This window comes from Anolis carolinensis, chromosome 5 (assembly GCF_035594765.1).
Source record: "Anolis carolinensis isolate JA03-04 chromosome 5, rAnoCar3.1.pri, whole genome shotgun sequence".
NCBI lineage: Eukaryota > Metazoa > Chordata > Lepidosauria > Squamata > Dactyloidae > Anolis > Anolis carolinensis.
In genome coordinates this window covers 30,948,411-31,190,497 of record NC_085845.1, presented here as the reverse complement: position 1 = coordinate 31,190,497, position 242,087 = coordinate 30,948,411, and the positions used below count along the sequence as shown (strand labels likewise).

Below are 242,087 nucleotides of genomic sequence, written 5' to 3'. Positions count from 1 at the left end.
CGGGAGTTCTTCGAATTCTAAGGCATAGCCTTCTTGGACAATTTTGAGAACCCAGGCATCTGAAGTAATAGATTTCCACCGGTGAAAGAAGGGAGCCAGGCGGTCTAGAAAGAGACCATGAGGTTGATTTGGTGAGAGGGAGGGGTGTGGAGGCATGAGATCTGCATCGGTACCGTAGAAAGAGTCTTTGGAAAGAGAGATGGCGTCAGGAACGCCGGAGAGGTTGAGCAGCAGTGGGGGTGGCTCGGCCGCGTTGTCTTTGTGGCTGAGCGGCCCGACGGGGTTGCTGGCGATTTTGGTTGTTTGATACCGAGGGACGCCGGAAGGATTGATGGCGGTAAGAAGGAGGCGGGAAGCGTCGAAAGCGTTGAGGAAACCACTTGGTGCGGTGAACCTGGGGTTGATCGCCGCATTTAGTGGCCAGAACTTTAAAATCGTGGTTGGTTTTTAGCTTGTCGTCGGTGCCAGAGTTAAAGAGGCCCATGGCGTCGAAGGGGAGGTCTTCGATGACCTGCCTCGAGGAGGAAGACAGACCGGAAGATCTCAGCCAGGCGTGGCGACGAATAGCAATGGCGTGGGCAATCATCTTGCCGGCCGTGTCGCCCGTATGCTTAGCCATCTGGATTTGATGATGCGCTAACGAATCGGCCTCTTGCTGGAGGGTGGACATGACGGACCGGTCTTCATCCAACAATTTAGAGAAGAAGGGCTGAGCTTTCTCCCAAAGGATCTGCTGGTATGCCCCCATACAGGCCCCATAGTTCGCCATTCTACAGAGTAGAAGAGCTCCGGAATAGAGCTTTCGACCGACCGCGTCGAACCTCTTGCCCTCTCTGTCTGCAGGGGTAGTGGATTCACGGCCGGAAGACTGAGAAGCTTTAACGACCATGGAGTTCGGGTCGGGATGGTGTTTAAGCCATTCTAAAGTGTCGTCATCTGTACGATACCAAGACTCGATTCTCTTCGAGGTAGGAGGGATCGAGGAAGGAGTCTTCCACGAAGATTGGATGACATCTAGGAGATAAGGCAAAAATGGCAACAGCGTGGCTGGAGGGGCCTGGGCTTGGACCCGTTTGAAGACTGGATCAGTAACTGCCTTGGAAGTCTGTTTGATTTCTAGACCCAGGGCGTCGGCCATTCTAATCATTTGTTCGGAGAAAGCCCGAATGTTGTCGGTAGGCGAAGGAGGGTCCACCTCATAGGCGTCATGAGGAGGAGAGAGATCAAGGCCTAAGGATACTACCGAGGCCGAGAGAGCGGAATCAGGGCGATCTATATCGATCTCATCGTCCCCAGCCCCTTGAGGGGACTGGGGGGGAGATGACAACACAGTTTCTGGTGGCGGCAAAGCCTCAAGAGCAGAAGCCATCTGTAGCCGAGTATCCTTGGAGGCCGAGGCCTGGGCCGCTCGAGCCAGGCGAGTGGTCTGTCTACCCCGTTCCGGTGTCGAGGTCGGGGGAAAAAGCTGCTGGCGAGACTGACGATGGGAGACAGCAGGTCGAGGAGATGGCACCCTGACCACTGTCTGAGTGGAGTGGTGGGGTGAGTCCTGCAACTCGCCATCAGAAAGTTGCTGAGGAGAAGTTTGGCGAGGTCGCTGAGCAGGAGCGATCGGAGAGGACCTTCTAGAAGAAGTCGCCGAAGAAAGGACGTCCATCTTGGAGGAAGCAGAAGAGGAAGAGCGTTGGGTTGCCCTCTTCTTAGCGAGTGGTTGTTTTGATGGAACCCTCAGGGATTTTCCCGGCGTGGGAGGGACCATTGCTGAGTCGGATTGGGTCCGACGAGCTTCCTCGTGAGCCCTTTTAAGGGCGATCTTCATCGCAGAGGTCGACGGAGGAGCCCCAAGATGGGATCGGGCCGAAGATACGGAAGCCACCGAGCTCGATGTCGAGGAAGGGCCGACCCGGCCAGAACGCGTTGACACCGTAGCCGTGGTGAGTGTGCACGGTGGTTTAGCGGCCTTAGACGATCTGGAGGCTCTGGACGCCTTAGACGAGACCGAAGGGGCTTTAGCTGTTGAAGCCGACATCGAACCCGGATTAAGCGGCGGCTTCGTGCCCGAAGTCGACGGAGCGGGTTCAGGGGCAAGCGATTTTTCGTAGAGCGCCGCTCTAAGCCTCGCGGCTCTATTCTTTCTAGCCTGAGCCGTTAGGGCCAGGCAGAAGCGGCAGGTACCGACGACATGTGCCTCTCCGAGGCAGTAGAGGCACTTGGCGTGGCCGTCGGAATCAGGAATTTTAGCGGCACACTGAGTGCAGCGCTTGAAGCGAGTCGTAGACATGAGAATCCGAAGTGAACCTTGCGGCGGAAAAAAAGGAACTGGGGAGGAGACGCCGAGGGCTGCCTTATATGCCCTCCGGGAACGGAGGGGCGTGGCTACCGCCAAAATTTAAACTTCAGCTTGGGAAGAGTTTCCGTTGGGACCTGCGCAGGCGCAGCCTCTCCATTAGTGTGCATTCACAGAGTACACGAAGAAAAAAGATATGTCATCTTTCACCATGCATCAGTGTCATAGAGTTCTATACCTCATTGTGGTAGGGGACATCTATCACCCCACCTTCCCCCCAGTATTTTTAATTGGTCGAGATCAATATGTGAGTCAAGCTTGGTCCAGATCCATCACCAGTGGCCATGACGTGGTTCTCCAGATGTGGGTGGACTATAACTCCCACCATCCTGTCATTCTTCCCAAACTCTGCCAGTATTTTAAATTGGTCATGATGGGTATGTGAATCACCTGTGGTCTAGAACCATCATCAGTGGGATTCTCCGGTAGTGGGTAGACTACAACTCCCATAATTCCCTACCAATTCCCCCCAAGCCCTGCCAGTATTTTAAGTTGGACCATGAAGGGTATTTGTCCCATGTTTGGTCAAGATCCATCACACCATAGGAGCCTTTGTGGTTCAAGTATACACATAATAAGCACGTGTATTTATCAAGCTCAGACATCGTTTTTTGGCCAGGAACAGTACAATGAACAAGTAAACTATTAATTGGAATGCAAGCAACTGTCAAAAAAATTGAAGAAATACAAGGGTGGGTCAAAAAGTTTTGCATCCTGTGTCCTAAAAATGTTATGAATGTACATATAACAGCAGAAGTTGCTACAGATCATTGCCTGAACTATCCTCTAGAAAAAAAATACAGTTCAACATAGTTGCCATGAATTTGTACACATTTGTGCCATCGTTTCACCCAGGCCTCAAAACCATTTTGGAAAAATTCAGGGTTTTGCTTTGTGACTCAAGCTGTTTTAACATCATTCAAGTCATCCCTCTCAACCCAGAGATCGGTCATATGAGGAACTTTTGCTGAAATGTTACTTTTCTGCTCTCCAATTGACAGGAAAACATTTGCCCATAAATTACAAGTACTACTACCCACTAAATGGAAGTTGGTGGACTTTCATGGTCCCCATGTATCCCTTAAACTAGGGAATATGTAGAGATTATGAATGCAAAGCAGTTATGAATAACTCTTGGTTAAACATTTGTAACTTCCCAAATGAATTCTGGCCAGAATGTTTTGTTTTTTGGACTGGATTTTGCAAGTTTGCTGGGGTTTTTTCACAAAAACCAACAATTTGCTTACACAAAACCACATGATGTTTTTAATAACCCACCACATTTTGCATTTAAAAAAAATCATAAACTTCTGGGTTTGCAAATACCAGACAAAAACTATACAGAACTATGTTTCCTTTCATATTAGGGCGAACATTGTGGAAATAATTTATCCTTGCATTAAGGACAAAAGGCAGAAATTTACATTGCTGCTTTGCTTTCCTCCAGGCATGTTGCTTCTGATTTAAAGGATGTTATCCTGCACTCATAATTTAGGGCAAAAGTTGCAGTTTTGGAAAACCATTATTTCAGAAAACAAGCTGATAGGTCTGGGTGAGTGTGAATTGGGGTGATGCAGCCTTGGAAATGCCAGAGTTTCTACTTTGCTATCACTGACCCTATGGATTCAGGCAGCACTTAATGAAGTTATTTGAGGTCTACAGTTTCTATTTGGAGTTTTAGTCCCAATATCCTTGCCAAGCTCTAGGTACAGACTGTGGTGACAGAAGAAGGGAGAACTTTCTTCCTGTGAATTTCCTCTGGATAATTTAGCTTAGAATCCAAGCCATATTTTGCTTTTGATTTAAAAAGAAAAAAAATTATTATTTGCTGACATGCTAGGACAAAGGGCTGCAATGCCCCAGGTTTTTGTATATATTAAGCTGACAATTTGTGGTTTCACATCAATTTCTCAAATAAGTAATGGGACTATTAGTCAGAGTAGCAATTTTGGCAAGTATCTGGATGAGATCTGATAACCATGCCACTCTGAATGAGCACAAATGGACAGCAGTATTGGTTCATCTCAAGCTGAGTGCTAGGCAAATTATACTTCTGGTTGAAAATTGAAGTACATTGCCTGAACATGTCATTTAAAATAACAATTACATTTTAAGATAAAAGGATGGTGTGAGAATTCATCAGTATGCAGAGGATTTAGCCATTGCTGCTTCAAAAGATTTGCTTCTGGGAAATTGTTATCTGCTGCCCTCCTGTGGTCATATGGTTAAAAAAAGAAGGAAATTGATATTTGCTGAAATCTTCAGACACTTAACTTTGTACAAAAGAATCCTCTGGCCTCGGAGGGCGAGGGGAACAGGGGCAGAAAGATACCTAATATTTCTTGGAGAATATGACCCAAAATTATGGATTTTGTCAGCCTGTCTGGAGAGTTGAACAAGGGTGCAAAAGAGCAAACACTTGGCTTTTTGTGTGTGTCAGGAGCAACTTGAGAATCTGCTAGTCGCTTCTGGTGTGAGAGAATTGGCAATCTGAAAAGACATTGCCCAGGGGATGCCCGGATGTTTGATGTTTTGCCACCCTTGTGGGAGGCTTCTCTGATGTCCCCACATGGAGCTGGAGCTGACAGAGGAAACTCATCCACACTCTCCCCAGATTCGAATCGGCAACCTTCAGGTCAGCAACCCAACCTTCAAGTCAGCAGTCCTGCTGGTACAAGGGTTTAACCCATTGCACCACCGGGGCCACAACTTAATTAACTACATCTGTAAAGGCCTGGCTTGGCATGAGGCAATGGATTTACGGCCTGCTTGCTTGCCAGATGAAAACCATGAATGAAACTGTGAGATCCACTTGACCAGCAGCATAATTTCCATGCTATATAAGAATAGGTTGAGAAACCTTGACGGAGTAGTAATTACTGACTCTCCTGATAGTGGGCAGTAATCTGCTCCAGAGTTTAGGTTCCATGTTCACAATAGCAGTAGTAAATTCTAGCCTATTTTTCACAGGGAGGGAGAACAAAAAGGACATTCATTGACAGTTAAATCTGGGGTGGAACAAATATTTGGCAGACGGAACGTGCCTTAGGAAAATATGAAGCTTACCTTTTATGGAGTCAGCCCATTGGTTTTATCAATCCATTACCTACGTTGAGAGTTTCACTACTTATTGCCTTTAACACATAATTGCTACTTCTCTTATATTTGACATAAAGTGCAAGAAATGTAATCCAAAAGCTGCCTGACTTTTGAATTTTAGGGAGTCAGTACAAGAGACAGAACATGGCTACAACATCACAGCTACATTGTCCATGCAGTAATTCAGTCCATATTTCAACATTAAATATTGGTCAAAATTCTATTGTTTATCCGAAATAGAGAGACCCCACTGAATCCATTGTTAACTTGTCATTCAGCAATGGATTCATTGGGTCTCCTCTGGTTGAGACTGGTCAACAGAATTCATGCCTTTGTATCTCTAATACCTTTATAGGTCAGAGGGAAAGCATGGGAACTATGAAAGATACAGAACAAAAATGAATTTACATTTATTGCTTGATCTTGAAGAAATGGAAACAAATAATCTTACCCTTTTGGTTCTGGAAAAGATCCTTCAGTTTTTTTCCATGTTTTCTTCATGTTCAGCAGTATCTGTCTCTCTCCCAAGTAGCGGTTTGTGCTGATATACAATAAGACACCCATATCAACAGAGAATATATTCAAAGACTCACTGTGGATATCTGAAACCATGGATAACAGTGAGCCCTATATTTTGTCTATATTGGAGCTGAAAGCACATCATAGAATCACACTAAAGGACCTAGAGAGGCCCACAAACACTTTCAAGGGAAATACTTTTTTGGAGCATAGATAAGTGAAACTAAGTATCAAATTCATGGATCAGGGGACCAAAAAGGAATCTCCAGACAAGTAGCATCTTACAAGGAAGCCTGCATTTTCAGCTGCTCACGTATGCAGCCATGGGAACTTGATTCAAACCTCCCAAAACAAAACATGGACACAGGCAACAGATGCGTGTGCTCGAATACTCCTTGAAAAAGGAATGCATGCAGGAGATCTCAGGTGCTAGTCTAGTAGATGTCTCCACCCCAAGTAAATAAGCTTATAAATAGCAGACTCACAACCAAACAGATTCTGAAATAGAGCTGCCATGTGTATGTAATGTAAAAGTACACCTTTCAAGAAGCCAACACTTACCATCACTTACTATTTCTTCATAAAATGAAATCAGAAAATAAGTGCCAATTATTAAATTGTTCAATGTAGAATTAATTACAACATAAAGCAACCTTCCAAACATGAAGTTCTCTGGATCAGCGGTTCCCAAACTGTGTTCAATGGAAACCTAGGGTTCCACAAAATCATAGGGGTTTCATAGAAAATCTTTTAAAACTTTTTCAAAATTCCATACCAGAGTATGAAGAATTTATTGAAATTCAATGCACCCCTTCTTTAAAAATGAAATTTCATTCTCTATTTCCAAACCAACTACATTGTGGAAAACACCCAGGCACCTGGAGTAGGTGAAAGAAGGAAGAACTACAAGGGTTCACAATGCTTAGCAACAGAGTTAGGCTTGTTGAGTTAGGGTTCTTCTGTGTGTGTGTGTGTGTGGGGGGGGGGGGTCTTCTAAAGGGTTTGGTGACCAAAAACATTTGGGAACCACTGTTCTAGATGTTTTGGACTTAACTCCCAAGATCTTTACAATTCTAGTGGCCATGTCAGCTTGGATAATGAGAGTTGTAGTTCTAAAATTTGAAAGAAACCTGGTTGAGATCAAATGATATAGACATTGTTAAAACTGGATTTTTTTTTATTACTAAAGTACTCATTTAATTTCCTCTTGCTAAAGTGATTCCAAGAAAAAAGCATACCATTACTGCTACATTTAACACTTGTACATTTTTATTTAATTAAATCAGCCATTGTACACATTGCAGCTATGTATTGTTAGTGTTGTTGTTTGTTTGTTTTTTAAATCTTTTAACTAATACATGCCCTCATAGATATATTCAGTTAGTGTTATCACCATGGGAACAAGATGTCAATTCATCAACTTAAAATCACCTTCTCACAGTATTCAAGTTCTCTGATAACACAGCAAAAAATCAAAACCAAAAAAGGAGAATAGCCATTATGCTGTTACACAGAACATCATCTGCACCGCAAATAACACAACAGAAATGCATTTATTGTAGAGCCCGTCTTGAAGGTCAACCAGTGATGTTCTTGACAATGAACAATGAGCTATTATGTGTATCCCGAAGTGGGTCTCTTTTCATTTTCAGAATCACAACGATTGTTTGCAGCCTGCTTGCCTATGATTTTTAAATATTTGGCATAGCACTTTGGATAGCTTCTTAAGCAGGAAATCAAATCCTCTTCAATAAAATGTTTCCTTTCTCTCAGCCTGGTTATCTTAATGAGGAGGTGCCATTTGTAACATTTATTTCCAGAATTCTGAGCACTGAGTGAGTCATATTTTTTATACAAGAAAAGAAAACCTAGCTAGGTTTTGAAAAATATCAACCCTGGAGGACGTGTCTCATCCTTGTTGTATATACTTTGTCTTTATCAAATAACTGATTCAAAATGTATATCATTTTATATGTATATATAATATATATAATTACATATATATGTTAAAATGCTACAGAGCTTCAGACTACTATTAGAATTAGATACAGACCACAGAATATTTCCAGAGCCACAGGTGCCCTTCTTGGAAAACCAAAGTGCAGACATTTACAGCATATTCTTGAAAGGTGAGTAATGAATATAAATAAAATATTAACAAAAGTCAAATGCCCGATAGATTGGTATCCTTCCCTAAGCAAAACCTCAAATAAAAATCTCAAATGGAAGATAAAAATCTGCTCGCTCAGTGCTGAGAGAGATTAGAAGCGTTTGACATAATCACAGGAGGGTTGTGTTTTCATTTCCTATGCCACATGCATGTACCAGGTTAATAGACAGTCCTGATAGAATGTGATAACTGTAGAGTAACCTTTAAGAGTGGATAAGGGTTTCTTTCCCTCCTGTCAAGTTATATACAGTGCAGTGGCCAGCGGAAAGAACCACCAATAAGACAGTGTGGTTTGCTAAAGCAGTGATGAAAACAGGAAATTACAGTAATCAGAGCCGTTTAGTGCACCCTGCCTCAAGTCCTGGTCTAAAAGAGGTGAATACAGTATGCAAATGTGGTACAAATATAGCTGCTAGTAAGCTATATTGAGCTGGGAATTTATTTCTTCTTCGGGAAGTCTTTAGGTGCCTTCCCAAGAGTCAGAAAAGCTGTGATGGTTGCAATCAGCTGTGTTTAAAGGGAAACAGTTGGAGATTTCATCACGACTCCTAAAATCTTCAAGGTCAGGTAGATCATTAAGCTGGGGGTCCCATAAACACAGGAAATCTGACATGCTCCCATGTCAGGAGATCCAAGTTCTATCAATGAATTGTGTTAGCAGTATCACATAAATTGCTCTTCAACAGTTTCAATAGATCTTGGAGTCTTTGATGCTAAAAGTAGTCACAATAGGCAGTGTTTCTTTCTTTCAGTTTTGTGAGTCCAAGCACTTCAACTATTTACAGATTAACGTTAATGTCCCTCTTTAAAAACTGTATGTACATTGTCACATGAAGAGGCCTGTGGAAGAAACTGTGTGTTTATGGATCTGGTGTAAAAGCAAAGGAAGAACAAAGATGGCAAATATAACAGGTTTCCAGTATAGGACGAAGTCAATGACTTTTAGTGGACAAACCATCCCAAATGAAGGATGCTATCTTTGGTCACAAATTAGCTTACAGATATTGTAAAAGAAGAAAAAATGAGAAAAAAGACCTATTCTATACTCCCAAAATAGAAATATCAGTGTCCTCCAATGATTATGGTAAATTATAATGTCTATGGCAAAAGAAGAATGTGAACACTGTATATTAAATGGATATGTGTGTTGGTCTGTGGGTGAGATTTAGCAGCATCTCATTTGGCCTCTTTCTTCCACTCATCATTGCAGAAATGTTTTAGCAATTGCTGAAGATCATGCTGAAGGTCGTCACGGGGTAGCGCTTCTGGTGTATCCTCCAGCAACTCCACGTGAATACGATTTCCATACTGGTCCTTAACCACAGTCCTCTTCTGTGTACTGGCTTTACTCATTGTTGTCCTACAGGAAAATGGGAAGGTAAAAATAGAATGAGTGTAGCATTTCCTAAGAAGGAAACTGTTTAAAATTCTGGCATGTGTTTTGAGCTACAGTAGTTCCAATAGAAATGGCTGCAGCTGACTCCAGCAGAGAGCCAGAAAACCATTAATGAAATTTTTGAGTACCTTAGAGATCCATTTTTAAAATCTTTTAAAATTTATTATGCTTTCCCATTTTATTGCACCCAAAATTGTCATCTAAACGAGTCCACATAATGGAGGAGGTGTAAGGCGAGAATACACACACAATTTGGTCTCCTGCCTTTGACTTATACATGAGGTCATGTTATTAAAGCAGGCTAAATTATCAAGCCGTGCTAGAAATTAGTAGAACTGTATTTGAACACACTTCCTAGAAAGATGGATAATAGCATCTAGACTTAGTTATCTTAAATAGCTTGCTCTAAGTATATTTGTTTGTTTATTTAATGTATTTATTAGAGCTGTGCAAAAAATTGTAATGGAGAGTGGGAAGGAGAGGCCTCTTCCACCAGGTGCAGGATCTAAAACTCTTGTGACAGAGGCCTCCTCCTCCTTCAGGCCTGTGGCTCTTCCCAGGCTCCACCACCTGCTCACATAAGGCCGGGTGGTGGAGGGACAACAGCCACCCCAAGCCCCATGGGGCCTCCCCTTCCACCAGGTATAGCTTAGCATTTGTAGGTTTTCTTAAATAATGAAAAGGGAACAAATAACTAATTTCTTGTCACTTTATATTAGATATGATTCAAACCCCTTAGGAATTGTCCACAACACTTTAGAATCAAAACAGGGTCGCAGAAATTTCATAAAGACAAAGGGGATAGAAAAGGACAGATACCATATGTATTGTATGTGCTTAATAAAAAGTTATACAATGCAAAAAAATCAGTTAATTCCAATTAAAAAGCTTTTTGTAATATTACAATTTACTGTGCTAACTCCAAAATACACAAATCAACACGAAATGTAGCTAACTATGTTTGACATCTAAGATTGATGACCCATCTATACAGTTTCCCAGGTTTCCACTTATACCCCTGCAGACAGTAGCACTGGAGTGCACCATCATAACGATTTAGAGATCCTGGAGATGAAAGCTGCACCTGGATAGTATCTGACTGATATTTTACAACCAAAGAAGAAAATGAATGGATCTTTAGCAAGTACACTATTATATTCCAGAGATCTGAAAGTTGTTCATTCTTTTTCAGAAGCCAAATGCCCTTCACCTTTCTTTACCAAGCTACAAAATGAATGGGGGGTGGGGGAGAGACTCTGATGTTGAGAAATGGCCTTCTGTTGGAAGACAGAAGCAGTGTGCAAAGGCAGCATTGGCTACCTACTTCCACAGTGTTCCCAAAAGATTATATGTCACCAACATCCAAAGAAATAACAACAAACATTTTGAAGCCACAGAGATCTGAGGCTGGTGAGTGCATGAAGAGGGGATTATATGAATGCCACAAAAATGGCAGGCTAAATTCCAAAATGGAAGAAAGGTGGAAGGTGAATGAACGTAATAAAATAATATGTTTAAATACTTAAAAAACAAAACAAAACAATTGGGGTGTCTTAAGTAGAATGCTTGCTTTCACGAACAGGTTTGCAACAAATGTATGCAAATTAATGGCTTTTGTATTTGGAACAAAAAAGATCTATATCCAACAACATACAATCGTGGTCCATTTTTGGCCATCTCTAGTGAATATGGTACAATAAAACAGCCCAAGAGTCCCTCTGTACTATTTGGCAATTAGATGGATGCACTTTTGAAAGAAAGGTAATGTTTTGTAATTCTTTCAAACTGGCCTTTGGAATCAGCTTTCATAAATATCACAGTACATCTGAAAATAAGACATTGAAAATGAGATGTCGACTAAATGTTATATAGTAGGTGGTTTCAATTTTTGAAGCAGTGAGGTATGAAAATGGCATTATGTTCTGCACTGTCCTTGAAGACAGTACAATAACATCTGACCTTTCTTACTTCCTACACATAAGGTCTGTTTACTTGGGGGAAAATGTCAGGCACATTTCAGGGATTATATAAATTTGCTCCTCATTACATATAACAAGAAATAACCCATCACAATGGAAATAATATTTGTTGTTTCTGCCAATATATTATCAAAAGCTTTACTGTAAAACTAAGGAGGATTCAACTGTGGGCTTTTGCTGGGAGGAATAATATAATCCAGTTGGAAAGGAACAATTTCCTTCCCACTATAGGACATGATGCACGCCAAGAGAGATGGTAATACCCCAGAGTTAGATGTGGGCTGCTCTGAGAGTTGGAGAGAGTGGAGTACAGAAGTAAGACAGTCATGCCAAGCAATGGAGATCTGTTCAGCTGTTAATTGGGGAATGGCATTCCCAGCACCTTTCCCCCAGTAAGGTCAGGGTGGGGATTTGACAAAAAATGTTACTTACTTATGTATTTGTAGCTTAATTTAGACACTTTAAGAGAATCAGTGTGATACAGTGGTTTTAGCATTGGACTGTGACGATGGAGCTCAGGATCTGAATCCCAGTTCAATTATGGAAACCCATAAGTCTTGCTTTCTTTTGACTTCAGATGAAGACAAAGAAAGGCTTCATCCCAATAGGTTCACCTTAGGTCACCAAAAGTCAAAAAAGACTTGAAGGCACACTACAACAACATAATCAATATATGTAGCCTTTAGAAGACAAAAATGGGAGATATTTCAAATGTCTAAAACTGAGTAAAAAAGGACAACACAATCTACCCTCCAACCAACAGTTATGTGCTATAGAAATATAATTACACTGTACATATAAGTACAAATTAGGGAATCAGGCTAAATATTAGGATATATTTTCTATCCATCAGAACAATTCAACATGTATGGCATTTTTTTTCTTGAACATTTTCAAGGAACTACTTGAAGAGGTTTTCAATTATGTAACCTCAAAACTGTCATTAGGCTAGAGATACTACTTCTGTTAACATATTGAAAACTGTTTTAAACCAACTTTCAGAGTAAGTACAGAACGCCACCAAGTGGATGTTACCCACCCACTCTTTCCTGGGTGACCAGATGTACTTGTGACTATACATTCCAAAATAGCAGTAGCATTTGTTGTTGTTATGACATTTCAGGTCAAACCCTGGTCTAGTCCAACAGTAAACCAATGTACCACACTGGCTCTTGCAGTATTTAGTATAATTTATCTGGAGTACAAGAATGTAATCGTATGCCTGTAGCACAGAAAACTCTCAAGGAATCTAGAGACTAAGTCCAATGAAGGAAGGCTGAAGGGTTGTGATATATCTAGCCTGAAGGGAAACAAACAAGAGGTATATACATGATAGTCATTTTTAAACATTTGATGGGCTAGTACAGAGATGGTTCCCTGCAGCTCCAGTACTTTTGTTTTAAACCAATGGATTCAAAATATGAAAAGGAAAAGAATTAAGACTAAACATTAGAAACAACTACTGATGGATTGAAATTGGAACAAATTTGCTTGAGAAGTAGTGGACCCTTATTCATTAGATACCTTAAGCAAAAACTACTTGGTCACGTCCCAGGGAAGTTATATGATCAGATTTGGTGTATGACCAAAGAGCTGCATTTTCCAGCTCTATGAGTATATAATTCCTTCAAAATTTTCTAATATTCTCTCATTACAAATCCTGGATTAGAATAGAAACTCAGCTCTATCAAAGGCAGCTACCACTTCTGCTGCTTTAGTATTTTTATCTCTCTTCAGGTTACACAGGCTGTATTAATTCATGCCATTTAGCATGTTTGCAAGCAATGCTTAGTGCCATTGGAGTAAAAGTTAACATTATATACCTCACAATCTCTGAAGATACCTGCCATAGATGTGGGTAAAACATCAGGCGAGAATGCTTCAGGAACATGGCCATACAGCCCAAAAAACACACAACAACCCAACAAAGTTAACATTGTTAACACTGTCTTGCTTTCCACTACTACTTTTGTTAGTTTGTTAATCTTTTGCCACTTAAAACCTCAATGCCATGCCAACCCAAACCTTTTAATAATTGAACCATCCTCTTTCATTATTTCCTTTTCTACTAGTGGGGAGACTTCAATTTTCATTTTGTCACCTGCATAACTCAATGCCTGAATTAAAACAAGAAAAAACATAGTACAGAGGAACTTAAGGATAGCTTAATTATTTCAAGCTACCAAAATCTCAAAACATTGTATGAACCAATAAAAGAAGATGATGGTTTGGACACAAACACAATTCTGATTTGATGAGACAATACAGTGTGTGTGTGTGTGTATCTTCACTGCATTTGTTTGAATAAGGTACTTCCTATCTGGATGTGCTTCTTTAAATATATACATCTATATGGTGATTGTTTCAGCATGAAACCTCATTGTTAGAAAGAGAAAAAGCAGCTCACCTCTTCAAAGTCATCTTTGGCTGATGGAAGATCAGTTGCTAAGCTGCTATCTCCGTGATGTTTCTCCATTCGCTCCCCATGAACTACTGTAGTTTTTACAACCTTGCTGACTTTGCGTCCTTCTACTGGTTCAGACTGAAATTCTGAGGCACTAGATAAAACACTCGGCTCGGCAAAGGTCAGCTAATAAAGAAAGATTCCCAAGACAAAAAGCATTAATTACCTACCTAATAATTAATCAAAATGATTCTGAAAAACTAATGTTTCAATGTGCTTAGAATTCGCTTACCTTCCACCCACCCACCCAAAGTTCTGAAATAAATTGATACTTTTTTTTCTCACAAAATCACCACTTGCAAATTCTCTAGGTCTTTGGGAATACACTGAATTCTAACTTAGGACCACATCCCATGAAGGAGGAGAGCTGGAGGGAATCGTCTTTTTTACTGTAGGGTTTAATTCTGGTCCATTGATAAGGAAAACAGATAATATATTCACCCCCATCATATGTGATATACTTTTGTCAATTTCTGAGCTATCACACGGATGAGTGAACTCCCCACCCATGTCACTTTATTTTCTTTTAATTAAAAAGGGGGAAAACCTCAGAATTGCAGAAGTCTGAAATCTAGGTCTTAAAAGGGGGAAAATACAGCTACAGAAAACGGTTAATATATTGAAATTGTGAAATTCCTGAAGAATACATTTTTTTTAAAAAAAAAAACCATAAAAGTTTCATAAAAATTCAAAAGTTTTTTTTAAAAAAAAAACCATGGAGGAGGATTAATGGCAAGAAATGGATCACCAAGGCAGAGTTAAAGACCACCCACAGGAACACCCAAACTTTGATGTTACTAAAACTATCTAACATAGGGGAATCTGACAGTTCTCATCCCATGTTAAAATAAGCACCTTTAGCCATTTTGGTGTGAATCAGGAGCTCTGATAACGACTGCTCCCTAACTCCAAAACTTAAGTTTCTATGCACTTTAAAAACAGCTTAAGTACAAATTCCCATGGGGAACCACCTGAAGTACTCTTGCATCATATAATAGAATCTATATTTAAACTGTTTTTTAAATGTATGGGGTGTATGTGTGTGAGAGCTCGCTTATGATGAGGTCCTTAGACATCACACACATAGACAGATTTAGACATTGCAAATATGGAAAACTTTTGTCACTTATATTGATTTATTTCTCCTTTTTTAGTATGAATGTCACATGACAAAAGTATTGAGTATATTTTCAATCTGTATTTCTCTCTTTAAATGTTTCAGCGTAGGCTCATTCCATATAGACCAGACATGACCAAACATCTCCCAGAATTTTTTATAAGCCAATTTTGTGAATGAGAAAAATGGAAGATATATAATCTACTTGATAGTTGCAGCTGTAAACTTCAAACAGACTGGATAGGTGTGAAAAAAATAGTTCACTGACTGATGTTAGAATACAACAATATTTTATTTTTCTGCTATTGTTTTTTTCCATAATTTCTTAGGAAACTCCATTAATGGGAGTTTCCTGCAAGGAAACATGTTCCAGATTTTTCCCTAGCAGATGTACTTTCTCCATTCCTAGAAACAAATAGGTTTAGAGATAGCAGACAGACATTTTTTTATAAATAGACCCAGAACTTTGTGTCTAGTCACTATGCTGATTGAAAGCTACATATAGTGCAAGAAAATGACTTACTCAAACTTCTACACACAGACTATAGCCATCCACTGTTCATATGCTACTGACTAGACTACACATCTTCCTATTACTTACTGTTGTATATAATTGTATTCACCCTGGACCATTTTTCATCTACAAACTTTAGGGTTTTTATCTTTTTATAAAAGATACATACATACATGTTACTGGAATATAAAGCATTACAGCTTCATTACATTTGTAAGTATGAACAATGTTGAAAAGAAACCCTCTTGGGGTGATACAAGTTAAATTTTATAATTCATTTGTCATAATGTAAGTTTGGAGACCAAAGTGATCTAACCTCTGATTGTTCACTGTCACTCTTCAACACAACACGCTTTATGACTTTGGAAAATCCATCTCCCTCTTCTACTGTAACAGGTTCCTGTGGCTCTCCTTGCATCACAACTTCTTCTTTTTCTGTGCCATCAGGTAAGACAAACCGCCTGATGATTTTTCTAGTGACCTAAGGGGGTGAAGTCAAGAATTTTATTGTTGTTAGGTTCAGTTTCAAACCACAGCAGTCATACTTACTGTTCCAAAGACCCAACATGAATGTGATTGGAAACATCATTTTACTAGCCAATAATATGAAGCTAAGGATAAGTATGGATTTGATATTTGTCATCAGTTCATCGAGATATAGAATCTCCCAGTTGATAAAGCTATCTCATTGGCTGGCATCCTGTTAGTGATGTACACGCACGCACACACACAGTAGTGTGATCTAGATTAGATGGCTTGTTATGAACCTTAACATTTAGCCTATTGTAATGTTCCCTTCAATCAAGCATTATTGAGGATACAATATGTTATGCTGAGAATGGTTGTAGGCTGATAAATTAAACCACTGAAGTTTCAAAGTGGAGACGGTCAGCTTCTTTCAGAAAAGAAGCCAGGGAAAAATGGGTAATAGAAGACTAGTTCTTTTTCAAACAACAGTTAAGAACAAAGGGAGACAACTGTTATTTTTGCCTTCATACGACCTGCCAGTTTCATTTACACATCACAGCGAAGTCAGAGTTGTGTACCCATGCTCACCATTTCCAGACATGTTCTCACCAGAAAAGTTTCTGCAGAACTAGAGGACCCATTAGGTCTAGAAGTCACTCCACTATGCTCTTGCATTTTGAGTTGTTTCATGGGGAAAAAATGCTTGAAAATCTGTCTCAAAAATTACACCCAGGGAGATTCAGAGAAACACAAACTAGGATTCAGGGGCTATGTGAATCCCATAGGTTACACTTTTCCATCTTAGTTTAGAATAATAACTGAATTGACAATGCCATCAATAGTTAGAAGGGGAACATAGCAATGCAACTCATCATAATGGCAATGTATAGAACGTGTAGAACGTGTAACCAGCATAGATACAATGAAATCTTGTTGCTGTAGTAACTGGTAATGGCATAACATAGGAATCAAATTGAATTAGTATATTTGATTGTAGGTGGGGGTAATTACTATGTAGAGAGCCTAAATGCGAAATTCTCACAGTAGCTGTTTTCTCATGTTTTAATGATAGGAAACACTGAAATGTCTGTCAGTAGTACTTGTCTTCTTTTAACCCTGTTCTATATAAAATAAGTGAAGTGTACCTGTGATCGGACAGCTATCGAAAGTGTTTATACCATCTCTCTTAAGCCAACCACTTGGTTTTATTAGACAGTACCTTCTTCACTACAATATGTCCATGTTCATCAGTGTATTGCTCTTCTGTCACGGCTTCTGGTGGCATTTCAAGCATATCATCAGCCTGTTGGGTTAAAAAACAATTTTTAATAAAGAACAAAAGTGAATGCTTTAAAGAAACGGCATAAAATATATTAGTGGGGTTAGGAAAGAAGGCAAAGAAGAGAATCAGAAAGCTCTGAAGCAGACGTGTTAAAACTCTAGTAAAAGTTCTGCAAATCAATATTTAAAATCATGCAAAGGATCTTTGAACCCATAGGCAAAGAAAGAAATAATTGATCTAATAGGCAGTAGTGTTGAAGCAGCAAATCAAAATGTCTATTCTCCCAGTTGGCAGTGGGACATTCTGTCTCAAAAAGCATACTAGATGACAATCCCATGGAATTTCCCAGCTTCCATTTCCCAAAACAACCAGAAAAGGTTACTAGTGGTATGCATAGGACATGCATTATTCAGGGGCATGCCAAATTCATTAATGCAGGACCAGCCAAGGGGATGCTTCAGGAACAGTCCTTTAGGGGAAAGGATGGGTCCTAGGAAGTTTAATCAGGGTATAACTGCCACTGGCACGTGCAGTAGTTCAACACTCCTGTACCTGAATAATCACCCGGCGGCGAACGACCCTGGTTGTTACCATCTGTTCCTCATCTGAGCTGGCCTCCAGCTCACCTAATTCCTCTGCTATTTCCTAGTGGAAGCATGGAAGCATTGCTCTTATCATATTCATAGTGATTGTGTGAACGAACATAATTTGGCCTCTTTACTTTGCTAAAAGGCTGAAAGTACGCTGACTGCTAGGGAAGCATCTGGGATTTTACAGGTCTTTGTGTAAGCAGAATCCTCCCCCTCTTCTTTCCCCCCATCAGGACTCCTTGAGGAAAAATTCAGTGAGTGTTGAATGGCTAATGAGCCCCCTTCCTCCTCTCCCCCATCCCTCAATGACTTATGTATATTTATTTATTTATTTATCCTATTTATATCCTGCCTTTCTCTACCTCTAAGGGGACTCAAGGTGGTTTTTATATATGCAAATACGGGTGTTCCAAAATCTGAAAAAATCTGAAATCTGAAAAACCTCTGGTCCCAAGCATTTCAGAGAAGGGGCAGTCAACCTCTATGAGCAAAATTAAAATCACACAAATGTCTATTTGGTGCAGAGGAAGCTGCTTAATTGCTGTTTGAGCAAAACATTTCCTGTCAAATGAAATTTGACCTATTATAGCTTTTGAAAAAAAATGTCATATTCATTTTTATCTACTCTTTTAAAATTGATATATTAAATCTGGTTCAGGGAATTCAAAACTTTCAGTGATGAACAGTGCCTGCTTTTGAACTCTAGAACTATTCTGTAGGGAGCCAACAGTCACCCTGTTGTCATCTTCTGACAGGTGAAGACAAATAAATCTGGCAAACATTTGGAATGGAAGGTTTATTTAGGTATGCTGTACTGCTTTAAACTGTTTTTTAATCTTTCTAATCTTTCAAATATTGTTTACATGATTAAATCCAAAGTCAATATTACTGACATTTTATTTATTTATCTTATTTTAATTTATGTTAAATTTATGTTTCAGGATCTCAACTTCTAGTCATAATGCAATAGTTCATAAAGGATTTCTTGTGCAAAGGGTAGTCTTAGTTGTTAGTTGTAGAATACTTCATTTCTATTTGGTTACTAGATTTACTTCATTCTCATTCATTTTTTAAAGGTCACACCTCTATTTTCCCAGCATTTCATATTTATTCTCTTTGTGTTCTAAACTCCCAATTTTTTCATCTTCATGCTTTTTATTGGGAATGGCATTTTAAAAATTACATGAGAAAAACCCCCTGGTATTTATAATCCATGTGTTTTGTATGAAGTATGGAAAAAGAATATATTAAATATGACAAAAGATGTGCACTTCACGTTGCATCATGGTAATGGTTCTACTTACTTTTTCCAATAACTCCTCTTCATATCTTTCTGATTTTTCTGGCTGTTCATCAATTGATTCTACTATTACTAGGCTATTTTTTCTGGGATGGATATCTTCTTGATGATAGTGATGGTCTTCTGGTTCTTGCACAATGGGTGAATCAGTTCGCTCACTTGATGTTGGGGTATGGAGGAATGTTCTCTCAAGGTCCTCAGATACTGCAGTGGAGCCCTCAGTCTTTTCACTTGCAGTACTTGCTGTTTTTCCAGCTTTGGATGCCTGTGTCTTGGCTATTACAGAAGTTGTGACTCTGTAAATTAAAGAGGCAAGACAATTATCATCATGTATTTTGCTCTTCCTTTACAGCAGGAATGAGAAACACATAGTCTTCTAGAAAAGCTGATAACAGCCATTTTCATCATCTTGGCTATGCTGCCTTGCACTTATGAAAGTTATAATCTAAAAATATTTGAAATGCTAAACATTCCCATCAGCTGTATGCTTTTACACAATAGGTAAAAATTCAATATAGCTAAATAATGTAATAGTTATGATTACAGACTTGGGAGTTAAGAGATGACAGTCCATTCTCATTACTACTTTACATTCACTACTTAATTTTCAGTTTCACTCATATTTTTAGGAAATATGTTTCAATTTCCAAGTAAACTGTATATTGTTGCATGCTTCCATGTAGTTTTCTTGAAACTTGTTATTGTGCACTTTCAAGTTGTTTCTGATTTATGGTGGACATTCCATAATCTAACACTCAAACCACTACACTATACAATTCTAAACCAACATCCAAGAGCAGAATCTGACAATATTTTTGCAAGGGAAGTGCCTTTAAAATTGGAGTAGCAAAGTACAAAATGGGGACCTTCCTTTGTGAAAACTTCATTTCCCACCCTGTTAGCAGTTGGAGGACTTGAACCAAACAGCCGCAGGACAAGAAAAAGGAAAGAAACAAATGCAGTGAGCCCAGTATGTGACAGGAACCACAATAGTTGCCTAAATACAGTGACACTTTGACTTAAGATTTTAATTCATTCCATGACAGAAATCCTAACTCAAAATGATCTTATCTCAAAGCAATTTTGCCTATTGAAATGCTATTAATTTGTTCTGCCCCTTCCCCAATTTAAGAATTAGAAATGTACTTTATAAATAACAAATAATGTATCAATGCATATTCACATGGAACAATGTGAAGCACATTTGAGGCAACAAAATGTGTGTTGGCCAGTGTAACAGCAAGACAAAACCTGCACATTCACATGGAACAATAAAAAAGAAAGATCAACTTTAAAATCGTAGAAGCACAAAGTTGCAGCAAGGAAGCACAAAACACAAAATGAAGAGGCAGAAGCATTTTCTTCATACTGTACTCATTCCAGTCTCTGTCCCTCTCTTCCTCTCTCCCCCCCCCCCCCTCTCTTCATGAAGCCAAATATACCAGGAATAAAAAGCACACAAAATCAACTAACCCAAATTCCTCAATTTGGACAAAAGCAAAACAAACAGCAATCTCCCAAAGCAGATGAGAGCAGAAGGCATGGAGGCTGCTCCCTTGAAGCACTAAAGCCCTGTATTCTTGCACTAGTGCTCCCTCTGGTCCTCCCTCTTAACTCAAAATGCTGCTCTTATATCAAAGCAAAACTAGGGCCAAGTGACAGTGCTCAATGCAAAATGCTCTTAAGTTGGGACACTCTTAATTTGAGGTTCCACTGTATTGAGCCTTGCAGATCCATGTGGCCCAGCTGACACAATGTGATATATCAATAATTGCTTTAGGCAATCATGAACAAAAAGGAAGCCAATTTGTTTCAAATAAACCAGATACATAAAATTATTTTGCTGACAATTATGATGATGAACTTCCGTGGAATTTTTATTACATACTAGCTTGGGGACCCGGCGGTGCCCGGGTTCTTTGAGAATGGAATTGTTTGCCTTTGTTCCAAGTTTAGTCTCGATCCAGTGTCAGTTGGCTTTAGTTGGTGTGGGTGAACTACAACTCCCATATGCAAGTCCATTGCACCTGTGTGTCAAGTATGGTACAGTTTCATCATTCATGGGTCTCACAGTGGTCTGTGGGAGGTGAATCAGGTGAGGGTACTGAAAATCCCATCATCCATGGTCCATCCTGCACCAAACCGGATCAGGACATAAAGGGGGCCACATTGCACCTGTGTATCAAGTTTGGTACAGTTTCGTCATTCATGGGAATCACAGTGGCCTGTGGGAGGTGAATTGGATGAAGGTACTGCAAATCCCATCGTCTTGGTCCATCCTCCCCCAAACTGCAGCAACATTAAAGTGTGTCATTTGGGATATATATACCAGATTTGGTTCAGTTCTGTCATTTGTAGCAGTTGCTGTGGTCTCAAGAAGCGAGTGAAGGTACTGCATGTCCCATCTGTGTGCCAAGTTTGGTCCAGTTCCGTCACTTGTTGGCATCGCAGTGGCCTGTGGGAATCGTAGTGATTGAAAGTACTACATATCCCATCACCCATGGTCCATCATTCTGCAAACGGCACCAGGACATAAAGCGCATCATGGGGTAGGCTGTCTGGAATTGTGGGAGTTGGAGTCCAAAGCACCTGGAGGGCCCAAGTTGGCCCGTGCCTGGTTTAAAGGCTTCTATACGACTTCCGGTTGGAGCTGAGGAGAGAAAGCCGCATGGAGCCTCAGCTCCGTGCATCGGAGATAGACGGTGAGGGGAAAGGTTATCTTCACCCCTCAAATTCCTCATCTTTGGGCGAGACAAAGAGAGGAGAGTGTCTGCCGGCAAAGAGCATCTCGAATGGAAAGCTCGAAGGCACAGAGAAATCCTCCCGTCTCCACGATCTCTCCGCATAAGGCTCCAACTCTTCTTCTCTTAAGTAAGCACATGATTTACGTTTATTTGATTTAGCACTGAGCACTGAAGCTATAAATAAGTTCCTTTGACAATTAAAAGCTTGGACTTTTCCTGCTGGAGATAAGATAATTTGCTAAGCTAACTCCTTGAGAGACAAGAGCCTAAAAGTATTGTATTCCAAAGTTTAAAAGCTGCACTGTAATACTGTGCTGAAAGAGGCAGGTCGTAACAAAAGACTATGAATATGCATGCTACTGACCATGCCTGATAGGAGGCTTGATCCAGATGTCTCCAATCCAGAAGATGTATAGTTGCAAGGACTTTAATTGAACTAAGATTCAGAAGAATAATAATTGGATTAAAAGACACTGTTTTCCTCTTATGTTTGAGGTTTAACTATACCTATCCCCACCACCACCCATCTTGGCAGATTCCTATAAGCAGCACTCTCCGGAATAGTTGTTTTGTCTACAGAACTGAACGGCCTTGAACGGCCTTGAGCAAGAAGGAGGAGAGAGAAGGAGAGGAAAAGGAAAAAAAAGTCAAGATCTAGATACAAAAAGGAGTGGGGAAAAAAATGGATAAACGCTCCCCCAAAGTGACGGGGCCGGGGATGAAAGGCCTGATATCATCTTATGCCACAGTCCCTGCAGCATCTGAAAAAATAAAAAAACAAGTCTCCACAGCAGCAGCAGCAGCAGCACCTGACCAAACCCTCCTGGAGATTAGATCAATGTTTGAAAATCTGACACAAGCAATAGGAGCAGTGCAGCAGGACTTACAAAAAATTGCTAATAGGCAAGACCAAATGGACAATAAACTTGCAAAACTGGACAAAGACCAAAAATCTGTTAAAAAAAGAGTGGAAAGACTGGAAGAGCAGAGTCAAACCTATGAAGACCACCATGAACAGGTCTTAGATGCCATAGCGATGCAAGAATTGAAAGCCTGTGAGTGCTCTTTGAGGATACGAGGTCTTAAGGAGGGCCTGGAAAGAGAAAGTCTCATCTCTTTCATTGCTAATATGTTGGCAGGGCTGCTGAAAGAGCAAGATCTGGACATTATTCATGCTTCAATTTCGTCTTGTTTCAGAATCAACTCAGCCTTCGCAAGACAAAAAAAAGTACCTAGGGACTGTATAGTACAATTTGTTGCCAAAACATTTAAGGAGATAGTGCTGAAAAAACAATATGAAACCCCAATTGTGATTGAGGGAAAGAAAATATTAATGATGAAGGAGATCCCGGGAAGGCTTCTTAGAAAAAGGAAAGAATTCAATGCACTGGTGGTTAAACTGAAGAACAAAGGCACCCCCTTTCGTTGGCTCTTCCCAAAGGGTGTCTCCTTCTACCATAAGTCAAAGAGACACTATATTACAGATGCAGGGAAGGTTGAACAGTTCCTAAGGAAATATGCCCAGGACTTTCCGGGGGGAGAACAACAGCTTGCAGGCGATGAGAGCCAGGGGCACAGAAGGGGTAAAGGGGTGCCACAGGAAAGGAAAGAGCGAAAGCAGAAGGAGCAGGAGGAAAATGAGAAGGAGGGCACCCAGACAGATAAAGAAAAAGAAGAGGAAGATGAAGTTGAAGAAGTGGAAGAAGAAGATGAAAAAGGTGGGGGAACAGACTAACAAATAAAGGGACATTAAGAGTAATGAACTGATTATTGGGAAATACAATATGTTTCTTTTGCTGACTGGGATGGGGAATAGGTGGGGGGATGGGATTGAGTAGATTCAAATGTCTGTACAAAATTTAAAAATCATGTCTTGTAACATTAACGGTTTGAATAATGGCTATAAACGTAAGAAAGTGGTTCATTTCTTGCAGAAAATCAAATCAGACATAGTGTGTTTGGTTGAGACACATCTGATATACAAGGATAGTCACCTGTTAAAAAGAGAAAGGCTGGGCCATTTATTCACAGCATGTAACAGTAAAAAGACCAATGGAGTACTCTTCTATATAAAAAAAGATCTGGCACCAGAGAAAATATTCTGTGATGAGGATGGCAGAATATTAATAATTAAAGTATATATACAAAAAGCCCCGGTACTATTAGTTGGAGTCTACGCACCAAACAACAAACAAAAACTGTTCTATAAAAAATTGACACGTATATTAGCAGAATATGGGGAAAAGGAAATGTTATGGATGGGGGATTTTAATGGAGTCATGGTGCCCAAAGAGGACAGAGATAGTAAAGTTAAAAAGGACAGGAAGGAAGGCCGACTCCCAGGATCCTTCCTAAGGGAAATTCAGTATTGGGAACTTTATGATATCTGGAGAGTCCACAATCCAACAAGGAAAGAGTATTCATACTATTCACATAGACATGGCACATCCTCAAGAATTGATCTGATATTTGGCATTAAGGAACTAGTGGGTAAAACAGAGAAGATTGAATTATTACCAAGAGTATTAGCCGACCATAATCCGATATTAATGAAATTAAGAGTGGGATATAAAAGAAACAGAGCCTGGAGAATGAATGATTATATTTTGAAAATCAAGTCACATAGGGAAAAAATTAGAATGGGGATTAATAATTACTTTAAGGACAATGCTAAAGAAGAAATGAAGGAGGGAATAGTCTGGGACGCTGGTAAAGCAGTAATTAGAGGGTTATTGATACAACAAAACTCGATCTGGTACAAAGGAAAAAATAAGGCCCAACTGGAGTTGTTATCAAAAATCAGGACAAAGGAATTAGAAATAGAAAAAGAAAAAGGTACAAAGACAAGACTACAAGGTGAACTAAAAAAATTGCACCAACAATACGAACAGCTAATTGCTAGTGAAATAGAAAGGAAAGTTATGTATAATAGATACAACTTTTTTGAAAATGCAAACAAACCAGGGAAATTATTAGCTTGGCAAATAAAAGATGCAAAGAAAAAACCATTGATAATGAGGATAAAAAATAAAGGAGAAACTGTCACCGATTCACAACAGATACAAAAACTATTCGAAGAATATTATGCCAACTTATACAAAAAAACTCAGGGGGAGATTAAGACAATCTCCCAGTATGTGGAGGAGACAAACTTAGAACAAATTTCAGAAGCAATGAAAGCTGACTTAGACAAACAAATTACACCAGAGGAAGTAATCAGGACAATAAATATGGCTAAAGTAAATAAGTCCCCTGGGGCAGATGGACTTTCGACCCTATACTATAAAACGTTTAAGGAAGAGCTAGTACCACAGTTGGTGTCAGTGATGAATGTGGTCTTGAAAAAGGGGGAACTTCCAGAATCTTGGAAGGAATCCATAATTGTTTTAGTCCCTAAACAGGATAAAGATTTAGACTTAATTAAAAATTATAGACCAATATCATTGCTGAACTGCGATTACAAAATATTTGCCACTATATTGGCAAATAGAATTAAGCAAGCTCTAGCACAGATCATTCATAAAGACCAGGTGGGGTTTCTCCCAGGAAGACAAGTAAATCAAAACATCAGACTGATATTGAACACCCTGGAAGTAGCAGAAAAAGACCCAAATAGAGATTTGGCATTGTTCTTTATTGATGCAGAAAAAGCCTTTGACCATGTTAGATGGGATTATTTGGAAAAAGTGTTAGAAAAATTTGAAGTTGGCCACCAATTCAAAAGGGCAGTAGGGGCTATATACACTAATCAAAGAGCAAGGTTAAACATCAATGGTCAACTATCAGATTACATCGACATACAAAAAGGGACCAGACAAGGTTGCCCGCTGTCCCCACTATTATTTATTATGGGTCTGGAAATCTTAAATGTCAGAATAAGAGAAGAGAAGGAAATTACGGGTTTAAAGATCAGTGACCAAGAACTAAAAATTAGGGCTTATGCAGACGATATAGTCTGTATTCTAACTAACCCACTACAAAGTATTAAAAAAGTATTGGACATTATTCAAAGACATGGTGACATATCAGGATTTATTATAAACAAGGAAAAATCTAAGTTTTTAGTAAAAAATATAGATGCTAAAAGCTGTAAGAAACTGGAGGCCGCAGCAGACTGCGAGGTGATCCCAAAAGTAAAATATTTAGGTATATGGGTCACAAACAAAAATATCAATTTATTCCAGGATAATTACGTCAAAGTATGGGAAGACATTAAAAAAGATCTTACTAGATGGCAAACAATCCCACTAACATGGATGGGCAGAATTGCAGTAATAAAGATGATGGCACTCCCCAAAATGCTATTCCTGTTTCAAAATATACCCATTATCAAAGGAATAAATTTTTTTGAGAAATTGAAAAGAAAGATTACAGATTTTATTTGGGCTGGAAAAAGAGCGAGGATAGCATACCGGAATTTAATTGATGATAAAGGAAGAGGGGGGCTAAGCTTACCCGATCTAAGGACCTATTACGAGGCTGCAGCTCTGTCCTGGATGAAGGAATGGATAAAATTAGAAAATAAGACCCTATTAAATTTGGAAGGATATGAATTAAGATTCGGCTGGCATGCATATGTATGGTACGATGGAGACAAATTAAATAAAGACTTTAATAAACATATAATTAGAGGGGGACTATTAGACATTTGGAAAAAATATAGAAAAGGTATGGAACCGAAAACACCCCTTTGGTTGAGGCCATTAGAAGCAGTTATAAGACCAGCCTTAAGTGTAGAAACAAGAACATATAAAGAATACCTTATTAGAGAAAATGAAGAATGGAAATTAAAAGGGCGGGAAGAATTGGAGATTAATGATTGGTTTCGATATCACCAATTGCATGAAAGATATAAAAAAGATATGAGGGTTGGTTTTGCAACTAAAAAATCAGAACTGGAAAGAATATGGGAAAAGGGAAATAAAGGGTTAATATCCAGATTATACAAATACATATTAAGTTATAATATGGAGGATAATACAGTCAAGACAGTAATGATATCCTGGGCCAAGGACCTAGGTAGGCCAATAGAATTGGATAACTGGGAGTACCTATGGAACAAAGAATTCAAATTCACAATATCTGGATCAATTAGGGAGAATCAATATAAAATGTTTTATAGATGCTATATCACCCCAGCAACATTGGCAAAAATAGATAAATCACAACAAGGTATTTGCTGGAGGTGTAGGAAACAGAAAGGGACATTCATCCACATGTGGTGGACGTGTATGACCATACAGGCATTTTGGGACAAGGTAATTAAAGAGACTAATAAAATGCTACATAATAAGATTAAAAAAAGCCCAGGATTGTGTCTATTAGGTCTACATAGAGAAAACAATAACCAAAAGGACCAAGAAATATACCAATATAGCTTTGCGGCAGCAAGATTGACCATAGCCAAAGACTGGAAAGGGGAAAAAGGTTTAACTAAAAAGGATTGGAGAGAAAGAATGCGGGAATATATGCTAATGGCCAAACTTACCAACAATAGGAAGAACAAAAGTAATGAGGACTTTTTAGAAACATGGAAGCTGGCCATAGCATATCTGAATAAGGAGTCAGTAACATAGAGGAGTTCCATTTAGGAATTTAGGGTTACTATTAACAAGGATATATAAATTGGCTTAAAGGCTTCATAGTGCTTCAGGGTTGGAAGTCATGGTGAAGGGTGCACGGGTGTGGGGAAGGGGTTTTATTTTATGTGGGATAGGGGTTTTGGGTGCGTGCAGGGTTTGTTGTGTGTAATACGTTGTATGTTTTTGTTTTGTTTGAATATTAGGGTAAACTCTTATATTTAATTTCTAAAAAAAAAAAAAAATGAATAGAAACCTGGATTGAGAGTGGTGGATGACATGTGGAAAGAGCAGTTCTATATGTTTTGAGTAACAGATAATAATATGTACTGTGTTAGAATTGGCAGGCTGGTTGACTAATGTAGATATGCATGTACATTTCAAAATGATTGTTATCTGACTATATTTGCGATAATTTGCTGTTTTGTTATGTAACGTTTCATTAATAAACTGTTTACCCACCAAAAAAAAAAAAATAAAGGCTTCTATACAATCCTAGAGTTAGAAGGGGTGTCCATCTAGTCGAACCCCCTTCTGCCAAAGAGGAAGACACCATCCAAGCCCTCCTGACAGATGGCCATCCAGTCAAAAATACGATTGGGAGATAGATAGCCCTAGATTTGAAAGGGGCTTTGAAGGTCATCCAGTCCAGCCCCTTCTGCTGTAAAAGAAGACACTGTCCAAGCCCTCCTGACAGATGACCATCCACTCATAAATACGATTGGGAGATTTGAAAGGGGTCTCTGAAGGTCATCCAGTCCAGCCCCTTCTGTTGTAAAAGAAGACACTGTCCAAGCCCTCCTGACAGATGACCATCCACTCATAAATATGATTGGGAGATTTGAAAGGGGTCTCTGAAGGTCATCCAGTCCAGCCCCTTCTGCCACAAAGGAAGAGACCATTCAAGCCCTCCCGACAGGTCATTCCAACCATACATACGATTGAGACATTTATTTGTTTATTTAATTCTGATACTTCTTCCCCGTCTTTCTGCAATGGACCCAAAGTGGCTTGCAAGGTCATTAAGCCACATGCTAACATCCACCATATAAATAAAACATAAAAGTAATGTCAAGCAATAGTAGTATAAATAAGACATAGCTGGGTTCAGTGGGGGCAGGTGAACTACAACTCCCATATACAAGTCCATCATCCATGGTCCATCCCACTCCAAACAGGGCCCGGATGTATAGTATGTCATGGAGACTGTATGTGTCAGGCCTGTTAGAGTGAGTAGGCCAAAGCCTGCTCTGTGGTAGTTTTTTTCCTCAATAAAAACTGGGGGGGGGGGGGGGGAGTAAACAATCCTTAAAAGGAAAGAATAAAAAGATAGTCATTTTCTCTTTAGTGTGCTGTGAATAGTACTGTGTCCCAATGAGCCAGGGAAAACCTGTCTTCCTTGGAACAGTATTGAGGGGGGAAGATGGCCCCCTCCTTTGCGGCCTAGCAAGGCCTAGCAGCCTGCAAAGGCCTTGACCTGTCAGTAGAAGCGCTGAAGGGGGGGTGAGGTGAGGGGGTAGAAGTTTTCATAAACAAAGGAAGCATTAAAACATAATTATTTTCCATCATTAGTTGGATTCAGAATGCTGTGAATGTGTGAGTGGGCCAAAGGCTGTTAACTGTACCAAAGCTAGCATCGTTCTGAGGAGAGAAGTAGGCCGAACAAAGCCAGTTGGTAGTAGTTTTTGCCTCAGCGGTCCCAGTGGCCTGTGAAAGTGGAGGCCAATCAGAAAGCTGACCCATATTCCGCCAGGCCAATCAAAACGTGAGCACATATTCCGCCAGGCCAATCAAAACGCGAGCACATATTCCGCCAGGCCAATCAAAATGCTGCCACAAACATAGATACAAACATTAACTTTTATTATATATATAGATATAGAAATGAAAACAAGAGAACAAAAGGGACATTGTAGTTAGGATTCTTACAAGTACTCTTGTGTAACAGCAGATGAATCCTCCGTCAGAGTGTCTGGTGTCCCTGAGAATTCTGCTTCCACTCGATCTTTGTGTGTTTGTCGTAGGAGTTCGACAACAGATACCTCTGCTTCAACTCTGGGTGTGCTTTCATGCAAAGGTGAATAGGTGACTGAAAGATCTTCTTCAGAAACAAGTGGAGGGTGATCAGATTTCTCACTATCTTTAGAGAAAGAATGTTCTTCCTCCTTCTTATCCCTTGTGCTATACAGATCTTCGTGGAGTGCTGAAAACCCTAGAGATAAAGTAATAAATAGTAATTGTACAGCATTTCCAAGTAAACCAGGAGGGTCTTCAAAGTCTATATCTAGAAGCAAGTTTTATGGTAAAAACTCAAAATTCCATTCAGATAAAGTTCTCCATATATCTAAAAGTATCTAAACAGCAAACTTTTGTTCAACTTGTATTTTGATCATGCTATGGTATAAATCAAATTGCTAGTCCAACTGAACTAGGGGCAAAGCAGTACGATTCTAATGGACCCTTATATTTCAATGAATCTACTCTAGTGAAAGTCATTGGATTTAGATCTTGTATGTTCAGCTTTTAAGGTTGATTCATTACACCTCCACAACTAGTACACACAACAGCATTTATATATGTTGCCAAAACACACACATACCAGTTGACAGGTCAACATTCAATGGCTTAACATTGGGCGACTCACATTTGAGTTCCTAAACTGCCATAGTAAAAAGCATTTCGCTTGTTTAAATGAACTGACATGAAAACTCTGAGACATATAATCTTTAAAACAAAGTGAAATATTAAGTTATGAGTGTGTAAGCTGCCCCCTACCTTCACTGTGATCCAATCCCATTGACTGTTCAATTTCTGCATAAGTGTGACCATGATTTCGAACCATTTCCACATTACTCTCCATTAGGTGAACAATATCCATTCTATTAATTTTCGTAAGACAATCGGTGAGACTTGAATCTGTGATACAGAAGAAATAGTATTTATGTAAGTTGCATGGGTTTCTCCCAAATTCACAAAAGAAAAAACATAGGGTACCAATCCGTAGTGTCAGTAATTAGATCAATATACTGAATGAAGAGGTGAGTAATATACTTATGAATATACTATATTTGGTATGAATGGGATTTTTTCCCTATTTATGTTCCCCAAGTCTTTGAGACTCAATGGATACATACAGAGTTAATGTATAACACAACCACTCAGTTGCCATCAACCTGATCTAAAAATGGCTCTATTTATATTCTTCAAGATTTAAACTCCTTCAAGAAATAAACTTTTTTTAAAAAAACAACAACAACTTGATTTGCGCATGTATGCCCATTGAGACCATGTCTTATACATTGGCAGGGAGTCACACCTACCAATGTACAAATACGGTGACTGTCTTCTACTGAAGATCTTGCAATTGATCTTGCAAGCAACAACTAGAAGAAAGGCTTTCTCCTCTTGCAAAGATGGCTCCTGAGCCTGCCAATAATATTGCCAAGCTCCTATGCTGACACCAATTTTGTCAAGATTTCAACAAAGGACATCAGTTGTGCTGTGAGAACTACATTACTAATCACACCACCAGTAACTAGTCCATGAGAAATATCTCTTCCCAGTGGATTAATAATAATTCTTATAGTCTCCCTCTGAGCTACTAATTCTTTCTTATTCCAATTCTGATGTCACCATACAGGCTAAACCCTTTTATTTCTCGTTCTTATTCTATCCTTTGGCTGCATTTAGGCAGAGGATCAAACATCCCAGAAGTTTCAATAATTAAACTAATAGATGATAAATTAATTTGAAATTATTAGTAATGTACATATATACCAGTATGTGTGTGTGTGTGTGTGTGTGTGTGTGGTGAGAGTGAATGTTATATATTGCTGCAGCTTCAAGATGCTGACTATATTAAAGTAAATGTACAATTCTTTTACCAGTCTTTAGTCAAAGACCATATAAGATTCGATTTCAGGGAAATTAATCTTTATCTGCTAAAAATGAACATACCTGTGGCATGTTTCCCATCTCTTTCCAGCCAATATTTGAGCAGTGCATGACTCTGGTCCTGCAGTGAATTAGGATTCTCAATTCGGATCTGATGAATTTGTTCTTCTGTGAAATCAAGTTCTCTTGCTAGTTCTGTAAGTACAAATGATTTAAATTACTGGTTGTGTTTTCTTTTAAAATACTTAACACTTACCGGAAAAGGAAAAATAATCTCACTGGCCCCTTAAAAAAAATCGACATTGGTGCAATTAATATGTTTTGAGATATCATCATGAGGCAAAATGTTACAACAAACTAGATTTTTTTGGGTGGGGGGGAGCAGGGGGAAAATTATAGATCACTGATGTAAAATTTCTAAAAAAAAAAAAAAAAAAGAAAGAAAGAAAGAAGAAAAATCCAGATTTATTTAGTTAGAAAAAAATAAAGATGAAATATTAAAATTTTAAAGATGGAAAGTTACTTTGTTACTTTAGGAATATAAAATGTATTTTACATAACTTGGCTTGGCACAAAAGTATCGTGATTGATCTATCAAAGAAAATAATTTACATATTGAATTTACTTTTTCAAATGGAATTACAGAGTCCTAAATCATAAGGAATACATGAACTATATATATGAAATTTCTACGCTTTTGGCCAATCTCTGAAGAGTAGGAAAATCCAACAACAAAATAGAAGAAACCATTAATATTAGTAAATAAAGATTATTTTCCTCCTAATAGCACGTTTTTATTACTCTAAACAAAAATATCCCACAATTCATTTTTCATTTGTATTCTACAAATGCTGGGTGTTTTTTTTAACTGAAAATCCCCCCCCCCCCCGAGTTTTCACATCTCTTGGCAGAAATGACCTTGTCTGCATGATCCTAGTCTTGAGATAGATTGAGGAAGGAGAACTGTAGAAGGTGATGTGATAGTTACAAACTACAGTAGAGTCCACTTATCCAACACTCGCTTATCCAACGTTCAGGATTATCCAACGCATTTTTTCAATACATCGTGATATTTTGGTGCTAAATTCGTAAATTCATAGCATTACTGTGTATTGAACTACTTTTTCTGTCAAATTTGTTGTATAACATGATGTTTTGGTGCTTAATTTGTAAAATCATATCGTAATTTGATGTTTAATAGGCTTTTCCTTAATCCCTCCTTATTATCCAACATATTCGCTTATCCAACATTCTGCCGGCCCGTTTATGTTGGATAAGTGAGACTCTACTGTATTCTAAAACAATAGTAATGGTTTATTTTCCCAGGTGGAAGCACTATCATGAATGATGCGTTGATGGACACTTCATTGAAGAACGCTTTAAATATCTATGAGTATGTTTTTAAAATGACAGTTTTGTCCATCCTTATTTCTAAAAGGGTGTCTGAGACAGCACATCTCAAAATATGACTTCCTTGATGCCACTACAGTTTTAGCTACTAGCTTACCCTTGTTCTCTATTTATGTTTATTTAGAAGATGTATTCTGCCAGTTATCCAACCCATTTTAGGAGATTTGCTTCATTTCCAAACCAGCAGTGTTGTGTTTTTATAGAATACATACAGATGTCTTCCCCATACAACTCCATTAGATGTAAAACATAATTTGACCTATTTTCATTCACATTTCATGCATCTCAGCTGAAAATTAGGGGTTGAAGCTCTATTCTGTTTTCTTACATTCAAATAATGAAGGCATTATTGTCTACCTTCAGATCAATAGGTGAAACACTTTCAGATCTACCAGGTGTGTAAAAATACATCTTTCCTTTATTTGTGCCACAATTTTGCACATTTTTCCAGAGTTAAGCAAGAACAGCATGCCTGTTGCAAAAGTGTAAATCAAATGTTCTAACTGAACTCTCTTCCTCTTTTTTATGATCTCAATTTAGACTGTACAAGCATTCTCCAAATTATGAACAAGATAAGTTCTGTGGGTTTATTCTTAAGTTGAATTTGTATGTAAACTGGAGCAGGTACATTTTTAAAATGCAACTCCAGTCAAAATACATATTTTAAAGCTTTAAATAGCATAGGGAAGGGATAACAGACTTGTGGCATTTGTTTTGCTGTCTGTGCTCCTATTCAGAAGATTTCACCTCACTTTCTGTTCCTGTGATAATTGGATTTTGAAAAAAAAATGGCTTGCTGTGGAAACAAGGATTGGTGATAAAGCTTCAGTTGAGACACCTTTTCCCTATGATAACTCTTTCAGGAGTGAATTTTCCTTCCAAGGGATAGATTTCTATCACTTCCTGTTGTCTCATCCCCGTTCGTAACTATGAGTCATTGGATATCTGGATGTTTGTAACTCGGGGACTGCCTGTATTTTACCTGTCCAGCTGAATCCAAGATGATCAGCAATATGTGCTAGTCTTTCTTCTGTCCTTTCTCGATCATCCTGTTGATCTAAGACAAGGTTAAAGAGAACAGACTTTTAGAAAAGATGGCCTTCTTCAAGAAAGGAGACTCCATAAAATAAGGCCAGTGTTTAAATAGTCCTGCTTTAATGGGAAGCAAAAGGCTACACTGATAATATGGCTACACTGAAAAAATTGATGTACTACTCAGTATTTTATTAATAATAACTACTCAATCAAGTGCAGAAAAAGCTGTTAGGAGTCATGGAAACACTGTCCTAAATTTTATTTTGGAGCTCCTCTTATGTTCCCATACATTTAAAGTGAAACAAAAACAAAACAGAACAAAGAGAGAAATATTTTGCTGGGGCAAGAAATGCATTTTCCATGCCTCTTCCATTAGCGGCAAATAGCCATCACACACACTTGTGGTCCCAGGTTCAGTTTTCTAGTTTGCTTTCTGTATTTTGTGGCAAACTACCTGAAATAAAGAGCATTTCTAAGCTAGTGTATCTCCCTAACTTAATAACATTTAGTGTGATGTTTAACCTTAAGTTTAAATTTAAATGTTTGATAGAGCTTCCCAATTTTTAGAAAGTAAGCATGGAAAAGCAAGAGCATGATTTTTGAGGCAATTTGCACCAAAGCAGCAAGAATGGATAATTTCAGCAGCCAATCTGACACCAGCAAAGTTGGAGTTTTTTTTTCCTCCCACATATTCATTTTGGATCTCATAAAAAGGTTAGGAAAGATGTCAACATTCAGTTTTGATATCTTGTTATTTTTGCTCTTTTGCATTATTATAGTTAGTAAATTTTAAAGAAATGATATGAACATTTGCTCACTAAACTGGACAGAATTAAGTCCATAATCCAATGCTTGAGGATATAATTTAATTAATTTATGTCAAGGAAAGAAGAAAATAAACATATTTTCCCCAATTGCAATGGCATTTGCTTTTGGCACAGATAAATGGATCTGCATATCCAGAATTACAGTACTCTTACCTGTTTTTTCTGTGTTAAAAGTATTTCATGACAAAAAGATTCAACTAGAGTGAAGAAAAATCAAAAACTAAAACTTGCATGGTCAGCTGTACTACAAGTGAAATAATAATGCAGTTAAGTTTGTTAGTGTTAAGCAACATGAACAAATGTTGTGTGCTTTTTAGAACTAAATTCTATTTTGCTATGATTATGCTTCTCATAAGCATTTGCAGTGTGCAATCTTGAGATTGTTTCAGGGACAATAAAATTGCTGATATATCAGAAAACAAACAAAACTCACACAAAACACATTAACAATCACAGAAAGCTTTAAAACAAAAGACACACAGAGAGACAAACTACACACAAGAAGCAAAGGGGAAACAAGAAAAGAAAGATCAAGCAAAGAATTGCGATTCATGACATGCGTAGCAAAGGGTATCCCAATGGCTGTCAAATACCTTCAACATGGTCAGGGACATTTTCATCAGGAATACGCTCAATCAGAGTCTCAATAGACTCATCCCAAATGGGCCTGGTGTCAAAGATGTCCTCGGCAACTGACTGCAGGGTCTCAATGGATGGCACATTTTCAATAACCGAAACTTCTAGGGCACTACTACTTTCATCATCTGAAACTAATTCTTGTTCTTTATCTGACTGTGTAAGTCTATCCACTAACTTGGAAGCTTCATCACTAATCTCTTCAAAGAATTCTATGGAGTTTTTGTAAAGATCAAAAAAATGTTCCTTACTTTCTTTTGAGGGACTAACGTCACTGTGGGAAGCTGAGGTGCTTCTGCTCTTAACAGGTAACCGTGAAGAAAGTATCTTTGGTCGTGCAGTCGGCAGCTCGTCTGATTCTAGCTCAAGGTTCATATCACTCCCCCTCTCTCTGGCCTCTGCTTCTGCCTCAACATAACTTCTAGCTTTGACTGAACGCTTAGCCTTTGGGTCCATGGAGACACTTGTATCAGATTCAGATTTGCTCCTGATGTCTTGTTTCATAGGTAGTGTGCATGTTATGTCAAGGGATTTAGATGACTCTGGCTTCCAAATTGATGTTTCGGTGTACATACATTCTTTCTCAACTCTTTGGAAAACTACTTTGACTGGGATCTTAGACTTTGGTGTGGATGGATCATCTTGTGATTCTTCTAGGTTGTCTGCCAGGTCAACTGAAGGGAGGCATACGGGTTCTGATTGGTGTAATGAGTGGGTTGTAGAGGGACAGGTCTTAACTGGGATTTTGGATTTGCTTTCTGAAGAAGGCACGTTTTCTATGTCAGCAGTAGGGATTTCAATTACAGATTTCTGTTCCTCAGGAGAGGAGTCTGGGGAATCATCCTGTTCAGCATATACAGACCTAGTGATTGTTGAAAAATTTAACTGCACATCAATCACAGTCTGCTCGGGTGATAAAGGGCAAGGCACCTGGGAGCTATCTAACATGTCACTTGTGTCAAGTGTATAAATGGAATCAACATCAGAAGCAACAGTTTCTTTCTTTGGTGATTTTGAAGATGCTGAAATACCCATTTTAATAGGAATTCTAGATTTAATATCCCCCTTTGAGCTAGGTAAGCCATTGGCCTCATCCTCAGATACAGACAGTTGTGAATCTTTTGTATGCATCTCTGCTTTACCCAGTTCAGAAGATGCAGACTGAATTGAGGTTTGATCCTGCTGTGAAGATTCTAGGACTTCGGCTTCTTTCATTTCTTCAGATAATGATACCTCTTCCTGAGAATGTTCTCCCACTTGGAAAAAGTGTAGGTTTTCATCAGAATAATTCCTCTTGGTCATGTCAATGGCACCACTCCTTGTCATTTCAAATAATTTTCCCTCCTGGAAAAGGAAAGGGTTTTGTTCACTCGTAGGTGTCCCTTCTTCTGTAGGAGTCCTGGCTGGTGTAGTATCAGGTGTAGTGCCTTGTGATCGCCTATCTACCATTAAGCCAAAGATTTTTTGTTCTTCCTCTTTTACACGAGCATCAAAAGCATCATCATCTTCACGTATTTGACTCCACTTATCAGAATCCACATCTGTTCTGGTTATAATTACTTGGTTTATTATTTTCTCAGCTTCATCCCTGATATCTTGTAGAGCCTCATCGTCAAGGGATGCAGGGTTTGATCTTGTAGGTGTTGGAGATGGTATTTTATGAAAGATGTCCACCTGTTTAGATTCTATCTCCATATAGATTTCCCCTGATGTCTGATCCCCAGAACCTGGTGATTCTGATCTATACATGGATTTTTTCAAGGTATTTTCTGTTTCACCATAATGATCACCTCTAGATGATGGGTCTGATGTTGTCCTTAGATCCATTTCTGTTCTAATTTGAGTATTAGTAAAAAAATGTTGTGAAGGAACATTTTCATAAGGGCTTGTTATAGGCAGATAACTACTTTCAGCATTGTTTTCTACATTATCTTCACATTCCCCTTTTTGAGTTATTAGAGATGAATATTCTTTGGAGTGCTCTGGACTACAACAATCCCTTTGTGCCATCTCAAAATCATTATCAGTTCCAGCCATATCACATCCTAGAGGAGAGTGATCAGGTGAAACAAAGGTAGCCAATTCATAATTTTGGGGTGTACAGCAATGAGAGGTACCAGGCTGACAGGAAACCTCTGTTGTTCCTGCAAGAAATGGGCCTCTGTGTGGCACATCCTCAGTTGCTGTAAAATCTTTTTCAGAGTCATCGTGGTGATGTGATGTCACTGAGGTTTCATATGACTCAGCTTCCTTTAGAGCACCATCACCAATAGAATGATAGAAAGACTCCTCAGGAGGCATCACAGGGCCATTTGGACTAACTGTATCACTCTCATCTGTGCTGTAGCACTTGGATTCGCTGGCTTGTGCTATGATACTAGCATCTGAGGCAAGTGATGTATCACCAGACATTTTCGTTTCTTCTGTTGGCTTATCTGATTCTGTATTATCCTCTTCAGTACTGAATGCATGCTGTTTAGATTCAATAGGCTGAAAGCCTGTTTCTTCAGGACTAGAACTGGAATCCATATTGCAAAGATGAGGTGATGGAGGCTGCACTCTAATCAGAGGCTCCATTAACAGCCCAGAGTCAGCTTCTTTTTTCAGCTTTGTTAATTCAGGCTCACTTTCAGAAGAGGAAGATGACTTTCTAGTATCAACTGCAGAAGTCACTACAGTAGGTATAGAACTGTCCTCTGTATTACTTGAGGGTGCAATTTCAACTTCAGGAGTAGCTTCCAGATCGGAAGCTGAAGCAACGTCATCTTGTTTGGAATCCTTTTTATAGTCTCTCTTCTGTTTTGCTTCCTGTTCCAGCTCATCAAACATTTTAACTTTAGTCACCATCTTAAACATCTCTTCTTCTGGTGTGAACCTTTTTTTTGGCTCACCTTCTGGATCATCTTCTGGCTCTTCATTAACTTCAGGAATCACAGCCGACTTGGGTATATTTGATAACACATGTGAATCAGTCAATTTGGGTGTGATTTCATAACTAATTTCCTCAGAGCTTGGAGTCTCAGGTGAAAGAGGGCTTTTTCCTGAACTTTCCATAAGTGATGTTTGTTCTAAGCTATCATCTTCAGCACTCCCATCAGGGTCACGTAACAGTCTTGATCTCATAGGTGTGAGTTCTGGGAAATTCTCTGCTTTGGCAAGGATACTCTGAATTGGACCAGGCCCTGGAAGCATGCCAGTCTTTATTCTCTCTTCTACAGGGCTGCTTTCAAGGGAATCATGGCAGGGGGATTCTTTGGTAGGACTAGGTTCAAGTGAGTCAGGAGTCTTACGTGAGGAATTGTCTTCCAGCACTGGGCTTGCTTCCAGAGAATCTTTATGGCTTATAGCTATGGATTCATCTGCAACTGGACTAAGACCTTCACTGTCATTGATAGGAAGTGAAAGTTCCAGTCCTTTACTAATGGCATGGTGCTCCAAGGATGCACCCTCATCTTTCTCTAAAGAAGAAATATGTATTTCTGATAATTCAGTTAAATGTCCTTTATCAGCAGCCACAGATAACTCATCCCTGATAACATCTTTACTAACTGAAGTTGAGCTAGAATCAATACACTTCCCTATCTCCTCTTTGGAGGTTGTAACTTGTTCTTCTGATAAATGGTGGGATTGGAACTCTGAAATCTCTGTGACAGCTTTTAGTTCTTGGTCAGCAACAGTCTTTTCACTTTCATTTGGAGAAAGTCCCTTTGGTGAATGTGTCTCTGCTTTTCGCTGTACTGCACTGGCTAGTTCTGCTTCTTCCATCTGGTCAGCAATGTCTGATTTCTTTAGTGAAAATAAGAGGCTCTCGGGGCTTGTTTCTGGTGTTTCAGCCAAGCCCTCATGCTTGTAACTTTCCTCAGAGCTGTTCTGAGGGGTTCCGCCAAGCAGGCTACCAATTGGAGAATCGGCTATACCTTCATGTTTAAGGCTTTCTGAGCTGCCATCCAAAGCACCACTTTGCAAGGAGAGAGTGGGCAAAAACCCATCTTTCACATATTCTGATGTAAATGTAACATTGAATGGACTGGTCAGAACTTGATCTAAGTGAAGCTCACCTTCCTCGGTAATTGAAATGTTCCGGAACTGTTGGTATTTGTCATTGTCCTCAAGCTCTTCTTTTATGACTTCCGAAAAATCTGTTGATGTCTTTCTGTCTGGACTGATCTGGAGGTCAGGGTCCCCTTGGTCATCAACGACCAGGGCTACAGCCTTAGAACTTTCATCAACAACTGGGGATTTTTTTCCTGTGGTTTTGCTACTCTGCTGTTTTGCCTGCTGTGTGGCTAAACCTTTCTTCAGAGGTATATTCTTTGTTTCCTTTTTCAATTGCAAACCTGTCTCTGCCTGAGGTTCCTGACCCCGTTTACTTTTGGGGCTGTCTTTTTTGGGGGTCTCTTTTTGTGTAAGGGCCTGCTTCTTTTCACTTTCTGCCTGAGCAGTACCTTTCTTAGCTGGCTCCTTGTCAGCAGCTTGCTGTTTTTGCTTGATAGGCTTATGCTCAAAAAGTCCAGCCTTATGCTTTGAGGGGTCTTGACCTGCCTGGAATGCTTTCATCAGTTCACGAACAGACATAGTCTCTTCGAGTCTTTCTGTTTTGGAAGACGGTGATATAGGAGGCTTCTTAGTTGTTGGGGAAACAGCAGGCTTCTTAGTAGTGGGAGAAACAGCAGGCTTCTTAGTAGTGGGAGAAACAGGGGGCTTCTTAGAAGTGGGAGAAACAGCTGGCTTCTTAGTAGTGGGAGAAACAGGGGGCTTCTTAGAAGTGGGAGAAACAGCTGGCTTCTTAGCAGAGGGAGATGAGAGTTTCGATGGAGAGGGAGAAGCTGGAGTCTTTGATGAAGACAGAGAAGCTGGAGTCTTTGAGGCAAGGGGATAAGCTGCAGACTTTGAAGCAGGGGGACAAGCTGGACTCTTTGTTTTGTAAATGATTTTCTTTGTTTGTGAAGGCTTTGTAACAGACTTCTCAGTTGTCCCTTCTTTTCCTGGGGCCCTGACAGGCAATTTTGAACGTCCTTTCTGCTCATCTTCTACTCGCTTCTGAAACGCTTTCACTTTATCTTTGATAAAACCAATAGGAATTTCTTCTACAACAGGAGACACAGCAGTTGCCTTGGCAGGTTGTGCAGGGGCTAAGCCTGACTCTTCATCTAATGACTCTTCAGAGCTGAATTTAGTTAGCCCTGAATGTTTTTCTTTTGCTTGGTCTTCTTCATCATTTGCCTTTGGCTTATATTTTAATTTTTTCCTAACAGTCTTTTTAATTTCCAAGGTAGGTTTGTGCTGCCTTTGTTTCTCTTGGTCTCCCTTACCTGGTTCAGAACCTCTGTTTAAAATAACAACTTCACATTTTTCTCCTACTATGTCTTCCTGAATTGTCTTTGGATGCACTTCATTCAAAGACACAAAAGCTTTTAGATCATCACTGAGGTAATCTACCATTCCAGTAGCATCTTTTGTTCCTTTCTCTGTTTTTCCTTTTCCTATTCTCATTTCTGTACAAAGTGGCTCAGCAACTTCTAAAGGAACATTCTGCTTGGCTTCTTCAATTTCTTCATCGCTTAAAATAACCCATTCTTCTTCTACCAGTTCTCTTCCTGAGTTGGATCTCTGAAGAACTGGTTTTTCTTTCGGACAGCTTCCACTTCTCAGAATTTCATTTACTTTTTCTAAGTCCTCTTTCACTCTTTCCACAATCTCAAAGGGCTCTCCAGGTTCTTCGTCAGCAGCTTTGGCAAAATCTTTCACCTTAATGGAGCCTGGCTTTTCAGATAAGTCTGTTGTCAGGATGGCAGTCATTTTAATTAAATCTTGTTTCATCTCAGAGACTTCAGATAGCAAGTCTGGACTGGCTAGGACAGGAACTTCATTGACAAGGTGACTTTTCAGGATAGATGTTTCTGTAGATTCTGTTTCATCATCATCTTTGATGCAAACAGGGAAAAAATAAATGGAAATCAAAAATAGATTCAAAAAACGTAATCAGGACTGTAATGACTGTCTTTGACAGCAGTAGGAGGGTCAACAAAATGGTCTGGGTATGGTGGACCCACAAATCTGAGGGTGAAGAAAAAAAAGCAAAGCAAAGCAAACAGGGAAAAACTGAAAAGGAAAAGTGGGCTGGAAATAACTTGCTTAATTTCTGCAGTACAGCACACCCACACATACAACACCAAAGCTTTTATAAACCAAGGACACCATAAAAACAAAGGTGAAGGGGGGGAGGAGGAAAGAAATAGTGGATTTTACACAAAGAAAGGCATCTCAAGATTGTTCAGATGTTACAGATCAATGTCCAAATAAAAACAGAGAACAAAGGGAAGGAAGAGGGAAAGACTGTAGTTGCTTGACAGCTGATCTCCTCAAAGAGAAAGCCAGTGGTAGCAAACTTCAGAACCGTAATTAGATTTAGAGATGAAAAGTTTTGTTTAATGAGCAAATATGTAAGTATTTACATTGAACTACGCAGTACTCCATAATAAGTGAAATACATTGATATCTGAGGTAGCTGCAAACCGGCATTTCATCTAAGGGGATTCTAACATCCAAATGATGGTACAGACAAACAGACTTTATTTCAAGAGGCATGGTCCTTTCCTTGGAACAACCTCATTATTCAAACAAATAAGGAATAAATCAAGGGAAAGTAATAATAATTAATGATTAATAAGAATAATAAGAATAATGGAAGGACAACTGGGAGGTTAAATTTAAACAGTGATTGTCTCAACAGAGAATTCAGGGGAAAGTGTAATGAATGACAACCAAATATCTTCACACAAGGTATGTCCGCTCACAAACACAAACATACACACAATATATATGTAAACCAAGTTATTTCCATGCAAAGCAAAGCTGTTGCATACATTGCAGGGTAAGTATCCTTACATTAAAAACAAAACAAAAAACCAGATGATTGTAAATGGAAAAACCATAAAAATCATGAGTTATATACTATGGTGAAGTATTGGTTCTTTTCTGTTGGCAATATATCAGGTTTCTAGTTTTAAAATATTTTAGATTTTACAAAGTATTTAATATTTTTTATAGCTAGAAGGCCCCAGAATGGCATAGGCTCTGTTCACTTACTCTGCTTCACTACCCATTGAAAACATAATTATTTTCTAGACAAAAATTGAGAAATGAACATGGATTCCTGAAATACTTCACCAGAGTACTTGAGGGTTGAAATTAAGGTATGGATCTTTGTTACTTAACACAGTATCACTTTCATATACACACTCATGCATATTGCATGTAGAGTTTTAGTAAGTACTTTAGGAAGTTTTATTTTTTAACGGTGATACTGTAATTGATTTGTAAAATGCAATGGTTTTATGTCAACAGACATACATAAAGAAAACTAAAGAAAACACAATATGGGGATTTTATACAAGCCTAATAGCAATAGCAGGGTAATCAAGGGATGTCAAAAGAAAGGGGAACGCTTAGATGAACTGTCTTAGTACTTTAAGGTCAGTTATTAGTAACAAGTTAAATAATTAAAACAGTTTCTCTCTAAAAGCATATTATTCCATTTCTCTGTTTTACAACTTGAGTATTATTTAGAGATTTTGGTCTATCGCATGCTTAACTTTATCATTAGAAAACTTTTGTATACATTATTATAATTTTTTGTTAAAATCTTACGTTTTTCTGATGACATCTCAGTCTGAAAGAGAACACACAGTAAAACAGTTATAGCATCCCTAAGTAAAAATAACTACTGGGACTTATTACCAGAAACATTTGCTATGTTATGCTAAAGGACATTTAACATAATGCTAAGTTTTTAACTTTGTAGTTTTTTTATACATTGTACATTATAGCTATCTTCTCAATTGGCTTCTGACATGATAAATAAATAAATAAGTCAAGTTAAGGCTGATTCAGTGTACTGCTGTCATGTGCTAATGAAAACCACAGTCTAGTTCAGTGGTTCTCAACCTGGACTCCCCAGATGTTTTGGGCCTTCATCTCCCAGAAATTCTAACAGCTGGTAAACTGGCTGGGACTTCTGGGAGTTGTAGGCCAAAAACATCTGGGGACCTCAGGTTGAGAACCATTGGTCTAGTTCTAAACATACTTAGATCATTTAAGTTAACAGCTTGATTGAGTGTTAAAACCAAAGGAACTGAGATGCAATTATCAATGGTTTTAAATGTGTGAACCTGGGTAGTAGGTACTATATATTTTGTCATTATTATTAGAAAATATAACCAATAATTTGTAAATTTATTACACTTATGCTGAAAGTTAAAATTCAAAATAGTACCACTTAAACTGACATGGAGAATTGGTCAACATGGAAAAGAAGAGTATAAAACATCTTTTTATGCTTACAAAAATCTGCCCCAAGGTGTCTTAGGGTGTCTCTGTCCTTGGAGGTGGCATGTATTTCTCAGCCTGCCCTTTGTGTGCCTCTGATGTTGTGTTATGAGAATGAGTCCCGTGTTCTTCATCCTCCCATAGCTGAGAAGAATCTTTTCTTTTTAGTGTTGCTTAATTTCATTTTAACATTATGACTGGAACCTAAACTATAGTTAATCTTAAGCATTGTTTACTGAAACAATTCCACCTTAAAAACATCATTTGCAGTTGGCTTGTACCATTACTTCAATCAAGATTAACCATCATTTATTAGGATTCTGACACAAAGTTAAACTATAGTTAGTTAAAACCAGAGGTGACAGCTACCATTCTAAGAGGAATCTGGAAACATGAAAATTCAAGGCTCTTTCACATAACACTAAAAGTGGTGGGGGAGAAGACAATAAAGGCTAGCCCTATCCTTTTTCCAACATTGCTGTCACTATGGCTGTCATTATGGAGCTACCACCAAATCTGAGAAATACTTGGAAAGAAGAATGGCAGTGTGTACTCCAGTAAGATGGAGCCCTGTTCTATCACACTGTTATTTTATGTTGTACTGCTCACTTGAAGCAGTAATGCTTTCACCAGTGCAGTTTGTGGTGGCCAGTTTAATGGTGATGAGCAGAAAGGGGGGGGGGGGTCTAGAACAGCCCAGGGCCTGTGAGTTGTACATTTGCTAAACCACAATTAGTTTAGCACCAGAATGAGACCAGCTAGTTTGTCATCTCTCATAATGCTATTATTTTGTTAGCATCCAAAAATGGTACAATCATTTTAATGTTCATTTATGACAAATGAAGACTTCTCACAGCCAGTGGCCAAGATTCCTAATTTAAGAAATGCAAAGAAAAGTAAATACATTCAAAGGAGCATGTACACTGTGCCTTTTTCTACATCCCACCTAATCACCGTAAAAACGACTCATGGCACTTTGGAATTTCTCTTTAGTGTTGTATGATCAAATGAGTAGCAGAAGATTGCTGAACCTCTCTCTATATATGCATGGCTGTTTAGCCCATCATCACAGTCATTTCACAGAATACTAAGGTATTAGAAGAATTACCTCTTCTTCCTGTTCTTGATCTGATTCAGATTCCTTTTAAACCAAATATGCCGTGCAAGAAAAGGGAAAAACAGAGCAAAGAAAAAGAGGATACAGTTATAGGACAAGAATGATTTCTGGTCACATTCAGTTGTCAAGAACTTTTCCCAAAGAAGGGGGGAAAGGGAACATGAGAGTCAGTGCAGTTTAGAAAAGTTAGGAGCTTAGAATTTTTTTAAGGAAGAGGGGTTTTTTTTGGCAAATCTTAGCATTTTGAAGATTGCTATTAGCTATTAAAGAATCTAGAGCATTTTTTACCAAGCCTGAATGTCTTTGAAATGTATCTTATTGCTTCACTGATGGATTAATGGAATAGAATGTTCAAAATGGAATGATTACAGATCAGTATGTGGGAGCAAAAGAAGGTTGTGTAAGAAAACCAAGATATTGAAGTTACTTTGTGATATACATATTCCCTGCCCAAAAGAGTGGATGTAACACACCAAAATTGTGGTTGAAGTATCATGGGAGCTCGGTCTTCCAACCTTGGCTGTTGAGATATATAACTCTTATTATTAGATGGTTGTTATATGCCTTGAAGGCATCTCTGAAATATGCTGACCCTATCAGAGGGTTTTCTTCAGAGGATTTATTCTGAGCATCTCGTATTGCCTTCACCATGGTCTCTCAGAATCCTAGTCCACCACTAAAATTATGACATCACATTGGCATAGTATTAAATATTATTCAGGATATGACTGAATACCAAACTATGATTAATGAATACAAGACTTTTGATTAATTCTGTGTCCTCAGGAGAAATCAAGAACCATTGGAAAATATACTATTCTAATTTATACACTCTATGTAAAAATAAAAATTGCACATAGACCATGACACCCAAATATATCTATAGATAATAATGTGGCAAATAGATTACAAGTTGTGGTGGAATAAAGAACAGCCCTCTCATACTTTGAGATATCTGTTCAATAAATGAACAAACATTGTGTCTTTGTATTGTGAAATACCTTTGTGTAAACTGGTAGTGTGATATTCAGATTGCAAATGGCTTGATGCACTAAGCCCCTTGATGATTTGGGTTCCTTCATGAATGACAAGCGTCCACAAGGTTCTTGAGTTGAGTCTCGAACCTAGTGCAGAAAAATGCAAGCACTTTTAAGTCCTAGTTTATTAATACATCAAAAGGAGATGAAAAGATTCTCATACTCTGTACAGTATCTCTAAGAGTTTTAAACTATATTTAAACTATTATATAAAGTGTATATAAACTACTCAGATAACCACAGATCTAAAATAAAGTCATATTTATCTAGAGATATGATAGTCTTACTAGAAACTTCAAGTGGATTTTAAAAAGCCTGAAATCAATTGTAGCTGATAGTTCCTGGACCTCCAAATAAACTGCTTCACTGAGTAATGTAAAGACAGTCTTTATCCGATTAGAATTCTAATAAACAGAAAGTTTCTTCATTTAGATATTTGTAATTCTACATTTGAATTCACTTTCTTCTCGCTGCAAGAAGCATGAGGCTATACCGTTTATCATACCATATATATACACCATTCAATATTACATAGAAGCCATTTTTAAGGAAACAATTATTTGGTGCTCATTTTGTCATTAAGATAGTTTACAAATAGAATGTCTCTGCTACACACAATTTTGACAGAGTGAGGCAAAAGTGACTAAAAATAAATGCATACGAACTAAATATAATTACATTAAACAATTGTAGTTTAAAATCTGAATTTGTGTTCTAGATCAATGGATCAAATTACATGTGATTATTTGCCTCTGAAGTTTACATAAAAGCTAGGTAGATGTCAATGGCTTGAACTTTATTGCTGTGCCATCATAGTTATTTGCACTGAAAATGAAATAATCTGAAAAAGGTGCAGAAAATCTCTAAGTAGAAAGAAAGTATTCAATTTGTCCATCCAGCAGATAGTGACACAGAAAAGAGCATTTAGCCAGCCAGAATATCCACAGAATGGAAAAAGAGTAATTTGCATATCACCATTAATGACCTTGGAATGCATTTCTTTCAATCCGTGCTGTTGGTTGTAGCTGTATATATGAAAAATAAAAAAGTGAACATGTGGTTTGTTGTTGTGTAATAGTGCCCCCCACCTGCCCCAATGGGGCTTCAATGTATGGATGTTAGGAGGAGAGTCAGCATTATGATAAGGAACAGCAGTAAAGTTTAATGCATACTTCTCGGATTTTTGGAACCTAAAGACATAGGTTTTGAAAATATTCCAATATCCTCTCAAACATGCCACCAGTCTATATACAAACAAGGAATGTCAGTTCTACTTCATGGCATTCATGGTACCATGGATGCAGCATCTAATCCATGGACATTTGTCACCATGGTCTACTACACTATGAACCTAGCTTTTTTTAGATGGTGTCTCCAAAACATTATTCCTGCTGCAAAATGGTCGATGTTTTCAATGGCCACCCAAGAGTAAAGGCCAAGTCCCAATACACACTCCAATATATTACCTTGACAAACAATGGTAGTCTATTTTCTTTGAAGGCATAAAAACTGAATATGTGGTGTTGGCCACTCTTTATTAATGGCACTAGATTTCCAAAACAATCCACAAAGATGGGTTTTCCTTCTAGGACCTGTATATAATTAATAATGAACATAAACAACAAAATTAATGGTCACATTCTTATAATTGTTTGTGTTGACCAAGCTAGAATTCCTTATAACGTTATTTAATTCATAGAATGGACTTACTTCAGCATTATAATACTATTGGTGTACTCTGCTAATATTTAATTTTAAATTGTAATTATAACTTTTCTGAACTTGTGCAATTTTACATTTGTACTTATTCATTTCAGTCTAATTTTAAACATGGGGCTATTAAGGGTCTGAACAATATTCTTTTGGGGATTAAATAATCTTATTCTATATCAGATAACGTAGAACATTTTATAACAGTAAAATTAAGAAAGGGCCATTGTTTGATTACAAGAAAAATTGTTCTGGATACAGGAAAAACTTGAGGCTTTGATCAATCAGAAACTAGTGGATGTGGAAGTTGGCTAACTGGTATCCCTTACAACACACTCTTTGTGCATGTTGCAGGCAATGTTTTTGTCTGCACAGCTTTTCATGGAAACTACACAATAGCCAAAACCTGACTATTTTGTAAGGAACAGTTCCTCTTCCCATGACCAAAATCTGTAGAGTCTCTTAAGAGCACGTCTGTGCCTTGAAAAACATTGCATTCAATCAGAAAAAAATTGCAAACTATGAAGGGCAGAAAAGCTAAACACTTAAAAAACACAGCAGAAGTGCTGCATGAAACACATTATCAATCCTGAGTGTGAATGTAAAAGATCACTAGACGTGCATCTAGATAGTTGGTGAATCCTGAATAAATATTGATATTTCTAGTGGGTAATTGAAATTGATATAATATTGATATTATACATGCCACTCAGCATTATAATAAAATGATTACACTCTCAGAAAATGTTTTAGGATAGTGGTCCAATTCAGAAAACAGAACAGGCTTAAATTTTGTGCAATAGTTTTAATTTGGATTAATAATTTGAGGATTCCCATTTTCTCAGGAAACAGAATACATTTAAACATATAATCTATACAAGTATGATTATGCATTTACTACATTGCCTATTTTGCACCTAAGACTTAAAAATAGTTAATTTTGTCCTTCATTGTGCTCCTCATTTCTGAATCTAAAAAGGAAGTAGAAACTGGTTTTAAACATATATAATTTAATGAAGAATTGATGATGTATGTCCTTATACCGCACCTCTACATCCCGGCTTCGAGCAACTTCAGAAAAGTTTTCTTGTTGTTCTAGAGTTTTATCAACCTTATCATCTGTCATGCAAAAGCATCTTAGTCGGGCTTCTATGGGATCTTGAGATTTGGCAAATACTACAAATTTGGCCATGTAGGGAACACAGATGATCTCTCTATAAACTTGAGATGCAAAGGTAACAGATTCATGCATTTGTCGACAGTCTATCAACCAAAACCTGTAATTACATAAACAGTTAAAATAATTATAAACTAAGATCAAATAAGGGGAAAACAGATCAGAAATTTTAAAAGAAGTCCAGAATCACATAAAAATACTGATTTCAAATATTTTGTATACTAGTTGATAGAAATACTTAATGGCAAAACTTTTAAAACACAGCTTGGAAAATCTACGTTTTTGACTACAACTCCCAGGATCTCTCAGACAATGTCCCAAAAAATTAACAGAAGTAATTTTATGTACAGATTCTTCATTGGGTTTGAAACAGGCTTTACAGTAGACCTGAACTAATTTTCTCATATGTATTGTGGTCCCACTCCCCAATTTTTGTGCACCATTTTCAGGGACTAAAACAGCTGTCACGAGAAGGAGAGATCACGGACATGCCCTTATACCAGCACAGTGGCATGTGGCGACATCTGGACCCAGCCCTGTGAGTTAAGTGAGATGTTTGTGATTGGATATGACATGAACATGGTAACAAAGGTATGACATCCTTATACTTTCGCCACTTAACTTAATGGACTTTAAGCTAGTCAGTGGATCATACATATAAAAGATCCATTGTGTGGAAACATTAAAATATATGTTTATAAATGTGGTACCTGGCAGACACATTTGTGGTGAAGGAAACACATTCATTGACAAATGTTAATGGTGTTGTTCCTGTAATGTCTTCCCACTGAGCAGGTGTTACTCCACCTAAAAGAAAAAGAGAACAATAGCAAAAATTTCAAAGAAATTAGAGTTTAACATATAATATTACTGTTATCAAAACATTTCCAGTTGTCTCATATCAATGTCTGTTAGAATATAAATATGATTGGTTTCAGACATGAACTTTTTAATTCAGAAGACAAAAATATGCCCACTATACAGATGCTGAAAAAAATGTGTATATTTTACAGTTCTAAACAAAATTATCTTCTATCAATTCATGTGTGAAACTGAACATAAAATGGCATTCATATTTTTAAATAGTTTTTATTGATTTTAAAAATTTTCATACAATAATTACTTTTATCACATAGCAGATATATAATGTATCATGCAATACTTGCATCATTTTTTTATATCTATTGTTGATTTATATCCACTACAATGTTAACATTTGTCCATCTATATTTCTTCACCACTGTGTATCCCCCCCTCCCACCCCGAGCCACTTCTTATGTATTGTCTAACCAAAATCTCATTTCTTCCTGAGGCGGTAGCCCTCCATCCCCTTTTTGAAGTCCTTTCTCAATAAATTTGCCCCATACATCTTCAAAATCATTTTTTTTTCCATATCCCTCTTTTAACTTTCAATTTGCAAAAAATCCTTTAATTTACTAAAAAAAAAAGAAAAGAAAAGATGGCACTCATATTTTAAAGGACAAAATTGTCCACCATTAAATCAACGAATACTTTGATATAATACTTTTTCTTATTTTGAACATTGTACTTAAATCTTTCCTTGTATTTCTTCTTGAATATGTTTATTATTTATTTATTTATTTATTAGCGACATTTATATCCTGCCCTTTTCACCCCGAAGGGGACTCAGGGTGGCTTACAAGTTATATATACATACAATAAATTATATTATTAGTATAGCACAATATAAGCACTAGATAAGCATTATATATTATTATATTGTACTATACGACTATATTGCAATATTATTAGTAATATTGCATGTAATATAAATATACAATAATAATGTATTATCAATATTATATGTATATACAATATATTCTAATATTAGTATAGTATAATATGAGATTTATATGTTATAATATTGTTAAATTAATACAGGAGACATGGTGGAAAGATGTCTTCCTGCCCCTTCTTCTTCATTCTGGTCAAGAATGGCAGTTAGACTTTGTGGGGGGGGGGGGGGGGTGCTCCCATTTGATGATATAGGAGACATGATGGAAAGATGTCTTCCTGGCCCCTCCTTCTTCATTCTGGTCTAAAATGGCAGTTAGATCTTGGGGGGTGGATGCTCCCATTGATGATATAGGAGACATGTTATGTTGTTATACAATAGATTCTCACTTATCCAACATAAACTGGCCGGCAGAACATTGGATAAGTGAATATGTTGGATAATAAGGAGGGATTAAGGAAAAGCCTATTAAACATCAAATTAGGTTATGATTTTACAAATTAAGCACCAAAACATCATGTTATACAACAAATTTGACAGAAAAAGTAGTTCTATATGCAGTAATGCTATGTAGTAAATACTTTATTTACGAATTTAGCACGATGTTTTGAAAGGACAGATTGCTTACCTGTAACCGTGTTTCTTCGAGTGTACTCTGTGAATTCACACTAATGGAAAGACTGCACCTGCGCAGGCTCCAACGGATACTCTTCCAAGCTAAAGTTTGAAATTTGGCGGTAACCCCGCCCCTCTCCCCAGAGGGTATAAGAGGCGCCCTCCACGCTCACTCCCCAGTTCCTACGCCGCAAAGGCGATGAGAAAGGGAGAGGTTTGCACGTGGGGAAGGAAGGGCGGGATTGTGTGAATTCACAGAGTACACTCGAAGAAACACGGTTACAGGTAAGCAACCTGTCCTTTTTCTTCGTGTACTCTGTGAATGCACACTAATGGAGACTAGTAAGCTGAGGTATAGGTAGGTGGGACATAGCAAACCCGACAACGAGTTGAATGTCCAAACAACACCTTTATTTAAGCACAAGGTGCAAAGGCAAGTGCAATGGTAAAAAACGCAACAACATACAGTGCAGAACAGATTCTAGCCATTAGGATTCAGAATGTAAGGCAATCACAGCATTGCATGTCAACAGGAAGCAATAGTCATAGTAGGAATGACAGAGGCAAGTACAATAAGTTTCCCTGAACGCAGGTACTGGGAGGTAGAAGTATCGAGGAAAAAAACACAGCCTCGAGAGAAGTAAGGTGCCATTCCAGCAGTAATCAGGCAGTTGAGAGAGAAACATAACAAAGTGTAATGGGTAAATATAGTACACAAGCACTAGATTGAAAAACAACCAACATATCATGTCAATACACCTTGAGTGACATAAATGAATTTGGAAAGAAGGCAACAAAACTGGCTTTGAGTAAAGCAAGGAACGTTAGGAAAGGCAGGAGGAAAGGATGGACCTGGCGAAGGCCGAGTCCCTGAGGTTCTTTGAGTCCATCCTGTAGTGTGAAACAAAGGTGGATGGGGTAGACCAGATAGCCGCTCGACAGATGGAGTCGAGAGGGATGCCCCGCAGGAAGGCAGTAGAAGTAGAAAGACCCCTTGTTGATCTAGGGTGGATCGAAGGGGGCGGCGGGTGTTTAGCCAGCTGGTAGGCCAGTTCAATAGCCTGAGCAATCCAGTGTGAAGGTCTTTGAGAAGAAAGTGATTCGCCCAGCTTATGGGTAGCATAAGCCACAAAGAGTCTAGGCGACTTATGTATGTCCTTAGTTCTGTCTCTGTAGGAGAGGAGAGCTCTTCTGACATCCAGGAGATGAAGTTTCCGTTCCAAGGCAGAAGAAGGGTTAGTAAAGAAAGCAGGAAGTATGATATCCTGGTTAAGGTGGAAGGCGGAGACCACCTTAGGCAGGAAGGTGATGTCCAGGCGAAGAACGGCCCTGTCGTGGTGGAAACGGAGGTAGGGCTTGTCCACCCAAAGGGCAGCCAACTCCGACGGTCTGCGCGCGGAGGTGATGGCAACTAGAAAGGCAGTCTTCCAAGAGAGAAGGTGAAGGTCGGTGGAGGCCATGGGTTCAAAGGGGGCTGAAGCCAGTTGAGAAAGGACGGGTTCAAGGCTCCACCCAGGGGTCGGAGGTTGAACTGGAGGTCGGAGATTGTTGTAACCTTGAAGAAAGGTCTTAATGAGGTTGATAGAGATAAGAGAAGGTTGTCCTTGACGTTGGAAATGCCAGGAGAGAGCAGCGAGGTAGGATTTCATCGAGGCCAGAGAAAGTTGACGATCCGCAAGAGAAAGTAGGAAGTCCAGAACTAGCGGGATCGAAGTGGAGGAGGGATCGACGTCTCGGTCCCGAAGGAAAGTTTGAAACTTAGCAAGCTTGTAGGCGTAGGCCCTTGACGTAGCCGGCTTATGAGCAGCACGGAGGATCGCCTGCAGGTCCAGGTGGAGAGAATTTATGGAAGTATCCTCCAAGCCGTTAGATGTAGGGACGGAACGTCGGGGTGGAGCACCTGCCCCTTCTGCGAAGATAGGAGATGAGGGAGAGTCAGGAGAGTGCGAGGGGACCCCGCGCACATCCGGAGTAGAGTTGGGTACTACGGTTGGCGTGGCCATGCAGGGGCTATCAGGATGGCCGATGTCGGCGTCAGATAGAGTCTCTCTATCACCCTCGAGATCAGAGGGAAAGGAGGAAAGAGGTAGACGGGTTCAAGAGTCCAGTAAAGAAGAAACGCGTCTCCGAGACAGCCCGGAGCCGAGTTTGGAGGGAGTCTCACTCCGAAGCGAGGGAGCTGAGCCTTCGAGGGGGAGGCAAAGAGATCTAGGGTTGGCCAACCCCAGTCGTCGAAGACGGATTGCAGGACTTCGGGATCGAGATGCCACTCGTGGGGGGAAGTCGTTATTCTGCTTAGAGAGTCCGCTAGCGTGTTTTGGGCACCCGGTAGGTGAACCGCTGAGAGGGTTATGTGTCTCGCTATGCACCATAGCCAGATATCCATTGAGAGAGCCATGAGCTTCCTCGAGCCCGTACCTCCTTGTTTGTTGATGTAGTACATGGCTACTACGTTGTCTGTCTGGATTAGAACAGTCTTGTGGGGAAGAAAGCGAGCAAACGCTCGGAGAGCTTTGAAGATTGATAATAGTTCTAGAAAGTTTATGTGGTGAGACTTCTCTTGGGCGGACCAAAGGTCCCTGACAGTGAGGTTCGACATGTGAGCTCCCCACGCGAAATTGGAGGCATTGGTCGTGATGGTGACTGACGGAAGTGGGGAATGGAAGGGAAGTCCCACACAAACATTCGCCGGGTCCTGCCACCAACGAAGGGAGAGGCGAACTCAGTCCGGTACCGTGAGAAACATCGAGCTCGGGTGCCGATGGGGTTTGAAAGAGTCTATGAACCATCTTTGAAGAGGTCTGAGACGCAGCCTGGCGAAAGGGGTGACCATGACCGTGGAAGCCATATGACCCAGGAGGACCTGGACAGAGTGGGCTCGAACCCTGCAGTTGCGGAGGAGGAGAAGAAGGTGTTGCTGAAGGGCTAGGAACCTGTCCTTCGGCAGGGAGGCAGTTTCCGCGAGGGAGTTGAAGAGAGCCCCAATGAAGCGGATTTCTGTGGCCGGGAGGAGCTGGGATTTTTCGGTGTTCAACTGAAGGCCCAGCCGTTGAAGAAGAGAGAGTTTGAGAGACGTGGATTTGAAGGGACGAGGGGTCAGATGCGACGATCATCCAATCGTCCAGATAAGGGAAGATCATTATGCCCTGTTTTCTTAGATACGCTGCCACAACGGCGACCACCTTCGTGAAGACCCTTGGGGCCGTAACGAGGCCGAAAGGGAGAACTGTGAACTGGTAAGATTGTCCCAGGAGCTTGAAGGAGAGGAAGCGTCTGTGGGATCGGCGTATCGAGACGTGGAAATACGCGTCCCGTAAGTCTATAGAGGCAAAGTAGTCTCCGTGTCGGAGCATTGGAAGAATGGAGGCCACCGAGACCATTCGAAATTTTCAAGGCAGAATGAAAAGGTTTAAGGCCCGTAGGTCGAGGACGGACCGAAGACCTCCGCCCCTCTTGGGAACCGTGAAGTATCTCGAGAAGAAACCTCGAGTGTCCTGCCCGGAAGGAGAAGGCCGGATTGCGCCCTTCGCTAGAAGGGAGTCGACCTCGGAGCATATCTCCGGTGAAGGGTCGGTGTGGAGGATGTGACCCGTGGGGGGCAAGGTTTCGAATTCCAAGGCGTAGCCGTCTCTGACAATGCGGAGAACCCAGGCATCTGAGGTGATAGACTCCCATTCGTGGTAGAAAGGAGCTAGACGATCGCGAAAAGTGCAGAGAGGAGAGTTCGGGTCGGAGCTTAAGAAAGGCATGGCAGTGGCAGTAGTAGCGAAGGTAGAAATGACCCCGGGAGAGTGGGCGTCAGGCCCGTTGTTGGGGCTGAGGCATAGCTGTAGCACCTTTGCCTCGATTTTTCGAGACCTGGTGCTGACGGCGAGGCTGTTGCTGATGACTGTGCTGACTCGAGCTCGACGAACGTCGAAACGGTTGGTGACGAAAAGGCTGAGGGAAATGACGGTATCTTTGAGGGAACCATCAGGTCCGTTGAGCCTGGGGCTGATCGTGCCAGACTTCGCTGCGAGGATCTTGAAGTCATGGTTGGACTTCAATTTGTCATCAGTTCCCGAGTTAAAAAGTCCCAGGGTGTCGAAGGGGAGGTCTTCGATCACTTGTTGAGAGGAGATAGAAAGTCCTGAGGATCTAAGCCATGCATGTCGTCTGATCGCAACCGCGTGGGCAATCATCTTTCCGGCGGTATCGCCGGTGTGCTTCGCCATTTTGATTTGATGGTATGCAAGGGAGTCCGCCTCCTGCTGGAGGGTTGAGAGAACTGAACGGTCTTCGTCAGAAAGTGTGGCGAAGAAAGGTTGGGCCTTTTCCCAGAGGATCTGTTGATATGTGCCCATACAGGCTCCATAGTTTGCCATGCGGCAAAGGAGGAGAGCACCGGAGTATAGCTTCCGGCCTACTGCATCAAATCTCTTACCCTCCCTGTCGGCAGGAGAGTTAGACTGTCGACCCGAGGATTGGGAGGCTACCATGGAGTTTGGGTCAGGGTGATGCTTGAGCCATTCCAAGGCTTCATCATCGGTTTGGTACCAGGCCTCTATTTTTTTTAGAGGTTGGAGGTATCGAAGATGGGGTCTTCCAAGATGCCTGGATTATGTCCAGGAGGTAAGGAAGAAAAGGCAGCAAAGTGGCTGACGGGGCTTGAGCCTGGACCCTCTTGAAGACGGGGTCGGTGATGGCTTTTGAGGTTTGTTTAATTTCCATCCCCAGAGCGTGTGCCATTCTAACCATTTGGTCGGAGAAAGCCCGGATATTATCCGTCGGGGAAGGCGGGTCGACCTCGTAGGCGTCGTGAGGTGGAGAGAGGTCGAGGCCGAGGGAGACGACCGAGGCCGAGAGGATCGACTCGGGGTGTTCGACGTCGAGGTCATTCTCCTCGGCCCCTTGAGGGGACTGGGGAGGAGAAACAAGCGCAGAGTCCTGTTGAGGTATCACCTCAAGAGCAGCAGCGGGCTGTGGGCAAATGTCCTTGGAAGCAGAGGCCTGGACGGCACGAGCAAGGTGCGTCATTTGCCTACCCCTCTCAGGTGTTTGAGCCGGCGGGGAAAGTTCTTATTGTGACGTCTCATGGGCCATGTAGTCCCCTTCCTAGTATTATTGTGGCAGACGAAGAGGAAAACTTGGGTTTCCCACCGTTTCAGCCAGAATTGGAGCCCTTGCACCTGCAAGATGTTTGCCCACAAGAAGTCAGCCAAACAAGCCTTGAGCAGAAATCTCCCCGTTCTCTCGCCGGGATAATTATAATCGAGATAGAGGCGTTAGGGAGGCGAATCGCCGAAGCGCCAGAATCGCTGCCAGACAATTAGCTGATTAAGCCTGTTTCCCTTGGGAAATCTTAAGGAGTCATGCATCTGGACACAGTATGGGTTTCGCTTCTTGTTCCCCAGGGAAAGTGTTCCTTGGCGGGAAAACAAGATCCTATATAGGTGTTTACCCGCAAGGGAATCCTTGCGCAGTCAATTCGTCAGCTTCGGGAGTGAGATCGTGTGTGGACTACGCTACTCCAGTTCCCTGTTTCCAGGACCTTGCCACAGACCTTGTTCTAGTTCCAAGCCTGCCTTGTCCCCGGATCTTGCCACGGACCTCGTTCTTGCTTCTTGCCTCTTGTTGCCACGTATCAAGCCTTGTTTGCCAAGAATCTAGTTTGCTTCCAGCCTTGTTGTCAAGCTCCATTGGACTAAAGGACCCTGTCATTTCCCCACACTTTGCTTGGCAAAGTGTGTGTTTTGGTTATTGGATTATAACTTTGGACTCTAATATCACATATTGGACATTGTTTTCCTGGACTATATTTGACCTTTCCTGAAAGGTCTACTTCTGAACTATATTCTTCACTTGTTTTTATTGACTTTATATATTCCTTTAATAAAGATATTAGATAGAATCTGGCCTCTGCGCATGGTTATTGGTGCTCTGTAGCCTGGGTCCTGACACTTGTCGAGCCTGAGGGCGTGAGGGCGCTGGCTGAGGAACTTTAATAACTGTCCTGACCGACCGGTCGGGAGAGACTTGAGCGCCCGCATCTGAGGACTAACCATGAGGAGAAGAAGATCGGAAGGGGAGGATCTCCTGGAGGAGGCCACAGAAGAGGGGACGTCCTTCTTAGAAGAAGCGGAGGAGGAGGACCTCTGGGTCATTCGCCTCTTGGCTGGAGGCTGCTTCGACGCGACCCTTATCGATTTTCCCAGCGTCGGTGGAATCGGGCACACAGCTGCCGAGTCAGATTGGGCTCGCCTGGATTCCTCCTGGGCCCTCTTAAAGGCAATTTTCATGGTGGAAGAAGATGGCGGCGAAGCTAGACGGGATCAAGTGGAAATGGCCGAAGCCATAGAACTCGAAGTCGATGAGGGTCCCATTTTGCCCGACCTGGTCGAAACAGTGGCTGTAGTCACCGTGCAGGGCGGTTTGGTTGGTTTAGCCCTCGAGGTCTAAATACCGACGGAGAAGGCCTGGACGCCATCGAGGCCGAAGTGGAGGTAGAAGCTTCAGGAGCAAGAGTCTTCTCGTAGAGAGCTGCTCGAAGTCTCGCAGCCCTATTTCTTCGAGCCTGAGCTGTAAAGGCCAGGCAGGTACCGACAACGTGACTTGGCACTTAGCGTGGCCGTCGGAATCTGGAATTTTAGCGGCACGTTGAGTGCACCGCTTGAAGCACGTAGTCGACATAGGAACGAAGAGTCCGAAGTGAGCTTTGCGGCGGAAAAAAAGGAACTGGGGAGTGAGCGCGGAGGGCGCCTCTTATACCCTCTGGGGAGAGGGGCGGGGTTACCGCCAAATTTCAAACTTTAGCTTGGAAGAGTATCCGTTGGAGCCTGCACAGGTGCAGTCTCTACATTAGTGTGCATTCACAGAGTACACGAAGAAAAAACATTGACTACAAAAATGCATTGGATAATCCAGAACGTTGGATAAGTGAGTGTTGGATAACTGAGACTCTACTGTATTTATAGAATTAATGATTAGGAAAAGAGTTTAATTCTATCTGAAATACAGTAAGATGTTTTGTAAAAATTCATACTTGCATTAGTTGTGTTCCAAGGTGCAAAATATTAGTTCAATGCAATTTAGTTTATTGCAAATTGTAAACACAGACTTTCCAAAAGGTCCCATGCATTAGTAAACATTATTGTATATGTTTAGCATTTTGATTGGATTTACAAAGACATTTTTCAGAAACTTACCTGTAATGCTGCATAGTAATCTTAAAGTGGGTGCCTCATTCCCATATCCATTAATCATCATATCATTGGAGGCTTTGGGAACAGAAATAGTCATTGTAATAGGTTTGTGAAACTTTCTTCTTCTAGGTTCCAATGTGACAATAGGGCTTAATGTGGCTTTGTTGCCTAAAATCTTCTTTACAAGCTCATGATGCATAGGTTGGGCCTGTCCAAAGAGAGAAACAAAATTAAGATAGAGCTTTACAATAGCTAACTAAGTTAAGTGATCATCTGTGTCCCAGCTCATTTGCCCAGGTAATGTTTTCTGTTAGAATTCCATTTGTTGATGGCAGATTTCCACTAGTCTTCCCTGACCAATTTCAATTAAACCCAATAATCATAGCAAGAGGAACCTCCCAAACAAGGATTCTATGCTTTCAAAAAACTGCAAGGAAATGGAAAAAGCTGATATTACTTCTAAGAGAAATCACTGAACCTCTTTGAGGTACAAAGATCACATTGGACAGCTGCATATCGTACATAACTTAAAAATCATAAAATGCTTTGTGAACTCATAGTTCTTCTATCTGCCAGGAATCCTTTCGTGTGTGTACACATTCAGACTATTTATGCCTTCTAATTTTTTTGTGACTTACAGCTGACCTATAGAACTATAATCACTCTCTTGAGAAATGGTCAGCTAGAGAAAACAGAACTAAATTGCTTGCTAAATGTCTTAAAAACAAGGTTATAAATGTTGCAACTCAGATTATTTATCTATACCTATATCTATCTATCTATCTATCTATCTATCTATCTATCTATCTATCTATGAATATTTTACATTCAAAACATATTTAATTGGGAGTGGTGGACTTTTTAAAAAAATAAAGAGTGAAACTATGTGTGTATGTTTGTAACTGTTAAATATATAAGAAACGAAAAGCCAGATTTAAAAAAATTCCTCAAGTTCAAAATTGATTAATTTATCATTTCCTGTTTTTCATCTGTGTCATGATCAGGATAGGATAGGGTTTGCTTTAGTAAATCTGCAGTAATACACTGGCTTAAATTCCACAGCTAGTTCCATTTAATTAACTGTTGAATTGTAATTTGACACCTGAATCTCACTTATTCAACAGCTCTACTCTAACTGCAGCTAGTAATTAAAATTAAGCCACTAGGACTATTAAGAAAAAAACAATATAATAGAAGAAAGGAAGTGTGGCCCTTGCCAATTACTTTCAATTGGGCTGAAATTGTCCCAGAAAAGTTAGTATGTGATACAGTAGAATTATTTCCAGGTCTTATCTGAAATAAAGGGGACACACATTGTTTTCTCTTGTTGTGTATTATTTCATATATAATATCATTTATGGTGACAATTGCAGTCACATTTTGAAAGTATGATGAAATAACCATACTTCCTAATCACTTGAAGGTTTCCCTTAAAAAAAGTTTTAATTCAAACATCAAAAACATTAATGCCAGAATATTGGCTGCAAAACTTGGTGAATAAATTCTTAAGCATTGTAGGATGTTGGCTCAACATTTGAAAACCAAAAATTTGGGGAGAGTGAATGCAAAACAAAGTAACCAGGATAACCGTAAAATCTTGGAATACGACAAAACTGCAAAATTGTAAAATAAATGTCAGTTAAAGAATCCAATGTCTTGCTTTGTTTCCTCTTACCTGAAGACCAACACGAATTCGCTTTGTAAGAGCTCCCTCTGGAAAGACGGCTTGTACTTGAGGTACTACTGTGCTACTGAGCACACCGCCTTCAGGTCCAATGAGGTTACTATCTTGTTTGATCCGTGACACTACTGCAAAGTAGTGTGGAAAGTCTCGAGTGATGATACGGCAAATGCGTTTCTTCTCCAGTTCTTCTGGAGTATCAAGTACTGAAAAAAAAAGAAAATATAGTTAAAACACGGATACGTTATACTGCTTAGATTTCCAGAAAGAGGACTATCTACAGACTTGTTTGTTTTATGACATAAGCAAAATTCCCAGAAAGAAATGCAGGAAGGATGAGAAAAGAGCCAAATAAACTTTACAAGAATTTAGACCTTATGTTTAATTTCAGGGCTACAATTCACAAAATCGCAGCCTCTTTAAATTCTGCCTAAGGAGGACCCATTATGGGCTGTGGTCTATATATGTTCAAGGATTCTTCCAGATAAAAAGGTCACATTGTTATGAGCTTATATCTAGAAAAAAGAGCTAATGTATTGATTGGAGTGTTCGATTAGCACTATAATATTTCAAAATCTTACCTTCTTCACTCATCTATTATGGTCACTGGATGATCTTGGACCAGTACACTCTTCTCAAACTATTATATTGTATAGTCGGAGGAAGGGAATACTGTATTTAATCCTCAGGTGTATACCATTTGAGAAACAGATTGCTGTTTAACCATTTGTCATAGTTGTTTTCTAACATTTCTTTACATTTTAATCTATTAACTTTTATTGACACTTCCAAATTATAACAATATCTGTATAACTAAAATACTAATTCTCAAAAAATAAAGAAGAGCAGACTGAACACTAACCAGTTCAAAACACCCAAGCTATAAAACCTGAAAGTCATTTCAAGCCATTTCTAAGAGTCTATTTTCAGTCCAATACAAAACACGTCAACTTATTTGAACAGATTAGAGACTTCTGTAAGTTTTGGAAACTCTGTCTTGGATAGTGCTAAGCATTCTAATTTATATACACTGACTTAATGTGGTGATTGAACACTTGAAGAGTTAGAGTTGCCCTTGATGTCAGAATTACTTCCAGGTAATTAGCTTTGCAACTGTAGTCTTAACTTCTTTAATTCCTTGCCTATCAAATAGTATACCTTCATCCATTCCATTGAGGATTTCATTTAGTTCATCCTCTGTATATTCACAGAAATGCTCCTTCCAGTTGTCTCCATTCTCACTGCGTAGGATCACCAGCTCCCTTTCTTTACCCCGCAGAGCCGCAAAATGGGGGATCTCGACAATCACAGGCCTGTTACAGCAACAGAGCTTGTTAAAAGATTATGATAACAAGGAAACAAGTTGATATAGAAGGGGTTGTTCTTTTTTTTCAGTCTGTTACAAAGTGACCTGGAATTCTGCCAGTTGCTTTGCCATTCCTGGATAGAATCCTGAAAGAAGCACACTATATAGCACTTCGGCACTGTAGATTGTTGTTATGACCAGTAAGTGTTATCCTCTCACTTTTTACCCACAAACAGTGTCTACTGTCCTTGCCAAAGTAGCAGGGTATTTAAAGGAATAGTAGGATTTGGGGTTGGTTGGTTGTTTTTTTCCAGATATGAGTAAAGCCCACACAACTGAAGTTTACTTTGATGTGTGGATCATGTGGAATCACATGTATCATGCAGACTCTACTGTTATGTATGTATATACATATATGGGCACTTTAAAGAAAAAAAATATGATCTTAATTATGCCAGCAAGAAAAGGCTAGAAGACACAAACCATTTCTAATCTGCACTGAATTGAAACTGTCTCTTTATTTTAACATATAATATTCAGATTTATACTGAATAAAGAAACTTTGCATTATTCTAAAAATGATAGATCAGAATTTTCCTCCTTGTGCACATATGGTATATATATTTCACCATAACATGTATTTTCCACTTTTGTAAAAACTATAAATACTTTGCGTATCAATAGTCTCACAAAAATAATTGAATTACATAGGCCATGTTACGTGTATCATGCTAAATACTATGTTATATCCAGTGTATAACATGTTAATATTGCATCTGCGACAAAGGAGGCAAAAAAAAGTATGCAGTAGATTCCATTAGTTCCAGTCCAGGTTGCTTTGCTACAGACGTCAAGCACATGACAGCTATAACGACTGGTACATTTTACAACTAGGAAGTTCTCATGCTAAATTAAAAGTGGAGGTCAAGGAATTTTAAGAAGAAAAGGTACAAACATATCACCAAAACAAAAACCACATACCACAAGGGCTGGAAAATGGTCCACTAAAGGTCAGGTATACAAAGTTTAAAATCACAGAAAGGGATAATGTCATGGGCACAATGAGATAAAAAAAATTGCAGAAGGAGAAGAATGGGAAGGCCAGCATCCATCAATTTGTTTTAAGTCTCTCCTACCCAAGAAATTTGGTCCCTGGAGGCCCCAGCTGAAGGATTCGGCTGACCAAACTTTCTCCCTCATTAAGTGGGGGAGGAGCCGTAGGCAGGTGAAGTTTACTGAGTACATCCAAAGCAGCAGTGAAAGAAAGAAAATAAATAAGCTTTATGTATTTATTTCAGAACCCCAGTGCCACTGTCTGCTTAGAATGGATTAAGGCTATACACTGAATGGTTTCTGTCTTGACTTATTCAGGTATGTCCCCACTGGTCACAAGAATTCATAAAAAGTGCCCTCACTCCCATGACTGAGGACCATTTTGTGTCTTCAGAAGATTTAGTGACATGTTAACCTTGCTTCTGAAAGTCATGGGAACAAGAACTAGCTTCTGATATTCATGAGAGCAAGATCTAGCTTTCAGGATTGACAAGCAAATGCATTTCCTTAAGACTTGGCTTGATTGGTTGGTAAGTTCTGTGTTTTAATTTCACTGCCAGGACACCACCCAGGAAAATGCTAGCTGTATAAGACATAGATTTCAAAAATTATATGAAAACTTTCAGCATATCTGAGTTTTCAAAGACATTGCCAACAAGCTTGAGAGGCGGAAAATCAGTTTTGATTTTATTGTGACAGAAGCAGAAACAGGTAGACAGAGGAAAAGAAGAACTGACAATTCTAAAATGCATTCTTATTTGGGAGTTTGATGTTTCTTTATTTAAACACTTACTTAATTTTGAAAGAAACTTCAAGTAAGACAGAATGAAACTGTTTAGTTCAGGGGTCCTCAAACTTTTTAAGCAGAGGGCCAGTCCACAATCCTTCAGACTGTTAAGGGGCCGAATTATCATTTGAAAAAAAAAAACCAAACCAATTCATATCTGCACTACACATGTCTTATTTGTAGTGCAAAACAACAACAACAATGAAAGAACAAAACAATATTTAAAAATAAAAACAATTTTAACCAACATACACCTATCAGGATTTCAATGGGAAGTGTGGGCCTGCTTCTGGCCAATGAGATAGTAAAGTTAATTAGGACTGTTGTTGTTGTGTGCCTTCAAGTCATTTCAGACTTTGGGTGAGCCTAAGTCTAAAACTGAGGGCGGGGGGCAGGTAAATGACCTTGGAGGGCTGCATCCGACCAACAGGCCTTAGTTTGGGGACCCCTGGTTTAGTTACAAAGCGGCATTTGCCCACAATTAAGGATTTTCTTGTTCCTCTACTGAAACATAGCAGGATCAAAATAACGGAGGAAATGGCTGTTGGGTTTGCCTGCTATGCTGCATAACATAGCCACCACCCAATTACTTTAACCCATCCTCAAAAATAAAAATTTCAAGAAAATTAGATGGATGTCCTGGGACCACAGAGCCTTAAAACATCATTGCTTTGCTTTGCAGTGTGTTTAGGTATACCCCTTTCCAACTTCTTCCTTATATTGGTTTTACAGCTGAAGCCATTCACTATAAGAAGAGGACGTTTCCTTTTATCGCCCTTCATATACGAGGAAAGCTAGCACTGATAAGTGAAATTGCTGATAAAAGAAAGGGAACTGAGAACTGTGGGTTTTTGCAGAAAATTGCTAAAACAAATGCAGCAACTATGATATTTCTGTGGGGCTCTACAATATAGAGAACAAAATGTGATTATAGAAGTTGTCCTTTTGTTATGGCCCTAGAAAAACTAGGTTTGTGCTTCCTAGGTGGTCTCAATTCCTGACAAAATATCCTTTGAGAGAATCCACCTGACGGCAACTTTAGGTTCTGCTCCATTTTTCAACAGGCATTACATGTGCATTTGTAACATTACTTTTTTATATAATTTACCCGTAAAAGTGGAGAATGAAATGAATTGACTATGACCACAAAGTGATTTTCATTTTAACAGCGAAATGAAGTAAAAGAATTACTCCATAAAAATACTTAACAATGCATTTTAGGGATTTGTGCATTTAATTAAAAGGCATACAATTTTCTTAATTTTTTGTTGGCATCACAGTGATTTTACCTTGTGCTGTGTAGACCAGCAGCATATGATACAAGATAATACCTTTACTCTTCCAGTGTTGAAGTAATAAACCATCCAAGCAGAAATTGAAAACAGAAGAAATGATTTACTTCATATAATTTTTTTTAAAAAACAAATCAACCTAAAAGCATTCTTACCCAAGAAACTGAGCACCAGACGGTCCAACCTCAATGATTCGGCTAGCCAACCCTTCTACTTCCACCATTGGAGGCATGGTGGCCAGTCTATGGCGTTTGACCAACCGGCAGGTAACTCGAGTTGGAGCAGTGCATTTCCGAGGTGGAATAATGATTCTAAGTCCGTTGTGCCTGCACCCCCGCATGGCACCACCTCGCGCATCCACCATAAAACTGACCAGGAAACTGAAAAAAAAAGAAAAGAACAGATTTGAAAGTCAGCCATAATTGTGTTTTCTCCATATGTCTGTTGGCTCCCCCTTAGTATCTAATAATAATAATTATGTGTATGTCATTCTCCTACACCCACATCTTTAAAGTATCTCAAGAAGTGCGACAATAACTAATATTGCTATGATTTTTTTTTCCTGGGAGCTAGCAATTAAATATTCAGCTGCATACAGGTTATACCCGGTTATCTGATCTATATTAGATGTTAATTGTAAGTGTTATGATAAAATAAGTTTCTAATTAATACTCTTATAAATTTGAATGCAGAAGACATTCAGGTACGAAGAAATTTTGGAAGATATTGGAAACATGACAAAGGTTTGTCTACATTGATTTTAGTCAGGTTTTTAACAAATAAACTTTACAAGAAGTCAAAGAGTGCATTTAAAAGTTGAAACAGCTGCTGCATTTGTGAATGAGTTTGAAACATCTCTTTTCCTAATAAAAAAATAAGCTAATATTGGGGAAAAAATGTAAACTGTCAGGATCTAAACTAAATTGTAAGCCTATAGAAATGTGGTTATACAATAAGTTTAAAGTAAAGGTAAATGGCAATGCCTTTCCCCCTTCTATCTGTTTTGGTAGTATAGTGGAAGCTTTCTTCTCCTCCTTTCTGCAATTCTATCTCTCAACCAAAAACATGTTCCAACCTTAAAAGGGGGCCTTGAACAGGCACTGGGAGCTACAAGGAAACAGGTTCCATCAGCAGAATGACAGCATTGGATCCTGCCCAGTATTTCTTTCCTTGGATTCCTATTTCCTACTCTCCTTTAAATACCATCGATAAAATCATTCTTTTTAAACCAAATGTTATGTTCTCAACTTGGGAAGGGAGAGGTCAGTTCCACATGCAATTATAACCAGTTGTTGAAGCATGCCAAAGTGAATGATGATGAAGAGCCACAATCTGCCACACTGGAGCATGCCATGCATCCTTGATCTTCCTTACTTTTCTTTTCTAAAACTGCCAATACTTTTTCCCATTCTGCACTGTTGCTTAGCATCCTTTTAAGAAAGAAAAACTTAGTGGCAAAGTATTTCTGAGCTTGCAGCTAAAGTGATAGGAAAAGTCTCCCATTCTGAATTTACCACTTCTCATAAATATTCAGCTATAGAAATGCAAATATAAATATATTATTTCTTTTAAGAATAAGAGTCATGTTGGTTGTGTGTCCATCGGCCAGATTATGAAATAAGATTACATCATATTTATTGGAAGATGTGCATGCATTTCTGATTTTTTTCTGCAAATGTTATGTGGCCAACTCTCATCTTCCCAGAAGTGTGCGTCTGTGCATTCTGATTTACAGGAAACAGTTACAAATTTGGAAATCTAAAAAAAAAATGTTGTGAAGAATATAGGCAGGATCTAGTGATAGAAATCATGTTACAATTTCTTGTTTGAAATTTTAAATGTATGATTTCATTTAAACCATTGATCTGCATTATATTACCATCATTTATTTTTGTTTTCACATAAAAGTTACATTTTACTTATGATTTATTCTATTCTTGATTTAATTTAAATTTGGAAATATCAATTAATGATTTTAATGGATATGTTTCACCTTAAAAGCATCACATTTTTATTTTATATTTCAGTAAAGTGGATCCTGAAATGTCACTAATGTAATTGATGAAATCTGTTTTGTTTTTTCTTTCTTTTGCTATCTCTTAAGGCCAACTTAATGACTACTAGATAGAAAGACTGCATTTTGTGACAAAAAAAATCATTTTAATTTTTTCCTAAGAGCCAACGAGGGCATTTAATAAACCACTTTTGCTATATTCTCTATAAGGAGTACAAGTCTAGAGCTTAATATAATTATTAATTAATAATATAATATAATATAAGACCTCTGGCTAAGGCAGTTTCTTTTAGTAAATTTCTTCCACTTTACCTTTCAGTATTCTAGTCAGCTCCTATGCTTTCTGCCTTTGATTTAAAAATGTTGATTTTTATATTACTGCCAAACCACACAGATTTTCTGTGCCTGCCACCTCACAAAAAGTCTTTTTGATTGGCCATAGTTGTTCCTACTGATGGAACTGAATGAGAAGCTTATTCAAGGCACATTTAGCAAGAAAAAAAATACTGCAGCTATTTTAATAAATGGCAGTTTGAACATTAGGATAAAGAAATTGCAAAACGAACACAAAACTCCTATAGCTAAAAATAACACAGGCTCAAATCCTACTGGGCAGTTACAAATGCGTAACTACTATAGTTATGTGGGTATGCAGTGATTACTGGCCCCAATCCCGCTCATTCTCATTTACCAGGAAGCAGCCACTGTGACCAGTGGAGGTCTGCTCCCCTGTCACTTGAGAAGTAGCTGACTGACATTCCCACTCCCATGAGTGATTCTTATTGCAACAGACATATTCTTATCTGCAACAGAAGCAGGATCCCTTTCACAATTTCCCCCTGTACTAGAGATTGCTCAAGTGAGTGAGGTGGAAATATCAATCAGCTGTTTCCTGAATAATGGGGTACAGACTCCAGTCAACTTGCAATTGCTGCTTTCTGGTAAGTGAGATTTGGAGACTTCCATGGTTCCTATGTGACCCTTAAACTCAGGAATATGTAGGGATTATGAATACTCTAGGATTCATATGTAACCAATTCTGGCTGAAAGCAGGATGCATAACATCAAAAGTCTCCCGGGAGGTTGTGTTCAGGAAGGGAAAATAACCTTTTGGGAGAGGAACAATAATCCTCCTAGTGTACAGTATATGATATACTGAAGAATCTACTCAATTGATCCCATACTTTTGAACCAGCACATCTCTTCCATGATGTGTCTTTCTGTGTGTGGAAGAAATGGCAATAGAAAACCCATATGAACAAAGATGTACACGAACAAGGAAATGGAAAAGACGTGAATATCCATGGATGAATACACAATTTATGCTTTACAGCAGGGGTGAGCAGACTGTGGTTATTAGGACTGTATACACAGAAGTGGGCTTAACCCCTCCAAACTGACCAAATCATTATGTATATGGAGGTCCAGTGTTCCAGGAAACATCCAGGAGCAGCATTTTCCCTTTTAACAGAAAATGTAGGACCTCATTGTGCTGTGTAACACACACATATCACAAAATCTTTGTCAAAACCAAAAAGTAGGCACCTGTTTTTGACATAGATCACCCTATGTATTCCCCACCCCACTGCTAACCGGGTGCCAGGGATTGAAGACTACCCCCAATAACAACCACAGTTGCCCACTCATGTCATAGGACTTTCAGTTGGATATACATGCAAAAATAATCCTCCATCAGAGCAAAATAAACCAGATCGGCACTCCTTTTCCTAGTTAAAAAAGCAATCTGACTTTAAAACACAACTGGCTTATATAGGATGGTACATTTAAGTTAGTTGGGAAGTAGACATGCTTCTCATCACACAGCATGGAAAAATAGTTCTCATTGGACCACATCACAGCCTTCCCACAGAAGGCCTTTTAAATTATATCATTTTAAATACCATCTCATGCAAGGAAACAGGAAAATAGCAGTAGCGAGTTAGTCACAGTGTGAATGTTAGATACAAGACAGCTTGATCAGGTTATTTCAGCACTTCTCAAGCAGACAGATAAGAAGGGGGCAAACTAGATATGCCATATTTTAGAGACACAAGAAAAATGAACAGACCAATCAAACATTTTATTAAAAGTTAGAACCCATTTCCTTGCATAAATTGGATGACTAAGGCTAATTCATGGTAATATTTAGATAGCAAGGACAGATTTCCTTCAGGTAACATGCAAACTGTGTTTAATTATGGGTGTCAATTTTTCCTGAACTTCAATAAGACATATATTTTCAATCAAGGGAAGGACTGTAACCCAAACATGGTTGTGGCGTTTTCAAACTGGTTACAACAAATTCTTTTTGAGATTGTCTTTTTTGCATGTACATGGTTGTGAGTTTGTTGAAGTAAATTTCAAACCATGCGAATAGGTTAGAAAGCACTCCTGAACAACCTATTTTTATAAAGACAGTATATAAATGCAGATTAAATTTTTGCTTCTAGGGAAATGTTACATGCCTTTAAAGAGGCCTAAGATCTAATTTAGAATGTTTCCTGTTCCATTAAATCAGTTTTCTCATACTTTTTATCCTAGAGAAATCTTTGAAAAAATGTTGAAGCCCCTGCATAAAATTTTTGATAGCTACAGCTCAAAAAAGGGTTTATTTTTTTCAAATCACGATCTATTGCAGAATCCCTACCAACCTCTCACAGAACACTAATGGCGTAACCCTTTCTTATACAGATGATACTACTATCAGGTAAAATTTCTTTGCAAGGCTGGAAGCACCAAAGCTTGGGTTCCATTCAAGAAAAATTTGGCGATATAGGGTGAAGTCCTACATGATCGAGCTCAAGGCAAGAGTTTGTCATGCAGGATTCTGTTCTGATTTTCCTATCATGGTGCCAAGGAGTAACTGTTGTGCTGTGATAGCAGAAACACATACACAATCAAACCACAGCCATTTATTTGCTGGTGAAGAGCAGGAGGATTCAGACGAGTATCTGGCTATGTTTCTCTTGCTGGAAGTCATCTGTAGGTATCATTCACTGAGATCTACTGGGATTCTCTAGAGCAGTGGTTCTCAACCTGTGGGTTCCCAGGTGTTTTGGCCTACAACTCCCAGAAATCCCAGCCAGTTTACCAACTGTTAGGATTTCTGGGAGTTGAGGGCCAAAATATCTGGGGACTCACAGGTTGAGAACCACTACTCTAGAGATCTCAGTAAGGTCCCATAGCCACACTTATCTGATCTCATCTGCTTTCCAACAGCAACAGCATAGCCATGGGTGGGAGTGCATTGTAAAGGGCTGAAGAACATATAATCCACTACAATAGCCAAGAAAAGACATTTGCCAGTATAAGATGGATTTATATCTGCCTATGGTACTAACAGGGTGGCAGCCTTTCTGTGAGGATTGCAGTGTTTAACTTCCCTTCTACACTGCAAAAAATGAGATTTCAACAACTTTCCAAGGAAAGGCTTTCTACTATACTAAATAATGAGGGTATCAAATTACTTGAACATCCTGAAATGAACAAATTAAAAGATGAACAAATTAAAAGGAAGACAAAGGGGAATCATGTGTTAAAAATGAAATTATATATAAGTTCACCTGCTGTTGTCATGTTCAAAACATGGAGAGGAGTGGCTGCAACAGAAGAGAGAATTTAGCAACAAAAAATATAGAGTAATGAATGAAACAAAAAGATGAAGAGAAGATGTTTTAAACCTGCAAAATGAAAGATGTAAAGGGAATATGTAAAAACAGATTACAGAAAGCATATGAAGGAGCAAAGTTGAGTGAAACAGAATGTTCTTCTCTGAATGGGAATTTGAGAATTTGCAAATTAGTTCTCCTGTGCAATGTTAAGGCAAAGTAACCAAGAACAAGTGCCATCACAAAAAGGATAACTAGATTTTACCTCTGTTTTAACAAATAGGGTACTATGAACAATAATAGTCTCTTTTGAATAGCACACATAGCAAATCCTATGTGTGTCAATCTAGCACTAACCAAACTGTAGTTGATTTATTTTTGGTTGATCTCATATGAGATTGCCAACCATATTAAAGTTTATTGAAATTTATTTCTATGAAGAAACATAAAACTGAATCTATTCAAGACTTATTTAAGTGGGAAGGATACAACTATCTCCAACTGTCCAGTGTGAACTTTGTTTGTCCAATTTGATTCTTCACTACTATTTTTTTTTACTGTTTAGTATCTTAACTGCCTGTTTAGGGCCATTTCCATTAACATTCACATACCTTAAGGGTTAAATCCAGTATAACCTTATGAAATTAACAGAACTTCAATTAGTCACAACTAATTTAAATGGGCCTATTGTTACATTTTACCAATATTTGATTTAGTCTAAGGTTTATATTTTATTTCACTTATCTTCTTGTAGTTCATTTATTATGAGTTCTTTTTAAAATAGATTTCTGTGCCTTTTCACCATGTATCTGTATTACCATGATTTTTTTCCTGTTTTCAGAAATTAGAAACCTTTTTCTTAGTTCACAGAAAGGAATTTCGATTTCAGTGATCTTAAATGAGTTGACTATTAAAGTAGCCCATTGTATAGTCATCAAATAATAGGTGAGTCAAATTTTAATGAATATATTTCAAACTATTCTTAAACAGTTTAGAACTAGTTTGGACATTTAGAAATTTATATTCCATTTATTTTAATATTAATGACCATGGCTTTCAGCTTCTAGCTGCTAGATCCTGTTTCCGCTGCTGTTTGTGAAGATAACACATAGGATATAAACAAGAAATATCATTTACCTTGTTAGCAATGATCCAATGTCCTTTTTTGAAGCCAGGCAGCTAAGAATAATAACTCTAATTATTTATCAAGTTTAAGAACTCATAATGTATATCCTCTATAGACTCTTCTCCATTCCAAATAAAGTGAGAAAAGTTTATAAAATTGTTCTGGGATCAGTTTTCACACAGCTGAAAAGTTTTCAGAGTGCATTCACAGTTTGTTATGAAGTATAAGAATAATGGGAGGGTGGAAACTCTGAGGATCAATATCTGAGCACTCTTTCATAAGAAAACTGTATGGTGCAGTCCTTTCTTCTAAGTTGACATAGCAAACTAACATGACTTAACAGACATAATCCAGCCAACTGTTCAGATCACATTTCCATGAGCAATATGTTGGAGAGGGAAAGAAATTCAGGGATAAAGCCTATACACACATAACCTCTATAGCAGTAGGGTGGGGAACCAAAGATCACAAGATTGAACCCCTGAGCATTTTTTATTAGCAGGGAGCGCCTACAGAAGGGAAAAAAATGTATAAATATTAAAAGTTTCCATTTCTTTTTTGGTGCCATTATACCTTCTCATTTATGAATTATATCCAGTTTCTTTCCTAAAATGTTTTGAGTTGTCCTCCTTTCCCTCTCCCTTGAGTTCTCCTCCTTCACTGATCACATATGTTGCATCTAGTCCTTCATCCATCACTGGAGAAATTTTCATCTATTTCCATTGAGCCTTATACACATTTCATTCTGGGTTAATATAAACTAATCTGTGGAATGGAATTAAAATTCTACAGAAAACTGGAGAACATAATTACAAAGCTGGGGTCCTCCATTTAAAAAAAATGCCTGCATTCAGCCATGGCTATGAAATTATTAGCAACTCCCCCTTGGACTCCTTGGTTGTTTCTAAATTCTTATGAACTATTTTTATAATTCAAAATATTTTAGGATAGCATCCTCATAAGGGGAAATGAACAACTGACTTTAATCACACAAGATGTGTATGCACAAACAACTCCAAACACTGAGGCAACTGCAGATTTAGGCATATACTGACATACAAAATACTTATTTAGTAAAATGTTCCAAGACTAAAATTGATCGAACTCTTCTGCATTATTGGTAAAGTATATTTAGCAGTTAAAACTAGCTGGTGAAAACAAAGCTGGCTGATGTCACATCATCTTAGTATCATTAATATTGCTGTTGACTGATAAACAGTCCACAGACCAACATGCCATCTTTGCTGTAAATGCTGTTCACTGGAGTCAATCTGCTCCTTTTGAATAATCACAGGCATTACCAAACTCAAACATCTGTTAAAATTATTTCTTGACTAAGCCACACACAAAAATAGGCTACCACACTGCACTTTTTAAGGTATATAAAATGTAAAATATAACTCTTGAAAATAACTTCACATGAAGCCAGTTAGTTCTGAAACGACAATAATCTGAAGAACAGTATTTTTCAGTTTGTTTGAATAGGTATGGTGCCCCCTTTTTTCAGGCTGTGAGAGCCATATTGATAAATCAGGCTTTTCAATTTAGCAAATGTTTTTCATAAATACTCTAGATGTCGAATTTTCTTTTTAGATGTCAAATTTTCACATTAGAATGAAGTGTTCCATAAGTACAGTGCAAACCTACAAATGATTATTCAGAGGTAAGCTTAATTGTATTTAATAGAACTTATTTTCAAGTAAATGTTTATAGGATTGCAGCCCAATACTACAATCTCTGATCTAGGTTTGAATTGACAAATATATGTTTAAAAGATAAGATATGTGATATCTAGAAAAAGATAATTATACGTGAGAAATATAAGAGATGTAGTATGTGAGTATACTTCCTTGCCTATCACTTCAATGAAGAATTGTGATGTCATCTACTTTTATTGAAGGGAATGAGAAATAATCTCTCAGTTTCAAGTGTTCTGTGCATTTATCTTCTGCTGAATCAGGACAACTTTTTGCAAATCTTTGCAGTTTTTAGCTCTGTTTAGTTGTGTTTCATTCATATAAGGTGTTGAGCCAGTGTGGTGGTACTATTGGGTCCACTGTAATGTTTTTCACTGCACTGCCATACATCTATACATTATCATGGAGGCTCACGTAAGAAGACCTGTAATGCAAACAGCTCTTCATGCATAAGCTCTTCATGCTTGTGCAAAAGCACTGGTTGCCTGGATGCCCAGATGACTACAGCTGCTCATATGAGCCTTCTTATGCAGTTAGTCAAGGGGCATTGCCAGTCCAATAGATGACACTGGAGTTAGGACCAGCAGCACATTCCCATTGACCCATCATACATATACAGCAGGAGGTTGGCAACTGCAGAGGGTGAAGATCTCAATTTTATCTCAGAGTCACACCAACACACCAAAGCCCCCACACTGGGGGTCCAAGTGCCAAAAGGGTCCATAATTTTATATATATTGTATAGCTTTTCCACATGGAGGGCAACTGAACAGGGGTTCCACTCTGTTGAAGTCTATACCTGATGAAAACCTGCTCAAAATTTCTGATAATTATAAATGCTACTCTTATGAAACTATTACAAAGACAGAATCAGAAATGTTAAACATCCATTGTTAGTATATATATTTTACCTTTCAAAACTATTGACATTTTATTTTGATGCAAAACATTTCAATTAATATTATCATATTAACTGGGTGAAAGCCATGGCATGCTGAGAGCAATTCCAATAGTTCATACTTCTATACAGAAAATCTAGGTCAGTCTTAAGACCTACACTAACAAGTTAAGCCAGTTTCGAACATGCTTAACTGTCATGACTCTTAAGAGAAAATCCCCTCTCAGAACATGCAAGTTGTCAACCTTTCCCACTAAAAGATTTTTCAAAGAGAGGATTATCATCACAGTTAAAGCTGCTTGGAACTGGTTTAAATTTGAAGTTTGGCTGAATGCTTTAAGCTGACCAGGTAGGATACGTATCTGAGCTAAGCAGTGCTTCACTCAGTTAATATTTTTCATCTTCTACTATATGGATAACTTACCTAGAATGTATAGGGCCATCATAAAGAGAAACATTGTCCAGGGTATCAGGACTCCAGCTTAAGTGATATGAAGTTCTTTCACCTTCTTTGGCCAGTGTGGTTACCTGAAAATGCATAGAAATGCTTTTTTTCTTGCCGTCCATTTCCCTTTATCATTCACAGCCAATATCTACCACACCCAAAATGGTTTCTAAGTCTCATGTGGTATTAGTTCCCTAAAGGATACAAAATTATTTGCATTCTGGGAAAGAACCAAATGTGTGATCAAATTAATGATCAAAATAATATTTATCCTCTTCAAGATCAATAAACAGATTACTGCTAGACCATTTAGACAGCACTGTAAAATATCTGTCACATTGTGATGTACCATTTTGGTGACAGTGCATTATCATACAAAAACAAATTGTACTCCAATATTATTGCCACTGCATAATTGATGCATGCAAAATATGTGACCTGTGAGCTAAAACAATGTCCACCAGCTACAGTATATTGGGATCTACTGGAATTTTGAAAACTCCTTGTTTTCAATTCCTAGAAGGTCAAAAAAGCAAGGGATAAGCAAAGTCGGTAGTAAGCTGCCTTATTTAGCTAATGAGCTACATTAACCTAACAATGTTGTACTATAGAGCTTAGTGAATACAATCATATTCTTATGAAATCCTGATGAGAAGAACTTTGGGTGAACTAAGATCTTTGCAGTTTGAAATTTGTTCTGTTTGAAAAATGTGCATGGGGTTTGGGGGGGGGGGGTCACAGAAAGCAAAATTTCTGCACAGAAAAGGCGGATTTGTCCACAGACTAAATCCCAGACTATGAGCAATCCTTGAGAACTGCAGTTTTAGATGTTCTCGTAAGAAAAATGCTTAGGTTAGTTATTCTTGCCCGTGAATTTTATGAAGACTGACATTCATAGTTGAAACCCCTCTTCCATAATAACTCTGAACAGAAAGTAATATTACTGAAGGAGCAAACAATTCAATTAAAACAACATCAGCAAAACCACAATAACTCAAGCTAGACTAAAATAGGATTAATACTACAGTAATAGGACAAATAACAACAAATAAAGGATAGCAACATGTAAGCTACCAGACTGACACACCAAATTATCACAACTGCCTCACCTGGTGGCTGGGGATAACAACTGCATCATCAATCATGGTGCTGTCCCTCAGATAGGAGATGTGGCTCAGCGTATGGGACTTGTCTGAACTGAAAGATCGCAGGCTGGTAGGTTGGTAACATTATCAGCGGTAGAGATGGTGTTTTGAAGATGAGATTGTGGACAGAGCAGAGCAAGGGATTGGAAAAAGCATGCTATTAGCAAATATGGTGTAACTTCCAGGGGGATAATATTATTCCTTTGATAAAGCCTTCCACCTTTGTCATGTCAACATTCTTAGAGGAGATTGAGCAATGTTGCTCTCTCTTTTTTCATAATTAAAATCTGTTTAATCCTTTGTATAGAGAAGCTTCAAACAGTGTCACTGTATAGTTGAACAGCTCCCCTTCCATCTAACGTTAAAAAAATATGAATTACTTCTTTGTCCTGTTGAAGAAACATGATTCGATAGTCAAAATTTTGAGGAAATGTTCAGTACCAAAAAAATGTCCCATTGCTGATCAAGGGTAAACTACTTTCCATCCCCTGGAAGGTACACAGAAAAGGATCAGCCGTATGCTTTTTGGCAAAGCAGGATTTCCCTTGTACAGCAAATAAGCAATAAAAACATTGTTATTTCCATGTGTACACAAAGCGCTACATAAAATCATTTGCTGAAGCAACGAAGAAGTGCCAAGCAAAAATAAGCTACTTCCACATATAACTCAGGTCTAATTGGACTGAAAATCAAAGGACAACACAAACCAATGTACATGGGGGGGGTCTCTGTTTCAGTTACGTACTTCAAATACTAGTTTTGAAGCTTAAATCACTAAAACTATCAACAGACTATGGGAGTAGTAGGCTTGCGAGCAAATAGTTGATATGTTTCTAGTTGCCTAGAAACATAACGTTAAGAAAAATGAAAATTTCAGATGCAATTGCGCATCAAAATTTATCCAAGTAGTATAATTTATCACTGTATTATCTTTAAATGCCTCACATATTCATAAAAAGTACAAATCTTGTTTATTAAAACTGTGTAGAACAAACATTATTTATCACACCTTCTAAATATGACATACATGTCATACAAATATTCTGTGCAGTTGCTTTCAACATCTCTTATTTTGTGACTTATAGTTGCAATTTTCTTTGCAGTTACAGCTAGAATGGTCTTGCCATTTTTGACAGGATTAAATCATGAAATTCAATAAATAGATTTCTATTGATGTTTTGAATCCGAACTTCGTTATTTTTGTTCAATTTATGGAAGCAAATACATAACAGGGATTTTTTGCCTTTCTTTCCAAGGATGCCATCTCTTGCTTTCCTCCCAAATGGTGGCTAGAAAACCCTTTGTGGTGGTATATGGTTGTCATATGGAGATGTTAGTGGAAATATAAATAGGATCCAAGTCTTTTAGAGTTTATGAAGTTTCTAAAACATCTTTTATATTTTATATATAAGTGTATAGCTGTATGTAATATCTGAAAAATGTCCTGATTGATTCAAAAACTGCAGATGCACAATACAGATTTGTATTATAGATTGTGACATTTAAATAATGGGATACATGACTTGCATTGTAATTCTCCTGTCTTCTTAGTTGTAAATCTGTCATGTTCATTCTCACATTAGTAAGCATTAGAAATGAAGTCTTAATTTAGTCTGAATACACTATAGAAGTTAGAGACAATATAATAACTGTCAAGGATATTACAATTTTAACTGAAGGACTATTTTGTGGTGAATTATCTTTAAAGAGTTTTAATATTTTGAAATCTAAGAAAGAAATAGCAGATATGAGAGGGCTCAGTTTCATCCAAGATCATGAATCTTCTAGTCCTGATCCAACTGGGAGATGGGGTGTAGAGAATATACTATTAAGTAAAATAAAAAAACAATACAAGGAGCAAAGATATGTCATCCAGCTCAACCCTCTGTCTTGAAAACTTTATTCTAGACCAAAACTGCTTGGATGGATAAGCATTTGCCTCCTTTAAACATCCTTGAAGCATCTGCAGCGGTGTGTCAATCAAGGTTGAGAAAGACTATGCCAACAAAAGTCAAGGCCCTGCTTCTCTATTAATGGGATGTCTTAATAAGGTACCCCCTTCAAAAATAAAGCAGAGAAAAGCCCAAGCCTATAGTGTGTCTTAAAAAAGAAATAGTATTAAAAAAATCCCAAAAAACCAAAAACCCACATCTAAATCCTTCAGCACCTATTTGATTGAAGGTCCTGATGCAGTTATACCATTACGTCCCTGAAGAGACAAATTCAGTCCTTAGCCAATGGTAGCTGTACAAAAATTACAGACATTTGTGATGAGACAGGGTCAATATTCCACTAAGATTCTCAGGCCATGGACTAAGACACTGCTGACTGTAGCTACTCTACAACATATTTTAAGAATGTACTGCAGATGCATTTTAGTTTGCCTGACAAAAATCAAGGCTGTTCCTGGCTGTTCCTTTTCAGCATCTAATTAACCATTTATACTTGTAACCATCTTACTTCATTTCTGATCAATATCTCTTTTCTCCTTGCATGTCTTGCATGAAAAAGCTCAGCCTGCAACAAACTTGCATTGGCACAGAAACATGACTTGCAGTATAATTACTTGTGTTTGTCAGAAAAAGCTATTCATCCTTAATATCGAGAAAAGGAATAGATATTTTCTTATCTATTTAAGAAGTATCAAATGATTCTTCCGTTTTTTCCTTCTGGTGTGACAGTTATATCAAAGCTAAACATTGGCAATTCAAAGACTAGTGTCAGAGGAACTTTTTCTCTCCATGGAAGTTTGTAGTTTTGAAGTATGTGATTAGCAAGAGGACACTTGCATTTGGTGTCAGCCTTGTACAGGCCACAAGAGAGAGTAGTAAAGTCCACAGTGAGACAATCACTAATTGCAACCATTGCGGCATTTTACTTGTACCACAAAACTAACCAACTTGAATAAATAAAAACCTTTCAGATCCTTAAGTAGGACTGCAAACTATGGAATCAAATACATAATGACAGATGGCAGGAGAGAAGAAGTTGTCATGCTGCATAATACTTACCTGGGCATAGTGCTATTGAGAGCATACAACAAGGGAAGAGAGAATAACAAATATGGAACACAATTATGAAATAAAAGCCAGATATCCAAAAACTGAACTCCTTAAATGAATCAGTTCGAGGAACACTGTGTAGTTAATGGGCCAAAAGAGTAATGTTTCCCAGAGCATGAAAAGGCAGCATATCTGCTGTACTGCATTAGCTTTTCTTGCTCATGAAAGATGTATTTCTTCAAGAAGACCACACCATTTACAATGAATAGACATTTGCTCTGGCAAACTAAAACTTTCAAATGAAATATTTTTCTTCCTAAATCTTCTGTTGATTGCTTCCACTTGAATTCAGCTGGAAGAAATGACAACAGATGTTTGTTTTCCAATATCTTGAAGCTTTCCTTGCAAGGTCATGCCAGGAGCCTAGTTTTCTCCTGATTAACTTTACAAAAAAAACACAGCATGTACATAAGGAAGTATGTCATTCAAGATAGTTTATCATTGTTTCTTTTATTTAATCTGAACAGAGCTAATGAGGCTCTGGTTACAATGCTTGGTTAAAAACTGCAGGCAGCAAGAGGATTAAAAAAATAATCTGGACAAGATTAAAACACTAATGTGCGGCCCTGAGAGAAGGTGAATGGACGAGACCTAAAAATATCCATACCTGATTGCATTTCCCTAGTCTCTTATTTGTGCACCACTGCCTTGTTCCTGCATACATATGGCGTTATGGCCTAAATCTAACATGACACAGCCGGATCAGTTTTTTTCCCCTTCTTTCCTGCAGTCTTCTCTGGTTACAAAAACATGCTTCAAAAAGCTTTCCTGTCTTCCCAAATGGGGATTTTACAGCTAACAAGCAGATCTTCCCTATATGCCTGCTTCTGCAAGCAAAAAGAAGTGAAGGTTTTGGTGTACTATTTTTTAAAAACCCACAATATAAATTAGAATACTTCAACTTGATATTTTGGCAATCTAGATGAAGTCTCTATGAATAGCTCGGCAATGAGGGAAAATCTACCAATTACTTTCTTAGCAGGGAGCTGGAGCTGATGGAGTAGAGTCTTCCAGCTCTAAAATTCTAGTATTGTATGATTCTGTGCTGCTTATAAAACCCAAGAAGAGTACTGCTGAATAAGATTAAATACGTATACAGGACAGCATTCGGCAGTTATAGTGAACAACCAGATACTGATAATGTCCAGCAACAGCATATATGCGCAACAGCAGCTTCCTAATCATGTTACCCTAAAAGTGGGATTCTCATTATAGGTACTTAGCCCAGGTTCTAGTAAAAGCAAAAGGTGTCTGTTTTCTTCATATTGTGCATAATAGTTTAGATGTCTGTGATATGATAGTTTGCATCTCTTGTTTCTTTTTGGTATGGGGGAGTTACCTGAGCACCTTAATCATGGCAGCACCTTAATCAAGGCTGCCCCTTTCTACACATTTTCTTATATTTTCTGAGTGGAAGCTGCCATAAATATACACAAGGTTCCAAACATAGTTGCATCACAGGCATATATGTAGTTATCATGTTGTCACTGTCCATCCTGGTCTTTACCACTTAATGCCCTACCAAACTTAACGGTATCTGTTTTGCACAGTTGTTAGTCCTATTCTTTGTTTATGTAATACAACTCTTAGCCCTTATTCTCCAACTCTGTGAGTTCTCAATTGCAGCATGAATTCTGCACAAGTAGAACTGGTGTGATGTAATGCAATTTATATTTCAATGCTTGTTTTTGTGGGAAAAGACATCAGATCATTATGAGTTGGGAATAGTTTCCTGTATTTCCTGTTGCTGCTGAAGTGCTAAATATATTTATGTCACAGTATGTTTTTTCCTCTCTTTTACCTAAAAACATCTGTTTCTTCAGAAATGGCAGTTTCAAGGACTGAAGTAGTAGATTAATAACTTGCATGAAAGAAACGCCACCATATTACTGCCTATTTGTTGCATATGGTACAAGATCAAATAGAAATACAAATGTGTAATGTCATAAAAAAGAATTTCTGAAAAAATCAAAGGCAACTTCTGTTTCTAATTCTCAACAAGATATGTTTTCTTAAAATATTAAGACAGGTCATTGTGGTTCATTAACTCCAACAAGATTTCTCACCCCTAGTGTCAGGACAAGGCAAGGAACCTTTATTTTGATGAGATTTCCACAATTGATGCTAATGTCTTCTCTTTGTGGATAAAAGTAAAGCATCACAGCAAGGACAAAATGGTTGGCTTATAGACTGAAAATATCGAAACAACACTTCCGATGCTTCAGACTTTTCAGAATCCATGTAATAAGGCAGCAGCTATTGTAATTTAACTTTGCAACTTTGCAAGAAATCATTCTTGCAAAAACAAAACTTCTTTGGGATAGAGAATATTGTACTGTATCATAGGCGAGGGTGAAATGTTTGCAATTCCTCATTAGCAGGATGAAGACAAGTGAAGATTTATATCCCTGAAGCTAAATTTAACATCCTGCTTTCTTGAATCAAACCTATGAACAAAGGTAACATGGTTCAACACCTGGAGCAAAGTACAAGTAGTGGAGAGGCACAACACAGAATTTTGATATTGGATACTTCAATGTCAACTTTATGTTCTGGGAAGTGATTATACATTTAGGGAACAGTTCTCCACAGGATATATACTCATCTAGGTATAAAAGCCCATGTCTAACAGAGCAGAAGGCTACCCTCTGTGGCCTAGGAAATAACTAAAATCCATCCACACACTAGGTGCCTATTCAGAAAAAAGATAGATTAAGGGGACAATATATAAATTTAATACCTGTCAGATCGGCCTTCTTCCAGGCTGTGCCTCAGGTAATTCATACAACCTATGAAGTGGCTGCTAGGTAAGGAATCATCACCTAGTTCTTTCAAGTCTTCTGGTCTAAGATATTCTCCCCCGTCTCCAGTCATGGTATCATCGCCTGAAGTAAAAAAAACAAACAAACACAAATTCACATGATCAATTAGTAATGTTACCACTGTTCTTGAATCAATTTATTAGATACTTCAGTCCACTTGAAGTACAAATACAAACTATTAATAAACATGAAAAACACTGGCATGTTAAGAAGAATCAAATCATTGCTTTAACTTTTGTCATTGCTGATATCAATCATTGGGCAAGCTTCAATGTCGTTCTTTTCCACAAATAATTGGTCAGACACAGCTAGCATCTGTAAGAAACTCAAAGATTGTATACGCACTTGCTTTTAAAATTATTTGAGTTTTTATGACACTTTTTGTGAAATACATGAATCTCATTAATGTGTAACAAAAGGCAAAAGGGGAGCAGTGTGATTACATTAAGAAATTTCATAGAAGCATTCCATGAGAACACAGAAGCTGAAAAATACTGGAATACAAAAAGGAATAATGATGATGATGATGTCTTTATTTGTACCCTGCCTCCATCTCCCATAGGGACTCTGGGCAGCTTATACACACAATAGTATCATAACATATACAATACAATATGATAATGTATCAATCAGAACACAATAGAAAATGTCACCATATTTGAGGTTGGAGTGGTTGGGTTTTTTTAGTGCAATGGTCTTCAACTAAGCTGAAATAGCCCTTCAAATAGATATAGTCAAGCATGGAGGCTGATATTTAGCTAATTTAATAGTGTTGTTAGTAAAAAGGGTATTTCAGATTACTTTAAAAAGAAATGAAACAACTGTTAACACAAATGGAAGCCTCCTTACATGGTAAAGATGACCCTGTTCTTAAGATATTTTATCCAACACTCCTTGCCTTGCCATCAAATGGAAATCAGTCACAGAAAGAAAGATTCCCCTCCCTTCAATTGAAAATCCACCATCTTGGGCCAATTTGGGGTTTTATTCAGTGGATGTATGAAGTGGGAAATTCATTCTAAAAAGATAGATTTGTTCACATAATATTGGATGTTGCCCAAATTCCTATGAATATAATGCGTTCAGGAGTTGTACTTTTGAAAAGTATTCATTTGCATTATGGTCCTGTCTCCAACTGCTTTCTCGCTAACAACCAAAGTTAAAGCATGGAGAGATTTACAGATTCATTCATCATGTGAACTTTGCCTAGAGAGTGTTTGTAACCATAGCTACCATTCAGTTCAGCAGTTTAGACTCTATGATATGGCTTCTTTCACCAGTCATGCTGTCTGGTTTAAGACCCAAATAATTGGCAGTTAGGTGATTGCAGATGAATGCCATGTTATGTCAGCCATGCACACACACAGCCCTGAAAGGCCCTTAGGGGAGAGTGGGAAACTGAGCTGCTAAAATGAAAAGACTGAATATCTGTTTTTGCTCCACAATAAGAATGGAAGCTTCACACAGAAGTGGTTTCCTAGCCATTGTCTAAAAAGGAGAAATATACTGCACCTGAAATAACTGTATTAGAGATAGAGAATGTCTGTAGTGTCTTTTGGAAGCTGTTTTAATGGAAAAGCTACACTTCAAAAATGTTCAGAGCACGCTGTATTTAACATTGAATCCGGTAAATAAAAAACATATTTTAAGCTGAAAATATTTGTGTAAGTTCCTTCAAAATATGAATCTGGTGTAATTTTTTTTTAAAAAAAATACTCTGTCAAAATTACACTTTCTACACTGTGGAATCACCATGAACAACTGATAATTTCTAAGAATAGTACTGAATCAAGCTGCTTTATCTATGGAGTTATGTGAACCATGGAAAGCTTACCCTCCTCATCAGAAACATCTAAGACTTCACTCATGGTTTCTGGTACATTGAGTTTGTGTTTCTCAGTTACAGTCTGCAGAAAAAGAGGGAGAAAAGAAATTAATCAATAGGTTAATTTGGTGAAAGTATCAATAAGAAACACTTAAATTTCAATGACCTTATTTACATGAATCTAATGCTCACATTTTTTGTTTTAATTACCTTGCCAACATTTCAGGGCCGTAGCCAGAAAAATTTTTCGGGAGGAGTTTTGAAAATTTCGGGGGGGGGGGGGGGTGAACCCCTGACCCACCTGCCCCCTGGGTTCAGACTTGTCAATATCTGCTTGAGATAGTGCCTGGAGGGACTCTTAATGTTTTACGTCTCATAGACTTAGCATGGGGATTTGGTTAACCAGTTAAAATTCATGAGTAAACCATGTTTTTTTTTAACCTGAAAAATTTCAAGGGGGGGGTTGAACCCCTAACCCCCCCCCCCCTCGCTACAGGCCTGAACATTGTGGTCTGCATTAAATTTTTGTCATACGGTAATCTTGGTGCTGAGTCAAACCAAAAGGGGAAGCTCCTTCAGGAACATCTGAAGCTTCTATTTGAGGAACACCATCTCTAATTTAATGGCCATGGCTCAATGCTATTAAATCCTGGGATTTGTAGTTTGTTGAGGCATCAATGTGCTTTGGCAGAGAAGGCTCAAAACCTTGTGAAACTGGAGCCCCATGATTTCATAGCATTGAACCAAGGTAATTAAAGTGGATTCATTCTATAGCATAAATGCATTCCAAAGTTTTATTTTTTCATTGCTGGAAGCTTTGGTATTGTAAATTACGAAGAGTGCATGTTTTGATGCTGCACATTACATTTGGTAGCAAATACTGTTTTTGGTTTCAGAGTTTTGAAAATTGAGGAGCACATTAGATTTGACAGTGCATTAGATTCAAGTAAATACGTATATGTTCTGCAATTTTCAGATTTGATATTTTCTGCATATAATAGGTTTTTTCTAATAATTAGTTTAATAAAAATGGGTACATGCTGTGAAAAGCAGGCGTTTTTTTAACAACTGGTTATAGTTTTTAAATATCTCTAGCACATTTGTTCATTGACAATAAATGCAAAACATCTCAAATTTTTGGTTACAGGCTAGGTTCTAAAACAAATTAGGTAATGTCTACAAAAAAGCCCTAATTTTTAGGGAGCATCTGGAAATGATTGAAATTGTAAAATAGTTTCAACAATGCAAAAAATGCAAACTGAAAAAATATGTTGAATGAGAAGAACATCTGATTAGTCTATATATCTACAATATCAACTGCATTGGATTTTCATACTTTACACATATTTTGTCAATAGTTTGTTAAAATGATTAAGTAATAAGAATAATTCCATATTCTGATGTAAGCATATACATTTATACATTTTCTTACAAGGATAAACAGACTTAATAGGTTATAGAAAAGAAAATAAGATAATGAAGCTTGAGAGGACATAGAATTTGAGTATGTTTTCTGAAGAAAGTATAAAATTGCATTATGAGCTATGGGTAGGTTTCTGTATGAAACTAATGGTGTGGAATTGTAATTTAAAACTGAAAAAAACCTTAAGGAAAGGTAAATTAGAGTAAGAAAGCTATGAGCAAATGAACAAATATTTCAAAACAAAAACACCTGATTGTCAGTTTAGGATATTAGCCAGAACCTCTTTGAAGTCACACAAAAGCAAGAATGGACTAGAATATGAATAAGCAAAGCAGACTGAAATGGGCTGACATAGATCCAGGTATTGACTATAGGAGATAATGCTTTTGGAACATGGCCTTACAGCCCAGAAAACACACAACAACCCCACTGACTATAGGTTTTGATAATTATTGGTTGATTGGTTTGAGTAATAGAAATGTACAGAATGTAACTATATTTGAAGAAGCAAACTTATTTTGTTTAACCTTGTTAGGGGATAATTCAGTTCAGCATTTGGAAGGATGGATGGCAACCTCAACAATAATTCAGGACAAGAGGAAGCTACTACTTCTAACATGTTTCAAAGGCAAGCTAAATATTTTTCTTTAGGAGATGGTCCTGAAACTCAAAATAGAACACTTTCTAATTTATGGTTTGTTCCTTTTCTATAAATACCAAGGTTGACATTCTTGCCAGATCTGTGAATCATGTTGGCACCCAATATAAAGATGACACATTTTAGTTTGAAACATTACTTGTCTTTGGATGAGAGACTTCAGTTTACTCTGTTGGGGTACTTCCACCACGATTTCTACCTTTCAATCACTCTGCTTCAAACGGAATTTTCAGGGCATCCATTTTCAACATTTCCCATTTCTATCTTCCCTAGATCTTTCCACTGGGCGTCCATTTTACATCGTTTTTCTTATTATAAATAATATGTCAAGGAGGAAAAGACAAAATATGTAATGCTTTGAGTTCTCCATCAAGAAGCAGTCTTCCAGCAGAGGCAGGGGGTTTCTAGAGTGGTGGACAATGGTTTTGCCTTCAATGTTGGGTCTGTCACTTGCTCTCAAATAAATTATCACTGTAATGATAGCATAATTATGTCTAATATTTTGGTATAGCAAGACAAATGAATTTTTTACATTTTATATTTGATATAATAAAACCACCTTAGATAGACATTCCAAAAATTAATAATGTTGAATTGGTAGGAATTAAAATTGCATTATGGTTTTAGTATGCTTTACAATCTCATCAGATGGACAAAATTGCCTATCCTATGACACTTGGACTTCAGTTGAGGCACGGAGCTTGTCAGCTTCCAACACATGGTGTCATCTACTTCCAGAGGGGGTTCTGTGCTTCAACTGAAGTCAAAGTGTGGTAAGAGACCGCTTTGGCAACACAGGAGGCTTTCTGTTTTGCATAGGAAACAACAGGGAGAAGCCAGGTGGCGACACTTCCCACTGTGGGATGGGATGAGGGGCAAGGTGGGCAAGGCGGGTGACAGGTTCCCACGCCCCTACCTGGTCTTGCCGGATTCGCCACAATTCACAGCAAATCCCAGCCTTCATATTCTTGACTAAGACCAATGATCTTATCCACACATTCAGATTAGGTGAGGAATGGGAAAAGCATAGCCTTCACAGGTAATTCTATTGGCTGGCTTAATAGTCCTCAGGAATGGATAATAGTGGCTAGAATTGATGGGAGTTCCAATCCAACAACTTCTAAGGGGTTGTGCATTCCACCCCAGGTTTTAAAATATGTGCAGTGGTCACAGAATATTATAATTATTGGCCTTTCCTCATAAAATACATCATTTAAAGATTAAGGAAATGCAATGGGAAATACTGGCTAAATGGTATACAACTTTTGTGCAATTGGATTACATAATGAGAATCTCCCCAAAACAATGTTGGCATAACTGTGGGAAAACCAGAACATAAACCCACATATGGTGGGATTGTGAAACAATACAAAAGTTCCACAAAATAATTAAGAAGGAAATTTAGTAGATATTAGGGATAAAAACAGACTGAAACAAGTCACAATTCTTCATCCAGAAAATTGAGGGCAATGGGAGATTTAAAGAATGGGAGGGAATAATAAAACATGTTATATGCAATTAAAGCCTTAGTCACCCTAGGCTGGAAGGACCAAAAGAAATTGGATACAAAAACTTGGTATAATTTTATAGTGGACTACCTCCTCCAAGACTATATTAGCAAAAAGTTACTATAGGGAGGGCCAAACCTGAGAGGCAAATTGGAAAGGTCTTATTTTGAAAATAAAGGGGAAAATCAATATAAGGAATTACACAAAATTATCCTCATGATCAAATAATTATAATAAGTATAGTAAAATCAGTAAACTGTTCATGGGGAGAGAGAAGAGGGAGAAAGAGGGGAAATGATGTAAAACTGGGTACAGGATGATGAAGAAAACAAAATGAGTAATAATGTCCCGTAAACACCAAAGCAGCTAAATAGTTTAAAGAGCAAAATTCAATGTGGCAGGCCTTAATGTTATATCAACAAATCTTGTAAGACGTGCCCTGGAAAGGGCTTGAGTAATGTAGAAAAGCATACCCTTTAGTTTCACTTACTTTTGAGAATCTTAGGGTGATTGCTATGTATAAGATTAATGAGACTTTTAGTTACAGTTAATTTATTTTTATTGTGCTTAAACTATAGAAAAGTTGGATAAACCAGGGAAAAATAATCATATGCTTGACCATACTGAGATATAATTATTCAACAGTATTCCTGTACCTTTGTATTTTGTGAAGCAAATAATAAATAAATAATATTGGCCTGTCCCATTATCTCTTTGTGGCTCCACCCTTAATCTCCCAATGTTGACAGGGTTGCTGAAAAAACCCTTCACTCCTTGAATTGAACATAAATTTAACTTCAGTTCCTAGGAAAACTAATGAAGCACATAAGGTCAGGCATGAAGACAAGTGTTGGATGCCGAAAAAACAAGAATGGCCCCATGTCTCTTACCTGTATTTGTCTAACTTTTTCCACATAAGTGTCTGAAATGATTAACATTCTAGTTGCTCTCTGCCAACTACTAGTGAACATAGCAAAGCATTCTTTTTATACAGAAATCCAAACTTCAGGTGATATACAAATAAGAGTGTTCTCCTATTAGGCTTGGGCAAAAAATTTGAATCCTTCTGATGTCGTATCCAATTTGTATGTTTTGTCACTTTTGAACTGTGTTTTGAAGGTTATCCTGTCGTATGTATCCCACGATATCGAACCCTTGATTGCCAATTTTTCGAATGGTGTCGAATGTTTCGGAGGGGGCAAGCATTTGCAAAGGACTCCTGGACTACTTGACTGCTTATGGGGCGCTTTAAACCGGTTTGCAGAACAAGCGGAGGGAGGTCTGGGCATCCTGGAGTGCTTGGCTGCTTGCTATGGGGCTCTTAATCCGGTTTGCAGAACAAGCGGAGGGAGGTCTGGCCGTCCTGGAGTGCTTGGCTGCTTGCTATGGGGCTCTTAATCCGGTTTGCAGAACAAGCGGAGGGAGGTCTGGGCATCCTGGAGTGCTTGGCTGCTTGCTATTGGGGCTCTTAATCCGGTTTGCAGAACAAGCGGAGGGAGGTCTGGGCGTCCTGGAGAGCTTGGCTGCTTGCTATGGGGCTCTTAATCCGGTTTGCAGAACAAGCGGAGGGAGGTCTGGGCGTCCTGGAGTGCTTGGCTGCTTGCTATGGGGCTCTTAATCCGGTTTGCAGAACAAGCGGAGGGAGGTCTGGGCGTCCTGGAGTGCTTGGCTGCTTGCTATGGGGCTCTTAATCCAGTATGCAGAACAAGCGGAGGGAGGTCTGGGCGTCCTGGAGTGCTTGGCTGCTTGCTATTGGGGCTCTTAATCCGGTTGCAGAACAAGCGGAGGGAGGTCTGGGCGTCCTGGAGTGCTTGGCTGCTTGCTATTGGGGCGCTTTAAACCTATATCCCAGGATCTAGTTTCAGATTATCTGATTTAAACTGGATTATATGAGTCCACTCTGCAGATAATCTGGGATAAGAAGAAAAGTGATGGATCTGGACCAAGCTTAGTACACACCAGCTGTGAATCCTAGGGGGGGGGGGTTGACCCAAGACTTTTGGGAATTGTAGTTCACCCATACATTTTCTCATGGGAGCATTCATTAAAAAAAAGAGAGACCATGGTGTAATGTAGTGCAGGGGTTCACAGTCCCTCAGACTGTTGAGGGGCCAGACTGTGGTGAAATAGTCCAAAATTAGGATTGTTGTTGTTGTGTGCCTTCAAGTCATTTCAGACTTAAGTCAACCCTAAGTGTAAAGTCAATGGAATTGAAGGGCCGCATCTGGCCAACGGCCCTTAGTTTGGGGACTCCTGGTGTAATGGTTTGATAGTTGTCCAATCATTGTGGCTTCATTCCCCAGTCAGCCATGAAAACCCACTGAGTGGGTTTGGGCAAGTCACACACTCTCAGCCCCAGAAAACCCAAACACTTTCAAACCAGGAACAGATTTCCTTATTTGGAGGCTGATGGCCATCTGTCAGGAATGATTTGATGGTGTACTATGATTTCTGTTCCTGGATGATAAATGTCATTTCCTAATTGGTTCTGTCATAGAAACATGGCAAAATCTATGACACTGCCTGAACTTTGTCTTTGTGCAAGGGACATGGAGCACATTATGGTTTCCTGAGTCCACCAATTTAACAAAGTTTCAGCCACAAAACAAAGTTTCTGAAGTAGAACAATGACTTTCAAAGTAAAGACAACCCAATGAAACAGGAAATAAGACTTCTAAACCAGGAACAGATTTCTGCAATTATTAAATTTTTGAAGACAAAATTTGAAAATGACATCAGAAACGAAACGCTAGCGCCCCCTACTTTTGAAGCGAGTTTAGAATCAATTTTTTCATGGATCACTCAAGCCTATCTCCTACACCCTTTGAAATATTATCAAATCTGAAATAAGGTTTAAACAAGTTTCTGTTTTAATTAAATATATATTTTTCTTCAGTTATTTCTTTCATATCTTTCAAGCCCAAATTCAGCTTTTGTTTTATTCTTTTGATCAGATTTCTCTGTTGTGGAAAAGAAATGTATGCAATCATATTGTTCTGCATGAAGATATTAATTTCAATATGGGATCTTATCACTTGACATGTGGCAGCTTTGATTTAAGGAAAATGTTTCTTCTTGAGGTCTATCATAATGCTAACTCCATTGGCAACCAGACAGTTATTACTATCAGAACTGTATTTGTGTACAGTAGAGATAAGGAACCTGTTGCCTTCAAATGTTGAACGACTACTCCCATGATGCATCACTGCTGACCAAGTTGGCTATGGTTGCTGGGAATTGCAGCGCAGCAATAGCTGAATGGCTATAGGTTCTTCATTCCTGCTTTATGATCTGCAATTTAAGTTGCAGAGTCATAAATGATGGAAAATATCTGATAGCCAAAATCTTGGAAGACAGAATGCAGATTTAACATGAAATGTAGTTTGAAATGTTTGGAGGCGCAATGAAAACAAAAAAAAAACAAAAACCCTTATACAATGTATTTGAACATGTTATATTGTATGTGTAAACATAGTTTTCCATTAGTGAAGTATTCATAGTAGTATCTACAAAAACGAAATTATATTTCCTGGAATTAAATGAGCTCTATAAAAATTCAAATCATCTTTAAGAGAGAGGTAGAGAAAAGGGAAAAATAGAAGTAACTGAGATTAAAACAAAATGGAAAATAAGGCTGTTAATACTCACAGTTGTGGTGGTAACTACTTCCTCTGTTACAACCTTTAATGTATCAACCACGGAGATGTATCCCAGACGCTTTGCAATCGCTAAGGCAGTATTACCATTCTGAAAGAAGAAAGTAAGGAGAGGGGGAGAATGAGAGGGAGGATTGTGATATAAACCAATGAGATCACACCCTGCACTGAATGAGCCAGCATTTCCATCCAAAAACAAGGCATTCGCTTAGGAAAATCATTGTTTCACTATTAAATCTTTGCAACTTTCCTCAAACTATAGTCCCAATTGCCATGGAAACAAAACACTCAGCACATCTGCCTGTTACACATAAGAAGGAAAAAACATCACTGCTTTTAATAGTTTAGTGTACCACCTTCTATATAAAAGCTGGCTACCCTGATGGTGTTCCTGCTGAATTTTGCAAATGCACGTATAATGGATTTAATGGTTGATAATTTATGCCAGGAATGGGCAAGATCTATAGGCCATATATACCTTTCACCTGAAATTAAACACAATTTTATTTTATTAAACAAGTCACGTTTACTCAAGTAGTTGATCCAAAATTTTTGACATGTGTTTGCTTAGTCTCCAAACTGTTTTAGCTGTTTGTTCTTGTTTTTTGTTTTGTTTTTCTAAAGCCTTCCCCTGAGCCTAAAAAGGGTAGGATGGGGAGGGAGAGAGACAAAATTGCCCCACAATTCCACAATTCCTAACAGTATATATTTTGCTAAAGAGCTCATAAATGAAGTTTCCAAAAAAGAAGGTACATGGTAAAGGCCCTTTTGGAAACTCTGAAGATACCCTTAAGGGCTGCCTAAGACTTGAAAAAAATCTGTTCAAAACTAACATAAAAATATTATTTAATATAGATATCAAAAATAACATCATTTGTATTCATGGTAGATTTGAAAGATGCCATCATGAGCAAAATATGTAACGAGTTACAGGCAACAATGTAATCAGTTACTTCTATATTCTATCTTTTGTCTTTTCTTTCTTTCTTTTTGTAAGTAAAGATGTTTTTGGATTATACTAAATAGTCTTCCCTTTCCATTTTCAAGTTACTATTTTCTGTACAGACATGAAAGACTTTTTAAGAATCTCAAGTATTGAAAAGTTCAGCTTTGGTTTCCGTTAGCTGCCTTTCTTTCCCCATCTAGTTCCTGGTTCAGCACAACAAATTTGTTTGGCAATCCATGAATAGTCATCGTCTATTGGATTTCACTTAGGGATATGGTGAGGAATGTATATCCCATTGTCCCAAAGCTTTTTTTGTGATTTACAATCTACCAACAATTTACTAACACTATAAAACAGTGTTTCTCAACCTGTGGGTCCTCAGGTGCTTTGGCCTACAACTCTCAGAAATCCCAGCCAGTTTACCAGCTGTTAGGAATTCTGGGAGTTGAAGGCCAAAATATCTGGGGACCCACAGGTTGAGAACTACTGCTATAAAAGCATCCAGAAAGGGACGGGTGGGGTTTCAGGCAATTTCAAACTTAAAACCACTTTTTAATACAGTGCTTTTTGAGTATTCCCTGTGTTGATGGAATTATGACCATGTACTGCATTAAGGACTTGCATGCACAACTTGGCATCTCTCTCCTCCCCTTCCACCTTCACCCCTCATGTAAGTTGCTTGGCCCTCACACAGGGAACAGGATAATGCCATAGACTAACCAGATTTGCCTCTGCCTTTCACTGGAGACAAAGTATTTTGGAATATTTTGGATCAACTACTTGAGTAATTACAATCAACCAGGGTTCTCACAGCAAACAGGATGAAGCCTTGAATGGATTGCCTGAGGGCAAATGAAATCAATGCGAGAAGAGTCACACTCCTTCTAAGCAGGTTAGAACTTTCTGTTCCTACTTCAAAGCACTCAACAGAAAAGAAAAAGAAATAATAGCGAAAGTAGAATGCTTTACAATGCCACAAAAATGTCTCTGAAGTCAGGCCTCCTTTTCATTACATCTCTAGTAAGGTTACACAGACAGAGACTGAGTCAATAACACAGTAAATTAAACACATCAGTTTTGTGTAATGGACGAAATACTATGAGTTCAGGTCTCAAAAATGGATTGTATCAGATGGGAGATGTACTAAAATGCTCAATCTTTTCCAAGCCTTTTGCTTTTCACCTTTCTTAGGACAACAGTCCAATTGCTGTGTGCTCAATTTTCTTTATCTCCACAGGCTGCCATCTCAAATAGTTATATTCTATCCTCCTTTCCTTTTTCTCCTCAAGCTCTGCTTCACCCTAAATACTGAGGTCTATAGAAGTAGCTGAATTAGGGCTGTAGTTGTGATACAATTCTTATTTATTTATTTACAGCATTTATATTCCGCCCTTCTCACCCCGAAGGGGAGTCAGGGCGGATCACATTACACATATAGGCAAACATTCAATGCCTTTTAACATAGAACAAAGACAAACAAACATAGGCTTCAAGCGGGCCGAACTCATGACCTCCTGGTCAGAGTGATTCATTGCAGTGATTCATTGCAGCTGCTCTTCCAGCCTGCGCCACAGCCCGAGCCCAGCTACTAACCATCTCTTTAGTCATATATTGTGGCATTACCTGTTCTGACTTACACACAAATCCAACTTGAAAACAAACCTACAGAACCTATTTTGTTCTTAACTTTGGGACTAACTAAGAAAAACTGAATCACGATGTATTGCAGCTAAAAGAGAATGCCATTGTTAGGTGAATTTAATGGTACTCTTCGTACTTTCTAAACTTACCGCAGTGGTTGCATTTGGTTTGGCCCCATGCTGGAGAAGAACATTGATGATGTGTGTGTGACCTTGCTGAGCAGCTTGATGCAGAGGTCTGTACCCATTCTGTAATTAGTGGCCGTTACCACATTTGAAAAGGAAACAAAAACATTTTAGAACATATATTTACATTTTTTTCTCCTAGCTTTAATAGAAGTGGCAATCATTCATATTACTTAACAGAAAGAAAGAAAGCAACCTATTCATTACGTTATAAATTAGCATATATAACTTTTAAATTTTATTTTTATAAAATAAATAGATTTTAAATGCCTCTTTCTCACATTATAACATATCAATAACAAGTAAGTATTGTGTACTACAGGAAAAAAATGATGTTACTATCCAATTATGTTCTTTATCAAATATTTATGCTCTTTTTAATCACCAAAAGTAATCCACTTTCCATAATAGTTAAATAGTTGCTTTTAGACTCTATATAATGTAATGGTCAAGTTGCTATAGGAGTGTGGAATTTTAAAATATATCTACACCTAAACCAAAGATACTTTCTTTCAGTTTCTCAATACACAAGCTCATATCACTATCCATGCTGGATGAAGCTTCTGGAATTTAAAAGACCAAAATGCTTTCATCAGATAGCCTAAATGTCAAATTTCAGCAAATCGATCCTCAACGTACAGTATTTTAGAAATTTCATGCTACAGCATAAATTTTCCTCTGCTTTCATTTTCCAAGAAGACATTTTAAATTTACAGAATACATGTCTTGAAATGCACATACATTTTAATGTGTGTCATTTTTCATGCTCATATGTGTATTGCTAATGGGCTTGAACTTAGCTTTATAATCATTGTTTTAAAGTTCAAGCAATTAATTATTGTGAGTCACAGAAGTATTTCATCTTTAGGATACTTTCTTCTTGTTTACAAATCCAACTATTTGTATAAAAACAAATATGTTTGCAAAGAAACAGAAAAGGCAAAAAGAAACGGTGAACAATTATTTACCTTTGTCTTAGCATTAACATTAGCTCCTTGCTTTAGGAGAAAGTTGACCATCTTAATGTTCCCATAGTGACAAGCCACAATTAATGGAGTGTAACCTAGCTACAAGGAAAGAGATAAAAACAAGAAATGTAAGTACAGGAGTGAATGTAGTATTGCAGTGGAAATTTCTTTTATTGTTTTGGATATTATAATACCTTAGTCTGAGCATCTTTGTTTGCCCCATGCTTTATCAACATATCTGCTACATTCACTTTATCTTCTTGAGCTGCTAAATGTAAAGATGTCAGTCCACTCTGCGAATTAAATATAACACAAATAATACATCTGTGTATTACAGATGAAATTATAAATATTCTAATCTTGTATTAGATATGAGATGGATTATACATCAAAGTAGGTTTTTCAACATCTGAACTGTCTGAAACATTTGCAGAGTTAAGTAGAATCAGCTGGCCAGAAAGCTACAAAGGCATGGATAATAATGTCACTGTGTGAGAGAAAAGTCCTTCTCAGTAAGTGGTGCTGGCAGTAAGCCACAACCTTGACATCAAGGTGAATATATGAGATATCTCATAAAAACCAGATGAATGAACACACCTGAGAGCAGAATGACCAGAGGGGACTGGCCATTGTATCACTGATAAGAGCAATCCTATACATGACTAATCAGAAATAAGTCATGCCCATTTTAATAGATCTTGATCCCAGGAAATTGGGCATGTGATTGCAATCTCTAAGAATGTTTAAACCAGAGTTTCCAACATTGGCTTCCTTTACAGTATCAAATTTTAGATACAGAAAACTGCTATAGATATTGATAAGAAAAGCAGAGATAGAGATGGATTGCACAAACATATTAAAAGCAATGAATTTCATGCCCAAAGCCCTTCTGAAGTTGTTGGGCAGGAGAGTAGAAATAATGGGCCACAAATCACTATCTTTCAAAACTTCTATTCCAGAAATAAGCTGTACCTTTCAAGAACAGGACTGCTCTAATGGAACAAATCCTATAATCCTTTAACTAATATCTCAACTTTAATAGCAACAAAGGTCTTTAATATGATTCAACTTGATCAGTTAATAGTAGAAAGGGATAACGACCAGAAACGCTCTAATAGTATCAGACCAAAACCCAAACTAGCAGCTGTGTTAGAAAGTTGATGTTATCAACTTATTTTTTTACAATGTTTAACATAGATTAAGTTCTGTTTAACTCATTTTGCCCTCCCTATTTTATATACACTGTTAGAATAGCTCATTATCATTAGTAACAGGACATTACCTTTGTGGCTACATGGATATTGGCACCTTTTTCCAGAAGCAAGTTCACCATGTCAGCATGACCTTCTTGAGAGGCCAAGTGAAGAGGAGTTACTCCTTGTTTGGTCAAAATATTGGTCTCTGCTCCATAATTCAGCAAGGTTGTGGCTATCTGCATCTGGTTCTTCTTAGCAGCAATATGTAGGGGTGTATATCCATTCTAAAAAAAAAGTTGTCATGCATTAATACATATGTATTTATTTACAATGTCAAGCATTCCCATACCTTGTAAATATCAAAGCATTGTCCTCTAAAGAATGGCCATTATTTTTCTCATCTTTACCAAGTGAATTTATTTCCCCTAACAAAACGAATTCAACACAAATAAGTAAGCCATTGACTGTTGTATCCAATCATATCAGGAATCCATTTTCAGGAAGTTGGTATGTAGATTTGTCAAAGTCTACTTATGACTGGAGATTTTCCCCATCTTGTTAGATTTTAATGGAAATTTAAATTTAAATAATTACTTATTTTATTTGCTAAAGATTGCAGAAGTACGTCCCAGAGGCCAAAACAAGAAGTGGATCTACCACTCCAAGACATCTAATAATCCATATTGTTGGAACTCCAAGGGAAGCCCTTTTGAATAGAAAAGGAAATCTCACCTTGGCAGTAGCGTGGGGAGAAGAACCTTTCTCCAGCAACAGTAGTGCCACCTTCTGGTTGTCATAATGAGCGGCAACATGGAGGGGAGTGAGCCCATTCTGGAAGGGGGTGGGTTTATGTTAAGGCATTAGGTGATAGTTAGCGCTGTTTTAAGCTATTATTCACATTAAAAACATAATAAATTAAGAAGCAAATAACAAGTAAAAACTTAACAGAAAGTTTAACTCAAAGTGAATTATCTTCATGTTAGAAGCGTTACATTGAACAGAAATAGCATTAAACCCAAAACTAAATTTCCAGATTACAAGTATTAAGGGAAAAAAAGTTGTCCAAGCATATTTATTGTAGAACTCAAAATAAATACTTTGAAATCTTTCATAAAGTGAAAACACTTCCATCTTACTTTTGTCCAAGTCAGCCTCAACAACTATTTGAACAAAATACACTGTAGTTCTTCCTACTCAATTTATCAGTGAAAACACAAAAACGGAACTACATGAAAATGTATTTAACCCAATGTGATAGATTACAGAGAATACAGTTTGCTGCAGAAAATGTGGTAAATACTATAATGTCCTCGTGCTTTGTACCATTTGTTTCATATTGTTCTGAAATCATTTCTGTCCTGTACACATTTGCTGCAATTGTCACATAAAAATGGAGCAAGATGAACTATAGCAGGGCTGAATCCAGTTTCTTTTGGGAGATTTCATTTTCACTTCCCATCAGAATGGCCAATGGTCTGGAAATTATAATCCGAAATATCTGGAAAGCACAGGAGTATGGAAAGATGGGCTAGGAGTTACAAAGAGTAAGTGACACATACAACGTGGGGCCTCTGTTCTAGCAGGATCCTGTGCCTTCTATTATTGTCTCTTGTATTAAGGTGGAAACAGTCATAATTGTTCCTTCCCATTGTGTGTGTGTGGGGGGGGGGGTGTAATCATGAGGAAGAAGCCATTAACAGTGAGGAAAGCTTTCACAAAATAATCCTTTCAACTACAGAGAATCTGTGATCTACATTCACTCTCATTTCTTCCTTAATAGGAGGATGAATTGTATAAGCACTATGTGTCATTGCTGCTATGGTAATAACTGCCAGTAATACCTGGGATATGCAACTGTCCATAGTAAAAGCTAAAGGAAAGACTAAACGTGTTTACTTCTTTTAAATACCATTTGAATATATTTATTTACATTGTGATATGTCCCTGCAACGTAATCTAGAATACAGTTTCATCATTAGCAACAATCACAAATGTCATGCTCACTAGTGATTTTAGGTCGATATACTGCATTTCATTCCTACCTTTCCAGAAGAATCAGGAGATGCATGATGCTGCAACAGGAGTTTTGCCACATCTAGGCTTCCATACTTAGCTGCCACATGCAGTGGCGTGAATCCCTTCTAAAAAACATCAAATGGAAAATGGGAGTATTAATATAATTGTTTGTTTAAAAAGAGAGATGGAAAATCTTAGGCTCTACAGATCTTTTAGCCTACAGGTCTGAGTAATCTCACTCAAAACAGCCAATGCATGAGATTGGATTTGTAATCATCACAAACCATCACAAACATCAAAACAACAACATCCCCAACAATATTCCCACAACTTTAAAAACATTGACCGGTTAGGTGCCAAGTTAAGAATGTATTGGTTGAACTTTTGATGTTATAACTGGTGGAGATTCACCTTTATGGTAATTAACAACTGAATGTAATACAAAATCCTATGTTTCCAATCTGGTATCATCCCAGATGAAGGGTTTATGAGGTATTGCAGGTCAGGGCACTGGGAAATAATGTCTGTAGCACATTTCTGCTTGTGAGGCACATTGAGACATGCAACTACAGCACAACTGTGTGGGATCTCTCCAGCTATCTGTTCCCAATATCATTTTCAAGATCCCTGAACTGCAGAACCTTGTAAACTCTTGGGTTGAGGTGCTGTCAGTCTGAAAACGTAGGAATTTTGAGTGAGATATGTCATCATTAGATATAATTTCAAAAATGAAGCTCCATCACTGTAATTATGTTAAGGAAATATTTCAGATAGAAGATTCTCATCAGTCCCATGAATGAGAAACACTGACATTTGCACTCCAAATAATTTCTGGAAGACTGTACTTTGCCTCTTCCCATCATTTAGAATTCCGCTTTTTTAAAAAAACCTATGTACCAAAAAGATTCATGTGCTTGTCTATGAATGCATCCATACTTTGAGAGAATCGCCATATGAAACCACCCACAGAAACTCTCAACTACTTTTAAACATTCTGGAGTCTAAAAAAGAAGTCTTCTGATGTGATGAGAGAACTTTCAAAACAACACAGTGCAAATACTCTAGCAGCAGTTTATTTTTTAAACAATTCTCAAAGTCTATTTCAAGTCTATTTTTTAACTGAGGGGACTTATTTCACCTCAGTTTCAGTGAATACCACAACTGTAGGTAATGGCAGATCTCTTTGATTCATGTTCCTTGTCAAAGAGCCATGAAGGCATCAGTGTAAATAGTTTTCCAGAACTAAATCAAGCATCTTCAAACAATTAATCATCTGAATACCAGTCAGTGGGAAACCATGGATATGTGAATCACAAACCTCCAGGAATATTAATGGCATTAATAATCTCTCTGTGATCAAGCATGCCTATCCCTGAATCAATGTGTTAATTTGGGGAACCAAACCACAATTTAAAATGTGATAAGATAATACTAACCACAAGAACAATATTTGTAGCCATGCCAGATCTCACTCTATTTATATAAATATAGTCCATTATAAGTACCCTACATGCTAAATTGCTGTAAAACATTTCCTTTGGCCTTAACATAGCTTTGTGGGGTACACTATTACTTAGAAGTAGGGCAGATTAACCCACGGAAACAAGCAGAAAGGAGGACAGAAGAAAACCAGAGCAGGGAAGTCCTCCCACATACCAGCCGTGATGCTCACATGCAACTAGCAGATTACCCCTGGTCTCTATCCAGAGTGTCCATCAAAGGTGGCTTTTCCTCTGCAGCACCCAGCGCTGTGGGGTTATATGTGTGAAAAACACACAATTTCAGAAACTGAATTGAGGAATAGGAAGTGCAAAAGGCTACAGGTCACTAAGTTCCAATTTCCAGAGAAGTGTGGGATGATCAGGCCAATACTAGAATTGATAAATAAAGATTTTCTATTTTACAGATAGAAAACTGTTAAAAAGGGATTAGAGTCTTGCCAGAGTAAGGATCTGAAGGTAGATCCATTTGCATATGGCCAACACCGGTTTTAGGGTTTCCACTATTGGAATATTAGTATCAACACTTCCAATATTACCTTGGTTGCCAAAGAGTGTGCTGCACCTGCCTCCAAGAGCACTGATGCTATATCAACTTGACCTTCTCGGGCAGAGATGTGTAATGGTGTATAACCATTAGTGGTTGCAGCATCTGGATATGCCATGTGTTGCAACAATAGCTGGACAATTTCTGTTTTTCCCAAGCGAGAGGCAATATGCAGTGAAGTCTGTTTCTCCTACAATTCAAATTAGAAGTCAAGTGAGGCTAGTGTTGTTTTCAAAGTGAAAGGCTAATTTTAAAAAATCAAAAAAATATACCACATGGGTTTTAACATAAAATAAATATATATCGGTCCCACCCTGCAATACAAATGCAGGGACAGAAAGATTCCAAGAAAAAGAAAAACTTTTCTTAGTACAGTCTCAAATTATTTTGCTCTTGGAGTGTTGTGTGGTTTTGGGGCTGTATGGCCTTGTGCCGGCAGCATTTTCTCATGCAGGAGAAACTGCTACTAGAACATGGTCATTCAGCCCGGAAACCACACAACACTCCAGTGATTCCAGCCGTAAGAGTCTTCTTATAAAAGAGTGCAGAAATTGACCATGAAAACACTTACCCTTGCTCGGAAATCAACCATAGCACCATTCCTTAAGAGGCAGCGCACCACTTCCACCTGTCCTGCACGAACAGCCATGTGTAATGCTGTCTCACCACGCTATATAAAAAAAGAAACATTTCAAGTTTCTTTAAAATTTTTGGGAAGTTCAGAAACTTCTTGGAGTAATCCACACCATGGAGTCAGAATTCAAAGACATAGACCAGAAAGTCTTGTAGCACCTTGAAGACAAACTTAAGAAAATGAAGTTGATAGCATAAGCCTTGTAGACTAAGTCTACATCCTCAGATGCACGGAGTGAAGTACTAAAGAACAGGCCTTCATGTGTGAATAGCTATAGAAATGCAAAGCGTGTGGACATGGCGATAAGGTGACAAGTTCAGTTTTAACTATGATCCTTAGTTAGGAGGAAAGATGTTGCCTAAAGCCAGGATGAATGGATAAATACATGGATGGTGGAAGGACGGATTGGGATACAGTATCATGCTGGCCAGGAGCCATAAAGGAAATGTGACAAACTGGCCAAGAAAGCTCCCATGAGGCTGATTTGTTAACTAGTGTTATAAAATGTGAAGTGCACACTACACTACTCATATTATAACATTAGTTAACACTCCAGTCTGATTAAATTATGTCAGCCAATTAAAAATAATTTAAGTCTGCCAATATGACACAGAGCTTGCATTTTTAAAGATTTAAAGAACCTGAAATGCTTAAGATTTTGTTTTGCATTTTGTTCTATTAAGGATAAACATGGTTTGCTTAAAACAGCTGAACCAATGAGCAACACAAGAGTACACAAAGAGAAAAATAGGGTACATGTATTCCATTCTTAGGTATTTATGTACCGTGGATCTTTATAGCAAATGTTCATAAAATGATGATTCCAAATATGACCTTGGTTAAACACATGATGGTTTAGAAAGATTAAGATTATTCAGATTGAAGACATACTCACAATGTTAATGAAATTTGCAGAGGCTCCATTCTGCAGCAGAAGGAGAACTATGTTCAAATGACCCATAAATGCAGCCACATGTATTGGGGTGAGGCCAGACTGTGAAATAAAGCAACAGAAAGTTTACTCCTCTGCAGAGAGCCTTTAGAGTCTTCCTCAGATATGTATATAAAAGAAAAGTGTGGAACTAAGAGAAGGAAGAAATAGTGGGGGAGAGATGCTTATTTAGAAAAGTTCTCTACCTCTGTTATAGCGTGGATAGAAGCCCCGTATTTCACCAGCAGTTCCATGACTTTAATGCGATTTTTCTTGCAAGCAATGTGCAGTGGAGTAAAACCATTCTGTGCAAAAGACAATCATGTTAGTTAAAACATGCACCTTCAGTTCTCACACAGTGTTAGATAATCAGCTTTTTTGGTAATGTCAGGTTTGATGGACTGAAAAGGCATGTCCCAAAACAGAATGTAAGAATCTAAAAGCCTATGTGCACAGAAAAGATATATCCCATCCACAAAACACTCTTATTCTTTTTTCATGAAAACTGTAGTAGTGAATGGATAATAATGGAGCTAGAGGAGACACATTGTTGTGTAACCCAGTGCTACTCAAAGAGGTGGCCTGTGAATCAGTGACAGTTCAAGAGCTATTTGCTGTCCATCTGCATACAGTTTCCAGGAAAGAACGTAACAATGATGGCCAGTAGGCACAAAAATTGTACAAGTCCCTGATATGCTGGGGGGGAGGGGGCACCCTGTCATGCCTTCCATCCATCATCACATACCTTAAGAAGCACTAGAGAAAGCAACACAACTATGTAAACAAAGGCCAAATACGTAAGTTTTCCTTCAATCTAAAATCCCAGTAAAATGTAGAACTGAGCCACATTTAATGAAACAGCATACAGCAAGCCCTTGGTATCCACTGGGGTTTGTTTCCAGGACCCACATGGATACCAAAATCCATAAATGCTCAAGTCCTAAGATATACAATCACATAGTAAAATATAGAAAAAGCCAAAATCAAGGTTTGCTCTTAGGTTTTCTAAAATCACGTTTTCAAGCTGTAGATGATTGCTTATTGAGCAATCATGCTTATTGAGCATTTTAGTCAATCGCTAAGTATTTAGCCTTTATTTTAACATGTGAATAAAGTAACTAAAATATTACAAATGGTGAGGTGAGAATGAGAAGTGACAATAAAACTTTTTCTGTTATAAAGCATAAAAGCATTATTCATTCCACCAAAAGGCATTTGAATGTATTCCCTGAGTCATCAGCCAATTGACGCCAACTACACCTACACCATGAATTTGAAACACAGGCAAGTTTAAATGCCATTCAAGCATATATAGTCTTTCACTGCATAGATCATGGAATATTTTTATGATGCTGCAACTGTGTAGTCTATTTGGCAATTGTAAGTGTGGCTAACACACACTGTAAGACTTTAGTCAGTCTTCAAAGAGCTGCTAGAACTCACATAAGGGACCTGTGCTAGTTAAGGGTAATTTATTTATTTAAAACCATTTATATTCTGTATACTATACTACTACTTATAAAATGGAATTGACCAGAAATTGCAGCTTGTATCATTGGGGAGCCCTGTTGTTATCTGGATAGGGTAAAAAGGAAGGTTAAAGATCCTTTGGCTCACATAAAAGGTTTCTTGGCTTTTATCACTATTGATTTTTCAATAAAGAAGAAGTTACACATGTGGCAGCTCAGATTGTGTGAACTGAATTACTATTATTGGGCGGTACCAGGTATCATAATGTCTAGTATCAAATATTTCTAGAGATATATTTGATCACCCTTCACAAACCTTATGCCCTTTGGATGTTTTATCGTCCATCTGCCATCAGCCCCAGCCACTACAGCCAATAGAGAGAAATCTGGGGAGCTTAGTTCCAAACATCTAGATGCTATCAGGTTAGATTGTAATTTGTAATTTGTTTTGTGCATGACTATAGATTATTTCCTATATAGATTCCAATGTATATCACTTTGTTGCACTAAGTGAAGCAGAAAGCCTTGAACATGTGGAAATGCTATATCCAGCACATCCATGGCCTTAAGGTATACTGTCTTAGAGGTTCTGCAGTTCTCAGGAAATGCTTCTTCTCTATCCATATACATGGATCAGGACTGTATTCCTGTTTGCTATACCACAAAGGTCTATATGCTACTCCATACTCTAGTTCTGCCTTAATGTTCCTGTGCTTAGCCAATTGTGTAGGAAGTAGTGCATAGTGCAAATGACTGCGCCAAGAAGCATTGCTCACTTTTCACAAATTCACATGAATGGGTGGATGAGAAAACCCCAACCCCCTTCTTGTTCCACTATAGATACAGGAAAAGTTTACCAAAGCAAAAGTATTTGGATTTGCTTTCTTGTTCAGCAGAAGTTTGGTGACACGATAATGGCCACAGTGTGCAGCCACATGGAGGGCAGTCAGGTAATCCAGTGTCACATCATCCACGGGAGCTTTGTGCTGAAGTAGGTGTTTGACACACTCCACATGGTCACCTTGAGCAGCCATATGAAGAGGAGAAAGTCTATTCTGGAGAAAGGAACAAGAAAGAAAATGTATAATTCTGTGTGCACTTCTATATGCATATTCACTGCAGAAACGGAATTATGAAATCAATGATGAGCTCTTTTGGAATAACAACATGGGATTAGTCCCATAACTATTCCATCTTCAGGCTGCATAAGCTTCTAGTTAGCAAAGCTAGATGCCATTTTCTGGGCAACAAAGAGATGCTTGCACAACCCTCCTTGGAATCTAATGCATGTTTGGAGAGTTCATTCGGTAGTTTGGTGTAGGTGTGTGTCAGCGTGAAATTAATTAATGATGCATAGGACTCTTCAGTTTCAGTTAGGCACTCAGTTTGGCACCTCTGCTCAAACCATTTGGAGCCAGTCCAATTTGACTTAAGTCCCACAGCTAAGAGAAAAAAATCCAAAGATTGCTAAATGGATGTAACATTTGCTCTTTTTGCTGGAACTGAATGAAGCTGGCATGTGCAGCACACCTTTAAGAATAGATTTGTATGCCAAATGGCAGGTGCATAAATGGGGGTTCTTTTGTGATATATTGATTTTCAAAATAGAATTGCAAATACCTCTCTATTTTTTGACAGAATTGGAAGATACCTGCAGACAGGATTGCCTTTTCTGAGGGAATCAAAGCTGCCCAATTTTAATAAAAGAGAGAAGGGAATTGTACAACAGCAGCTTTCCATTTGAAGGGCATTCAAATAATGTGATTGCCTTTCCCTTCACCTTTGTGGGGCTTTGAGTAATTTGCATAAAAATACCATATATTATAGTGATAACTTTTAGAAGGACAGATCAAAGGGCTAGAAATTATAAAGAATGTTGAAATAGCAGCCCCTCTTTCAGAGGAAAGCAAATACTATCCTTCTCTGAATACATCTTGCCAAGCAAATGTTTGGATAGGATCTCAATCAACTTGAAGGTACACAGTAGTAACAGCAGCAGCTGAATTATGGTGACATTATGAAAGAAGAATCAATCATAAAAATCATAATCGTCCCACTAAAGCAAATTGATTGTAGAGACACTAAAATATGTCCTAGAATTATAAGGTGGGTTTAACAGTTATGCAGGCTAACCCCAACTAATTTGAGTAGTCTCCACAGAAAATATTGATTTGTAAGAAAACATCTGGAATTTCTCATCTTCCAAAGGGAAAATCAAGCAAAACTTCAAGTGGGATCCAGCTTTATTTCTCTTAGATTTCTAAAGTACTTAGTCCAAATGAGTCTACGCTTTTTGAATTTTGGGTGAATCTGATGCATATTCCTAAAACTAATGATTTCATCTACTGTGAACTACATACCTTGGTCCTGGGAAGAAGTAGGGCACCTCGCTCCAGGAGGAGCTTTACCACCTGATCATGTCCACTCCGCGCAGCACAGTGGAGTGGAGTCAGTCCATCCTTTTAAAAAAAATAGAGGAGAGAAATGTTAGATAGATATAAGACATGTTTACAGACCAAAATTTCTTGATCTAACTTCATTTACTGCTACTCAAAATTTGTGGAAGTTCTGCTCTTTAATGGATTGACAGTGGCAAATATCTACGAGTCACATAATTGTTTAAACATCATATGAAATCTCTCCGAGAACCATCACCACTTAGAAGAAACACTGGTATGAAAAGAATTCTTGAAATCCAAAGGACCAGTATGCCAAACTATTCTATACCTATAGCCCTCCCCTGTCCTGCCCCTCATGAAACTGTTGCTTAGCAATAGCAATATATGCGCCAGACTTAGGTTTATTTGCGATGAAAAGAAGAAAGGTTTTCTCCTAATAGTAACCTTCACATCACCATGATAAACCATGGTTTATATCAGTGCCCATAATCATATGACACTCCATGTGCTTCTGAACTGTAGTAGCATCTAGATCACATGGTGATCCCACCTCTCAATTATGTTATGGTTGATTTAGCCATGAATTTGCCCTGTAAACAACCAAAATAACGTTCTCTTTGTCAGATCTTCCTTTCTGACAGGTATCTGGGGAAAAAAGCCAGTGCCAGCCCACTCTTCTGGATCCAAAAATAATAAACCACTGGTTAAACAAGCCATATTTTATAACTTAACAACAAAAGCAGCTTATAGCAACCCAAAATTCAACAAATCACAATTTTGCTAACCATTATGGGTGAAACAGCCTATGACTAGGACCACAGAATGCTGCTGATACTGTTGGGCTACTAGCCTATCTCTAGCAATGTTAAATTATCAGCCCTGTTTGGCAGCAGTAGTTCTCCAGAAATTTTGGCAGGAGTGGTAGTCCTCCACCCAAATACTAGCAAGACCAAACTCTATTTAGCTTCCAAATTAGATGTGAGCAGGTTAATTCAAGATGGTATGATATTCAAGGTAGTATATCAGTCCTATCTTCCCATGTGATCTGTCAATAATATCATCCTGCTGAAATAATACACAGAAAATCCTTGCAATATTTTAAACTGCTTTTGAAATCACAGAAATCCACCACATGCCAAGGAATGGTGATTGGGAGGGCTGGATTAAACTAGAGAGTGGAAGGGAAGTACTGAAATAGATAACATGAAATCAACAGAGACAGAAGCCTTAATTTGTGATGACTGAACAACAAGCCAGCTCAAACAACTGCTTGGCAAACTTGCTATGACAGCAGTGTTTCTCTCTTGCAAAACTCCCATCATTGCAAAAGAACATTCTGTCCCAAAGCACTTGCAAGGTTTCTCAACCACTGAACATGATGGTTAGGAAACACAAATTAAAGATTTAGAGAAGAAGAGAGTGCATTCTAGGTGATTCTAAATCTAAGAGAACAGCAAATGTTGAGAGCACAGGAACAACAGTTTTCAAAATCTTCAAAGCAAAATAAAATAATACAAATGAAAGGGAAGAAGGAAATCACATAAGCACATTTATCAAAACAATACTGAATTGTCATCTCTTCAGACATTACAGTCTTACACATTAACCAGACAGGACACAATTCAGAAATTTTAGAAAACTGTATACGATAGGATTCAATTTAGATGCTCTCAATACCTGAAATCAATGAAATAAAACAATGTCAAGTAACTTAAAGCCTGTTGGGTTTCAGCAGGAATTTATCATGGCCAATTTGTATTGGGTTGTGCTCTAGGCATTTAGTGCTAGCAATATAATTATTCTGAAACATGAAAAATCTCTAAGTTCTCTCGTGTTCATTGAATTTTAGAGGATCTTCCCTTGAGTCCCATAAGAAATTCCTAACAGCTTGGAGTCACCAGACTATCCTAGTTCTAGAGTCTTGATTTTTTTAAAAAAAACCACTTATCCTAATAAAAACAGAATAATGGGGCTATTGCACATGTACAGCACCATCGGTCAAGAAGAGACGTAGAAGAGCAGCAGTGAAATAAAGATTAGTAAAATCCCAGTTTTCAATAGAGGTCTCACATTTCCTACCATTCAAGGGTACTGCCCCTTTGTTCAGGGCTGACATTCAAACTTCTGGTGCACCTTAACTACTCAAGCAAAAAATACCTAAATAAAGGAAAAAAGGAAACCTGGACTCACTTCTTCACCTGCTGCCCTGCTAGTGGAAGCTAGCTCAAGTCAGAGGAAAGCTGTGTTGGCTATACTATTTTAACCAATTATATACACATAATTGTTCAAACAACTAATTAAACAAATGTCATCTCATACCCAAACAAAAAGAAGGTAGGTGTTTTTCATAATAAATATTTTGCTCACTGTGATTATGTACATATTTATTCTTTTCCAATAGCTCCTTTTGTTAGATCTCCTAGTGTATTGCACCCAGACTTGTAAACTTGTGAACCAAATGATTAATTGAAGCAAGATACAATGGATCAAAAAAACATTCTTAAAACACATGATGAATTTAATTTTTCTTAGCATTATATTAAAACTACTGATAGATTAATACCCAGAACAACTTATTCTTTCAGTCAGTAAACCAGTAAGAGCATATCTCCTTACTATTGTCTCTCGCTGTTCCCTGTCTCAAAACATAATCAGTCCAACTTGATTAAGTGCCATGGTTTCATCATTATAATAAATTTCTATTTTAAAGAAAAAGCCCTGTCCACCATGCTTTATTTGACCAAACATTTTTGTCTATATATTTAACAAATTGATAGGATCTTTAAAAACCTTGCAGTCTGTGACAAATGACCTTTCCAATGGATGAACAATATCACTATAGCTGCCATGGTGTCTGAATTTTATCTCAGTCTCCATACTCAAGAAAGATCTTTCCTCTTCAGGTGCTGCTCACCAGGGCATTTTCACTGCTTTTAATTCTGAGAACTACAACATATAGGTGTCTTCTAGTATCTTAAATAGTGCTGTGGAATAATGGGGGCACTATGTCTCTAACATCTCACTCCCCAAATCTCTAGCATTGCAGTAACTTCAGTTGAGCATTTAGAAATACAGTTTAGATATACACAGAAGTAGGAACACAACAGATATAAAAGTTCTAAATGTGGATGATCTTTAGTGTCTCACTTTCTGCAATGCTAGAAATATGGGGACTGCACGGCATTGGGGGGGGGGGGGAGTCAGAATTCTTATGTCAGAGGCAATGTCCTCATCCCTCCCCCCACTTTGTAATTACATCTCTGTATATGGTCCTACATTGTTATTGTTGTTACTCCAACAGATTAAAAGGGCTACCACTCATAAAAATATAATTTGTATAGTTTCAACTCCTTAAAGTATATAAAAAAATACTTCAGTCGTCAATTTAAATGCCCCTCCTTCTATTTCAGAAGCAGGAATCATGCAACCATGGGTGCCAGGAGGACTTTGGACCTCCAGGGCAACCACTGCCCCACGCCAGTTCTGTTAGGTTGAAAAACTAATTTGAGCCAGATCAAGCTGTTTCAAGCTTTTTCAGAAACATCCCCACAAATAGTCTAATATTTCTTTCAAATAGTAGCTTGATAGAACAAAGTGTTATTTATATGCGCCAAAAATGGTCCTCACAATCAGGTGCTACAACTCTTGGGAGGGAAAACTGTGGTTTATAGTCCTCTAGGCTCAAGAGAATGCCCATCTATTAAATAGGGTAACGTCTATTACATTATTGGTTTCAGTGAACAAAGTGCCTGAGATCTAGACCAAGCATTGCAGCTCCAAGATAGTTCCAAACTTCCTAGCTTCAACACAGTGAAACACAACGTAGTCTATTGTGGGCTTTTCCAGACAGGATTTGAACCAAGGTTTTATGCTTTAAACTGGATTATATGAGTCCACAATGCCAGATAATCTGGGATAAACAGAAAACCTGGGATCAGATCCTGGGATATAGGGCCTGTATGGAAGGGCCCTATATCAACTTAAAAAGAACCAGATTTTAGCAGCAGTAGTAATAGTTACAGGTAAATAGCCCCTTAATAGGCATGTCTTGTCAGCTATAATTTCTACTTTTTTAAGAGATTGAGTATAATGTATTAAACTGAAATAGTCTTTGATATTGTATTTCTGCATACTGGAACCACTTCAAATAATCATTTTGGTTCCTTCCTTTCTCTAATTTGCAACTGAGCAAAGTCCTGCTTCTTCTAGATGTAGCCCTAACTACAGATCCAGGTCTTGCCAAGATTCAAGTCAGTTTGACAGCCTTGTCCTATTTTCCTATCCTCAACCAGGAAACAGAGCAACCTGGATACTGTAACACATCCAATAGGACTGGTAGGCTTTACAGACAGCAGACAAACCTGTTAAGTTACTTTGCAATTGTCAGCTGTTCAATTGTCAATGTTTTGGACATGGAAGTTGGAGGCCTTGGGGAAGATAAAATAAGTAGAGGCTGCTCCCTGGTTTCTGCTCACTAAGCATACCAGTGAAAGCCATTTCCGAGAGCTATGGGTTTGTTTGTTTCTCCTTTCAGGATATTAAGTAACATTTAGAATGGTAATGCTTAAGGGCAGTCACAAAAGATATACATAGTTACATACATATATATATATACACACACATACAAACCAAAGATTTATTTACAAATATACTTTGTTAAGAGTTTTGCACAGTTTATCAAAATAAACTTTTACTTGTGAATAGTGTTATGTTCTCCTGAATCTTATTAATTGTTTGCCCTTTCTTTTCTCCTTTTTTCTGTTTTTCTTAACAAGGGAAAGCTAGTCCCTAACAGTTTGCCCAAGGTTCACTTCTTCCTCATTGCTGAAGTATATGTTATTTTTAATTTATTATTTATTAAAAACATTAAAATATTTTAAGTGTATTTAAGTCACCTTTCATTTCTTCTGAGCTGGTTCTTCAAGAGAACAATGGTATTTAATCTTAATATGGACTCTTGAAAAACAGCAGATTCCTTGAAAACTGGGAAATGTCACAACTTTGTAATTCATCCCTCTATTAGCCTATTTACTTGTGGTCATAGCAAGACAAAGCAATGGTAAAAGAATTGGGACATAATGGGAATACAAGTCTGACACAAGAATATCACACAATGACATGACATTGACAAACAAAACCCAAATGCTGTAATCTCCCAAACTGGAAAGTGTGCATAGCTGTTACAATTGTCTTCTCAGGAGTGGAAATAAAAGAGGATACTCAACTTGAGAAAATTGAGATGCCAAAGCTTTGAGATATTCTGAAGGTTTTGTGTCAGTGTCTGTGTGCCGGCAGCTTTAAGCCACACTACCAGCTGACAAGGATGATAAGCTAAACAATGAAAGCCTTTTAAAATTAGATTTCATATGAGAAGATGGAAGTGGTCTTGTAGCAAAAGCAATCATACTGTCCAGGACTGCACTTTGATCCAGTTGGTTTAGCAATGTACCAAGTTCAGAAGATATGAAATAATGTGTAAGGGAAGTAAGATGTGACTTGTATAATCTCTGTGGGCTTTCATGGTTGGATGGAGGAGATGCCTGGACTAAGCTTTTAAAATACTTATGTCTGTAACCATATCCCGGAATTTCAATGGCATAAATAAAGAGAGCACTTGCTTGCTCCCGTGCCCCAAACTTTTTATGTATAAATGACTCTCTCTCTCTCTCTCTCTCTCTCTCTCTCTCTCTCTCTCTCTCTCTCTCTCTCTCTCTCTCTCTCTCTCTCTCAGCCTCCTCCTTTCCCTTTTTCTAGTACACAAATGTCTGGTTTCTTTTCTACTACACTATTGCAAATCTCTTTTGCAACACACAGTTTAATTCTGGAGTCATTCAGAATAGAAAACATGAAGTTTCTTTATACTGAAGGGTTAAATTGAACTATCCAGCACAGTACAATCTGTTCCAATAGGCAATGGCCTATTAGGGTCATAGGGCAACTGTACTGTACAGTGCAATTTTAAACAAAGATAAACCTAAAAATACATTTATATTTCATTTTATACAAAGAGCAAATGAATAATCTTCATTGGATTCAAGACTGGAAATTTGGTTTGTAGTATCTCTAGCATAATCATGAGTTTTTTGGCTATGATATTTCTAGGAACCCAGGGTACTTTTGAGGTTTGGCTGGATAATCAGCAATGGCATCCTCCTCCATTATTTGAGGACAAAATTTTCTACAGCAGCATATAAAGTGAGATTATGCCTTAGAACTATCTGAAGCACATCGGGATTACTCAGAAAGAGAAAACATTTCTAAATAGCTGCATACACTGGCAGCAAACAGACTTTTGAGATGCTTTTAGAAGCACAATGGTAATGGAGAAGTTAGTTTAAGGTTGTTTTATTATTTTAATCCCCTTCTTTTGATTATGGACTCTTCTGCTACCACTGTTCTTTTGTCTTTCATGTTTTTGAAGTAGACTGCATCCAAAATTGACCGCAACTAAGACTTTCAAAGCAGCCCTCCCCCACAAGCATTATTACTTCCATAGCTGCAACTAATTTCCCTCATCAAGATCTTTCCCCTGAGTTTATAGCTTCCTCCTCTGATCCAGAGGGTATTCTGCATTCTTTGCCTAAACGTCAAACTTACATTTCGATGATAAGGGTGGAGAGGGGATGAGGGGATAAAGAGTAAAGCCATGTCTATATGGACCAAATAAAATGTACTCACCTTGCAACTGCTGCGATAGGTCCACATGAAGTATGATTGCTTTCACAGGAGATGTGCTAGCTCCAGTTGTTAATCTGGCACAAAGGGACCCAAAGCTTCCTCCAGAGCTTCCAGGAAGCTCTAGAGTGATCCCAGTGTTTTAAAGATGTGGACTGTTGGATTAAGCTGGATCCAACACAATCCAGTTTTCACATGTCAAACTGACTCGCTCTGTCATCCACTAGAAGCAGCTCTCTAGCAGAGCCTTGCTGGCAACATCACTTCTACTGGTACATCAATGGGTACCTTGTTTTGACCCTATCAGGAGAGACATCACCAGCAAAGCTCTGCCAGCGAAATGCCTTTGGCCAGTGAAAGAACAACATTGGCACCAATGGGTTCTTGGCCTAGCCAATAATCTCAGCACCAAAAGGGTTCCACAAGATGTTCCTGTATAGCACCCTGGCACATCCAGAGCACAGAACTCTTCGGCTTTCTTTTTTTTAAGCTGCTTTTGGCACAGGACCTTCATCTAGACATACAGGATCTCTAGTATGTCTGTGCACATGCTCATGGATAGCCCTTGATTCCCAAGTCATTACCCCATATTATATTAAACTTCCAGACCCAAAAATATGCACACTTGTGCTAGTAGAAAGCTCCTCTGCTTGCACAAGTTGTAAACCTCAATGTTGGCAAATTCCCCTTAGCAAATGTAGCTCCTTTAGTTCCCCAAAGCTGGTCTTGAGGGCTGGTGGGCATTAGGAGATGGTGTATAGGGGGTGCAATAAGTAATAAGAATCAATTAAATCAATTTGTGCGAGGGGAAAAAATTCTACCAGCATGAAGCCATCTTTGGATGCAAGCTTTTACATGTATACCACATGACAACATTTCCAGCCGTTAGCCCTTCCGATGTAAGATATAAATAAGTAAAATAAGGAAGAAAATTGAGAATCTGTCTTGGATCTAAAATTTTAATTCTGCAAACTTAAACGGGCTCAACTCATAAAAGGAAAATTGTGATTATAGAAGGCCTCTGTTCATTAGCAAAATACGTTCTATGTGTCTAACTATTCTTTCTTTCACAGAAGAAAACCTTTTATTTCAAACCTCTTAAGATAATACACTGTATTCTTGCTGGAATTCTCTCAAGAAATACCCCTTAATGTTGAGGCATTTCAACCATATTTAAACAAAGAAACATGGAGAAAATATTCAGAAGGACAAACATGAGGAGATAGCAACACTCACCCTGGTTTGGGCATCAATCTGCCCTCCACGATCCAACAAGAGCTTCACCATGTTTGTGTTCCCCCTTTTGGAAGCCACATGCAGTGGAGTGATTCCATTCTACACCATGAAAAGAACAAACAAAAAGCGTGATGGGCTTGAAGAGGTTCAATAGGGATGGGTTGCGTTTTGACATGACACAGTATAGAAGATAAGCAAAGATGGGCCGCAGCATACAGAAAACATTAAGCACTGTCCTAATTTGAGAAAATAATTCACTGCAAGTATTTGTAAAAACAGCTAAGTGAAATGTAAACATGTATACTGTTTATAGATTAAGCAAGTATTATATTGAACATCTTGTACAAGTTCAGTACTCATGATAATTAGAAATAAGTAGCAATTTTAAGTTTTTTATACATGCTGACTATTTTAAAAACTAATAGTTGCTAGTTACTAATATCTCAAGTTACTTACTTTGAATGCAATAATGTAAATTTAAATATTTATTTTGATACATGTACATAAAGAGAATTGAGTGATATTTATATATAATTTTAAATGGGCATTTTTTAAGGAGGGTTATGTGTGTTATTGTACAGAAGGGTGTGCCTCTACATATTTTTAAGGCAACAATAAAAACAACTATCAGAACATCAAACATCACATTTGTACAGCATACAAGATAAATAAGATCTCCACAAAAATCAAGATTCATAAGAGATCAATTTAGTAAAATACATACACAACATTTAGAAGACATTAGCTCAAACACAGTGAAGCTGGTTATCATCTATATCAGCTTCTACAATATGCTTATTTAGAAGATTCTGCACATATTTGGATGGAGATTACCTCTATCAATAAAAAACAAGGAGCACATTTTTTAAAGCTGACTATTTAAGATCAACAAGAATTAGACAGAAATTGAAAACCAATACTTTACACAGGTTCAGATATTTAAGAAAAAGCATTCTGATGTCCCAGTCCAACAATATGTGTGGTGATGTATATCAATGGTGCTATGGATTTTGAGAAGGCATGAATAAAGGGTGAAAGGGAGAAATGTACCAAGAGGAAGGCATGATCACTTTCCATCTGGAAATCTATATCCTCATTATGAAAGATCCTGTGGATCCAGAATAGGTCTCCACAGCCACTTATAGGCCTGCCTCCAAGACACTATCCTTGGAAGACAATCATACTTAGCCATGAGTGATTGCCTATTAATATGGATGATGCATACTGGGCTGATCAACTATAGCCTTCTATGAATGCAGATCAACAAACATTCGGTCCTATGAAATGGGAATGGGGGAAACTAATAATCCAGACCAGACGTTGACTATTGAACAAGCCCTACTGAATGCAGTATGAAAGAGTTTTGAATAACATTAGATATTAGAATTGAGGAACCTTTATTCTCCACAGATGGTGATGATGAATTGCTACTACCATAATAACACACCTGTGACCAAGCTGACAAATGCCACCAGGAAATGAAATTCAACATTTTCACAGCCATAGTCTGCCCAATTCTGGTATATGGGATGCAGCCCAAATTTATCTTTCTAATCTTTATCATAGCAGCTATTTTTAAGAAGACTATGTGCATACAATCCCAGCAAAGCACTAAAATGAAGAGGGATATCATAGAACACTTGTTTGTACAACTTGGAGTAATATTACTAATTTATTCTTGAGTTTGCCTCCCTTTCCTATTTCCAAACATATTTCATAAAACACAAAACAATAATGTATAACACATCATCAATAGCCAATCATAGTTTTAAATCCCACTAAAGCTGCTGACATAAATAACCAAGAAAGGAGCCAGAGGAAGGAGGTCCAATAAGCCAAAGTAAGAAAGCAAGGTGGTAGTATGCCACTATATATTCAATAAGCAAGTGACACAGAGCTGGACCTGTGATTTACAGCAGTGCTCAAACATGTTTGTGTGAGACATTAAGACATTTTAAGAACATGTATCCTACTTTCACTTGAATATTTCCAAACTAGTTCAAGTGTAGCACCAGTCTACTGATAAATAGCAAAATATACATAGAACTACATGTAATATTATTCCTTACTAAAGCAGTTCCACTGAACCACTTGTGAGATGCATTTAACAAAAATGTCAAAGCTTTCCATGAATTTATTCTCATTGAGACTAAGATCAGATTTAGTCCATTACTTGTTGAGATATATAGTAATGTTTTTATGACATATGTTTCACCATAGCTTTTCCAGAAAGCCAACAGTGCTAGAAATTATTCAGTAAATATGTGTTTGCACTTTATTTATGTCCATATACAAATTCACCCTGTAAAGATAAAATGATTTTATTATAGTCAGCTATCTTCTAACTTGGTGATAAAATTCTACAGAATATATGCAAGGATCATTTGCTTCAACTGAATATTCAACCATATCTTAGTATACCTTTTCTATTTTCTTTAACAAAAATAGGCATTTATCATAAGTTGTTCATCCCCCTAAACTTCCATGTAAAATAAAAAAGAAAACCATCCATACCCTTGCTGTGAAATCCACAACAGCTCCCCGGTTGAGCAGAAGTGTTGCTACATTGACATTTCCATAGTGTGCTGCTATGTGCAAAGGCGTGAAACCACTCTGAAAAGCAAAAGGAAACAACCAGTCATAATCAGAAAGCATGGGGGGGTGTTTTGGCATAAGAAAGTATTTCTCTTTTAGAAGCTGAAAGCACATTAATACCAAGCATTATTTCCCCCAAAATCAACTTACTATGATCATACAGTATATAATTTTACTTTTTTCTTTAACTGATAAATAAAGATTCAATCTATTAGTACACTGATCGTATTTGGAGGATTTCATTTTGTATTAGTTTGGACACAATTTTTTAGCCTTCTGACCAAATTTTGACTCCAGAAGAAATGTCGCTTCCAAGGAGCTCAGCATTTCACCTTCTATCTCAGCCAAATAAGCACTGAACCAAGACATCTCCCTTCACAATTATGAAAATAAGAGCTAGGAAAGATTACTTTCCCCACAAAAGCAATAAAAAGTGTGCATTTTTGCCTGCAAAGGAAGACATTGGCTGACAATTTATTTCTTATGAACCTTCACAAAACTCTTTTTTTATAATGTGTGTGTAATGTAGGTATGTGTGTGCGCGTATACACACACGCACATCCATAAAAACCAATGAAACAAATCTATACACATGTATATATATATAGATAGACCAGTGCAATATTAGCTAACATTTATAGAATATTGTTAGTGTATTTGATTACGCTCTTCCCTCCTCCCACCCATCCCATTGTGGTGAATTCCTGTCTTTTAGGTTGGAGACTTTCATAAACAGTTCTATTCTTCCCTCCTGCTACATTGTTTTCTTGTTCTTCCTTCTAGCCTTATAGTTATTATTTATAAATTCCCGACAAAGATTCTAACTTATTAAATTATGCAGCCTTCTATGAAAACTTTTCCTGCTTTCTTTTCTTTTTATTACAAAGTTCAGAAATGGCTCCCAGTCTTTGAGAAAGGGTTTTTTTGTGCTTTTTCTTTGTTCATAATTGCTAATGTATCTATTTCTTCTATTTTAAAAATGTTAACAATCTGTTCTTCTATTGTCAGGAGGTCTGCCAATGTTGTACATATAATGTCCATGCTGCTATTATTATGCAGTGCAATACTTTGTAGTTTAGAGATTTTGTTTATTTGACATTCCCAATTAAGATAATTCAGGTTCTAATTTGTAGCCTTGATTTTAAAATTTCTTGAAGTTTTTTTTGTAATTTGCTCCAGAAGTCTCTTGCTTTTTTTACAGGACCACCATATGTGGAAGAAAGTTCCTTCTTGTTCTTTACATGTCCAACACTTATTGTTTCTTCCATTATACATTTTAATCAGTTTCTTCACAAAACTTTTTAATGTTTTCTAAAAATCTAAATGTTTAAAAGACCAATGAAATGTTGGTCCATCTATCTCTCATGAGAAAGCCAGATATTACTCATACTGAGCATTGCCAAAGTATATCAGAATAAGCATTACAAAAGAAATCTTGGTTTCAATTTTACTTGTCCCAGGTATAACAGACTCACTGAATCAATGGTATAAGTGTTAACATTATTCAGAAATATATTCAGAAATGTAGTTGGATTCCTAAAACTGGATTTTAAACATAACAAGTCTTCATATTTTGTACACAAATGCAATTTCGGAGAATTAAAACAGAGCTCCTATTTTAAGTATCTTCTATATCAAGTCCTCAATATGTTTTTTTCTGCTTAGTTCCCCTACTGGCTGTGTTTTACAGCTCCAGAGACCCATGGAATTTCTTGGTTGATAATTTGAAACCCTGGGAATGAATTATTTGCATAGTTCACAAATGCTACCTTTGTATAAAGTCCATCATCCAAATGAACAAACTCTTTTCCTTCTTTTTAAAACAGTTTTTAAAACACTCTCCCTCCCAGTTACAGATACAGTGCAAAACAAATAATTGGTTTGTCTGAGAAACAAGATCAACCATATTCTGCTGATATAAGCATTGACATATATGGTAGTTTTATGAAAATTCAGCTCAGCCCTAATGGTAGCACATTGTGCAGTTGAACTTTAGCTGTGTGGCCATAGACTTCATTTGTTTGGGCCAATACCTGTTGTTTTGTTTCTTTAAATCAAGTGCAGCACTAGTCATGTGGTAAAACCATCATCATTTGTGAGATGGCAACCTCACGTTGTAATGGAAAAAGAATTGATTCAGATATTGAAAACTGTCTTACGGCCTCATCATGGTGATTCCAGTGATGCACATCGGGGGGCATCGCTGTTGCCCCATGCCTCACATCACCCAACTCACCCAGCTGATCATCCCATGGGGAGAAACATTGATCGCCCCCCCCCCCCATTGTTCCTGGTGAAACTGTGGAGGCCTTCCATGCTGCTGCTGTACTGACATGCTCTTCTTTGCCACCCTCTTAAACATGGAGCCAGAAGTAGTTGTGCTTCATGAAATAGGAGCCAGCAGGCTTTGTGCTTAAAGGGGTGGCCAAGTGGACCATGCCGCCGATTCTTCCCCCATTTGATGAGGTTGTTAGTGAGAAATATTGAACAGTATATAGGGTGAAGGGGTATTTTCACAATAATCTCATAGATGTTAAATTCCATAGGTTGGGGATGGGGGAGTTTTCCTCTGAGATCCACAAATGTGTCATTCCAGAATAACTATCCCTAGCAACCAATTTTAGCACTGGTGCTACATTTACAGCATTATGCTACATGCAATTGTACCGTATTTAAAATTACCTTCAAAGGCCTACTCTCATTTTTAATGCAGAGTTTCTAAAAACAACAACCTAAACTGCCTCAAAGGTGTCAGATGGCTTGCAAAGAATAAAAGCAAAAGAGATAACAGAAAATGCCTGCCATTGCTGTAAGTCAGATATGAAGTAAGACACATTCTGAAGAGAAATCTGACATCATAGGAATGTATAGCATTTATCCATAGGAATGAGAGGAGATTTAAAAAACTATGTTTTTGGTACCTCGGTTGTCCTATTCACCATCATCTGTTGCAGCATGTTTTGGAGAAAAAAGGAAAGATATTACAGATTATCAGAAAAACAGAACCAAGTTGTCCACTGAAATGTATTATTCTGTTATTAAGGAAGAAAGGGGTGACAATCATGAGTTAGTTTAAAATTTAAATGTTTGCCATTCACATTTTTATGGGCCACAAACCAGTATATTATCCAAGAATTACACTGTTTCAACAACTGATTTGTCTATGTAAATTATCAAATTTACAAAGACTTAATTTGAAATATCTATCATGGAGGGGAGAGAATTTTGCAAACTGATAAAATGTCAAATGCTCATAAAGAAAATAGCAGAGCTTAGATCATTCTATTTTCAAAAGCTATTATCTTCATCTTCCAAATCTATAATAAAAATAATACGTTATTGCAGATACTGGTTTCAGCAACCCCTACCAAAAGAGAAGCAGTATTGTTTGCATTAATCTTTTTTATAGCAATGGAATGGTAAATGAATTTCATAGGGCTACCTAATACACTCGTAATCTTGGGTGTACATGTGAGGTGTTTTATGCATGCACTTAAAAATATAACACAAAATGTGATAAAAATATTAATTACACAGGGGACTGCAAAAGGTTGTAGTTCCTTCCTAGAAGAGAGGCATAACTTGCCCTGCTCCATGTATGAAGCAGCCCATCAGAATCATTCACATTTGGTGATGTTCCAACACTGTAGAACAGCAACAAAAACAACACTATTTTTACCTTAGACTGAACATCAGCATTGTGATCATTCTGGAGCAGAAGTGCTGCTGACTTGGTATCATCTTTCCTGGCAGCAATGTGCAATGCCGGCAAACGCACTTTCCCTTTTGTATCATTCTCCAGAAGGATAGCCACTGCCTGGTTATGCCCTTGCTGCAATGCAACTGCTAATGGAGTGAAGCCATCCTGTTGCAGAAGAAAGAAAATATAGCACATCAGTCTAACAGTGGTACCATCATCACAGCATGATTTAGGAGAAATTTTTAGGGTTTTGCTTAGAAGAATGAGCAAAATGTCCCAACTCCAGTATATCAAAGCTGGCTTAACAGAATACACATGATCATTAGAGTTCTGCCTCCTTAAAATCCTAAATCCAACCATTTCATACTGTTAGTGAAAATGGCATTGCACTCATGGTCAATTCGTTCCATATGGTGCAAAAATTGTGCAATTTAACAATTTTCAGTGGACTGTCAGTTTGCAAAAAGATATAGTACCAGTTACTTGACTAGTTGCACAAGCATTTCCGCAACCTCTACACAACGTGTAACCAGTTGCAAACCTTGGGATCACTATGACAATTGTGCTACCCCAGGAGGAAAAATGAATGGGATTTTGCTACCACACTGCCTTCCTCTACTGATAGTACCCATTCAGTCTAGAATCTAAAATGACCTAACTCAATAATAATTACATGCTTCAGAATAGAATTATTTATTAGACCCAGAGTGGGAAAAAGACAACTTTGGAAACAGATACCCAATCAATGAGATAAATGTATATTAAGAAATGTGACCCCATTTAAAAAAATTAACATTGTATTACATTGTGAAATGGCATGAATTTAATAATTAGTTATAATTAAGGCGTAGCAAACCTTTGAAAGAATGCAGCACCCAGAGAAGGTGCAGCAAACTTTTAGTTAAACTTCAAATCATTCTTTTTATATATATATTCACAAGCCATGTTGCCCAGATTTCTTAATAACTCTGCAATACAGAGTTGAAACTAAGAGCTCAGGAAGTATAACCTGATAAAAGAAATAGCAAAAAAAGGAATGTGTGGCAATATAGACAGGAGTTATACAGCTAAATTGCAAATATAGTTGTAAGACCAAACTAAAGGCACCACACTAATGTGTTGAGTGGTGAAGCAGCACACATCTAGTCTTTCCCACGGGTTCTGATCTGCCATACTTTCTCTGGAGATCCTGAGCACAGGTATGTATGGATAAATCTAATGAGTCATTTCCCCAGTTAGTCCACTTTCCCATCTTAAAACCATTCAATTTTCTGTCTGCATCAGTGTGCCATTTTAAAATAATATGTACAACTTCCCTTCTAAAGTCATTTTTGTTCACAATTTTGCACACTGAATTTTCCTAGATGTAATGTTTGTGCATTTCCTACTAATAGAATTTTTTTTTTGTATCTGCCTTTGTCTGTTCTACATATATTTCTATGAATTTTTGTTCAGAAACAAAATTACAAAAATTCTGTGCAATTATCTAGGGATAATTGTATTCCAATTTATATGTTGACTTGAGAAATGTGAAATTTGTATGTTCCTGTTGAGATGTGAACTGAATGAAAATTTCCCCTCCCATAACCTGGAAACCTGGATATCTCTGTCCAAATATTTAAAATTTCAAAATCAGAATATAGACCAATAGTCAGGAGTAAATGTTATGGTTTGAGTGTTGGGCTAAAATTCTGAGAGAGCAGAATTCACAGCTTTGTTCTGTCACAAAAATCCACAGGGTGACCTCTGGCAAGTCAGCCTAAGAACAAAGCAATAGCAATCCTTCTATGAATAATTTCCCCCAAGAAAAACTTAGCAAAGGGTCATCATAAATCAAAGTCAACTTGAAGGCATCTAAGAACAACAATGGAAGGATGCTTGTTAAGAGAATAAAGGGCAAAATCCCACTGGAACTAATGATGGATTACTGGCAGTATCTAGCACTGGGAATTTAGTGTCAGATGCTTCAGATAACTCTATACTTTGCATAAATCAGTGCTTCAGGGCATAGGAGGAGGTTTTGCTCCAAATGATCTCAGTAATGAGAAGGTTTTAGATCCACCTGAAAATGGGATCTTGTTCCTCCCATGCTCTGCTAGCCTTCGACTAACACAATTGTTATTCCTTCTTAAGATAATAAGACCACAATACTCAAATTCATATTAATCTATGGAGGAACAAATTAATTAGTCTGGAAAGGGGTTGGAGTTGCAGGACAAACCCCCAGTTTCATATTATTTGTGGGAACACAGAGTGGAAGATACTGTAACTAAAACTGCAACATTTTCCTCTCTCATTCACACTCACACATACCACTCGGAGCTTCAAGACATCCAGTGATTCTTTTACAAAAAACTGTTTTCGTCCAGTTGCTTAGCAACCACACAGAACTCATACCCCTGCAAATCTGCAATGGTAACATGATCTCAATCCATTCCAGTGACAGAAAAGATTATTTTAGGAACCTTCATCCAGTGAAATAATATCCACTGAATGAAAGGATGGCAAAACAGCTGTTAACAAAGACTAGCTTGGCTCGAGTGTAACTCTAATAAATGTCATACTGTGTAGAATGCCCTGTGGTGGGTTTACGCCATACCAGAGAAGGTGTCAAATGAAGGGATTGAAAAGGGACCTCTTTCCATGCCCCCCCCCCCCCGCTAAAAGTGGAAATGCATTATGGGAATACACAAAGCTGTCCGTGTAGAAACATTTGTCAATTTCTATTTCTGTGGCAGATGTTATGAGTATAGTAGTAGCAAATAAAAAGAGTGAAAGGATTTGTTTCAGGGAAAAGAAACTAGAAACATGTAGGGTTTTTTTCCCCAAAGATCAAAGTACTGTACCTCAGTAGCAGTGCTCTGATTGGCTCCATTTTCCAGAAGGTATTTCACCACTTCAATGTGGTTTTCTTGAGCTGCCATGTATAATGGAGTAAAGCCATTCTGGGGGAGACACAAAAGAGAGAATTGCTGTGAGAAACAACAAGTAAACATTATACATAAAAATAGCATATTTTCCCAGAACTTTAATATGTGTTGTTTACTAGCCAAAATCAAGTAGAATCTAAAATAATAAAACTGTTGTACTTGAAAATTCAAGATACTGTATGAAAAAGGAGATTTGCTGTTTTAATGAATAAGATATACTATTAAATATATTCTTTCAATGCTATATCAATAACAGACACTGACAAGAATATTGTCTTGGCAAAAATACATTGATATTAACTTTTACTCTTTTAGACCAATTACAGTGCAAAATGTCTTGATAATAGTTCAGCATTCCAGGTGCTATTGAACAGCAACTTCAAAGAGCCGTAGCCAATATAGACAACTTTGAAGAATGCTAGAAGTTTAACAACAGCTGAATGGCTGCAAAATTATCATTTTAGTCTTAAAGAATGAAAGCTGGCACTGTTTGGCAATTGTTTAGAAAGTTCACGCAGTTTCCCCTTGATAATATTTTTGTAGCATTTCAGTTGACTTGTCATTCACTAGAAGAATTCATTATTCTTCCACTTTGTATGAAAGCGACACTGCAACACTGGCAACTATTTTTTATTAGGACTGGTGAGTAAAAGAAGAAATCTGTTAATTTATCATTTTTATTTAACTGAAGGCATTCCAATAGGCCTTGTAAAACCATGACCTCAAGAGAAAGGGCAAATAGAGTAAACTTTTAAAACTATTTATCAAGCTAATAACTGGGCTGTAAAAGTTTTATTATTATTTTATTGATTTTAAAAGGACATATAACCTTGATCTTTCAGAATATGAGAAGAAAGCAAAACACTTTTTAGTAGATATCAACAAAATATCATAATATGCTAAAAAGATTCCAATAGAAATAGTTAGATTCAAATCCTCAGCTTGCTTGGGCATAATCACTAAGGAGTTTAATAAAACTCAATCTAACAGACTACATTATTTAATTCTTATAATGCAATATAATATAATGGTGTTGCCATAATGTAATATATTAAAATTGCTGCAATTTTATATAAGATCACAAGTGCAAGGAAACTGGTAGTTTAATAGAAACAAAAAGAAATCATCTTTTTGGCTTGATTCAATCTCTGTGAACAACTAAGCGACAGATAACAATCTAGATTATTTTACTGGTTACATCTCATTGACTTTAGAATAGACATTAATTGCATTGTATAAGCACAGAAAAACACATACTATGCTTTGGAATGCTTAATTATATAAAAAGCTCATAACATAAATTCAAAGTGGCCTAATGGTCTTTGTAAGAATAGACCTTGAGCAGAAAGACATTAGCATGGTGAAGTATGCTTTTTATTTTTGATTCACTATCATTATACGTCTAACATTCATGTTTTAACATTTGCATTGCATAGAAATGCTTACACTATGGTAATCACAAATGCATCAAGATTTCTGGCCACATCTCTGTTGTTTTTTAGAAATCAAAGAGTCAACAAATTCCTTTTCTTTGCCTTTAAAAATATAGAAATTACAATAAGGCAAATCATTTCTTCAAAATTATGAACTATTTACATTTAGCTATTAGCTGGAAAGCTGTTAATAATAAATTAACTTAGACCTAAGTTGTAAATCAATAAAAAAAATATTTCTATTAAGACTTCTGCTCTTAAGATTCAATGACATAATGAAAGGGCAAAGATTATCAGGATTCTACAAACTTTTATTCTGCAGCATGCCCAAAAGCATTATTCTCAGCTGTACTATAAATAAATGCCTTATAAGAGGATTTTATCTCACCAGAAGAGATTCTCTCTTGCTCTCTCTATGAGGGTGAGTTGAGGACGTAATGCCACTTAATAAAAGCAGTTCATGTTCCTTATTATGTGTCTTTGAATATGTATTAGGCTTTTGCCCACTTATTTATTTTTGGCTCCTTATTTTGAGTTTCTACTAGTTCATATTTTATTGCAGAAAAAAAGAACAGCAACAAAAAATTAAACTACTGTCAGACACTCTGATTTGATTTTATAGGGAACCCTATTTGTAAAAGAAATTCCATTTTGTTGACTTAATGGTAATCCTATGTAAGCAGTCTGTAACTGAATAAGAACATAAGAAAAGAGGATAAGTTGATGCTCCTGGCATCAAGAACCACTTTCTGAAAAAGAGAGCTTGTTTTGCACATGACATCATATTCCAAGGATCCAGTGATGATTTGAACACCAAACAACCCACAGGAAAGGCACTGTGCTCAAATGCCACCACCAAATCAACCATTCCTGATGCCCTTGAGAGAAAGCCATGCTTAACATCCCTGATCCAATTGCATATGACACTTGTAAGATTGAGACAGGCCACCCATCTCTAAGAGCATCATGGAGCCCTAGAGACTAGCTCGTCCATGCCAAGAATTGACTTAGTAAGAGGTCTTGGAAAGGACACAGAGCTTCAATGTCTGAAGCTCTTCTGTGGGTTGCATGGAGTCTAGACGGCACAGTCCTGAGCATCAAATTAACTCTGGTCACGACTGAAATAGGATGGTCACTTGAAGCTATCATTGCTGCTAGATAACCAGCTCTCTGAACCAGCTTTAATGTAACAGCTCCACACAATTCAGAACATTGATTTTTTTAGCAGAAATAAAAATGGACCTATTGGTTAACCTATTAACATTTTTATTAATTCCTAAACAGATTTATTTCTGTTACTTATTTTTTCATTATTATATATTACAACTAGTGAGTCAGGAGAGGAAAAGAGCATAGGCATTTTGGGCATAATTCCAGAGAAAGCTGTTGAAAGTATTATGTTTGCAAAATTATATAGTTCATGTTTAGCCAATAGGTCTGTACCTTTAACTGGTAGTATGTTTGTATTTGGAGCTTTATCAATCAGATACAGGTGGAGCTATGTTTGTCATTTATATATTCTTTGCACTCTGCCTGTATTCTCTCTCTGAGTTTTTTTGTTCCTGCATTATGCTTCTGTTACAGCATTAAAGTAAGTTGACCACATTACTTCGGGGCTATGTTTCTGTTGCAGCTTTATTCTATTTTTCTTTAATACTCTGCAACCTAAGGTTTTTACCTTTGCTAACAAAAGCAATGTGTGAAGGACCAGTAAGAAAATTGGGAACTTTGGCCCACACTTTATCTTGGATCTGCTTGCTTTCCACAGCCGTCTCCTGCCCTCCCAACAGTCACTACGAGTCCTGTGCCATCGCTTAGTATGCATTTGGTTGTTTGTGTACTGTGAAAGTGGTGAGGATAGAGGACACTGTTTATGTTGGATTAGTGAGACTCTACTGTATATTTGTAATCTTATATTATCTGCCTAGAACTGCCCCTTCTACACAGCTGTATAAAATGCACACTGAAGTGAATAACTGGCAGTGTGGACTCAAGATAATCCAGTTCAAAGCAGATAATATAAGATTCTAAATGGGTAATATAGCTGTGTGGAAGGGCCTTGAGTCTACACTGCCATATAATCCAGTTAAAATCAGATAATCTGTATCTTATAGGCCTAACTGTGCCTGTCCCCTGGACTAAGTAGGTTGCTAGGAGATCAAGTGGGCGGAGCTTAGCCCTCTAACTGGCAGCAATTGGATAAAAACAATTATTCCTTTCCCTCTAATTGGGACTTTATTTTTCTTTTATTTTTGTTGTATCAACCTAGAGCCATGGATGATGGGTTGTGTTGTCAAATTTCGAGGTTGGGTAGCCTGTAGTTTTGTTGTTTTGTCCGCTGCCCTGATGCCATCACTCTTTTATATATATAGATGTTTATAAACTACCCTGCTGCATTGTTTGTTGATTTTTTTTTATTTTTCTAGGGGAGCACTTAAAAAACAAGAAAACTTTACAAATGCACAAATAATTCCCCTGCCACTCTTAATTTACTTTGGAAATATATGTTCATGATAGCTTTGCTGCAACAAGTATAACTTCTTCCTCTCTGTCACTTTGTCTGAATAGGGCTTTTGTCAAAGAGTGCATGTGGCTATGAAAACTGCAGGAAGAAAGCTGCAAAAAGATCCTTCTTAGCTGGAAATATGAATTAATGTCAATCTTATCTTGATTTCACATTCTGATATCTAAGTGTTCACAAGGACCTCATCACACTTATCAATTTAAGAGTTTTAGGATGTTTGCCAGCCAGTTGAGGGATGGATGGGCATGAAGTCTATCACATGCAATTCCTCAACTTCTGGAGGAGGCCATGCCCCTAACCAGCATGGAAACATCCTAGGATGCTTCCTCGTCAACACGGGAAGGATCCCGTGTTATGTTGGTTCCAATGGAACCAGCACACTCCTGCCCCGGTTGGGTGACACTTCCTCCATGTGATGGGGGAATCATCGCCAAGCGGGGCATCAGAGTTGCCCCGCCGTTTCGTCATGCCTGCTGGCGAAACTGTCAGGAAATTGAGATAAAGCAAACATAAATCAGTTGGCTTTATCTCCTCTTCTTGACCTTCAAAGACTCTGTCCTTAAAGGTACAAAGTATCGGAAATCACTTCAAACAGACTCCAAAAATCTGCCCGTGAAAAGCACAGTTTATGTATACAGGATAGCCTTAAAAGCGCATCTGATCTTGGTCACATCATGGCGAAAGAACAACACACTTTCTTCTTCTCTTCTATTTGATACTGGAACCTATTTAGCTTGCATTTCTTCAATGTTACTCCCCTCTATTTCATTAACTCATGAACTACTGTAACTTCTCTTCACATGCAGTTTAAACTAAATGCTGTTTTCACTCAGACATCAAAATCACAGCAGAGGGGGAGGGGTTGTGATCAGGTCCTAAGTCTCTCTATAGATCAAAATGTGGGAGAAAAGCAGCAATGGGAAAGGTAAGAAGGAAAAGAACAGGTTTCCTCTCAGTCCAAGAAACCATGGTTTAGCTCCTTCAAACCAACAATGCTGTATCTATACTGGATATCATCATAATTATCATCATCAAGTTGTTGTATGAAATGTCTGTGGCTAGATTTACCTGAATTGTTAAAGGAGACATGACTGATAAGCTGTTATCAAACTTCACAAATCTTAGTCAATTTAGTTCTTTGTATGAGTTTCAGTGGACAAATCAGTTAATTCAATTGATATAAATTCACTTATGGAGGCAAAATTCTTATAAAAGATCCTGGCTGAGATCTTTGATTTGTTCTAACTATCCTGAAATGTTGCTAGATGTAACTGTAATATGATTTTAGTGGGAAAATACATTAATGCACTAGAACGTTTGTCATTTAATTCTTGAACCTGGCGATCTTTACTCTCTGACTCAATTATGTTTGATCAGAATTCAAGAACCAAACATTTGTTACTCTGAGTGTAAGATAGTGCCTAGAACATTTTGTACTATCAAAAAAGCTGACTAAAAAACTGGAATATATCATCATATGCCCCCTGCAAAGATTATATTTTATTTTTGGCACTTTCCCTGTCTAAAACCGGAATTTGTAAAATGCATAACAAAGTCAAATTACAATATTTTAATACTAGAAATATGACACTGCATCTTCTGACATAAGCAAACCCAGTTTACCAAGGTGAGGACCTTTCAGATACGAGTGATTTCAACTACCACAATCCCTGACCACTGACCATGCTGGGAGAAACCAGGGAAATGGGACTGAGTTGGCTTCTCATCCATTTTTAAATGCGGCTCAGAAACAAAGGTTAGAATCACCTCATTCGCAGCTCACTGACATTCAATTTCTCTTTAGTACTTTGGGTTTCCTCACAGATATTACCATTTTTCTTTCTATCAAAATTAGTAAAAATGAATCAGAAAATGCCTTTGTTGGAAGCTAAAATAGCAGAGGAAATGTTCAGCTCATGCTGCTCAGTTCTGTTTCTTTGTTCTTCTTTCGTTTGGTTCCTGATTCTTTTGCATAATATGCACCTTGATATTTCAGTTCAAAAAGCTGCTCATCCTATTACCTAATGCTATTGCTTGTTGCATACCCAAAAGTGGAGTCATAAATTTAAATAAATTTACAATAACAGGTTATAGCCATAGAATAAAATGCAATAATGCAATAATGTGTATCAGACAAGAAATGTTAAAGTTATATTAATGAACAGCTAACAGAAACCTAGACTAATTAAGATTTATTGAAATCCAGAGAGCCATAATAAGTTTGCTTACTGCCCTAGTAGGCTATAAAGAAAAAGGTCTGTATTATTTATATCACACAAATGACCCAAAAAGCAAAATAAGCATGACCACTTGCACAAAGTACACAAATGTAGCTGGTCTTTTAGGGCATTTGGTATGATAATAGATTAAAATGACACTGATCAAGTTACATTCTCTCAGCCTGAGAGGAAAGCAAAAGCAAATCCCTTCCAAAGGAAGCTTGCCAAGGAAACCCTATCACAGGTTTGCCTTGGGGTTGCCATATGTTGGCACAGAGCACATACTTTTGCAAAAATATAGTGCTTTTGCCAACCCCATTCTTTCACCACCAGCCTCTATCTGAATAAAAAATCCACAAATGCAGAGGATAATGAAGTTGGTAGCTGAAGGCTTTAGACTCTCATAGTTCTAAGATACAAACACTCTGGCTAGAGAGCACTAAAATGGGCCCTCCGTAACAAGTGGTGCAGTGCTAGGGAGGGTTCATCCATGAGTATTACAACTGCTCAAGTGTTTTGAAAGGAAAAGATGCCCCTCTGTGGTATTGATAGAAGTAAGTCAATGGGCAACAAGAATATACGGTCAGCTTTTGGACTGTATCTTCATCTTGTATCAGCATGAGAGTGATATGTGTGTGTAGTATGTATCTAAGGGTACAGCAAATAAACATTCGTGTGAATAGTAAGAAGGAAATGTTTGGAGTGTGAACTAAGGAGGGCCATAAGAAAGGCATGGCAGAAACCTCCATGCACAGATACTCCAATGGGTTTACACAATTCTCTACAACTGTAAAAAGTGTATTTATATCAACAAGGTGACCTGGATGCGCCATAATTGTCAACAACAACATCTCTGAATGAATTTTAATTTTACCCCAGTGAGAATTTGAATACAGTGAGGGTTATGTTTTCATCTGTACTTATATTTCCTGACCTGGATGAAAATTCTATTATGCAATGAAGCCAATCTACAGACAACTTCATTTAAGCTTCTCTGTGTCACAGTTCACCCAAAATCAGCATGAAGCATTTACAAAATCCCAACATATTGCATTTCCTTTTTTTGGGGGGGGGGGGGGGAGCACGCTTAAACCAAGCAATCATAATTGTTGCCATTATTTTAAAAAATGTGCTGCAAGTGACAAGTGGCTGAAACTTAGGAAGATTGCTCAGATCACATATAATCACACATAATACCTCTATTGTATATTCAATCCTGTGGAGACTCTATAGCACAAGGTGACCCTAGGTCAATCGAGTGTTGTATCCGAGTATACTAAGGTTAATCTATATTGATTTGAAACTGCATGCCTTACTCGACCATTATGCACATAGAGCTGTGTGTGTATATATATGTTTGTAAAAACTGGCATTCACCTCTGGCCCTGAGGCTCATTAATGCTATAAACTCCCATAGTATTAAACTTAGGGAGGAAATTCCATTATTCTACAGATGCCTTCTTATGATTTGTAAATTTCTTTCTACTGTTTCTCTTTCTGAAGCCTCTTCTGTTTGCTGGTGTGAGTCAGCAGCTACCAAAATAGTTCAAAGAACACTGAGTGAGATACTGCGGCACTTCCATCCATGCAAAAGAGATGGAGGGAAGGAGGGAGGGAGCACTTTTCCAGATGCTGCTTTGTAATTATGCCTTATGAATAACTACTGTTCATAAAGGTGACACTCTGATCCTAACTAAAGCTTTAACAGATTTGGGGCTCTTTCCTTTTACTAAATAAAAGACCTATCATGTAGTAGCCTATTCAGAAATTTCCCTGAGTAATCCCTATAAATATTACTACTATCCTGGCATAGTTGACACTCCATTTCAATTGGATTTGTCCATAAGGACATTCTGAAGAATTGTGCATCAAGGTCATACAATTCATTGCACATCTTTGTATCCACAGTTGCCCTCAAGTTTCAAAATCATTTTCCAATGCTATAAAGAAATGCTGCTCTTTAGCCAAATAACAATGAGAAATGAATCACTGCAGCATGCACATCTGCAGTTTGACAATCACAAATATAGGGGGGTCAGGCAAACTTTTCTTACCCACAAAGGATCAATTGTACACTATAATGATTTAATAATATACAGTGGTCAAGCTCTGTATATTTGTAAATAAACAAAAGTATTGCATCGTTAGAGTTACATCTGGTGTAAATATGGGTCAGGGCCTCCTCGGTGGTTGCTCCCAGGCTTTGGAACTCTTTTGCTTACTACCCTTTTGTAGGACAGCAAAGATCTCTTTGTTTAGGCAGGCTGACAGCTCAGGTAAAAGGCCCTTTCATGTGATGCCTTTGCAGTTCTAATTTTTACTAATTTTGCTTGTTTTTAATTTTATTGATATTTTAATTAGCTTTTTTATAATTTTGCATACTGTAAATCTTTTAGATGAGGATGATTTGAGAAAGAGAAAGAAGTTGAGCTTCAAGAATATTGTCAGTTGCTCATTTATGCTCCACCTCTCTAAGTGTAAAGTTCTACCTGCCAAGAACTAACTAATTCAGCTATTCCATTTGATGAGGAAAGATCAGAGGTCAGAACATAATGCCAAAGTATGCTAGAGCCAAGAAAAGGGGGAAAACTTGTGAGAAAAAAAGACTGATATAAAAGAAAAGAAGAAAACCACTGTGGTGGAGTGGTTTGAATATTGGACTACGACTCTAGAGACTAGGGTTCAAATCATCACTCACCTAAATAAAGCCACCAGCTGACCTTGGGTAAATCATATTATCTCAGACTCAGAGGAAACTCCCTCTGAACAAGAAAACTCCATGATAGGTTCCCTTCAGAGTTGCCATAAATTGGAAACAACTTGAAGACATGGGACAACAGTTAAAGCTAGTTAACTTCAGTGCCAGAAATTCTGAACTCGAATGTTGACCATCTAGCTGGTCTGTCATTAAAGAAACCGCTGTCTTGAATCCAAATAGGAAAAGGAACAACTTTCCTCAACATACTCCAGCTATCAGTGTCTTTTTAATATTTTCCACTGTGATAAATAAATAGGGCACCTTATTCTTTCTTTATCTTTATTTATTTGTATGTTTGACTAATTAACCTTGCCAACACAAGACAAATAACACTAGATACAACATTAAACTAAAAAAAGGAGTAAATATCTTCATACCTGAGATTGTGCATTAATATTGGCTCCTTCTTTAACCAGAACCTTGACCACTTCATCCTGTCCTGCCAAGGATGCAATGTGCAGCGCAGTATTGCCTTTCTGTTTTGTAAAGACAAAAATACAGATGCATTTATAATAATTTACTATACCATGGTGGTTCAAAGCAATATAATAAAAAACGTTACTCATATTATAATCAGACATCTACATTTGCAAATTTGACTTTTGCAGACAAAATTATTAGATGACTTGATTAAATGTTTCTCTTTAGGGAACTCTAGATCCTCTACAGCCAAATTCTGCCTGCATTAGACCATAGAGACACACTAAAGATTTCTAGAGAGATTGTTAGATGCTGACAGATATTCACAACCTTGCATTCAAAAAGGCCAGAAGCAGTATCATCGTGGAGAGAGTACAAAGGTTGACACTTCTTTTAGGTCCCTCCAGTATGGACTAATAATAATAATAATTATTATTATTATTATTATTATTATTATTATTATTTTATTCTTATATCCCGCCCCATCTCCCCGGAGGGACTCGGGGCGGCTTACATAGGGCCATGCCCAGACACGACAGCACAAATCAGATAAAACATTAAACTGAGCAGTAAAACTTCAACATGATTAAAAACAGTCATAAAAGTCAATATACACAATAATATTAAAATCCCAATTTGGGTCAAAAGATCCAGGCCAAGGTGCAAAGCAATATCAAGTTATCAGGGAGGGATAATTATACAGCAGGTGTAATACTTAAAGTGCTGAATGAATCCTAAAAACAATCCAGAGGGTCTACTGCTTAATAGGTAAATAACATGATCCCACAAGGATCAGTCAACGAAGGCCTTCTGGAATAGCCAAGTTTTCAGGCTCTTCCTGAAAGAAAGTAGGGTAGGGGCCTGCCTAATCTCCCTGGGGAGCGAGTTCCACAGCCGGGGGGCCACAGCGGAGAAGGCCCTCTCCCTCGTCCCCACCAACCGCAACTGCGAAGTTGGTGGAAGCGAAAGGAGGGCCTCCCCCGACGAGCGAAGAGGTCGTGCGGGTTCATAGGGGGAAATGCGGTCTCGAAGGTAGGTGGGTCCCAAACCGTTTAGGGCTTTGTAGGTGATAACCTGCACCTTGAATTGGGCTCGGAAAATAAATGGCAGCCAGTGGAGCTCTTTAAACAGCGGCGTTGAGCGCGCCCTGTAATCTGCCCCAGTTAGAAACCTGGCTGCCGATCGTTGTACTAGTTGTAGTTTCCGAGCCGTCTTCAAAGGCAGCCCCACGTAGAGCGCATTGCAGTAATCCAGTCTAGAGGTAACTAAGGCATGGACCACCATGGTCAGATCTGACTTCTCGAGGTATGGTCGCAGCTGGCGCACAAGTTTTAGTTGTGCAAAGGCCCTCCCAGCCACGGCCGACACCTGGGCCTCAAGTGTCAGCGCAGAGTCCAGGAGGACCCCCAAGCTGCGGACCTACGCCTTCAGGGGGAGTGCGACCCCATCAAGCACAGGTTGCCACCCAATACCCCGATCAGACGTACGACTGACCTGGAGGACCTCTGTCTTGTCAGGATTGAGCTTCAGCTTGTTCGCCCTCATCCAGGCCAATACAGCGGCCAGACACTGGTCCAGTATCCGAGGGGCTTCCTTGGAATTAGGTGGAAAGGAGTAGTAGAGTTGGGTGTCATCCGCATAGAGATCGCACCGCACTCCAAAACTCTGGATGACCTCACCCAGCGGTTTCATGTAGATATTAAATAGCATGGGGGACAAAATGGAACCTTGCGGGACCCCACAGGTCAATGGCCAGGGGTCCGAGCAGGTGTCTCCCAGCTTCACCAACTGGGAACGGCCCTCTAGGAAGGACTGGAGCCACTGCAATGCAGTGCCCCCAAGGCCCATCCCAGAGAGCCGTCCCAGAAGGATACCATGGTCGATGGTATCGAAAGCCGCTGAGATGTCCAAGAGAACCAGCAGGGTCACACTCCCCCTGTCCAGCTCTCTGCGGAGGTCATCCACCAAGGCGACCAAAGCCGTCTCGGTACTGTAGCCAGGTCTGAAACCAGACTGCGATTGTGTGATGACTCATGGGCCTTGTAGTCCTGTTCCTAGTACTATTGTGGCAGACGAAGAGGAAAACATGGGATTTTCGCCGGTTCAGCAAGAGCCAGAGCCTCTTCACCTGCAGGACGTTGATGTTTGCCCACAAGAATTCAGCCAAACAGGCCTTGGGCAGAACTCCCCCCCGTTTTCCAGGAGGGAAAATTATTCTAAAGATAGGGGAGTCAGGGAGGCTAATCGCAGAAGCCTGAGAATCGCTGCCAAACAAATGGCTGATTAGGTCTGCTTCCCTTGGGAAATTCTAAGGAGTCATGCATCTGGACAGAGTTGGGTTTCGCTTCTCGTTCTCTAGGGAAAGAGTTCTGTTGGCGGGAAAACGAGACCCAATATAGGTGTTTGGCGCGAGGGATACTTTGCGGAGTCAATTGATCAGCTTGAGGAGAGAGGTCGTGTGTGGACTTCGTAATCCCAGTTCCTTGCTTCCCGGATCAAGCTTCAAGCCTTGCCCTGTCTCACGGTTTTACCACGGACTCTGTTTCATGCTTCATGTTTGCCTCGTCTTCAGTCACGGATCCAGCCAAGAATCAAGTTTATTTCCAGCCTTGTTGTCAAGCTTCATTGGACTTTAAAGACTCTGTTATTTCCCCACACTATTGCTTGGCAAAGTGTGCGTTTCGGTCAAGTGGATTAAAACTTTGAACTCTAATATCTTATATTGGACAATACATTTCTGGACTATATTTGACCTCATCTGAAAGGTCTGCTTCTGAACTATATTCTTCGCTTGTTTTTATTGATTTTATATATTTCTTTAATAAAGATATTAGATAGAGACTGGCCTCTGTGTAAGGTTATTGGTGCTCTGCAGCCAGGGTCCTGACAGATTGGTCCAGAAAATCCGTATCTTCCAAGAATCCCTGGAGCTGGGAAGCAACCACCCGCTCCAAGACCTTGCCCAAGAATGGAAGGTTAGAGATTGGTCTGTAGTTACAGACGTTAGCCGGATCCAAGGAGGCTTTCTTCAAAACAGGCCTCACCACAGCTTGTTTTAGGCCAGATGGAAATATGCCCTGCTCCAAAGAGGCATTGATTATTCTCACAAACCAATCAACTAGCCCTCCACTGGCTTGTTTTAAGAGCCAAGATGGGCAAGGGTCAAGGGCACAGGTGGTTGCCCTCACCGCTCCAAGAATCTTGTCCACATCATCAGGCTGCACAAGCTGAAACGAATCCCACAAGTTCGAACAGACAGATGCCTCGGTTACCTCACCTGGCAATGCATCAAGGCCGGCGTCTAAGTCGGAACGAATCTGAGCGACTTTGTCTGCAAAATGGTGAGCGAACTCGCTACACCGAGTTGACGAGATGTCAGGTGCTCCCCCGACCTGAGGAGGGTGGAGGAGCTCCCCAACAACTCGAAACAACTCTGAAGATCTATTTGTTGCAGATGCGATGCGGGCAGTCGAGAAAACTTTCCTGGCTGCCCACAACGCCGTGGAATAGGCCCTAATAGCGGCTCTAGACCGTGCTCGGTCAGATACGTCACGAGTTGTCCGCCAGCAGCACTCTAGTCTCCTTCTCACACGTTTCATCTCCGCCAGCTCCCCAGTAAACCAGGGAGCTGGGGCAACTCCACGCAGCGAGAGGGGACGCTCAGGAGCGATCGTGTCTATTGCCCTGGACAACTCGCCATTATAACGAGTGACCAGGGCATCGACAGGATCGTCAGCTTCCATGGTAGACAGATCCCCAAGAGACCTCAGGAATCTCTCAGGATCCATAAGTCTCCTGGGGCGGACCATCTTAATTGGTCCACCACCCCTGCGGAGGTTGGAAGAGACGGTTAGTCTTAAACTGATCAGATAGTGGTCGGACCATGACAATGGAAGAATAATTTGCTCTTCCACTCCGACCAAACCGTCACCCGCAACAAAAACCAGGTCGAGTGTATGTCCAGCTTGATGAGTGGGACCCAATATTATTTGGGACAGACCCATGGTTGTCATGGCGGCCATGAATTCCTGAGCTGCACCTGTCAAGGTGGTCTCAGCGTGAATGTTGAAGTCACCCAGCACTGGGAACCCAACACCACGCTAGAAACCACCTCTGCTAGCTCAGGCAGGGAGACTGCTGTGTCGCGGGGTGGATGGTACACCAGCAGAATCCCCAAACTGTCCCGGGTACCCACCTTCAAGTGAAGACACTCAAACCCGACCGATTGCAAAGCGACGCATCTGACCAGGGCGATGGACTGCCTAAAGACCACCGCAACCCCACCTCCCCGCCCTCCTGGCCTGGCCTGCTGATGCACCCCGAAACCCGGAGGACAAAGCTGGGTAAGACTAAGCGTTTTCTTCTACTCATAGAAGGGATATTTTTAAAAGAATTAAAGTACAGACTCATGGATAAGTTGAACCAGTTTTTTAGGAACAATTTTTTGACAAAAAAATTCTAGACTAAGATGTACATATATACAATATGCTTTACTCTTAAAAGTTTTTCATGATGTTTAGGGGAAAGTAATGCATTTTCAGGTGCATCTGAAATGTTTTGGGTCTGTATAATTTTGCTTTTTCAAAAAATAGTTTCCCCATAGACCTAAAACAGGTCACAGAAGCTAGAACATGGTAAAAGGAAACAATGGGTCTTTAAAAATAAAGAAATAAAACAGGCTGTACACTTTGCATGTATGAGTGCTTTGGTGTACACTGGAGGCTGGAGAGGTACATGTGGACCATCCACCATTTCTAGTTTAGTCCTATTCTCTATAAGAAGAATGATTATATTACCTTGGTGGCAGAATCCACTGCAGATCCTCTTTCCAGCAATTCCTGAACCAAAGCCACGTGGCCTTCTTTTGCAGCAAGATGAAGGGCATTGAGTCCATTCTGTAAGTGAGGATATTAGATTCATTATTCACCACCATGACCCTTATTCATTAGCCACTGGTCATATGCAGAAATCACTCTGTCAGAGGCAACATTAATCAAAATAGATTGGACTCAGTTAAATGAGTCTGACTCAGTGCAAGACAGCTTTTTAATTTTCAGACATAGTCACACAATCTACATGGTTAATAAATGCTTCTGCTATAATAAATCTGTTAGACTTTAATCCATCAATAGGTGTACCAAGACCAAACAGAAATCACATTCTACCTTTACAGTTACTCTTTCATTGGAAATAGGACATTATAATAACAAATACCAGCAAACAGCTATGAAAATAATTTTATTTTACATACTGTAATTTGTGTGAACACCAAACTACACTTGTACACTTGTAACTTCATCAAAGCAAATGGAAACTGCTAAACATAGTACAGGCTTCTACAACCTAGTTACCTCCAAGTTTGGCTTACAACTCCCATTTGGACATATTGAGGGGTCTATAGAAAGTTCTAGGTCAAAACATCTGGAGAGGCTTTGGCTGGGGAAGTCTGGATCTTAGATCAATATACCAACTGGTATCACCTTTCCTGGTAATAGATCTTTGCTTTAGTTCTTCACTATCATCCTGATGGGTTCCCCCCCCCCTTTCATTGCCCCTGTAACATCATTAAATGAGTAATTCTAAATATAAACATGTTACCACTGTAAAATATGATTCTGAATTAAGTTCTTGGCAAGTGCCACTATTCAGTCATCCCATTTCTTCTCTTCTCCTTTAAAAAAAAGGCCATCCAGATGTAGCATTCAGATTCTATTTTCTCTAGCATCCAAGTTGCATGAATGTAATGGCTCATTAGCCATCTAAAAAAATATTCACCTAGGTCACTTATGAGGTTGGTGTTTTGTATAAAAATAACAACTGGGACAGGTTGCATGTACAAGTGCCATTCAATTTGAAGACACAAAGTATGCTCAGAGATTAATAATTCCTTCATAGTATTGTGAAGACACTGTAATATGAAAGAAACAAAGGCGAACTATAAGCATACATCATGGATTAAAGCTATATAAATGGCTTTAACTGTACAATCTTGAGCTATATTTAGATTTGTAATATTATATGCCATTAATGCTTCCCCGTTGAGTATGCTTGCAGAACCCTGTAATAAGGTAATATATCACGTGTTTATCAGCTTTCTCTGAGAAAGACAGCAATGTAAGGAATATTACAAATAGTAGTAATTATTACTAGAATATCTTGTGCAGTATTTTATTATATATTTTATGGCATTTTTAATATAACTATCCAGTTTTATATCTGATAAAATATGCTTACTACGATTTTGTACAAGTGCATAGTATGGAAGTATATATTAAATATATCCCTGAATACCTACTATGTAAAGTCCATATTTGCTTAGTAATTCTTTCACGTACTGTATTTGGATATTTTCTCCACAAGTTTATTTCTATCTTAGCAAACATTTTGTTTGGTAAATCTAATTTCAGAGCATTCCTCCTGGGGAAAATAAGGATCTTCACAACTATAATTTTAAATAATTAGTAGATCTAAGTAAAAAGTACAAATATCTATTATTGAGATCATATAACTTCATCTAATGTCCTGATATTATATAAACATAAGCTTCCTCAGATACATGCAAAATAACCACACTATTCATAATTTAATTATAGGATCACCCTGGCAACAACAGAGTTTGGTTGAGAAGCAAAAAATGTTCTGATCATTTATTTCTCTTAATACTCATGAATAGTTGATTGCTGCATTGCCTAGATTCAGTAACAATACTGGGATCAAATCTGAAAGTTGAATGGCCCAACTCCTATCCTAATTCTGTTGAAGTAAAGTGAGTAGATGTCTGCCTGTAGTTTGCATTAATCCACTCATGTTTAGACACTATGGATTTGTTTCATGTGTTGTGATCTTATCAATTTCATTAGCAAAGTGGAATCATAGAATCATAGAATCATAGAATAGTAGAGTTGGAAGAGACCACATGGGCCATCTAGCCCAACCCCCTGCTAAGAAGCAGGAAATCGCATTCAAAGCACCCCCGACAGATGGCCATCCAGCCTCTGCTTAAAAGCCTCCAAGGAAGGAGCCTCCACCACAGCCCCGGGGAGAGAGTTCCACTGTCGAACAGCTCTCACAGTGAGGAAGTTCTTCCTGATGTTCAGGTGGAATCTCCTTTCCTGTAGTTTGAAGCCATTGTTCCGTGTCCTAGTCTGCAGGGCAGCAGAAAACAAGCTTGCTCCCTCTTCCTTATGACTTCCCTTCACATATTTGTACATGGCTATCATGTCTCCTCTCAGCCTTCTCTTCTGCAGGCTAAACATGCCCAGCTCTTTAAGCCGCTCCTCATAGGGCTTGTTCTCCAGACCCTTAATCATTTTAGTCGCCCTCCTCTGGACGCTTTCCAGCTTGTCAACATCTCCCTTCAACTGTGGTGCCCAAAATTGGACACAGTATTCCAGGTGTGGTCTGACCAAGGCAGAATAGAGGGGGAGCATAACTTCCCTGGATCTAGACGCTATTCCCCTATTGATGCAGGCCAGAATCCCATTGGCTTTTTTAGCAGCCGCATCACATTGTTGGCTCATGTTTAACTTGTTGTCCACGAGGACGCCAAGGTCTTTTTCGCACACACTGCTGTCAAGCCAGGCGTCCCCCATTCTGTATCTTTGATTTCCATTTTTTCTGCCGAAGTGAAGTATCTTGCATTTGTCCCTGTTGAACTTCATTTTGTTAGTTTTGGCCCATCTCTCTAGTCTGTCAAGATCGTTTTGAATTCTGCTCCTGTCTTCTGGAGTGTTAGCTATCCCTCCCAGTTTTGTGTCGTCTGCAAACTTGATGATCGTGCCTTCTAACCCTTCGTCTAAGTCGTTAATAAAGATGTTGAACAGAACCGGGCCCAGGACGGAGCCCTGCGGCACTCCACTTGTCACTTCTTTCCATGATGAAGACGACGCATTGGTGAGCACCCTTTGGGTTCGTTCGCTTAGCCAATTACAGATCCACCTAACCGTAGTTTTGTCTAGCCCACATTTTACTAGTTTCCTTGCCAGAAGGTCGTGGGGGACTTTGTCGAAGGCCTTACTGAAATCCAGGTAGGCTACATCCACAGCATTCCCTGTATCGACCCAACTCGTAACTCTATCGAAAAAAGAGATCAGATTAGTCTGGCATGACTTGTTTTTGGTAAATCCGTGTTGACTATTAGCAATGACCGCATTTGTTTCTAAGTGTTCGCAGACCACTTCCTTAATGATCTTTTCCAGAATTTTGCCTGGTATTGATGTGAGGCTGACCGGACGGTAATTGTTTGGGTCGTTCTTTTTTCCCTTCTTGAAGATAGGGACCACATTCGCCCTCCTCCAATCTGCTGGGACTTCTCCCGTTCTCCAAGAACTCTCATGGAAGTGCCATGTACTTAGATATTTATATTTTTGTTTTAAACTGAATACTTAAACTTCAATGCTTTGGTGCATTTTATATTCATCTATTTTTTCACATCCAGACAGATCTTGAGGATATCTATTTAAAGTAAGTTCACTTGAGGAGATTACAAGTCTGTTTGAATAGTACTACTCCCGTAATCAGGAACAATCAAAATTTCATCTCCAAAATGTATTCTATTATGGGCTGCTTCCAACAGTGCAAGCCAACTGCCCAGTACAGTTCAAAGACACAACATGTTCCATGACGCATAGAGTTTTACAAGAAGGCATCAGCTTGTGCACTGACATTTCAAAAATGCTGTTCACTAACCTAAAAAATCAGTGATTTATGATTTCCACAAATCCAAGTGGCATTCCAATTAATATTAAGTGAAGCAATGGTGCATCAGCTAAATATGCAGCAAATCTGAGAGACAAAAGCCTATTCTGAAAGCACAAGGCACACTTCAGACAGACATTTGACAGAATTGAGGGCTGGTGAAGGTTCTACACCTTCCAATACCAAGATAGAGAGATTAAGTTCTATTAATTCAACTATACCAATCAACTTTAGAGCTGGAGAAACTCATTATTTGGGCAGTGAGCACTTTAGTGCATGTTGCTCCCAAAAGCTTTGACCATATGGAAGACACTGCCAATGTGACTCTTCCGTAACATGAGTCTTCAGGAAACCAGGTTAATGTTGCCATGAAAGGGAACTATAGACACTTGGCTTAGGACTTCATCAGAAAGGTCAGGCAAAGCATTCCTTTTCATCGCCTGACAAAGGGTATAGCAAGGCAAACTTTTCACCCTGCATGCTACTCTCTTCCAGTGACGCTTCCCACATCACACATGCCCTCCTGGCGAAGACCCAGTACAACACGGGCAGGCTCCTGTGTTGTGGGGAAAACCTTCAAATATGCTTACATCCTGCTTGGGGGCGGAGCCTCCATCGGAAGTCACAAAGTATCATGTGATGTCCAACGTAGGGCTCCATCTCCAAGACAGGGTGGAAGTGTCACAAGATGCTAAATTTACCCCATCTCATTAGGTCCTTAGATGAAACATGAAGCTATGTACTCTTATTACATACGCAATACTAAGCTAAGAAACTTTCTTTCTTTTGTAGTTAATTATAGTTTATCATCACATCCAATCTGTGATTAGTCTTATGTTTTATATCTATTAATTACAGTTTAAACCTTCATATTGTTGGCCAAATGGGCCCAGTGTAAGATCTTTCTCTGAAGTCCTAGGCATCTCAGAATAGGCTCTGGTGTAAAACTGTCACACACACACAAAATGTGGGCTCAGACCATTGATGAATGTGGGTCCTATCATGAATAAATCCCAAGATCAAAGCCTCAGGATCTGGAAACGAAGTCTTATTTACTATTTTGTATTATAAGGAACACATTATTGCACTTGAATATTTTACAGGAAAAAATGACCAAACTATTGTCTATGGTACTATAACCTACATAATATCCCAAAAATTATCCCTTGACAAATAAGAGACAATTATTGTTTCATGACTATAAATGAAATCCATATGTTGGCAAGGGATTTGAAGGTACATATACACATATGTATATGAGCCTCTGGTGGCTCAGTGTGTTAAAGCACTGAGCTGCTGAACTTGCGGACCGAAAGGTCCCAGGTTCAAATCTGGGGAGCGGAATGAGGGCCCGCTGTTAGCTCCAGCTTCTGCCAACCTAGCAGTTTGAAAACATGCAAATGTGAGTAGATCAATAGGTACCACTCCATCGAAAAGGTAATGGCGCCCCATGCAGTCATGCCGGCCACATGACCTTGGAGGTGTCTACGGACAACGCCAGCTCTTCGGCTTAGAAATGGAGATGAGCACCAAGCCCCAGAGTCCGACACGACTGGGCTTAACGTCAGGGGAAACCTTTACCTTTACCTATACACATATATGATATCCCAGGTTGTAGTAAACTACTATAGTTTTCCAGTGCTTTGCCAATCATTCTTACTAGTATAAGCCAGTTCCCAATTGTATAATATGTTTTTGCTTATTTGTTTTTAATGCTAAATGTTAGATAAATCCCCATATAACTAAGTCTGGCTGAAATAAAAGTTTTGTTACAAAATGCCAACTTTAAGGAAGTATGTTAAGGTTTTTAGTATTCCTTCTTAAAACAGGTATTGGGTCATCTAAGGAACTGTTACTGCATTATTTTGCAGCCTAAATTCTATGGCTATTTTTGGAACCTGGACTGCCAAGCATGTAATTTAATTTAGCTGTGAACAAGGTTCAGGCTTTTCTCTTCTTTTTATTTTTTGCATATTTCCAATCTTTGCAAATAAATTACATGGGAACTGCTCAATTGGGATGAGAATGCGTAATTAAGAATTGCTATGATAATCAATAAACGTCATCAGTTAGGAATCTTTCAAAGAGAATGGAATATATATGTTTATTTTTTAATCATCAACATTTGAGTTCTGATTACACAGTTTTCATTTTTCATTAACACCATGATTTATCGCTGTGATAAAAATTTATTTTGCAGGAGAAGTCGTGATTAGTACATGATTCGGTGAAACTGAGGGAAAATGAAACATTTCAGCTTTTCATTACCATGGTTGAAATTGAGAAAGGGAATCCTTTTTCCAACCAAATATTCTGGACTACCATTTCTAAAATCCCTCACTATCCGCTATGGATTTATAAGATGAGAGCAAAGTATTAAGGGCCTAAGATTCCCTATTCCAGATATAACTGAGCTAAACTTTACATTACTTTGCTTTAAGTAATTTGTGCCACATGTATAAAAAGGTAGGGATGGAAACAATATTAAGAAATAATTTAGAAATGGTTGAAAAACAGGTTTTTTGTGATGTTGAGAAATCCTGTCATTGGAGACCTAAGTGGATTCAACTGCTCCAAGCACTTGGTGCTGGTCTTGACTGGTGCATCAGCTATAGCCTTTCCTGGGTAGAGATAACCTTGCCACAGTAGTCCATGTGGTAACCCCCCAACTAGACTACTGCAATTGAGTGCACTTGAGGATAACTTGGAAGCTGCAGATAATGCAAAATGCACTAGCTGATTGGACTATCATATAGACAGCCTGTAATGCCAATCTTGAAGGAAATGAACTTGCTGCCAATATATCTCCTGTCTGACTTCAAGGTGTTTGTTTGTGGTGACATGTAAAGCTCTGGATGGCTTTGGATTCTAATACCTGAGGGAGTCCCTCTCCCCATAAGTGCCTGCCCATGGATCAAGATCTGTGGGAATTTCTTCCCTGTCACAGCAGTTGGAACATGAGAGAGAGCCTTCTCAGTTTTATTACCCCCAACTGTAGAATGCTCTCTCCCTGCATACCCGAATGGCACCAACATTTGTGGCATTTAGGCACCAAGTTAAAACTTGGCTATACACCAAAGCCTTTCAGCTTCACTAATTAAACCCAAAGACTGTTATATTTAGTTTTGAAAACTTAGCCTGGTTAACCTGTCTTAATGCTGTTGTAAACTACAGTGAGATCTCTTGGTATAGGCTGTGTTGTTTCAGAATAGGCCAAAACAAAGCACTCCAAAATAATTAACTGCTGCAATACACTTAGGATAAGAAAAGATAAGCTGTCACTGAATATTGCTCATGTCGCCAACTTTTCCACAAAACACCTAAAAATAAGAAAGATTCATTTATAATATTTTCATCTAATTGTCAACACATTTCAGCCACTGGCATAACTTCTTCAATTGAGCTTGTACACTAATGCCAAAAGGGGCTTTTCTACAGATTTGGCTAACCAGTTGTAAACAGAACCTCTTGTACCAGCTGATATTGCCTTTTCTCTATTCATCTGCTGAAAAGGGTCTCTTGTTATACTTGAAACTTCTAATTGGATACTGTTGGTGAACTTACATTGCACCCTTTGATGTAACTTCATATGCTATGGCTCCATCTTCTAGAAACCTAGAATTCATTCAATATTTAGAATTCCTTGCTAGAGAGCTCTAGTTCATGAACCAGATTTTTCAGAATTCTAATTCCCAGGAGTCCATAAGCTGGGGCCATGACAGTAAAAGTGGGATAAAACTGCTATAACCTTGTAGTGTAGATGCAAGCAATATCTACCTTTAATATACATATATTGCTTGATTGACCATACATTAGGAAGCAAATATCTCCATTTCACAAAATCCCTCAACCCTTGATTTCTAAATGCAACACTACTATTCAAATTACATGGCTAAGCAGGCTATTCTCTCTGAGATAATAACAATGCTAATAAATCCAGGAATGCTAGCTTCTACTTAGCATTTATTTGTAGCATCAAGAATCACGTCACATGTCAGCAAAGTGCTAATGGGCAAGATTTCTGAGTGGCTCCACCATCTGGTATATCTCCATAAGGCCAACACCAGAACTTGACTTCTCAGCATTTACACAAGGCTGAAAAGGGGAAATCTGAATCTTAACAGAAAGCACAAGGCAAATATCACGAGTATTCTCCCTGTCAAAACATGTCTCCCCAAATAGCACCAGGGACAAAACAGCAACCATATTGGTGAAGAGGGCATGGGAAAGGAAGGAGAATCAAATTAACAATAGTGTAACACAGATGCACAAGATAGCCAATGAAAAGAGATTGAAATTTAGGATACCTTATCCAAGCCAGAATACAATGTGATCCATATCACAGAATCAAAGCATGAAACAGTCAGTGTAAACAGCACATAAGTCATTTTATTGGTAAAGAAGCTGACATAATTAGGCTATAAATCAGGAACAAGGTAATGTCTAAAACATTGAGGTTTAGATCAAAAGAAGTAATGCTGTCAGAATTTTCAAATGTGAAATGCCCCCAATACAAAATGTATTCACACATCGATATTATTCATCCATTTTGAAAGTAAATCCAATTAATTTTGGTAGAGTTTATCTCCAAGTAGATGTCCTAAGCATTTCTTTTTAATCAATCAAGAAATAAAAGTAAGTAAAATGATTTTTCAAAGGTTCACAGTGAAAACCATACTAACTCAACTTACTGCAACAAAAACTGATTTTTTTTACTCAAAACTGTAGACTACAGAATTCCGCATTAGATGAATTGATACAGATGTCATTAAAGGATCTATTCAGTTTTAATGATCAGTGGAAACAGCAAAAGGTCATCTGGGCACAATCCAACCTATTTAGAAGAGAGGCTGGCTAGCAACCAAATGCTGTTTTATCTGATTAAATGGATCAAGGCAGCTGAAAACCACTAAGGAAAAAACTCATGTTGATTTTTCCCCATTATCCACAGGACTGTTTTGGAGGTCTTGGTACAACAAAAAGAACTCTTTTCAGAAACAGAACACAGGATTCGGTGTTTTGTGTTTCTTTAAATGACAAACCTACTCTGGCAAAATAATGCTGTGAACCTACAGCAAAGGGTGGAGAAAATGATGAAAAGAAAAGAGCAATGTCAGTGAACTGTAGGCTTCTTTGTATATCAGTTAACTTGAAGATAGCAGTCACTTAACTGAACTTCCCATTTGGTGATGCAGCCAAGAACCTGGTCCATGGTTGAAAGAGAATTTAAAGGAGAATCAAACAACAAGCATTGGCTTTCTGTGCCTGTCCATTTGCACGGAGTAATTACATGTGTAAATAATATCACTATCCGTTCTTTGAGTAAGAAGATTTGGGAGGGGTGTTTAATTCACTTATAAGGACACAGTAACCCATGACTGACCTGGGAAAGGTATATTACTAAAACAGCTAGGGATTCTCCTTCTCATATTTATAGGATGTAACAAAACCCAATAAGACTGTTGATCCAGATAATAGCTGCCAATGAAGTCTTACAATTTTCATATCCCAGATTATGTAAATACACAGTGCTGTTTTATTGGATGACCTCTGTCATGGAGCAAGGAATTCAGGAAGTACTGGGATTGCTTTGTGAGGCACAGAAAAATCTAACTGATAATAACAGAATTCCGTTTTCAATTTACATATTTATAAGTAGGCTGTATAGAGGCCAAATTTTTCTTTTGTTTTGATTTTTTTCAAATATATATTCAACCCCAATGAGGAATGAAATGCAGAATTTGATAATCAGGGATTTGTGAGCAGGAAGAAGAATGATGCGGAAGATGAAGACTATGCAACTGATTAATTAGAACAAGGAAGAGGGAGTCTCTCTAACACTCATTTAAACAGACAATGTTTTTACATAGAGATTTACACACAACACTCCATTAATTGTAACTACATCCTTTGTTTATGAGAAATTAATTACAGGCATATAGAGGGGAGTGATCTATCATAGCTATGATACAGTGACAGAGGTAACTACAGATCGGCAATATTAAGGCCCCTTGTTTCCTATGATGTTTTTCTGGACTGGAACTAGACATCCTTTCAAATACAATATGCTTTCAAACAGAGCACTGCCCCTGTCAAGTATGGCATATTGTGGCTGTATTCATATATCATTGGCTGCCAAGTTATTTTGCACCCAAGGCAGAACAAAACAAACAAGTGTCTTTCCCCAAGAGCTAAAATCGCCATGATCAAGCATAGGTTTGGTTGCCAGGCTTTGACTGTCATAGTGAGAAAAGGACATTGGTTTCTTACTGTCATCGTGAGAAAAAGACATCATAATCAGGTTTTTATCATCATGGTCATACATTTATGTATGTATATACACACACATACATAAAATGAGTCCATCACACAGGTCTTCGCAAGTGTCATAGGATACTTGCAACACACTTTATCTATGGAGCCCCACACCACCCATCTCATGATGCACACTCACTTCCAGCAGGGCTCCGTAGATCACCAGTGGTGCAAGTGTCCTACAAGACGTGATGGGAAAGCATCGCTGCAAGTGAAGCGGGGTATGGGGCAATGGGATGAGGTCCCAAGATGTTATGATGCTTTAATTCTGGAAAGTCTTGCTGTTGACATTAATAGTGATCTCATTTCAGTGAAAAGTTAAAATATGCCCATTCGCTCAGGCCTTAAAAACCCAGTGATCATAGTTAGATCCAGCTGTGGATTTCTATTTTCTGTTTTATCCTATTTAAGTTTTTATAAATTGCTCTTTTAAAAAATATATATATATCTAGATTTCAATCCTGAGATTTCTAAATAGAAGGAAGGAACATAAATATATTTATAAATAAATAAAATAATGTTGTGCTTAGTACTGATGGAATGCCAAGTTATTTTGGCAGTCAAGGCAGAAAATTTCAATTTCCCCAAGAGTGAAAATGCAACAGTAATACATTCAATAAGCAACGACTTGCTGTGCTTTTATGATGCACAAAACCAGCTGCCTGAGGCACTAGCTACTTCCTTTTATCTAATGCTTCCACTGGAACTTCTTTAGCCAATGCACAATGTAGTTATAGCACTGTCTCAAACAGGTCCATGTTTAACTACTTCACATCCAGAACTAAGGTTTCTAGTGTTAAGCTATGCCACAATTTGGAAAAAAGGAATAAATATTCGACTGCTTCTGTAGTAGAGTAAAAGCATGTAGACAAAAGCTGATATATACAGACCAGGAGTTGAGATAGGAATAATAGCGGAAGAGGCAGCAGAATTCACCTACATATAATGTGTTGGCCATGCCATGTGTTCTGAATATATATATTCTATTCTGAGTTTGTAAGATTTGAGCTGATCTGAGCAGGGTTACTGATGGCAAGATGACTTAAACAGACAGATGAACAAACATGTCAAATCTGAAGAATTGGTTAGAATTTTGAAGAACAGATCTGCCACCTCATCACACTAGGGCTAGGGAGAGACCCTTCTTCTCAGGGATGGCCCCTCGGCTCTGGAACTCCCTCCCCAGGGAGATTAGGCTGGCCCCAACCCTGTCTGCTTTTATTAAACAACTTAAGACATGGTTCTTTCAGCGCGCTTTCAATTAAACGAAACACTACAGACCCCTTGACAACCATGCTGTTATTCTGCATTTTATCTCCGGTCCCACCCCAGCCTACCCCTAACGTCATCTCTGGAAACCTTGGAACCCCCAGCCAAGAACTTTAGGGAATAACTTTGTTATTATGCACTTTACTTTGACACCTCTTCACTCCTCTTGACTTTGGTGGTAGAGCTGATATTGTTTTAAAACTTTTTATCTTGTTTTATGTATTTGTTAAAACTGTGTTGAATTTGTTTGTGTTTTTATATTGCTTGTTGCTTGTTTTTATTATCCTGTTTTATATTTTAACTTGTTCACACTTTGTCTTTTGGGCTTGGTCCCATGTTAGCCACCCTGAGTCCCTTCGGGGAGATGGTGGCGGGATACAAAAATAAATTATTATTATTATTATTATTATTATTATTATTATTATTATTATTGAGCATAAAGCCACTTTAAATCCAGCTTCTGCCTACTACAGAATTCTGGGGCTAGTGGGGTTTTTTTTTGGGGGGGGGGGGGGGGGCTTTAAACTGCTCAGCCAGATAGGTCCTGGGCCTCACTAAACTACAAACCCCAAAATTCTGCAGGAGACAATGTGGATCCGTTCTCTAATGTGATGAGGCTGATGGCTTTTTGGAAACTAGAACACAGGCATTGTTTTTCAGTGCCATTGTGTACAATATATCTTCTAAGCAAAATGCCAACCATAAATGCTTCCATAAGCAAAACCAAATTTTGAATCCAAATTTCCTATCCCTTTATCCTAAATTCAATGCTGTTCTGGCTGCTGCAATTGATTTGTTTTCCATTCACTTTCCATACCACCTGAAAACCTGATTTGGGCAGATTTCCCATTCTTGCAAAGCTGGGGTTTGGGTGTGTGTGTAAAGGACCAAAATGATATGGGAAGGTTTCCCATTTGTTATCCTGGATTCCCTGTTCCATAATCAGTTGGATTCTGGTCATTATTTTCACATAAATTAAATATTTACGTGAATGTTGCTAATAAATGATCTGCTAACCAAATACATTCTGCTAACTGAATAATACATTTCTATATCTGCAGTATTATGTTTTTGAAGTACTCATGGCATAAACCAAAGGCTACAATCCTATGCAAAGCCCTAAATTTGGCTGTTAGCCAATTGGAAGAAGACTTTAACAGACTGATTGATAAAGGATTTTATCAAAAATTTCAGAAAAAGGAACAGTCCTCAGTGGGACTAGGAACCTCTCTCCTACATATGGAACACTTTTAACAGAGAAAGATGGGGAACCACATGAGTGGAAACTTTTTTTTTTAGAGTTTCATTGAAGGGAGAATAGACATAGAACAGTTTCCATACAATCTGATACCACATTACTGATTTTGTTACCTGCAATAGTAGTATGTATGTGCTTTCATTTATCACTAGTTCAACAAAGATAATTCAAGGACAGCAAACATTTCCAGTGTGTTTTCATCCAAACATAGCTAAGCCCTTGATGCAGAACTCAATGTTACCTGAGTAAGTGCTTAACATTAGTTATTTAATCAATTTCCTACAGTTCTGATGAAAACCTTTCAAAGCAACTTGCCTAACAATGAATATGAAGTTTTATCAAAAATTTATAAACTTATTTTAAAGCCAATATTCTGAAGTATATAGTGCACATATAAAACCTAGTTAAAAGTTCTCAATACATCAACATAAATCTGAATGTCTTATCATGAAATTGTCAATAAACTCTTTAGTTCATTTGCTAGTTGTCATTGCCATTACTGTAGAGGACCATTAGCTACTTTTTGCTCTAATGTGAGAGTTAAGCTCTTTCTAAAAATATCCTCCAAGTGCTTACTTAATGCCTGATGTTACACTGAAATAGCAAGGGAAACCTCAGACTTCCGCACTTGGGATCACTGAACACCAGGTGCATTGTGTGGGAAGATGCACTTTATTTGTAAGCAGAAAAATGTTTCAGACCACACTGCCTTATACACACTCAAGAACTGATCAATAAATTAAGTCTCTACTGTTGTCCTTGGAATGTACATTGAAGATAAAAAGATGTATATCCAACAGGGAAATTAAATTGTGGAACAGTGTCTCTTATTTACACATGGAAACATTACTAAAAATGTAAAGTCTTCTGAAGAGATTAGAAGTGGTTATGGTAAGGTATTTTTTGTTGCACTGACAGTAGTCAGAAATGCAGATTACTTTTTTTGTTACTCTGTCTGCTTATATGGACATTTATAAAACATTATATGGACCAAGAATAAATTGATACATATAATGACATGTTGTTTATATAATACAGTACAACTTTTCCCAAGGAAAGCGTGCCAAATCTTCCCATGACTTCAAACAACACTGAAAGCAATTATTTCTTAACGAAACTTTTTATAAACTCTGCACTCATAGTACATTTGCTCTCTCTCATCAAGACATATCCCCAATGTCACTCAAAAGCAATTACAATATTCTAAAGTTTGCTTAAGAGTCATTCATATTAAAGAGTATAATTCACCCATTTAACAACTATAATATCTAAATTTGAAAATCTATAACTGTGTAGGACTAGAAAGCATATGCTCTCCCAGGTTCTCTCCAGTAGCTATGCTGCCCAGGACTGATGGGACTTGCAGATCAATAAGTTCTCTATTTTTGTGGGGGTTAGGGGTGCTATTTTCTTACCTGAAAGTGTATCTCTCTAGGAATCTTTAGGTCATCCAGCATGACTCTATGGCCAATATCTGGTTAAGTCATGCTGAAGGGACTAGAGATTTCTAAAGAGTACATATGAAACAAATCCTTGAATAATGAAATTCATAAAAGTTTAACCCATAAACCTGGGATCAACTGTACCTGCAAGGCAGGCTTACCACTCTTCCCTTGTCCAAAAGGAGTTCAGCTAAAGGACCATAAGTCTGGGTGAAGACTGGGAATCTAGCAGTCCTTAATTCATTCTATGTGTTGGTGGAGGATTTGTCAAACAACCACAACACGGTGGTAAAGCTTATGCTTTGCATGCACTGTATCTCAGATCAGTCTTCTATTTCATCTTTGGAAATAATCTTCAACAGAGGAGGGCAGTGGGCTAAAGGAAAAATATTTCTAAATTTAACTTTTTTCTTCTACACTGCAGGGGAATATAGAGCAAAGCATTTTTAAAAGGATCCTTTTCTCTTTTCCTTCCCTATTTGACCCACCTTCTGCTGAGATGTATAAAATATAAAACATGAGCCAGAGTGTGCCCACTTACCTGATTACATGTATTGATATCGATTCCTCCCTTTAGGAATTCGACTACTTTGTCCACATTCCCAGCCCTGGCAGCTCTGAGAAAGCTTGCATTGCTGTCAGACTGTAAATAAATAAATAAATAAGCATTAATTTCTGCATTAAAAATAAGCAAAACAAATATGACCAAAGAAGAGCATATATGTTACTGAAGTTTCAAATAATTTCCTAGTGATGTAGTTATTCCTCATTTAAAAGAAAGCTATTATTTCTAGATTTTTTAAAAATCTTGCCAGAAGCGAATTGAGGACATACTGCAAGTTGCTTCTGGTGTGAGAGAATCAGCCATCTACAAAGATGTTGCACAGGGGACAGCCAGATGTGTTACCATCCTGCTGGGAGGCTTCTCTCATGTCCCCACATAAGCTAGGGCTGACAGACAGGAGCTCACCCCGTCTCGCGGATTTAAACCACAGACCATCAAGTCAGCAGTTGAGCCAGAACAAGAGTTTAACCCATTGCGCCACAGAGTTCCCAATTTCTAGATTATTATTTCCCTATAACAGACTTAACAGAATCATATGTAAAATCCACCAATATTTCATTGACTGAGGAGGACTCTATTCATCTATCCAATGTCCAGCAAGCAAGAATATAATACTCTTGAGCTTATTTCTTGGCAGAACATGATACAAAATGAGTTTACCAAGTGGTTACATGCACGATGTACTAAATTACTGCTTGGTTAGCACATTCTATGTTCAACTACTATAAATCAAATAAGACATTTTGCAGTATTTTCTTACAGACAAGATGGATGAATCCTTCAGTTTCTCTGAAGTGTTCGACATTTTTAAAAAATCTATTTTTAGAAAAACAGAAACTGTACAAATAGAATTGGGGATGTGAAAATATGGAAGGATATTTTGTTCAGAGAATAGGCTTCGCAACTTTGTCCAATATTGTTACATCCCACTATCCTATCTCCTGAGCTTTATACCTTCGCCAGATGAAGCAAACAAGCTACTCATACAGATTCAGCCCTGACTAATACATGGGGGTTTGGAGGAAAAAAAATCTGTCCAGTGTGGCAATGTAATACAGTCAACCATATGTACATATTTAATGTTAGTATCCCAGCAAATTCTGGTCAGATATATAGTGATCTGTGGCTTTGACATGCAAAAAAAAAAGTCATATGTAACTTCCTAATTTAAGTGAGAAAGGATGATCAACTCCACTCCAAAATATAAAATTTAATAAAGGACTAAAAAACCTAAAATGTAAACAGAATTGAAAAGACATAAAATTATTATTACTGCATTTAATCACAACTTTTATACATTTTTCAAAACTTTTGATTATGATCATATAGACATGCCATTGCAAAAAAGGTTATTTTTATGAGTAGTTGAATGCACAAGGTAACTAATGTGCTATGCTTTTATAGTGGTTTTATGGAAGCCGGTGATAGTGTGTGCTTTCAAGTCATTCTGATTTATGGGAAATCCTAATGCAAACCCATCACTGGTCTTATTATTGAGACTTGTTTAGATAAGGGTTGCCACCATTACCGTCCTCTGAGATGGATAGAGTGTGACTTGCCTAAGGCCAATCAAGAGGTTTCCATGGCTGAACGGATTCAAATCCTAGTTTCCAGAGTCAGTCCAATGCTTAGACCACTGCACCATGTGGCCCTCACTTCCTCCAGATTCTCCAGTCTACATTTTCTGGCTAGAATGAATTGAACTCTCAGAAGTCTCCAAAATAAGCAATTCACATTTTAAATATGTATCATGTCTTAAAAATGGCTATTTCCAGAAACAGTATATATTTTTCTATTCTGGCAGTATGTATGTCCTATAAGAGTGTCACAGGGATGGAAACTGCCTCCAGACCCACCCACAACAGTCTCTCACTCTGAGAAAAAAGATGCCTTGATTCTCTCCACACAATACATCCTAACTGCTTAAGACAGAAATCACACACATGCATTTCCAGCAGAGTTTTATCCTCATTGCGAGCTTTTGGGGTGGGTCTGACTGACAGATTATGACTTGTCCAAGGTCACCCAGTGAGCTTTATGACTGGGAATTTTAAACCTGAACCTTTTCCGTCCTTAACTAATCCTCTAGCCCAGGGGTCCCCAAACTAAGGCCCGGGGGCCGGATGCGGCCCTCCAAGGTCATTTACCTGGCCCCCACCCTCAGTTTTATAGTACATATTTATATCAGTTTTAATAATATAATATATTGTATATACATATAATATTGATAAAATTATTATAATGTTATACAATATAATACTAATAATAATACTACCATATAATAATATTAATTATATGTTATATATTACATATAGTATTACAGTATAGTGGTATAGTTCAATATAGTAATATATAATGCTAATATTGTGCTATGCTAATAATATAATATATTGTATGTACATACAGCTGCTCTGAGTCCCCTTCGGGGTAAGAAAGGTGGGATATAAATGTAGTAAATAAATGTAGTAAGTAAATAAATAATTAATTTTAGACTTAGGCTCACCCAAATTCTGAAATGACTTGAAGGCACACAATAACAACAAACAACAATCCGAATTAACTTGACTATCTCATTGGCCAGTAGCAGGCCCATACTTTCCATTGAAATCCTGATAGGTTTATGTTGGTTAAGATTGTTTTCATTTTTAAATATTGTATTGTTCTCTCGTTGTTGTTGTTGTTTGGCACTACAAATAAGACATGTGCAGTGTGCATAGGAATTGGTTCATATATTTTTTTTCAAATGATAATTCGGCCCCTCAACAGTCTGAAGGATTGTAGACCGGCCCTTTGCTTAAAAAGTTTGAGGGCCCCTGCTCTAGCCAGTTAATATGATTAGCTTTCTCTATGCATTTATTTGCTTATGGTATTCCATATCTGCTTTGAAGCACTGTGGCTGGGCAGCTGTGATCTAGCTGTCTGAGTATGGGAAGACAAGAGCCATCCTACGGTTCTGACAAACAGTACAGTTCTGTTCAGGAAGCTAAAGGTCAATACAAAAAGAAAGAGATGAAACCTCTCATAGTTTGTTAAAAGGGATTGTGTTCCTTTGATAGGAAAGGGCAAAGAAGCAGGGACTTAAGGAGGCATGGGAACATAACACAAGCAGTTGAGGGGAATGGAAGAGCTGAATCATAAGAGTCAAAAGTGACAGCAAAAAGAAGAAGAAAACGAAAGCATACATTAAGCTGGACTTAAGGGGGTGTTAGGTAGGGGAAACAGAAAACAATTGGACCCAATAGCTGATGGTAAGATGAAAAGGACACCAGGTTGTAGTGAGAATAAGATGAAGAAGATGAGGAGAGCCAAGTACATAGACTTGAACTCACTGGAAAAAAGGCAGGATATACAGTAAATGTAGCTAATATATACAGTAGAGTCTCACTTATCCAACATTCTGGATTATCCAATGCATTTTTGTAGTCAATGTTTTCAATACATCGTGATATTTTGGTGCTAAATTCATAAATACAGCAATTACTACATAGCATTACTGTGTATTGAACTACTTTTTCTGTCAAATTTGTTGTATAACATAATGTTTTGGTGCTTAATTTGTAAAATCATAACCTAATTTGATGTTTAATAGGCTTTTCCTTAATCTCTCCTTATTATCCAACATATTTGCTTATCCAACGTTCTGCCGGCCCGTTTACGTTGGATAAGCGAGACTCTACTGTACATGATAAACAAATAGATGCTTGTGCTATTACATAGTCCCCAACAATCACAGAGCAGCTGGGGAACTCATGCCTAGTAATTTGCACTTCCATTTTCACCTTCTCTGGATTTAGATTCTCCCTTCCTATGCTTTCCCCCCCTGAAGAGCTGCTCTAAAGACTTCAAAGCCAGCTTCACAGCAAACAATTACGTTCTCTTCACTCAGTTGCTTCCCTTCTCACTCCCACCCATGAGGAGAATTGCAGTAGTCATTGTGATGAGCCTGTGTGACTCCAATTGCTTTTTTCAGTTAAGTAGAATTGATAAACCCAACTACCTACTGAGAGGGACTTTATCCCCTTTGAATTACAATACCCCCAGAAGAGACAGTCTCACACAGAGGCACACTGATTCCCCCCTTTATGGATTTTAGATTCCCCCCTCCTTCTCTAATTTCAGTAAAAGGGCACCACCACTTTGGGGGTGAAGGGGGATATCTGGGAAGGCCCCTCTAAGTTTTGGGGCTTGTGGGGAATCTTGAGATTTTTCCCTTTGGGGCTGGACAAGGGGTTCTCGCTTTCTCTTCTAGAGTTATGGGGCTCGGGACGGAGTGCCCCTGGAATGGCCTTCCAGTAATGACTGTCGGGGCCAGCAAGCCATTAAGTGGACTGTCCCTGGGGTCAGGTGTTCACCCAGAGGTAGACAAGGAAGTAATCACTGGGTGATACCTGCTCCTCCGTCATGACCTAGTTCTTTGTTGCTCCCTCCAGGTTAGCTTTACTGCACAGGACTGCAGTTTAAATAGGTCAATAAATGGCCCTTTGTTCCATATTTTGTTTTGTCTGGTCTCTTATTTCACAGTGTTACTTCAAATGGATTTTAGATTCCCCTCCATCTCTAATTTCCATAAAAGAAAATCAATATTGCAGAAAAGCAATCTTTTTAATCATGTTGTGGGCACATACACACACCACACACACACACAAGTATGCATGTATGCATTTACAGAGTGCTGCTTTTATTGATGTAGGCTTTAAATATTTTTATGCTTTTCTAAACCCAGCACTTGGGCTCCTTTGTAGTTTGATAATAGTCTGAAGTTGCTCAGCTACACATGCCCCATATTTCAGCTATGATACAATGGGGGGAAAGAGGTAGAGTTACCTGAGATTAAGAACCTAGAAAGAGCCTGGAAAGACACATAGGAGCAAAGACATAGACAGCAGAACCCAAGAAAGGAACAACAGGTTTATAACATGCCTGGCTGTAATGATTACAGTAGAGTCTCACTTATCAAACATTCTGGATTATCCAACGCAGTTTTGTATTCAATGTTTTCAATACATCGTGATATTTTGGTGCTAAATTCGTAAATAGAGCAATTACTACATAGCATTACTGAGTATTGAACTACTTTTTCTGTCAAATTTGTTGTTAAACATGATGTTTTGGTGCTTAATTTGTAAAATCATAACCTAATTTGATGTGTAATAGGCTTTTCCTTAATCCTTCCTTATTATCCAACATATTCACTTGTCCAATGTTCTGCCGGCCCGTTTATGTTGCCTAAGTGAGACTCTGCTGTAGTTAGATCTTTTTCATTAATTACGCAAGCATGAGAGAGTCAGAGGAAGGGGGTATAGCTTCTCCTTCTCCATGTTCTCCTGCTGCATGAGGAAGAGCATGACTAGCCCCACTACCATTGTCACTGACTCCTAGATGGCGGTGCAAAATGCTTATTTTCTGGAAGTTACGTGTGCATTTGAACTCCAGAGGGAACTCGCAGGGTGCTCCCTTTATGATGTAGCAGACTAACACTATGCTTTTTGGTAAGCAAACACTATAAAGGTTCAAAACATAAAAAGAGATGTGACATGTAAAGGCCACAGAAATAGTCAGGCCTCTCTGAGTATAGAACTATCTTCTTTCTATGTAAAAAAGATAAGCAAATACTATAAAGGTTCAAAACATAAAATGTACTATGTAATTTAGAGTATCATGTATATACATTATTACCTAAGAGTTAACAACAATAATGAAAATAATAAGTACAATCAACTGTTGTAATCCACAGTAGTATCTTCCAGACTGTAATGTTTAAAGGAAACTATAATTATCAAGGCTTAACTGTGGACTAAAGTAAAAACATATCAAGTAGTCTCCACTATTTAAACAGTATCTGAAGACTCCAATTGAAGTCGGCAACCAACATAATATAAACACATTCAACCTTTACAAAATAATACTGGTTAATATATCTTTTAAGACTTCACAGGTATTGAAAAGCTTATTCTAGAAAAAACCATAAGTTCCTTTGATACTTTGAGATCCTGTGTTGATGACATCAAGTGTATAGAATATCTCTTGAAATTACAGTCTATTGGAAGTATGTTCCGTTTCTCAAGAGTAAGATCCCAAGTCTGGGGAACAAACTATGCATTGATGTTGATTCTCAGTAGTTGTCAAAAAGAGCCGTTTATAGCTCCCCAGCTAGGAGAACACAATGCTTTATCTAAGTAGCTGGCTGTAGATTGCAATAGTCCGTTTACTACTGGTTCCCGGGTTTACTCCAGTTTCGGTTGTCCTTCTTCTGGTAAGCAGCAATGGATAAGCAGCAAATATTTTGCAATTTGTATATTGTTGGCTCTGTTCAATTTGTATATTGTTGGCTCTGCTTCAGTATATAGGTTCGCAGTGTCAGTTTGCTGAAATGTGGTTTCTATGACACATAGCCACCTTTAAAACACAAATAGTGTCCCCAACTTCAAAACTGCTTATCATACACTACCACATTAAAACAATATAGGATTGTTTCCAGCACACTTTACCCCAAAGCTTTTATCACTGCAACAGTAATTTACTCGTAAAGAATGGTAAATATTTCATGTTCTTTAATTATGAGAAAACAGACCACCCAACCTAACATACTACAGACAAGAAAAAAAAAACAAACACAGATTATTTGTGCTGTCAGGTCTTTTTCGTAGCCTTCCATTGTGAAGCACTGTACTTATGATGCCGCAGCAGCATCTGACACACACTTGAAACTGATACGCTTTCCAACCAAAGGAGACTTTGTGCATTGCAGCAGATTCTTTATCACAACTGCAGATACTCCAAGCACAAAAGTATGCTGCTAAGTAATTTACAAAACCTTCCTATTACCATAGACTGTGTTCTTTATGATGCAGCTATGAAGATGTTGAAAATGTAAAATAATTTTAAATTGTTTTAGTTCGGGCTTAAATTATTTCCTTAATGTCTCCTCCCACTGTGCCTTAGCTCCAGTCAGCATTTGAAACGATAGTCCAACACCACATCACCCCCACCTTCTTTTCTCTTGGTGATGCAGAAACAGGAGCAGGCACTGTCTCACTGCCATGTCCCTCATTCCCCATCTTTCTCCTTCCATGTTAAGGGCTGAGAGGCAGAGTAGGCAGCCTGTAGTGATTTCTGGGGAAAATAGGGTGATGTGCTTGCTGCTGGCAGAAAGAATACAACTATCCACCTTTGGTAAATGGATGCTCTTCTGCCCCAGTGCTATTCTCCTGACTCATTAATTTTTATTCCTTTCAAACATCTAGAAAAGGGTTAAGTAAGAACATATTTCAGTAATGAAAGGTATGATGATATAATAATCCCATGAATAATCCCATGAAATATTTGAGTACTCTGCTTATGTCTTGACTTTCTTCTAAGGAGTTCAATGTGACATACATACTTATTTGTCCCCTCATTCAATGGCCTTTCGATTCAGTGCAGACTAGGAGTTGATGAATGGCTCAGAACCACGAAGAGGGAATGTAAACACAGATTTCTGACATTTTAGCCCATCACTCTAACCATTTCAACCACTATTTCTCTAGAGACTGTTTTTGCTGTAGCTTGTAGCTTGCATGTAGTTATATCATCAAACCAATAACAGGAAAACATTAAAATAATCACTGTAGTGTCTTGAGACAAACCTAATAAAATTACAGGACAGGTAGTATAACAAGGTCATTTTTGAGATGCAAACAATTTCTGGGTGTATGTATTAAGTGTTTTCTCTCCAGAAATGTAATAAGATCAAGAAAACTGCTGGGGCGGGTGTTAAAACAATCTGTACAAACTGATTACAACAGAGAGACATGTGGTAGTTTAAAAAGCGGTAGCTAAAAACCTGGGAATTATAATTACAAATCTGAGTAAGGACTACTAATTTTATAAGCATTTTCAGACCATTTCTTGGGATAGCTATCAGTCCAAGACTGGAGAGCTTGCCAGGGAACTTCTAGAAAAAAATTGAAAATGAATTTTGAATGTAATCCAGTTTGTGCACTTAAGCTACTGGTACCATCTTACCAGCAATTCTGCAGCGTCTGTGTCCCTACATAACAGAAGTAGGTCCCTTGTTATTAAGAGGCAGCAATTATCCTAACTACCACACAATACTTAAACCATACACACATACATAAGACTTAAAACAATGTTAACAAAATCAGTGAAGTCAAAGGCACTGATCAATAATTGTCTAGAACAATTGTGGAACCTCATACCAGTAAACACTGTGATTATGGTATATGAAATACACATCATTATTTAAGGCAGTGGTTCTCAACCTGTGGGTCCCCAGATGTTTTGGCCTTCAGCTTCCAGAAATCTTAACAGCTGATAAACTGGCTGGGATTTCTGGGAGTTGTAGGTCAAAACACCCGGGGACCCACAGGTTGAGAACCACTGGTTTAAGGAATTCCTTGAAAATGTTATAGAACAACAGAAATGTTTATTAGGCCAACTCAAAGACCTTATATCATATCCTTCAGTATTCTCTGACCTTTTACCTGGCATAATCAATGATTTGCTCAAATACAGATTTGGATAATTCCTACTTTTTGACCAACTAAGTTAACGTTACTTTTATCAGAAATGTAATACCTCTGCAATAAGAACATAGCACTAGACTTTTTGCCATCAATAAGAAACAACTGCACATTAATTGTGCAAGAAAACCCAATCATGCAGACAGGTTCTTCATTTCTAAGCAGTCACAGAACTATTTGCAATGCTGATTAAGATGACTATACCTTCCCAGTGCTTTTTGTTTTTATTGGCCCTAGTAATTCACTCAGTGTTGGTACCGTGCCACTTCATTGAGTTTATGGAGTTCTGAATGTCAACCCATTCTAGATTTTGTCTGGGAATAATAAAACAGACTATTCCTTCTTTTAGTTGCTCCTGAGATTGAAATATGAACCAATTGATACAAAATATAAAAAAGAGATTCCACTAAACATTAGGATGAAATTCTTCACTGTAACAGCTGCTCATCAGTGAATAAGATTGCCTCAGAAAGTAGTCAAGTCTCCTTTGGAAATCTATAAACAGAAATTTAATAGACATTTCTTCAAAGTACTTTAGTTGTGGATTCTTGCATGGTGAGGGAGTGGACTAGATGGTCCTTGTGGCAGCTTCCAACTCTTTATATTCAAAGATTCTGTGCTTCTATGAGCAATTCCAGACAGTGCCAAAATCCATGCCAATGGCGCAGATTCCAGTCCCCATTCCCACCCAAAAACCCAGGTTTTCCTGGGGGAGTGGCTGCATACCATCCCAATTTTAATTGGGATGGCATGCAGCTACCCTGAAGCCCCCCAATTTACTCCTAAAATTAAATAAAACATGCCTGGTTGCCATAACTTTGCTCCTTGTGCCCTCCTGAAGCAATATAGCTATGGGGACTCACCCCGGGTAGTCTTTGGACTACCTGGAAGTGAATCCCCATAGGCCCAATAACCTGTCAGGAAGGTCCACATCTAATGGGATATCTAATTAATTCAGTTTTACCAGATATGTTGTTTGGAAGCCTTTGGTAAAACTGAGATAGAAAAGAATAGAATAGCTTTATTGTCATTTTGCTATTGCACAACGAAATTACATGCCTTCCACAGTACACTCAAAACAACACAACTATACCTTTACACCCCAACCACCACCGCACAGCCCTCAATGCCACATCAATGGGAAACATGTAGTTCAACACAGCCACAGTTCTAGGATAAAAGCTATCTCTCAGTTTTTTTGCCCTTGTCTTTGTCATCCTGTACCATCTGCCAGATGGCAATAATTTTTTTAAAAAGAATATGCTGGGTGAGATGGATCCCCAAGAATATTCTCAGGTTCTGGGATATGGGCCTGTCTGGATGGGCCCTATTATTCCATAATTCCTGTGACAATTAGTATTTATTATTTTCTATCTTCAAACCATATGTTCTAATAATCTGGAGGGAGGGTGGTCCTGCATATTCTAATTCTGAGAACATTTTTTTCTTCATTCAACTAATATGAGGCCAACAGTAAAAAAGAAAAACTGTCCTTAAGCCACCTTAATGTGTTTATCCCCCACTGTACATATGATGCCAGGGTCAGCCAATATTGAAAGACCCCGGGAATGTCTTAACATCCCCCTGGATTTGTCAGTGGGAGCCAGCCTTACTTCTAAGACACACTAATTTTCAGTTTGTATGTAGAGAGCTCAGATTACATTACCCAAGTCATGTGGTCATATACAGCCAGAAGAAAATGTATTACATCCAAAATATTATGTTACATCATGTACTTTCTCATTGCCACTCTCTTCTATTTAGAACAAAAATGAAGAACATGTAGCCACTAATGTATTGGCAAAGCACTTTTCATGTGCTACTTTGAGAAGTATTCTGCAAACAATTAATTCAGCCTCAGCAAAGCTGTATGAAAAACATTTCTTACCATCACACTGAAATACCATTCTTGAAACATACCTAGAAAATGTGAAATGGCAGATTAATTTGATGAGGAAATAAATATGCTAATAGCAGTCTTACTAACTGACATACTATTTTGTTTCCTAATAAACTGAGATTACCCATTAATATTTTATGAATATAATTAGATATATTTATTCCTCATCTTTTTGCTAGCTACCATAGAGTTGACTTCAATTTATGGTGACTGCAAAGTCACCTTATTATGAACAGCCCTCTCAGGTCTTGCAGACTCCGGGTCATGGCTTTCTTGATTAAATCTTTCTAGGTGAAATCTGCCCTTCCGCTTTTCCTACTGTCTTCTACCTTACCAAGCAATATTGTATTATCTAATAAGTGAGTGGTCTTCAACCTGGGGTCCATGATGTTATTACAGAGGGTCAGTGAAGGATTGAAGAAATGTTACGATTTTTTTCAGTTAAATTTGAACGAATGAACGAGTGAATGAATGAAAGCAAGATAGAAAGGGAGATGAAACAAAAATTTTATTTTTCATGCTTTTTTTTTTTTGAAATATTGGCTTTTTAAACCTATTTCTTCAATTAAAAACAATCAGAGGTGGAAACTGGAAAATGTACCAGTAGAAGTAGTATTAGTGTTGTTGTTGTTGTATTATTATTATTATCATTATTATTATTATTATTATTATTGTTGTTGTTGTTGTTGTTGTTGTTGTTTTTGCTATTACTGTTGCCATTACTACTGTTTGTTAATGTTATTACTATTCTGCTATCACTACTACTATTATTAAATCATTAAGTGTTGATACTATAATTTGAAATTCAGATTGAGTCATTATAATCAAAATATTATATTAGAATAGGAATGTGTGCATTAACAGATTTATCTTATAACCCCTTCTCTCTAAATTTTAAAGATCTTAATAGGAAAATGGAAACAATTATTTGATGCAGTCTAGTGCCTTAGATCTTAAGTCCTGGGAGCCCATGGTCACAAAAAGTATTTAAAGAGTGATCCATAGTGAAGAAAAGGCTGAGAACCACTGTAATAAGTTACTGTTGCTAAATCCACATTTCCTAATATTTTTGTGACTGATAAGAAAAAATCATGCATGGCTTTAAAGATGGTTAAAATATCCTCAAAGACATCTTGACTGCCTATGCCTAAACCAGTTTATCGATAGGTTAAGTAAAAGACAAAGCAAAACAAACACAGGTGATATCTACAGGTTTAGCGGTCTTCTCTATTTTGACTATGGTAAATAAAGCTAAACAGACACAAGGTGTGAGAAAAAATTGTATAGATTTCTGGAAACTTTCCTTGCAAGAAAACCATTTCTAAAAATCAATCGCCATTACAATCCATGCTCCTAACATTTACATCCAATCTGAGAATTGTATGCAACAGCTACAGACCTACAGCTTCAGTTCATTTTTAGATTTTTTTTTCTTGAAGGCCTTTATCATCTTTCCATGTGATTATGGCCAACAGCTGATGTCACAGCCAGAACTAGACTAAGGACTTTATCACACAGGCAAATTTACCCATTGTGCAACACTTTCACCACAGTTCAGGGATGGGATCCACCGGATCCCATCAAATGGCATAGAGTTATTTCTGGCAGAGCTCCATCCCCGAATTGTGGTGATGGAGTCGTACGACAGAGTAACGAGGCAAACACGGCGGGAAGCTGGGTAGCGACCCAATGGGGGCCACTGGAGAACAGATTCCCCCCATTCTTGCCCACATTGGCCGTTTCATGTGATGAGGTCCTAAGAGCAAAACTGAAAGATATCAAGATGCACATGTACCAAAGCAAGCAATAAAAAAGTCAAATGAATCTGTTAACACAGCAAAAAATGGGGCTTATATTCAAACTGATCAGCTACCTGTCTTGCCAAGGACCTTGGGTTGTATCTACATCAGTGTTTCCCAACCTTTGGGCCTCCAGGTGTTTTGGACTTCAGCTCCCACAGTTCCTAACAGCTGGTAAGCTGGCTGGGATTTCTGGGAGTTGAAGTCCAAAACACCCGGAGGCCCAAAGGCTGGGAACCACTGATCTACATTGTAGAACTGATGCAGATGAACCATCTTCCAAGCCACAAAAATTTACCAATTTGGAACATCTGTGATACAAAAGCATTTTTAACAGCAGGTGAAAGCAATGTCCAAGATAGGAAAGACACCATATGGACACTCTTTTGCAATTAAAGTGAAGCAAATTTGCAAAATTCCATGTGAATGGAATCCAATTTAATGTTTGATTAGGGCTTGTATTTAGGATCTCCCTGAACTACAATTCCAGGTGCTTTAAGGGATTATAAACGTAAAATATATGTTGTATATCATGCCAGAAATGTGTTCTAATTAAGAACACATTTTTGAGAACCGCATAATTTCTTGTAACATGAATAATAAGCATTTCACTGTGTGATTTTGGCTCAGATTCTATTTCAATCAGCCCTCTTACTACAAATGCAAGCACAGACATTAATTCACACTGCCATTAGACCCCCTTTAGCTTTGACTGTGTTCAGAATTTCCCTTTGCAATTAATACTTCTGCTTTTACTTTGGGAGTCAACATAAACATGATTCTGTTGTTGTTGTTGTTATAAGCGTTCATGTTATTTCTGATTTGTGGTAATCCTAAGGCATCAACCTGAGGTTTTCTTAGTAAAATTGATTCAGAAATGGTTTGCCGTTGCCTTTCTCTGAGGCTGAGTGTGTGTGACTTGCCTAAGGTCACCCAGTATTTTCCAATCAAGTGGGGATTTCTCCAAGATTCGAACCATTACACCATGCTGGCTCTTGCGTTAAACTGGTGGAATCCAAACATTAATGTACAAACCAATACTATCAATACAAAAATGTTCTTTCTGATTTGCTGTATTTTTCTCTTCCTGTAGGGGCTGCACTCAAAGGCAAACAGTTACTTAAAAGAAAGTGCCACTGATTCAGTAAACAAACTATTAACAGCTCCCAGTAAACAAGCATACGACTGGACTGTGTAATACAAATATTCTCATTGATTAATATCACACTAAAATGAATATTTCTATTTTGGACCTAGTAACTGTAAACAATACCAGAGTAGTAATTGTCTTGTTTACAATGTGAAAGACTTCACTGACCTTTGTAAGGATTTCCTCCTTTAAATTTTTACAATAAATAACCTAAACTAGGTAAAATGTAACTAAAAACAGCACAATCTATCAAAGGTTAATTTATTGACTTTAGATTCTGTGTTACTTTTTTCATGTTTAGTCACAAAAGTATAGAAAAATAATGATTTTTTTTTCATTTCAGCCACTCCTCTGTTTTCTCTGTTACTTAATATTTAGATAACAACAAAAGCATCCTAGAGCTGCTTTGCTCAATAAGTAACAAATCTCACAACACTGTTTATCTTAACCTACCTAACAGGGACAACTGTCCAGTTGCTCACTGTAGCCACAGTTTTACTAAGTGGTCTTCTCTACCCTTGCTATTTATTACCTCACGGCCCAAGTTTGCTCAGACGTACTACTGTCAAGACTTACCAGTGTCTCAAGGTCTTTACTTTCTCCATTGTTGCATCCATAGTAGTCTGGAATTTTATCCACTTCTTGTATATTCCCTTGCACCCTCACACCTTTGTCTGTGCGACAAGCCTGGCAAACAGGTGCATTGCCCATAACAATCCACACTCCCAACTCCTGCAAGTTGGTTTGCCTTTCCAGGGTACAGAAGGCTCCAAATGGGCAGGTGATTTGGGCCAAGCTGGAAAGATAATTCACAACTCCTATGGTTGGCTCCCTTGAGCTCCCCAGAGTTTTCTTTCTCTTGGCTGGTTGGTGTCAGAAGGAAACCTCAGCAACTGCAGACAGCATTCAGTGACCATTTCCAATTCGGGCACTGCCTGTCTATTTTTACACCTACTAGGCCAGTTATGCATGTAAATTGAATGGGGGGGGGGGGGGGAGAGAGTTACATACAGGCAGCCTGACTAACACAGAGTTAAAGCTCTACTGCGTGAAATGCCTCCATATACAAGGGTTATTGAATTACCCAGCTGCATGCCTTTGACTGTTTTGATTCTCCCCCCTCTCTTTTTTTACTGCTCACATTATTCCTTAATGTATGCCCAAAGCACTGTATTTCAGAACACTGGTAGTTTTTAAAAGAGGGATGGTGGGAGAGGACTTTCATATAAAATGATTAATATAAAATATATTTTAAATTGTAAGTCTCTCGGAGCACTCTGATGGAGAGCAACTAATTAAGAAATAAAGTGAAGTGAAGTGAAGTGAAAATGCTACCTAACTGATATTCACTATCCAAATGCTACCCAACTATTTAGAGAAGTACAGAAAAATCTTCACATAGCATTTCACATGCAACAGTGGCATATTTGTTTTGGTCAAATCTACATTTGGGTGGAGCAGTCATGTTCTCATAGAATTAGCTCTACATATTTCCAAACTCCTTTGAAAAATAACATTTATGCATCCTTTCAGCCACTTCATAACAAATGGCTTCTGTCTCTTGCTCCGCCACCACCCCAAATTATGCATTTGCTTTTATTCTTCTCCAAAAGAACATTTACCCCCCTCAGAGGCTGGTGGGATCTTGTTAATAAATAAACTCAATTATATTTATTACTACTGAATTTGGTAGAAATTATATGAAGTTCATATGGAAAAGCATGAGAAATGCAACAGCAACATAACAAAGAAAACTGGGATTAATCTATGGTTTGATTTATTTTGACACAATGATTTGTGTGCTTACTATTTTTGTTCCAATTTTTCTTATTTATCTAATTACTTCCTTTTTGAAGATGCAAATAATATTCGGCACCCAGCTGTTGGCTGTCCAACATCTTTATTGCTCTATTGATTTGTACCCAGTTGCCCTTCGTATCCGTTAGGATTTATAATCAGATAGCTGTGTTTTTCACCCTTTACAATTCCTGACCTATATAGAATTTTCCCCATGTTAATTATGTCAAGTTAATTTAAAAGGGCTTTATGCATCATCAAACATTCAAAGTTTGAACATGGGGGAGGGGAGGTGCCTCACAGGTTTGGCACAAGCTTTTGTGGTCTGTGCTCCAGATGTGACTGATTAGATTTATAAATGAATTTCCTTATTGCTATTGGAAGGAACTGTCAACTGCATGTTATATACAAATTTTGATGTTTGATTTGTAACTTACAGGAATCTCTGCAAAATGGAAGTTTAAAAGATTATACAGTAGAGTCTCACTTATCCAAGCCTCGCTTATCCAAGCCTCTGGATAATCCAAGCCATTTTTGTAGTCAATGTTTTCAATATATCATGATATTTTGGTGCTAAATTCGTAAATACAGTAATTACAACATAACATTACTGCATATTGAACTACCTTTTCTGTCAAATTTGTTGTATAACATGAAGTTTTGGTGCTTAACTTGTAAAATCATAAGCTAATTTGATGTTTAATAGGCTTTTCCTTAATCCCTCCTTATTATCCAAGATATTCGCTTATCCAAGCTTCTGCCGGCCTGTTTAGCTTGGATAAGTGAGACTCTACTGTACCAAGATGTCCAACAAGTCTCACAATTTTGTAGATTCATCATCATAAGACCATTCATTTTCCTTTTGTATTCAAGGGAGCCAGACTTGAAGAAGAGTAATCCCTTCCCTTTTCCTTGTATGATAAAGAGTCAAACCATGTTTAATACTAGTATGAGAACCAATAAGTTATAGTGTTTAGAGTGTTAGATTTTCTAGAAATGGGGAGATCCAGATTTTAGGCCCATGTTGTGGACTAAATTTTGGGTTTTAATTAATGAAATCCACTGATTGACTTCAATCAGCCCCATGGGACTAAATCTTGGGTTTTGATTCATGAAATCCACTGATTGACTTGAATCACCCTCTCTCTTTCAGCCTGACCTATGCCACAGGGTTAATTATGAAGATAACACTGGGGAGGGGGCATTTGATATGTACAGGTACAAAACAGAAAAGTACTACAGCAGAGTATGGATATTGGAATCACTTTCACTGCTTTGTGTTTCAATCACAGAGATAAAAGCAGGATACTAATAAATATAATAATATAACTCAACCCATTCGATTCTCATTATACCAGTGGGAGGAGATTGCAGAACATTTATGAAAATGTGTCAGCTTGCAAGGAATAGAATAAGATCACAAAGACACTAAAACAAATCAGACAAAGGTATTGGGATCAAAATTACTATCCAACACAAAAAGTGCCCGTAGGTGTAACACCAAATCATTGCTTTCAAAGGGGGAGATGAGAGTGCCAGCCTGACTTAAATAAGCTACATGGGCCATGCCCCCTCTCTCCATGGTTACAGAAAAATTCTTTCTGGCCATCTGTGGATGCCAATAAATTGATTTACCTCACTTTCACTGCTTTATGGTGCATATATATTGAACTACAGCAAAACAGGGCTATATTAAACTTCTTGTGCATTAACATTACCTAATGTATATAAGAAGATTGCAAAGAAAAATCACATTTTGAACTGAGCAGGCACTCAGAGGCAACCTGTTCCTTAATATATGTTCACCTGCTTGTGCCACTATTTTGTATCTGGCACTAGCTAGTAAAAAGTCAATGTTTTCCTGAAACTCTGTTTTTAATCTTATTCAACAAAATCTAAAACCAACTACATGGTGTATCTCAGTGTACATGAGATACTTCTTCTAATTTTATTTTATTTTACCTCTCTCCACTGTGGTTAGTTATCCCTATAGGCTACAGTTGTTAAAAGGAGATACTTGAAGAGTACTCTATGAATATGAAAGGTGAATAAACTCATGATTGTTTTCTGTTCATGCAATTGTGCTTCTCATGCTCCATATCTGATGAATAAGGCTCCTAAAAATTGCAAATTTGTCAATCCTTTGCAATTTTATATCAAATTCTCAGTACAGCAAGATCCCCATCACCCCATACTCATTGGGTATATATTCCTGGCTGGACCACGCTAACGTGAAACCATTCAGTTACCGGACTTCCATTCCCAGCATACCATACATTTGAATTGAAAGATGTAGAGATTCTTACAGTGTTTTCAACTCTAGGAATTATTTAAGTCTTTCAGTGCACCTCTGCTGCAACCTCTGAAGAAAACATGCCAAGAGATCATTTTCCTGGTTATAGATACATGAAATCAAATGAATGTTTTCCATTGTTTTTTTGTTTTTTTGAGTGGGGGGGTCCTTACTGTACTTCAATTCACAATTCTGCATATTCTTTTGTTTTAGACTCTGTGTTTGGGGTATGGAGGCAATTCAGACTCTTTTTACTGAAGGAAGCACTAAAATGAAAATAGATATTCACAGAAACAACCACCTGCAAGATTTTGTATATTCTTTCTATTTTCAGATTCGTTCTTCATTAATGCTTTTAAGAGGGAAAACATACAGCAGACCTTTATCCAGCAAGTCACACCCTTTCAAACATTGTATTGAAAATATGGGCTAAATATACAACATACTTATAAAGATTTAATACACAAAACCAGGAAACACACAAAACCAGGAAACAAAGCTGATGTAATCAGTTAGAGGGGTGTTCAATACTGATCAGTATTCCATTCAAAAATTACTTGCAGGTTTCTGGAATCTATACAAATTTCCATAGCAAAGAGCCATAAGAGGAAAAGCTTTCTTATGGTGATTATCTAATAGTGTTGCCACCATTTGTTGAAATAGTTCAGCTATCAAGGAAAAATTACTCACAATGCAAATAATGTCATCTTTTACCTGACTTAGGCAAGGCACTGCCCTCAAAATGAGTGTAACTTTTAGGTATTTAAATTTCAAAGTTCTTAAGGAAGTATTGTCAAAGGCTTAAGAAGGGTTGGAAATATCTGGCTTTCAGATTTGCTAATAATGCTGTTGTTATCTCAGTTATTTCTCAGAACTCTCGTATCAGATAGAAGCTAAAGAACAAGATAACAGAGGCTGATTGTTACTAATCCACTTTTTACGTTAGTCTTATATATTATTAAAATGTTTATTTTCTGTTTGAATCTATAGTCCTTCAAATTGCTGTACAATCCAGAGTTTACCTGCTTTATTGTGTCTGAGGGGCTTGATCTCAGATTATTCTAACAAATCTCCCATTTGGGTGCTTGGGTAGACTCTTTCTATTTCAGTTTTGCAGCAGTATTGTAATTGCAATTATTTTTTCACTGGATTTACCAGTTGTTCCCTAGCAGCAGGCTTTACGATGCTTTACCATATGATTGCTTTTATATTATTTCAATTCAAACGTCGAAAGATTTATATGATCAGAAGACAAATCAAAGTTACTTCATTTTTGACATTTCTTTGACTTTTGTTCATTATAAATTTGATGGATTTTTATCCATATTGATTTTGTATAATATAGATAAAAGATGAAAGGGTCAAAATGCTGAGTAGAATATGCTTCAGGTTTGGAACATCATTTGGGATTTGACAGATCAAGAGCAGCTATAATTTGATTAGAGCACTATGTAGTCATCCAAGCCATGGAATTCACAGACATCATAACAGGATTTGTCCTTCTTAAAGGAAGAAAATTTTGTTTTTTTCCAATTCATAGTATTTCATCAACTGCTGTTAACATATCCCTTTAAAAAGTATGAGCAAAGGCATGCTGTTAAGGAAGCATCAAGCAAAATGATAGAACTGATTGAATATGGACAGTTGCTTTGGTTATTATTTTGCAGTAGAAACTAACCTAAACTTGCATTTAACTTGTAAGGCTAAACATATCCAAGGTCACAAGATAAGAACATAGAACTAATGCTTAATAAATTGAGAAGTAATAATAGTAGCAAGAATAGTAGTGGTAACCAAAACAAAATGTAATTGATCACAAGTGTCCAGCATAGATAGTGGTTCTTACTAATTTAATACCATTACCAATGTTGGTGAGGTAGCTAGCCCATACACTGGCCCAAACCCTGTGCTCACAACAATTGGACCTCTAGCAGTCTTCACAAAGCACAGCAGCTTCTGGTGAGTATTGTGGGGAATTTTTACTTTAAACCAACTTTCTCACTTTTTTTCAAAACCAGGGAATACTCCAAAGTTTACTGGAAATTCCTGCCTTGGAGCAGTCTGTACAGTGGGATCAGGTCCAATTCGGCTCAATCTGCTGTCCAGGTGGACACTGCCAGCATCATCCTGTTTCCCTGTGATGATCAGTACAGGGAAAGGGAACTGATCATGCACATGTTGCCACTGCCACCACTCCTAACTGGCCACAGAGCTCTATTTGGGATCTTTGTCTTCACAGGTACCTGGCCACAGTGGGTCACCAAACCAGCAACCAAGAGGTGGACCTCCTCCTCTCCTCCTCTTCCTTGCTGGTTGCACCTACAGCCTCTTCAGAGGCTGTGGGTGCAAGGAGGCAAGGAGCTTGGATGGAGCTTCATGGCTGGCTAGGGGTGATGACAATGTGGAGGAAATGACAGCCCAGAAGGGAAAATACAGTCCTTGGGCGTCTGGACAATGGACGTGGATTCAGCATGCAAATGCTGAATCTGGGGCTGCTCCAAGGGCAGATTTATACCAGTAGACACGCCCAGAGATAGCTGACATAGTGCTGTTTACTCACATTAGTCTGGGATTGAAGCAAGATGTCAACTACAGCACATATTCTCTTTCAACCCATGTTAGTTTCACTTGAAATTAAAAATGCAAAAGAAAAACAGTGACACATAGCTTCTCATGCCACAGTATGTGTCACATCAAAGCTAAAACATTTTCTGTTATTTATAAGAAAGTGCTTTAAGATGAAGAGGTATAGCTGATAAAATATCAACTTTTAAAAACTGACATGAGATATCATCTTTTGTTAAGTTTTTACTGGCTGTGGATTTGTCGAATCAAAGTTTAAAAGGTTTTCTGTTATTTACTTATTGAGAAGAAAGTGTCTTAAGGTGAATATGTACAGCTGATAAAGTAGCAACTTTTAAAAACAGATCTGTAGTATAATACATTGTTGAATGATTACAAATGATTTGATATAATGTGCAACTTGAGTTTTAGTCAAATCAGAATATAGTCAAAATTTTAAATGTAAGGAACTGCTGTCCTTCTTTGGTGTCAGCCTTTCACCTAACATGGAGGATATCCAAAAAGTGACAATCATTCATACTGATTACATGATATATGTTCCTGGGTTATAAATGTCATTTCCTAATTAGTTCTATCATACAAACACAGGAAAAAAATTATTAAACTGGAAACACTTTGCTTTTGTGGAACATCCTGTAGTACACTTTGCTATAGCTTTTCAATGAATATCTCATAGAGACTCAACAAATTCAACATAGTTTGTGGCAGCACACAAACGAAGTTTCTGCTGTATAACAACTACCTTCAAAATAAGTACTGCACAATTAAACATAAAATAACACTTTCAAACCAGGAACATTTTTTTTTCAAATTTTGTGTTACCCTTTTCACATTTTCCACAATTATAGTACTAAGCTTCAACTTTAAATCCCATGGCTTCATCCTATAGATTCAATGGATTTGTAGTTTCATGAAACACTAGAGCTCACTGACACAAACATTCAAAATACTCCTTTCTAAGTCCCAGCTTCTGCCAACCTGGCAGTTCAAAAACATGCAAATGTAAGAAGATCAATGGGTACTACTCTGGTGGGAAGGTAACAGCGCTCCATGCAGTCATGTCAACCACATGACCTTGGAGGTGACTATGGACAATGTCGGCTTTTCAGCTTAGAAATGGATTTGAGCACCAACCCCCAGAGTCCGACACAACTAGACTTAATGTCAGGGGAAAACCTTTACTTTTACCTAAGTCATAAATTCCAGGAGTCCATAGAATGGAGCAATGGCACCTAAAGTAGAAACATAGCACTACAGTAGCCTCCCACAATCACTGGGTTTAGGGGCACAGGACCCCCATGAAAGTTTTTACCCAAGAAATCTACCAATGTTTGCTGGAAGCTGACCATAGAATTACATTAGATATTACTAGAGAGATGTTCTCCTAGAAACTTCTAGGTTTTCCAGCATGACTGGAGGAAGTTGATCATAGAGTCATACTGGAGGACCTAGCAAATCTTAAAGAGAGCATTTGAAATCAAATCTGTGAATAATCTCATCCACAAGAATCTAAACTGCAAATTTGGAAGGGTGGCTATACAACTATGGCGTATGGAATAGCTAAGTAGATTAATTTGTGTAACTGATTTCAGTTGCTCTCTTCCTGGTACTTCTCCACCTATTGGTGACAATTACAGCCATGCTCTCTCCTTTTCTTCAGAGGACCCAACAATTATGATATCTAGCATTTTATTTACAGTAAAATGCTTGGAGTCCGATCACTGATACTGACATTAGATTTGGCACTTCATATGGGATATGTCAGATTGCTTGAATATATTTGACATATGCTGTGTGGTCACATACTTTAGCTATTGACCCACTTCCTTTTAAGCAATATTTATAAAAGGAGATAATGGCAGAATAAAATTATAATCTACTGTGTAATGCTTCTGGCCTTACCCATTAAAGTTTAATGATTAAAAACCGAACCAATTACAAATGCTTATTCTTGGCCTTCTTTTTAAAAACAATCACCAGAAGGCCCTCACAATACTCTGAATTGTTCAATACATTAATCATAATAATCCTCTCTAGCTACAACCAGAGGAAGAGATGGCTTTTAATCCAAGATGTACCATATGTCAAGATATCCAGTGTACAAATACAAAAACAGATCAACCATTCTATTAATGGACTGGAAAAGTATAGGGAGAAGAGGGCCTTGTAGCACAGTCTAAAGGCACAATAAAAAATCAATCCTATGTAAGAAGATTTTATATTGAATACACAGTCCTACATCTAACAACAGATTTGTGCTTCAGGTTGAGTAACATAATTTCCCAAGCAGCAAAAAATCTCTATGGGATTTCCAAGCCCTTCCAAAAAGATTTTTGGAATCACTTCAGGGTTGCTACTTCCAATCTGTTGGACTTTTTTGTTGTACCAAAAAAGTACAGTGTTAGACACCATCTTTAACAAATTGGGGAGTGTGGAAGAGACACCAATTAGCAACCACTAACTTGGAATGGAGTGTGATGGAGGCTCCTTCTTTGGAAGCTTATAAACAGAGGCTGGATGGCCATCTATTGAGGTTGCTTTGAATGCGATTTTCCTGCTTCTTGGCAGGGGGTTGGACTGGTTGGACCACGAGGTCTCTTCCAACTCTATGATTCTATGAGTCTATATTCATAAAATCAAGCCCTAGTGTCACACAAAGCATCCACTATATCAGGAATGAGAATCATGGTCACCCAGATGTTGTAATGCAGACATTTTTTAATAATGTGTGCATCAAACAAAGTTTGTGTAGATTCAATTATCAGAAAGCAAAGGTGTCACTATCTCAGCCATTCTATGTGAACAGTTTTAGATTCTGAAGTCTTTTGGATGCTTAATCAAAATACAGGCTATGACTATGTTGTTGTTTATTCATCCAGTCGCTTCCAGTTCTTCATGACCTAATGGACCAGCCCACACCAGAGCTCCCTGTCAGCCATCACCACCCCCAGCTTCTTCAATGTCAAGCCAGTCAATTCAAGGATACCATCCATCCATCTTGCCCTTGGTCAGCCCCTCTTCCTTTTTCCTTCAATTTTGCCCAGCATCGTTATCTTCTCCAAGCTTTCCTGTCTTCTCATTATGTGGCCAAAGTACTTTATCTTTGCCTCTAATATCCTTCCTTCCAGTGAGCAGTCAGGCATTATTTCCTAGAGTATGGACTGGTTGTACCTAAGACTATATCCATGTAAAAATATCCAAAGTCATCCTTGTCTATGAATTCCTATCCCCATCAACGATTAACTCCTACAAAATGCCCCATTCAGGCAGGTGTGTTGTCCTCAGAAGAGGGGTTTTTTTATTTCAGGATTGCAATAAACTATAGGAGATGGAGACAGAAAGGCCCTTCATTCAAGTAGAAATCTTGGTTTTCACAATACAGCAATATTATAAGCACAAAGTGATTTTGTCCTGGGACTCTTCAACAGGAGAAAGAGACCCAAGAAATGAAAGCAACATGGTACACATATGTATTTCCTTACTAATACATTTACATTCAGAAGAGAAGATCTGTCATAAATAGTATCATTTTAGATTCATTTATCTTGAAAGGCGAATTTCTTTTCAGTTTGTGCCTTTTAAATTAGCTTATTCAGATTTTTAAAGGAACTAGTATTTGTTCTGCAAATCTGAAATTTAAGATTTTACTCTGAATTATCTGGTGAGGAGGCTATTTGCAAAATTGCCCTTCTAGTCCAAACAGCTCTTCCATGATTAGCTTCGAGATTATTTTGAAAGATTATTTGAAGCTAAAACTATCAGATTGGCTGATGGAGTGCTTAAAAGAGCAATAGTGACTGCAGACACTTCTTGTGACTCCTTCTATTCATCTATGTCTTCCTCTTCGCATCCAAAATGGCAGGTTTGACCTCAAATAATGCTTATTATGGTACTGGCCTTAAAAAAGTTTCCCTAGAAGACGCAAAATTAACCACCCATTTATCATCCCATAACGGCCTGCCTGTGTGATGCCAGCTTTGGAAATGTCAAGCAGTGAAACATCATTATAAAGCTTAGCATGAAACAAAGCAGAGACAGTAAATAATTAAGGAAAAGCTTGCATTATTAAACCAGAACTATCATAAGATGTTCTTCAGCGACAGCGTAGCGTAGAACAACATGAAACAATAAAGCCCTGCAGTGCTCTAAAATACTCCTCCCCACAGAAGGCATATGCATAGTCCAGTCGCTCATCTGAGGCACTTAAGGCCCTGCCCATAGAGCTTTAACAACTAAAGAATTCTTATGGGCAGTTTCCTCTCTTCTCAGTTACTGGGGGATGGATTCCTAGAAGTATTTAGAATTCTCTGCTAGGGATACCTAGTGCCAACCCTATACAGGCAGTCCCCAAGTTATGAACTGTTGGAAATGGCAACCTTAATCAAGCCTTCTCTAGCAATTTGTTCATCTATGATCTTGTTGCTGATTGTTTTCTGTATGTATGTTCTGGTGTGCAGCTTCCTTCATGGTTTTTGAGAAGTTATAAAAGGGGCTGCAGACCACATGCTCTCTTTCTGTCCTTTTGACTATGTGACCTGTTGATAGCTGTTTTGTTACAAGAGAGATGTCCTGGTCGGCTGGCACAAGGAACCATCTCAAAGATATTTGAAACTGGACTAATAAGTCTTTTGTACCTGTGTTTTTTTGAGTACAAAAATTTGCTTTGTGGGTAAAGCAAATATGTTATTTCCATCAAAGTATACTTCATTTTTGTCTCTTGAGCGCATGATATGAAACAAGTAGTTTTATGGGAGAGTATTTTTGGGAACTTCTAAAATTCTGCTGTTTTATGCACTGGCAAATCTCTGTTTTCCTGAAAGATTTGAGATTGTTGGTTACTCAGTCTAACAACTGAAACCATTGCTTAGCACCAACAAGATAGGTTCTGTAGGTTTGTTTGTAAGTGGAATTTGTACATAATATTTAGCTGAAATTGAACATAAGGCTCTAGAATAGTGTAATAAATAAGAAAAAATATGAGAAAAGAAACTTAGATGTCTGACATGAATAAGACATTTTCACAGGGTATTACAGTATCTGTAAGAAAAACCAAAAGAAATTGCTTAAATTTAGAGGGGGTGGGGTGAGAACTTAAAATCATTTTTAAAAACATGAGTCATTATTTTTCCACAAAAAAAATTTATCTAATCTGGAAAGCTCTGGTATTTTTGACAGTATTTTAAAACATATTTTATACTTTTTGACAACCTATATCATATAAATTATTTCAGTTTATTTATGTGAAAGTATATACCATCTGTGAGAAACCTGAGTCCTCTGAATAGATCTGAAGTATAAATTATTCCTAAACCATTGACTACAGTCCCACCATGACTTGCAAACAATATATATGGAAAAGATATAGCCGACTACATGTTAACATGAGTCAGCAATACAATGAGGTAGCTAAATGCAATGGTAGATTGCATCAGCAATAATGTCCAGATTGTGCAAAGTAATTATTTGGTTCTATTGAGCATTGTTCAGATTTCACCTGAGAACCTGAGTACTAAACACTGAATCCATTTAAGTGCTCTATAAAAAACATTGAAGAAATTAGTATATTTACCGTGCAGATGAGGAAATGTAAGAGACAGTGAACAGCCATCAAATATTTGAAGGGCTGTTACAATAGATGAGAATGTTTGTTTTTTTGTAATTGATTGAAATGAGAAGCAAAATAAGTTACACTAAATATGATGATGAATTTCCTGATGAGCTATTTGACAGTGAAAGTGACTGCCTCTGAAGGTGCTTCTGACACTTTTGTGTGAAGTCTGGATGGCTACATGCCAAGGATGCTCTGGCTGCATCAGCAAAGAATTGGACTTCTGAAGTCCTTTCCAACTCTATTAATATCTAATAAGCCACAGGTTTGCCACCCTTGGCATATATTTAATAAGAGAGAAAACACAAGGTGCCAGTTTGATACAATGCCAAGGAAAATGAAGGTTAACACACGCAAAGAGAGAAAATCAAGGTCATCTTTAGAGGGGTCTTCCATGATGGCTACTTCCATAAACAAAAAGTCCATCTGTTCTAGCTCTATACAAACACATTTGTGTCACTATCAGCAGAAATGATTTAGAAGACTTTGTTGTGGGCTAGGAAAATGCCTCCCTCTATTAGATGAACTACTTAGCCTGAGTTTAATCACAAGATGAATGAAATCTTGTGTCTTGACAAACAAACAAGAATCCCAGAATGTCAGGACAATAGTGGGTTTGTTACACACACAAAGCCTACTTTTAAAGCAGAGATGGGCAGAAGGTAGATCCGGATCTAATAGCAGATCTCTGCAGATTGGCAGGGATTTGTGGCTCCCCAGTGTGTATCAACACTAGCAATGAAATTACTCACTCCTCCTGGGAAAAAAGTGTTTCAAAAGAACTGCTGAGATTACAAATGTTTGAAATAATGCGGAATAAAATAGGTGTGTAAGGATAGAAAACTGTTTTTTAATTCTTTATAGTTATATCTTTTTCACCAGGCTCAGGGTCCCAGTAAAAAAAAAACACAAACTAGATTCCCTACAGATGTGCCCAGTCTTCTTTTTAAAAGAAGTGGGAGTTAATGGTTTGAATGGTTTAAATGGAAATTGGGCTTTTTCATACTTCAAAGCTACCTTTCATTTTTAAAGATATTTAAAGAAACAAAGAGATATCTATGCTGATATGTTTCACCATGAACAAGAAATTAGGAGGGGGGGATCAATGAATTTGAATAAATGGGTTGAAATTTACCAATGCTCGTGCTAAAATCATTCAGTCTTAATGGAGCCACTAGATTCCACCCTCTATTGCTTTCCATAAAATGAACTAAAATGTCCACTGCAAAAAAAAGTTTCAAATAAAAAAAATTTCCATAACTTAGAAAATGTTCCAGTTTTGGACTACAAAATCCAAAATACCTTAGCCAATATGATTATGTCAGAGAGGGAATCCTAGTAGTTTTCCATCCCTCCCCCCAAAATAACTTTTACAGGTATTTTCCAGTTGTTCAGGTCCTACCAAATATACCTAACCTTCTTTTGGTGTTCAGACAGATTGGAGTTCCTCTGTACACCAAAGCCCAACCACTTATCTGCAGAAATAAACATGCCAGTTAAAAGGTCTATGACATCTAATTTTCTGTACAGAACCTATTTGTTCATAGAATAATCCAGGGTCATCCTATTTTCTAACCATACTTTTCTAGGCTTTCCATAATCTTTGTCAACCAATATTATGTTACAATTCCTAATCTATGATCATTTATGATATTAACTGGGGTCAATGCAGTCTGAAGTTCAACAAACTCTGGAGGGTCACCGATTTTTTACCTCTGGATTACTATGTAGATATATGAAGATATTGATATTCCGCTTAGTCTTGTTTCATATATTTAAAAATGTGGTTAAAATGGGGGGGGGGGAGTGGAATGCATTATGCTAAACACCATAAAACAAAAAGCACCTTTGGAAGAGTCTTGTCTTTCATGTCTTTCTAGTTAAGAATTATTTCGTGGTATCAGTTGGTATCAGCCATTTACAGGGTTGGGGCAATGAAAATTAAATTTGGATGGTTCCAGTTGCTTCACGTTAGAAATGTAACAGGGCCCAAATACCTTGAAGACAGAAGATCCTTTCTGTTCTTAGAAAGCTATGCAGGGTCATGTCATGGTTAGTACTTGGATGAAAGATCACGAAAGAATATCTGCTATACATCAAAGGGGGGAATTGATAAAAAAAATCACAACTATGCAATTCATGGGATTGCTGTGAATTGACAGATGACTTTCTAGGTGTGCACACGTTTAGAAATGTGCATGCAAATTATGAACTTTCATTAATGTTTACCTTCACAAGAAAGAAAAGGACAACAAGCTTAAACCACACCCACCCCATTTGAAATGGAAGTTTTGTGTTCAACTGATGTGGCTATTTATGTAACAGTGAGTGTGCTGCTACAGTAAAAGGCAGACACAGTAAAAGCTGCTGGCTGAATATTAAAGGGAACAAAGCAAACAGAAGCATAGTAGTTTCCTTGTATAGTCTGAGCAATGACCTATTATTCCTTCTGATACTGGAACATCCTGATCTCTCCCATCTTCTATGGCCAACATATTACTAACATGTGGACTGATCTAAGTCTGCCTAGTTTCAATCAAGGCCATGCAGCAGTCTGGGTAAAAGAGATGCCAGAAGGGACGGATTTTAATTATATCCAACTTTAATTAAAGAGCCCTGGCATCATGGTGTAGAACAGATTAAAACAACAACAACTGCCCAAAAAACAACAACTCTTCAAAATGAAGCCCATGCAATCTACCTTTCTCTTGGCCAGGTATTTGCACATATAGATTTGACTCCTGTTTATAGATGTTTATGTCACAGCAGCATATGTTTGCATATTTAAAAAGAATATATCAAATGTATAATCAAAGAGTTGGTTTTATGCTGTAGTGTCCCATTTAGGGGATTAGGCAGTAATCACAATCTGCCTACAGCAACTATACATCCCAGTCCTGCCTATATTAGAAATGGCATTTGTGTTCTAATAAAGAGAATTATAATGCAACTTAATGAATGCAGCAAACAAAGCCTTTGAGAAGTCAGACAGATCACATCAGGCATCCCTTAGGTATCCAGCAGCTTAACAAAGAGGCAATTTAAAAAGAGAGAAATATTGTAATGAATTTTACCTGAATAATTTATTCTACAGTCGCAAGTAGAATTCAGAAATATTCAGGGAATATACTGAGGCGGTGAATGATGGGGTGGAAGTGAAGGAATAATCATTCTAGTGATATTCTAAACATATCTGTAAACTAAAATGGAGCTTGACTAGGCCCTATACTCAACAATTGCAATGAGATATAGGGCGTGGAAAGAATATGTAAGTAGCATGCTTGAAATAAACAAAAGGAACAAAATGGCTATTTGGAGACAACCCAGCAGAGAATTCGTATGAAACAGAAGATCGTAAGAGATAAGTTAAAATACAGCAAATAAGGAAGCATTTTGCATTTCCAAAATATACACAATTAATCACTGACTGCTTCACTATGAAGTAGACTTTACTTTGCATTGCAAACGAACATTAAATATGAAAATTACACATATGCCGATTCAGTTGTTTGTTGGAAAAACTCAGCTTACTGTGGATCCTCAACCTGTTTATAAAGAAGGAAAGTTGTTGCATTCCTTGTATACATTTTAACCTCTATGACACTGGCCTATGAACCCTATACCTAAGAACCAAAATGTCTGTGTAAAGAGGCTCTACAGAGGAGATCGGTTGTGAGTTGCTAAGAATATAATCTCAGCACAGATGTATATCCCAAAACATGCAACATTACTTCTATGGCCTCTACTTATACAAAATAGGAACACATCTGTCTTTTGAAATTACAGCTTATCTAAAAGAAATGAGCAACTTTTAGCATTTGGGGAGAAGGGTTACTTTAAAAAGCAAACCAATAATCACTATTTTCTAATAATTTCACAGAAACAGAAGCAAACAATATCATGATTGCTTCCAATATGAATAAAGGATATTTGAAAGCATTTATTTTCAACCTAGGTTAATCAAAAGATAAAATGACAACAACCAAAAAATCATTCTGCAACAAATGGAGTGAGATATATAAACATGTTGAGACAGTGAGATGAATTAGAGTGAAGCATATAGGATCAAAGAGCAAAATTTGTAGTCCTGAAGACTACACTAGTATCTTCTCTGCAAGCGATAAAACAAAATTCTGTTTACAGATTTTATATTTTACATAAAGCAACCTGCTAATGATTTGACAGCAAATAATACAAACAGGGAGAATGGGAACTTATATCTCAGAATCTCCTCTTAAAGAAGCACGACACAAAATCACAACACTCTCTCCCATTAAGCTGCTCCTATAAATTTGGCTCCTGGGTGATGAAAAGAGCCTAGTTGTTTGAAGATAAAGAAAAGGCACTGTGAGTGCCACTGGCCATCTTCATGTTTGCACCCATGTGGATAGGGATTAGTTTATTTGCTTCATTATAGTAAGGCATGCCTTTCATGTAGGGAAATTCAAATGGAAATTGTGAAGTGGAAAGAGGAGGGGGGGCTGCCTATCTTGCAAAGTGGACACCTGTGCCTAAGTCCTGTACAGGAAGGAAGGAAGGAGGAGAAAAAAGGTGGGGTGGTTTGTTCATACCTTGCGTTTCCGATTTTCCCTAGAGATTCTCCTCTGCCTTTTCTTCTCCCTCTCCCTCTCTTTTTCCTTCTCCTTTTCATCAATTTCAGCTTCACGGACCTTTTTAATAGAAGCAGCTGCGTGAGCCATTTTGGCAAAGGGGACACCTGCTTAGAGGATTCACTTCCTAGTACTCCTAGGTATCCAGAAGAATGTGTCGATCTCAGAAGGGCACTGCTGAAATGATGCTGGAAGCCAGGAATTCACTGTGCAATCCTTTCCCCCTCCCTCTTCCTCCTCCAGCACGTTGCGATAGGTCACAGGTCCACTCCAGTCTCTGCAGCATCCACAATTCAGCAGAACACAGGCATGTCTAGATTTAAGAATCTCTCTTGCTCTCCACAGAGACCCACAAATGTAGGGAGGGACATGTACACCGCAGCACAAACAGCTACCGAGCAGAAGCCTCAATGACAGCAGGCTGTGACAGCTAAAGGAAAATCCCGCCTAGGAGCCAATTTCACCACACTGAAAAAGGTCGGTTGAGATTCGTCCAGAAGGGCTGTGTTTTCAGGGTCGAGAGCCAGTACGGAGCCACCTCTGTACAGCTGCTAAAAGTAGGTGGGTGGGTGGGTCGCTGGGGGTGGGTAGCTCTTTGCAGCTGCCAGCATCACCTCATTACAGGGTGAGAAGAAAATGGTGCAGTCTGACTTAATGACTTGCTGCTGAAACTGCCTTTGCTAAAGCACATGACATGCTACATTCCCTTCACATCCCACCCATCCTAGTCCCTTCTTCTCTTGCTTTTTAATGCAGTTATTATTTCCCTACTTTAACCCAAAGCTCCCCAAAAGACAAAATAATAAAGACGAATAAATGTCTTCACAGCAGACTAGCTGCACCCTGTTCAGTCTGCAGGTAGTGCCTTCCCTGGTGAATGCATGGTTGAGTGAGCTGGAAGCAGGGGAGATGAGAAAGGGGAAAGGGCTGGGTGTTTTCAGGTTTTCATCCTGCAATTTTGATTTTTTTTTTAAAGCCCACGTGAGGCTGCATTAGGAGGACTGCATTAAGCAAAGGACTGACAACGCCACTCTAAGAGGGGACTTCCGTGAGGAAAACATGCAGCATAATCTGAGCTCAGCCTGTCCCAGCCAGCTGAATTCTATGGGGGAGGGGGTAGCAAAGGGAGGTGTATCTTAGTCTGCATTATGCATTACTAAAGGCTGCTGTCAGCCATTTGGCATGATGATTTGTGACGTTCTTACATTAGGGATAAAAAAAAAAACGAGATGATTATTGGAGTAGAATGAATACACAGAGGGAATGTTTTTAATTTTTAAAAATATCAACTATATCCTCTTCAAATGGTATTTATTATTATCTTTCAAATCAGGGACAGATGGGGTCTGTCATGCCCCACCCTCCAACTGTGTGGATTCTACAGCAAAAAGCCATCTTTGCAAAACAGCAGCTCCGCCTTCCCGACAGAACGTTCTACTGCAAATACATTTGCTACAGCTAAGCCATCTTCAAATCAGCCAGGCTGCCCTCTTAGACACATGTAAACAGCTGGACATGGTGCAGAACCAAAACAGAATTGGCAAACACATTGACTAAAAGACCATATACATGGAAGTATATGAGCCTCTTCCAACTGACATAGGTCACAGATGAGGAATATGACTAGATAGCAACTCTCATCATCTCTTGTTACTAGCTATGCTGGCTAAGTTTAATAGGCACTGCAGTCCCATAAAAGCTGGTGAACCATAGTCACCATGTGTTACATTAATAGAGATGTTCCATCCAGCTTTCCCTGAGTGTCTGGGATTCTGCTGGTGTACAGTCCATACCACTACATATGTGTTTCCATCTATGGCAGAGGTTCTCAGCCTTTGGGTCCCCAGATGTTTTGGCCTTCAACTCTCAGAAACTGGCTGGAATTTCTGGGAGTTGTAGGCCAAAACACCTGGGGACCAACAGGTTGAAAACCACTGCTCTATTAGTTAGCGTTGAGAGTGATGTTGGAATTCCTCTCAGGCAACTTGGGCTGTGAACCTCACTTTCACAGAATGGCCATATCAGTTCAGCTAACTGCCATGCAGGAAGACACAATCAAAGCACACTCCAGCTTCTTTTTGAAAACATCTAGAGAAGAAGACTCCACCACACTCTGAGGCAGGGTATTCCACTGTCATAAGTATTTTCCCTAATGTTTAGATGGAATCTCTTTTCCTGTAGTTTGAATCTATTGCTCCATGCCCTTGTCTTTGGAACAGCACAAAATTAGCGTGCTTCATCTTCAATATGACATCCTTTCAAATATTTAAACATGACTATCATGTCACTTCTCAGCCTTCTGTTCTCCAAGCTAAACATACCCAGGTCCTTAAGCTGCTCATCACAAGACATGGTGTCCATTTTCAAGGCCTGCGTGTTAGGAGATGTTCAGGCTGTTTGTTTTAATATCCAATTATCTAATTTATATTCTGTTTCCTCCCTTTTGTGGGACCCAAATATGACCCTGTTCTAAGATAATTTTTGGCCCACCACTTGCACTACTTGCACTAGGAATTTGCCTGGCTGGTAAATGTTGGTCTCTTTTGCCCTGTATCCTGACAGCACAGCATAAATGTATTGAAACTACACATACATATTGGTAAGCGTGTTTCTATCCAGTTTGAGGAGAGAGGAAAAAAGATATTGGATAAAGATGCTCTCATCTTTATGAGAGGTAGATCTTCCCAAACATTTTAGCTTGTCCAATGTCAGAAATGGAGATCACTATAGCTAGAGGACTTTCTTCATATCCACTCCTTAAGATCTGTGATCTTCATTGTAAAAGTCAATAACATAGATCCTCCAATCTCAGTCTGTTTTTATTAAATGTGACTTCTGTCTCCTTGAAACTGGGCAAATACCACATAGTCAGCCAAGCACCTAGTTCATCTCACATCGCTGAGTGTCTTCTTTAAAACAGAGAGGACTACGACATATGTACAGAAGATGCTGTCAAGCAATGTGAACCCAGAGTCAGAACATCCCTGGAGGAATTCTGTTATACTTGATATTTTGCATCCACAATCAATTGTAACTAACCTCTGTCAGAAAATACATATTTCCCTCCACTGTTCTGTTCTTTTGAGCTCATTGCGCATCTGCTTCCTCTCCCACTCACCTCCTACATACCATTTGTAGCAGAACTTCAGCTCTACAGTACACACATGTCAATGGGGGGAAAACAGAATAAAACTCACTCTGCTACCATAGAGCCATCTCAATTTCAACTGAACATAAAATGTGGAACATCCAGTCTTTTGAATTATGACTGCAGAAGAACTTTATATCCTTTAGATCAATACAGTGCTACATAATGATACTAAAGCAAATGCCAAGAAGGACAGTCTCCTCAACATGAAATTTTGTACAATGTTCACATGTACAGGATAGATATGTATATTTGCTTTGGCTAGCATAGGGAAGGGTTAACACTCCATGGTGTTTGATTTGCTGTCTGTCCAGAAGATTTCACCTCACTTTCTGTCCTCGTGATAATTGGAGTTTGAAAAAATTGGCTTGTTGTGGAAACAAGAGCTATTAAGGAAACTTCAGTAAAGACACCCTTTCCCCATGATAACTGTTCCAGGAGTGAATTGCATTTCTTGGGGGCAGATTTCTCTCACTTGTTGTCTCTCCCCCCCCCCCCCTTGTTAACTGTGAGTCATTTGTAAGTCAGATTTTTGTAACTTGGCACTGCCTGTATTCAGAAATGATTAATGGGTTTTCAAACAAACATAAAAATACAAGAACCATCATCTCATTATTAAAACAAAAGTTAAAAAAACCAGACTAACACCAGCATTAACAACAAAGTCCTAGAGGTAACAATGAAGCAGCAGCAGAATGGAAGCCTTGTTTGAAAAGAAAGGAAGATGATCTATAACAGGGGTCCCCAAACTAAGGCCCGGGGGCCAGATGCGGCCCATCGAAGCCATTTATCCGGCCCCCACGGCACAAGGGCAAAAGAAGGTTGGGCTAAATGATCCAAGGGGTCTCTTCCAACACTCTTTTATTATTATTATTATTTTATTATGACACAGCAAACAAGATAGATATGCTGGATTTCATATCACAAATTCACAAGTCGAACACTTCCCAAGTGTCTAGGACTGTGTGATGTATTTTCGGATGATGTGCGCAGATCCCAGTAGGGTGGCCTTTTGCAGCTGGCAGATCGTAATTTTGTCAATGTCTGTTGTTTCCAAATGCCGGCTGAGATCTTTTGGCACGGCACCCAGTGTGCCCATCACCACCGGGACCACCTGCACTGGTTTCTGCCAGAGTCTTTGAAGTTCAATCTTGAGGTTCTGATAGCGGCTGAGTTTTTCCTGTTGTTTTTTGTCAATGCGACTGTCACCTGGGATGGCGACATCAATAATCAATTATTATTATTATTATTATTATTATTAACATTGAAGCTGGGTGGCCATCTGTCAGGGATGCTTTGCTTGTGCTTTCGGTGCACAAAGGCAGAAGGGGATTGGACTCAATGGTCCAAAGGGTCTCTTCCAACCCTCTTTTATTATTATTATTGTTGTTAATAATAATAATAATAATAATAATTGCTCAGTGGCCAACTATAGTTCGGCCCTCCAACAGTCCGAAGTATCGTGAACTGGCCCCCTGCTTAAAAAGTTTGGGGACCCCTGATCTATAATCTAGCCTTATAGGTCAGGGACTTCCACAAAGAGGATACCTTGAAGTAACATAAACCTCTCCCCCTCCCTCTCTCTCTCTCTGTGCATACACACACACATATTCACACATGGATTTCTGGCACAGGACTTAAAGAGAAAGTAACTTTCCAAGGGAAGAGATAGTATTTCAAATAGTTTGGTTCCATTTTCTGTAGGTCTTTAAAACTGTTACTAGTGCCTTGAATAAGACTCAAAAAATACTAGCAGCTAGTCCCAACAGGCTCATATCCCAACAATTGACATCATCAGGATAACTACTATTTCTGAGTAATTTTTAAGAGCAGCTCCGCATAGAATATATTACAGTAACCTCACTGATATGTAATTAATACATGAACCACTATGGCCAGGTACCAAACAGGAATGTTGACTAGGTTCCTGGGAACAATGCATGAATCAACAAAGCTAAGAATAAACTTTGTCAGAAGAAATCTCAAGCTAAGCCATCACTCGTCCAGTTTAAACAAGGTACTGGGATTGCGAAGAATAGAATGAAAGCTCTCATATCACAGACTTACATTGTGAACTATAATTAAAGTTAGACTTTCAATATAGATTTTGGAGGATATTCCAATTCATTTTAACTGGGCTGGTGATGCTACAGAATCATATGTGGTCTAGGTAAAATAAGTATATGCCTTGGAACAGGACGGTAAAGGACAACCCTCCTAACAATGTTGGACTGCAAATTCACAGCAGTAAAGTAAAAGGTAAGGAGAGAATATTGTTACGGGTTTGTAGAAAAACAAACTGCGTGCAGTCCTGTCCAGACTTATCCAGTCCTTTGTTGTATCCACAATGAGCAAAAGAAAAACAAGCCACGAAAATGGAAGAGAAAATCAAAATTTACTCTTAAGTAGCAGAGTCAAAAATCATAATAAAACTTCCAGCAACAAAAAACTCACATAAAGTCTCTTGCATTAAATTCATGCATCTTCATAGTAGGCTCTCAGCAAGCATTCAGTAAGTCCCCCAGTAAGTTCCCAAAAGACATTGCAAACATTTCCCAGATATACCCCATTCAGGGAGTGGCTCAAGCCTGTTAGCCCTGATTGTTCCAATTACTCAACCATGAGTTGTAATTAACCAGGTGTTTTTCTCTTAACACACACTTACACAAGTAGTGATCCCACAGAAATTTAGTCACATACATGCATATACAGTAATAAATATCCCATCTCAATCTAGCATATATTTGCATGCAAATCATTCCCACAAGGCAGTTTTTGCATTCCCTTGCTGCATCACAAATCACAGACCATCCTTTCCCCCCCCCCCTCCTCCCAAAAAAAACAAACAATTAGTTTCTTCTTCTGGAAAATCCCAGGAAAAGGATTTCACCGTTAAATAGGTTGCAGTTTCACCCTGCTCATTTCAACATCAACCAATGAGAAGTAGAATTCAGACTGTCTCTGGTCTTGTGTTATCATTCTATGTAGTGCCTGGAATATCTCAGAGGCAGAAATGTGACTCTCTCATCCATCCAACTGATTCAGGGCAGTGGCCATACAACTTTCTTTCCTGACACAATTATTTTGCTTGTACACTGGCCTGAGATCCTACGATACAAGTTAAGTTCTAAGTATTCTAATCGAAAGAAGCAACTTTGACATTATCCCTCCATCATTGCAGATTTCTTTCTTTGGTTTATCATGTCGCAAGCTGTGTTTTACTGTGATCATGTGTTCACAGATATAGAAATGGCCAAACAATGTACAAGACAACTTTAAGTCAAACAATTTTGCAATGCTCCTTTGGTTATGCCTTTAGGTGATTTCTAAAGGTCAAGCACCATACCGAGTATCTTTCACATTCCCTAAGGACCTCTTCACACGGGCTTCTTTTCGGCGGCAGCAACAAGCTTTTTCAATTTCAGCCATGGAGACTGACGGCTCCCATCACACTCATTACGAGTACTTCTGGAGCGGCTCTTTGGCCGAACTGGGGAAAAAGCTGGCAGCGCATGATGGAAGGCTTCCCGTCTTTCCATAATGAAAGATGGGTTGAGGCTTTTTCCTGTCTGATGGGATAGGGGGAAGCTGAGATGGTGCAGGGCATAGGGTGACAGGTTCCCACGCCTCCTGGGCAGGCTTATGGTCCCAGGGGTTGCTCTAAATGCTTAAAGGGGCACGAGGCAGGAGGTCATGTGATGAGAGAAAGTCACAATGGAGTGGGGTGACAGGTCCACATTCCCCCTGCATGCTGCATGGTGAATCCTCAGCTTAATGTGATAAGTGTGCAAAGACAGAGAAGAAGAGATGTAACATACTGTTGCAATATGAGTCAGCATGACATCTAATAACAAGAACAACCAATAAGTAATAAGTAAGTACATATTGCTTTTAAGTGTTCAGGCATTATCTAATCACAATTCTCACATTTCTGTAAGGCAGGTCAGTATGATGATGGACAGAAAGAGTCGTCCAACCTATGAACATTAGTAAATTCCTTTGCACACACAGTACCATGGAGAATCACACCCAGTCTTTTCCCCTTTGTGCCTCCCCCAAATCTTGGCCAAAAACTACATTCCGCAGATTGAAATTATATTAGAACTCGTGTTGTAAATCACATCAAAGTGATCTCATGCAATGTTTTGTCAGACCAATGAAAGCTGTTATAGTTTAACCTCCACTGGCTAGAAATGCTTTCAGAAATCTTTTCTAACCAATCAGTATTTTATTTTATGTTGCCTCTTTGAACATGTGAGTAACATTTAGTGATAAGGGAATCATTACTCCCAAAATGAGATGGTCTGCACTATATCTCTCCTTCCTGAGTTGGTGTAATTTAGTTCTATTCCTCATAAAATGGAGATTAGTTAGTTTCAAATATTCTGTTATTATATTTTCATCTAATAGTTAGTTAACTGCCTCATTTTGGCTGCTGCCAGACTGTGGAACTCCCTATCTCTGCTGACCTTCCACAGGCTGGTTAAGACCTTCCTCTGCCAGCAGAAATTTGAGGAAGGACAAGGGGCAAGTTGCCAGGGAAGTGTGGGTGCAATTGGAGTGTATGAGAGTTTAAAGGCTATTTTAAGCATATTTATTATATTAGGTGACTGCTCCCTCTGTGAAACTTCCTCCCAAGAGAGCCCCATCCCTGCTGGTCTTCCGCAAACAGGTCAGACCTTCTTCTCCCAGCAGGCATTTAGGAAAGAATAATCGGTATGCTGCCAGGGAAGTATAAGTAGGATTCTGGGAGCGGGGTTGTGAGTTTTAAAGGCTATTTTAAATGTATTAGGGAGCCCCCAATAGTGCAGCAGATTAAACCGCTGAGCTGCTGAACTTGCTGACCAGTTTGAATCTGGGGACCGGGGTGAGCTCCTGCTGTTAGTCCCAGCTTCTGCCAACCTAGCAATTTGGAAACATGCAAATGTGAGTAGATTAATAAATATCACTCTAGTGGGAAGATAATAGCTCTCCATGCAGTCATGCCGGCCACAGAACCTTGGAGGCATCTACAGACGCCGGCTCTTCGGCTTAGAAATGAAGATGAGTACCATCCCCCAGAGTCGGACACGACTAGACTTAACGTCAGGGCGAAACCTTTACCTTTTTATTATATTTTAATCTGTTTTTTACCATAATCCACACTGTATTATGTAATTGTGGTTTCTTTTATAGTGCGCTTTTTAAACTATGTTCAAAGCGTGGGCTTGTTAGCCACCTTGAGTCCCCACAGGGAGAAAGGGGGGGGGGGGTATAAATAAAGCAAATCAATAAATAAACAACAACAACAACAACAACATTAGAGTTAATCACTGCAGCAATGCAAGACATGTAGTAACAGTAACTGAGGGGGACATTTATAGCCACTTTTAAAAAACCTTTTAAAGGGGAGGAAATAACCAACAGCTAGAAGCCTATTCGAAGATTTTAGAAAACCCAAGTCCCCAAAGTAGAATGTTTCCGAAAACTCTGTAATTGTCTTTAGTGATCTTGTTGAACAAGGCTGGGAAAAGTTACTTTTTTGACAACAAGTCCCAGAATTACCTTGCCAGAATGGCTACCATGAGTGTTAGAAAATTATGTGACCTATAATAATAAAAAAATACATTTCCAACACTGTCAATAATAATTGTCACTGATATTTTTCCATCTGTCTTCACATACACAGGAAAAGATGTAAATGCTGTAAAAAGATTATTTTTCATGCATCTGAATATTGGTTTGTTTTTTGGGGGGTTTCTGTGAAAAACAAAATGCTTCACACTCCCTCTATACGTTTTGTAGAAACTAGTACCAAGGACAGCGATAGCACAGAGCTCTAACAGTCTCCAGTTGAGTGGAAATGTAAAAATATTATCTGTGTCCTTCAGCATAACTGAAAGACAGCAACAGAGCAATCAACTGGCAACCCTCAAAAATCTACCCTGAAAAGACAAAAAAATCCTAACCCTATAGTCCTAAATTATAAACATTATTTTCCATACAGCAAAGCAAAATTCTAACAGTGGAATTTACTCTAGCAACATGAGTGAGAAAAAATCTATTTGAAATTAAAGATTTATTCAGTTTCCCACCACTACAAGCCTCTGACCCCTGAATCTGAATGCCAAGTCTTTTAAAGCCTCCCTGCCTAAAAGCTTGCTTCAGATGAATGAGGAAATGAAGCCTTGCCCATGCAAAGAAGATAAACAGGGATATGCAGCCCTCTGCTGGGGAAGCAGGATTTAACCAGTAATAAATAATGATATGCAATAAATAGGGCTATATTTTAAATTTAATGGAAAATTTTCATTATTATAAGGTATCCGAGAAATAAGAGATTGAAACTCTCGGTGATGTGAAGTGGATTGAAGATTTAACCCTTTTATTAATTAAAGTAGAAATGGTAAAATCTGAGAGATTAGGAATGCAATTCCTGCCACATGCTTTGAAAATAAGGCTAGACTGTCTCTCAAAATACTACTACAGGTTGATTTTTTTTCAAACATGGCTGCAGTCATCATCATCATCATCATCATCATCATCATCATCATCATCATCCCTTCTATGCATGTCTTGCAAATAAACTTACATAGTAATCTATTACCTGGTTTCAAGAATAATTCTGAAACTGTTTTGAAAGAGTGAACTGCAGTTTTTAAAATACTGCCCGAGAGATGTCTTTAACCCTAAATACCATAAAGGGAATAAAAACAATTTGGCCAAATCCCCCCAAGTAGTGACAATACAGTCATGTATATTATGTGGAGAAGGGATAAAAAAACTAATTTGGCTTACATTTCCAAACGTATTGAATATAAATCCAAGAATTAGAAACATGCTAATTCTGTGTGGCATCACTAGTAATGAGTCTGTGTATCGCTCATTGACATAGAAATAACATTGCAGGTTTTACTGTTACTTTTGCTAATGATCTTGCTGCATTGTAAAATCAATTGTAGTTAATTAACAGTTAATTAAAGGTGATGTTACATAAAACAGGATACAAATATGTCTAGGATCCCTAACATTAAACCATGGCTGTAGACCCTAATTTACTCTAAAGTACTTCTGCTGACATGAATGAGGCTACTATACTGCAGCCCAATTAATTCAGAAATCAGCTAGGAGTTTAAAGATTCATTTATTCTTTCAAATGTTTGCTTTGCTTTTTGCACAACTCAGGGAAATCACTAGAAACAACAATAAGTGATAACTAAGGGCATTTTAAAAACAAATACACTTTATAGCAATGCTTTTGCACAACAACAGAACGCTTTAAAGTTCTGAAAAGACCTGTATTGCTTCACCAGTCCTTTGAAAATGTTGGGCACAGGACATGATTTCTGGATAATAATGCTTTCTGTCCCATTCCCATATCTATACAAATGTGCTTGATACCTGAGGCCTTAATATCTCCTTTGAAAAAGTGGGTTTATATCCACAAAAGATCATGTTAAAATAAAAATCCAGTTAGCCTGAAAGGTACTGCCACATTTTTCCCCTCCCCCTCTGTTCATCAGTTTTCACAATGTAAAGCAGTTAGGCAGTAACTTACAAATTATGTAAACTTTAAATATTAATGTTTTCTGATTTAAATAAAGTTTCCCCTTTGGACAAGATTGCATTTGCATTGTAAAGGACAGAAAAAGACCTCCCTTCCCTTCCAGATGTTCAATCGTTCTGATCATTTTGGATGAGGATGATGGAAGTGGCATGCCAACACAGTTGAAGGGGAAACGTCTGTAGAACATTTCAAGTTTAAACTTAGAATTGTTTTAGGCTCACAGTCCTCAATACAATCACAGCATTTGTTCACGTTAATGTCAATGGCAAACAAAGTTTAGAACGAAGAAAGTTTATGCCTAGAAATGCGCCAAATGTTTTAGATGGCCTTGGGCAAGTCACTCTCACAGTGACACATCAGGGATTTGAATGCTGTTCTCTAGAGCTGTAGTGTTGGGCTATGGCTTTGGAAAATAGGGTTTGAATTTTTGCTTGGCCACAGAAACCCACTGGCCGACCTTGAGCAAGTCACACTCTCTTGGAGGAAGGCAAAAATCCCCCTGAATAAATCTTGCCAGGAAAAACCTGTGGCAGGTTCATCATAGGTTAGAAACAACTTGAAGGCACACAATAACAAACCTCATAGTTCACAACAACAACAACAGAGTCAATTGTAAAAACATTGTGAAACCCAAGCATGAAACATCTTTTTTTAAATGTCCGTTGGAAAGCTGATTCTAAAAATTACTTCTGGTAAATTACAGACCTAAGCAATTTCTTCGGAAAGATCAAGATTGCAAAATTGTATTAACTCAGAACTGCTGACGGGCAATTAAAGCAAACACAGTTTAATAGAGATTGAACCTATTACAATACTTTGCTCATTGTACACTTTAAGAAATGGAGTGCCTATGTGAATAACATCCTGATAAGCAGTATTTTAATATCCTTCAAAGTATTGATAAAACTGCTTTATTTAGGGAGTTAAATTTAGATGATCTTGGAGAACTTTGGTCAGCAAACGATCTTCTTCTTGGCTTCTTCTTGTCCAAAAGCTCTTTTATGATCAATTTCAAATTACAGCAACCAACAGATAGCTGCTGTTCTAACAAAACCATCAACCAATCAAAGCAATTTTGAAAAATACATCATTTACTTAGTCTACTGCATAACTGATAGATTTCTGCTCCTATGAGCAAGAAAACAACACAAATGATGCTGGAAGAACATACTGAAAAGGGAATCCTGAATTCCATGCACACTTTGTCACAGATTCAGTGTCAGTTCATATTTTAGGGGCAACCCTTAAGGACTTCCAGCAACATCAGTTCATAGTGGTGGGTGCTGTACCTAATATTGGCTGCATTTTGCTGGTCAGAAAAGCTATTCAGAAGGTAAGTGGAATAATAAAAGAGCAAAAATAGCTGTACTCTGAGCATGCCAACAACAAAAATCAGCATGTCTTGTATATAAGTTATTTGGGAACATGGGGGGAAAGTGGTGTTGAACGTTTATCCTGTTGTGTGCTTCTCACAGGCAACTGCCGAGCTACTATGTAAAAAGATTGGTGGACTAAAATAGGTTTTTGGTCTGATGATAGAAGTCTGCTCTAATGTTGCTGTGTTGACTTGGTCAACTAGATGCCTCTTTCTAGCCTTGCAATTTTTATAGAAACATTTTTATCAAATATGAGCTACACAGAGTTGGAAATAACTGAGCACTTATGCATTTTGCACTGAACTGGTATTTTTAGAAAGGAAGATGCAAATCTAGCTCAAATTATCTCCATGCTATGATTACAAAAAAAAGTTCACATTTTATCATCCGGAATTCATGTAAACTATTTCTCCCATTGCCTTAGATTCAGGAAAACCTGACAATATGCCAGTGTGTTTGCTAAGAATCCTTGACAGTGGTAATCTTGCAACAAGCTGCGCGCTGTTAATTTCCATTTAATGACAGATTATTATGTTTACTGTCTCTTCATCTGGCCCAGTGATTATAGAGAAAGGAAGCATATTCAGAGATAATTGAGTTGGCAATATAGCAAAATAAAACAAAATACACAAAAAGTAATACTATTGGCCACCTAAAATACTCAAAACATATGATGCAACCTTTCAAAGATCCACCAGCTTTTTCATTAGACAAAAGAAGTAAAAAGGTAAGAAGAAAAAGAATGTGATGGTGCTGTTGTCACAAGCTTAAATTTTGTATTAGATGTTGTTTTTGTTGTCATTGAGACCCACACTAAAACAAATTTTCATATAAATGTTTCTAGAATTTTCAAATAAATGTTCCTACCATTCACCCCATACAGTAAATACTATTAAATTGATAGAACTTATTTCTGAATAAATATACATAGGATTCACTGCAAATTATGGATATCACTATTATAATAAAACAATGCCACTCAGCAGAGCTTGGGAAAGTTACTTTTTGAACTAAAATTCCCATTACCTCCCAGCCAGCATGACTCAACTGCACCTTTCAATCCTCTTCACCATTTCTGACTATGCTGAATAGGACTGCTGGAAATTACTTCTCAGAGCAAGAGGTCCATCCAATTCCAAGCCCTTCAATCATGGATTCACTGCCAATATAGGCCTCCAATAATGTGTATATGAGGTTGAATTGTTTATTTCAAAGTGCATCTCTTTGCACTTATTTGTGCTGAATCTCATTTAACTTTCTGTTGTCCAGACATCAATAATAATTCAACTAAGAAGTCTGCATTTAATGATGCTTCAAATATCAGTAACTAAAGAACTCTTGATTGAATGCCACCGAGTGACTTTGCTATATTTTATTGTATTGACCAATTGGTTGCAGAGGTTGGAGACCTAATACTTTTGGATCACAACATCCTCTAGAATCCTCTGATGTGATAGTTTCTGGGAGATACAGCCAACAAAAACAATCATTACAAGTTCTGTGGAATTTTGTTATTCATCCTTTTCATAGGGTTACGATCACATTCCAAGAAAAATACAGCATTGTGTAAGAACGTTTTGCCTTCTCCACATTCTGTTTAAAAGTCTCAGAATGTCTCTGGATCTACAGCTTCACTAATGGATCTAATGATCTGAACTATTTCTGAACGAAGTCTATGGATTCATTATTTCTATCTCATATTGCTGTCATTGTTGTTTCTACATCCTACTCTGTCTATGAATTGAAGCTGTTACCACCATATAGCTTTTTGGAGATTAGTACATTAATGTGTGTTATATTTTGCTATTGTTGTACCTTTAGATCACTTCTAACTTATGGCAACTCTATCCTAGGCTTTTGTTTACAAAAGATTTTTTTTAACAGCTATACTTCCAATTCACACTAGAGGTCAGACTTACTATACGGTAATGGAAACTAGTATGTGTCATAAAGAAACACAGTTAATTTCTGAAAAGAAATAGACAATTTGTTTATCTGATGATATTTGCATAGAACTAACATCTTTTATCATGTTTTTTTAAAATGCACATCTCATATACATACATAGTAATATTGATATGGTATAGCTTTGATCCAGACTTTAATGAAGTTTTAAATCTAAATACTAGCAGATGTTTACAGAGAAAAGTTAAGCTAGAATGGGGAAGGGATTCTGAAGGAGATCCTAGCTCAGGCATGGGCAAACTTGGGCCTTCCAGGTGTTTTGGACTTCAACTCCCACAACTGCTAACAGCCTAGCGGCTGTTTGCCCACGCCTGCCTAGCTAGCAGAAGTTGGTCTTCTTGTCATTCTTTAACTAGACAAATCCAAATCCTGTTGCTTTATGGTTGAGATATCATATATACAATCAGGGGGAAAAATCACCTATAAGCTTAACATTTCAATTTGTATGCACGTTGTACCATTAATTTTGACCATCACAGAATTTCCGGAGATTCTTTAGCCTGCAACATTCAAGCTTGCGTCTTGTATTTACTATATTTAACTCTTGGTCTGTGTATTTTAATATATGTATTTTATAGAAATACATTTTAAAATGAGTATTATATTAAATGTTGTGCTTTTAGCTATGTTGTACCCTGCCTCGAGTCACAAGGAGAGGTAGATAAGAAATACAATAATAATAATAATAATAATAATAATAATAATAATAATAATAATAGAAAAAAAGGGGAAAACAGCATTGTAAAAGCAATTTCTCCCTTTTTAACACTTCTATTTCTTCATATCAATTACAAGGATGATATAAAATAGCAAAAAATTCAAGGTATCTACTAGATCAAGAGAAGCCCCAATGGTGCAGCAGGTTAAACTGCTGGCCTGCTGAACTTGCGGTTCGAATTCGGTGTTTTGAAACAGGAGAGCGGAATGAGCTTCTGCTGTTAGCCCCAGCTTCTGTCAACCTAGCAGTTCAAAAACATGCAAATGTGAGTAGATCAATAGGTACCACTCCAGAGGGAAAGTAATGGCGCTCCATGCAGTCATGCCAACCAAATGACCTTGGAGGTGTCTATGGACAATGACGGCTCTTCGACTTAGAAATGGAGATGAGCACCAACCTCTAGAGTCAAACACAACTAGACTTAATGTCAAGGGGAAACCTATACCTTTACCTTACTATAGTAAAGGGAGGAGTGATGTTGTCACCAAATGTCAAATCCAATAGCCATATCTTCTTCCAGTCTTATCTCACAATTTTCCAGTCTCTACTTTCAGTTCCTCTCCATTAAGAGTTTGTTTTCATTATTATAAAATATAGCTTTATATTTGTTTCAGTAGAATTCAATAACTAGCTATTAAATGTATCTCTAATAATTATATTTTATATGTATTAAATTATTTATTTCAAATCCTTTATCTAATTTTAATAGTTACATAGTAAATCTAAACATTTGGTTTAAGGTATTAGTACATTAGTATTGAATAAGAAAAAATAATATATTTAACTATTTTTATTTCTTCCTTTACAAAGAGTACGCAAAATTTGTATATCCCTATTTTAAAATCCAAAATAGATAGATGATAGATAGATAGATAGATAGATAGATAGATATTGTGTGTGTGTGTGTATCTAAGATATCCAAAGTTTCCCCTGCATGGGGACATGAGAAAAGCCCCCCAACAACATCTGGGCAACGTCTTTGTAGATATCTGATTCTCTCACGCCAGAAGCAACTTGCAGTATCCAAAGTCTCATAGGTTGGGAGAGGGGAATAATTAAAAATTAAAGAAAAAAACCCCAAATATATATATAAAAATAAAATTTAAAAATGGAGAGCAAAAATGTTTTATCTAACAAGCTCTGCTGTGGTCATTTTCTTCTGATTATAAATTCCATGAAAGGTTTCAATTCTTCCTGAAAATTTGGGATGTTTATTTAAACTTACTTTGTTCTTTCTGCTTTTATTTAGCATCTCCATATCAAGTTATTCTACCACTAGATGAATCTTCTAGAAATCAGGCATTTTACATTTACTCAAATAACCACATTGTAGTGTCAGTGTTGTGCAGTATGTCAACTCCAGGCAACTAGTAGAGGTCTCATTTTTACATTATCAGCTAGAAGTGGGAGGGAACCTTAGTTGACTGATTTTCAGGTTTGATTATATCTCTGAGCTCCAATGAATAATGAGACAAAACCAAATGTTGTGGCATTAGTATAATCAAGCGTGAACCTCACCAACCATCTTGATATACAATTACCTAATCTTATATTTATTATTCATTTCCAAAGCTAGTGAAGGAATTTCTCTTCAAGCACCAGTAGATGTCACTGTGCCCATTTTGATAACTTCAGACCACACCTAAATTTTTAAAATTGTCTTGTACAAAAACAATATAGCTACTACTGAGCAAAAAATACACCCAGACCCTTTTCAGACCCTTAATTCAATTAGTAGTCTATAATATATGGATCAGATGAAATAGAGGACATAATTATCTTTCCCTTCATTTGCCCTGTTCAGACAAAGAAGAATGGCACCTTTCTCTCTCATAAAGTGAAATAACTAAGAATTATTTGGAAAAAAATACAGATCTTTCTAAAGTAAGGACATAGACTTAATTAATCCCTGGTTTCACCATTCAATTCAAAAGAGAATAGGGATTTATAACAAAAAACTCCAGATTCAGGATCTAATCAAAAGTCTAACTCATGCCTATCAAAAACAAATATGTTGCCCCTGATAATGTAGAACTGGGTTTCTCAATCAGGGTTTCCTTGCTGAGAAACTCTGATCTATAAAAAATAAGCATTATGTGTGAGATTGCGTTTAAAGCAAACTTTTGAATAAATATAATTATTATAATAATTTTATGCATGACTTCTATGAGACCTGAAAAACATTCAAGGCCTTCTCCAGAGAAAAAAAGTAGAGACGGTTTGCTTAATCAGAGTCATCATATACACTAGTCACTGGTAACTTTATCCTCCAAGAATTGTCTCATTTCCTTTTAATAGCAGACAAGTCAGCGGTCACAAACATGTCCTGTCGCGGCAAGTTCTGTAATGGAATTATACCTTGTGTGGTGTATTTTCTTTTCTCTCTCCTAAATCTCCTCTGTTGATGGACTATCCAAAATATTATAATGCAAGGAGATAAATTCCCCATATTCATCTCCCTAGTTGATGGCTTTTGTGTTACACAGGGGGATAGGGGTGGAGAATTCACTCCAAGTTTACATTTTAAATGTACTGTCCATGGTGCTGAAACCTATCTGCTAAACAAAACCTTGGATAGTTCTCAAACCAAGAACAGAATGACTTCATCACTTAACTAGGAACAATGAACTGCCACTGCACCCAATTTTTACATAGCTATCATTGCTCTCCCTTATTTGCCTTTTTTCCTCCTGAAGAAAAGAATCTCAAACATTGAACCCAGTTCTCATTGAGCAACTACTGCAATCTTTTTCTTCTTCATCATCTTCTTATTTTGGTTGCCTTCTTTTGCACTCAAAAGTGAATTCGGTTTTCACAGCTATGAAATAATATTGTAGTTTTCTAGGTAAACAGTTAGATGTGTGTGTGCACACACATGGTGTTTTTCTAGATAAAGTTTAAATTGTTTAAAGCACAAAATCTTTACAATGTCTCCTTTATTATTCTCAAACATAAACACAAAGTGCTCCACATTCACTTTCCGCCTTTAACAACATCAAGTGAAAGCTAAAGCATGCATTACTGTTGGCAAGGTATAGCTGCCAAGGATGGTTTCTCTGAAGTAAATTCTTCTTGCTCCTGCCAGAAAGTGTAGAGATCAGAGCCATGGTTAAGTTATAAGCCCTTCAAAGCTGACTCTGGAACAGCTAGTTTCAGTTGACAGATGCAGCACTGAAATACACTATCTTGTTGGAATGTTTCTGTCAATTGGTAAAAGTCCACCAATAAAAATTGAAGGTCATTGGGAACTGAAAGTATAAACCAATTAGTTTTTTCTTTCATTCATTGTGCACTCTGTATAAATATGTGACTAAGATTATGTTCATTTTTTACATTTGCGAATGGGCAAACACTTGGTTATGTTTTGTTTTGAACATGTATACAAGCTTCCCAATATGGTTGTGCCCAGGGTTGTTCTGGATTACAAACTCATTTTTTCAGTGTGACCATCGATCAAGTATGATTGCAGTTTTAGTCTAAAGCATTTGGAGGGCAACTGTTTAGGCTCTGTGTTGTCAAAGGCTTCCATAGCATTCTTTCCTCTACATGCCAATAGGTACTCTACGACAGACATTATAAAAGCTGCAAGACCAAGAACAAGCCACGATAGATGCACCTAGAGGGATCGTGTTCTTACCATACATCAAGGGAACCACTGACCACATAGGGAAGCTGATGAAGAACACAACCTACAACCAACTGCAGACCCACCAAGAAAATCCAACAAATTCTACGTTCAGCAAAGGACAAGAGCGATTCTCTCACCTCTGCAGGAGTCTACCGTATACCATGCAGCTCTGGACAAGTCTACATAGGGACCACTAAACGCAGCGCCCAAACATGAATCAAAAAACATGAAAGGCATTGCAGACTAATACAACCAGAGAAGTCAGCCATAACAGAGCACTTGATTAACCAACCTGGACACAGAATATTATTTGAGAACACAGAAATAGTGGACCACTCTGACAACCATTGAGTCAGACTACACAGAGAAGCCACTGAAATCCACACGCATGTGGACAATTTCAACAGAAAGGAGGAAACCATGAAAATAAACGAACTCTGGTTACTAGGACTAAAAAAAAACCCAAAACAAGACAGTAAATCAAGAACACCACTCAGTAACAGGGGAATTCCAGACAGCAAACAATCAAGTGCCAGCTAACACCTCCCAACAAAGGATGCCTCAAGGCAACAACACTGATTGACTTTGTAGCTGCAAGCCTACTCAGTGCTAATTAAGCTTGCCAATTGCAACATTTGCACTTACTTCAAACAGACAAGGGGTTCTTTCCCTCACCCTAGACAGCCCACAAATATATAGATATATGTATCACACACTCCACTTGCCTCATTTTCAACAGACCTCTGAACAAACCTCTGAGGATGCCTGCCACAGATGCAAGTGAATCATCAGGAAAAAATACTACTGGAACATGGCATACAACCCAAAAAACTCACAGAAACCCACTGTATAGGCTCTATTTTCTTATAGTGCATACCTTCACTTTATATTTTTGCCCATCAAGATAATTAAAACTAATTATAATATTTTCCGAGCACCACCACCACCATCTTATCCTGTCAATGGGTCAGAGACAAGTGATTTTCAATTAATTGACTTTTGATAAAATATTTAAAACACTTTTTCCTGTACTTTTTTTTCAGATTCTGCTACCAAGTAGCCATCATATAAATCTACAATGTCACCAAGAGAACTATCACACAACATACACAGATCTACAAATATAATTTTTCCAGTGACTCAAGCCCTTGGTCCATGTAACTCAATTCCAGCCTCCTCTAACTGGGTTGTGTTCCAGATGTGTTAGGCTATAGGCCCCAACAACACAACTAGCATAGCTATTGCTCATGAAAATGAAGGGCACTATGTTGAGAAAGGCCAGAACAGCTCTCCACAGCTGTATTGTGATTATTATTAATTTTGTCAACTGTTTTTTGAAATTCAAGGGACTTTTCCTGGAAGCCTTTGTTTCAAAAGCCTATCCCCTGCCTCTGAGCTACAGTACCTTCTCTTTTCTGCTTCAGTTTGCCTTAGTCTCTTTGCTTATTCATTTTTTATGCTGACAAATGAAAAGGAAAAGCATCAGCAACAAAATGGATATGCAGGGCAGGGCACACACTGTGTAAGTCAACACTCCCCTCTGTAGAGGCCTGTCTCCTCTGGGCACCGTAACTTAACAAAAATTGAAGTTTCAGCCAGAAGGTAGGATGTAACCATAATGAGGTCAAATCACAGTAGGGAATGCAGACCAAAAGAAATCTTAAATGTAGTGAGGGAAGTGTAAGTAAACCTATTGTTCACAGAGAACTCAAAATCTATGCAGCGAGTCTGAAAATAATTATACTGACTATTTTGCCAGTAAAATCTCATAGTGGAAAATAGAAGCAGACACAAAAGGCATTTCTTTGTGTAACTAACAAAATGAACTTCTACAACAAGGCATCAGATCCCCTGCCCTTTTGTCTCTCTTCTTAAAAGCAAGTTATACTATTAAAAACTAAAAGTGGAACAAAGAGGATGATACATGGCAGGTCTTAATAACATTTATGCTTCTATGCTCTTTTACACTGCAAGGATTAGAATCCCTCACCATTATTAACAACTAACTTTTTTTGCTTTGTTTTTAAGCACAACAGAATTCACTTTGTTCTCCCTAAAAGCTTGTAGTCATTTTTATCACAAAGAATATAAAACTGTTACATTCAACTTATCTTGACATAATTTCGCAATATAATTGAAATAGAGTCTCCCAAAGTTTGTAGCTCAGCACTAATGGCTAAATATCCTCTCCTCCCCCCTTCATCCAGCTATATCTTTTGTTTCACTGGGAGATTTAAACGAAAAGTATCCTCTGGATTACTGACACATGCATACATATTGTATGTGTACCCAAAACAGATTTATTCTTGGTCTACTACTACTGTGCTCAGTGGCTGTGATATGCTCCCTATACAACCCGTTTCTATGGATTAAAATTCCAAATGATATGATTATATCCCAAGAGACAATTCACCAGGGCACCACACTTGAAAACACACACGGTTTCCAGCCAGAGCCTCATGGGAGAGGCAGGAAGGCTGTCGCAGGTGTTCAGTCACACAAATAATAATAATACAAAGCACACAGACAAAGGCAGGTCACTAAGTATACATCTATCACTTATCTGTATTGACTTAACCAGATCGGTTGCGAGTCAGATCAATGACTGTGCTGGGATTTTAGATCCGCATGTCATCTCTGCTATTATGAATATGTTCACTAGTGCATCTTACTATTAATTATCTTTACAGCAGGTTATAGTTTCCATAGTAACTGGGTGTTTGATCTTCTCATCACTATGCGATTCTCCTGAATTATCATGTTAAAACACATTATACAAGCAAAACAGGTACTATTTGTGTGGAAATACGTTGTTGCTTTCGTCGTTGTTGCAACAATAGAAGGAGTTGCAATATCATCAAAGCATGATGTGCATTTTTAAAATGAGAGTGAAATTAATGGCATTTTTGTGTTATTTTTGTTTCCAAAGAATTTCACATTAGGTTTAAGGTAGGGCGATGTTATTGCACCCATCATGTGGCGTTCACGGGAGGTACCCTCCTAAACTCACGACATAATTTCATGGTTGAATCAAGCTTTATCATGGGGAAAGCTAAATTAAACTCTTTCCCGTGGTGCTACAGTAGCTCTCCACCTTGTTATAAACTCCATGTTGTTAGCTACTATTAATATTAAGACATCATGGCTATAGGAATTTATTCACTGACATACAAAGAAAATTCATGGATCTAAAATGCATATACAAATAGAAGACTTAGAAGTTCAGACTGAACCATTGCTTGACGTGGACAAATTAATATTGTGGCTCTGCTAATGGTAATAATATTGTGGCCCTGATAATGGTAGACAATCTGGTGTTGATTCAGTTCCAAATATCATAAAGCAAGCCTTATACTCACTTCTAAAAGGACTTGGTTCTAGATTCTAGTTCAAACACCTAAGGAGAGGTGTTGTTATTGTCTTGGATAACTTGTCACAAATTCCTTTCAATACCTTTCACATCTGTGTCAGATCTGAATGATGATGCTCCCATGACCTGGTAGTTTAATCAACTTTAAAGTTATTAATTTCAAAAGGAGCCTTAGTGAAAAGGAATAGCCTATTCATGTTTTATATATTGTTTCAATTTTTGTGTGTGCAAGTTTATGTATTTTCTATTACTACTGTATTATGTTGAATGGCATTGAATTGTTGCCAAGTGTTAACCGCTCTGAGTCCCTCAGTGAGGGAGAGAGGATGGGATATAAAACAAAGTAAATAAACAAATAAATAAAAATTACCTTATTTGTAAACAATGCTGAGTTACCAGATTTGAGAGAGAATACAATAGATGAGTTGCTATATTGAAAAGGTGATCTTAAACATTGGTGAGCTTGCATATGCAACAGAAAATACATTTTGGTGTTCTTCCAAACAGCTAAGCTCTCAAGTGGGTCAGAGATGATAAAACAGAGGAGATGAAAGTAGTATAGGAGTATTTCTTTCACAGCTTCCAAAGGTTCCTGGCTGGCTACTGTTTAAAATAGTATCCTGTCCTAGATAGATACTGGTCTGATTAAGCAAGACCTTTTTTATGTTCTTAGATATTGAACCTGCTTTGGCAGAAGTATCTAAACCCTTCTTGAAAAGGCCAAACTGGTACTGAGACAGGATGTTATCTCATTACCAACCCTGAAAAAAGATAGGCTATTCAGTCTAGTCTACTTCAGGACATGAGCTGTTCCCACTTGTTGGAGGTTTTCAGAATCTTAACCACAGTAATGCAAGGACCCTGACATGCACATCTGCTTTTCCCATTCATCCTGTTCCACTTACAGATATTGTTTAAGGCTCCGATTTTGAAACTAAAGATTAAGAAATCTGGCAGTACAATATTCTCAATTTGTTGCAATGACTTGGAAATTTTCACATTTTCTCCATAATTCTGCAACTAGTAATACTACTTACATACCTACCTATGCTAAGTTCCCTGTACCATTGTTAAGCAAGCTATCTTATATTCTGAAAAACATAAGAGAAATATGAACGTGGAGTGCATAAAAATGGTTGCAGAATATATTAAATATTTATTTTAATTAAAAATTAAATTTATGACTCTTAAGACTAAATGAATTTTCCCATTGCTATCGGGAAGGTCTGCAATACATAATTTATAGACTATTTGACCTGTTTATAAAGTGATTGCATGTAGCGGGGGGAGTAAGGAGACAATGTGAAGTCAATTCAATATTCCATTCTACATAAAGGGGAACAAGGTATCACAAATGGATATATACAATACACAGTGTTAACATCGCCACCTCTTTTTGGCTCCCTCGCTCTAGAAAAATAAGTTGTCTCTTTGCATTGGTATGACTGGAGATGTCCATCTAATTTATGACAATGCAAATACAAGAACTTAATGTAGTCTATCCATCTTTAATCACTTGATTACAATTTCTCAATCTGATGGACAGTCTTAACTTCTGCCTGGGGCATGGAGCACCGTTACCATCTCACCGGAGCGGTATCTATTGATCTCACATTGGCATGCTTTCAAACTGCTTGGTTGGCAGAAGTCAGGGCTAACAGCGGGAGCTCACCCTGCTCCTTGGATTCGAACCACTGACCTTTTAGTCAGCAAGTTCAACAGCTCAGTAGTTTAACCCACTGCACCACTACAATGAATATTCAGAGGTGGTTTGCCAGTTCCTTCCTCTGAAATATAGAAACTGGCATTCATTGATCTATCATCGAGGAATTAACCAGGACTAACCCTGCTTAGTTTCCAGTTCCACTGGACAAGCCACATCCCCTCTGAACAAATTATGCCAAGAAAACTCCATGATAAGTTTGCCTTGGGGTCACCATAAATCAGAAAAAACTTGGGAGTCACCCACCAACAATATCAATGACTCCACTTTTAAAATTAAAATTAAAATCAGCAGACTGGCATTTGTTTACACTTCAGTGTAGAAAATGTGGGATATTTTTAAAAAAATATATATGGTATCATTACTCTGCTTTATATTTCTCCTTTGACGGCTTCTTCAAAAAGACAAAAACTAGCGGCATCTCACATAATGATTCAAATAACTTTGAACAGAAAAACTGTCAGGATCCTGGCTGCAGAGCACCAATAACCTTACACAGAGGCCAGTCTCTATCTAATATCTTTATTAAAGAAATATATAAAATCAATAAAAACAAGTGAAGAATATAGTTCAGAAGCAGACCTTTCAGATAAGGTCAATTATAATCCAGAAATGTATTGTCCAATATAAGATATTAGAGTTCAAAGTTTTAATCCACTTGACCGAAACACACACCTTGCCAAGCAATAGTGTGGGGAAACAACAGAGTCTTTAAAGTCCAATGAAGCTTGACAACAAGGCTGGAAAATAACTTGATTCTCGACTAGATCCTTGACTGAAGGCAAGACGAACATGAAGCATGAAACAGAGTCCGTGGTAAAACGTGAGACAAGGCTAGGCTTGAAGCTTGATCCGGGAAGCAAGGAACTGGGATTACGAAGTCCACACACAATCTCTCTCCTCAAGCTGATCAATTGACTCCGCAAAGTATCCCTCGCGCTAAACACCTATATTGGGTCTCGTTTTCCCGCCAACAGAACTCTTTCCCTAGAGAACGAGAAGCGAAACCCAACTCTGTCCAGATGCATGACTCCTTAGAATTTCCCAAGGGAAGCAGACCTAATCAGCCATTTGTTTGGCAGCGATTCTCAGGCTTCTGCGATTAGCCTCCCTGGCTCCCCTATCTTTAGAATAATTTTCCCTCCTGGAAAACGGGGGGGAGTTCTGCCCAAGGCCTGTTTGGCTGAATTCTTGTGGACAAACATCAACATCCTGCAGGTGAAGAGGCTCCAGCTCTTGCTGAACTGGCGAAAATCCCATGTTTTCCTCTTCGTCTGCCACAATAGTACTAGGAACAGGACTACAAGGCCCATGAGTCATCACAAAAACAGATGCTGGGAACTAGGGTTAAATACTCCATCTTGTAATGTTCCATCTCTCAGAATCATACCCTCTTGAGGAGGGTTTTCATTTTAGAAATTCATTCTTCAGTAACATGCATTTGCATGTCACATTTGGTGTAGTCCACCTGTCAAACTGACTATTTTCCAGTTCCATCAAATATTTATCCTTCATATGCCACCAGTCTCTTTGTTCCTTTACTAAAAGATATCATTACATCAGTATTCCTCTGTTGTCTCCTATGTCACTTCTCAGAAATTGCCCTATTTTAACTCAAAAGCAAAATCTGTTTTTGAATTGACTTTGTAGATGTGCACACTATTTAATCAATTACAGCTGAGACCTTTATAGATCAGCGATATCAAATGACAACAGCACAGAAAACCCAGTCTCATCCTATCACTGCTAACAATTCAGATACAGTATAGAGACTGTGCATTATTATTTTCCTTTTCGTAAGAGCTGTCTAAAAGGCTAGCTTTCGGGAAACCAATACAGGCAGTCCCCAAGTTACAAACAAGATAGATTTTGTCTGTAAGTTAAAATGGGTACATTTTTTAAATGTAACTCCAGCCATTGCCCAGAGGATGCCCGGATGTTTGATGTTTTTACTATCCTTGTGGGAGGCTTCTCTCATGTCCTTGCATGGAGCTTGAGGTAACAGAGGCAGCTCATCTGTGCTCTCCCTGAGTTGGATTCAAACCAGCAATCTTCAGGTCAGTAACCCAACCTTCAAGTCAGCAGTCTGCTGGCACAAGGGTTTAACCCATAGCGCCACCAGGGCTCCATACTGCAATGGCTTAATATCACGAAATCATGGGAGTTGTAGTTTTAGTACTCTCTGCCAAATAGTACTAATGATTCCTAATACCACAACTCCCATGAGTCCACAGCAATGAGCTATGCCCATTAAAGTGTGTCAAATTGCACAGTGTAGATGCACTCTATATCACCATTATTACTGATGCTACAGACTGTGTGGTTTAGATGTTTCCCTTTCCATAGCATGGCAGAGTGTAAATATACTCTGGTACGTCACTCCTGAAATTTCCATGGAGATTGGAAGCAAGAGGGTGTTAGCAGAAATCCTGTGTTGCTATTTCCTCTGTATCCTCAAAAAAAACCTCCACTTTTCTACATGTTTATGCAACTTAATGATCAAATCCTTAACGGCAAAAGACAAAAAAGGCAAGATTCCTTAAATTACAGGCAACACACGTCCTAATTAAGAAATGCACAAATCAGCATTAAATGAAATTGAATCCCAGCACAGTGCCCTATGCCAACCTTCACAAGTATTCAGAAGCAAAAGGAGACACCAATTCACCTGCAATACTGCAGTGGTTCAGATGAAAAGATCTGGCCACAAATTCCAGCACCATATTTACATGTTTTCAAACTGCTAGGTTGGCAGAAATGGGCCAACTTCGCTCCCTGGATTCGAACCTGTGACCTTTCAGTCCAATAGTTCAGCAGCTCAGCGTTTTAACATGCTACGCCACCAGGGGCTCCTCTACAGGCCATAAACCTAAAATGAGCGATGAAGAGAAACTCACTTTATTAAGACTGCAGGTGATACAGCAGGAGGAATGTTGCTTTTCCTTCTTGATAATGTTTTAACCTAATTTGTGATCTGCCTCTTGAAATGCATACATTTATATGTGAATATGTAGGACAACAGAACTTTATGATGCTCATTTCTATGCAGCCGCCTATCCTTTAAAAAGCACCAGAGAGCAGTATAGGCAAAGCTAATACAAGCAGTCAGTGTTTTGCTTGTTTAAAAGCTATTTTAAATATTCAGTTGTATTTTGGGGCCAAATGAGATGAAACAATTGTAACAGTAAGAAGGATGGAATGCTACTGCCAGAGTAGTCAATGGGATATATATTTGCTAAGAAGCTCTCTGCACCAGTCTTTTATTTGTGGGTTCAGAGGCACTGTGTAACAATAACGCTCATGCTGTTCTGTCTTTCAGGAATGTTGACATTATTGGTATAATCAGTAGCATGATTTAATTCATGCTTCATATGGAAAGCTCAATGCAATGTTGTCAAGAGTCACAACAGATGTCTCACTACAAACTGCAAGACTTATTAGCGTGAATGCAATACCGCTATTTGTTTTCTATTGAAAAAAACACTACGAAAGTAATGCAAGGCCTAATAAAAATGAAAGGAAGTGCAACCTTCCATCCCATGATAGGTAGTCACATAATTATTGTGTCTAGAAAAAATGGGCATACCTTTATCCCAAACATGACTTATGCAGGAATCTTTCAACCTATGTAGCTGGTAAAATGTCAAAGCCTTCTCTCCCAAGAGGGATGGATGGGTAACCTCTGTCATAGAGAAAACAAAAGGTAGATGGTATGCAACACCATTGTCATCCAGTTGAGACAATGCTCATTAATTCTGGAGGGCTGGCTGTCAAAGCCCAGACTCTCGCTGCCTGCTGTTTTGTGAACTCTCAGGAAAGACTGTGTTTGCAGCAGGGAAATATGATTGATCGCGGTGCTGGAAGCTCATAATGGAAACTTAAGGACGTGATCCGACAGTGCTCTGCCCAGTGAGAATGCAAGATCTATTTTGCCACAGAATACATCAGGAAGAGATGTGAACACTGAACCTGATCACCTCCAAAACATATACAAATAAAATGAAGATAAATATCAATGTTAGTCTTATGCAAGAAAAGAAAAGAAAAGAAAAGCATCCTATAACACCAATAAGATGACCAACATTATTGTGGCAATAGCTTTCATGGATTGGAGTCTACTGCATCAGATGCATAAAGGCTTATCTTCTGTTGCCAGGAGATGGGGGATAGAGAGAAAAACATTAAGTAGTGGAGTCAAACATCAACTAAATGCAAAAAGCACATTCTGTTTTGCACACGATATTGCACAGTGTCCTTTCACAGCAACAGTAAGTGATGATAATAGAACTGTCCTGGGTGTTTCCTGTTAATTGATAACTTTAGTGAAAGATGAAACCTGGATATTTATGTTTTGATAGTCTTTGCATTGGGGGGGGGGGTGATATTTCCTCATCACCTTACTACTCTACAACCTCTATTTTTACTATCATCATCTTCATCATCATTATAATTATTAACTTGGCATCCCTATTTAAACACAGGTTCATATATTAGTGAAATGGAGTCTATGCCTTACTCAAATCTTTGCTGAAAAATACATTTCTGGTGCCACTTTCATTTTTTGAAGTAGCGGGTTTTTTTATAGTGTCAGAAACAAATTGAGAGCATACTGCAAGTTGCTTCTGGTATGAGAGAATTGGCCGTCTACAAAGACATTGCCCAAGGGACATCTGGATGTGTTACGATCCTGTGGGAAGCTTCTCTCATGTCCCCGAATGGGAAGCTGGGGCTGACAGACAGAAGCTCACCCCATCTTGCAGATTTGAACCGCCGACCTTCAAGTCAGTAGTTAAGCCGGCACAAGGGTTTAACCCATTGCGCCACCGCGGCTCCTGAAGTAATAGGTGAAATGCAAAGACAGTCCTGCTAGTTCTGTTCTTAGGAAAGGGCAGGGTCAGTTTTCAAAGTGTTTGGGTTGTCTTGAATCTTCCCTTCTGACACACTATGTATGCCTTAGGACCTCATCACACGGAGGGCCAAAACGCAGGTGACAGCAGATCCATGGGGCAGTGAGGGAAACTGCTGTCCCATGCCCCACAGCGCCTGTATCACTTATTCCCTTAACATGGGGAAAATTGTCACCACCCAGCTTCCCCACACCCCACATCCCCACACTGGCCCCATTCTAATTAATGAGAACACAAGAAGCCATGTTCTCTGGGCTCCATTCTAGGAAACTTCCATGATGAAGCCAGAATGGAGCCCTGCTGGAAGTAGCCCTGGGTCGTGTGAAGGGCTCTGGTGGTCTCCATCCTGGCAGCATCCTTGGACAGAGCAAGAAGTTAATGTGATGAGATCCTAAATCTGCAATCGATAAGGAAAAGGTAGATGCACTCCTTAATAATGGTCCTCTTGCACTTAGGCATATAATTTGTCTGAAAGGGAGTCTGATATGATAAATGATATTGTTTTGAAAGTTACAAGTAGTTAATGGGTTGCTGAATGTCCTTGAATCATCACATCTAAATTCATACAATATAATCAGGATATGTTTAAGGAAGGAAAGCACCCTGATTTGGATACAGATTTTATACTTTTTGAAGTCTTAATAATCCTTGTATCCTATTTTTATTTATTTTTAATGTTTTTAATGACACAAACACCAGTTAAAAGCTATAGTTTTATGCACTGACCAGCATCACAAAAACATGCAAGGAGCCATAATGTCATGTTTCATCATTTATTCCCAGAAAGAATCCTTCCCAATAGGGCTCAATTTTGGGGGGGCTGGGGGGTTTACAAAAAAACCCTAAACATTGTTCAACATAATTAGCAATAAATATTTTAATAAGATTCAATATTAACTGACTATAATGAATGTGTGTACTTTATGGGATGAGATCTTTGATCCAACATATCGTTGACCTCAATGGACATCTCTCTTCTGACATCTTTGTAATTAAATTTGCAGGGTAGTTCACAAATACTGGAATGGAAATGAACATTGCTTCTAATTTTACATTTTTACTACATTTGGGGGGGGGGGGGGTTTGGAGCTCTTGAAACTAATATTCACATTTGATTTTTGGCATGCAAAAAGCGGGGATTTGCTCCATTAGTAAGTGAAATGCCAGTGATACTTTGCGTAATAGTTAGAGCAGCTGAAAGTGAAGCAACCTATTCTCCTAAAGAAATCAATGAGCAGAATCAAGCCTTCCCAGAAGAACTCGACTTAATGGTACTAAATAATTCAGCACATTCACCTTCAAAACATGTGCAAGATTCAATCATTCTTTCCTTAACACTTTGATACTTAATTGTGCCACAGGATTTATTCAGATGAACATTTAAACGAGGCAGATAACTCTTAATAGCTTCATTATTGCTAAGACAGAAGCAGGCATAATTTTCATGGCTTTTCTCAGTCAATGAGTTCTGCACAGGAATACAGCTTAAGTACTTGCTGTGCTAGTTAACATCTACAAAAGTAACTAATAACATTCACCTTTCTTCTTGGCCTTGATCATGGGGATAAGTCTCAAACTTGTATTTAGGTCCCAAAGATCAAGCCTTTCATTTACAGTGGTGTAGATTAGACCGCAAGAGGGACCTCTTCACACAAGCTTCAGTGGCAGTGACGGGTTTTTTGCACTTTAGACATGGAGCCCGCCAGTTCCTATCGCACACACTAAAAGTACTTCGGGAAAGTACTTTTAAGGAAAGATGGGTTGAACCAGCGTAAAGAGGTTTCCACCATGTGATGAGGGGGAAGCTGGGCAGGTGCGGGCCGCCTCTAGCAAGTGAAACCCAGGCTGAGAAAAGAAGGGAGAATGAAGGGAAAAACAGCCAGCTCCCCCTTAAAACCTGAACCCAGCTAGCTTGTGGTTTGAAGCAGCTTAGGAAAAAAGGGAGAATGAAAAGAGAAATAGCTGGTCTCCCTTTTTAAAGCCTGCTTGCTGAAGCTTAGGCTTCCCTCTGTAATAATCGGCGACCCCAGCAGCATGTGTGAAGAGATCAGAGGTCTCGTATGAGCAGAGGGCTCTGTTTAGTTCAAATAATTCCAAACTCTAGGTGAAACAACACATAGCCATCACATAGGCACTACATATTATGCCATTCCTGACTCCCCCCCCCCCCCCAAAATCCTCTCATGCAAACAGGGTGACAAAATATGGGAAAAGAATTAAGAAAGCTTCTCTGCATAAGCTAAACTCAGTTCGATTTCTGTGGATTCAAGCCAACATCCTTCTCCTAATATCCATTATTTATCAAGTGATAGAAGTCGCCATGCCCTGCACAAATACTGAAAAGACACACAAATCCCCAAAGTTTTAAATCATTAAAAGAGCAATAATACATAGGAAAAAGTAGGAAAGTTGCATACAATTCTTAAAAGGCTAGATGTGTTTGTGGTTTGTATAAGATCTGTACTATAGTATCTACTTTGGGATTGCATCATATTATATTATTGTTCCTTTATTGTCCCCTTCGGGGTGAGAAGGGCGGAATATAAATACTGTAAATAAATACATGAATTTATGTTATTTATTTGTTAACATATGATCTTAGTGGTTGTACGAAAGGGTTAAGCAAAGGGTAGTGTCCAAGAGTCACATTTCTATAGCAACTATATGGCAGGGTTTGATGCTGCTTGCCATTGTAATTAGCATTGGTTGGAGTCAGATAAACCTTTGAACTCAACATATAATTCCTGCTGAAATGCAAGTGACATATATTGTAGTGACACAGGAATATTAAGGTATGGCCTGAATTCCTTTCATTGGTGAAAAAATAAAACTTCATTGTCTGCTTTTGTGTGTTTTAGTCTTGCCTCAAAAACAGGATTAATATATAACACATTTGATATATTACACAGTTAAGTGAACAAAGTTGGTTGCTGAATTCCATTCTGGTCAACAGGAAGTTCAGGTGCTATCTGAGACATAAACTTGCTGACTTTCTACACTACCATATAATCCAGATTATCAAATCAGATAATCCACATTATCTGCTTTGAACTGGATTATATGAGTCTACACTGTCATATAACCTAGTTTAAAGCAGATAACCTGGATTTTATATGGCAGTGTAGGAGAGGCCTGGGGAATTTTAGGGTCTACAGCCTCCAAAGTAATTGTTTCAAGATCAAATATATCTGGGATAAAACAAGGATATTTATAATAGTGCGAGTTCCAGGCCCATTCAATAATAACCAGAAGTGTCTGTATATATGGATGATATTATGTATTTCATCCATGCATGCATAAATGGCGTAATATACATAAATGACTGAATATACTGAATTTTCAAGACCTTGCTGTCCTACACATGATTTCTTTGGATTTACTTGCTGCTTCCATCTATTTCATCAAGTGGGAGGAGGGATACCCATTAACCCATTAAAAAAGCTTTCTGTTAGATTTCGAAAGTATATATCTGTAGCACTCCATCTGAAGTACCCTATATACTCGAATATAAGCTGAGTTTCTGTCTGACTCTGGGGGTTGGAGCTCATCTGCATTTCTAAGCCAAAGAGCCGGCGTTGTCCATAGACACCTCCAAGGTCATGTGGCCAACATGACTGCATGGAGTGCCGTTACCTTCCCGCTGGAGCGTACCTATTGATCTACCCACGTTTGCATGTTTTTGAACTGCTAGGTTGCCAGGAGCTAAGGCTAACAGCGGGCGCTCATTCCGCTCCCTGGATTCGAACGGCCAACCTTTCGATCAACAACTTCAGCAGCTCAGCGGCTTAACTTACTGTGTCACCGGGGGCCTCAGTTTACCAGTAGCTGCTGTATTTCCCACCCTTATCTTATACTCAAGTCAATATGTTTTCCCAGATTTTTGTGGTAAAATTAGGTGCCTCGGCTTATATTTGGGTCGGTTTATACTTGAGTATATGCAGTATCTGTAATACAGTTGAATAAATGTCAATCACTTTGCTACTCTACATGGAAATGTGCAATTACAGTTTGTTGTATGGCTTTATATACTGTTGAAACCTTAGCAAGATGTGGTCCTATCAGGCACTGGGACTGCCATTGTGAATGATTTAATGCGCACAATTTCTTCCAAGGAAGGAATATGTCCAACATTGGATGCAGCCAAGAAATTGACAATAATGCTATCTACTGACCTTTTCTACATGGGAAAATCTCCATGCAATCATTCCTGCACTACATTCAAATTTCCTATTGCAGTTCCAAGTGCAATCACCCTATACTGAAGGAGTGGACATTGTATTTCCCAGAAAGTGTCCTGATGCTCTTGTATTCATCATGCTGAATAGAAAGTCTGTATTCTCTAAGTGGAGCATTATGTCTGCGATGAAGCATTGACATTTAGAGTAGGAACAGAATGTGTTTCTTATCTTTGCTTGTATTCTCGCTCAGATTGGGGAGGCGGCAGTCACCACAGTACCATCAACTGGAGTAAACTGTTTATAACTCAATAGAAATGCCAACTCAGAAAGCATCTTTCTTCAATGTCTTAAAGTTAATTACTATAAATCACAATTGTACTGAAAATTGTTGCCACTACTTCAATATTTTTTCTCCTAATTGTTTCTAAATCTCATTTTAGTATCTTCTAACGTCTGAAATGTTGCTTTAATGGGGACACTTCTTTATTGCTTTTACCAATCCATTTTAAAACAACTCTTGTTACCACTTAAGTAGCTCTAATCAGTCATATCATGCATACATTAAGATAGGTAAAGGTAAAGGTAAAGGTTTCCCCTGACGTTAAGTCTAGTCGTGACTGATTCTGGGGGTTGGTGCTCATCTCCATTTCTAAGCCGAAGAGCCGGCGTTGTCCATAGACATCTCCAAGGCCATGTGGCCGGCATGACTGCATGGAGCGCCGTTATTTTCCCACTGGAGCAGTACCTATTGATCTACTCACATTTGCAACTGCTAGGTTGGCAGGAGCTGGGGCTAACAGCGGGCACTCATTCCGCTCTCGGGATTTGAACCTGGCACCTGTCGGTCCGCAAGTTCAGCAGCTCAGCGCTTTAACACACTGTGCCACCAGAGACCCATACATTAAGATACACATACCCAATTTTAAGAAGATCTTAGAATTCGTTACTGTGCAGAGGTCAATGCAGGTTTATGCTCAAGACAAGGTGGAATCAATGTGGCATGTTGTTAAAAGTGGAGGTGGCCCTCGGGTATTCCCCTTTTGCCCCTTTGACCATTCTCTTCTGGTGGCAGTCAGTGCTGTATGTTATGCATCTCCTTGGGGCTCATCCAAATTTGCTAAATATATCAGGGGATCTGTAATTGCCACTTTTATTTCTAAAATCCAGATGGTGTATTAGTAATATTAGGAAATTTTGAGCTTTCACTCTTCCTTTCCTGAGTCTTTTCATTCCAACTAGAAATGATGCTTAAAAAAATAGAATACTTTCTGGTTTATTAGACTGCTCCCTTTTGTCCTCTTCTATGAGATTTTAACTTGAACCTGGTGCGATATACATGAACACAAACCCTCCTGTGCTGCCCCATACACACGGGCAGAGAAAAGAGGGAAAATGAGGGAAACTTTCCCTATCTTGCCATTGTTTTACAAGACTAACGTGAGGTAGGACAAGCACTGGAAAGACTGTTCCTCCTGGGGCAGGCAAATTGAGGTCAGAGGCAGTGGAGAATGCCATCTTGTCACTAATGCTGAAGTAACATTCAGCTAAGTCTATGCAGTTTCTATATTGGGATGGTGCCTTTGTCTCAGGGAGAAAAATGTCTTAGACTAGTCTTATTCATTTTTAATGCCTTACTTTCAACCTGATTGTAACAGTTGTCTTTATTTATTATGTTGTCCCTGCCTTCTTTATGTCATTACATTCTCCTTTATGCTAAATCAGACACTAATCCATTGATTCAGTCACCAATTGTAATTTTCAACACAGGTAGGTAAGCTGAATGCTATTCGATGATATGAGGACCTTGTTTCACAATTCCTTATTGAAGAGAGGTCATAAGTGCTACATTAAATAACAAGACTGGTTCACCTTTATGTGAAAGCACATTGCAGGAAGGACTTTAGAATCATTTTGGTTATTTACTCTTTCAAGTGAAGCTTCCGGATCAAGTTCTAATTCAATTCATGGGCTTTAAGAACATAGTCACAACTTGGATTTATATTGAACAATTCTAATTTTAAATGCAAAGGAAAAAAACAATTCATGTTATATTGATCATGTAACAGCATAGAAAAAACAACATTTTGTATTGATCATAAAATAAAAATGAGTTCACAGAGTCCATGGGGCTACTTTATGCATGATTCAGTCTGACTGCAACTTAGAGAGCTAACAGTATGAACAACACAGAAGAGGGCAGAGGAAAGAAAGAACTAACAGAGTGATGCTCTCCTTCATGCATATTTTCACGAGACTGCAAGCACATGGTCTTCCCTCCTCCTAAATTAGGACAACAGTCTTAGCCTGGATAGAAGTGAGCTGGGATTGGGCTGGGTTCTTAACCATATGAAGCAGAATTTCAGACTTTGTCCTAACCCATGAAGGGATTAGGTGAGGGATGGAAGAGGTTTGAGTAACAGTTAGCTTTATCTTCTGATCTCTGGGCATGTTTTATGGAAGAATTTCTAACTACAGAATTCTGGGGGAGCAATTTTAACTGTGGCTGTTGATTCCTCTTTCCTAATGGCACACACTTCACTGGGTTTTTTTTTTAAAACTTTCAACTAGTTTTCAGACACCTAAATCCCTAATACATGCAACCATCTACTGATATACAGTACTGCAACTTTACATCCAGTAGACAACTTTATAATGTGAACTGTTTACATACAGTTGCTCCATAAATGGAGAAAGGAACGAGAAATGAATTATTCTTCCTTCTCAAATGTTTGGAACTCCTCATTCATATGTACACTATGGCTATCTTCCTAAAGCTCTGCTCACTTGTTCTTTAGAGCTACCTCTATGCTAATATTTCACAAGAACCTAGGAATATTGAGCACATCCCCTCCTAATTTGGATGCCTGGCAAATAGAAAGGCTGCCCAGTTGACAAAACTCATATACAGTAGAGTCTCACTTATCCAAGCCTCGTTTATCCAAGCCTCTGGATAATCCAAGCCATTTTTGTAGTCAATGTTTTCAATATATCGTGATATTTTGGTGCTAAATTTGTAAATACAGTAATTACAACATAACATTACTGCGTATTGAACTACTTTTTCTGTCAAATTTGTTGTATAACATGAAGTTTTGGTCCTTAATTTGTAAAATCATAACCTAATTTGATGTTTAATAGGCTTTTCCTTAATCCCTCCTTATTATCCAATCTATTCGCTTATCCAAGCTTCTGCCGGCCCGTTTAGCTTGGATAAGTGAGACTCTACTGTATATATTTGGCTGGAACTGAGGAGGAGCTAGTTGCAAGCAATGTAAAATTTCTTCCTATTGTGGCCAAGAAATGATCTTTAGGACCAAAGATCCCTTTGAGAGACAAACTGTTTTCTTTATTGTATTTGCTGTCATTTCTCATTTTGTACTGCATTGTCGACAAAACTGATACTCTTATATATAAAAAAAGAAAGATAAAACATTTCTTTCCAGTTTCATAATAAACCATTGTTCCTTTCAATGATAAACTTCTTGACTTAAAAGATTATCCATGTTCCTGCATTTATTTTTATGGTTTACCATAGATTATGTTATTTTATTAATGTCTTTCCCATTTTTACTAGAGGACGTTCAAGCAGTCTTTCAGTAAAACTACTCATTTACAATAAACAGTAATTTCCAATTAGGACGCAAAATAAGCAGGAAGAATCATATTAAACCATTAAGAGCAGAAAATGGGTTTTAAAGAAAGCACTGCCAAAATGTAATTAACCTGAATCAAATCACAGCCAAAATTTAAATTTTACTTTCACCCATTTCAAAAGCCTGAAAAGACAAGAGGTTGGTAGGCAATCCTCAGTAAACAATTCCAGAAGAGTGATATCAATATTGAACAGTTCCTACATGCATCATCTCACAATGTGACTAAAGACCAAGGAATCCACAGAAATGTAATTGTTTAGGGTTTTAGGGAATGAAATAAAACTGCTACAAGACATTTTCTAAGTACAGTAGAGTCTCACTTATCCAACACTCGCTTATCCAACGTTCTGGATTATCCAACGCATTTTTGTAGTCAATGTATTCAATACATTGTAATATTTTGGTGCTAAATTCATAACTAAAGTAATTACTACATAGCATTACTGAGCATTGAACTACTTTTTCTGTCAAATTTGTTGTACAACATGATGTTTTGGTGCTTAATTTGTAAAATCATAACCTAATTTGATGTTTAATAGGCTTTTCCTTAATCTCTCCTTATTATCCAACATATTCGCTTATCCAGTGTTCTGCTGGCCCGTTTATGTTGGATAAGTGAGACTCTACTGTAAATAGGACTAAAGCCTTTGAGAAAAAGGTCAAACCAAGCACCTTGAACTGTGTCCAGAAAAAACTTGGAATGAAGCCCTCTCTCAAATTTGTTATCTCTGTTTCCTAGTCAATACTGCAGCCATACTGCAAACCAGAAATAGATTCTGAGCAGACTTCGAGGACAGCAATACACAGAATGCATTGCAGCTACGGAGTCAAGAAATTATGCTTATTTTTCTTTATCCTTAAAAAAGTGGTGTATTTGTTTTACACTCCTTCCACATTTGTAAATAAGAATCCCCTCCCTGTCTTTCAGTTATCACCCTGAAATATCTCTTTTCAACCCTTCTTAATTTAAAATATAGCTATCATATTAATCATGCAGGATTACATCAGTTTTCCATGACTTCATTCCCATATGCAATAGCATCTAGTTCTAAGATAACAATCTTTAATTATTATAGCAATTTCTCAGCAAAGGCTGCCCAGTTCGCAGTATACAAACAAATAGGAAATGTCTTAACCATTTTTTTAGTCTGCTACTTATCTCAAATAAATTACAAGCACAGCAGATTCCTTTTGGGGACTACAATTCCTGGAATTTCTCATGCACCACAATCTATGTATATACTTGATGGTAGATTTAGACAATTATATCCCCATCCTGAAAAAGGGAAAATTTCCAAGTTACATATGCTGCCTCCTCTAAGTATAAATCTGTACAGAAGAGATACAGGGCACCACAGTAGGCATTCTTACGCCTGCATGACTGCATCAAAGGGAATATTTAAAAGCATAACAGCAACAAAAAATTCCAATAGTGGCAAGAGAACTTTCAAAGAACCCAACCTGCCCTAAGACCACATGTTGAGATACATAAGTTTCAGTGGCCTATTTCTTGGCTTTCCTGAAGCAGGGTGCATCATTTTATGGGGTCAGATGAACAAAGGGCGCTCATAAATATTTGAGGCTGCCGCATTGTGGTGCCTTTATCATCTGACCCTTTTGCTCCAAAGATATGGGTAGACCTTGAAAAAGCAAGTCACTCATATTCATACAAAGGACCTTATCCCAAACTAAATTTTCCCCATTTTCTCACTGTCTTCTCATGCTCACACAATGGCGTCCCCCGGTTTTCCCACAATGCACACCCCACTTCCACTTCCGGCAGCCTTGCATGCAAATCCATCATGCCAGCATGAGAAGATGAACAGAAAAGTTGGTTTTTAGGGGTCGGGTGTTCCCCTGACTCCTGATTAAAGATAGTGGCAAGAAGCAGAGGAAAGCAGAGAAACGTCATGGGATAGCTGGCCATCCCTAAAAATGGATATTGCCAGAGTAGGTCACATCCCCCACTTTCCTCCCCTCCTGCTTTCCTGCCCATGGGATAAGGTTGTATATGTTAACCTGACTGACAGACCAATGGCTAAATCTATCTGCTGACAAGAGTTTATTTATTATTACAATACATATTCAGGGCTGGCCGTGCAGCAAAATACAAAATCTGCAAACCAGCAACACTTTCACTGGCTCAATTCCAAAGCATAAAATCACACAAGCTTTCAAAGCTTTACTTCAGCTGTTAAAATCAGAAGGAGAAGAAAACTTGCAAGATGTATTTTATCTCAGATATTACTTTCTTATCAGTTGTAATACTATTGAGGGATCACAATGAAAGCAGAGGTACCTCGTCTTGGGAACATCTGAGACAAAATCGAAGATTGTGGCTATAAACATTGCCACCTTTCTTCTCCTGTATGATTTTTAACATCTCTGATGAAGAAGCCAGTGAAGCTTCAAAAGCTTGCCTGATATGCTTTATGCTTTGGAGTTAGCCAAAAAAAAGGGTTATATACAGAAAATTGATAAATTTGCCAACTTCTGCTATCAAGGTAGCTTGCTAAAAGATGTACAGAAGGAAAGAAAAATGCTATTTTTGCTTTTCCCCTCTCCTCAAACAAATAAAGAAATAATGGAAAGGTGCATAAGCAGGTTTCAGCACAACAGAACAAAAGAACATTTTCTCATTGTTTTACTGATTCAGTAATAATAAACTGCTAAGGAGTTACATCAGATAACAGATCCCTGTCATATGTTAATTAACTTACTTATTGTCTGACTTTTCTAATTTCTTTTGCTAGTATCATACAAACAGTTTCCACATTTTGTGTCCAGATTTGTTCTTATTTCTCACCACACACCCATAATGTGTTTATATATCTGAAACTCTAATATTGTTAATCCATACAAAGTCAAAAACTCATGTCAAGACAAATCCTTGTTTTGCTGGAACGGACTAATGTGCCTACCCTTTGAGATATATTCCTAGAGACATTACTACATAACATTAGCTACAAAATGGCATTGCTGACTCTTAGAGTCTTAAAACTTAATGGGTGTGAACAAATACAGTCCTATGAAGCCAAAATAATTAAGGAATTTTCACATTTTCAGAAATAGATGGGCAATCCAAATTCAGACTTTATTTTCCAAAATAAACAATGAATAAATAGGTCAAATGAAAATAGCATTCTCAAATCACATTTGGAATCAACTGGAATGGCAGTAATGTGATGTCTATGAGATGTTTTGAACCATCATCTGACAACATCTAGTGAAGATCAAATGTGGTCTGCTAGTTCTAATAATAGATGCTGCGTTGACATGACAAGATAGATTAAGTAGTGAACATGGAGATAATCATTCCTTTATTTTGTATCTATTTTTTCATTGTTGCTGGAAGATAAGCAGGTTCAGCTCTGGCTAATACTTGGATGGAAGATAGTTAACAAACACCAGATGCTGTAGACTATATTTCAGAGGGAGGTGAGTCAAGCCAACCCTTATCAGAACCACCTTCCATCTGGAAATCAATATTCTCACAGTGAAAGGACATGTGGATCCAGAGAGCAGGTCTCTATAGTCACCTACAGACCCAACGCCAAGACTCTACACTTGGAAGGCAATTATACTCGGCCACAAGTGACAGACTATGATATGATGATTTCAGAGGAGCTAGTAAAATGATCCATGAGTATTCCTTATTTTATTATTATTATTATTATTATTATTTACTTTATTTCTACCCCACCTTTCTCACCCCGGAGGAGACTCAAGGCAGCTTATAAAACTTGGCAAAAATTCAATTCCTTGCCTAAGAAAACCCTATGAAGGGCATGGGATAATCAGAAGTTGAGAGGTGATTTGAAGCACAAGTTGTTGGTGTTGTTGTGTGCCTTCAAGTAATTTCCAACTCACAGTAGCCATTAGGCTAGGCTATCATGGGGGTTTCTTGGCAAGATTTGCTCAGATGAGGTTTGCCTTTGCTTTCCTCTGAAGCAGTGTGATTTGTCCAAGGTCATGCAGTAGATTTCCATGGCTAAGTGGAAATTTGAATCGTGTTCTCCAGACTCATACTCCAGTACTCAAACCACTACACCGCACTGGCTCTCTGAAGCACAAACATATTATAGAGATGGAATGCTAGAGCTGCAACTGCATAAAGATTTTTAAATATATTAAGAAATGTCTGAACTCTTTAGAAGTAACATAACTTAGTTTAGAAGACACTAATACACCCCTCTTCACCTCCAGCTGCAGATTTGAGCAAATGGTTTCTCAATAAATTAATGTACTTGTAGGAAACAGAATAACACTTTGTGGCATTTCACTACCTCTTGTTATTTCTTTCATATCAATAGGGAAAATATCAAATTTCAATTGACTCAATACATTTAGCCTTCTAGGTGTTCTACAGTACAACGTTGACTTTTTTGAACTAATAGTCAATGTGTAGCTTCATTGTAAAGTGGGGTGGCGCAGAAATAATAAATAACCATGGTTCAAGGCAAAGTTAGGAAACCTGGTGTCCTGGAAATGTTTCATACTACATCTACCAAAAGTCTAAAGGAGAATAACCAGGATCATGAACACTGTAAATGGGAAGTGGAAAATGGCAGATTGCAGGCCACAAGCAACCACCCAACCCTTTCCATTTTTGCCAAAAATCGTGTCCAAATGACTCATGTAAGCACACTGGTTTGCCCACTGCAATTCTCCTGATCCCCAGGCAGTGCATGGGGAGGGGACACTGGAACAAACAGTTACCTACCCATTTAGACAAAATATCTAGAGGGCATCAATTTCACTAGTCCAGGTTTAGGGAACACACAGGACCAGTTACTGAAGTTTCTCCTACTCTGACTGGCATTATATTTAACAAACACAATGAACAGTGTACTCATTATGAGAAGGCCTTATGGCTGCAGACACCTGGAGTCAGGGGTGTCCTTGGTCAAGGCTGGTGCTATGGGATGGTAATGACCACCTGGCTAGTGAGAGCAAGGAAATTTGCAAACTAAAGGGGGTGTGGCACAATTAATGTATCTTTAATTGCACATTGACATCCATTTAAAACAAAAAATATACTAAGCCAGTTTTAAAAGCCAATTTATGAGCAGAACTGCATGTATTGCTTCACAAGAATGTTGCCTAAGGTGGAGTGCTTACTTTTAATTCCTTTGCCCCTTGATGTTAGATATTACAGAGTGGGAACGCATGCCTAACCATTACAAGGAAAAGCAGAAAGTATGACACATGGTAACCACTTTTTAAACACAGATCTATAGGAAGCATCACATCTAGCATGTTCTTAACTGACTCAAGGAGTGAACTCCTGTCCAAATGTGGTTATTGAGAAATAAGTACTGTTTAAATTTGTGTGGTTTATCAGAGCATGGGGAATTTATTTGGTAGGGTTACAATTCTCAGAATCCTGCAACCAGCATAAACCACTGGCTATATTGCCTGGAAGTTTTGGAAATCTATAACACAAAAAGTTCTTTTTCCAAACTCTGGGATAATGATAATATCAAAATTAGAGAAGACTTTGTAGCTATCTAGTTCAACCCTTTGATGCAGGAAATCCAACCTAGAGCCAACAGATGGCTGCCCAGCTTCTGCTTGAAGACTTCCAACAAGGAAGAGCCAACCTAGGTTATTACTTCCACTGCTGATTATGTGTGAGTGTACATATTTTCAGAAGCCAGACATTTTTATAGTTGCCTCTACAAAGATAATAACTTAGGTTTTTTTTCTTCAAAATCTCTACTATGAAAATTGTTTTATTTCTTTGCTCAGCATCCTTTCTGCCATATAAACATGGGGGGGGCAAGGACAGGATAAGTCTTAGAAATCTGGTATGAAAATGAGATCTTTGGATACAACTTTAATTAACCTTCTAGGCATTCGTTTTGCTGATCAATGTACTGAGTCCATTAGCACCCAGGTAAGGTGATTTTCAACTGAAGAACTCATATGTTTTTGTCAACAACATAGTTGTAAGGCTCAAAGAGAAATAAAATGGGAGGGTGCTTCTTCAGTACAGATTTTAACGCCCCTTGGTCATTCTCATCTCACCCAATTAAATAAGATGCTTAAATAGGAATGTAAGATTCTGTATTTACAGGACCTTTTGTAAATGGGCAGTACAATGGAAGAGAGGCTATAATTTATGATGAAATGATAAACTATCTTTCTCACACAGAGGTTTATTCTGCATATCTATGAAACTCAATCTACATTCCTCCCTGCTTTGTACTCTAAGGCATTCTTTATGGATTTGGCAATCTGGGATTATTGGGATTATATTCTTTCTTAAAACCAATTGGGGCATAGCCTTTACATTTATAAAAATTATTTCTAGTTTGAATGTTGCACACACACACACAAATGGAAGACTGATTTCTACATATCAAAGGTCTTTGATAGACCTGTTTAATGTCTATTCAAAGTAGCATATACTATCAGGTTTCTAAAAATAGGGAGGTTTATCTTTTGGAATGCTATGTTACGACATTGTATAAATTCTACTCATGTTTACACCAATGACTACAAGACACATTAATGAATATGCTGCATTTCCCCTTAGGTCACTTAGCCTCTCGTTCCCACAAATTTTCTTATGGATTTTCCAGTGGAAATATTCTTGCAGTATGGTTATTTTAAAAATAATAGGTGGAAAGACAGCACATAGCCTGGTGATGCTTCCTTTGAAGTCACTTCACAATTTAGGAGGGGCTTGTTTCTGCATAATTCCTAAAGCATTTCTTAGAGAGCCAATTAGCAGAATAATTATTATGGAGTAAATCTGATTATAGGAAAATACTTCAATTGTAAAAATAAATGTTAGGATCTCATGTACATATATATAACTTGGATATAATGGGATCTAATTTTGAGTAAATACATACTGAATTCCAGAATGGAAAGCCTTTAATAGCTGGATCCCTTTCTTTAGGAAGATTACCTAAAAGCTGGGTGTGGCAATGTATTTTAGGCTGCTCTCCACCATATTAGCATGGTAGCACAAGCATATGGCTTCTATAGGTAACTAAAAAGGAAACCATTGAAAATTTAATGATCGTAAAATAAATCTGAATTAGGGGTAAGCAAACTCCAGTTTACAAATCCACACAAAGCAAAATGTTGGCAAAAAAAACTATCCTGATATACACACAGATACACATACCGCACAGTTTTTTCTTGCAAAAAAAATACAATACAATGGTACTGATACAGCAAGGCATAGTAAAAGTCAATAGTAATTCAACAAAACAGCAGCTGTGTGCTTTCTAAAAGCGCCCTTCAGTCCACTGTCCATTGGGATTAACATTAGCATTGTCCAGCCTTCAAAGACACTGGAACATTAGTCCTTGGGCGTTTCATCAAATTATCATCAAATTAGCTATTTTATCAACACTAACAACAAATCTCCAATACAGCCTTCACATACAACTCGGCATCTACACAAATGCCTCAACAACTGAAACACTAGAAGCACTTTCAGCTTTACAAATATCAAACAATATTCCCAAGCAAGGCAAGATGGTCATGTTTTGCTCTGTTTCTCGCAGCACAAAACAGGCAAAAGGTACAAGAGCATACATTTCTGAAGGGGCTCCATACGACTACCTTCCTTCATAAGACTCCTGACCACTCCTACCACCTCGCTATTCTATGCACACATTTTGCCATCTCTCTCCACATTACCTTCTTGGGTCTTTTCTTCCTCTGGTTGCTTCCATTATACTTCTCTCCACCATCACTCTTCTGAGCTGCCTCCTCATTCATCATTTTGAATAGTTTTCAAAGCAAAGAGTGCTGCCATTAAACCCTCTCAAACGTACGGACCATTAGCAAATGTGTCACTTGCCGGAGAGGAGGAGGGATGTGTATGCGGAGAGGGGGAAGGGAGGAGGGAGGGAAGGAGACGTGTACGCACCGAGAGGGTGAGCATGATGGTGTTGCCATGGCAGCAGCTACCACAACTGTTTATCTCACTGCATTGTTGAATCTGATTTAACTAATTATCACAGGATCTTGCCTCTTTCACAGTACACAATCCCTTGAATGGACCGTGCAGAATGGAGAAGGGAATCTGCAAAACCAGTACAATGACCTAGTTAGCACCCTTAAAATTATCTATTTATACATACACAGGCATGAGGGGCTCATCGACACCTTCATCCATATCTGTCACAACAGTAATGAGGTCACTGTACCAACAGATCCAGTTCTCTGCACGGTATATTATGCATAAGCATTTGCCCTATCTTTCTTTCATTTCCCTGCACTATTGTTGCTTCTTTAACCATAAAATGTGTTTTTTTGATACAATAAAAATATACAAATGTCTTACAAATGTATTAAGAGTAATTTTAATTGGTCACAATTTAGTGCAGATATAGTCTCAACTCCATGAACTGATGCACAAATTGGAATACATGTTATCCTTCAAACTCTGGTGCAACAAAAATGCACATAAAAGTGTGTGTGCTTGTCTTACAACAGATGCATAAGGTACAAAACTGTGTGAGCCTAAATTTAATTATTAGTTTTTGCTAGAGCACATCCACCAAATTGATGTAACCTACCAACTTGACAAACTAGGGCCCTTTCTATACAGCTGTACAAAATCCAGATAATCGGCTTTGAACTGAATTATATGGCAGTGTAGACTCAGATAACCCAGTTCAAAGGAGATAATGTGGGTTATCTGCCTTGATATTCTAGATTATATGGCAGAGTAGAAGGGCCCTAGGTGTACTATCCTTGGGACTAACTATTGGATTTAGGCAACCAAGAGCGGTCTTACACAATGGCAAAATAAATGCCACATATAATACAACATGTAGTAAAAACCAAACATAAACACAATAAAAGCAGGTAGCCAAATCAAATTAAAACAATTAAAACCACGTGACCATTAAAACAGGGGAAGTTTCGAGCCAAAGTCAGAGCCAATCCGTGTTCGACTTAATATTAGTTCACTTAATATTAATATATGGTAATGTCTTCCCATAAAATTTATATATGGGGTAAAATTGTAAATAAGCTAGTTATGTCCTGAGAAATATATGAAAATATACTCACATTTTCATGTTGGTGCTTTTTTAAATGATAAAATGAGACATAGTAAAATAAGAAAAGGGATTATTTGTGTCAGTAGCAACTTGAGAAGCTGCAGGTCACTTCTGGTGTGAGAGAATGGGCCATCTGCAAGGAAGTTGCCCAGGGGACACCCGGATGTTTTGATGTTTTACTACCCTTGTAGGAGGCTTCTCTCATGTCCCTGCATGGGGAGCTGGAGCTGACAGAGGGAGCTCATCCATGCTCTCCCAGATTCGAACCGGTTACCTTCAAGTCAGCAACCCAACCTTCAAGTCAACAATCCTGTTGGCACCATTGAACCACTGGGGGCTCCATTAGAAAAGGTGATACTAAGATAAACTCAGTTAGAGAATTTTGTCCTGCTATAACAAATAGATTAGTATTCCTATAACTGTTAGTATTTCACATGGGTGCAGAAATTATGTCAGTAGTCCATAGACTAAAGCATGCACCCACTTTTTGGTACATCACAATGGAGATCTCAGTCACAATTATGTATTGTGGGGAAAATGAAAGCTCGTTCAACTTCTAGTAACACTGTGATCCTTATTTCCACATCACTAGTCCAATGGAAATTAGGTGGTGTAGGTCATATTTTAGAGGAAGTGACAAAACCACTTCTGAGTATCGCTTCCCTAAGAAAACTATATGGAATCCATGTACAGGTGACTTGATGGAACATTACACACAGCAGCAAAGAGGAAACATCAGTCTGGGAGGATGTTGAGAGATAGAAGAAGTGAATACTTCTCCCAACCCTTTAACAATCATTCTACTTTTGAGGTTGCTCTTTTCCTACTACTACCAGATGAGAGAAAAAAACATCTCAGTGGAAATGATGGAAGCTAGTGTAGAGAAGTATTTCTAAAATGCCAATAATCTGAGGTTGTTGCTTTTTGACCAGTAGCAGCAGTGTGTATGCGTGTATCTTCATGCAACATATGCACCGAAACTCCAGCTCTGGAGCCAGCACCAAATGTGGCCATTGAGGCTGAAGAGAGAACACACGCACCAAGTCTGTTATTACATCATCACATACAGTCGAGTCTCACTTATCCAACATAAACGGGCCGGCAGAATGTTGGATAAGCAAATATGTTGGATAATAAGGAGGCATTAAGGAAAAGCCTATTAAACATCAAATTAGTTTATGATTTTACAAATGAAGCACCAAAACATCATGTTAGACAACAAATTTGGCCGAAAAAGTAGTTCAATACGCAGTAATGCTATGTAGTAATTATTGAATTTATGAATTTAGCACCAAAATATCACGATATATTGAAAACATTCACTACAAAAATGCGTTGGATAATCCAGAACGTTGGATAAGCGAGTGTTGGATAAGTGAGACTCTACTGTAATATGAATTTCTGGGCTATTTTTGTGTGCAAGAGCTTTAAGTCATTTAGAAAACAAACAGGCTTTCTCCTTCTTCCAAGAGAAAGAGGCATCTATGGAAAATGGAATATCTTTTACAGTGTATTTCCTTTATTTTAACTAGTGAAAATAAAATGGGGGGTGTTTCACAAAACTATGCAGTTGATAAAACAAAAAAGGTAAACATCTAGAGAAGCAGATATGTACTAACCAAGCTCCAAAACCACTACAATCTGACCCAAGAAATGGGAAAATCAGTAGCTAAATGTTCCCTTTCTTTCCCTTTCAGTATAAAGCTCTTCAATTGGAAAGGGGATGGTTATGTCCATACTGCCTCTGCCACAACTCCTAGTCATCCATGGAGCTCCATCCATGCTCCAAGCCATTGCAGGCACACCAGCTGATACTGGAACAGGTCACCCATGCAACCAGCAAATTGCTGGTTGTGCTGTGAAGCTCTATATGATTAATGAACAGCAACAATAACACAGAGATAAAAAGCAGATGAGTTTTCAAGCTATCTAGATAATGGCCCCAAATTCAGCACAAACATGCTGGATCTGAACTGCTCCAGAACACATTAATACCAAGGTAAACTGTCCAATATAGATGAGCTCGTGGTCAATACTGAAACCTGGGCTTCCAGGCTGAATTCAGGAATACTATCAAACTTTGAACCTATTTTCAAGGAGACGTAAACCCACTTACAACAAACTGACTCCCGATTCCCAGATCTGTCTCTTGAATAATGAGAAGCAACTCTGTATTTTTTTGGTTAAAGTTTCAATTTGTTTGTCCTCATAGAGTTTGTTCCAAATGATAGTATAGTATGTTTATGCACTGAATTGACTGTTCACAAAAGAAGCCCTCGGAAAATGCAGTGTGTTGAAATTTCCCCAAGCACAACATAGGAACTAATTCTGCATCCAAGGATCCCACCATCAGTAGTCTGATTATATTCCCAAAAAGAGGAGAATTTTTAAAAAGCAAACTTTGATTTTGCCTTTTTTAGTACACCATCATATTTCATTAAGACTTGAGCAACCACAGATTTTGGTACTCAAACCCAGGCAGATACCAAGGGCCCCGGCAATAGCATAGTCAAAAAGCAACGATCACACTCTCATGTGAAGAGAAAATGTCTAACACGAGACTGAGTTTGCCATGATCTTGTAATCAAAATCCTATCTTCCAAAACATGTTTTGTGGGGGGGGGGGGGGGAATGATCTAGCTTAAATATAGATTATTTTCATGGTTGATTCGGGTCTGGGAATAGACAAGTGAAACAAAAGCATCAATTTTTTTGTGATGGTTTGGGTAGATTTTGTAGTGTTTGACCTTTTGGAGGGGGGCTGCATCTGCAAAATGGGCTCCCATTTCTGTTTTGAATAATAACAGCACCAGAGGTAACAAGTTGAAAAAATAACTATAAAAAAGAGTGAATTGCCGTAAGCAATATCCAGAAAACTGGCTTTACCAAAGTAGCATTTGGTCTATGAAAGTATTTCTCTGTACTGAGCAAGTAGCAGTTGTCTACTCAATCATGGAGAACAAAATTAACATTTCTACTGCCACTAAGACACATGTTTTGCTTGCTTCATTGGATGACATAGTTAGTGAATTTTTAAAAAAAAATCTTTTAAAATACATTTAGGTATTCAAAAGGAAGAACTCATAATATGATGAACTCAACATAATTCCAAACACAGCAGGCATGAGCAAACTTTGGCCCTCCAGGTGTTTTGGACTTCAACTCCCAGAAATTCCAGCCAGCTTACCGGCTGCTAAGAATTGTGGGAGTTGAAATCCAAAACACCCAGAGAGCCGAAGTTTGCCCATGCTATAACAAACATGGTCTATGTGTTCCTGACTACACCACTCTTCCAACATAATGTGAGAAAAAATGTTGGTTAATTAACTTCAGTTTATTATTGGAAACAAATTAATGTTAAACTATAGTTTATAAAGCTGGTTTCTTTCCATTAAAATGGAAAACCAGATATGTAAGAACTATACTATAAATGTGGAACTACGATGGCTAACTGCAGCATTATGCAACCCCAGCCAGGTAGCCTTTAAAATGTGCAGGATGATGAATGCCTCAATTATCTCTCATTTGTCTTCAACTGCCAGTTTCCTTGAAATCATTAAAAGTAGCAGATGGGCTCCAAGGCCCCAAGTGGGAAAGATTTGGTGGTTGCAGTCTATTGTTTGCTATGGCAAAAGAATGTTAAAAGAATATTAATACAATTAATTTTACTGATTCCAATGTATGGACGGCTGCTCATGTCACTGAATGTAAAGCATTTTTTGGCAAATTGCTATACAAGCTGTCACACTTCATGCACCAAAGGCCCTCAGAAACCACACGGTACAGAGATCAAGCTGTTAACTTGTTAATGGAACAATTCATTATTCCTTTTGCTCATCAGATTCCCATCAGTTTTCACTAATATGTCATTTTATAGAACAACAGAGTGGGAGATCAATAAAAGTGAAACAGAATAGGTACTACTGTCTTACTTAATGCTCACCATTTGATTTTCAAACTGTTACCATTTTCTAAAACCTTTTTTGTGTTTGGTTGTAAGTATTGATTGAGGGAAGACAAATTTCTATTTCTCCTGCAAGTACTGAATCCCAAATAATGTGAAGTTGCCTATAAACTACCTAACTTAATCTTATTATTCAAACTTATATTTCATTAAAAGTACCGCAGAAGAACAAGAGCAGATGCCAAAAACAGCTGCCATAACAGCAGGCTGTCCTTTCACTCAAAAGCAGAAGCAACCATAAACTGTTTTACTGATTTTGCGTCAAGGACACACGCACAAGTCTCTGCTTTCCTTAATGATCTGCAGCTAGAAATCAATGCAGGATTAAGTTCTTATAGAGAAATTCTGTGCATGTTTACTTGGACATAAGTCTCACTGTGTTATGTGACACCTAGGTACAACGTGACACCTAATGCCACGTGGTTCTTCAAGACAGGATAAAGTGCCCATCTTCTGCTTGGACACTACACCATCAATGGCAAGATTCCAGCTTTACAAGGCAAATACTAAAGTCTAGGTACATCTAGGAAACAAAAAGAAAGTTCCCCTGTGTTTAGTAGGGGAATATATTTATTGGCCAAGGATTCAATCTAGGCAAAGTACCAACAGTTAAAGACACTACCACTGAGTGGAACATGCTTAGGAAATAGAATCAGACTGCAAAATATGCCTCCACCTATAATTCCATATGATGGTGGGGATGTTTACAAATCATTGTGATATTATTTCATTCATATCTCACTTTCCCCTTTTGAAACAATACAGTTGGATTAGATCAGGGTTATTCAGTATTAATTAACATTTTAAACTATCCTTCCCAGGCCTGCCTTTAGGTCAAATACATTCCCTTAGGGATCCGTATAAATTACCCACTGATTTTGTCTCAGTGTAATTAAATAAGTTCATAACATATGGAAAATATCACAGGTGTATTTCTTATTACCAATTGGGATTTTATGAAAATCTCTCTTATTCCCCATTTTAATCTATTTTTATTTATTAATCTATACAGTGACCTTTCTGAAAATATAAAGCACCTGATCTTTGCTCTACTGAACCCAGGCTACAATGACTTTCTTTTGTTTTCTTTAAGCTCAAGCCGTTTTCTATAATAGATGCCATCATGAAAGGAATAGACTCATGAATAAATGTAAATTTCTCCTCGAAATTCATATATCTACAATTTCCTCACCACGCTTTGCAAAGAATAATCATCATATTAACTATTCTGTAGCTAATGAATAGTCTGGAATTAAGATCACCTGGGATTTCCATGACCTTCTCTTAATAAGAGGGTTCTCTTGGTTACTGATGTCAAACCCTGAGGTGGGATCTGTCCAACACTGATAAGAAGTCAACAACTGAACAGGCATACTTTATCTTCAAATCAAATAAGCAGGCCAAGTGAAGGGAAAAATAAGCAGAGTAAGTACAGTACTTCTAATTGTATGTGAAAGAAAATGGCAATTTAAAGTATTTTTCTCCAAAAAGGAAGGCGGCCAAAGTGAGTCTTTACGGCATAAGAAATCCGTACTTTTACGGTACATGCTATTATGCTAGAACCCTCAGGGCAATGCACACTATTTTACAAGTGTTTTCGCATTACAGAAACAATCAGTATTTTGGGATAATACAAAAATGTACAATCTAATACACACAGAACCATGAAACATATAAGGTTGGGCAAGTGTGAAGATTTCCAGATAGTCGTTGTTTTCAAAATCGCCTTTCCTTGAAACTAAAATATCATTTTATCTTTGCTTCAATTTATATTGCTTCAAACTGTCTACAGTCAAACTAAATTAACTTTTGGTTATCTGTATTGTTTTGGCAGGTAGGTAATGGCGCTCCATGCAGTCATGCCAGCCACATGGCCTTGGAGGTGTCTACGGACAACGCCAGCTCTTCGGCCTAGAATTTGAGATGAGCACCACCGCCCAGAATAGGACTTGACTAGACTTAATGTCAGAGGAAACCCTTTACCTACCTATTGTGCTGTGGTCCACACTTGACATGCAATGGTACTTTCTCTTCAATAGCTTTTACCTTATTACTACCAAATGCTTTAGGAATGGCATCTGTATTGCACCTAATCATTAAAAAAAACATAGTGACCACACAAAAGTGATTAAAACTCTTCTTTTTATTTTATTGATACTGGATACTGGATTAAGAGGGTTTTTTTTTAAAAAAAAAGACATACAGGGTGTTTCAGTTGAAAGTATGCTACGTTTCATCAGAATAAATGAGTGATTAAATGCTGTTGGGAATAGAAGGAGTCTAAAGTATAAACTAATTCAGGTAACTAAGAGCTAAGTTGTATCTGTATAGACTTATAGCAACAGGACATTCTCCACACCTTGATCATACTTTTTAATCCAAATCTTATTCCTAACCAAAGTTTTAAAAAAATGAATCAAAGGAACTAACATAAGCACTGACTTCAAAAGCTCTCTTAGCTGAACGGCTTAACTTGGGACTAATTACCTAATTTAGACTAAAGTTACCATGCATCTGCATCCATTAAAGACACACCAAATTGAAATCTATTGTGGCACATCCACAGTAGTATGGTTTTAAAAAAATATATACAGTAGAGTCTCACTTATCCAAGCTAAACGGGCCGGCAGAAGCTTGGATAAGCGAATAACTTGGATAATAAGGAGAGATTAAGGAAAAGCCTATTAAACACCAAATTAGTTTATGATTTTACAAATTAAGCACCAAAACTTCATGTTATACAACAAATTTGACAGAAAAAGTAGTTCAATACGCAGTAATGTTATGTTGTAATTACTGTATTTACAAATTTAGCACCAAAATATCATGATATATTGAAAACATTGACTACAAAAATGGCTTGGATTATCCAGAGGCTTGGATAAGCAAGGCTTGTATTAGTGAGACTCTACTGTAATATAAACCAATACTTTTTAAGAAATGTCAGTAATGTGAATAAAATTGCTTGCCAAACTTTTCAACATAATTTCCTCTAATTGTAAACTGTTGCCAACAGGGCTGGAACTGAATCTGAGTCATTTAAAGAACCGGAAGAAACAATCAGCAGGCTGAGATACATCTGAGAAACAAAGTATGAAATACATTTTAAAAATAAAATAAAATGAAGTGCAGTTTTCTCTCCAGGTGGGAAAAAGTGTGATGAAAACTAAGCATGATTTTAAACCATATGGGGTCAATGATTGTCCCAAACATCCAGCCCAACACATTCCTTTTAATAATTGTACTTTTAATAGTGCAGTCAAACCTCCACATTTGCTGAGGTTAAGGTCACAGATCCCCATGAAAGTGAAATGCCACAAATAAAGAAACTGCTATTTTCTCCCTTGAAATAATGTTATTTCTAAGTCTACTAGGATGACTCTATAGTCATCTTCCACTGGAAGATAGACATAGAATCACACTAGAAGACCTAGAGGTGCCTGGAGAGGTGTTCCATAGAGGAGCACTGGAAAACCTAGAGATTCCTAGAAATAATGTTTTTTATCAAATCTATGAGTAAATAAATCCTCGAAAGTCCAAACTGCAAATGTGGGGGCACACTTACGGAAACATCAAACCTATCCACAACTTTTGGGAAATGAAAGTGAATGGGCACTTAGGCACTCTATAATGGCCATCCTGATCACATGCCATGTAATGATTACTATAATTTACTGGAGATAGTTTCTGGCAAGGAGGAATGTTTCCTACGAGTGCACTTGAGAGGGTCTCTATTACAAACAAAGAGAAACACAGAGAGAATGAGGGAGGGAGGGAGAGAGGGAGGGACTTTTTCACTTCAAGGCTGGAATGATAAGAAATCAGAGGCAAAGTCTCAAAGACAACATTTTACAAAAGGAAGAAAGGTTTGTCAGGTGCAATGGTCTGAGGCCACGAGATCTACATAAACTCTGCAAACTCAGCATTTTATGATAATATTCTGACAGACCTCAACAAAATCATTAGGCATGTTCCCCACAGAGCTGTCTTTCTGCTATGAATTCTAATTAAGTTTTGAGGTTAAAGAAAATCTTACTACATACAGAAGGGAGGGAGTAAAGCTATAAAGTCAATACAAGAAGTCAGTGATGGAATTATTTTCAATTGGGGAAACACTGGCTATATAAATAGGAATGTTGCTAGGTGATTTAAAGCTGCAGTCATATTTTATGCAGTATTCCTCCTGATTTTTGTAAATGTCATAAGGAATAGCAATAGATTATGTCATATAGCAAATTGACTTGTGGTATCTTAAAGACTTTACACTTATTACATTGGTTTCTAGAGGGCAAGAGCCCACTTTGTCACATTACTATAATGTCATCTTTTGGTTACTATTTCATGGATTGGAGTGCTATCTTCAGTGTAAAGAAGATTTAGTGTTTTCTCTTTATGGACAAAGTGTGCAGTGCTACCCTGTTTCTTCAAAAATAAGACAGGGTCTTATATTAATTTTTGCTCCAAAAGATGAGTTAGCGCTTGTTTTCAGGGGCAATCTTATTTTTCCAAAATAACTTTTTAAATGAACTATATCTTGGGCTTATTGTTGAAATAGGGCTTATATTTTGAGCATCCTCAGAAATGCTGAAAAATCATGATAGGACTTATTTTCGGGGTAGGTCTTATTTTGGGGAAACAGGGCATTCTGTATCCCTTTAGATAATGTCAAACTTCCCCAGAAGCTGTCAAACCCTGAAAGGGACTGCTGTTCAGACAATGGGAAGAGATGTTGTTGTGTGCCATGTGTGTATTGGTGTGTCCCATATGTGTGTTTCATTGCCTTCCTTTTCTGAACCAAGATGAAATGAACATGCCTACCCATTCACTCTCTTCCAGAGATAACCTCCAGCATGCCTTTCCCCTTCCACAGCTTGACAGCTACAGTGGAGAGGTTTTACATGGGGCATAAAGGATAGCCTCTTGTACTCCATCTCCCTCCAAATATGTTCAGATGAATATGGAATTGTGTGGACAAACCTCATTCCATCTGTGACCACTCCCATTTACTAAAGCATATCCCCTGGTGCCTATGCCATCACACCCAGGCACCTTTTTAAGCTTTAGGATTTTTAAGCTTTTTAAGCTTCTTCCTTTGCCCAGGTGAACTGCGGGGGCCTTACTTAGAAGCTCTGGAAATCCCAGTAACCAAAGGCACTTCAAGTAGAACAATCAAACAAAATTTTATTTTCACAAAGTCCTTGGCAGACTTGGCATACGTAGTTAAGGTTGCAAATAAAAACAGTCAACTTATAAAACCTCGCAGATGTTCCTTGCTTGCTTTTTCCCTTTTGTTGCTGGGTTAACTTCCACCAAAGGTGAAGAGATCCTGAGATCCTGTTTACCCTAGCCCTGAGCTGCTATCAAAAAGGTCTATAACTATCTAAGCTCAAAGCTAGTTTTTGAGGCAAAGTTGGTAGGGCTTCCTCCAGTGGCAAAGAAATCCGGAGATGTTCTCTGCCCCAGTGCCAAAGCTACTATTTTTAGAAAGAACAAATCTTTCCCTATCTATGCTTGGCACTGGTTTTAAAGGCAGGTCAGTACTTACAATGGCCTTTTCAGAGTTGGCCTGGCTTGGCCACGCAGGCACATCTAAGTTGTTTCTTCTTCAGTCTAGAAGGCAGAAAAGGCTTCTCAAAATGGAGCCTTCTTTCCCCAGAAAAAGGGGCAGTCTCCAGAACAAACTGATACATTTGCAGGCTGCAAGCAGCAAAGACTTTGCCGAGCTGGCTACAAACTCTGCTAATATCCTAACTATCAGACTGCTGCAGAATCTGCAGCAACCCTGGAGCAAATGCAAACAGGTGCTATTTTCTACAGCTATGGAAAAATGCAAACCAAACCTCTGGGAGACAAAACAGTGCCCCATCCAAAAATGCATATATGTGGGGAATAGAAAACTGAATGGTGCAGGAATTGCGCTTTGATCTGCCTACATAATGTAGGATCTCAGCCATGGTGCTCTAAATGTGATAAACTTTGTCATACACATAAGACAAATAGATTGGTAAGGCATAAGGATATTTTGGCAGAAAAGACCAAAAACCCTTGTAAAACGTCAACTCACATGATTCCATTGCATTGAGCCAGGGCAGTTACAATGGTGTCAAACTACATTAATTCTACAATGTAAATGCACCCAATGCTATATGCTGCAAGCTATGCATATCTCATTCAAATGTTAATAAAATTGTTAAAATAAGGCCAAACTATTCAATAAAATTAAAAATGCTATGCTAGTGCATACTAAAATTATTGGGAAGTGGAACAACCTAAATGCTGATATGTTAAAAAGTTTTACAGTGGATTTAAGACTAAACTAACCACAATATTCCTCTAAGCACAGGCATTAACCAGGTCAAAGCCCCAAGTCTATTTAATATAATGAAGGCTGAAAGAGGAGAGACATCTGTGGAAGAAATATTTTAGGCTAGCAAAATCTGGTTTAATAGATTTAAGACAGGGTATAATTTGCATAATATAAAAGTGCAGGGAAAACTAGCTATCACATATACTGCAGCTGCAGAGATGTATCCTACAGAACTTGAAGTAGATATAGAAGATGTTGACTATATAAGCAACAGATTTTCAGTGTAGATGAAACAGTCCTATACTAAAAGAAAATGAATTTCAAAGGCAGACCAACATTGTTGCTAGGGGCTAATGCAGCTGATCACTGCAAGCTGAAGCCTAGTTTACTTACCATTCAAGGGATCCCCAAAACCTTTTAAAACTATTTGAAGTCTTCCAGTTTATTATAAGACTAATTTAAAATCCTGGATGATAGCAAATTTATTTTCAATTTGGTTCTCAGGTTATATCATGCCTACAGTTGAGGGTTACTGTGATAACACGTTATTTCCTATTAGATTTTATGGTTTGTTGACCAAACTCCAAGCCACCCTAGAGTTCCTTCAATGAAATTCAAGTTGCCTTCATGCCAACAATTTCTAGTTTTTGACAGTGCTCTGGTCCCTAACCTGTCAAGTAGGGAATATGTGTAATTACAATTCTTTTTGCAAATAGGAGGCTGAGAATGATAGAGACCTGAATGACATTGTGTAATGGTTCATAGGGACTGGAGAGTTTATGGCTATTTCAGATCCATGATCAAGACTATTCTTCCAGTTGCAAAGGGTTTTTAAATAACACGGACACTATTCTGGAAAGATATATATGGAACAAAAAATCTTCTGTTCACCTCCAGTTCTATCCTTATGTCACCCTTGTCACAACAGTGTGTGATTGCACATCTACGAGCACTGCACATCCATCAGAAAATAACACAATGTAGATCGCTCCCATCTATATTTGGATGCACTTCTGAATCCTCATTCAGTTTCCTGGTCCTACAGATTATATAAATGCAGGTGCCAGTTTCCTAATCCAGATATATAAATATATAGTGCAGATGGCCTTCTCTGAACTGGGACCATGATTCCCTGCTATAGCTTAACATTGCAAGCATTCATTGGCAAATGTCTACTTTATCAGATGGTCAAAAACTACCTTGTTAATGTAAACTATATGCCAAGCCTAATACATGGATATTTCACATTTATAAATATACCAAGAAGTTAATATTTCAATAGCTTATTTGTTTAAACATTTATTCCTTTAAATTTCAAGTTCCCTGGTGTACATTATAAGCCATTCTTTCCTTCCATGGGACATACTTTCCCTTGATTTATTCACTGTAGTGAGACATTAATGAAATTGTTCCAGTCATATTTATGGTTACATTTATGTTTTACTACAAAATCATGTACACATAATATTATAGAAGTCCCATGATCAGCATATGTTCTTAGTGTGAACATTAATGCTTCAAAACAGAGAGATAAAGAATGCATTCTTAAATGTCAAGAAAGGGGTAGCATTATCACTTCACTTCACTATTATAAGAAATAATGGTGTATTGCACAGATCTGTTTTTCAGAAGAAATCAGAACCATGTTGAAATTAATTGGCTTTGTAACATATTAGCAAAGGATTTCTAGGATTGTAAAATAATATCCCAACCTAGAGATCTACAGGCTGAGGTTGAGACTGCCTGTCTACAAAGCATACACTTTACTTCTGTGCTATAGCAATACAGTCCCACCCTGCCAAGGGTTGTGATTGCCATTGATTTCAGCCATTTCTACATGGGCCTATTTCTGGTTCCCCTTATACCAGATTAATAGCTACACATTATGTGGACTCACCTTGCAAGCATTGCAGGGAGTCCATATGGTAGACAGTCGTTAAAATAGTGCAAAGGGGGTAGCAGACTTTACTCCAGAGTTTTTGAGGTGTGGACAGTTAGACTGGACTGAAAACAGGGCGATACTTCAAACACAACCACTGCTTTGTTGCTGGCTCAAGGCAGATCTCTGGCAATATCATGTCTGGGCACCTTGTTTTGACTTCATCAAAAGCAATATCGCCAGCTGTGAGGGAGCAGCTTTTGCTTGTGAAGCAGTGGCACTGACAACGGCCCTAATGCACCCTCAATCTAGTTGACCATGTGAACATCATAAGGGCTCTGGGTATGCTCCCATGCTTTATTGGGGCAGCTCCAGATTATTTTGTCTTCTTTTTCTTACTCGCACCCAGATGTCATTGGTTAACAACTTACCTAAACTTAATTCATAATAGTCAAAGGTGAATAATGGCTGAGAGCTGCAGTAATATATGGCGAGAACAACTATTTGCAGCACCTTAACAACTCTCTTCTGCAATCTGTCACTGCAGTTTTTACCTTGCAAATGAACACACATCAGAAACACTAATCTCTACATCTAGACAAATTCCGGAACATTCTATTTCTTCTGCCTTCCCATGACGTTTTCAGGCACTTATGAGTGACATTTGTTTTGTGGATATTTCTAAAGGACCCAAGGGGCAAAAATTGGTTAGCCACCACTGCAATATATGGATGAAACATGCAGAAGTATGTGAAGTTTGCCATATGTGTGGCATTTTAGTGATGATGTGGTTTGAGTGTTGAAGTAAGGTTATTGGAGACCAGGGTTCAAATCCCCAGTTGACCACAGAAACCAGTTGGGTGACCTTGGTCACACTCTCTATGTCTCAGTGGAAGGCAATGGCAAAAGTTCTCCAAAGTTATCTTGCCAAGAAAACCTCGTGATGGGTTCATCTTAAGGCCACCAAATGTGAGAAAGTACTTGAAAGCACAGAAACAATACCACAACAAAATAATGTGGAAAATATTTTTCTCTAAATTTTCCTATGATTAATGGATTGTATGGTTATTTTGTGTGTTATTTGTTCCACTTTCTATGGCCAACTTGTTTTCTGTCTGTTATCTCTCCCAGTCCTGACCTTCTGGATGTCATTGACTGATTGATCTCAGCAGCAATGAGTGAAATAGCTAGGACCTAACTGCTAAATGGGAATGTGAACTTCTATTAAATACAATAAACCCATTATACAATAAAATACATAAATAGGGGCTTTAAAATGGAGTCTTGTTACAAAACATTTAAGATGCCTTACCAAACAAAATGAGAATACATTTGCAACTATTGGACAGTGGATGCAACGTTTTCTTCACACTTTTGCAACAGTAACATCTAAGTAGCACTCATTTATTTTTATTTATAATAATGATGATTTGTTGTAATAACCTGATGGCACATTCCCAAAAGTGTCACATTTTTCTTTGATATTAAATATATATTTTTTTTTATTTAGGAGACTATGACTTTGCCAAACTCACAAATTACTGTATTCAAATGTTGTTGTTGTTTTTTTAAAAAAAAATAATCTTCATGCAAAAAGCAAGACAGGTCCTACATTTTGGGCTGGTTTGGAAGGGCCCTGTTTTGAGTACTTAGCGCACCTTCACAAGTGTTGTTAATCACACACCTTTGGATCCAAAGTATTGTAAGTTTTATCCTTTAGCATTATCCTTCTGTAAACCTCTGTAAATAAATTAACTTTTACTTTGCTCTTTTTAAAAAAGTACAAGGCAATTTTAGAAATAGCTCATTAAGTTCTCATAGTAATGACAACTAAAGCTTAGCTTATATTCATTCATCTTCATATCAAAATGCCAACAAATATCATTGAATGTTGATAAGGTGAATTTTAATTTCTGTGGCATTTTGACACAGAAATTTAAATCCAGATTGAAATTGAAATTCAGATGCCGAGAAATTAAGGTGTGTGTGTATACACATGTGTATACACACACACACACACACACACACACACACACACACACACACGGATCTCCACAAACTCTTGAAGACAATGGAACAATATGAGAAGAGGGGTTTTAAAAGTTATCAAGGCTAAGGGTCATGAGGGTGAACAAAACCCCTTGAGCTAAAGGTGGCATGTTGTGCAGAAAGAAAGAATGTAAGTGCAAGGCTACGCAATTATCTGTTTTATATATCTTCTGCTTTCTAGCCATTAACCAACTTTAAAGGAATACTTCTGAGAGGTCAATTAGCACTTATAGGTATCAGACAGAGACCTAACACATGCCATACAATAATGAATAAATTGCCTAATATGTAGCTTTGAATAATAAGCATTTGCATAATGAGCAAATAAGGTGCAAAATACATAGATAACACTGTCTGGATTTGAAAAAGCATGAACATTGAAAGGGAGAGGGGAAAAAACTGGAATGTGAGAAGGAGATTTAGAACAGGGAAAGGTTTAATGAATACCAGGATGAAGGAAAAGAGATACCAGCAAGCAAGGAAAAGGAGAGGAGGGAAAGTCAAAATCTGCACTGGGGAAACATATACAGATTGAATAACAGCCAAGTTGGAGAGACCGGTGTAGAAGAAGAAATTATATGGACAAGAAAATACAACACTAGGGTTAGGTGGGACTAATGGGTTCTTCCTCCATGCAAAGCTGACTGCTTTTGTTACTCAAAATAAATGAAGAGCAGAATGGATTAAAGAAATCTCAGAATAATACTACACACATTTTAACGCTCCTCCATATATCTTGGCCATTTTTCAATAAGAATTCAGAGCAAATAGTATAATCACAGCAGAAGTAATCATTGCAGCAGAAGCAATTATACTATTTACTCTAAATTCTTATTGAAAAACAGCCAGAATCTCTATAGTCCTATCAAGGTTTTGGTGAGAGGTTCTGAAAGAAGGTTCATGTAAGTACATAAAAATAATCAGTTTGTAATTGTTTATGTCCAGGGTGCTCTGGCGTGGGCTGGTCCATAAGGTCACAAAGAGTTGGAAGCGACTGAACGAATTAACATGTCCTATCCACCAAATTACTGTTAAATGGCTCCATACTGTATCATAGTCCAAAGCACTCAATCAAAATAAGGATGAGACACAAGAGTAGTCCGAAGGCCTTTCCAAAATGTTCAAAGCCAAGTAATCTCACCAACACCAAGGCTGCAAGCTAAAACATATTCCACACACCAAAGTCAAGGTTCACTAGCAAAGATTTAGGCTGTAACAATTTCACTGACATTGCTTCCAGCACCTAACTGATCTGGCCTCCAGCTACTTATGCCACTTTCCCAAGTGATCCCACCTGTTGTCCCTCCTCTCAGCCAACTGACTGGATCTCCTCAGTTGAATCAGTTCTTAATTGCAGCCTAGCTGGAATACTTAGTTCCTGGTTTGCTTCCTGAAGCCCCTGATTCTGTATCCCTATCTCCTTGGGCTGCTGCTCCTGCTCTGTAGAGGTTTCTAGTATTCCTTGGCAATCTCCCATCCAAGAATTAATATTTAGAGTATTCAGATCCTCTGGTATAGTGGTTCTCAACTTGTGGGTTGTCAGGTGTTTTGCCCTACAACTCCCAGAAATCCCAGCCAATTTACCAGCTGTTAGGATTTCTGGGAGCTGAAGGCC

At 38.2% G+C, this 242,087-nt stretch overlaps 1 protein-coding gene across 50 annotated transcripts; it reads right to left on the bottom strand.

The window, feature by feature from the left end:
* Positions 1-7,212: 7,212 nt before the first annotated feature.
* Positions 7,213-225,206, bottom strand: ank2 (ankyrin 2). Of its 50 annotated transcripts, XM_062981277.1 has the most exons (51): positions 164,712-164,861; positions 150,741-150,842; positions 136,015-136,113; positions 131,176-131,274; positions 121,781-121,879; positions 118,914-119,099; positions 118,156-118,179; positions 115,154-115,252; positions 112,640-112,738; positions 104,690-104,788; positions 103,187-103,384; positions 101,067-101,165; positions 100,825-100,923; positions 99,867-99,965; positions 99,288-99,485; positions 97,276-97,374; positions 95,966-96,064; positions 95,320-95,517; positions 94,232-94,330; positions 94,038-94,136; positions 93,034-93,132; positions 90,290-90,388; positions 83,062-83,134; positions 81,146-81,290; positions 78,355-78,366; positions 75,308-75,395; positions 74,178-74,281; positions 71,170-71,211; positions 69,988-70,023; positions 64,566-64,790; positions 62,415-62,513; positions 61,131-61,285; positions 59,967-60,178; positions 58,295-58,499; positions 49,450-49,546; positions 48,611-48,839; positions 47,319-47,444; positions 45,817-45,939; positions 44,807-44,839; positions 43,021-43,042; positions 39,429-41,294; positions 33,855-33,929; positions 31,526-31,657; positions 30,344-30,484; positions 29,498-29,780; positions 19,250-19,541; positions 17,908-18,000; positions 17,293-17,376; positions 15,922-16,086; positions 13,918-14,100; positions 7,213-9,495 (listed from the first exon to the last, which is right to left on the bottom strand). In XM_062981277.1, the coding sequence occupies exons 1-51, from the start codon at positions 164,844-164,846 to the stop codon at positions 9,481-9,483; spliced, it is 7,881 nt and encodes a 2,626-aa protein (XP_062837347.1). In that variant the 5' UTR covers positions 164,847-164,861; the 3' UTR covers positions 7,213-9,480. The 50 variants fall into 50 exon arrangements, with proteins under 50 accessions (XP_062837347.1, XP_062837354.1, XP_062837348.1 ...); XM_062981284.1 differs by lacking the exons at positions 78,355-78,366; positions 164,712-164,861 and adding an exon at positions 224,901-225,206 and having other exon boundaries at positions 75,308-75,410; XM_062981278.1 differs by lacking the exons at positions 78,355-78,366; positions 164,712-164,861 and adding an exon at positions 180,988-181,878 and having other exon boundaries at positions 75,308-75,410.
* Between the last annotated feature and the right edge of the window lie 16,881 nt (positions 225,207-242,087).

What these genes read in the sequence shown, in the direction of transcription:
- ank2 (XM_062981276.1), bottom strand. Translation starts at nt 164,846, where the DNA reads ATGGGCAATGCACCTGTTTGCCAGGCTTGTCGCACAGACAAAGGTGTG. An exon ending in ATATCAATACATGTAATCAG is followed by an intron (nt 136,114 to 150,740) that starts GTAAGTGGGCAC and finishes CCTCACTTACAG; the next exon opens with AATGGACTCAATGCCCTTCA. An exon ending in ATATTAATGCACAATCTCAG is followed by an intron (nt 121,880 to 131,175) that starts GTATGAAGATAT and finishes TGTCTCCCCCAG; the next exon opens with AATGGCTTTACTCCATTATA.